The sequence below is a fragment of the Homo sapiens genome, chromosome 10 (genome assembly GCF_000001405.40).
Source record: "Homo sapiens chromosome 10, GRCh38.p14 Primary Assembly".
Classification (NCBI taxonomy): Eukaryota; Metazoa; Chordata; class Mammalia; order Primates; family Hominidae; genus Homo; species Homo sapiens.
Genome location: NC_000010.11, coordinates 27,784,682 through 28,004,278, shown reverse-complemented (window position 1 = coordinate 28,004,278; position 219,597 = coordinate 27,784,682). Strand labels below are relative to the sequence as shown.

General features: G+C 38.4%; 1 protein-coding gene, 1 long non-coding RNA gene and 1 pseudogene across 29 annotated transcripts, besides 4 other annotated features; 1 reads left to right on the top strand and 2 right to left on the bottom strand.

Moving 5' to 3' along the window:
• On the top strand, nucleotides 4,604–192,111 carry ODAD2 (outer dynein arm docking complex subunit 2). Of its 28 annotated transcripts, XM_024448050.2 has the most exons (23): nucleotides 6,352–6,788; nucleotides 8,556–8,630; nucleotides 9,099–9,360; nucleotides 16,736–16,893; nucleotides 19,068–19,260; nucleotides 19,989–20,095; nucleotides 20,300–20,436; nucleotides 22,697–22,813; nucleotides 32,966–33,171; nucleotides 35,261–35,356; nucleotides 42,564–42,711; nucleotides 59,317–59,463; nucleotides 59,848–60,057; nucleotides 63,474–63,716; nucleotides 64,272–64,382; nucleotides 67,399–67,553; nucleotides 69,027–69,269; nucleotides 82,988–83,116; nucleotides 96,502–96,616; nucleotides 141,657–141,845; nucleotides 143,433–143,654; nucleotides 168,239–168,298; nucleotides 191,654–192,111. In XM_024448050.2, the coding sequence occupies exons 3-23, from the start codon at nucleotides 9,137–9,139 to the stop codon at nucleotides 191,765–191,767; spliced, it is 3,324 nt and encodes a 1,107-aa protein (XP_024303818.1). In that variant the 5' UTR covers nucleotides 6,352–6,788; nucleotides 8,556–8,630; nucleotides 9,099–9,136; the 3' UTR covers nucleotides 191,768–192,111. The 28 variants fall into 28 exon arrangements, with proteins under 28 accessions (XP_047281360.1, XP_024303820.1, XP_024303819.1 ...); XM_024448052.2 differs by lacking the exons at nucleotides 6,352–6,788; nucleotides 8,556–8,630 and adding an exon at nucleotides 4,618–4,794; XM_024448051.2 differs by lacking the exons at nucleotides 6,352–6,788; nucleotides 8,556–8,630 and adding an exon at nucleotides 5,200–5,285.
• Nucleotides 8,596–9,795: an enhancer, noted in NCBI's record as "CDK7 strongly-dependent group 2 enhancer chr10:28283413-28284612 (GRCh37/hg19 assembly coordinates)". NCBI's record gives its function as "activates an origin of replication core promoter dependent on BRD2, BRD4, P300/CBP, MED14 and CDK7 cofactors, with strong dependence on CDK7, by STARR-seq in HCT116 cells {active_cell/tissue: HCT116}" and the evidence as "EXISTENCE:reporter gene assay evidence [ECO:0000049][PMID:35650434]".
• On the bottom strand, nucleotides 9,128–21,083 carry LOC112268060 (uncharacterized). Its single transcript, XR_002957065.1, has 3 exons — nucleotides 20,998–21,083; nucleotides 9,887–9,970; nucleotides 9,128–9,211 (listed from the first exon to the last, which is right to left on the bottom strand). It is a non-coding gene; the product is annotated as an uncharacterized LOC112268060 (long non-coding RNA).
• Nucleotides 92,042–92,742: an enhancer, noted in NCBI's record as "OCT4-NANOG hESC enhancer chr10:28200466-28201166 (GRCh37/hg19 assembly coordinates)". NCBI's record gives its function as "activates a minimal SCP1, AML or CMV promoter by ChIP-STARR-seq in naive H9 embryonic stem cells {active_cell/tissue: H9 hESC(naive)}" and the evidence as "EXISTENCE:reporter gene assay evidence [ECO:0000049][PMID:30033119]".
• On the bottom strand, nucleotides 99,078–99,277 carry RPL36AP55 (ribosomal protein L36a pseudogene 55; annotated as a pseudogene).
• Nucleotides 146,127–146,750: an enhancer, noted in NCBI's record as "OCT4-NANOG hESC enhancer chr10:28146458-28147081 (GRCh37/hg19 assembly coordinates)". NCBI's record gives its function as "activates a minimal SCP1, AML or CMV promoter by ChIP-STARR-seq in naive and primed H9 embryonic stem cells {active_cell/tissue: H9 hESC(naive and primed)}" and the evidence as "EXISTENCE:reporter gene assay evidence [ECO:0000049][PMID:30033119]".
• Nucleotides 191,669–191,838: an enhancer, noted in NCBI's record as "experimental_12116 CRE fragment used in MPRA reporter constructs". NCBI's record gives its function as "activates a minimal promoter by MPRAs in K562 erythroleukemia cells, with activity observed for both the introgressed and non-introgressed 10:28101455 variant alleles {active_cell/tissue: K562}" and the evidence as "EXISTENCE:reporter gene assay evidence [ECO:0000049][PMID:34662402]".

The window sequence follows — 219,597 nt, the reverse complement described above, 5'->3', positions numbered from 1 at the left end:
CAGCAAAAGTGCTAGTGAAACATGCAGGGAATCTGGAATGGGCAGAAAAGGAGGGCAGAAATGGATACGTTTTGGCTTGGAGACCAACTGCAGAGCCAGGGCTTGCAATTTTGTCTCATCTTTCACTTGTAAATTTCCCCAGGGAAAGCTGACCACCAGGATTCCGGAAGAGCTGCTCCCAGATACCGCTCTCAGAGCTGTATTGCATGATGCTAGTGATCTCAGCTGTGCAAGGGGTGGACAGTAGGGGATGCAGTGGACTGTCAAGATATCTGAACCCATCCCACCTCTCCAAGACCAAAGCACTCCTGCCCTCAGCTGCTGGGGATTATGGGCAGATGATAGCCCTCAAATGAAAGAGTAAGGTTATGCCCTATTCCTGGGGACAGCCTGCACCCAGGGACTGGCTGATAATGATCAGTTGATGAGAAGATCTAAAGGTCCAGCCCCTTTGCCTCAATATGGGAAAACTGCTGGGCCATCCCAGCTTCAGGGCTCTCTGTGGGATGGTTGTGGCTGCATGGCAGTTCAGCTTCTCTCTCGGTCTAATCTCCTTGCCTTCACTCTCCTGAGGGCACTTCTCAATACATTTCTTACATGCCCTTCTCTATCTCAGAGTCTATTTCTCAGGGGAACCTGAGGCCAGGTGTCTTATTAATAGTCTCTTTCTTTCTACTCATGCATTTCTCTAGTTTACTTCCACTGTGTAATCAGAACAGCTTCTTAACAAGAGAAATCGGAGCATGTCACTCCCTGCTAAAAATCTTCCAGTAACTTTCATTTATTCTTGGAAGAATATTTCAATTGTTATCATGGCTTAAATGTTCCACCTCATGCAGTCCTTCCCACCGATTCAGTCTCTTCTCCTTTCTCTCCTTTGCTACTGTGCTTCATGCCAGTGGCTCTCCTTCTAGTCCAGGAATTCTGAGTTGAGTTTAGTAGGCTCCTTTTTTGGCTAGGACTTGAATTGGATAATCGAGTTCTGCCAATGGAGTGCCTGGCACAAAATGGCATCCAAAAAGCATTTATTGAGTAAATGAATGTCTAGGAGATTAGAATCTAAGGAGAAGGAGCCATTTCATTTCCAGGCCGTGGGCCTTGGTCCACAATGCATCACTGAGAAATATCAGAGGGCAAAGGGAGGCAGCTGAGGCTGCACTTCTCTGACTTTTTGTCTTTATCTATGAGAGAGGGTAGAATCTGGTGAATTTGGTTTTTAGGACTTCGTAAGACTTCATGCAATTTTCTCTCATGGGAATTTCTGTTGAAAACTCCTAAAAAATTCCACAGAGAGGCAATTCCGCCCTATAATGAGACTTACCCCCATTACGACAAAATATAAATGACTGTAATTCCCTGCAAACCTCAGGAGGTTTATTTCATCTGTCTTAGTCCTTTCCTGATTGAGGTACTGGATGCTTAAACCAACCTTGCCTCTTACTTTCTCCCTGGTTATGGCCTATAAATTCTTAGTCGGCTTCACTCTGACACAGATGAATGGGCGCTGGAAGCCTGCTGATCACATCTTTACATAATGCTATGTGTGACATTGTGTCCCCCTAAAATCGTATGCTGAAGTCCTAACCTCTAGTGTCTCAGAGTGCAACCGTACTGAACATAGGGTTTCTATAGAAGTAATCAAGTTAAAATGAGTTCATGAGGGTGAGTCCTGATCCAATATGACTGGTGTTCATAAAAAAAAGAGGAAATAAGCCAAGAGGAGTGTCTCACACCTATAATCCCAGCACTCTGGGAGGCTGAGGCAGGCAGATCACTTGAACCCAGGAGTTCAAGACCAGCCTGGGGAACATGGCGAGACCCCATCTCTACAAAAAAAAAAAAAAAAAGCCCACAAAAATTAGCTGAGTATGGTGGTGCATGCCTGTAGTCTCAACTACTTGGGAGGATGAGGCAGGAGGATCACTTGAGTCTGGGAGGTCGAGGCTACAGTGAGCCGTGATTGCACTATTGCACTCTAGCCTAGGTCCTGTCTCAAATTCAGAAATTTGTGTACAGAGACAAGCACACAGGGATAACATCATATGAATGTGAAAACAACCATCTACAAGCTGAGGAGAAAAGCCTGGAATCGATTCATTCCCCATAGCTCTCAGAAGGGATCAATCCTGCCAACACCTTGATCTTGGACTTCTAGCCTCCAGCACTGTGAGATAAGACATTTCTGGTATTTAAGCCGCCCCAGTCTGTGATACCTTGTTACAAAAGCCCTAGCAAATTAATGTGTGCAATCTGTGTCTGAACTCTCTGATACATGAGAGGAACAGATTTGCCCAAGCCAGGGTGGATGGTTTCATAAGAATCCCTGTAGATCGGCAGTCCCCAACATTTTTGGCACCAGGGACCAGTGTCATGGCCAACAATTTTTCCATGGATAGGGTGTGGGGGAGGGGATGGTTTCAGGATGATTCAAGCTCATTACATTTCTCGTGCACTGTATCTCTACTATTATTACATTGTAATATATAATGAAATAGTTATACAGCTCACCATAACGTGGAATCCGTGGGAGCCCTGAGCTTGTTTTCCTGCAACTAGACGGTCTCATCTGGGGGGGATGAGTGACAGGGACAGATCATCAGGCATTAGATTCCCATTAGGAGCTTGTAACCTAGATCCTTCGAATGCACAGTTCACAATAGGGTTCATGCTTCTATGAGAACCTAATGCCACTGCTGATCTGACAGAAGGTGTGGCGTGTGGGTGGGGTCCCTGCTGTAGATGACGTAATGTTGCGGAGGTGGACCAAAAACTATCAAGTTTTTCCCAGGAGCCTGTGGCAGATTTTCTCTAAAGTTTCAGTGGACAGCGCTGCACCATGTGCTTGCACTCTAGCCATGGGCAGGGCTGGTAAAGGCCTCTGGTACAGCAAACCCCGGGTGTGCCCTCAGTGATGAAGGCTCTTTCCAAGATCACGGCTACTTAGAATCCTCAGGCTGGTTCTATTAACCCTAAGAAAATGTGGGCCTTGCCTTTCTGGTGCTTGGTGAAGAGTGTCAGGAAGCAAGGCATCTTTGACTAGGCGATTCATGAATTTAGCTCCTTCTACGTGCCAGTCATCCTTCTAGATCTTAGGAGTACAGACTTGAAGGAGGCAGAAAAGCTCCCTATTTTCATAAAGCTTACCTTGTAGGGGTAGCAGATGGGCAACAAGGCAAAGACAAGTTATGGCCAGGCACAGTGGTTCATGGCTGTAATCCCAGTGCTTTCGGAGGCCATGGCTGGAGGATCACTTGAGCCCAGGAATCAGAGGCTGCAGTGAGCTATGCTTATGATTATGTCACTGCACTCTGCACTCCAGCCTGGGTGACAGAATGAGACCTCGTCTCAAAAAAAAAAAAAAGAAAAAAAAAAAACAAGTCATGATAAATCCTTCAGGGAGTGACTGGGCCCAGGTAGTGTTTCATCACGACAAGGAAAAATTGGAAAGAGGCGACTGGGACTTCTTCAGATTTAAATATTATTAAGTTATTTTTGCTTGGAAAATATCCGGTAAAATAAATTCACATTTTGGCATCAGATTAAGCAACTTGGCATGAATTTGGCAAACAACGACATAGTTGCTCAGATCTTGGTGGGTTCTGGCTTTTTCCAGCTTTGCAAACCAAGGTGAAATGTCCTGAACTTGGAAGATCTCTGGCTGGCATCCACATTGGACCCAGTAATGCTCCCTTATGTCATACAGCTGATTAAAATGTGCAGAGGAACTAAAGTACCCACAGAAGCTTCCTTGCTTCCAGGACTGGGACTACTCCAGGATCCTTCCGAAGGATGCCCTCTGCTCCTCACCAGGTTGTGACCTGCATTACCGCCACAGGTGTGATGCTGTTGTCTCAGACTGTAATCCACCCATTTTTAAAAGGGCTTCTCTGTATACCTATTAGCATAAGCCCCTTTCTCACTGGTTGCAAGTCTAAGCTTCTCTGCAGGTAGTATCTCCTTTAGGTGAAACTATTCCATTCCTAACAACTTTCGCACTTTCAAAAAGAGAAGAAAAGAACCCAAAACAGGCCAGGCATGGTGGCTCATGCCTGTAATCCTAGCACTTTGGGAGGCCGAGGTGGGTGGATCACTTGAGGTCAGGAGTTCAAGACCCACCTGGCCAACATGGTGAAACTTCGTCTCTACTAAAAGTACAAAAATTAGCCGGGCATGGCGGCGCATTCTTGTAATCCCAGCTACTCAGGAAGCTGAGGGGGGAGGATCTCTTGAACCCGGGAGGCAGAGGTTGCGGTGAGCCGAGATGGGAGGCAGAGGTTGCGGTGAGCCGAGATCGTGCCACTGCACTCCAGCCTGGGTGATAGAGCCAGACTTCGTCCCCCACCCTCCAAAAAACCCAAAACAAAGGACAAATATCTATACCTCATATCCCTACGTGTTTGCAGAAAGGTTCTGCTTTGAGCTGAATCCGTATAATATTATGACAGGTGATATCCTAACATCATTCCACATTTGCCTCTTTGGCATCCGGAAAAGAATCCAGTTTTAATTCCTAAACACCCCATCATCCTAAGTGCTCCGGCATTGGTCCTTAAACACCGTGTCCCCCCACCCCAAGATAGTGCATTCTTCCCCATCCCCCCCCACCTCAATATTCCCACTCCTTTATCCCTCACTGGTGTTCCAGTTGGGGCTCTTGCTGGTAGGGTGTCTAGAGGTGGGGTCAAAACCATCTTAATGGACAAAGGTAAAGGCCATTTAAAAAAAGAGATGGGGGACATGTTTTCATTTCACTCCGATCCTCTGCCCTATTGAAGAGCGCTTTCTGCTTTCCCGGTGAGTATCAGAGTATTCTACCATATTTGTTTTTTTGGAGAGAAACATGTAAGCCTCAAATATCCTAGGAGAAGCCCTATGCTATTTGGGGGTACTCAGTGAAGATTTCAGGTACATACAACGCACTTGTCTGGAAGCCTATGGAAAAATGTAAAAAGGGGTTTCTAAGGAATATTTTCTGCTTCCTTTCTGCTCCATTTTAAGTTTTCTGCTAACTTGCCGCCGACCCCGCAACTGCTCACGACCTCTGTCAAAGTCAACCTTTCCCACCGCGTGGAGTGAGTTAGGGTGCACACTCGGGAGTTGCATAAAAGTGTTTGAGAAAGGGAGATGCAAAGTTGAATAAAAGTGTTTCCCGGGAGGGGCCGAGCGGAAAGCAGCAGGTGGCCGGGGCGGGTGGAACCCAGCGCGGGCGCAGAGCGTCTCTGGCGCGGGCATACGGTGCAACGGGTCCGCGGGAATCTTGGATGCGCGGAGGTCCCGAGACCAGGGTAACGGACTGGGCTGCGGTCGCGGCCGGGTGAGGCTGGGAGCGGAAGGCGGCGGCGGCGGCGCCCGGGGGAGGGCACGGGCCCTGTAGGCCTCCCACAAGGGCGCCGGCGTGCGCGGCCGCAGGGCGCGCAGTGTTGACCCGCGTCCTAGCAACAGGCGGGCGCCGACTGCGGGGGGCAGGGTGCTGCAGGTGAGTGCGGCTGGGGGTCTCCACGCTCACCCCCGCAGGGGTTCTGCAGCCGCCCGCGTGGATCGGGAAACAGAGGCGGCTCTCTGGCCCCGCCGCTGCCGCTCTCGCCTGCTCCCCTTTCCCTCCCGGGGACCAAGACCCGCCCCCTTCCCTTCTCTCTCCCAGCCCCATCTCACTCCTTCCTCCCCGCGAGACCCTGCCTCGGCCCTAGGTTGGGGACCGTCTGCTCCTCAGTCCCTGCGCCCCTCTCTGCACTACCTCGGCCCCATCACCTCCCGGATCCGCTCTCCACTTCTCCCGCCGCTTCCCTGCCTCTCCTTCCCCCAGCCCGTCTTTCTCCTCCGCCCTTTGCAGCTCTGCCTCCCGCTCCCAGCGTGGTTTTCGCCGTCCCTTCCCTCCTCGTCCCCTTACCGAATCCATTCCTGGAAACTTAGGGTCTCAGCTCTGACGCCCCCTTCTTGTAACGAGTCTGGTGGGGGCCGTCATCCCACACTAGGCTTAGCTTTGGTTTTACTTAGGGCCCTGTTCATGTCATGTCTAAAAGTTCGATTTTCTGTCGGTCTTACTGAGTAACTTCTGCATTCTCAGAAAGCAGTGTATGCGCGGACTCCCCGTGGATGTTACCAACCACATTTCATAGATCTCAGAGCTGATGGCTGCCTTTCCGTAGCCCCCTAAAGAATTCGGTTGTGCTTCTGTTTAAGTGTTAACGATGTGATTACCGAATGGGTTTCATTTCACTAATGATGCTGGAAGCTTGAAATTGACCTTTAGAAAGAAAAACAATCTGTGGTATCTATTGGATAAAGAGAAAAATGAGTGCTAAGTGATTCCCAGTTTATGTAAACATCCCAGTTTATGTAAACACGTAACCAAAACTTTTTTCCTTTTAATCTTTAAACTTACTTTCTTTACTTCAAAGGTGTGTGCTGTGTATTTACATGGATTCATTTTAACTATGGTTCTTAAGCCAAAAGAGCTTGGCAATGGGCAGAAACCGGGGAGCAACTGGTCTTGATTTTAAAATCTTAGTTTTGAGTTATGCCGACCATTTTTGAACACCATTTATTTATTTATTTATTTTCTAATAACATTGATCTTGCCTTCTGGATTGTCATAGGCCACCCTGAGGTTTTCTTAAACTCACCAACCTTCTTGAATAAAACTTGTGCATTGCTACGGTTCACTAGACTTGGAAATACAATTTGAATAGATTCAAATGTTACATTTCTGTCAAAATTTATCTTGACGAAAATAACGATTTTGCATTTCTTAATTCTGTGTTAAGGGTCCTTCAAGAAGTTACTATATGGTATGTTGACTACCATAGCGTTACATAATCTATTTAATTTCGCATTTTTTCTTTAAAAATGTGCAAGAAGCAATCTTTATAAGATTACCAAAACAAATGTTATACTTAAGATTAAAGACAGACAGAACTTTCACCTAAGCCTTTCTGTATAAGATAAAGCTATTTGCACTTATTTCACACTATTTTACACTGATTTGCACTTATTTTACACAACAATGGGAAATTCAAGAGTCTCACACATACACATCAGAACATGTTTATGTGTTTAAATCTAAAGCATTTCTCATCGGTTAGCAATAGAAACAAAATGCTAGAATACTAAAACAAACACCCAGAACAAATTTGTGCACTAATTTCTGCACTTTATTTCATGACCACTTTGGTATATATGTCTGGATCAGTTGTTCTCCACCCTATCTGATCCAGTACTTGGTTTTTATAGCATATATGTTGTAAGGCTGCTTTGCTATCCTGAAATCAATATCATAGATTATAATCTTACATATTTAATATAGTTTTAAATATTGATAGTGTGCTAACTGTAAAATGAAAGAAAATAATTGTAAGAAAAGATTGGCATGTAAACGCTCAAGTACCACTACACTAGAATATATAGGGAAGTAGTCAGATGTCCAGCCTTACACAGAATGACTGTGAACACAGCAGCCCCAAATGCAGACTGATACAGATGTGCCATTGCAACTTAAATTTCTCAAATAACATTGCCATCAATGGTGTCATTTTCCAAAATGCTGAGCTCTTGGTAAAATTCCATGTAAAACAAAATATGTACAACCTTCTTTTCGTTTATGGTAGCTACAATTCTGGAAAATTCAGGGTGTAATAAAACTGTGACAAAATACTCTGCAATTTTTGCAAAGTGCAGAAAAATTCTAGGCTCAGGTAGTGCTTATCTGAAGTTTTTCACTTACTAGATGCCTGGAGGTTACAGCAGAATTCTTCCTTCTGAGGTACTATCCTGCACAGGATATTTTACATTGTCGGTCCTCAACACTAAAGGCCGATAATGCCCCCTTTCCTATCATGTTGATAACTAGACATCTCTATAATATTTCTATACTCTTTATCAGCAGGAAGTACTGCCCTGTTGCCATCCAGTGATCTCCTGTGATTGAATTTAATAGATAGTTCAAAGATTTAATACAGTACAGAATGTAAAATCTCCAAGTCTAATCTTTGTACTTTAAGCCTTTTTAATAATGATGGGAGTAAAAAGCCAATTTTATTCTATATTTAACCGTATAACCATTCTTCTAATATTCTGGAAGAAAGATTTTATCAATAAGTGCTATACAAAAGAGAAAAGAAACAAGTATAGATTATCTGCCAAAAAAGCATTAAATGTTCATTATGAAGTCAGAACGTGCTTTCTAACTTGGCTCTTATTTAACGTTACAGATTTTGTTACTTTTTAAAAGATCTTCTTTTACAGACTAATTTCTATTTAGCCAATGTGAAATTTGTCTCACTTGAATTGGTTTTAAATTTTACTGCTAGACTCTTCTGATAACTAATTTAGATAAAAAGGCTGAAAGAGTCTCACTTATTCCTACATCTCTCACATTAACTCTTAAGAAGGTTGTGAATTACAGTAAAATGTCATCTGGGCAGGATATACAGGCAGGGAAAATAGTATTTGGATTGTCCAGATATTCTGGTAATAGGATCAATGTGTCCTGTATCAATTTTTAGAAAAAAAATTATATTTCACAATACTGTTCTTATTCTATTTCTTTTTTAACTCAGAATGCACTTGGGGAAACCAGAGCTACCAGAATCATGTTCTTCAGTCATCATTGTGATGATGCAGATATTGTCACTGTAAGAAAGTCGGGATAACAGTATTCAGTTTAATAGTGTAATTCTAAACAATGTGTGTCCTGGCTGAAAGGAATGTTTGTCCCTGAAACTGCTGGCTCCCAACAGAGCTGTGAACAAAAGCCCTTAATATAAACCTCTTCCACTTCCTTTTTTTTCCACTCTTGGAGTTTTCTATTTGGGTTTTATGCCTATCTGTTTGAATCCTCTCTCTTAGGCCCTAGGGAAATTAGAAAGAAGTTATTAATTTCAGGGCAAATACCGGAAATTTCTTAAATACTAGTCAGTTTTATCTAGTGCTGGTTTACTACTTCATTGAACTGAAGAGCAATTAGATAATGTTAAAAGAATCTTCCAAGATTAATAAGCAGAATGTGGGATGGGGAGTACTAGTTTAAAGTCTTGAGAATGAAAAATGTTCCAAGGAAAAGGTGGACGCTGTTGTCTCTTTCTCTTTCTGCTCTGATGTAGTGCGTGTGCTAAGCTCAGGTCTGAGCACGGTGGATCCCATGGGTGTGGCTCTGAGGAAATTGACGCAGTGGACTGCTGCCGGACATGGAACTGGAATCCTCGAAATCACCCCTCTAAATGAAGCGATATTGAAAGAAATTATTGTGTTTGTGGAGAGTTTTATCTATAAACATCCTCAAGAGGCAAAATTTGTTTTTGTGGAACCACTTGAATGGAACACAAGTTTGGCGCCCTCAGCATTTGAATCAGGTTATGTTGTCAGGTAAGCCAGTTACTTGCTTCTAGGATTTGATATCTTCGTTGTACATAGTATTATCAATTGGTTCTAGGTTTGGGGGCAAGTCACCTAACCTCTCTGAACCTCAGAAGCCCTCTAAACCAGGGAATGAAAACCAGAGACACACAGGTGAAGTCTGAGGATATTCAGCTTGGCCAACACAGTATCTTTCTAAGTTTTAAATTTTTCAAATTAAACAAAATTTTAATTTTTGTGGGTAAATTTCTTTTAACAGGGCATCCGTTATCCAGGTCACTACACTGCCAACATCCATTGCTGCTTTATGCCTGGCCTTTCCACCCATATGTGGAGATATATATACACATATATATACTTTTTACAGATGAGGTCTCACTATGTTGCCCAGGGTGGTCTCAAATTCCTGGCCTCAAGTGATCCTCCTGCCTCAGCCTTCTACAATGCTAGGGTTACAGGCATGAGCCACCACACCAGGTCATCCATATTCTTCTGAATTTTATTTCTATAAATGTATGGGGTACTTCCGTATTACCTGCCAGATGCCAGGAGCCATTGGTTTCGTGACCTCTGATGTAGATGAAATCTCTTCTGGTATTTAAATTGATCAATTCCTGGGCTAGAAGCAGGAGGCGGCGGGGAGGGGTGATGAATGATGAATTTTGATTTTGCCCAATATAAGGGAGAGAATTCTTAAGAATTACTGGTGTCCTCAGATTAGAGCCTTTCAAATCTGAGATGAAAAAAAATTTACTTCTGTCTCAAACAGTGAACTCTCAATCTATCTCATTCAAACATGGCTAAAATATATATATACACACACATACGCATAAATTATGTGAACAAATTAAATATAATTGTATAAGAATGTATTAGTTCATTAAGCATTATAATTATACAATAAGTAAGCTAACAAATACACACACACACACACACACACACACACACACACATATATATATATATATTTGCCAGCCTCAGTTTATTTTGCACCTTAGGCATTCTATTTTCTACCACCTTGTTCTTCTTTGTTCTGGATATGAACTTTTAAAGTCTGATCATATAAAAACAGTTCCCTAGCTAGCCAAAGCTTCCTGTAGATGCCTTTTCCCTTTTCTCCCTTTGGGATTATTTGTGAGAATAAAGTCAGAATTTCATTTTTAGAACTGCAGCAAAACCATTCTTAAACTGTATTTCAAAAGCTCTTTAATTCTTCTATTGGTCAGCCTTCTCTCTGAGTTGTTTGAAGTCATATTTATTTATTTATTTTTTTTTCTGGAGACAGAGTCTCGCTCTTTTGCCCAGGCTGGAGTGCAGTGGTGTAATCTTGGTTCACTGCAAGTTCCACCTCTCTGGTTCAAGCAATTCTCCTGCCTCAGCCTCCTAAGTAGCTCGGAATATAGGCATCCGCCACCACGCCTGGCTAATTTTTTGTATTTTAGTAGAGACGGGGTTTCCCCATGTTGCCCAGGCTGGTCTTGAACTCCTGAGCTCAGGCAACCCGCCTGCCTCAGCCTCCCAAAGTGTTAGAATTACAGGTGTGAACCACCACGCCCGGCCTGAAATCTTATTTTTCTAATGGTGCATTTTATTTCTAACTGTGCCAGTGGTAACTTTCTCCAGAAGTTGTCATTTCTGTATTGTTCAGCTTTTTTCCTAAGCTTTGAAATATGATCTCCTACGTAAAACAAATTAAAAACATATTAACTACTTGGCTGATCATGGTGGCTCACACCTGTAATCCCAACGTTTTGAAAGGCCGAGGTGGGCAGATCACCAGAGATCAGGAGTTCAAGACCAGCCTGGCCAACATGGTGAAATCCTGTCTCTACTGAAAATACAGAAATTAGCCGGGCATGGTGGCACGTTCTGTAATCTCAGCTACTAGGGAGGCTGAGGCAGGAGAATTGCTTGAATCTGGGAGGTGGAGGTTGCAGTGAGCCGAGATTGCACCACAGAACTCCAGCCTGGGTGACAGAGAAACTCCATCTCAAAAAAAATTAATATTTTTTTATAAAAATGCATTTAAAGCAGATGACAGAAAAGAATATCATGATTGTTTTGCCTTTGTACAAATTTTGTGCTCCAAGCACAAACGTGATCACATCTGACCCCTAGTTAGGTGGGCTGTGACACACACCTCTCAAATCTATCACTATTTCCCCCTATTCTTGTCCAGATTCTTTTTGCCTTATTTCCATTCTTATATCTCAGCACACAGTTATTTATGTATTTATTTAAGACAGGGTCTGGCTCTGTTGCCCAGGCTGGACTGCAGTGGAGTGATCATAGCTCACTGCAGCTCAAACTCCTGGGCTCCATGGATCCTCCCACCTCAGCCCCTCAAGCAGCTAGGACTATAGGCACATACTACTATGCCTGGTCAATTTTTCTATTTTTTTGTAGAGACAGGATCTCACCATGTTGCTCTGACTGGTCTTGTACTTTTGGCCTCAAGAGATCCTTCTACCTTGGCCCCCTGAATTGCTGGTATTTCAGACCTGAGCTGCTGTGCCCAGCTCTGCATGCAGTCTTTATGCACAGTGTTCCCTCCTGAGAAGGGCATTTTGACATTTTGAAACAATTACCCCTTGATTTTTATACTTCTGTCATATTTACTATACAACTTTTCCTTGGGCTAATTTCTCAATCCATTCTTTTTGTGTCTGACCGTTATTGATATCTTTGATGTTGGAAGGGTAGAGAGAGGTATTGCTGTTGTATTTGAAGGAAACCATGCTTGCCTGGCGCTGATGAAAACCAAGAGTGCCTTGAAGAAGGCAAAGTGTACAGCTGAGATTTTGGTCATAATGGAAAGTACCAGATGCTTTAACATCCAGGTCTTGACCGTGCCCCTTGGTCTACTCCCCAAACCAAAGAAAGTTCAGTAACCCATAGCCACTCAGTGTTTGCTATGAGAACAAGTGATGTCAACCAGAGATATTCTCAATTACCCAAAGAATTTATTATCAAAACAGTCCCCATGACCTCATTCATTGCCCTTTGGACCAAGCACACTCTTCTGGCTTCTCTGCTGTTAGTACACTATTATACATTTATTGAAAGTGGGGAAGCTACTTTCCTTCCAGACAGGACTCAGGTCTGGGCATCCATGTGTAAGGCCAAGATTATCCTGGAGGATTTGAGCTTGGAGTCTCTGGATGTGTTTCTACCAAATAGGAATGTCCTTGGATACTTTAAAGTAAAGGAGGATGCCTCTCCTTGTGGGTAGACCTCTCAGGCCTCTTGTTCCAAAACAAGTTAAGTTTTATCTACGCTGAAATTCTGCCGAAGTAGATAAGCTACCCCTTTTTTGTTGGTCTCTGTGGACATTGATGGCAATATATTTATATTTGTGGCTTTAGTTCTCATTTGATGTTGCACATTCCAAATGCACTGTGGGCAACAGTCAATAGAAGTTTGATCATCCTTTTTCTGATTAGGCTAATGAGAATCTGATACTGAAACTGATACTTTAGTCACACACTGGAAAGGTTTTATGTTTCATCAACTGCCTTCTGTCCTTTTGTGCAGATCGTTATTAATTGAATAGATGGGCATAGCCCTGTTCATGTTACGTGATGGTCTTTTCCTTAGAATGATTCCCAGTGTTTTCATCATGTTATAACATTTGTCATCATCTTTCCACGTTTAATTTTGGGGTGGGGGCTGGGGGTCAAATAGCTCTACTTTCATTTCATGGAAATCATAGGTCTCTTTGTATTATCATTTGCAATTGCTTTTGTTCTTATCAGACAGGATGAAATTAATAGTCTTCCTAAAACACCTCAGAATGAAACTTAAATTTGCTGTAAACTAAGAACAAATGACACCACTCAATGGCAATACCATCTGTGGTACATAGAACCAAGGCACTTTGATTCTTTCTAATGTAGCTTGGGAAATTTATAAATTGGATAAGCGCTCAGAATCACATGGTGAAAATGTTATTACCTGATTTTTTTTCCTTCTCTGGTAGAACTACAGTATGATTTTGAATCAAATGTGCTATAATATTGCCATATTTTATTTTTAAATCTCACTCCACTGCATCTCAGTGATATATATGCATCGAGATAAAAATATATTCTGGTAGGAGTTGGGACAGGAAGTCAGGTCACCAGAGCAATGGCTGTCTTCCCCTCAAGAATGCACAATTCACACACAATTTATACCTTTCTGGACCTTAGCTTTGTGATCGATATCATGAAAGGCTGAATTTACATGATCTCTAAGGTTACACTCAACCTATAAAATAATATTGTTTTATGAGACAATAATTATTGCATTTTGGTAAAATTTCTAAGTCACAGTAGTAGGGTCAGTGGCCATAAGTTTTGTTACTGAGCTATTTATTTTTTGTCCCTGAGGACTGCTAGTTTCTTAGCTATAGCCTTATTTTCTATGTTACTATTTAGACATACATTTATTAAGTAGTAAGACACTAAATGGGGCCGGGTGCAGTGGCCCATGCCAGTAATCCCAGCACTTTGGAAGGTGGAGATGGAAGGATCACTCGAACCCAGGAGTTCAAGGCCAGCATGGGCAACATAGCAAGACCCTGTCTCTAAAAAATAAATAATAAATAAATAAACAGACCAACGAATAAATAAGCAGCCAGGTGTGGTGGCGTGCGGCTGTAGTCCCATCTGCTTGGGAAGCTGAGGGAGAAGAATCCCTTGAGCCCAGGAGTTCGAGGCTGCAGAGAGCTATGATTGTGCCACTGCACTCCAGCCTGGGTGACAGAGCAAGATCTTGTCTCTTAAAAAAAAAAGGACACTAAACTCGATACTGAGGATTAAAGAAAAAAGACACTTTTCTGCTTTCTTGCTTTAGAGTATAAACAGAATTTTTAGCTCCCTTCCACGATTCTGGTTTAAAAGTTTCTCCATCAGGTCACTGGAGTTTTTGATAGCTCATTCTTCCTGATCTTCCCAAGGTGAGTGCAGCATTTTTCTTTCCAAGAGCTCATTCTTCAGGTGTTAGAAACTGTGAGCCTGAAAACTGAAACTTCCTCTTCAAAATCTTGTCCATAGCTGGCGTTTTTTATTTTTCAAATCTATTTTTATTTTATTTTTTGAGAGGGGGTCTCACTCTGTCACTCAGGTTGGAGTGCAGTGGTGTGATGTTGGCTCACTGCATCCTCCCGCCTCCCGGGCTCAAGTGATCCTCCCACCTCAGCCTCCCAAGTAGCTGGGACCAAAGCACGTGCCACCATGCCTGGTTAAGGTAGCTGGCATTTTATTTCTGACTTCTCTGTTAAGTTACAGGCTTCAACTGGTAGGAGCAATGAAAAATGTCACCTGTGCCCTTTGGCTTCTCACCAGGAGTTTCACTCTCTCTAGTTAAGTAGCTTGGTATCTTTGGTATTTGGTCAGCCTGTTACTTAGTCCTCTCACCATCCACTTCGTGTGGTGGCCAGCCCTTGATGTGAGTAACCTTTAGGTAACAGGCCTTTAAAAAATCTCTTAAGTCCTAAGGGCATTATTCCAGAAGCTTAATTTTAGAGAAAATATACATTTTGTGAACAATGCATGTCATTGGCAAGTCTAGAAATATTTTATTCATTCATTTATTCCCCAGATGTTTACTAAATGTCTTCTATGTGCAGTTCCTATCTGAAGTGCTGGTGATAGGGGCAGTCCCTATCTGCACCCAGCAGAATCGGACTCATAAAGTCCCTCTGTGAGCCCTCTTTTGCTGCTGTAACACATTGCCCCAAACCTAATGGCTTAACACACACAAATGTATTATCTTACAGTTCTAGAGGTCAGAAGTCTAAAATGAACCTGCAGGGCTAAAATCAAGGTATCGGCAGGGTTGCATTCCTTCCGGAGGCTTAAGGAGAATTTATTCTTTGCTTTTCCAGCTTCTAGAGGCCCCTATGTTCCTTGACTCATGACTCATGGCTCATGGCTCCACATCACTCTGACCGCTGCTTCCATCAGCATATCCCTGTCGCTGCCTCTGTCCCTCCTGTCTTCCTCTTATAAGAACCCTGGTGATTATGTTTGGCTTCCTCCAAATACCCAGAATAGTCTCCCCATCTCAGGATCCTTGACTTAATTTCTATGCAAAGTCCCTTTTGCCATGTAAGGTGACATGTTCATAGGTTTTGGGGATTCAGATGTGAACATTATTCTGTTTCCCCTAGTTCCTATCCTCTTATTTTTATTCTAGTGAGATCGTCAGTAATAAGTAATCTCGGTTGGTCAGATTTACTTTTTCTGATGAACTAGCAACATTTTACATCTATGTATCTACATTGCAATTCAAAATATGTTAGATCAGGCCAGGTGTGGTAGCTCACGCCTGTAATCCCAGTACTTTGGGAGGTCGAGGTGTGTGGATCCCTTGAGCTCAGGAATTCAAGACCAGCCTGGCCAACATAGTGTAACCCCGTTGTCTACTAAAAATACAAAAATTAGCGAGGCATGGTGGCATGTGCCTCTAGTCCCAGCTACTTGGGGGCTGAGGTGGGAGGATTGCTTGAGCTCCGGAGGCAGAGGTTGCAGTGACCCGAGATCACGCCACTGCACTCCAATCCCGGTGACAGAGGGATACTCTGTCTCAAAAAAAAAAAAAAAAAAGCTAGATCAGGTGTTAAGGTGTCAGGAGTTTCATCAGATATAGCCTCCTGTAATACAAAACCTAGACAGTTTAGTTAATGTTGTAAGTGGTAGAAATCTATAGAAATATCACTTCCATGAAAACATCTTAATATTTTTTAAAGGCCAACCTGAAAAAAATCATTAAAATGGATGGAAACACAAAGCTAGGAGACTCAATAACTTTTGATCAGGAAGAATCCATTTAGAAAAACTGCCTATTATCCCAAGGCAAACCAAATAAAGAAGTTTAGAGTGGGAAAGGAATTCAGAGAGGATCTAGTTTGCCTTCAGTTTGCTTTTTTTTTCATAGTTTTTTTGTTCATAAACACAGTGTAGCCAAGAAAACCCCTAACCACTAATTACTGTGGTGTAAAAATTTTATAAATAAAATAACATTAGAACTCCCCAAAGCATGAAGGGTTTTGCAGAACCAATGATTTTTAAAAAGATGCCAGAAATCAACACATTTTAGAAAACAAAAACAAAAACTGTGACTATTTGAGTTCAATTGTGAATTCAAGAAATTGCTAAAAAAAAAAAAAATTCTTCCTTGGTTATATCCTATTGGTCACTAGGCTTGCTGGTAAGTTTGAGGATTTAAGAGTTTGAGTGTGGAAGAAAGTGGGAAAACAGATGAGCTACTAACCAGATGTATTTATATTTTCTGTATTTTATAATGAGATATAGGAATAATCTGTCTAAATGTCTTAAATTTAACTTCTACTGACCTCTAGGTAGCATGAAGCTTTCAATTTTTTATTTTTATTTTTTAGTGAAACAACAGTCAAATCAGAAGAAGTTGATAAAAATGGACAGCCTTTGCTATTTCTCTCTGTACCACAAATTAAAATTAGGAGCTTTGGGCAGCTGTCACGCTTGTTACTTATTGCCAAAACTGGGAAGTTGAAGGAAGCCCAAGCATGTGTTGAAGGTGATCTTAATGCTCCAGTCTGTGATTTGAACTTTTAGAAACAATCTTGCTGGGAAAGTGGGGAAAGGGTGGGAGGATCATTTGTTAGAGTCTCTTGAAAAAGATTCTACAATCTACAAGGTAAAAAGTCAAATGTACAACTTCATGAAAATGTTATTAATTTTCCTTGGCTGCAATATTATGCTCCTATCAAATTTCTGCTTTAAAATGAAAAGCCTGCTACCTTACCACTGGTAAGTTTCTAGGTTTCTGATTTTAGCATGTGGTTTGAAAGAGAACCTTCTCAGCTTCTGGAAAGCACAGGGGGCTGTAGCCTGTTAGGTCAGTGTCAATAGAGAAGACAGATGACAAGGGCTGGCCTCTGAATCCACTCTCTCTCGGCATACTGCCAAGGAATAGATTGAATGACAATCTATTTCCTTTAAAATGAATGTAGGCTCTTTCTTTAGCAGAGACAGCCTTTAATAGTCTCCCTTTCCACTTTTCTCAGCCATATTCCACTGTGGACTTCACAGCCTTCTGTGAATAGTTACAGTCATTCAACTTTGTGGCAAATATTTTTCTTCTTCTTAAAAATATGTGATGTTCACACTATCATCTAATCATCTAACATGCAAAAAATGAATGTGGTTGCCTGCTATAATTGTGTGGTAAATGTTTCTTATGAGTAGAAGTACCTAATCATAGGTGATAATGTATGCGTCCTGCTTTATTGGAATTATGTGACCAATGGGTTTCTGGCACAAGGTATTTGAATTCTGCCTATTTCTGTGTGAGATGGGAAGATGGTCTTTTTTTTACTTTTATTTTTTAGATGCTAACCTCAGGATGGCAACCTCTTTTTATGCCTTGCCTATTACTCCTTATTAGGCGAGGGTATCAAGTCTTGAAGAGTAAAGCTGAATTCAAGGAGGTAGTTAATAGATGAAGGATTATTCATTCAATTCAACTCAATTGGTAGACATAATATGTAGATTTCTATATAGCTGAATACTTATCCATTTGCTAAATACTTATCCTTTGCTACATTTTGCCATTTCTGCAAGAATTTTGGTATAACCCTTAGTTTCAGGTCCAAGTTGCATGGTACATGGCAATTTGGTAGTCAGGTTTATGCCATTCCTCAGAATCTGCCTGCTCTTTTTGTAAATCTCTGTGTGATGACAGTCATAAGGTTGTTAAGTTGAGATGCTCAATAAATGGTTGATTCCTTTGTCTCCTTTTCGCTGCTCTCCTCTCCCCCAGTGAAGTCCTTTTCTCAGCCTTAAGGCCTTGGCATATCCCATGACCACATGGGAATGTTAATGCCTTCACTATACTTTTCTTCATTTCCTTTAAGTTAAGCTTTCTGAATTAGTCTCATAGGCCTTCCTCTCCACCCCCATCTCAATGCATACATATTTTCATCTTTCTCAAATTTCTCCATTCTAAACAAGGGTTTTCCACTTTCTCCTTCATTTTCAACCATATTGGTTTTTGACATTAACCAAATTCTGTTTTCAACATCTCTAGGTTCAACTTTCACATCTGTATCAGCCTTGATAATGAATTGGTATTTGTTTTTCACTATAATTTTAATATATATATAATTAAATTATGTATATATTATGTATATGGCTAGATGTGCTTTCCAACTCTAAGATCATATGGCATTGCAAATATTAAGCTGTTTGAATACTTGCAAAAGAGTGCTACTGGGTCTGTAGGCTTAGGAAAGCATGCTATTTTGGAAAGAAAGCCTTTATAAATACCCAGCACTGCTACACACACATACACACATGCACATATAGTTCTAGTGATGATTCTTCTAAGAAGATCACTATTTCTCCATCTTCAAATAAATTCTGAATGTATTAATTGAATGTGCATTCTGAACAATGCCCCACGGCCAATTAAAAAAGAAAGAATGAATGACTGTCTTGGTCTTTGTGCTATTAGGGAGATATATAGATGATGTTACAATACAAACTAGAGCATCTCGTGAAGTAGAAGAAAGTTCCTAAAAGCAATGGAATCTCAGACGTAGAGATGAATTCTAATTGGGTCGTTTAGAAAAAGCTTAATGAAAGAAACACGTCTGAATGGACTTTGAAGGATTTATTAGTCTTAATGTTTGTTGTACTAGAAGACAAGTGGATAATTTTTATTTGTCTCCTTTTTTTTTTTTTTGGCAGCTAACAGAGACCCCATAGTAAAAATCCTGGGCTCTGATTATAATACAATGAAAGAAAACTCAATTGCATTAAATATTCTTGGCAAAATTACCAGAGATGATGATCCTGAAAGTGAAATTAAGATGAAGATTGCTATGCTGCTTAAGCAATTGGATCTGCACCTCCTCAATCATTCTCTAAAACATATTTCATTGTGAGTCTTTTTCAAAAAGGAACCTCTATTGTATTGAGCCAAGATTGCACCACTGAACTCCAGCCTGGGTGACAGAGCAAGACTCTGTCTCAAAATAGATAGTTAAATAAATAATAAAATATTACAATTAAAATTAAAAAATTAAAAAGGAACCTTTAAAAATTAGTTACAAAGTTGCTTTCAGAGTTTTAGAAAAAAAGACACAAGAAAAGTAAAGTATGGAAGTTATTGCTATGGATTTAACTTTACATTTTATTGGAACAAACAATTTTCCTGGGATTCATTTATTCCAGTTCTAAAAATTAAAAATTGCAGGTGACATCACGAAAACATTCTGGTGGGGTTTCATGCAATTCTGAAGACATTAGGTGGTCTTGTTATTTTCAAATGCTCTCAAGACTATTACACAAATTATTAAATTATAATGCAGATATCATGTAGAGTTTGTATAGTCCAAAGCATGTTCATTTTCTAATATTTTTAGTGTTAGAATATTATCAGCATGAAATAAAGTGAATATTTAATGGAGTACGTTTAATGTTGCATTAAACATAAATCACTAATTACTTGATGTGTTGACAGTGCTGTTATAAAATTATAGCACGGCTAAAATTAACTGCAATTTTAATTACAAAAAAGATATTTCTCCTGATACAATGAAATGTGTTCATGTGTTTCCTAGATTCTGTTTAAAGTATTTAAGCTGACATTTTAAACATTTATTTCAGAGAAATAAGTTTAAGTCCCATGACGGTGAAGAAGGATATAGAACTGCTCAAACGTTTCTCAGGAAAAGGAAACCAAACAGTCTTGGAATCTATTGAATATACCTCAGGTTTGATGTTTTCTCAGGCTCATTTTATGTTATTTACATTTTCATAATTACATTTGCAAAATGCTTTCAATGTCTACATTACAAGAGAAGGTTTAAGAAGGGGAAAGCTTAAAATTTCCACAATATTTATTTTGTGGAAGCCAACACTTTTTACCAAACTCTAGGTTAAGGAACTCCTGTTAATTGCTTGATGATTGGTTTCAGATTATGAATTTTCAAATGGATGTCGAGCCCCACCGTGGAGACAAATTCGTGGGGAAATTTGTTATGTGCTGGTGAAACCTCACGATGGTGAGACTCTGTGCATTACTTGCAGTGCAGGAGGAGTATTTTTAAATGGTGTAAGTAAATTTTTAAAAACGTAACTAAAGCCAGTGGACTTTGATTGTTAGCTGTAGATGTCTCAAGGGTGTGTCCCAATGACCACAGAGAATGAATTACCATTCTGTGGGATAGAAGCAGATTCCTTTGATATATGCTTGCTGGGCAAATCCAAAATAGCTTCAGAATTAGCTCTCTTATTCTCCACTGCAGGTCATTAAGCCAATCTGATAAGAAATGGGCTTCAAAGTGACCCATTCCACTTTATAAATGTCTTTAACGTAATCACTTCACTGATTCATTACACAGCTTCCAAATGATAGAAAGGTCAAAAAAGAAACATTGAGATAATACAGATGTCATAACTGCAGCTTGCATCCTAAGAGTTGGAGGGACAAAGGGAAAGAGAGGGGCTTATCTAAATGTAGAAGGTAGGAGACAGTGCCCTATGAAGCTGGGACCCAGACCTCTTGGGAGGGTCCACTTCCAGGCTGTGCTGGTCCCCACAGAGTTCAGACCATCTCCATGAGGCAGGGCTCCAGATCTCTGAAGAGTGGGCACTGCCCAGTTAATGCTCATACCTCGGGAAGAGGATCCTTGTAGAGATGGCAGAGCTGGGACCTGGACCTTTGAAAATGGAGCACTGGATGACTGATAGTGATATTTCCCAGGGGGTGAGGTGAGCCTGTTTCTGGGACCGTGAAAAATCAACAAACCTGGAAACTGGAACCAACTGTTGCTACTGGAAGCAACTGCCACTGTGTGGAAAGAAGGGCCGTTGCTGGGGTGACTCTAACAGGGACAGTGGGCCAGCAGGAAGCAGCAGGTCCCTCCTCCCTCTGCCAGCCTTTCAGTCTTCCTTTAGCTGATTCTAATGACGGAGCCTAATAACCTAGCCTGGTGAAAGGAGAAATACGACATTGCAGATTCCTGCGTGAGTAGCACAAAGTAGAGGCTGGGTGGCTGGGCTTTGAGCTGAGTGATAAACAGCACACAGTGTTCTGGATTAAAACACTTTCAGTCTCATCCCTATTCACAGAACCAGCTAGAAGGAGCTTAGCTTTCACCTCTGCAACATCCTGCCCTCAGTATCTTCAACATAAATTTGGAACTCAGAAACAAAATTCTACAAGGAGGATCCAAGTCCTTAATGGGGACCCAGCCATCACGGGGGACTGCCTGGAGGGTTGTTACATGTTGGCTTGGGTTGGTACCAAAATGCTGGAGCCTCTTTTCTGATTACCTATAGTTATCTTTCTGACATGCCTTTTGGTGCTTTTCTTATTAGCATGACACTGAGCTCATTTCTACAAAGAGGCAGTAGACAAATAAGATTTTGCTTTGGTTTATGATATTTTAGAAAAACGAAATCTCTAATTAGGAATAAAGGGACAAAAGAAGGAATGATTTTCTTTGACCTTCTGGAGGGGGGCAGGGAGTCTTTATTTCTATCAAAGGTTATTATTGATCTACATACATATAACTTATTTAGCATGGAGATATCTAAGTATCCCTTTAAGTTTTAAAAAAATGAAAGACAAGGACCATAAAACTACTCAATAATTACAACAAAGTTTAAAACACACTGGTCATACGTATAGAAATGTTTTTGTGTATACAGTTATATATAACAAACTGCAGTTATATGTATTTATATACATATAGTTATGTGATGTGTGTATACATTATATATATATATTCTGTTATGGAAGAACAATAGAGGTAGGGAAGAAAAGGAAAATGAGGAAAGGAAAGAGACAAGAAGAGAGAGAGAGACACATGGGTGTGTGGACAGATCGTTACACAGAGATCTAGAAAATAAGCCTATAGCAACCATGCCACAGACAGAAGAACAGAGTGTGACAAACAGAAATGTAGGCTTTTCCACGGTTAAATTCTAACCTTGAAGACTTTTATGACATCATCAACTAAGGCTCGTGAGGTCATAATGCATTTTCAGAGTAGAGGAGAGCGGAGAGAAGGAAGCTCTCACTTCTCTGCTGAACAGCAGAGTGCCTTACATGCATATAGGAGGTACTCAGTAAAGCCTTGCTGAATGAATGAACAATTGAATGAAGGAAGGAATGAGTGAATGAATGGAAAAATAGATAACATTAAATTAAGGGGGAAGGATTTTGCCTATACATTTCCTGTATTAAAACTACCATATAGATCCTTCGGAGATGAAAATAATACGTGTGGCTAGCTTGTGATGTATTGATCAGCTTCTTACAATTGTTCTTATGTTAATCATAGAATGAAACTTGTTTTTTCCCAAAGGGCAAAACAGATGATGAAGGGGACGTTAATTATGAGAGAAAAGGTTCAATTTATAAAAACCTTGTCACATTTTTAAGAGAAAAATCACCAAAATTTTCAGAAAATATGTCTAAATTGGTAAGTTTTATGGTTTCTTTTGAGCTTTCATAGCATTATGTTACTAAACTACAACTTTCTATGGTACAAGAAAAACAGTAATTTTGCCTATTTTTGGGCACTTTTTATTATTAGTGGTTTTTTTTTACAACATAACATAACATAAAAATACTGTAAATGTAGTATCATTGTTCAGGGTTCAATGGCATTAATTACATTCACAATGTTGTACAAATATCACTATTGTCAATTTCCAAGTCTTTTTCGTCTCTCGAACTTGAACTCTACACCCATTAAGCAATAATTCCCCATTCCTTCTTCCCTGACTTCCTGGTTAACTCTGATCTGCTATTTCTATCAGTTTGCTTATTTTAGATATTTCATGTCACTGGAATGATATAATATTTGTCCTTTTGTGTCTGGGTTCTTTCACTTAGCATAGTGTTTTCAAGGCTCATCCATGCTATAGCATGTATCAGAATTTCATTCTTTTATGGTAGAATAATATTTTGTTTATGTATAGACCACATTTGGTTTATGCATTCATCCCTTGATGGACACTTGGGTTGTTGCCACCTTTTGGGTATTGTGAATAATGCTGCTATGAATATTGGTGTACAGGTATCTGTTGAGTTCCTATTTTCAATTCTTTTGGGTCTTTTCCTAAAAGTGGAATTTCTGGGTCATATGGTAATTCTGTATTTAACTTTTGGAGGAACTGCCAACCTGTTTTCCACGGGGGCCACACCATTTTCATTCTCACCAGCATTATCCAAAGATTCCACTTTCTTCACATCCTTGTTAATGCTTCTTATTTTCTAGGTTGTTGTTTAATTATAAACATCGTAGTCAGTGTGAAGTGGTATCCCATTGGGGCTTTGATTTGCATTTCCATAATGATTAGTAATGTCGACCATATTTTCATATATTTGTTGGTTATCTGTATATCTTTTTTGAAGAAATGTCTGCTTGAGTCCTTAGCTTATATTTTAAATTGAATCTTTTTGTTGTTGTAGTTTTTGTATATACCCAATATTAACCCCTTATCAGATAGAAGGTTTGCAAATTTTTTCTCTTGTTCTGCAGGTTGCCTTATAACTTTCTTGATAGTGTCCTTTGATGCAGAAACATTTTTAATTTTGACGAAGCCTAATTTACCTATTTTTTCTTATTTTCTTACCTATTTTTTACCTATGCTTTTGATATCATATTTAAGAAACCATTGCCAAATCCAAGGTCATGAAAAATTTAGCACTGTGTTTTTCCTCTAAGGATTGTATAGTTTTAGCTCTTAACTTTAGGCCCTTGATCTCTTTTGAGTTGATTTTTGTCCATTAGGCTCCAATTTCATTCTTTTGCATGTGGATATTCAGTTTTCCCAGCACAATTTGTTGAAGAGATTGTCCTTTCTCTTTTGGATGGTCTCAGCATTCTTGTTGAAAATCAATTGATCATAGATGGAAGAGTTTACTTGGGGACTTTTAATTCTATTCCATTGGTCTATATCTTTCTTTTAGTTATAATAGTTTTGACATAAGGAAGTGTGAGTCCTCCAACTTTGTTTTTGTTTTTTAGTACTGTTTTGGCTATTCGGTATTCCTTGACACTGTTTATGAATTTTAGGCTTGGTTTTACATTTCTGCAAAAAATGCCATTGGGTTTTGATAGAGATTTCATTGAATTTATGAATTGCTTTACATAGTATTGCCATCTTAACCATATTAAGTTCTCCAGTTTATGAACAGGAGATAGCTTTCCATTTATTTGTATATTTAATGGCTTTCAGCAATGTTTAGAAGTTTTCAGTGTACAAGTTTTTCTCCTTCATTATATTTACTCATTAACATTTTATTATTTTTGATGCTACTGTAAATGAAATTGTTTTCTAAATTTTATTTTCAATTATTCACTGCTAGTGTATAGAAATACAGCTTTTGAGTGATCAAATCAGATCTAATTTTTGAGTGTTAAAATCAAGATTGAATTTCGCAACTTCACTGAATTCATTTAACTCTGTGTGTGTGTGTGTGTGTGTGTGTGTATGGGTGTGTGTGTGTATTCTTAGGTTTTTCTGCATACAAGATCATGCCATCTGCATACAAATAGTTTTACTTCTTCCTTTCCAATTTAGACTCTTTTGCAATTTCTTTTTCTTGACTAATTACTGTGGCTAGGACTTCCTGGACTATGTTGAATAAGAGTGGTAAAAGCAGGCATCCTTGTCTGATTCCTGATCTTTTTTTTTTTTTTTTTTTGAGATGGAGTCTCACTCCATCTCACTCTGTCACCCAGACTGCAGTCTGGAGTGCAGTGGCATGATCTTGGCTCGCTGCAACCTTCACCTCCCCTCCCGGGTTCAAGTGATTCTCGTGCCTCAAGCTCCCGAGTAGCTGGGATCACAGGCATCTGCCACCATGCTCTGCGAATTTTTAGATTTTTAGTAGAGATGGGGTTTCACCATGTTGACTAGGCTGGTCTCGAACTCTTGGCCTCAAGTAATCTGCTTGCCTCGGCCTCCCAAAGTGCTGGGATTACAGCTGTGAGCCCCCATGCCTAGCCTGACTCCTGATCTTAATTGAAAAGCTTTTAGGCTTTCACCATTGAGCCTGATGTTAGCTGTGGGATTTTCTTATATGACCTTTAGCATGTTGAGGAAGTTGCCTTCTATTCAGTTTTCCTTTTCTTTTCTTTTTTTGAGATGGAGTCTTGCTCTGTCACTCAGGCTGAAGTGCAGTGGTGTGATCTTGGCTCACTGCAACCTCTGCCTCCTGAGTTCATGTGGTTCTTCTGCCTCAGCCCCCATAGTAGCTGGGATTCCAGGTGCACACCACCACACCCGGCTAATTTTGTATTTTTAGTAGAGATGGGGTTTTCCCATGTTGGCCAAGCTGGTGTCAAACTCCTAATCTCAGGTGATCCACCTGTCGCGGCCTCCCAAAGTGCTGGGATTACAGGTGTGAGCCACCATGCCCGGCTCCAGTTTTCCTTTTCTTGGTGCACCCATCATTTTGTAGACCCTCCTGAGTAAAATATGCACATGGGAGGGAAAAATTGAGGATTCGGATGTTAGAGAATACCTTTATTATTTTATCTCAGATGTTTCTAGAGTAATGGTTTGAAATTAATTTTTAGTTAGCATTTCAAAGGCTTATGTTTCCACATAAACTGTTTGTTTTGGCTTTTTCCCCTCTTTGGAGGCCTTTAGGATCTTCCTTGGTGTTCTATAATTTTTGTGGTATGGTTTGTGCAGATTTTTGTTTCTTTTTGAGATTCATCTATGCTTTTGCATCTATCATTAATTTATTGCTTTTATGGATGTGTATTATTCCATTGTATGGATATGCCACAATTTGTTTATCCACTCACCTGTTAATGGATGTGTAGTTATTTCAGGTTTCGGGCTATTACAAATAAAACTACTAAGAACATTTTTGTACAAGGATTTGTATGATCATATAGTTTCAATGTGCCTAGAATGAAATGGTAAGATCATATGGTAGTTGTATGTTTAAGCAACTGGTAAACTGCTGTCCATAGTGGTTGCAATATTTTACATTGATGTAGGCAATGTATGAGAGTCCCAGTTCTTCCACATACTCATCATTAACTGATATGGTCAGTCTTTTAACTACAGACATTCTAATAGGTGTGTACTGGTCTCTCATTTGGTTTTAATTTGCAGTTCTTGAATGCATCTTTTCATGTGCTTATTGGCCATTCACATATCCTATGTGGTAAAGTGTCTATTTGGACTCTTTGTCTGTTTTTTTCATTGGGCTATTCAGTTTTTTATTGAGTTGCAACAGATCTTTATATATGTTCTTGGCTTATATATTCTGTTAGATACATGAAATATAAATATTTCATCCCAATCTGGGTCTTGTATTTTTCTTTTTTCTTTTCTGTTTTTTCTTTTGAGACAGAGTCTCCCTCTGTCACTCAGGCTGGAGTGCAGTGGCATGATCGATCTTGGCTCGTTGCAAGCTCCACCTCCTGGGTTCACAACGTTCTCCTGCCTCAGCTTCCCAAGTAGCTGGGACTACAGGCGCCCGCCACCGCGCCTGGCTAATTTTTTTTTTTTTTTTTAGCAGAAATGGGGTTTCACCGTGTTAGCCAGGATGGTCTCAATCTCCTGACCTTGTGATCTGCCGACCTTGGCCTCTCAAAGTGCTGGGATTACAGGTGTGAGCCACCGTGCCCGGCCGAGTCTTGTATTTTTATTCTCTAAGCAATGTCTTTCAAAGAGCAAGAGTCTTCAATTTTGAAACAGTCCAACTTATTTTTTCCTTATAGTGTTTTATAACGCTTTTCCAAACCCAGTATAATGATGAATTTCTCCAATGTTTTCTTCTAGAGATTTTTCAATTTTACCTTTCCAATCTATATCTATGATCCACTTTAATTTGGTTTGTGTATATGAGTTATGGATCAAAGTTCATTTTTTTCTTTTGCTTATCTAGTTGTTCCAGCATCATTTGTCAAAAGTAAATCTATTGTTTTTTCACTGAATTACCTTTATAACTTTGTCAAAAATTAGTCGTTCATTTGTCTGTGAATGTATTTCTGAACACTTCATACTGTAACTTTGATTTCTCTATTTTTACACCAATACCACAGTCTTGATTACTCTAGCTTTATGATAAGTCTTGAAGTTGTTTATTTTAAATCCTCCAATGGTGTTCTTTCAAAAAAGTTTTTTGGCTATTCTAGATCTTTTGCATGTCCATAAGAATATTAGAGCCAGCATGTCAGTTTCTTAAAAAATTGCCTGATGGAATTACGGTTGAGATTGCCTTGAATTTATAGACGAATTTAGGAAAAATGGACATCTTAACAATATTGAATTTTCTAATCCATGAACATAGTATGTCTCTCCATTTATTTAGGTCTTAGTTAAATTCTCTCACCAATGTTTTGTAGCTTTCAATATACAGGTCTTATACATCTCTTTTGAAACTTATCTGTGTTTCATATTTTGGGGCTATTGTTAATGAGTTTTAAATTTTCTATTTTTAGTCATTTGTTGCTATTGTATAAATATACACTTGATTTTTGTATGCTGATTTTATATCCTGAAATTTTGCTAAACTCCCTTATTAGTTCTAGTACCTTGTTTATACATTCCAGAGGGTTTTCTATGTAGATATTGTTAGTGAGTAAAGATCATTTTCTTATTTCTTCCTTCCTAATTTAACTGTTCCTTCCCAATCTCAACAGTTTTTTTATTTCTTTTTATTTCCTTAATGCACTAGCTGGAATCACCAGTAAAAAATTGAATAGAAATGGTCTCTTGTTCCTGATATTACAGGGAAATCTTTCAATTAAGTTTGATGCTAACCATTTACAAGGTTAAGGCTTCTATTCTGAGTCATTGAGAACTTTTATTAGGAATGAATGTTGGATTTTATCAAATGTTTCTTTGTGTACTGTGGAGAGAATCATGTGTTTTTTTCCTCTCTTTTAGTTTGTTAATGTGATTAATTGCTTTGATTAATTTTTCAAGTGACAAACCAACCTTACATTTCTGAGACAAACCCCACTTGAATCTTTTATGTACATTATCAGATTTAATTTGCTAAGATTTTAAGAAGTTTTGCACCTATATTCATAAAGTTATTAGTGTGTAGCTTTGTTTTCTTTAGTATCTTTGTCTGGTTTTGGTATTGAAGTAATACTGACATTATAGAATGATTTAGAAAGTTTCATCTTCTCTTCAATTTTTTGGAAGAGTTTGTATAGAATTAATATTGTTTGTTTATTAAATGTTTGGTCGGTTTATTAAATGTTTGGTAGAAATGTTTGGTGAAAGCCATCTGGGCCTGGAATATTCTTTATGGGAAAAATTTTAACTACAAATTCAATTTATTTGACAGCTATGACAGTATACAGGTTGTCTGTTTCTTCCTGAGGGAGCTTTGGTAGATTAGATTGTCTTAAAGGAATTTGTTCATTTGGTGTAAGTTGCCAGATTTATTGGCATAAACTTTTTTCATAGTATTCTCTTATTGACCTTTTAATATCTGTAGAATTTGTAGTCATTGTTACCTCTCTCATTCCTAATATTGGTCATTTGTGGTTTTTTTGTTTTGATCCACCTATAGGACTATAGATTTACTAAATTTCCTCGAGGAACTAGTTTTAGGTTTAATTTTTATCTTTTATACTTTACTTTGGTGCTTATGTCTTTTTATTTGGGTTTATTTACTCTTATTTCTCCAGTTTTTAAAAAATGTTACAATACGTTTAATTTAATCTAGTCATGTTTGTGTTTGAAGAAATTTTGAGGAATTCAGTTGTGAATAATGTTTTACTTGGAGCATATAAAACAAGGGATCCTCAGCCCAAAAGCTGCTTTAGCTGGTAAACAACTTCAGCAACGTTTCAGGATACAAAATCAATGTATCAACGTACAAAAATCACCAGAATTCCTGTACGCCAACAACAGCCAAGCCAAGAGCCAAATCAGGAATGCAATCCCATTCACAATTATCACAAAAAGAACAAAATACCTAGGAATAGAGCTAATCAGAAAGGTGAAAGATCTCTACAGTGAGAATTACAAAACACTACAAAGAAATCAGAGATGACACAAACAAATGGAAAAACATCCTATGCTCATGGATTGAAAGAGTAAATATCACTCAAATGGCCATACTGCCCAAAGCAATTTATAGATTCAATGCTATTCCTATCAAATTACCAAAAACATTCTTCACAGAACTAGAAAAAACTATTTTAAAATTCATATGGAACCAGAAAAGAATAGCCAAGGCAATCCTAAGCAAAAAAAAAAAAAACAAAAACAGACCGAAGCTGGAGGTATCACACTACCCAACTTCAAACTATACCACAGGGCTACAGTAACCGAAACAACATGGTACTGGCATATAAAGAAGACACATAGACCAATGAAACAGAATAGAGAGCCCAGAAACAAGGCTGCACACCTACAACCATCTGATCTACAGCAAAGCTGACAAAAACAAGCAATGGGGAAAAGACTCCCTATTCGATAAATGGTGCTGGGATAACTGGCTAGCCATATGCAGAAGATTGAAACTGGACCGCTTTCTTATACCATATACAAAAATCAACTCAAGCGGGATAAAAGACTTAAATGTAAAACTCAAAACTATAAAAACCCTGGAAGACAACCTAGGCAATACCATTTGCAATTGCAACAAAAGCAAAAATTGACAAGTGGGATCTAATTAAACCTCAGAGCTTCTGCACAGCAAACTGTCAACAGAATAAACAGACAATCTACAGAATGGGAGAATATATTTGCAAGCTGTGCATCTGACAAAGGTTTAATATCCAGCATCCATAAAGAATGGATTTTCAAGAGAAAAACAAACAACCCCACTAAAAAGTGGTCAAAGGACATGAACAGATACTTTTCAAAAGAAGACATACATGTGGCCAACAAGCATGTGAAAAAAGCTCAATATCACTGATTATTAGAGAAATGCAAATCAAAACCATAATGAGATATCATCTTACACCAGTCAGAATGGCTGTTATTAAAAAGTCAAAATATAGCAAATGCTGGTGAAGTTGCAGAAAAAAAGGGAATACGTACACACTGTTGGTGGGTGTAAATTAGTTCAATCATTGTGGAAAACAGTGTGGCAATTCCTCAAGGAGCTAAAAACAGAACTACCATTTAATCCAGCAACTTCATTACTGGGTATATACCCAGAGAAATATAAATCATCGCATAAAGACACATGCACACATATGTTCATTGCAGCACTATTCGCAGTAGCAAAAACATCAAGTCAACCTAAATGGCCATCAGTGGGAGACTGGATAAAGAAAATGTGGTACATATATGCCATGGAATACTACACAGCCATAAAAAAGAATGTGATCCTGTCCTTTTTAAGAAGAAAACATATTACCCCCTGTTCCACTTATAAATGGGAGCTAAATGATGAGAACACATGGACACAAAGGGGAGCAATAGACCCTGGGGCCTACTTGAGATTGGAGGGTGGGAGGAGGGAGAAGATCAGAAAAAATAACTATTGGATACTAGGCTTAGTACCTGAATGATGAAATCATCTGTACAGCAAACACCTGTGACATGAGTTTACCTATATAACAAGCCTGCACATGTACCCCTGAACCCAAAATAAACTATTTTATTTTTGGTACAGATGGGGTTTTGCCATGTTGGCCAGGCTGGTGTTGAACTCCTGGCTTCAAGTGATCTGGCTGTCTCAGCGTATGTATGTATGTATGTATGTATGTATGTATGTATGTATGTATTATTTTGACCATGAGAGTTCATGCTGCAAATTTCTTTATGAGCATTGTATAAACTATGTTACACAGATATTTGATATATGATATTTTTATTCAATATATATGAGGAGTTTCTGTAGAACTTTCTTTTACTAATTTCTAGTTCAATTCCAATGTATTAAGATGTTTATATGATTTTAGTTACTTTAAACTTATTAATGTTCATTTTATGGCCCAGTATATGATCTATTTTGGTGATTTTTTTCCTTGTACATTTGAGGAGACTGTATTCTGGTGTTAATGAGAGGTGTGTCTTTTAAATGTCAATTAAGCCAAGTTGTCTGATTGTGTTGCTCATATCTTCTATATCATTACTGATGTTTTTTTCTGCTCATTTTATTGATTACTGAGAGAGTTTTGAAGTCTACCAATTATGGATTTATCTACTTTTCCTTTTAGCTCTGTGTTTCCTTCATGTATATTGAAGTTCTGTTGCTTGGTGAATATACAATTACGATTGTGTGCTAATTGATCCTCTATTAGTATGTGTGCTCCTCTTCGTCCCTGTTAATATTATTTGCTTTGGAGTCGATATTGTCTGATTTTAATATGGCCATTCCTGCTTTCTTTTGATTATTGTTTGCATAAACTATTCTTCTCCAGCCTTTCACTTCTGATGTATTTGTATCTTTATATATAAAATAGTTTCTTTAGGCCACAAATAGTTAGGTCTCCTTTTCCATCCAATCTGATGATTTCTCATTTAATTGATGTGTGTAAACACTTTCATTTGATGTAACTACTAATATAGTTAAATTTAAATTTACTATCTTGCTACTTGTTTTCTGTTTGTTTCATCTGTTCTTTGTAGTTTTTTTCCTTCCTCTGCCCCTTTTGAATTGAGCTTTTTAAAATGATTCCATTTTATTTATGCTATTGGTTTACTAGTTATATTTCTTACTAAAAGTTTCTTAGCTGCCCTCTGGCTTATGATATATATCTCAAATTTGTCACGTCTCCTTTAAGTAAAATTCTAAAATTCACAAATAGTTTAAGAAACTTACAACAATATACCTTGAATACCCCTCCCTATACTTTGTGTTATTGTTGTCACACATTTTATTTCTACATGTCATAAACCCCTCAAAACGTTGTTACTATTTTTGCTTTAGATAGTCAATTATATGTTAGAATGATTAAAAATAATACACAAAGTCTTGTATATTTATTTTTACCATTTCTGCAGCTTTTAATTTTTTGAATAGATCCATGTTTCTGGCTGGCATGGTATTACTCCTGACTGAATAATTTTATTTAACATTTCTAGCACAGGTCTTCTGGCAGTGAATTCTCTGTTTTTGTTCATCTGTGAAGGTTTTTATTTTGCTTTCATTTTTGAAAGATTTTTGTTTTATTCTTAGTAAAGAATTTTGGGTTGACATGGTTTTTTGTGTTTTCCTTTTTAGTGCTTTAAAGATATTACTCTCTTTTCTTCTGGTTTGCAGTGTTTCTGATGAGAAGTCTTTTAAAATTCTTATGTTCATTCCTCTGTAATATGTCATACCTGTCTACCTTCAAGATGTTCCCTTTATCTTTGGTTCAAGCCATTTAAATACGATGTGTTTTAGTCAATAGAGGGTTTTGGTTGAATTTTTTGGTGGTGGTGAGGAATGAGCAGGTCCAGCCTTGCAGTTGTATCTGTTGTGCTGCAGCAGAGGTGTGAGTTTAGGAACATCACGTTACTGTCCACCTAACTCCAACAGAAGCCTTAGTCTTGATGTTGTCCTTGTTTAGCTGTTACTAAGGACCACAAGTTAAATGCATCCGAGACTTCCTTTCCTGAATTTACCACTGGCATTAATCTTCAGAGAACACTAGATAATTCAGATATCATTAAAAATTATTCTCATTTTTTAAATAAAGGGAATTAGCTTCAGTGAAGACCAGCAAAAGGAAAAGGATCAGCTTGGCAAAGCCCCCAAGAAGGAAGAAGCAGCTGCCCTCCGCAAAGACATTTCTGGTTCAGACAAAAGGTCACTGGAGAAGAACCAAATTAATTTTTGGAGGAATCAAATGACCAAGAGATGGGAACCAAGCTTAAACTGGAAGACCACTGTTAATTACAAAGGGTATGTAGATATTTGCATTTGTTTTCAGATGCAGCATTAGTAACCATACTCACCTAATTTTTCACAGAACTTTATTTTATTTTATTTTGTTTGTTTGTTTATTTATTTATTTATTTATTTATTTATTTATTTATTTAAGATGGAGTCTTGCTCTGTTGCCCAGGCAGGAGTGCAGTGGTGCCATCTCAGCTCACTGCAACTTCTGCCTCCTGAGTTCAAGTGATTCTCCTGCCTCAGCCTCCTGAGTAGCTGGGATTACAGGCACATGCCACCACGCCTGGCTAACTTTTTATTTTTTGTAATTTTAGTAGAGACAGGGTTATACCATGTTGGCCAGACTGGTCTCAAACTCCTGACCTCAAGTGATCTGCCCACCTCAGCCTCCCAAAATGCTGGGATTACAGGCATGAGTCACTGCGTCTGGCCAGAACTTTATTTTATAATAGAAAAATATTGAATATATATTTACATGTCCCTCCAAGGCGCAGGTTGATTCCTTTCTGCTCCTCTTTGTATTCTAAGCAGAAAGATTTGATAGAGTTTATGTGTGGAGCACTGTGAAGGGAAGAGAAGAACACAATTCACTTTTATATAGTTGGTGAGTCAGGACAAGTAATATGCAGAAAAGATGATAAAACACTTGGAGCAGTCACAGGGGAAATGTAAAAATCATGCTAGAGACCTGGTTAAGTAAGCACTGGGAGAATGTGGAATGATGAAAATTATATGGAGCTAATCAGCGAAACTGTCATAGAGATAATGTCTAACAGAACTTTAATACCATGAAAAGGCTAGAGTCTCAAAAATATGAATGGACCTATATAAAGTGGACACTGGCTTGATGAATGTATGAAATATACAAAACAAGTGCCATTTAGGACCTTCTATAAACAGGCGTCAAAGCAAAAATTGAGGGCCAATGCTACGTAAATGCTGGGGCAGTCAGAAATACCTAGAGATTTATTTATTTATTTATTTATTTATTTATTTATTTATTTATTTATTTTTTGAGACAGAATCTCGCTGTCACCCAGGCTGCAGTGGCACAAACTTGGCTCACTGCAACCTCTGCCTCCCAGGTTCAAGCGATTCTCTTGCTTCAGCCTCCCGAGTAGCTGGGATTACAGGTGTGTGACACCACGGCTGGCTAATTTTTGTATTTTTAGTAGAGATGGCGTTTTGCCATGTTGGCCAGGCTAGTCTCAAACTCCTGAGCTCAAGTAATCCGCCCACTTCTGCCTCCCAAAGTGCTGGGATTACAGGTGTGAGCCACTGCACCCAGCCCACTTTTTAAAGCTTAACAAATAGTTTACAAGTTGCAGCCTGTAGGTGATATTCTATGTTGTCCCATTTTTGGGTTAAGAACTGATTCCTGGTTGATCACACAGGGACCTTCTCCTGCAGGGATTCTGGGAATCACAGGGTCATTGTGTTTTGGAAGCAAACCCAGAGAGCTGTTTGAAGAACGGAGTCATGTGGAGAGGGGAGACACTGGCTCCTCTGATTGATTCTCATCAATTTTGGGGTGTTTGACTTTTGTGGCTCTGTTTGAAAGAGTCAATGTGAAAATGAAAAATGCATGGGCAACTTTTTTAACTGGCAAGTGAGTTTTAAAATACTGCTTTTTCCATATTCTTACTCTTTCAAGCATGAGATTCCTTAGCAGGTATTCAAGGGAGAACACAGAATGCCAAGGACTATGCAAAGCCTGCGAATACCTGGAAAACCAGGTGCAGGCCCTGTTGCAACGTTGGGTGGGGAAGATAAGAAAATAGAAAACTATAATTGGCGGCGATACATACCTAGAGTAGAAGGCATCGGGTGCAGGATTCACACCAACAGTGGCAGCCTGTGAAGACCTGTTCCTAGGTGCTGGACAGAAAGTTTCTTCAATATGTAAAACATAGGGCTGTGCTGAAAGAGTGAAAGAGACAGCTCCGAGTGTCAGAATGAGGCTGGAACTCTTGTCAGGAACACGCATCATTTGAGCACATGGAAATAACGGAGTATATATCTACATTGCCATCTTTTATTTTTTATTAATTAGCATAAAGCAATAAAGCTAATATATTTGTATATTTTTTTAAAGCAAAGGCTCAGCAAAAGAAATCCAAGAGGACAAACACACAGGAAAACTTGAAAAACCAAGACCATCTGTTTCACACGGAAGAGCACAATTACTTCGGTATGTTTCTGGTCAGCAAGACGAGTTCCCTAAAGCCACCCTCACGCAGTGGGCTACTGAGCATGCAAATTAATGGCATCCTTCCTATTAGGGTCCCCAGATGTTTACACTGACGGTTACTAGGAATGTTAGTAAAAGTGGTCACACTGGATTTCTTTAAATACTTTTTCAAGATATTCTTCTAATGCAGTTACCCAAAATACAGTGATTTACTAGTATTAGTTGACTGTGGGAAAAGAAATGTATTTAATGCAAAGAGCAGTGACCTAAGTTTAGGAACACTGGGCTCTTAACTGATGTCTTGCCTCTGAACAATCATGTCCTGGCAAAGTTATGTATCTGTCTGAGCCTCCCTTTGCTGATCACAAAAGACTGCCGATTTTGAAGTGGTCTATGTTATTGCTAACGAAAACAATTAAAAATTGAATATGAGGCCAACTAGTAAATTTTTACTTGATTTTCAGTTTGACAAAAAAAGTGACATGTCTGGAAGATAAGGGTCAGCCACTTTTATTAGCTTCAGAGTGGTGGATATTAGCGCTTTTGTTACAATCTCACAGTTCCTTGAGGCTGCGTTCACTGATTTTTTCAGTTATTTTTTTCTCTACGTTGTTCAGATTGAGCCAATTCTGTTGTTCTATCTTCAAGTTCATTTATTTTTTCTTCTGTCCTATTCTTCTGCTAATTTCATTCAGTGAGTTTTTAATTTCACTTATAATTTTTAGTTCCAAAATTTCCATTTGGTTTTTCTTTTCTATCTTCTCTTTCTTTGCTGAGACTTTCTATTTTTTTCATTTGTTTCAAGCATGTTCATATAGCTTGTTGAAATATTGTTATGATGGTGCCTTTCATATCTTTGTCAGATAATTCATACTTCTTCATCACCTTGATATTGGCATTTTAAAATTGTCTTTTCTCATTTAAGATGAGATCTTCCCCATTCTTGGTATGACAAATAATTTTCAGTTGAAATGTAGACATTTTGGTTATTATGAGACACTGGATCTTATTTAAATTATTTATTTATTTATTTGAGACAGAGTCTTGTCTGTCACCCAGGCTGGAGTGCAGTGGTACAATCTTGGCTCAGTGCAACCTCCGCCTCCCGAGTTCAGGCAGTTCTTCTGCCTCAGCCTCCTGAGTAGATGCAATTACAGGCGTGCGCTACCACACTCAGCTAATTTTTTTATTTTTAGTAGATACGGGGTTTTGCCATGTTGGCCAGGCTGGTCTTGAACTCCTGACCTCAAGTGATCTGCCTGCCTCGGCCTCCCAAAGTGCTGGGATTACAGATGTGAGCCACTGCACCTGGCCTAAATCTTTTATTTTAGAAGGCCTTCTCTGCCACCATATTGGCAGGATGAGGTATGTGTTGCTTCTCCAGGCTGGTGAGGAATTGAAATAGCAGGTTTTCCCATAGGCCTTCACTGATGCCTGGGGGGTCAGGCAAGGGAGTCCTCATTATTTCTGGAGGGTAGTGGGAGTTCATGCTCCACCTATGCCTCTGCTGATACCAGCCGGACAGTGTGACGGGGGAGTCCTTCGTTACTTTGTCAGTGGGCTCTACTGATATCACAGTTCGGATAAGTGACTTCATTTTTGCCACGATGTAGTGAGCATCTGACTCCCTGTCAGGCCTTCTCTGAGGCCACCCCAGCAGGTGGGTTGCAGCGCTTTCTTACAGTCTGATAAAGGTAGAGCCCTAGGCTCTTCACTTGGCCTTTGCTATAAGAGGTAGACTTGGGCCACGCTGTTATGTGTGGTCTTGATTGAGATAGATCATTTGTTGTCTAAACATTTTCTGTCTTATTAGGCTTTCCTTTTCTGGCCCTTTGAATTAGACAGAGCAGGACTTTCTTAGGTCCTTTTTTTGCCTGCACCTCCTGGAGTTTCTGCTTTGCCGGCTTTTCCAGTACCCAGTCTAGGAAGAATGAGACAAAAAGAAAACCCAGGGAATGCACCGCTGTGTTGAGCCACAGGTCTTCAGATCCCTAGGTAGTGCTCTTCTTTTTCTCTGCCTTTCAGAGTCACCTTATGTTTGTTTTATATACAATATCCAGATTTTTAGTTGTGCTTGGTGGGAGAAATAGGGAAAAGTATATCTACTTCATCTTTCCTGAAACAGATATTGGGCCGAAAGTATTTCAATTTTTAGTGAATTAGCTTAGGGTAATAGATAAGGTAAAGTTTTAATGTATCCAAGCAACAGCTATTACTCAGTGATAAAAATGAAAGGTTCTCTGTGTCACATCTTGCCTAAGTGGATAGAATTCTGTGGTAGAGAAGTATTTCTTAAGGTGGAGTTTGTAGATCAATTCAGCATTGACATTTGCTTCTTTTTACCTCCTGAATATGCAGTTGCGATGGGACAGGATTGGAAGAAATCATATCAAATAGGAAAAGCATTTTAAAGTTAGCTATCAAAGGATTCATCAATTGGAAAAAAAAAGACAGCTTTTCTTTGGGGCGCTGCTTTTTAAAATGGGATTGTGGAGTGATTGGGTAGACGTAATTCACTCTGCCCTGAACTCCAGGAGCTTGTTAGACTAAGGAAGGTGAATTTAGGCTTTCCTCAAAGAACTTAGGCTTATTCTACTATATGCTTCAATCTGGAATCTTTGAGTTAAGTTTAAGTCACTTCTTGAATAGACCTGATCTACTGGAAACTTCACTCAGGTGGCTCATTAAATGGGAACAGATGCTTGAATTCAGGCTTTCCCTCTTCCAGGGTCCAGAGAGCATAATCATAGTGTTTTACACACAAATTGGCTTTTGGAAGTGCAAAAATTGGGGCTCTCTGTGCCAAAAAACCTGTAAGAAATTAAGAGAATCATGGAATCTTACAAATTAATAAAATTTAAAAATTGCCTATCCTCTTCCTATGCTCCAAAATGGAATAGAACAGAAAAGACTTTTATGGACGAGAACCCACTGGGAGTTGAAGAGAGCAGAGGAGGGAGAGAAACAAAGAAAATGAGAATGAATTGATATAAGCATGAAGGCTTAAATGGACTAGTCCTTGCCCGTGAGTTTAATGTTGAGTTAGAAACTTCTAGAGCGATGAGGAATAAAGTGTACTTTCTCGTAAGTCTTTTTATAATTGCAGCACAATGATCATGATTCCACTAATTCAATTTTTGTAAATCCAAGTTAAACATCTGCAGATGGCCCGTTTTCAGCCCTGGTTGATTTCACTCCAGGTTTGCACTGTGTAGGGTGTCAATAACCCTTTTATGGATTACTGGGGACCCAGATACATTTTGTAAAGATTAATGGGAAGCCAGAATGAATACACTACTCCAGGGGGTGGCAGGCTGGATTCCTGGGTTCCTCTTACCCATGGACACTACTCTAAATGCAAACTTGAATGAGTCCTGTCTCCTCCTGGACTCTCCTCCGTATCTTGCTCTGCAATAGCCCAAATGAATCATTCTTCCACTTTGCTCTCTCTTCTACATTTTTTTCCTTGCCCCCACCTCATACTACAAGGAAATGAATTTTCTTATATCCTCACCCTATGCACCAAAGCTTCCATTCTCTCCTTTCTTGCAGTTATTGAAACTTTTCAGTGACAGCAGCTGTTCTCCTTCAGATCTTCTTTTCCCTAGGCTCTGTGTAACCACAGGGCATGGGGACCGTAGGCAGAAATCTCCTCTTTATTGCTTCAAACTACCTTACTCTTCAGATTAGACCTCCTTTCCTATGAGGCTAGTGTAACCCTCTGTCTTTCCTGGTTGCTGTTTTCTATGGATCCATTATCACTGACAATTTTGACATTGACTGACTATCACTTTCATCCTATGTCCCATCATCATCTTGAAAAACCTGAAACCCCAAGAGGAAAACCAGTACCAAATCTTGGCCTACACACTCCCTGGTTTCAGTCTTACTGACTGTTGCCTCCTGTCCATCAAGCTGCTGCTACTGCCACTTCCTGGAATTATCACCAGAAGTACCCTTCTTCCAAAATCTTAACCTAGACTGAAGTCATTTGTTCATTCACTTATTCATACTTGCTTTAATTTATTAATTCTTCTAGCAAATATTTATTGAGTGCCTTCCTTGTGCTAGGGGAGACAGTATAAAAGACAGAAATGGTCCTTACCTTTATGGAACTTACTAAGACACTACAAGAAAACGCAGAAATAAAAATTTTCTGATGGTGACCAAAGTGGACAAGGTACTGAGCTACAAAATAATGGGAACTTAGGTAATTACTCATAGACCACAGATTTGATTCTGTTCTTGCTGAACATCGAGGTAAAGACAAAAACCTAACCAGTTACTTAATTTATGTGGTCCCTAAAATGAAAACAGATCAAATCTTCAAAAACAAAACCACAGCTTTTCCTTGGAGTTTAACAAAGATACCGAAAGACAGCATTCTTCAATAGCATTCACTTGATACCTGGCAGCCAGCAGGCCCTCCATGCACGTTTGGTGAATGAATATGCCTGATAATACAGAACTAAAACACATATTTCACACTCTCTCTATGCCAGGCATTGTTATAAGCTTTTTACATACTAATTGCTATTATCATCCCCAATTTGCAGGTGAGGAAACCGAGGCACACGTAAGTTAAAAGACTACCCCAGCTCATCTAGGAGCCAAGATGAACAGCTCCCATTACAACTATGTGTTTTAGCACAGCCACTTCACTAACCATGGAGTTTTGTTCAAATTGTTATTATTATTAATATTACAGAGTGTTGCTGTGTCATCCAGGCTGGAGTGCAGTAGCACGATCTTGCCTCATTGCAACCTCTGCCTTCCAGGTTCAAGTGCTTCTCCTACCTCAGCCTCCCAAGTAACTGGGACAAGAGGCACACGCCACCATACCCAGCTAATTTTTGTATTTTTAGTAGAGACAGGGTTTCACCATATTGGCTAGGCTGGTCTCAAACTCCCAACTTCAAGCAATCCACTCACCTCGGCTTCCCAAAGTGCTGGGATTACAGGCGTGAGCCACCATGCCCGGCCCAAATTATTTTTAACTCATTATCTCTATAATGAGAGTAATGACAACCTCATAGATTGTTGAGAGAATTAAAATGAGACATTTAACCCACAGTCTGTTGTCCGGAACTCTTGTGGCCAAATGCATGGGGGTCTAAAAAACTCACTTCAAAAAAGGGTAATGAAATTCATACAATATATATTATATGATAACCTCTATTGGAGTGTGAGCCAATACCCTGTAATCAAAAACATGAGCATTTCTGTAGTGAAACATGAATATTCACACTGAATGAGAGGAATTAAGACCATAAATAGTCTATTATTGGTTCATATAAGGCCTTAGCAACAAGTTAAGTCCAGTGGGGGGAAAAATAGTTTTCAGAGCTTTTTGGATTTCAGAGTTAGAGGAAAAGTATTGTGGACTTGTGTGTTCTATTATGGTCATTGACTTTGTGACTTTGATATTTAAGGACACCTTAATATGTGATTGGCAAAAGTCATATTTTAAGTAATTTTGGATCCTTCAAAGTGAATGATTTTTTTTCTCCTCTTAATTTCTCTGACATTTCCTTGCTTGTAGAATGGGGATAATAGAGCCTGCTTTGCAAAGTGGTTGTGAGGTTTAGAAATAATGAATATAAAGTGCCTGGGACAGGCCGGGTGCAGTGGCTCATGCTTGTAATACCAGCACTTTGGGAGGCCGAGACGGGAGGATCACGAGGTCAAGAGTTCGAGACCAGCCTGGCCAACATGGTGAAAATCCCGTCACTACTAAAAATACAAAAATTAGCCAGATGTGGTGGCGCATGCCTGTAAGTCCAGCTACTCAGGAGGCTGAGGCAGGAGAATCACATGAACCCGGCAGGCGGAGGTTGCAGTGAGCCAAGATTGCACCACTGCACTACAGCCTGGGTGACAGAGCGAGATCTCGTCTAAAAAAAAAAAAAAAGTACACAGGGCAAAATAGACAAAACTGGTGGCTGCTGTTGGTATTATTTAATATTAAAATTAGCTAGAAGATTTAAAAGTTTGCTTCTGTCCTGTGAGATGAGGAATATGTGGGAAACAATATCAGGATAAATATCCTGGGTTCAGCACCTCTCCACATGTGAGTGATGGATGAGTAGTTCCTGAGACATCACTGTGGATTTGGTGACCCAATGGCAGTAACCTGGCATCCGGCGGTGGGAGGCGGAGACAAGCTGGTGTGATGAGTGTGCGTGTGCATGAGGGACCTCTGCAGGGACGTAGGGCATATATTGGATTCCAGAAGTCTCTTGTAATACTGTTGTCCATGCATCAAACCATAGAATGTGGTGTACTTCTGTGGAACTCAACACTTTGCATGGTAATGTCTCTCAGAGTTGGTGGTTAACTCTTTGGTCCTGAACCTGATTATGTTCATGTTATTGCTGTTCTTTGGCACCTTGTGCCCTTGCAAGTACTTCAGTGTAGGCATTATGGAGGGATGTGCTGAATATTGACTCTCTTTGGTAAAAGAGACTCTTTCACTTTAGGGCCTTGTGGCACTGCCCAGTTGAACTTACTGGAATAATAGAAATAGTCAATATCTGAGCTGTCCAGTGTGGTAACCACGAGGCACGTGGGCCATTGAGCACTTGAAATGTGGCTAGTGTGATTGGAGAACTGGATTTTTAATTTTCTTTAATTTTAGTTAAATAAATAAGTTCAAATACCTGTAAATATGGATGACCACATGCAATGAGTGGCAGTCTTATTGAAAAGCGCAGGCTTAGGACATTCACTGAATACCCTTGTTTATTTCTCACTGTTTTGTTTATTATGATTATTGCACCCAGAGCAATTGCACCTGCAATAGAGACAGGTTTATTCACCTCATGCAGTTCCTTTTTATTTTTATGTTTTGAGACAAGGTCTTGTTCTGTCTCCCAGGCTGGAGTGCAGTGGTGTGATGAGGTAATAAAGGTTTACTGCAGCTCAGACTCCTGGGCTGAAGTGATCCTCCTGCATCAAGCCTCCTGAGTAGCTGAAATTACAGGCATGCACCACCATGTCTGGCTAATTAAGTATTTTTTTTGTAGAGACAGAGTCTTGCTATGTTGTCCAGGCTGGTGTTGAACTCTTGGCCTTAAGTAATCCTCCCACCTCAGCCTCCCAAAGCACTGAGATTATAGGCATGAGCCACTGCACCTGGCCCCATGTAGGTCTTAATAGATCTCCACACTATAGCTTACATGTGTATGTGTGTTGTTATTGTTCTTAGGAAGAGTGCTGAAAAGATTGAGGAAACTGTTAGCGATAGCTCCTCAGAAAGTGAGGAAGATGAAGAACCACCTGACCATCGTCAGGAAGCAAGTGCAGATTTGCCATCAGAATATTGGCAAATTCAGAAGCTGGTGAAATATTTAAAGGTAAGAAAGGTCTATGGTAGTATGTTTGCAATGTTCATTTAAAATACTTTCCCAAAGATGTATATGCTGCTTCCAAGTTTACTTTACGTTTCTTTCAAATAAGAGTAGTAAGCATTCCTGTTGTTTTATCTAAGTTTGTGCAGGGCAAGGTCTTATTACCCTGAGGATGCAAGATTCATCCTCATGGAGCAACCAGGCTGCCTGGTACCAACCCTCTCTCCCGGCTGGGAAGTGGGCATGGTAAACAGCTGACACTGTGACTTGCTGCCATTTTATGATTTGTAGTATGGTATGGAAGAAATAACATGGATTTTTAAAGCTGGACTTCGGTTAAACTCCAGGCTGTTTCCCTTACTAGCAACGTAGCTGTTGAAACGTTACAGTTTTGAGCCCTAATTTTCTCAACCCATAGAATAAAATTAATATACCTGTACTACAGGACTATTATAAAGTTTAATAAAACACACTTGAACCATAGCATGGTTTCTGAGACATTGTGGGTGCTTATAGTGTGGATTGGTTCATTTTCATTTCTCTCACGTCAGATAGCATATATGAGAATATTTTACATAATAATTGGCCCATGTAACGTATTTAAGTATTTGAATTTGCAGGAGGGCAAGGGGAATGGCTCACCAAAACCCAGCTTAATATTCATTTCTGACGTCAGATATTAAGTATTGATGATATCTAGGCCTTGTGTAAAGCCGACGTCCAGAAGTATTTGTGAAAAAGTATTTGACTTAACTCATGGTTTCTTTCTGCTTTTTCATGTGTTTGGTTAAATCAACCAAGGGCATTTGCCAGTGGCTTTGCTTGATTTAATCATTGCACAATGTAAACATTTATCAAAATATCACATTGTACCCCATAAAAATATACAATTATTCTTTGTCAATTAAAAATAAATAATATTTTGGCAGGGTGCAGTGGCTCACACCTATAATCCCAGCACTTTGGGAGGCCGAGGAGGGTGGATCGTCTGAGGTCAGGAGTTCAAGACCAGCCTGGCCAACATGGTGAAACCCTGTCTCTACTAAAAATACAAAAAAAATTAGCTGGGCGTGGTGGCACACGCCTGTAATCCCAGCTACTCGGGATGCTGAGGCAGGAGAATTGCTTGAACCCAGGAGGCGGAGGTTGCAGTGAGCCGAGATCATGCCATTGCACTCCAGCCTGGGAGGTAAGAGCAAAACTCCATCTCAAAATAATAATAATAATAATAATAATAATAATAATAATAATAATAATAATGAAATAAATAAATAAATAATATTTTCATGTTTCAAAAAGGACATGAGCTTATACGAAACAAGCCCTAATGCTCAACTTGGAGATCTCTTTGGCAGGCTCCTAATGATTTTACCAACATCAATGCAAAATGAAAAATATGTTTTTAGTCTGGACTGTTTGTCATGAAACAAACCTCTAGACTATTGGAGAGAACAGTTAATATTTTGTGAGTTTTAAAATTTCATTTTAAGCGTGATACTTTATAAATATTAAATATTTTTGTGGCATCTGTCAATTTTTAAAATGGTTTTTATTTGGCATTTATTTTGTGTTAATGTTTCCCTCATTTAGTGTTTTGTATTATGAAATTTCTATATCAGGTGCACATTGTTTTTACATGTTGTTGCAATATAATTATGTCACATATTCTGGCTCATAATAATAATAAATCATGCATTTATTACATAAGTTTTTTTACAGAAAACCTCTGAAATTTTTAGCATAACTCTACCACAAAAAATGATTCACTGTTTATTATGATAGCAATGATTCACTACTATTATAGGCATTCATTATTATTTAAAGACATGTAAATGAAATGTTAGGAAAAATACAGAATAATATAATTTTGGGAACTCATGAAAATTCCTAGGAATTTTGATTGCATATTCCTGAATCTTGAAGATTAACCTGTCGGGAATTTGGAAACACTAGCATGGAGCACGGGCTAGATTCAGGCCACATGCTCCTGCACTTCCCTTTGGCAGGAGTATTTGTGCACAAACCACATAGTTCAACACAGTGGTCCAGACTGGCACGCACGGTGACCATGCCCAGCTTTGGGACATTTAGGCCACGCTTGCAACAGTGCCTCTGCATCTTTACTGAACCACAGGGCCTCCTGTGATTACCTCTCCTGGACTCCTAGAAAGCATGTCATCTGGGGGAAAGAAAAAAAGAACTGGCAGTGGAGAACTTTGCCAACACCACTCTCTCTGAGGTGGGCAGCTCTAGACAGGGCCATTGGGGCTTAGCCTGCCTTCCTTTCTTCCTTCCCTTTCCTTTCCTTTCTTTCTTTCCTTCTTTCTTCCTCCCCTCCTCGCCTCCCCTCCCCTCCCCTCCCCTCCCCTCCCCTCCCCTCCTCTCCACTCCCCTCCCCTCTCCTCTCCTCTTTCCTTTTCTCTTTCCCAGGCTGATCTTGAACTCCTGGCCTCAAGCAGTCTTCCTACATTGGCCTCCCAAAGTGCTGGGATTACAGGCATGAGCCTCTAAGCCCGTCCAAGACATAGTCTTTCAGAAGATGAATTAAGAGAGTCCTGAGTTTTTCCCAAGAGTCCCGGTCCATTATCTTTATTTCATTAGCAAAAGGAAACAAGTCAAAATGGCAGAAACAAAAGATGGATCAGGAAGCAGAATACCAGAGTAATTAGAAGCATGATCTTTGACGTTGGAAAGACCAGTTGAGTTGAAATTCTGCCGCTTACTCAATGGCCTTGGGTGAGTTGACTAACCCCTCTAAGCTTCAGTTTCCTCATTGGTGAAGATGGAAAAATAAAAGTTCTCTTATATTAGAATTATTAAGAATATTAAATGAAATACAACACATGTAAAGTGCTTAGCACAAAGTAGTTAGTAACTGTTGGCAATAATAATCATTTCTATTGCTTATTATTATTGTAGCAAATGTGTGGCATGGAGACTTAACTGACTCGTGCAGGTGGCCTTCAACTTTTACTTTCAGTTCTCTAGCAACCAATAAAAGGGGGGAAGTAGAGTGAGTTAATACAGGGAGGGAAAGTCTCTCAACGTCTTAAAATAAAAACAAACCAGTTGCCAGTGAGTATAACTGATCCTGGTGCTAAGAGCAGAAAGAATTTTCTCCCTTAGGATTTAATGGGGCAGGCACGGAGTGAGAGAGTGAACAGCCTCAATAATATCCTCCCAGTGAACATGGCAAAGAGAGTTTCTCATAATAGCCTAATTACTGGATAACTGTCTTGAGTTTTTTCAACTATTTAGGATAAGTCCTTGTAGCTTTAGGCCAAAAAGAGATGCACTATTTCTGTCCCAGTACAGCTAAAGAAAACATATATTGATGAAGTGCTACTTAAATTTGCACAAGTTATTCATCAATAAATCATGTGCAAATGTGATACTCTTGGCCAGACAGTAAATTGCTTGGAATTCTTATAGTTCCCACAGGTAAATATTCTTCACATAGCCAATAAAAGGAAAAGTATATCTATAAATGATTTCAAGGTTTTTGACACAGATAAATATTTTATATGGAGACACAAAACGATATTAAAAGTCTGTGAAATGCAAAATTGAATGTCTCTAGGTAATCTCAAAATAAATACACCTGACATTTTAATTTATGAAATTATGGCTTAAATGTAGATTTAAGCTAGCAGAGAAATATTCATGTTGACCTGACTTTCTATTTACCATTTTCCAAGTAGAGTGATGTCTCTGATTGTTGGAAAAAAAAAGATTTAACGAGCTCATTAATACCCAAACAGGTCAATGAACTATAGCTTATTATTCGTCCAGAGCTATGAGCTCATATCTTGGCACATAAATAGAGTTTGTATTTAATTATTTGGTTTGACATATGTTAATTTCAACCTGCAAGTTTTATATATGTATAAATTCTTTTCATCTGGATTTTTTGAACACAATTTAATTTTTAAATTAATGAATGTATCACATTTTTACTCACCAACCTTCCAGCTTCTTTTCTCCCCCATAGGTGATGATGCTGTACCCTAATTCTAAAGGAAGCAATGAACCCCCTTTTCAGCTACCTTACTGATAAGCACTTATGTTCTGCCTTCTGCTATCCTGATGGTTCAGGTTGTCTGTCTTACTATCTACTTCTTGAGTAGAGAGACCACATTAAATTTATTGCTGTATCTCGCAGGGCATCTTGCTAGTGTGCACAGGCTCGCCTCCCTACCTCTGCCCCGATGGTGTGAAGGGGAGAGGGCGAGGTTCCTTAGTGGCAGGGCTTTGCTGTTCTTCACTCTCAGCCCCCTGAAAGCAGTTCTTCCTGCCTCTGAGCCTGTCTTTCCTTCTGCTGTTAACTTCTTTCCTACTTTTCTTGCATCCCTCTCTCTTCCTTTTCCTGCCGTCTTTCTTGTAGACATACTAGTTGATTGCTGTATTTGCTGACTTTATATGGATATTATTTTTTCCTCTGGCCAAAATTGTTTTAAAATCTTGCAAGGAAAATGTCTTGCTTTTGATCACTTCCAGAGATTAAAGGAGATGGTTTGTTAATGTCTCTAGGCTCCATACTAAATCTATGAGTCTCTCTAAAACTTCAGTGAAATCATGCTCATTTCTAAATAAGGTAGGTGGAGAGCCCTTTTGTGAAACAGGAGAAGGGATGTAGGATATTTTGTTTGGAAATGTGGAAATAAATATTAGTTACAAGTACTATATGTTATAAATTCATGCAAATGGGTATTCTTCAGTAGAGTGGGGTAAAATGTTGAAAGGTCATAATTATAAGTAGATTTGCATTTTATACACATTATAATGAAAAAGAATTTGTGGATCCAAGGTCAAAAACACGTTGAAATCCATTTCAATGTGGATTGAAGGTGGAGTGGGTATGGTTTTAACCCTATAGGCAGTAAATCCAGTAAAACATTGAGAAGACTAGAATAATGCCGAGAACATGGTTGGTTGGTCAGCTTTTTGGTAGTTCAGAGGCATGTCAGAGGCTGGGCCTAGAATTATGCTTTCTTTCCCTTGAAGATATTTCCTAGAGCTGTCACTACAGGATAAGATGCCCGTATTGTCCAGGCACCAGCTCTAGGTTCAACAAGGGTTATATTGGCAAGCACAGTTGGATATCTGCCCATACTCTGAAATGCTTCATCCAGGCGGTCTTATTCCTGAGTACTTGCTGCAATGATGGAGGCCTCTAGGGCTCATTCCCAGGGCCATTTCTCCACATGTACCTCCTCCCTGTGGGATGCCAGCTTCTGTACCTGGGATTTTGATCAGAGTCCAGGTGGGAGAGTGGGGAAAGGGATGATGAAAGCATTGATTTGGAAAGATGAATCCAGCAGCAGGTGGTGTGCCAAGTGAATCTAATAGGAAGGGATGAGAAAACAGTGACAATGGGGTTACATTGGTAGAAAGGATGGCCATTCCTACACATTCATCCTTGCCCCTGACCCATGATGGGTTGGTGAGGGGTAGCCTAATTTGTTTGTTCTGTATCATCAAATTCATCAAACACTGGCGTGGATTTCACCTTTCACATGAGCCAGACTGCTTGCCATGCTTGTGCTCTGTAACCACAAATTGCGTATTCTCAGGCCACCAGATGCCTGGTGGATCCCAGCTTAGTAGTGGTCAATACTCTAATCCAGAGTGACATCTAAAAGACATTCACATCAGAAATGCCACCGGGCTGCCAGCTTCAGAAGGGACTCCCAGAGCTCCTCCCTGGCAGGTTTTGGGTTTCTTCTCTGGAGGTGGATTCTTGGCAAGGACATTTTTCAGACTTGAAAACCTTTGTTAAAGACTGCATTTGTGGGGCTCAGTTCCTTAATGATCTTATGTAAACTGATTAAACACACACACACACACACACACACACACACACACACACACACACACCTTAATTGGTTAAAGAGTTCTTTCGAGTGGTAATTGGAAGTTGTATGAGTTTTTGTTGTAGGAATTTGATGTACTTTGCAGTCAATTACAGTTAATTAAATTCCTTTCCCATTACTTGAGTTTTGGGTATGGAGTGGCAGGTAGTTTGATCCTTGTTTCATTGGTGGAAAAGCTGAGAAATTCTTTGCTCCAGGCCACACAGAAGGGAGCTGCAGGCCAGGACTGAGTCCAGGCTTCTATCTTTATTGCACATTGCCTGGTTGTTTGGTTCCACTGTCAAGAAATTCAGGACCCAGGAGGCCTGCAGAACTTGCTGTTGTATCTTCCTGTCTTTCTCTTGTTTGGATTTCTTCATTCGAGTGAGAGTCAACAGGGAACCCTTGCCATAAAGGAACTCAGTATTCATGTTTGGAAGGCCATATTAGACTGTGCTCTTCTGCTGTCTTTACTTAAAAAAAAAATGGAAAAGAATGTGATGGCACAGAGTTATTCTTGTTAAAAAGAGTATTTCGAAAACGGAAAACAATGCTCACTGTTCGTCCACTCGAATCAACTCCAGTAGTTAGAAAGGCAAATGAGTACCATGTTCCTGAGAAACATTCTTTAAGTTAGTAGATGTGTTGCTACATTGATGTGGGTTGAGCTTTCTTTAAAAAGTCAGTGACAAACGAATAGGACAACTTTTGTGACTTTTTTTTAATTGCTTGTTTGAAATCATAACATATTTAAATTCCATCAGCTAAAAACAGCCTACTCAGAATCTGCATTTATGCTTTCATAGATATTGTAGTATAAGAAGTGAATCCACTTTAAGTATTTGGATTACTGGTAATGTGTGTTACTTGTATGCTTATATTGCCCACAAAAGAATTTGTCGTGTTTTATTTTTGTTATAAAGGAGATTGTGGAAGAAATGGAGAGGCTCCTCTCCGTCTTTCCCAAAGGGGAATCTGTATTTAAATTTTTGAGCTTTAAACTTTCCTTGCCTCTTGGCAGTCAAAAATAAATATGTGTGGAGAAAAAGCAGCGTAAAGACAATGATAATACAGTGCTACTGACTCATAACAGTTTATGCGACCACTAGCTAGCACTATGCTACCACATCAACTTAACGACTGAAACATGACAATGTTAAAAATCTCAGGGGAGTTCCCTTAAGCTTCAACTCATTCATTCATTCATTCATTCATTCATTCATTCACTCGTGTTTATTCATGAACGTGTGCTATAAGCCAGCACAGCTAGAGCATGATATGATACACATACCCATCTAGTTATTTATCAGATTTTTGATTGGAATGAACTGTGATATCTAAGGCAGCTTTATGTAGTAGATCTTTTCGGGGAATTTCTTGCCCCATGTATTTGCAACAACACTTATTTTTGTTCCTTAAAATATGCTTTTCCCCTAAAATTCATTTGAGAAAGCTAAGTAGATTGGAGAAGAGTAGTGGTACTGGCTGGTTCCCAGTTTCGATAATGTGCTAGGCTGCTTTGCTTTCTGTTTTAAAAACACACACTCATGGCCTGTTACAGAGGCTGCATGCTGAAGAATTTTTAAATATATGAGTTGAGGAGTGAATAAGAGGCATCAGATTTGGTATAAATGATTTTTCACTTTACATCTTTATATGGATCTATTGTCATCATTATTTAAAATTGCATATTTGCAGGAAAAATATTAAACTCCATGTCCCTTTTTGGTCCATTGGCCTTTGAGATTTTTCTCGCAGGGCTGTGGTTCTTCCCAGCTCTTGCTCCCTGAGTGGGTGTGGCTGTCTGGTTGTGGCTGCTGATGTTTCTGTGACACAGGACATAGCAGAAGCACGTGGTATTCTTCCCGTTTCCCTTACTCCCTTCTGTGTTTAAAATCTTTAAATATTATACAAATAGCACACTCATATATGCTCAATGTGAAACTTCAAGCCATGCAAAGTGAAAGTCCCTTCCAGATGTTTCTCTGTTTATATACATATATAATTTATATACATAAATGAAATCCTACTATTTCTTATTCTACATTTTGCTTTTTATATTTAATATTCTGTCTTGGTGATCTTTCATATCTGCCTCACTCCTTTTAATGACTACATAGTATTTCATTAAATGTATATATCATTAAGTTATTGAACAATTGCCTTATTGATAACATTTAAGTTGTCCCTGAAATCAGTTTTTGTTACTGCAAACAATACTGCAGCTAATATTTTTACACATTGTTTGGATATATACATTATTTCTATAGGATGGATTCTTTGAAATGGAATTGCTTGAGTCAAAGAGAATGCACATTTACATTTTTGATAGCAGTAATAGGGAGTTCTATACAAGTGCCAAGATATTTATAAGATTTTTTATTGGAATGAACTGTGATAGCTAAGGCAGTTTTATGTAATTGTTCAATGGGTATAAAATTTCATTTATGAAAGATGAATAAGTTCCAGATATCTGCTGTACAACATAATACCTATAGTTAACAATATATATTGTGCACTTAAAACATTTAAGAAGTAAATCTCAGATTAAGTGTTCTTACCACAAGAAAGGCAGAGACAAAGGACATGTTTTCAGGTGATGGATATATTTATTACTTTCATCGTAGTAATGATTGCACAGGTGTTGGATTTATATGCATATACCCAAACTCATCAAATTGTATACATTAAAGATGTGCATTTTTTTATATCAATTATATGTCAATAAAGCTGTCTAAAACAAAGAGAAAAACAATATATGCACACTACAGTTTGAGAAGACTTGCATTAAAAAATTTTCAATTTAAACAAAAAATAATGAAGAGTAATAAACAAAACAAACTTGGTTTATGTAAAAAAAAGTTTCATAGCTCCTTACAGAAAGCAAATATCAATTTACACTCTACCAGTAACATACCAATAGTTTTCAACCCTGGACCTTCAACCTCAGAGTGAAATTAGCCAGAGCTGTTAAACGATGGAGCAAATAAACAGAAGACCCTTATGCCCAGGTACCATTTTTGGAAGTTTTGATTGAATTGGTTCAGGCCGGAGTCTAGGCATTGATAGACTTTTAAATCTCCCTGTGGTAATAAAACTGTTCATCTACAATGAGAACACATGGACACAGGGAGGGTAACAACACACACCAGGGCCTGTCAGGGAAAGGGGATGGGCAAGCATTAGGACAAATAGCCAGTGCATGTGGGGCTGAAAATCTAGGTGATGGGTTGATAGGTGCAGCAAACCACATGGCACACGTTTACCTATGTAACAAACCTGCACGTTCTGCACATGTATCCTAGAACTTAAGGTAAAAAAAAAAAATAAAATAAAAAAAGTTGTCAATATAGGATTGGAATCCATTGTTGTAAATTCTCATCGATGTGTAGTCTTTTTGTTATTTTTTATTTTGGCCAATTCTCACAGGGGCAAAATGTACCTTGTTTGAATTTTCATATTTCTAGTTACTAGTGAGGTTGACAATTTTTTTATATGTCAAATAGCCATTGTATTATGTCCTTTGCCTATTTTTCTGTGTGGTTGTTCATCTTTTTAATTCTTGATGATGCAAATTAATCCTTTAGCTGTTATACTAATTGCAGGTATTTATTTTCTGTTAGTGTGTCTTTTTTTTTTTTTTTTTTGAGTTGGCATCTCAGTCTGTTGCCCAGGCTGGAGTACAGTTTCACGATCTTGGCTCACTGCAACCTCTGCCTCCCCAGTTCAAGCAATTCTCCTGTCTCAGCCTCCCAAGCAGCTGGGACTACAGGAGCGTGCCACTATACCTGGCTAATTTTTGTATTTTTAGTAGAGATGGGGTTTCACCATATTGGTCAGGCTGGTCTCGAACTCTTGACCTCAGATGATCCACCTGCCTTGGCCTCCCAAAGTGCTGGAATTACAGATGTGAGCCACTGTGTCCAGCTGGATGTCTTTTTGTCTACTCTTTTGTACATTAATAAATATCTTCTATTTCTTCATGGCTTATAGGTTTTGTTTCTTAAGAACTAGGAAGGTTTTTTCTGAAGCCATTCTAAATGGACAAAAATAATTTCTAGTTCCCTCTGTTAGTTTTATAGCTTTTTTTTTTTAAGTTCAAATTCTTAATCCTTCTGGAATTCACTTTATGTATAATAGAAGGTATGCATCTAACTTCACTTCTTTTTCTCTAGAGGAACAGTCAATTGTATCAACACAGATTATTGGCCTATCTGCTTTTCCCTCCAATAATCTGGGATACCACCTTCATCAAATTCTGCAGTCTCACACGTGAGAGTTTGTTTCTGGATTTTCTCTTTGCATTAACTTATTTGGATGTTCCCATGCTAGTTACATGCTGTTTTAATTACTACAGCATTGGTATATTTTGATATTTGGTAGACCAGATAGGTACCTTAACATTTTTAAAACTTATTTTTTGGATTTTTCATTCTAGATCATCTTTAGAATGAGTTGAAAATCATGTTAACAAAACCCCAAAATTCTGTGGGCATTTTGGTTGGTTTACATGAATCTATAAATTATTTTTGGATAAACTGCAATTTTAATAATGTTGAATTCCAATAGTTCAGGCACATGGTATGACCATTCATCCATTTAATCTTTTACATAATTTAGTAATATTTAATAGCTTTTTTCCATGTGTATCTAAAACATTTCCTATGAGATTTAGTCATAGATATTTTTATTATTATTTTGCTAATCCCGACATGGGAACTTTTTTCAAGTTAAACATTTTGATTTGTTATTGTTAGTGTATAAATACTCACTTTAAAATGCTGCTCTTGTGTCCACTTTATTGAACTATTTTTTAATTAATTATCATAATTATTCAGCTCATTCTTCTGAATCTTTTTAGTAAGATAATTATATTTGCTATAAATTTTTCTGCATTGCAATGACTAGAACATTCCAATAACTGTCAATTCCTGTAAATGTTCCATGGCAAATTAAAAAGAATGCATATGGGTCAGGCATGGTGGTGCATGCCTGTAGTACTAGCTACTTGGGAGGCTGAGGCAGGAGGACCTCTTGAGCCTAGGAGATGGAGGTTGCAGTGAGCCGAGATCACACCGTTGCACTCCAGCCCGCACGACAGAGCAAGACTCCGTCTCAAAATAAATAAATAAATACAATTAGAAGAATGTATGTAGCATCCTTGTATTGTCCTTACCCATTCCTGATAAAACATTCTTAGCAGCTTGTAATACAACAACCTGAGTCTGATTTATTTAAGGATATATGTATATTTTTCTTCGGGAAACAGTATTCTCTCTTTCTCCTCAGGGTTCTGTTGAGTCTTAGGTTTTTGAGTGCTAAGTCATCAGTGTAAAATAGATTTGCAAATAAACAGAAGGAAAGCAATGTATTTTTCTGCTTTGACTCACGTGGTTATACACCACTCACTGTGAGCACTCACTTTGTACCATTTCTGATCCTGGGAGAAGAAGAATATCTCTAAGCCAATCTTTATGCTGGGCACCAGGTCCTCTGTGATCATTAATGAACAGTTACTGGCAGGGGTTTGCTTTTCTTGCTCTCTGAGTGGCATGTTTGAAGGAAAAAATGCTGAGAATGTTCAAAGCCAGCTGGATGGCCATGTGATAGTGGTGCCGATTCTCCAAGTCTCACCGGCTGCTTCTTGATTGCAGATGGAGAAGCTGTGTGGGGTAGGGACAGAACAAGAGGCCTCTGGTCCTGATCAATCTCTGCCTTCCTTCCTGTCTCACTGTGGTCATGTGGGGCTCTGATAATAACTTCAAATGATGACCCTGCAAGCGTGTTGCCCAACAGAGTTGGAGTTTCATCTACACTTGTAGCATCCTTTCCTGAACCAAGTTGATAAAAACCTTTCAAACGTTTCTTTATGGTTCGTGATGAGTCACCCTCCCCTCCTACTCCAAGTTACTTCTATTCTCTGGATCCCTGCAGTAACCTGACTGCATCCATCCACGCTTGCCCCCTCCAGCCAGCGGCCTCTGCAGCCAGAGTGATCTTTTATAAATGACATCATTGTAAATTACATTGGCCAATCTTGAAATAAAGATGAAAATTCTCAGCCCAGACTCTGGGCCCAGCAGCCCAGCTGGTTTTCAGCTCATCTTGCACCACGCTCCCACCCTGGGCTCTGGCCTTATTTAGGTGCTAAGCATGCCATGCTCTACTCCCCTGCGTTTTTGCATATACTGTTTGCTCCGACTGGTGGACATTTCATCACATCCCCTCCTTCTCTGCCTGGGAAATCGCCTATTTTCTGTCCAGATCTCAGTTCAGATGTTCTTTCCCTGTGAGTGATGCTCCAAGTTAGGTCAAAGTTCCCTGTGATGTGCTTCCACAGCTCCATGCCCCTGCCCCATGTAGCACTTCTCAGATTTATAGTTTCTGTTTATTTGGGTGAGCTTAAAAAAGTTAAAAACCTTTTTCCTCCACTACATTATAAGCTTCATGAAGGCAAGGGCAGTGTCTGTTTTGGTAAACCGGTGTGTCTCTAATGCTAACCATCCAGCATGGCAAATAGGAAGCATGCAACACATTTGTTGAATGAAATAACACAAAAGTGATTTGAGGCAGCTCACTTCCTGTTTTACTCTTGAATACATTGCTCATTTCAACTTAGCAAATGTTTATTTCTTCCTTATCAATGGTAAGGGAGGGGCATTGTTCTGTATACCAAACAGGGTAATACTTGCTTATTTCAAATATTTTATTTGAAGTAATTAAAAAAACGTAGTTGAGGAAATTATCTTTAATTCGTCTTGTCTTTCAAAAAGAAGTTTTAAGAAAAGTGAAAGAGAGCGACTTTCATTCAATCTCTGCACGTTTAAAACCTAATGGTGACAATGAAGAAATGCCTCCTGGTCATCAGAAGGAATGTCAATTGAAAAAAAAAAAATCCAATGGCCAAATGTCAATTGCAAAAAAAAAAAAAAAAAAAAAAAATCCAAAGGCCAACAGAGCCTGGAGATGTTTGAAAAGAAAAGGGGCAGGGAGACAACTAGCAAAAGAATTGCATTAATTTTAGAAGTGGAAACACTTATTGGAAGCATTTTTCAAAGCCCTTCAGAAGCTAGTAAAATCATATTTTACTCTATTTTCTCCAGCTCCTAAAACCTCAGAAATGCAAATGCGTGATAAAATGTGAAAATAAGTATTGGTAAATAATTATGTTCTTAGGGGAGATTTAATTGAAAAAGGAGTGTATTTGCATGGTTTCTTCTCAGTTCGATATTTATGGCATCTGGACAAAGTGGAACAAACATTCAAAAATCCTTTGACATAGCTGGTATTTAAAGAATAGCAATTGGCTAACATTTGTGGCTCTGTATGTTGAATATTTTGGCTCCTGTCCTCTGGTATTCATTCTGAAAGATTTATAATCCCTTTGGGAGTGTGGTCAGTGACAAGAGTAGAACTAAATCCTGAAATGTGGAAAAACTAACTTTCCCTAATATAAAACTGTTCTAAAAAAAAATCCCTCAAGCCTATGAATATGTTTCCAGATTTTCAGAAAAAAAGCTGATGATTTACAGAATTTTTTTCTATAAGGATCTAACTTCTTGATGATAACTGTAAATTGTCAGTCTTTTGCATTCCAAATTAACCTAGAGATACTTCAAAAAGCTATAAACTCTTACCTTTGGGACATCTGCTGCAATTAAATGGCCGTTATGAATTTATGTCATTGGTTATAGTAAAATTAATGAAATAAAGCTCAAAAGATGTGGAAGTTGTCTAGAAGAGAAAAATTAAGAAAACTTGAAATAGGAAACAAAGATTGTGCTGAGTGTATAAGCTCGAAAATTGCTACCAAAGAAAACATTATAATGCAAGAATAGCAGTCAAGCAAGTCCTCAGCACGAGCGATTAAGAATGTTAGGATGGGACAGTCTTCTTCACTGCGTAGACCTGGGGCAGGAGGAGGCTCTTGGCTTAAACAAGGTATGACACACTGTTCCATGTCTTCTTGCACTTTCTAGTCATACTGAAGTCTGAAGCCTCCGCCTAAATAACTCTCTCTTGCTGAAGTACTTGGTTTGGATTTCCAAACCCTTAATATAGGAACCTGCTCTGCTACTTCAGACACTCCTGGGGAGGTTTCTGGCTCCTTTTAACCATTTAAATTCAGAGAAAAAAAGAGCTTTATTCAAATGAATTGTTTTTCTTATTTTCTTTGTTCTTTCTTTTTGTGCATGATTTAATTTCCTTTAATTAAGTATGGTTAGCATGTAGATTCTCCTTTATTATTATTATTTTAGAGACAGGGTCTCACTCTGTTGCCCATGCTGGAGAGTGGTAGTGTGATCATAGCTCACTGCAGCCTCCAACTCCCAGGCTCAAGCGATCCTTCTACCTCAGCCTTCTGAGTAGCTGAGATTACAGGTGCATGCCTCCACACTCAGACTAGATTCTTCTTTATGGCTTATAAAATATCTGACTTTTGTTTTTTTAAAAGAGGAAATGGAAGTACTGGCTTATGGGAGCCTCCTGCACCCAAATATGGGGGTTTATGAACCTGACAGTTATAAAGAGAGGATTTTTAAAATTCATATTTTAAAACCAACTGTACGAAAATTGGTGGTATTGGTGGCGGTAACTTTTCTCCTTGATAGGAAGCAGAAAAGATACTAAAAGCTGTAAGAACATGACTTATTAGTAAATAGTAAAATTAAGGCTCTTGTCATTCTGAACTTAATCATGAATGTGGAGGACAGCCTGCTGCATCCATTGGGAGCATTCATGTGGGAAATGGAAATTGTCAGTGACATCTTCACGGGACAGTTGTTGAGGACATTTCTAGAGGCATGGAAGAAATTTTCTTAAATGGAGTAAGAAGAAAGGCTGACATCTAAATCTTTCTGTCTTCACTTGGGATCGTCTAGTAATCAATCCTATTTCGGTTTCTTATTTTAAAAGCCTTGTGTTGAATTCACAAGAGGGTTTGCATATGTGTACATGTGTCATAAGAAGGAGGAGGTGTGTGGGAAGCTTGTATGTAATTTCCATTTTCTGTGCTAACCCTATTATATATAAGACATGGTATGAAGGGATGAAGATAAATTGGTTAAGAGGTACAAAATACAGTGAGATAGTACAACTAAGTTCAAGTTCCCTATTGTAGTACAGTCAAGAAATTATAGTTAAGAATAATTTATTATGTATTTCAAAACAGCTAGAAGGGAGGAATTGTAAAGTTCCCACCACAAAAAAAGATGTGTTTAAGGTGATAAATATCTCAATTATCCTGATTTGATCACTACACATTTTATACATGCATCAGAATATCACATGTACCCCCAAAATATGTACAACTATTATATATAAATTTTTAAAAATTAAAAACTTGACCTATTGTGTTGAATTCACAAGAAGATTTGCAAATGCACAAGCTCGTGCTATGGAGGAGGGAGTTTGGCAGCTGGTATGGAATTTCCACGAGCTGTGCTAAGCCTATTATATGTTATCTATTTATATATAGAAATATACATTTTTATATTGGTATTTTTTATATTTATATATTATATGTAATATATTTAAACTTTTAAATTTATATATAAACATAATGTAGAATATTTTATATATTTAAAAATACATTTTAAAATTATACAATAGATAATGGGCAGTAGATAATGAATAAATTTATAAAATAGACAATGTTTACCTTATCTATTATATATATAATCTATTTGTATACATAATTATATATATATACACAATAGATAATGGAAATATAATGCTTAATAAATGGAAATAAACATAATTTAAGGTGTCTTCCCTTAAAACATTGGTACTATGTTTGAAGCAGGGATCAAAGGCTTGTCTATTACCAGCACCTTTTACAAAAATGAACAGCCTTCTTGCTTTTGTGTGTGATGCGCTACTTTAGTGCTGATGCCAGAACTCTTATCAGCCAGCTGAATAGCAGTAGTGGTAATATGCACTACTCCTTAGAAGATTTTCAAAGCAGAAATGACCAGTGGACATTGTCTAAGAGTTCCTGCAGTGAATTCTGATTTTAATCTCCTGGCAGGTCTGGTTTACTGATCATTCTTTTTTATTTTTAATCTTTTGGGTTTTGTTTTTTAATCCTGAAGGAGCATCTCACTACTACTCTTTACATGTAGCGATTCACCAAGAAGACATTGGTTTGCAAGACTCTGCGTTCAGCCAGGATTTTGCTCACCACAGTGAAGCTTGCTTTCTTCTTCGTCCTGCCCATCCCATTCATTTGCAGGTCCTGCTGGAATTGCCTCTCTTTTCCCAATCCCACGGCCCTCAAACCACCTACTCTAGGTTCCAGTATGGATTGCGGTGCTGCTTCCTGCACGTTTTCCTTTTCTCTGAGTTCTCCCTATTCCGGACTGTTCTATGCACATCTGTAGGAATAATTTTCAGACGTGCTTTGCATTATGCAATACCCTGTTCAAGAACTGGGGGAACCATCTCTTAGCTCTGTGTACATCTTGCATTCCTCAGTCAGCCTCTCAAGGCTGTCCCCATGACTCTTTAATAGATGAATACCACCTGATGTTAAAGCTGTTTAAAGGAGACAGCCTGCCTTTAAATGTTGAATCTTAATTGGAACAATGTTTTATGATGCTCTGTACAGCTTTTCCATGCTTCGGCTCTACCTGATTCATTTAACAAATTCTAGCCCACTCAGAGACATGTTTTCCAGTTCATGGATTCGTAACTACTTAGTGCATTTCTATGGGAATGCGGTGTTCCTTAACCTTTCTCTGGCATTGCATCTTTGTAGGGAGGAAATCAAACAGCTACAGTGATTGCGTTGTGTTCAATGAGGGATTTCAGCTTAGCTCAAGAAACCTGCCAGTTGGCCATCAGAGATGTTGGAGGCCTGGAAGTGCTGATAAATTTGCTTGAAACCGATGAAGTCAAATGTAAGGTGAGTGGCTCTGTCACCTTGGATGCGGAGTCTTGTTCCCACCTTCCTGGGCTCTCTTCTTAGCTCTAGGTTTCTGCCATGCCTCGTTGCCTGGTTCTTGTCTTTATCTGCTATTATTGCTGATGACCTGCTGATTCTGTTCACTGAGCTTTCTCTTTTTTCTACTTTTCTTCTTTTTTTGCTCTTCTCCATTCATCTCTCATGCTTCCTGAATGAGGATTGTTTACTTAAATGAAAGAGAATATGCCAGATGTGTGTAACCTCTGGGAATGGAAATGATTTCTTAAAAAACTTAACTGGGGAAGGATTTTAGGTATACTCGGAATTTTTAAAAACATAGCACGGGTTACATATTCGCCACTCATCTTTTTTTTTCTCACACAGATTGGTTCATTAAAAATACTGAAGGAAATCAGTCATAATCCTCAAATCAGACAGAATATTGTTGACCTTGGGGGCTTACCAATTATGGTGAATATACTTGATTCTCCACACAAGAGTCTAAAATGTTTGGCAGCCGAGACTATCGCGAATGTTGCCAAGTTTAAAAGAGCACGGCGGGTGGTGAGGCAGCACGGGGGTATCACCAAACTGGTGAGTAGCCGTGATGTTGTCATCGTCATCTAGTGCCAGCCGCCACTGCACACAGCTCCTTGCTGTCCTTTCTGGCCACGCTGGAAATTCCATAGCCATGAGAGCGTGTTCCAGGAGCCTTCTGTCTGTATCGCTTGCCCTTAAGAATTATTTTTGCATATTTATATTAGTGAGTGTCCAAAACAAAAACATCTTCAAACTCATTTTTTGAAGAAATAGGACAGTTTTAAAGCAGATGTAACTGTCACCACCTATTGTACGTTGTTAGGAATGCATCCAAGTATACATGCATGGGAGGTAAGAGATAGTGAGACCTGCTGCTCGGTGGAATGCTGAAAACTTTAAAACGTCAAAAGCTTTACAACTTAAAAGCTGTTGACATCTATGATGCCTTTTTTTTTTTTTTTTTTTTTTTTTTTTTTTTTTGAGACAGAGCCTCACTTCTGTGGCTCAGGCTGGAGTGCAGTGGCGCGATCTTGGCTCACTGCAACCTCCGCCTACGGGGTTCAAGCGTTCAAGCAATTTTCCTGTCTCAGCCTCCCAAGTAGCTGAGACTACAGGTGCCCGCCATCAAGCCCGGCCAATTTTTATATTTTTAGTAGAGACAGAGTTTCACTATATTGGTCAGGCTGGTCTTGAACTCCTGAGCTCAGGTAATCCGCCCACCTTGGCCTCCGAAAGTGCTGGGATTACAGGTGTGAGCCAACGCACCCAGCCTGAAAAGTATATTTAATAGCAAGGAATAAAATGTATAATATTTAATATTGTATAAAATCATGACAGGATTAAAAACTGTTATCTATGATCCCAGTTTTTAAAGATGTACCTACCATCTTTAAAAAAAACCACTAGAAATAAACACACAAATTGCTCTCAGGAGTTTTCTCTGAATTGACTGATTTTTCTGCCTGCATTTCTACATTTGCCAATTTGTCTTCTTTGTCTAAGTCTTGCTTTTGTAATCAGAAAAAATAATTTTCTCAATAGCTGGCATCAAAAGAAAAATACCAGAATCCTGCTTACCACCTTTGCCATCATTAGGAAAGATCTTTAAAAAGTCAACATGTTTTCACTTTCTTAGTAAGGATCAATAGATCTTGTGTCTCACCCAGAGCTGTTATCTTACTGTATTGTTTCCACTTCTGCACTTTAAGTGACAGGCCTTATTCATCCTAGTGTCTTTCACAGCACTTAGCCCAGTACCTTACCCGTATGAACGGTTAATAAATACCTGTTGGATAAATATGGATTTTAATGTAAATAGGTACACTGAAAAATGTGTTCAGAAATTTTCCAAAAGACATTCTGTGTTTTCACTTGTCATCTGTAAAGCACTATAAATGTATTTGTTTCAAAAATGAGATAGACTTATGGCTGGATAGATGGATGAATAGATGGTGAAATATGTAATAAAACGAATGTGGCAGAATGTTAATTAGAGACTCCAGGTGGTGGATGTAGGGAGGTTTGTGTGCAATCATTGTACAATTCTTAAAGCTTTTCTGTTCGAAAATTTTCATTAAAATGTTACAGAAAATTTAATTATTACTATGATTATCATTATTCTGCTTAAATAATGAAACAATTTGGTAGGTTGATGTGACTGTCTACTGACACTACTCCCATTAAATTATAAGAATGGATAATGTAACATAAAATATGTTTTATGCATCACATTCAGGAACCTAGTACAGTAAGTCTTCATTCAATATCATCAACAGATTCTCAAAAATTGTGACTTTAAGCAAAACAACATGTAACAAAACCAGTTTTCCTATAGACTAACTGATATAAACAAGAATTAAGTTCCTATGGCATTTTTCTGGTCACAAAAATATCACCAGACTTCTAAATGAAGACCCCAACACTTCCAACATTAAAAATTGAAATGACTGTGACCTATACGTACATTTAAGAAAGATTCATCAAAACAACTAAGACAATTATTTAACCAATTTTTGGTGAATCAACCAGTAGTGCTGGTCATAGTGGCAGTGGGTTAAATCAAGGAATAAATTTTTGCAAGGCAAAGATTGTGAGGAGCACCTGCTAACCACCATGCAATTCCAAAACAGTCACAAATGCTACGGGCTTTCTGAGCACTTCCATACTGCATCATTTATTGTTGTGCATCTGTGTTCAATCCCACGGTCTTAGAATTTTTCCCACGTTCCTATCCCACCTGCAGTCAGTACCTGGAAGCCTCCATACCCCATCCCCGTCTTTCCTGGGGCCATAACTAATTAGACCAGGAGTGTCCACCTGTCTCAAGCCAGTCCCACTGGATCTCTCTCCCAGGAACTTGGAATTGGGATTGAAAGACTCTACCTAGCCTAGGCTATTATTCCCTTATAAATTTGAGATTGGTGGTTACGGGCAGTATCTGTGGAAGTTGACCTTCAGGGACAGAAGAATGGAGTAGACGTGCATAGATGATGGCTCCCAAGCCCCAGATAGAGACAGTGAGCCTGCAAGGAAGGCTGACAGCCAATTGCAGCTCTAGGGAGGTCTGACTTCCCTTCCTCCATGGGGCAACCTGACATACTGCTTAATCCTTATAGTAAATTGCCTTTCCCTTAAGATCTTCAGTGACTTTAGTTATTGCAAAAAAAAAAAAAAAAAAAACTGGATGCTGGCAGTTGTGCTGTTTGGTTTGGTTGGTTTCAGTAGCACATGAGGCAGGCTATGTCCTCCAAAGAGATCTCATGGTTTTTTTTTTTTCTTTTTTTTGGTTCGGGGGGCAGGATCTTGCTTTGTTGCCCAGGCTGGAGTGCAGTGGTGTGATCATAACTCACTGCAGACTTGAACTCCTGGGCCCAAACAATCCTCCCACCTCAGCCTCCTGAGTAGCTGGGACTACACACATGCACCACCACATCCAGCTTTTTTTTTTTTTTTCCAGTGGAAACAGGATCTTGCTATGTTGTTCAGGCTGGTCTCTAATTCCTGGCCTCAAGTGATCCTCCCACCTCGAGCTCCTAAAGTGTTGTGATTACAGGCGTGAGCCAGTGTTCCTGGACAGGTCTTGTGGCTTTAAGGTGTATAGTCCATTCAGTTCTCCTTAGAAAGTGCTAATGGTTTTAGGGAAGCTAGTTTTCTGAGATGTTTGGGCTGAGGATGTGGTTTACAAATATGATTGATGTAAATATTAGAGCCATGTTAAGAAAATACTATCTTGGTGGGCTTACATTTCTTGTGGGAAGGAAATGTATAAGCTCCCAAATCTGGAGGAAGGTTTTTTGTAGGGTTTTGTTTCTTTGCTTTCCGTGGCTGCTATGGAGTACGAAAAGTGATTTTTTAAAGCATTCTTGTTTTTGACGGAGGTGAGCTTGGTAAGGAACACTGTAGCTATTGAAGAATGCCTTAAATGTTCTTTTTAAGATTTCCATGAACATTGGATTTATCTATTATTATAGGTTGCTCTACTAGACTGTGCACATGATTCCACAAAACCTGCCCAATCGAGTCTGTATGAGGCCAGAGACGTGGAAGTGGCTCGCTGTGGGGCACTGGCCCTGTGGAGCTGCAGTAAGAGTCATACGAATAAAGAAGCCATCCGCAAAGCTGGGGGCATTCCTCTGTTGGCTCGGCTGCTGAAGACTTCTCATGAAAACATGCTAATTCCAGTGGTGGGGACATTGCAAGAGTGTGCATCAGAGGTACTCATGCCAGTTCTGCTTCCCTTGCCTTCTCAACTTGACTTTCTTTAGTCCAAAAGTTGTTTCTAAGGTTATCATGATGGCTCAAGGACATTCTTTTTCTAGAAGTCAGCATTCTATGAGAAAGAGAAGATCCAACTGATAGGACGTTAATTAAATCAGTACCTGTGATATATATACACATATATGTATATATATATATCTCACACATATATACTGACATTTATATAAATCTCACACGTATATGCTGACATTTATATATATATCACACATATATACTGGCATTTATATATATATCACATATACTGACATTTATATATATATCACACATATATGCTGACATATATATCTATACACTATATATATATACACACACACAAACACACATATGTGTATATTAATTCAGTTGATTCTCTTATTGATGTAGGGATATGTTAAGCTTGGACTATGGTGATTATTTCCTAAGAAAGTTTGTTCAGCATGTTTATTAATAAATGTAAACAGTTACTTATATTCACGTCTTGAACACATAAATATGTAGGTTTTTATTCCTAGGAAAACTACCGGGCTGCAATCAAAGCAGAAAGGATCATTGAAAACCTTGTCAAGAACCTAAATAGTGAGAATGAGCAGCTGCAGGAGCACTGCGCCATGGCCATTTACCAGGTGCAGTGAACTCTCCCAGCGGTTGTTGGCGTTCTTTCTCACATAGTTTAAGGTAGTTTTCTAACCATGTGGTTTCCTTCTGTGAGAATGGGACTCAGGAATCTGCATTTTATTTATTTATTTGATTTTTTTAAGTTTTAATTTATTTTTATTTTTTTAGAGATAGGGTCTTGCTCTGTTGCCCAGGCTGGAGGGCAATGGCACAATCATAGCTCACTGTCACTTCAATCTCCTGGGCTGAAGTGATCCTCCCATCTCTGCCTCCCAAGTAGCCGGCACTTCAGGTGTTTACCACCATGCCTGGCTAATGTAGGGCTAATTGTTTTTGTATTTTTGGTAGAGATGGAGTTATTTTTATTTTTTCTGTTGCCCAGGCTGGTCTCAAACCCCTGGCTTCAAGTGATTCTCCCTCCTCAGCCTCCCAAAGTGCTGGGATTACAGGCATAAGCCACCGTGCCCGGCCTGCATTTTTAACAAGAACTCCATTGGATTTTCATAGACAGGTCTAAGAACCATTGTCCTGTGGTAATGGCAGATAACTTGTATAAGTCAGAGAAACCTGCTTTGACATCTGGGACTATTTGTTTCTAGAAGACACTTATGCATCTTTGTCTCCTAAAATAATGTACTTAGCGTAAAATAGATAAATAAGTACATGGTGCTTCTATATTGCTTTTAATATGTCCTGTTCAAATAATCTTGGGGCATTTATCTCCTACCAAGACTAGCCAGAGGAATGCGTGTGTGTGTGTGTGTGTTCCTGTTTTATCTTTTTACTGGTTTACTTATTGTAATCTACACTAACTTTTTGTGTATGATACATTTCATAGTATACCAGAAAACAGATCAGAATGGTAAAGGGAGAAAAATGGCCTTGACAAAGTAGTGGATGGCTGGTTACTGTGCACGTCTGCTTCTACCTAATCAGAGTAGGTTTGCTAGAGGAATGCACTTAAGATGTGCAGCATCAAGAGAGTATGCCAAAAAGATACAAGGGGCTGTACCCGGCCCTGCAGTCCCCGTATTCCCAGCACTTTGGGAGGCTGAGATGGGCGAATCACTTCAGGTCAGGGGTTCAAGACCAGCCTGGCCAACATGGTGCAACCCCGTCTCTACTAAAAATACAAAAAATAGCTGGGTGTGGTTGCATGTGCCTGTAATCCCAGTTGCTCAGGAGGCTGAGGCAGGAGAATCACTTGAACCTGGGAGGTGGAGGTTGCAGTGAGCCAAGATCGCGCCACTGGACTTCAGCCTGAGACAGTGAGACTCTGTCTCAGAAGAGAAAAAAAAAAGAAAAAAGAAGAGACAGATACAAGGGAGTCATTTCAGTAGAGGATTGTATTAGGTTGTGAGGGAGGGCTGCCATAACAAAATACCACAGACTGGGTGGCTTGAACAGCCGAAATTTATTTCCTTGCAGCCCCAGAGGCTAGACGTTTCAGACCAAAGTTAGTTTCTTCTGAGGCCTCTCTCCTCAGCTTGTAGACGGCTGCCTTTTCCCTGTGTCCTCCCACCGTCTTTCCTTAGTGTATGCCAGTGTCATTTTCTCCCCTTGGACAGCAGTCCTATTGGAGCAGGGCCTACTCAAGTAATTTTGAAGAGGCCATTTAGCCTTAATGACCTCTTTAAAAACTCTGTCTCCAAATACAGTCACATTCTGAGGTACTGGGTGGCTCAAGCCTATAATCCCAGCATTTTGGGAGGCCGAGGTGTGTGGATAACCTGAGGTCAGGAGTTCGAGACCAGCCTGGCCAACGTGGTGAAACCCCATCTCTACTAAAAATACAAAAACAATTAGCCAGGTGTGGTGGTGTAATCCCAGTTACTCTGGAGGTGGAGGCACGAGAATTGCTTGAACCCACGAGGTAGAGGTTGCAGTGATCTGAGATTGTGCCACTGTACTCCAGCCTGGGCAACAGAGAGCAACTCGATCTAAAAAACAAAAAACAAAAAACCTCTATATATGAATTTTGAGGGGACACAATTTGGCCCATAACAATCGTATATAGCCCTGACTTGTATATATTTGTATATATGCCTCATCAGAGTAACCACTGAGTTGATTAGAAATAGGGATTAATTTTTAGAAGGTGCCTGTAATCCAGAATTGAAAATCACGTGCAGAAGATAAACATGGCAGGTGCCTGTATGGTGCACTGTGATGAGGATTTCTTCTAGTGGCCTCCATGGGTGACACATGACACATATCTGGATCACATGGCATCAGAAAACATCTGTGTGCTTGGAGTAATTGCCAAGTCTCTGCTAACTGTATCATCTGTTGGCTCTAGAGCCCGGGAAGAATGATCAGTTGAGACCATCTGTGCAGTAAATATTTATTTCAAAGGATGACACAAACATGGATAAGCATATTTGAATAAAATGTCAGGTACTATTGATATCACTCACTGCTCTGGGCATAGAAACTTGATTGGAGAAATTGTTTGTCTCTAATCACCTGAACCCAGGAGGTGGAGGTTGCAGTGAGTCGAGATCATGCCACTGCACTCCACCTTGGGCGACAGAGCAAGAGTCTCTCTCAAAAAAAAAAAAAAAAGAAAAAAGAAAGAAAGAAAAAAAGAAAATATATTTGTCTCTAGATTTCAGGGGCCATTGAAGAGCTGACCAAATCCCTATCACTCATCTGTCTTCTCTACTATGTTTTCCCAAGACTCTGAGTTGCATCACTGCAGAAATCCTCCATTCCTTGCTAGTGGAGTTGTAGGTTTTCCACTGACCTTCGCCTCAGGAGATGCCTAGGCTATCTCAAAACTGGCTTGGGAGAATTGCTGAGTACTTAGAAACTGCTATCCATTCCCAAAGCCACATAAGGAGAGAGACATGCTGTCAGAAAGCTACTAGTAGAAAGATGAATTATATTTTACTTGGAGGCATCTTTCGAAAATGATCTCTCTAGAAAGAAGTTTCCTAGCTACTAGAATGGCAGCCTTTTTAGCATCATTGAAAGCTTGATATTCCTTGATGACTGACAGCCTCTGTCTGACTTTTCGTGCAGTGTGCTGAAGATAAGGAAACCCGGGACCTCGTTAGGCTGCACGGAGGACTTAAGCCCTTGGCCAGTCTACTCAATAACACTGACAATAAAGAGCGGTTAGCTGCTGTCACAGGGGCTATATGGAAATGTTCCATCAGCAAAGAGAATGTTACCAAGTAAGAGAAGGCTCTCAATATTCTGAAATGAAGATACGGCTTCTGAAACACCTTCTTGTCATTTAATGCCATTCTAGTAAGGAGTCAATTCTAATGTTAGTTGTAGATGTACATTCTGGATGAAGTTAGCCCAATGAAGGGATTCTTAGAATAGAAAAGAAAAGAATAGAAATTGCCCACCACCTGGCAATGACTTTTTCTGTGCCTCAGTGGCACTAAGAGGCTTGCTGACATGATTTCTCTATTTTGCATATGGGCAGCCATTTGAATTAGAAATATCTTTGATATTTTCTGTGGGGACCTATCAAGGTGAGTGGGCGGATTTCCCATGGAATCTTTAGAGATGGAAGTGATTTTGTTCTTTTTCCTTTTCTAAAGATAAACAAGATGAATCAACTAAATGTCAACTAACCAGTTACTCTTTAAAGAGTGGTCATTTTCAAACATGATTTCATCAGATTCGATTTTAAAGTATTTGTAACCTTTATGACCATTTGATTTATTTTAATTTTCAAATCTATCTCTTCCTATTTTTGAGAGATTACAATCTCAATGATGGGTATTCTGAGGCAGCTTCTCCTTGACTCCATCTGATTATTTCCTTTAACAAGAGATTCACGTCCCGACCATTTAACACAAAATAAGTTTACTTAATAAGGCGTAGTGAAGTCATGGCTAGATTAAAAGTAACCTCGGCTAATGGAACTTTTATCTTAATTAAAAACTCAGCTGCATCATGGTACTTAAATACAGCTGAAATTTATTAGGAAGGGAAAATGTTCTGTATAGAAACTAGGAATTTTCAAATATTTACCTTTATGTAGCATGCTTCCTTTTGGTGTGTGTGTGTATGTGTGTGTATTTGTGTGTGTATATATATATATGCATACATATGTGTGTGTATATATGTATGCACACATACATATATACATATATATCAGAGTGCAATTTTATGACAAGAGAGATGGTAAAATGTATTAGTGGTTAATATAGAAGATACCTGAGAGTGACTTTTTTTTTTTTATCCAAGTAGCACAAGCTACTACTCATTTCAAGAGACCTATTAAACCCAAATAGGTACAATAGAGCCATGTTTGATGCATTTGAAAACAAAAATATATAACATATAATTTATTTTTATTAAACATTTAGAAGACTTCATTCAGGTAAAGTAGTCTCTGGAAGATAGGGGGAAAAAACCCTAGTAGAGTGGAATCTTAGATCCTCAGGTTTAGAACAAGCTGTGGTTTTCTTAGAGGCTGTACTGCATGGTGATTAAGGGTGCAGGTCTGGAGCAGATGGCTGGGTTAGACGTCAGCTCTACTATTTACCAAGCTTCAGATTAACCATCCAGTAATGGGGATTTAATAATATCTGTATCATTGGGTTGTTGTAAGGATTGAATGAACATTTAGTAATTTTTAGCAAACCTTATACAAAAACCAATTCTCCTCTTTCTTATGATGAACTTAGGTTTCGGGAATACAAAGCCATTGAAACCTTGGTGGGACTTCTAACAGATCAGCCTGAAGAAGTACTTGTGAATGTGGTTGGGGCCTTGGGAGAATGCTGCCAAGAACGTGAAAACCGAGTCATTGTCCGGAAATGTGGTGGCATTCAACCACTTGTGAACCTCCTTGTTGGAATAAACCAAGCTCTTCTTGTGAATGTTACAAAAGCAGTTGGTGCTTGTGCAGTAGAACCTGAAAGTATGATGTAAGTGGCCCTGGAGATGGAAAGATTTTATATAAGTGTTAGGGAGAACACTTGGGAGGTCACAGAATAGTGTCATCACTTAGAATTGATGTGCACGAATGATGAAAAAATACAGTGTGTCATATAAATAATCACAAGTTTACCAAATCATGAGTTACAGAGCCAAAACATTACCTCATATGAGATGGAGGGCTAAGTTGGTCATATTGGGAGGATTTACAATACACGGTAATCAATTTCCCATGTGGAAACCTTTATTCAGTCAACAAAACTTTTCTCTGTCTCCTAGGGAAGTATTATACATCTATCTAACTAGGCTCCTAGAGAGTGTCAGGTACATTCTCATAGTAGCCTTCTTGTTTCTCACCTATTCAGCAAATGTATTTTGAGCACCTGGCAAGAACTGTGAACTGATGAGGGGAAGAGACAAGAATTTTAAGTAATGGTGTTGCTCCTTATTGTCTAATTAGGAAGAAAAGACAATTTAAGAACAATAGAACAAAAAGATACAATATACATATAGAGAGATATATCCATATATAAATAAATATATCTATATAAAGATATATATTCATATATTAAAAGATACATATACATATATGTATAAAGACATATATCTTTATATTTTATAAAGATATATATCTTTACTCCAACAAAGGAGGAACCTGGGTGACTTAAAGCTGTTGTATTAGGGCTTTCCAGAGAAACAGAACCAACAGGAAGTGTGGGGAGGTAAGCGTATTAGTCCATTTTCATGCTGCTGATAAAGACATACCCGAAACTGGGTAATTATAAAGGAAAGAGGTTTAATTCACTCACAGTTCCACATGGCTGGGAGGCCTCATAATTATAGTGGAAGGCAAGGAGGAGCAAGTCACATCTTACATGGTGGCAGGGAATAGAGAAGAGAGCTTGTGCAGGGAAACTTCTTTTTAAAACTATCAGATCTCATGAGACTTACTCACTATCATGAGAACAGCATGGGAAAGACCTGCCCCCATGATTCAATTAACTCCCACCGGGTCTCTCCCACAACACGTGGGAATTCAGGATAAGATTTGGGTGGGGACACAGCAAAATCCTATCAGGGGGCTTCGTCTAACCACGTATCTTATACACAAGTACTAACACCTCCTTTTGCATTTGGTTATTGGAATCTTAGTCTCCAGTGTTTCAGACACTAAGGAATACAAGTTGCATACATGATTACTTTAAGGGAAGCATACTGGCTGGACTTGTAAAACCATTTTCTAATGTATTTATGTTTTTGAAACGCACTTTGCTATTCATTAGAATCTTATAAACACTTGCCAGAAATGGCTGCATGTATTTCTTTTGATCTTTGGTTCCTCTTTATTTTTTGTCTACCCAAATCTACTTGGCCACCAACTACCTCTGATGTTCTTTGAATGCATTTCCTCCTCTCTGCTCTCAGTTGGGCTCTGTCATCTTTTACCTGGACTATTGAAATGGGTCCTATTTGGCATCACCTCTAGTCTCCGCCTCCCTTTTCAGTTTGTTCCTGAAAACATTGAAATTTACTTTCCTAAACTGCATATCTGATAATGTTGTTTTCTTGGCCCACAAAACCTTCAGTGACTTCTCAATGCTAAAATCCATTTTAATACTAAGGTGCTTAACTTGCTATTCAAAGCATTTTGTCTTATGGCCCCATTTAACTTCTTTGCTTTCATCTTTTACTTGCAAATATCAATTGTCTGGAGTTACATTCTTATTTGTTTTGTTTAGTTTGTTTTTTAGAGACAGGGACTCAGGCTGTCACCCAGGCTGAAATACAGTGATGCAATCATAGCTTGCTGCAACTTCAAACTCATGGGCTCAAGCAATCCTCCCATCTTAGCTTCCTTAGTAGCTGGGACTATATCACCATGCCCTCTAATTCTTTAAATTTTTTTGTGGAGTTGGGGGTCTTGCCATGTTGCCCAAGTTAGTCTTGAACTCCTTGTCTCAAGCAAACCTTCTGCCTCAGCCTCCCAAAGTACTGAGATTACAGGTGTGAGCCACCACACCCAGCTCCTTATTTATTCCTTTACATTAAACACATATTTATTGAGCATCTTTTGTGCTAGCCACTGGATTTATAATGGTAACCAAACAAAGCTCCTGCTGTCGTGGGGATTACATTCTATTATATGTGTGGAACATTGACTATACATTCAATCAGTTAGCAAATAAAATGATTTCCATTGTGTTAAAAGCTATGAAGACAAGAAAACAGTGTGATTGAAAGAGTGACTGGGTGGGAGTTGGTTACTTTAGCTCAAGCAGTCAGGAATGTAGACTCGGGGAGGATAATATTTAAAGCAAGACCTAAAAACTGAGAAGGAGGCAGCTTGCATGAACATATCAGACAGGAGTAGCCAACATGGAGAACCTGAGATGGAACTGGGCTTCGCCTGAGAAACCACCTTAAAATTTTCAAATATTTTCCATATAGAATTTATCATTGTCTCCCTTGTTAGTAATAATATTTTTGTATCACTCGATAGACTATATCACAAATCATCTTTTAATCTTTCTGTGACTATTAATTTCTTAATAAATATACAGATGGTCCCAACTTATGATCGTTCAACTTAGAAATTTTTAATATTTGATGGTGCAAAAATACGCAGTCAGTAGAAACTATACTTCAAGTACCTCTACAACCATTCTTTTCTTCAATTTCAGTACAGTATTCAATAACTTTCATGAGATTTCAACACTTTAGTATAAGATAGGCTTTGTGTTAGATGATTTTGCCCAACTATAGGCTAATGACGTGGTGGCTTACATCTGTAATCCCAGTACTTTGGGAGGCAGAGGCAGAAGGATTGCTGGAGGCCAGGAGTTCAAAACTAGCCTGAGCAACATAGCAAGACCCCCGTCTCTATAAAAAATGTAAAGAATTAAAGGATGTGAGGGTGTGCGCCTGTAGTCCTAGCTACTCAGGAAGCTAAGTCAGGAGAATTGCTTGAGCCCATGAGTTTGAGGCTGCAGTAATGTTCTGAGTGTATTTAAGGTGGGCTAGTCTAAGCTATGATGTTCAGTAGGTTAGGTATATTAAATGCACTTTTGATTTATATTTTCAACTTATGATGGGTTTATCGGGACATAACCCCATTGTGAGTTGAAGAGTGTCTGCACTGAATTGTATTTATTATAGATTAGAACTTACTCTTGCGAAGCCTCTACTTCTATTCTGTATCTCAGCTTTAATGATTTCTATGTAAGTCATTGCCAGGTTATCTAGTTGCCACCTTGAAATTCCTTCTAAATGTTATCATTGCATTACTTTTTGAAATGAGTCTTTAAATTCTCATTAATATAACTGTTTTAAGCAAGTATTAGATTTATTGACTTTTCAGTTGTATCCACTGAAGAAAAGCCAGAGAAAACAGCTATATTCTTTTCATATTCTGAATTGTAAAGAACCTATCAAGTTTTGAAACAATAAAATGGAAATGAAAAAAAAATCACTGATAAACAACAAGCCTGAAGGACCTGATTGAGCTGGGTAGACAGACAAGTGAAGTGATAATTTTAAAATAGTAAAGTAGATGATGAGAAGGCAGTAAACATTTATTAGTAATGCACAAAACTAGTTTGTGGAGTTTTATGAGTGGCTTGACTTCTGGTTAATGGCATGAAACCTACAAAAAGAGAGCAAAAGTAGAGAAAAAATTATATTCACCCAAACAGGGGAATGGCCACAACTCCAAATTTTAAAATGTAAAACGCACCTGCAAAATGCTATGAATTATTGACCCATATGTAATATGCTGACTTTTAACACATGCCTCTTCAGATCTCAAGATTTCCCCCCAAATAAGTGTCATGGTCATTCGAAGCATAGTCAACCTTTCTTTCTTTCTTTCTTTCTTTTTTTTTAAGAGAGCAGAGATTAGGGGAATTGAATGGGTCTTGGAAGAAGTGAAGACTTTGCCATCAGAGACCCAGTTTTGCATTATGAGGCATCAGAAGTAGAGCCTTGGGAAAAGTCATACGGACATGTCATTTTGTTTTGTCTATAGCGGCCTTCCAGCCATTTCGTAGACATTTCGGAGTGAAAAGGGTATTAGAGACAATGATTGCCAGATTGTAACACAAAAAGAAACTATAAACTTTTAGAGATTTAGAGTAAACCAGATTGACTGTTTGAATGCTCAAAACTAAATGACAACGTGTTCTCAGTGTGAAAGGGATTGCAGGTTGTTGTGTGATTGTATTTGAGGTGATTCCATCACAAAAGCAAACAGATAAATTCAAGTAACTTCCTTAAAGTCACAAGGCTGTTAAAACAGTATATTGTTTCTTAATAAGAGAATCAAAAAATTATATAAAGTTTTTGTTTGCCTTTTTCTTTTTCTTTTTTTTTTTTTTGAGACAGAGTCTGGCTCTGTCGCCTAGGCTGGAGTGCAGTGGCATGATCTCGGCTCACTGCAAACTCCGCCTCCCGGGTTCACGCCATTCTCTCAGCCTGTTTTTGTTTTTCAGAGACAAGGTCTCACTCTATCACCCAGGCTGGAGTGCAGTGGTGCCATCATTGTTCACTGCAGCCTTGAATGCTTGGGCTCAAGCAATCCTCCTCCCTCATCCTCCCAAGTAGCTAGGACTACAGGTGTGCTAATTGTTTTCAAAAAATTTTTTTGTAAAGACAGGTTCTTAAGCTCCTGCCCTCAAGCAGTCCTCCCGCCTCAAACTTCCAAAGTGCTTAGGATTATAGGTGTGAGCCACCATGCCTGGTCAAAATCATAGAAAGTTTTGCAAAAGATTTTATAAGGCAACCTAAGTAGTTTTAAAAGCAAGTAGTCAGAGCTCAGAAAAGAAATAGGAAAATCATTGAACAAAAAGCCTGGATAGGAGTAAAAGAAATATAATAAACACAACTAAAAACACAGTCAGGAATGTGATGTATAGGAAATAAAAAATAAAAATATATAAAATGTTAATAGAAAAATGTATAAATATGGAACCCAAGGAGAGCCAACATAAACGTAATTGGTATTCCTCAAGAAGAGGTTGGAACCAATGGAATATGATCTTAAGTAAAGATATAACAGAAGAAAACTTTGCTGTGAGTCTTTATCTCAAAAAGACCCCAAAAGATCTTAGTAATATTGACATAAAAAAGACCAACAGCAACACATATCCTGATAAAATTACTTGCATTTCAGAAGGGAAAAAATAAGTACATCCAGGCAAAAGAAGCAAACCATTGGCTGTAAACTTCTCTGCATCTTCTTTTAATGACACAAGCCATTGATTAAAACATCCTGAGAGAGAAAAAATATTGCCTGAGAATTTCACATTAGCCAAGTTATCCTTCAAATGTGAAGGCAATATCATATTCGTAAGCATACAGGATTGGTGAATGTAGTACTCTCTAGCTCTCCCTGAAAAAACTACTTGATGACAAAATCCCAGTCAACCAAGAAATTACTCAAAGTACTTTAAAATAGTAAAACTATGGCTAAAAGATACCAGTGGAAACCTTTGAATTCATTTAAATATTAAGCTAAGACAAAACAATGAAAGAATCATCATTAGGGAGAGTCATCTATATTTTATAGAAATGGATAATTATAATTTAATAATACAACTGACAAAAATCAAAACAAAGTCATCTCAGGGCAGATGTGTAAGTATGCAAATTTTATCATCTTTCACATAAAAAGTCAATAGACATGGTACAAAACATTATTTTATCTATCAATCGTCTCTCATCTATTCATCTGTTTTATCTATCTGCCTTATCTATCCATCAATCCTTCTATCTACCTAAAGACATACAGAGATATCCAGAATAATTTACCTAAGCAGCTAATGATTGTTATTTCAGTATGGTAGGATTTTGGGGTCATTTGTTAATGCTTTGTATTTTTCTGTACAGTCTACATGATTAATATATGTCACCTTTACACAATCGAATTTCTTGTTTAACACCTTGTACAATCCCATTTTGTTCATACGTATAGTGTATAATGGCTAAACATATGGATTCTGGAACCATTGCCTGCAATACCAGTCTCATCATTCACCAACTATTTTTCCTTTGGCAAATTGTAAATGACTCAGTGTCTTGGTCACCATATACATAAAATGGGGATAGTATGGTACCTATGTCATTGGGTTGTTGAGATGATTAAGTGAATTTATGTAAGTAAAGTGACTGACATATAATAAGTGCTGTGTGTAAATGTAGGCTAGTATTGTTGCGGTAGAAATAGGTTCAATTAATAGAAATTTTAAAAGATAATACATAACTAGAAAATGAAAGTCAGATTGCATAGTATGTATATTCATCTGTATAAGATGATTTTGCCTCTTGATTGTGTTTCTCTTATATCAAGACATGTTATTTAATTTGCCATAAATTGAAACAAGGGGCCTTAAATGGCAAATAATTCGCATTAAACTCTCACCTGCAGTAAAGGAGGTTTGAGGGCATGTCATAGATAAGTGAACAGGCAATAGATAATTCAGGTCTTTGTGTGTCATGCTAATTTGGATTTTGTTTTGAGGTCAGTCGAGGATCATTGAAGGTTTTTAGCATTAATAGAGACAGGAAACCTTGTTAGGGGATCATCATAGGTGAGAGGTGAAGGTGGCTTAAACTAACCCTATAAAATATAATGTAATAAAAATAGAGAAATCGATAGGTTAAATAAAGACCTATGATGGAAGAGAATGGATGGGACCAAGTGAATGACTGAACATGAGTTACAAAGAATAGGGAGGAGTCGTAGATGATGTTCGGTTTGCTGGCTTGGGTAACTATATGGATATTGGTACCACTTACTGGTAGAAGATGGTTGAAGAAAGAGTGAACTTCATGAGAGGAGAGACAAAGTCAATATGTTCATTATTATACCTCCAATGCCCAACCCAGGACCATGATCAGGGTAGGCACCTGACAAATGCTTATTGTATAATAAATGAATGGTGAGTTCAGTTATGGTTGTGTAGAGACATTGAGGTTCCTATGGGACACCCAAGTGGTGATGTCAACTAGTCAATTGGGTATTCATGTCTAAAGCTTAGTTAGATTAGAGGGATGGGTTGGGTGTATAATATTATGAATATTTGGTAACTTATGTCATGGATATATGTAAGAGGTTGTGAGGAAGAGAAACAGAGTGAAGAAAGAAAGACAAAAACAGAAGCTTATTGAACTCAATCATTTAAGGAGAATGAACTCAATCATTAAGGAGAATGAAGAAAAAGTCTCTGTAAAGAAACAGGCATCAGCCAGAGAGTTGAGCGGGGAACTAGAAGAGTGAGTTATAGAAAAAACAGGCAATAGAGTGTTTAAAGGAGACAAAGAGGTCAAACATGTTAAATTCTATAGCAAGGCCTGGTAAGATAAGGACTAAACTTCCCTTTTTTGTGCAACAAGGAGGTTAGTGAATCCTTTTGTACCTGTGAACATAGGCGTCCCACGTGTGTTTTTATAAATACACTAAGTTTCAGAAAACAGTATTTTAACTTTGATAAGAATCAAGACAGCATTACTCTTTGCATTATGTTTCAGGCATGGCTATTATTGCTAGATTTATAGGACCTACTGCATCTTTGAGCTTTAAGTCTTACATGGTAAGGAAATGACAAATCCCTCTCTCCTATGTAAATCTTCCATAATTCATGGGTTAGGAACTTGTTTTAATGACTAGCAGTTTTATGTTTTAGTGATTTGGCTGTGGCTATGGTAAAAACTTGGGTCACATATCAGGATAAACATATAAACCCTTAGCACAGTTTTATTAACTTTGTGGAGTAGAATTCATAGCACCTCTCTTCCTTTATATGTTTCTCAGTAGGAATAAGAAATGTCATCTTAATATTAATAGTTTGGCTACTGAAGTAAAAGTGATTTTTGTGAAACCAATGATTTTGTAAAACTCTATTGACTTTTTTCAGTACTCCAGACTACTTCTTTTAAAAACTCAATATAAATTATTTCATACTAATTATGCCTTATGCCCCACCACCAGATCTAAAATGGGACAATAGGTATCCTGATACATTAAGTTTATGAAACAGTAGATTTACGTGTGCTGAATTTTCGTTTCTTGTTTTGTAAGTATCAAGTAATGTCTATTTGATACTTATAAAATTTATCTGGAGGTAATCTGGCCTTCAAGTATATAAAATCACACCAACATTGCAAAAAACCATTAACATTTATGTTTTGGGGACCATAATTTTCTGATAAAATATTATAAAATGTCAAACAACTAAAAAAATTTAAGTTAAAAACTTCAGAAATATCTATGATTTATTTTTCCATACCTCAGGATCTTTACTTTCTTTGTAAAAAATTTTCTGCTAAATTTTACTTTGAAATAGCATTGGACTTATGGAAAAGTTGCAAAAGCAGAGAGACAACACAAAACACAGAATTCCCATGCCCTTTACTCAGCTTCCCTTAACCTTAACATCTTACATAGTCATAGTACATTTCAGAAACCTTCCATTATTCAAGTCCAGATTTTTGACTTTGAAGAGTGTTTTAAAGGTTTCTTCATATGAATTTTGTTTATTTTTGTCCGGTTAATTTGTAAGTATTTTGTCCTCTTTGTGGATTGTGGAAAAGTTTTTTTTTTTTCCGCCTCTGCCATCATGTCCTCAGACTGATTGGCTGTTTTTAATGAGCTCCGTTGAATTCTGTATGATAATTCTATATCCCGCTACTTTACAGAATTCTCTTATTGGTTGAGTTCCTTTTATTGTTAATTCTCTAGGACAATGTTTGATAAACTATGGTTTATGGGCCAAATCTTACTTTTATAAATAAAGTTTTATTAGAATGTAGTTACCATCATTAATTTATATATTGCCTTTGGCTGCATTTGTGCTACAACTGCAAAGTTGAGCAGCTGTGGCAGAGAATGGATGGCCCACAAAGACTAAAGACTAAAATAATATCTAGCTCTTTACAGAAAAATTTGCTCACCTCTGCTCTAACATTAGAGAAAGTGTTACTTTTTTTTTTTTTTTTTTTTAGCTGGAGTCTCACTCTGTCACCCAGGTTGGAGTGCAGTGGCACCATCTTGGCTCACTGCAACCCTTGCATCCCGGGCTCAAGCAATTCTCCTGTCTCAGCCTCCCAAATGTTACTCCTTTAAAATTCTTATTCTTTAAATTGATTTATCTCCTCTAATTTCATTAGCTAATTCCCTAGTACCTTCTTGAATAGTAGTGGAGATAGGGATCCTCTTTGTCTTGTTCATAATTTTAGTGGGGATGCCTCTAGTGTCTCTCTATGAAGTAAAAGAATAACCTTAGGTTTAAAGTGTATGTATTTTATCATATTAAAATTATCTCTCAATTTCTATGTTTAAAGTGTTTTTTGCCATTGTGGTGGCTCATGCCTGTAATCCCAGCACTTTGGAAGGCCAAGGCAGGAGGATCACTTGAGGCCAGGAGTTTGAGACCAGCCTGGAAAACGTAATGAGGCCCTGTCTCTACAAAAACTTTAAAAATTAGTTGAGCATGGTAGTGTGCACCTGTAATTCCAGCCTTTCAGGAGGTTGAGGTGGGAGGATTATTTGAGATCAGGAATTTGAGGCTGTAGTAAGCCATGATTGCATCACTGTACTCCAGCCTGGGTGACAGAGTGAGGCCTTGCCTCAAAAACATTTTTTAAAAAGTGTTTTTATTAGGATTGGTAATTGAATTTTGTCAAAGGCTTTCTGAGCATTTGTGGGGACTGTGCTCTATATGTTTCATCATGATTTTTTTCTTATTCCTATTAATATAGGGAATTATTAATGCATTTTCAAACATTGAACTAACCTTGCATTCCTGGAATAAGTCTCACTTAGTCATAGTGTACTGTTTTTCTTAATGTGAGGTAGGACTCTGTTAGCTAATATTTAGCATTTTTGTAATAATATTCATGAGTGATATTGGTCTGTAGTTTTTCTTTTTTCTGTTTTCTTTTTCTGGCTTTTTATAAAATCTAGTTATCAATGTTATACTTGCTTCACAAAAGGAATCGGGATTTTTTTTTTTTTTTCATTTTAAATACTCTGGAACAGTTTATTGAGCAATGGGACTACCTGGGCTTTGAAGGTTTGGTAGAAGTCTCCTATGCAATTATATGGACCTACAGTTTTTTAAAAAATTATTTAATAGCTTTCTCTAGTTCTTCTATGTAAAGTGGTCTATTTATGTTTTTTATTCTACTGAGCTCAATTTTGGAAATCTGCATTTTATTAGGAAATGTTCAATTTCCTTTCAACTTTCAAATTTATTTGAATAGTGGCCTGCAAACTAATCTCTTAATGGTGTTTAAATTTTCCTGGTTCAATGGTTATTTTTTCCTTGTCATTTTAAATTTTTGTATAATGTGGGCTTTCTTCTGTTTTTTTTTTTTTTTTTTTTTTTTTTCCTCCTAATCAATTTAGCTAGTATGGTTTCTCTATTTTGAATTTTTTTTCTGAAAATTTTTTATTTTATTAACTGGATGTACTGTTCTTTTATTTTCTACCACATAAATTTCTGGTTTTATCTTTATTCATTTTGGTCTCTTTTGGTTTATATTGTAGCTATTTTTCTAATTATTTTAATTTTTTAAAAAATAATAAAAGTTGCTTATGTTATGAATTTTCCTTTGACATTGCTTTAAATGTACCCTGTAATTTTGATGTATAGTACTTTCATTATCATCATTTTTAGAAGTGTCTTAATTTCACTTTGTATTCCCCTGTTAGCCCAGTTGCTTAATAGAATTAATGAGAAATTTTTCTTTAAAATTTTTTTTAACTACACAGAGAATTTTACTTTTTGATTTGTTAGATATTTCTCATACTACATTTTGATCAGAGTGTGTTGACTTTTTTATTTCAACTGTTAATGAAGCTTATGGATGCTTTTTTAATGACAATAGAAGATGAATTATTATGAGTGTTTTATGGGTACTGGGATTCTCTTTCTTTCTTTCTTTCTTTCTTTCTCTTTCCTTCTTTCTTTCTCTTTCCTTCTTTCTTTCTTTCTTTCTTTCTTTCTTTCTTTCTTTCTTTCTTTCTTTCTTTCTTTCTTTCTTTCTTTCTTTCTTTCATTAGACAGGGTCTCTCTCTATCACCTGGAATGCAGTGGTGTAATCATAGCTTACTGCAGCCTTGGACTCCTGGACTCAAGCAATCCTACCACCTCAGCCTCCCAAGTAGCTAGGACTACAGGTATGTGCCTCCACATCCAGCTAATTTCAAAAATTTTTTGTAGAGATGTGGTCTTGCTCTGTTGTCCAGGCTGGTCTTGAACTCCTGTCCTCAAGTGATTATCCCCCATTGGCTTCTCAAAGCACTGAGATTACAGGTGTGAGCCACTGTACCCTGTCAGTGCTTGGGATTCTTTATCAACAGAGTGTAGAGTTTGATGTGTATTCTCTAGATCTACTTTATATTACTTATGTCTTCTATCTTATTATTTTGTGTGAACTTGATCTGTCTTATGCTGTAACTGCTGTATGAAATTCTCTTATTATTAATGTACTTTTATCTAAATCTTCTTACATCTTCTATAGTAGGTGCTGTATTATTTGGTGCATAAATGTTTCTAATGGTTATGAATTATGACTTTTGATATTTCAAGTGCTGTTCTTTGTCAGGTTTAATGTGTTTTGGCTTGATTTCTACTTTGTTTGGTAACAGAATATTTATCCCTGCTTTCTTACTGTTTCCATTTGCTTGATATATCTTGATCTACACTTTTTTAGTCTTTCTGAATCACATTGTTTTAGATGTGCCCTTGCATGCAGTATATAAATGGGGTCTTGTTTTGTGAGTCAATTAAACATAGTTTTTGTTTTAATGAGTTAAACGCATTCACATTCATGGATATGAATAATGTTTAGTTTCAACAATGTCGTAATTTTTTATAATTATATTTTGCTATAAGATTTGCAGTCTTTGTTCTTTGTTATTGCTTGCTCTTTAATTTGTTGTTCTTTAGAAAGGTTTGCATTTTTGTTCTAGTGGTTATCTTTGTACCTATAAATTTTTCCAGTGTCCTCATCCTCCTTCTTATTTAATCATTCACTATTTAGTTTTTTTTGTTTTTTGTTTGTTTGTTTTTGTTTTATTTTGTTTTTGTTTTTTGAGACAGAGTCTCACTTTGTTGCCCAGGTTGGAGTGCAGTGGTGCGATGTTGGCTCACTGCAACCTCTGCTTCCTGGGTTCAAATGATTCTCCTGCCTCAGCCACCATAGTAGCTGGGATTACAGGCATGCACCACTATGCCTAGCTAATTTTTGTATTTTTAGTAGAGACAGGGTTTCAACATTTTGACCAGGCTGGTCTTGAACTCCTGACCTCAAATGATCCACCCACCTCGGCCTTCCAAAGTGCTGGGATTACAGGTGTGAGCCACTGTGCCCAGCCCATTCAGTATTTAGTTTCTCAGTTTTTATTGGTTTCTTTTAATTCTCATCTATTGCCTGTATGGTAATCAATAGGATCATTCTATTTTTCTTTTTCTCCCTTCCTTTTCCTCCCATTTTTAAAGTGCATTATTTCTGTTTTGTTATATATAACATTCAAACATTATTATTCCACCATTGACCCTGCCTTTGTTTTAAACTTAGATCAACAGTTACATATATATTTACTTATATAATCTATGCATATGTGATTCAATTAGCTTAAGTTCTATAGTCTTAGTTTGGAGCTCATCCCTCTAGGAGAATCTTCAAAAAGGGCTCAGGGGTGCAGAATTCCCTAAATTCTTATATGTTAAAACTTGCTAAAAATACTCAGTGGACAGCCTTGCTAGATATAAAGTTCTTTTATTGTTGTTGTTTTCTTTTCTTTTTTTCTTTTTTCTTTTGTTTTCTTTCTTTTTTTTTTTTTTTGAGGCAGAGTTTCACTCTGTCACCCAGGTTGGAATGCAGTGGCACTGCAGCCTTGACCTTCTGGGCTCAAGATATCCTTCCACCTCAGCCTACCAAGTGCCTGGGACTACAGGCACATCCCACCATGCCCGGCTAATTTTTGTAGTTTTTGTAGAGACAGGGTTTCACCATGTTGCCCACGTGGGTCTCGAACCCCTGAGCTGAAGCTATCCACCCTCCTTGGCCTCCCAAAGTACTGGGATTACAGGCATGAGCCAAGGCGCCCGGCCTAAAGTTCTTGATTCCCAAGTTCTTTCATTAAATTACAAAAAAAAAAATAAAATACTGCTCTATTGCCTTGCTTCATAACATTTTTTTGAAAAGTCTGATGCTTGTCTAATTATTTTGCCTTTGTAAATTACTTGATTTTTTTTTTTTTGGACTGGGGATTTTTATCTTTGTAATCTAATAATTTTGCTAGGTTTGTCTCAGAATTGATTGCTGTTTGTCAACCTGAAATATAATTTATACAAATAAGGATAAATGATTTATTCCTCCTTTTTTTAAAAAAAAATCCATTTATATATGCATATAGATATATGAGTTGTCAGGAATCCCAGCAAACTCCAAGACTGATAAGGATTTTTTTTTTTAATTACTGGAATTCATGGATCTTCATGAGTTATTTAGTCTCTACTGTTCTTTTATACAAACTACCTGGCATACATGATTCAAAACATACTAAAAGTCTAATGCTCTAAATTTTCCATTACTTCAAAATATCCTTAAAATTTAAAGGTTAGCTTTCAACATGAGTAAGTGCCTGCCTATAAAAGAGTTAAATTTCATGTTCTTTTTTTTTTCTTTTTTTTTTTCGTTGGAGGTGGGGTCTCACTCTGTCATCCAGGCTAAAGTACAGTGGCATGATGAGGGGTCACTGCAGCCTTAAACTCCTGGGCTCAAGCGATCCTCCAAATTTCGTGTTCTTTAGATCAAGGAAATTAAGGAACAGGTATTTCTATTAATATTTTGTAAGTGCCCAGGATTCTAAGAAATGTTACCTAACAATTTACATAAATAATATACTAATTTCCTACAATTTCTCTTACAAAATATTTTCCTTCCACACGTTGTAAAGTAAACATTTGTTGGACTGATTGTTACATGGCCCAGTGTTATGTGATCGTGTAATGAAAGACTCTTTCACATACACAAGGATAGAATTAAAACTTACCATGGAATCTGTAACTCTAAATTTCCTCTCTTCTGTGGTTTAAACATAATTATGTTGCATTTACATAGTTTTTTTTTTTCAGTTTTTACATTGGGTTTATTTGTTCTTTGTAAAAAGGAGAAAAAAAGTAAAGCTATGCTTGTTTGTATACAGAAGAGATTTAATCTCTCTGTGGCTGCCCAGATATGTCTTTTGCCACAGAACAAGTCTTCGTGACCTTTCAGGGTTTATGCAAAACATAAAATAGAATATGTGTTTTACATGTTTGTATCAACAAGAACATTTTTCTTTCCTCTCACATTTTCATTTTTGTTTTTCATCTGCATACTTTTAAAGCACGTAGATTTAACTGAGATGCAAAAGTGTCAAATGGAGAGTAATTATGTGAATCATTTAATCTTCCGAATCTTGGTTTTCTCATTTTAAAACAGGCTCTAGGGATTTTTAAATTTGAAGATTATGTGGGTTTTATTTTTCCACATTCTGTATCTCATCCAGCCAGTTGTGATATGCACGCATATTAATAGATGAAAGAATGGGCTTCTCAGTACTATTTACTGTGAGTGGGCTTCTCAGTACTATTTACTGTGAGAGCGCATACGTGTATATGTGTGTTCACAATAAAATAAAAAGCCTTTAAAATTTTTTTAATTTGTAAACTATACATAAGGGAAAGTGAATAATGAAAATTAACACATTAGTAAATTATTGGAAGGGAAACACTTATGTAACTGCCATCCAAGTCAAGAAATAGAATATGGTCATTATTATAAACCTCCCGGCTGCCCGTCCTCACAGCCCACTCAGTGCCACCTCTCTCTACTCTGGGGATATCTCTTTTTTTTTTGCCTTTTATGGTAATTAGGACCTTGCTTCTTTTTCATAATTTTATACTTGAGAATTCATCCCTATAAACTATAGCTTAGTTTTGTTTCTGTTTGGAGTGTATCTGAATGAAAGCATAGAGTGTTTTATCTGACATTTTGTTCTAAATTACGGGTTATTTTTACACTTAATTGTTTAGTTTAGTGAGTTTTCATAATTGTATACAGCCATATAACCAGCAGGCAAAAGTAATTATAAAACATGTCCTTCATCCAGGAAAGTTTACTCATGTTATGTTTCAACCAATTTTATTTCCATTACTATAGATTAGTATTGCATATCCTTGCATTGGAATTTCTGAGTCATCACAGAGTATGTGTTTAACTTTACTAGAAACTTCCAAATAGTACACAAAAGTGATTGTACGATTTTACACTCCTACCAGTGCCAATACTTAGTGTTGTCAGTCTTCTTTAAAAAATTTAGTCATTCTAATAGGGTGAAATGGTATGTCATTGTAGATTTCATTTTCATTTTTCTGATAACTAATGGTATTGAGTAACTTTCCATATCTTTATTACCAATTTGTATATATTGTTTTGTGGCCTGTTAAAGTCTTTTGCCCATTTTTAATTGGATTGTTTCTCTTTTGTTGAAGTCTATTACATATTTTGAACACATATGCATTATTAGATATATGTACTGTGGAGTAATTTTTCCCCAGTAAGCATTAAGACTTCCTTTTGAGCAGAAACCTTTAATATGAGGAAGGTCAATTTTTCGGTTGTCCTTTAAGGTTCATGGGATTCTGTACTGTCTGTGATCAAACTAGTTTTTAAGTATGGCATGAAAGGGGGTCAAAATTAATTGTTTCATACAGTATCCATTTGTCCCAGTACCATTTATTGAAAACACTATTTTTCATTTGATTAACTTGGTATCTCAGTTGAAATTCAACTGATTGTAAATGAATGGGTCTATTTCTGAACTAATTTAAGGAAAATGGAAATCTTAATGATATTGAGACTGCCAATCCATTAATGAGGTATATATTGCCATTTATTTGGGTCTTTCATTTCTCTCAGCAATACCTTGTAGTTGCAATGTAGAGCATTGCACATTTTCCATTATACTTTTTCTAGTTATCTACTTATTTGTGGTTTTGTGATTGATAATTATTTTTAATTTTTTTCCAGTTTTTTTTTTTACAAGTAATGGATACATAATTAATTTTTGAATATACCTTTGTATATTCAAATATACCTTTATGTATGCTGGCAAACTTGCTAACTTTATTTTTTCCAATTTTTTTTGTAGATACCATAGGGTTTTCTACATGTAGAAATACATAATCTGCAAATAATGACAGTTCACTTCCCCCCACAATCCTTATGTCTGTTATTTCTTTTTTGTGTGTGCTTTATTAGGCAGGCCAAGACCTCTGTTACAATCAAATGAGTGCAAACATATATGTTCTGTACCTAATCTTGGGGAGAAAGCATTCAATTTTTCACCATTAAGTGTGATGTTAGTGGTAGGTTTTTGTAGATGTTTTATCAGATTGAAAAAGTTTCCTTCTATTCCTAGTTTGCTGTGAGAGTTATATTTTAATAAAAATAGATTTTTGAATTTTATACGATGCTTTTTATCTATTGAGATGATCAGATGATTTTTCTTTTGTTCTATAAATAAATAAGGTGATTTTTCTTTTGTTCTATTAATAAAGTGACTCACCATGATTTGTTTTGGAAGGATGAGCCAAACTTCTATTCCTTGGATAAAATCACTCTGATCATATTGCATTACCTTTTTCATGCATTCTTGCGTTCATGTTGCTGATATTTTATATTTTGTGTTTATGTTCATGAGATATGTTGATTTGTAGTTTTCTTTCCTTGTAATGTCTTTGTCAAGTGTTAGTATCAGGTTTATGCAGGCCCTATAGGACAAGTTGAGAAATTATTTTTTCTCTTTGTTTTCTGATAGATTTCGTGTAGGATTATTTTTTCTTAAATATTGATATAATTCACTTAGCAGAATTATCTAAGTTGGAGTTTTTTTTATGAAAAGGATTCCTTTTTAATTGGTTTTTAAAATTACAAATTCAATTTATTTAAAGATATGGCACTATGTAGATTTTCAATTCCTTCTTGGGTCAGTTTTGGTAATTTGGAAATATGTTCATTTTATTTTATTTCTTAGCCTAAAATTATTGCAATATCCTTGTATTATTCATTTTATTATTCTTTTAATCTTTGTAGATTCTATAATGATAGTAGTTCTCATTTTTCTCTCTCTCCATCAGTCTCTTTTTTGGGAGGACCATGGTCCATTAAAAAAATAATCTGTGAGCTAATTATCTTTATATTTTCAATTGGTTTTTCAAACAAAAACAAAAACAAAGCAAAGACTATTCAATAGAGCTTATATGTTACCTACAAAGCCTACAATATTTACTATCTGGACCTTTACTGAAAAAGTTTGTCAACCTTTCTTTAGTGGTTTACCATTTTTATTCACCTTTTAAAAGAACCTACTTTTGACTTTATTTTCTCTATTTTTGTCTATTCCCTGTTTCATTAATATCTGCCTTTATTTTTAATTACTTTATTTATTGTACTTATTTGTGTTTAACTTTTGCTTCTTTTTCTAGCTTCTTAAGGTAAAAGCTGTGTTCATTGGTATTATAGGCCAATTCTTGTCTTATATAATTTTTTAAAGGTATACATTTTTCTTTAAGCACAGTTTTAGCCTCATCCCACAAACATAAGTTGTGATTTCATTTTTATTTAATTCAAAATAGTTTCTATTTTTTGTGTGATTTACCTTGGACCCAGGGATTATTTACAAGTGCTGCTTAATTTCTAAAACTGGTTATTTTCCAGATCCCATGTTGTTATTGATTTCTAGTTTAAAACCACAAGGTCAGGGATGATATTATATGTGATTTCAGTTCTTTCATATTAGGCTTTATGACTCAGCTGTCTGGTCTGTATTTGTCAATATTCCATTTGCACTGAGAGAAAACTGTGTATTCTGCAGTAGTTTTATGCAATGCTTTTAAAATGTTGATTAAGTGAAATTGGTTAAGTGTGTTTTTTCAGTCTTTTCTATCTTTATCATTTTTTAAATTTTATTTTATCAACTCCTGAGAAAGGGGTGTGAAAATTTTCAATCATGATTGTAGATTTGTTTATTTGTAGTTTTTTCTTCCTAGAGCTGTCCCTTGAACAACACAGGGGTTAGAGACGCTAACCCTCCATGCAGTCGAAAATCTGTGTATAACTTTTGGCTTCCCCAAAACTTAGCTACTAATAGCCTACTGTTGACCAGAAGCCTTACCAATAGCATAAACAATTAGCACATATTTTGTTGTTATATACTGATTTCTTACAATAATGTAAGCTAGAGAAAAGAAAATGTTATTAAGAAAATTCTAAGGAAGAGAAAATATAATTACTATTCATTAAGTGGAAGTGAATCTTCATAAAGATCTTCATCTTGGTCATCTTCACGTTGAACAGGCTGAGGAGGAGGAGGAAGAAGAGGCGTTGGCCTTGCTGTCTCAGGGGTGGCAGAGATGGAAGGAAACCCACATGTTAAGTGGTCCCACACAGCTCAAACCCATGTTATTCAAGGGTCAACTGTATTTATAATTCTCTTCATTGACAGTGAGAAACTGACCTCCGTCCTTACTTATTTGATCAATTTCCCTGTATGTAACCAAGCTTTCATAATCATCCCCATCTCCTCCCCTTTGCAGATGCTCTCTTCACCCTGTGCTTGTTCTGATTTACCATGCTGGATTACCCAGCCTCCAAAATGTTCTCTTCACCCCATTCAGGCTCTAGTTCCCCATGTTAGGCCACCTTCCCCTAGTATGTCTGCCCTCCTCACCCTGCTCAGCTTTTGATCTCCTGTCATGCTGCTCTACTATATTGGCACTTTCTTTCACACTTTTCAGTCTCTGTCCCCACATACCAGGCTAATTCTCAGTGGGGATATTCCCCTTATTCTGCTAGGGTTCTGACTTCCCGCGTTGGGTTGCACCACTAAAGATTGCTTCAATCACTCTATTTAGGTTCTAATATCTTGTGACTGTTTCCCCCTACACTTAGAGAGATTCTCTCTTCATCCTTCTTGTGCTCTAACACTCCATGGTGGACCATTAAAACAACCTTGTTGGCTCACCTGCTAATTGAGGCCATATATATGAACAAATGTGAACAGTTTGTGTCCATATTGTAGGCATGGTTAAGATCATAGAGTTTCTTTCTGGCAATATCATGGATGACTACTTTGTTCTGCCACACACAATGGTTTTGTGTGCTCCACTTACTGGCTTTAGGGCTAAGGCAAGGGGAAGAGGATTTACTATCCCTTTTGAAGGATGTTTTCACTGGATACAGAAGTCTAGGTTGACAGTTCTTTTCCTTCTAGCATTTTATAAATGCCATTCTATTGTCTTCTTGCCCTCACTGTTTCTTATGAGAAGTCAGAATTTAATCGTATCATAATTCCCCATACCTACTGTGCTATATATACTGTTCCCTCACATTTAGATGTTGAAACTTAATCCCCATTGTGAGAAAATTTAGAGCTGAGACTTTTGGGAAGTGATTAGGACGTGAGGGTAGAGGCCTCATAAATGAAATTAATGCCCTTTTAAAAGAGTCCCCGGAGAGCTCCTTTGCCCCTTCTACCATGTGAAGTTAAGGTGAAAATATGGCTGTCTGAGAACCAGTAAACAGGCTCTCACTAGACACTGAATCTGCCTGCCTTTATCTTTGACTTCCCAGCCTCCAGAACTGTGAGAAATAAATGTGTGTTGTTTACAAGCCACCCAGCATATGGCATTCTGTTATTGCAGCCTGAAGGGACTAAGACGTATGCATTTTTTTTCTTTGGTTGCTTTTAAGATTGGCTTTTTACCTTTGGGTTTCAGCCATTTGATTATGATGTGTGTAGGTGTGGTTTTTACTTTCATTTATATTGTGGCTTTTACTTTTATTTAGGGTTCGCTGAGCTTCTTGGACCTATGGATTAATGTCTGCCATCAATTTGGGGGAAGATTGTGATTATCGCCTTCACAAATATTCTTTGGTCCCATTCTCTCTCTGTCTTCTTCTTGGTATTCCAATCATGCATATGTTGTTTCATTTAATAATATTTCACAGACATTGAACTCTGTCACTTCTTCTTCAAAGAGAAAAGGTCAGGCTTTTCTCTTTGTTTTTCTGTTTGGATATATTTTACTGCCTTGAATTTACAGATCCCTTTCTCTTCTGTGTCTAGTTTGCTGTTAAGCCCATCTAATGAATTCTTCATTTCTAATACTGTAGTTTTCAAATATAGCATTTCCATTTTATATACATATATAAAGTATGTGTATACATGCATATTTATATACACACACATATATATATACACACACATACATACATATTTATAAATAATGGAAATGCTATATTTCTCCTTTGCCTACAGAGGAGATAACCACAAATTGGTCATTAAAGGGAACAGATTAAACATATATTCTGCCTTTATGGAGAAACTGTAATTGAGCTCTAGTTAATGAAAGAAAAGCTCTTTTTCATAGAATAATGTCAAGTAACAAATTGAGAAAATGAACAGAATTAGAAAAATCACTATTTTACAATTCCCAATAAAATAATTATTTTAGGCAAGGATAATTAATGAATGCTAAAACTTAAAATAGGGAATGATTGTTGGAACAGAACTTTCTCAGGGAGACATAATATGACCCCACAGATTGTTATACAATGAAAAGAAAAAATGGCATCTTTAAAATGGAAAGGTCTGGTGGTCACCAGCGTAATTAAAGGACCAAACTCAGCATTGCTGAAAGTTGGACAACTAGATATTTTGTGCCTCTCGATGTGTTTCAATGCATGGGATATAATTGGCTCTCACTTAATATTTATTGTTTGATCTCATTCTTTTTTATGGCTGTGTAGTACTCCATGGTTTGTATGTACATTTTCTTTATCCAGTCTACCATTGATGGGCATTTAGGTTGATTTTATGTCTTTGCTACTGTGAATTTTGCTGCAGTAAACATATACCTGCATGTATGTTTATGGTAGAATGATTTATATTCCTTTGGGTTTATACCTAATAATGGGATTGCTGGGTTAAATGTTAGTTGTTTTAAGTTCTTTGAGAAATCTCCGAACTGCTTTTCACAGTGGCTGAACTAATTTGCATTCCTACCAGCAGTGTACAAGCTTTCCCTTTTCTCCACAACCTTGCCAGCATCTGTTATTTTTTGACTTTTTCATAATAGCCATTCCGACTCATGTGAGATAGTATCTTCTTGTGGTTTTGATTTGCAGTTCTCTAATGATCAGTGATGTTGAACATTTTTTAATATGCTTGCTGGCCACGTGTATGTCTTCTTTTGAGAAGTATCTGTTCATGTGCTTTGACCACTTTTCAATGGGGTTATTCAGCTTTTGCTTGTTAATTTAAGTTTCTTATAGATTGTGGATATTAGACTTTTGTCAGATGCATAGTTTGCATATATTTTCTCCCATTCTGTGGGTTTATCTGTTTACTGTGTGGATAGTTTCTTTTGCTGTGCAGAAGCTCTCTTCAGTTCAATTAAGTCTAATTTGTCCATTTTTATTCTGTTGTAATTGTTTTTGCAACAACATGCATAGAGCTGGAGAACATTATCCTAAGCAAATTAATGCAGGGATAGAAAACCAAATACCGCATGTTCTCACTTATCAGTGGGAAGCAAACACTGAGTACACATGGACACAAAGAGGGAAACAATAGACTCCAGGGCCTACTTGAAGATGGAGGGTGGGAGGAGGGTGAGGATCGAAAAACTACCTATCAGGTACCATGCTTATTATCTGGGTAACAAAATAATCTGTACACCAAACCCCCGCGACACGTAATTTACCTATTTAACAAACCTGCACATGTACCCCCAAAACTAAAAAGTTGAAAAAAGGAGAAACATATTTACTATATGATAATTTTTCTGACAAAAAAGATTTCTAGAGTCTTTCTAATCATATTGTTTATACCAACTATGAAAGCATAGGCTATCCTCCTGCTTTCCAAAGGCTAAAGAATTTCTGACATACTTATCCCAAGACTGCCACATTCACATCTTTTCTCCAAATTTGTTGTCCCATAGCCTCTTTGGAATAACACATAGAGGTAGAAACGTAAAAACCTTAAGGATTTTTTTAAAGGTAAAATTCTCTTCTAATCTGTTTTTCCCAGGGATGATCATTTTAATTCTGACATACATTTATGTTTCCCATTTTACTGAATTGCCAACTTGGTTTCAAAACTTGTAGATGACAGTCGCATCCTTTAATGTTGTGGTTTAAGAACGTCATGTTCTTTTAAGCAAACCACACTTAGTTTGAGCCACTGTCATACAATGGTATTTATCAGTGTAATTTTCACCAAATACTGTGAAGTTTTTAGAAAACATGCAAAATTATGATTTCAAAATAGATATGTTGATATTGCCAGAAAGAAACCCTACAACCTTGCCTGTGCCCACAGTATGGGCACAAACTGTTCACATTTGTTCATATATATGGCCTCAATGGGCAGGCGAGCCAGCAAAACTTCATAGCAGTCCTGGAAAATGTTAACATAACAAGAGCCTGAGAAACGTAGCAAACAGCTGCATCTTTTTGGTTTGTTTATTTTTTTTTAAATAACCAAAAGCACGTACATGTATTCATCTTTCTAGAGCTGTTATTTTGCCAGCCAGGCAGTTTGATTTCTGAGATAAAACTGAAGATCTTGAAAGCATGTAATTCAGTTTTGTTTTTATAATGTCAAGAAATTAATTTAGGATTCTATTGCTATGCAAAATGAGAAGAGCTACCATACTGCTGGAAATGAATTCAGAGCAAGATGCTAATCAAATTAAAGAACTATATAAGGGGTAGACCTGTTGAAAATGGAGAGTGGTATAAATTAACACCACCTATAAGCCCATCAGTGTGTATGCAGAAAGCAATGAAGTTGTCAAGAAATTCTGAGAAAATACACTTTCCACTTAGAGACAACTTCAAATGAAAACTTTACTGCTCCGATTTAGAATTTGAACGTGTATTTTGCAAGTATGAGGTTTAAGGAGGAGTGTACTTGTGTTGGGAGAGATTTTTGATGCAATGAAAAAGAGTAAGCAAAGGCTGTCTTGTTTCAGATCCATTTCATCAGTATTCACTGGTGTGGTAGCCTGCTGGGAGTGTGGTGGGAAATACAGAATTCCTGCTGTCATGGAGATTACATGGTAATTGGGGAGATAAGAAGCACACAACACAAGACTACAAGGCAAAGTAATGTGGTATGAGGGGCAGGAAAAGGGAGTGCAAAATTAAAAAGAAGCTTAAAGGAGGAAGATGCCAGAGAATTTGCGAAAGAGGTTTTGTTGTAGACCTTAAGTGATGGATTACTATGTAAAATACGGAGATGGCTGGGAAACAGCAATAGTTGAAAGTGCATAACGGGGAGAAGCTCTGTGGCCTGTGAGTAAACTGGTGTCTTCTGTCTGTGTTCATGTGAAACTCCACGCTCACATCTATTGCAGCATTTATTACAGATTATAATGGTCTGTTTATCACCCTCACAAGACTGTAGTTTCCCAATGGTCCATTAAAATACAGTCAGTCCTCATTATTTGCAAATTCTGAATTGATGAATTCATACAGTCTCTAAACTTTATTTATAACCCCCAAATCAGTAGTCACATCACTTGCGCTGTCATTCCTGGACACGTGCAGAGCAGGGACACATTTTGAGTCACCTGGTGCATATGTTTTCTGCTGAGGTCCAAAAAGGTGACATTCTGACTTTTCGTTCCAGCTCTCACACTGTGAACAGCTTGTCCATTTGGCAATCTGTTTAGTGCCACGTTTTTCACAGTCTGTGCTCTGGGATGGTGATTTTGCTGTTTTAATATGGTCCCTAAACATAGTGCTGAAGTGCCGCCCAGTGTTCCTAAGTGCAGGACGGCGGCGATGTTCCTTTTGGAAAAAAATCTGTGTATTCCCTAAACGCCATTCAGGCACAAGTTACAGAGCTACTGGCCATAAGTCCAATATTCATGATTCAACAATCTATATTTAATAAGGTGTCTTTAAAGAGAAATACACGTGAAACAACGTTATATATTGATTGGTTGATGAAAACATTCTGACTAGAGGCTCACGGGAACCCACTTTATATATACCCTAGGAAGGGTAGTTCACTATTTGTTCATCAAAGGTTTGCACTGACTTGATAGAACATAACTTCCCCTGATGAGAATTGACTGTATCTGTTTTTTTGTTTGTTTGTTTGTTTTTTGTTTTTTTGAGACAGGGTCTGGCTCTGTCATCCAGGCTAGAGTGCAGTGGCGCAATCTGGGCTCACTGCAACTTCCACTTCCTGGGCTCAAGTCATCCTCCTACCTCAGCCTCCCAAGTAGCTGAGATTAGAGTCGTGCACCACCATGCCTGGCTAATTTTTTTTTGTATTTTTTGTAGAGACAGGATCCTTTGTTGCCTGGGCTAGTCTTGAACTCTTGAGCTCATGCGATCCACCCACCTTGGCCTCCCAAAGTGTTAGGATTACAGGCGTGAGCCACCGTGCCTGACCCAAGTGTATCTGTTATTTCTGTATGCCTAGTACTTAGTGTTTAGTAGATAGCCAAGGAGTATTATGAGAAATTCCAGCCCCCTAAAAAATTTAAATACCGAGCTCTGGAATTGCAGGTTTAATACCATGAAGGCAACGGGAAGCCATTGGAGACTTTTTTCCCTAGGAGTGATCTTTGGGTTGAGAATCGTTTAACAAGCGCTGATCAAATGTGCTAGCTAGTGTCATGAACAGAATGAATATCCCTGGCATCCTGATCTCAAGGAGCTATTGCAGAAATTCTAAAAGTGTCTTTAGGAAAATTAATTTTGCTGGGATTTATAAGATGGATTGAAATTGAGAAAAACTGAGGACAGAAAACCAAGTTATTCCCTCACACAACGATCCTGATATGAAATGGTAAAGACTGGGATTTGGGTGCTAAAATAGAAAACAGGGAAATGGGCAGATACTTGAGTCATTGTGAAGTAAAATTTAGCAATAAATGACTTCATGCAGAGGATGAGGGAGATGGAAAGGATAAAGTTAAATTCTAACTTACTACTCCTGACTTTGTTAGTTCCTATGGTTGCAAATGTTTTTCAATCATGTTCTTGTCATAGGAAGTTATCATTCCGTAGTGTTCTGAGTCTTTTTTTTTTTTTTTTTTTTTTTTTCAAATGAAGACTCACTTTGTCGCCCAAGCTGGAGTGCAGTGGTGCAATCTCGACTCACTGCAACCTCCACCTCCTGGGTTCAAGCGACTCTCCTGCCTCAGCCTCCTGAGTAGCTGGGACTACAGGCGCGTGCCACCAAGCCTGACTAATTTTTGTATATTTAGTAGAGACAGGATTTAGCCACATTGGCCAGGCTGGTCTTGAACTCCTGACCTCAAGTGATCTGCCTGCCTTCGCCTCTCAAAGTGTTGGGATTACAGGTGTGAGTCACTGGGCCCCGCCCCTGAGTCTTCTTTTAAGACACCAGTAATGAGATCAAAATCCTCACTCATTATAGCTAAGTAGCTGATGAATTGCCTAAGGTTTGGGGTGAAAATGGTAAATGATAGATCTAATTTTACAATTATAGTGAATTTTTATAGTTAATTGTGAAATTTTGTCTATAACTTGTTTTAAAGTTAATTGTGAAATTTTGTCCAGGATTGAATGTTCCTTTTTTTAAATTGCAAATTTGTGCCATCCAAATGACTTCCACTGCAATGACAAGTTATTTCTGTCCAGCAATATACAGTTAAATATCACTAATGCCAAATTTGCTGCGAAATTTTCAAGAAGATAGGGCAGGCCATTATTCACTGTTGTTCATTGTGAAATTTTATGTGAAAAAAATAGAGGCTCAGAGATTGGCGTTAGTTATATTTTAAGTAGCATATGGAAGGCAGTATGACTTTTCAATTTAAATTTGAAAAGCAAATCCTTCATTGTGAAGTGCTAGTATGTTTCTTTAGAGTTTCCATTAATTGAGAAATAAAACTGTTTTCTCTCAGCATGGTATGAAAGTTTTAGGTTTGAAAACCTACTTACTTAAGCTTTGCTTTAAAATAATTTTTACGTGTATTTTTTCTTATTAGAAGTCCTTTTTAAGACAGTTTTTATCTTACTATCGGCTATTTACATCACCAGTTTTTTTCAATGCTCTTTTTCAGCGTCACCAATTTTATAAAGTTATGCAAAACTGATCTCCTACTTGAAAACTTTGGAATAATACATTTTTCCCCCCTGGTAAACTCATCTAAGATAATCAAGACATCTAGATGTTTTTACGTCAATTTTCAAGGAAGAATTTGAATGGCATTTTAAGCTAGTATTTATTCTATCTGTGGCTCAATACTACATGTGTTTAATTCAACTTGAGATTAAAAATCAAAGGAATTTTGATGCCCTTTATCTTTTTTCATCTGCTTTGAGTTTAATATACCTTTCCGAAACAAAGCCATGTTTGTAAAGGTTATTAAGTTTTGTTTGGCCTTCTTCTCCGCTGTGAGTACCCAATGGACCTTACTGCGAGGTTATGCTCCTGGACTGATTGATATATAAACAGAAGACAGATGGTGGAGAGATGGCTCTGATGATAATTCATTTTTCAGCTAGTCATGAAGCTATTTTGATTACAGTGTCTTTAAGTAATTATAACACAGTCTGCAATGTTAGTCTTGCTGGGAAGGGTGCACATGGAAAACAAGTTACCTGTTATTCATGCCCAACAAAGGATGCACTGTGGTGTAATGATTTTAATTCCTAATGCTAGATTAGGACTGAAAGCATTTAAAATATGTCATACGGTAAGGTAAGTCAATTAAACATAGACCAAATAAAAAAGGTAACTGCACAGTTTTGAGGCATAAATATTTGTTTTGGAAAGTATTTAAATGTTACTATATGAAAGAAACCCGTATTTTTACATTTAGGTAACAGGTCTGTGTACAGCTAATTAAAAAATTACATGGCTTGATTTTCAGTTTATGTGAATCGTAATCATCAAGCAGCTTGTTTTCTGTGTCATGGATTTAAAACTGAAATCAGAGGGCTGACAATTCAACAGCATGTTATCTCCCTACTGTTGATGAAGTTTTGCAAAAAAAAAAAAAATTCTAAGCAAAATATCAAAAGGAGAAAAAATAATTAAATAAGTGGGTCATTAAAATGTTTGTCTTCACATACTAATGACAGTTTATATCATGATTTTGGGTTCCACGATAGGATAATTGATCGCTTAGATGGAGTTCGTTTGTTGTGGTCCCTGCTGAAAAATCCTCACCCAGACGTGAAGGCCAGCGCAGCATGGGCACTCTGTCCATGCATCAAAAATGCAAAGGTAAGAACGGACTGCAAGTCAGTCTCTTCTAGAATCTCTAATACTATACTGAAAAATGCCACCACAGGTTACTAATTGCTTTTGACTTATTGTAAGTCAGATTTATCTGGTGGGAGAGGGTTGCACAATGTTTATGCCAAAATAATTTCGGAGCATTGCTTTTTTTCTGGTCAGTTTTAAAATGCAAAGCAAAACTAGCCAAAGATGTCAGTGCTTGCCAAATTCTAGCTGATTGGTGCAATGGAAGCAAGCATCCCAGGTAAATCAGAGTGAGGACAAGTTGACTGTTCTTGTCTCTTGAGGGATAAGAAATTTGTCTGCATTTACCTGCTATCCAGAGAGAGTGCAGCCATGGGGGAGACATGACTGCTTCTATTGTCCTTACAGCCTGCAGTGAGAGAGCACTACGTTCTGTGTTGCTTTGAAAAGGTCACATGATTTCAATGACTCTCACTTTTCTTATCTGTCACTAAAAACAGGAGACCAGAAGTTTCTGAAATCGATTTTAGCCCTTGATTTGTAAATTTTGTTATTTTCTTTGAAGATCACTTTTGAGCCTATTTCTCTTAACATTTTTTCTATAGGTTTAGAGATTGCCCTTTAAGATCCTTGTTGCTGAAGTTATTTCTGCCTGTTGAATTTTTTTTTAAATTATACTCTAAGTTCTGGGATACATGTGCAGAACGTGCAGGTTTGTTACATAGGTATACACATGCCATGGTGGCTTGCTCCACCCATCAACCCGTCATCTACATTAGGTATTTCTCCTAATGCTATTCCTCCCCTAGTCCCGCACCCCCTGACAGGCCCCGATGTGTGATGTTCCCCTCCCTGTGTCCATGTGTTCTCATTGTTCAACTCCCGCTTATGAATGAGAACATGCGGTGTTTGGTTTTTTGTTCCTGTATTAGTTTGCTGAGAATGATGGTTTCCAGCTTCATCCATGTCCCTGCAAAGGACATGAACTCATTCGTTTTTATGGCTGCATAGTATTCCATGGTGTATAAATGCCACCTTTTCTTTATCCAGTCTATCATTGATGGGTGTTTTGGTTGGTTCCAAGTCTTTGCTATTGTGAATAGTGCTGCAATAAACATATACGTGTGCATGTGTCTTTATAGTAGAATGATTTATAATCCTTTGGGTATATACCCAATAATGGGATTGGCAGGTAAAATGGTATTCGTGGTTCTAGATCCTTGAGGAACCGCCACACTGTCTTCCACAATGGTAGAACTAATTTACACTCCCACCAACAGTGTAAAAGCATTCCTATTTCTCCACATCCTCTCCAGCATCTGTTGTTTCCTGACTTTTTAGTGATTGCCATTCTAACTGGTGTGAGATGGTGTCTCATTGTGGTTTTGATTTGCATGTCTCTAATGACCAGTGATGATGAGCTTTTTTTCATACGTTTGTTGGTCGCATAAATGTCTTCTTTTGAGAAGTGTCTTTTCATATCTTTTGCCCACTTTTTGATGGAGTTGTTTTTTCTTATAAATTTGTTTAAGTCCCTTGTAGATTCTGGATATCAGCCCTTTGTCAGATTGATAGATTGCAAAAATTTTTCCCATTCTGTAGGTTGCCTGTTCACTCTGATGATAGTTTCTTTTGCTGTGCAGAGCTTTTTAGTTTAATTCAATCCCATTTGTCAATTCTGGCTTTTGTTGCCATTGCTTTTGGTGTTTTAGTCATGAAATCTTAGCCCATTCCTATGTCCTGAATGGTATTGCCTACGTTTTCTTCCAGGGTTTTTATGGTTTTAGGTCTTACATTTAAGTCTTTAATCCATCTTGAGTTAATTTTTGTATAAGGTGTAAGGAAGAGGTCCAGTTTCAGTTTTCTGCATATAGCTAGCCAGTTTTCCCAACACCACTTATTAAATAGGGAATCCTTTCCCCATTGCTTGTTTTTGTCAGGTTTGTCAAAGATCAGATGGTTGTAGATGTGTGGCATTATTTCTGAGGCCTCTGTTCTGTTCCATTGGTCTATATATCTGTTTTGGTACCAGTACCATGCTGTTTTAGTTACTGTAGCCTTGTAGTATAGTTTGAAGTCAGGTAGTGTGATGCCTCCAGCCTTGTTCTTTTTGCTTAAGATTGTCTTGGCTATACAGGCTCTTTTTTGGTTCCATATGAAATTTAAAGTAGTTTTTTGTAATTCTGTGAAGAATGCCAGTGGTAGCTTGATAGGGATAGCATTTAATCTATAAATTACTTTGGGCAGTATGGCCATTTTCATGATATTGTTTCTTCCTATCCATGGGCATGGAATATTTTTCCATTTGTTTGTGTCCTCTCTTATTTCCTTGAGCAGTGGTTTGTAGTTCTCCTTGAAGAGGTCCTTCACATCCCTTGTAAGTTGTATTCCTAGGTATTTTTTTTCACCCACAAAAAAGGATTTATTTACAGTGTAAAATTTATCATACATTTCTTTTTTTTGAACTGAAAATAACCTCGAGATTTTATTGTCTTCATAATAAAACAAAAGATGAAATTTAGAACTGAATCACTTGGCCCTTTCTCTTCTTATCTCCTCCTAGTTCAAAATGCTTGCATGTCCTCATATCCAGCATCGTCTTAGATCTGCAGCTGGGCTCAGCGCTCAAGCCTCAGCACCATCTCCTTTGTAGTTTTAGCCTTTTTATTGGAAAATTGGCTTACTTACAGAAATCAATGGCCTTGATAAACACAAACAATATTTATGTTAAAGGACTTAAGAAAAACCCATGTATAATAGCAACAAAGAAGCATCCCTTTTGTGTTTTGAGTGGGAAGACATCCCTTGTTTTTGGCTATCACAGCTCATCATCAAGATGCCCATTCCCTCCAAGTTGATTTATAAATTGAATGCCATTCCCATAAAAATGCCAACAAGCTTTGTTTCATGGAGTTGGTAAGTTGATACTAAAGCTTCTATGGAAAATAAACATGTCGGAATAGCCAGGGAAAAACTGGCACAAAATGGGCTAGCCCTATGGGCTATTAAAACAAACCATAAAGCCTCTGTATTTAGAACAGTGTGGCATTGGCCATGTGAACAGGCAGACAGACCAATGGAATAGGATAGAAAGTACAGAATAGACCTAAGTACAAATGGGAATTTAGTATATGATAAAAGTGGCAAGTCAAATCTCAGAGGCAGTGATGGACTTTTTATATTTATTTATTTATATTTTTTATTTATTGAGATGGAGTCTCGCTCTGTCGCCCAGGTTGGAGTGCAGTGGCGTGATCTCAGCTCACTGTAACCTCCACCTGCTGGGCTTAAGCAATTCTCATGCCTCAGCCTCCTGAGTACTCAGCCCAAGATTCCCGCTCTGCTTCCTGCCATGACGCCATGTTCCCCGCGCATACACAGCATCCTTGCCTTTCTTGTCCTGTGCCACTTTGTGGGGTTGGTGCTTGCCACACTTCTTACAGAAAGTCTGGAAGGCTTTAGGAATGTGCACCACATTGCAGGAGCCCTATCACGTGGAAAGCTATTGTTAATTTCTAAGTCATTTATGCTTACAGAGCTGATAGGAGCTAAACTAAGGTGTGGGTCATTCTGTATGAGGGAACAGTTTGGGGAGTAGTCAACATAGTGGTCAGAAGAGTTTTTTAAAACTCCAAACCTCAGATTGTTGTCTGCATATACCCTTTTTGGCAACAGGTAGTCCTTATTTGGAGAAAACATAGATTGTATTATCTTGAGAAGGTCTAAAGGGAACCCCAGAGGGGAGGAAGAGGAGATACAGGAAGTCTTTCTGGTTGGGACAGTGGTCTCCCTGGTTGGTGGACACCCTTGTCTTGGTGTGACCATAGAACTCATGGAAATGACAGGCAGCCTGTGACACCAGCTTTTCAGAGGAGAAGGGTTTCTTGCATGTATTGGTGGGGCCTCAGCTGTATCTAATAGGAGGTACCGCACTGGAGGCCTCAGATGGCCCTATTCCTAGGTATTTTATTCTCTTTGTAGCAATTGTGAATGAGAGTTCACTCATGATTTGGCTCTCTCTTTGTCTATTATTGGTGTATAGGAATGCTTATGACTTTTGCACATTGATTTTGTATCCTGAGACTTTGCTGAAGTTGGTTATCAGCTTAAGGAGATTTTCGGCTGAGACGATGGGTTTTCTAAATATACAATCATGCCATCTGCAAACAAAGACAATTTGACTTCCTCTCTTCCTATTTGAATACTCTTTATTGCTTTCTCTTGCCTGATTGCCCCGGCCAGAACTTCCAATACTATATTGAATAGCAGTGGTGAGAGAGGGCATCCTTGTCTTGTGCTGGTTTTCAAAGGGAATGCTTACAGCTTTTGCCCATTCAGTATGATATTGGCTGTGGGTTTGTCATAAACAGTTCTTATTATTTTGAGATACATTCCATCAATAATTAGTTTATTGAGAGTTTTTAGCATGAATGAGTGTTGAATTTTATGGAAGGCCTTTTCTGCATCTATTGAGATAATCATGTGGTTTTTGTCACTGGTTCTGTTTATGTGATGGATTACGTTTATTGATTTGCATATGTTGAACCAGCCTTGCATCCCAGGGATGAAGCTGACTTGATCGTGTTGGGTAAGCTTTTTGATGTGCTGCTGGATTCGGTTTGCCAGTATTTTATTGAGGATTTTCGCATCGATGTTCATCAGGGACATTGGCTTGACATTTTCTTTTTTTTGTTGTGTCTCTGCCAGGTTTTGGTATGGGGATGATGCTGGTCTCATAAAATGAGTAAGGGAGGAGTCCCTCTTTTTCTGTTGCTTGGAATGGTTTCAGAAGGAATGGTCCCAGCTCCTCTTTGTACCTCTGGTAGAATTCTGCTGTGAGTCCATCTGATCCTGGGCTTTTTTTGGTTGGTGGGCTATTAATTACTGCCTCAATTTCAGAACTTGTTATTGGTCTATTCAGTGATTTGATTTCTTCCTGGTTTAGACTTGGGAGGGTGTATGTGTCCAGGAATTTATCCATTTCTTCTCGATTTTCTAGTTTATTTGTGTAAAGGTTTTTATAGCATTCTCTGATGGTAGTTTGTATTTCTGTGGGATCAGTGGTGATCTCCCCTGTATCATTTTTTATTGTGTCTATTTGATTCTTCTCTCTTTTCTTTTTTATTAGTCTTGCTAGCAGTCTATTTATTTTGTTAATGTTTTCAAAAAACCAGCTCCTGGATTCATTGATTTTTTGAAGAGTTTTTCCTGTCTCTATCACCTTCAGTTCTGCTCTGATCTTAGTTATTTCTTGTCTTCTGCTAGCTTTTGAGTTTATTTGCTCTTGCTTATCTAGTTCTTATAATTGTGATGTTAGGGTGTCGATTTTAGATCTTTTCTTGTGGGCATTTAGTGCTATAAATTTCCCTCTAAACACTGCTTTAGCTATTTCCCATAGATTCTGGTACGCTGTGTCATTGTTCTCATCGATTTCAAAGAACTTATTTATTTCTGCCTTAATTTCGTTATTTACCCAGTAGTCATTCAGGAGCAGGTTGTTCAGTTTCCATTTAGTTGTGTGGTTTTGAGAGAGTTTCTTAATCCTGAGTTCCAATTTGATTGCACTGTGGTCCGAGAGACTGTTTGTTATCATTTCTGTTCTTTTGCATTTGCTAGGGAGTGTTTTACTTCCAATTCTGTGGTCAATTTTAGAATAAGTGTGATGTGGTGCTGAGAAGAATGTATATTCTGTTGATCTGGGGTGGAGAGTTATGTAGATGTCTATTAGGTTCGCTTGTTCCAGAGCTGAGTTCAAGTCCCGAATATCCTTGTTAATTTTCTGTCTCGTTGATCTAATACTGACAGTGGGTGTTAAAGTCTCCCAGTATTATTATGTTGGAGTATAAGTCTCTTTGTAGGTCTCCAAGAATTGTTTTATGAATCTGGGTGCTCCTGTACTGGGTGCATATATATTTAGGTCAGTTAGCTCTTCTTGTTGCATTGATCCCTTTACCATTATGCAATGCCCTTTTTTGTCTTTTTTGATCTTTGTTGGTTTAAAGTCTGTTTTATCAGAGACTAGGATTGCAACCCCTGCTTTTTTTGCTTTCCATTTGCTTGGTAAAGATTCCTCTATTCCTTTATTTTGAGCCTATGTCTGTCTTTGCACGTAAGATGGGTCTCCTGAATACAGCACACCGGTGGGTCTTGATCTTTATCCAATTTGCCAATCTATGTCTTTTAATTGGGGCATTTAGCCCATTTACATTTAAGGTTAATATTATTATGTGTGAATTTGATCCTGTGATTTTGATGCTAGCTGGTTATTTTGCCCATTAGTTGATATAGTTTCTTCATAGTGTTGATGGTCTTTACAATTTGGTATGTTTTTGCAGTGGCTGGTCCCGGTTTTTCCTTTCCAAATTTAGTGCTTCCTTCAGGAGCTCTCATAAGGCAGTCCTAGTGGTGACAAAATCTCACAGCATTTGATTGTCTGTAAAGGATTTTATTTCTCCTTCGCTTATGAAGCTTAGTTTGGCTGGATATGAAACTCTGGGTTGAAAATTCTTTTCTTTAAGAATGTTGAATATTGGCCCCCACTCTCTTTTGGCTTGTAGAGTTTTTGCAGAGAGATCCACTGTTAGTCTGATGGGCTTCCCTTTGTGGGTAACCCAACATTTCTCTCTGGCTGCCTTAAGATTTTTTCCTCCATTTCAATCTTGCTGAATCTGATGATTATGTGTCTTGGGGTTGTTCTTCTCGAGGAGTATCTTTGTGGTGTTCTCTGTATTTCCTGAATTTGAATGTTGGCCTGTCTTGCTAGGTTGGGGAAGTTCTGCTGGATAATATCCTGCAGAGTGTTTTCCAAGTTGGTTCCATTCTCCCTGTCACTTTCAGGTACACCAATCAAAAGTAGGTTTGGTCTTTTCACATAGTCCCATATTTCTTGGAGGCTTCATTCGTTCCTTTTCATTCTTTTTTCTCTAATCTTGTCTTCATGCTTTATTTCACTAAGATGACCTTCAATATCTGATAACCTTTCTTCCGCCTGATCGATTCAGCTATTGGTACTTGTGTATGCTTCACGAAGTTCTTTTGCCGTGTTTTTCAGCTCCATCAGGTCATTTCTGTTCTTCTCTAAAGTGATTATTCTAGTTAGCAATTTCTCTAACCTGTTTTTCAAGGTTCTTTGCTTCCTTGCCTTGGGTTAGAACATGCTCCTTTAGCTCAGACGAGTTTGTTATTACTCACCTTCTGAAGCCTACTTCTGTCAATTCGTCAAACTCATTCTTCCAGTTTTGTTCCTTTGCTGGTGAGGAGTTATGATCCTTTGGAGAAGAGATGTTCTGGTTTTTGGAATTTTCAGCCTTTTTGTGCTGGTTTTTCCCCATCTTTGTGGATTTATCTACCTTTGGTCTTTGAGGTTGGTGACCTTCAGATGGGGATTTTTTGTGGACGTCCTTTTTGTTGATGTTGATGCTATTCCTTTCTGTTTGTTAGTTTTCCTTCTAACAGTCAGGACTCTCTGCTGCAGGTCTGCTGGAGTTTGCTGGAGTCCCACTCCAGATCCTGTTTGCCTGGGTATCATGAGCGGAGGCTGCAGAACAGCAAAGATTGCTGCCTGTTCCTTCCTCTGGAAGCTTTGTCCTAGAGGGGCACCTGCCAAATGCCAGCCAGAGCTCTCCTATATAAGGTGTCTGTCCACCCCTGCTGGGAGGTGTCTCCCAGTCAGGAGGCACTGGGGTCAGAGACCGACTTGAGGAGGCAGTCTGTCCCTTAGCAGAGCTTGAGTGCTGTGCTGAGAGATCCACTGCTCTCTTCAGAGCCAGCAGACAGGAATGTTTAAGTTAGATGAAGCTGTGCCCACTGCCACCCCTTCCCCCAGGTGTTCTGTCCCAGGGAGATGGGAGTTTTATGTATAAGCTCCTGACTGGAGCTGCTTCCTTTCTTTCAGAGATGCCCTGCCCAGAGAGGAGGAATCTAGAGAGGCAGTCTGTCTACAGTGGCTTTGCGGAGCTGTGGTGGGCTCCGCCCAGTTCGAACTTCCTGGAGGCTTTGTTTACACTGTGAGGGGAAAACCACCTACTCAAGCCTCAGTAATGGCAGACTCCCCTCCCCCACCAAGCTTGAGCATGCCAGGTCGACTTTGGACTGCTATGCTCACAGCGAGAATTTCAAGCCAGTGGATCTTAGCTTGCTGGGCTCCGTGGGAGTGGGATCTGCTGAGCTAGACCACTTGGCTCCCTGGCTTCAGCCTCCTTTCCAGGAGTGTGAACAGTTCTGTCTCGCTGGCATTCCGGGCACCACTGGGGTATGAAAAAAACACTCCTGCAGCTAGCTGGGTGTCTGCTGAAATGGCCCCCCAGTTTTGTGCTTGAAACCCATGGCTTTGGTGGTGTGGGCGCCTGAGGGAATCTCCTGGTCTGCGGGTTGCAAAGACCGTGGGAAAAGTGTAGTATCTGGGCCAGAGTATACTGTTCCTCATGGCACAGTCCCACACTCCCCCTTCCCTTGGCTAGGGGAGGGATTTCACTGATCCCTTGTGCTTCCCAAGTGAGGTGACGCCCCAGTCTGCTTCTGCTTGCCCTCCGTGGGCTGTACCCACTGTCTAACAAGTCCCAATGAGATGAGATGGGTACCTCAATTGGAAATGCAGAAATCACCCACTTTCTGTGTCGATCTCACTGGGAGCTGCAGACCAGAGCTGTTCCTATTTGGCCATCTTGCCTAGGTCTTGTTGAATATTTTTATATAAAGGATAGTTCTACAATAAATTTAACTTGACTCTAAATGTCATCCTAAATATAATATTTTTTAAAAAGCGAATTGTAATGTGTGTTTGGAATAGAGGAGACCTATTATAAACCCATTAATGGAATCATTTGTTATCACAGCCAAAAAATTAAAAAGATCTCAAATCCTTACTGGAATCACACTATGTTATACATTGCAGCAGTGAAAAATCAATGTATTTTGGCAATGTATTCGTCAATATCAATACATATCACAAATATGTTGAACAAAATAAAAACTTGCAGAAATAGATATATAATATAATTCCTATTAAAGTTCAAATATATTTTTTAAAGTGCCAAATTTAAATAATATTGTTTACAGGGAAAGAAATAAGCCAACTGGGGAAAGATTGATACAAATCCTTGAAGGATAATCTTAATCAGTCACTTTAACTAATCAGTCCAGTCCTTCATTCATAAATTTAAACAAAGATCACTATATATTTAAGGAATACTAACCATGTTAAAGACACACACCCACATGAACTAGCAGAACTGACTTCAGAAGAAACAGAGATAATGTAAGGAATGAAATAATTTTAAAATTAATATTCTCAGAAACACCTAAGGGTTCACATAAACTGTTATTAAAAATTCATAGGCTTAAAACTGTTTTTTTTGGAAATTGAAGATATATTTGGCAAAACCACAAATTTAGTAGAGAGGATGAATACTAAGATGAATATGGCTAAATAATCATAACTAATATAATAATAACTAAAGTCCTTTCCCTTTCCTAAAAAAGGATGTTATAGATACTGATTAACTGTCAATGGTCATTGAAAATCTATATTTAAATGTCAAATTTAATATTATCATTGGTGAGTTGCCATTTTGATAGATATTATTTCTGCTTAGTGCTATTATTATATGTAAAGTGTGTTCTGTCTTCTTATGAATTTCAACTCCAAATCTAATTATCTATTATTGGGCTTAAAAGATTTTTCAGTATTTTCATATTCATTATTCTCACATGGGCTTTCTTTCCTGAATATCTGGCTGGTCTCGTATGCAAGCAGCCTAAAACATGACCCAGCCCACCTCTCTCTTTGCTCTTGGCCCCAAGGTCTAAACTAGATCCTAGGCTACTGAAAGAGCTTCTTCCTGTTCCATTTCTCTTGAACTTCACCTACCCTCTGAATACTCCCTGCCTCCAGCCCTCTTCTTGTCTTAAAGGAAAGACAGCCTCCTGAAAAAGATCTCTGCTTGATCACATCTCTCACCAGGAACTGCCCTCTCTTGTATGCATTTATCATTGCGGCAACACGAACATTTGAAGAATCGTCAACAAGAAAGTGACATGAGCCACATGGCTAATTAGAAAATAAACCATGTAAGAATGGGTGACAAATTGGGCTATTACAGTAGTTCAGATGAAAATGATTAAAATTTGACCTAACACCATGGCAGTGTGGATGGAGAGAAGAGACAATATAAGAAAGAATTGAAAAGTAGAATCAGGAATTGGTGAGTGATTGGATGTTTGAATTTTGGATTTTTTTTCTTTAATGTTGACAGCTAGGAACATGATAGAATTTTTACCAAACATGGGAATAACATCGTCTGAGGAAAAGATGATGGAGTTGCCTTCCTCCAGGTAGAGATGTCCAGTCATTTGAATACACGAATCTGGATGTCAGGAGAGAATTCTGGATGGAGATATATGAGTAGGGCTCATTAGCCTTTAGGAGGTAGTGGAGGTCTGAGTGTAGGTGGAAGGGAGAAGGACTGGAGTGAGAGGAGACCACCAATGACAGAGTGAAGTAAAGAAAGAAGGCAGGCGGGTGGGAAGGGGATGGGAAAACCAGGAGAACTTGATTACAAAAAAGCCAAGAAAGGAGAGAAATCAAGAGGGAGGGAGAATGTTCAACAGTATTATTTACCCCTAAGAAGACAATTTCCCTTGAAAAGTGAAAAGAGTACATTAAGTACAGGAATTAGGCGGTCGTGGTTGTAGCCATTTCCACTGAGAGGCGAGAGTTTAAGTTGGATGGCACTGGAGCGAGAAATGAATTGAGGGGAGGAAATAGAGGAAAAAAGGATTCATAGTTTTTTCTAGAAGCTCAGCTATTAAGAGAAGGAGGCTAGTATGAAATCCAGAAGATAGCTCAGGTTTAAGAAGTGATAAACATGGAAGAGGCATGTGTGTGTGATTTTGTGCATGTATCTATATATCTATATCTATATACATATATCTACGTATCTAGAAAGAGTACACATACACAAGCACAGATGGAGAAAAAAAGACAGGCCTGGCTCTCACTGTTCCTTAATCCTATAAACACATTGCTCTGAGTACTGTAAAAGATTTCTAGAGCACCAAGCAAAAGGATGGTTCTAGAATGCCTAATTCCTGAGGGCAAGTCCAGGAAGAACAAAACCAGAAGAGCAAGAATAGAAAGGAATACTGAAAGAGGCACCTCCTTATTTTATCCAGGCAACAAACGCATGGCCTGCTTATCTATCTCTCTATCTTTCAATCAATCATCCATCTATTACCTATCAATCTATGTACTTGAATTTGAATATTGCCTACCCATTGATATCTTTGAATTTCAATCCAGAAGTGAGAAAGTTATCAAAGGGATCCTAATTAATACCTTGATATGAATTTAAAAAATCAAAGTCAGACTTTTCCTAGCAGATTACTAATTTGGCTGATTATTTCAACAATGAGCACTGGCTTTTATGATTAGGTAATAAGGAAGATATTTCCATTTATTGAATTAACTAAATATGCAGGGACAAAATTTCATTGACGTGTATAATATCAGAAAGTAAATCTTTGTGGCTAAATTCATGATGAACATTTTTAGATGTCAATTCAAAAGAGATGAAGAAGATACACAGCTTTTCAAAAGTGCATTGGGATATGTGAGCAAAATGTTGAAGACACTTGTCTAGTGAACGCTTGAAATGAGAGAGAGGGAAATTTAAAGCATCTTTCCTTAAGAAAGTGGCCTGATTTGCAAGGCTGTTTCTTCTTAAAAGGTCCTATTTTTCAGGGTCAGAAGCTGAATATTATATTTGTCTCCCACCTTGCGTCCTTCTACAACAAATCACATTCTTCCAAGGCAGAAGGGTACTTCAGGAGTAGAATATGACAGAGGTCATGTGCTCAGAAAGGCAAGAGGAAAGAAAGCACATTTATACTGTTTAATAATAGCATCTCATTATTTACACAGATCTGAATCAAACCATGGTTAGGGCAACTCTATTAATAGCACTTTGCGTGATGATGAAAAGGTATTGTTCAGATACGGCAACTACTAGCCACATGTGGCTATTCAGTGCTTGGAATGTGACTAGTAGGGCCAAATAACTGAATTTTGAGTTATATGCAGTTTTAATTAAAGTTTAGGTCAGGTGTGGTGGCTCATGTCTATAATCCCAGCACTTTGGGAGGCCGAGGCGGGTGAATAGCTGGAAGCCAGGGGTTCAAGACCCAGCCTGGCCAACATGGCAAAACCCCATCTCTACTAAAAATACAAAAATTAGCTAGGCTTGGTGGCGCATGCCTGTAATCCCAGCTACTTGGGAGGCACAAGAATCATTTGAACCCAGGAGGCTGCAGTTGTAGTGAGCAAAGATTGCTCCAGTGCACTGGGTGACAGAGCTAGACTCCATCTCAAATAGGAAATAAAAATATAAAAGTATAAATAGTTACATGTAGTTAGCGGCTATCGTTTTGGTGCCCAGGTCTGAGATATGCAAGTAAGACAGAGTTGTTTTTGTAAGCCATCTGCTATGAAAAGTTGTAAACCTCAAGAATTAAATGAGTTTGTGTGTGCTTACATGTTCATTATATAAGTTTTAGAAACTAAAGAAAAGCAAATTAAAAAAATCACCTGTAATTTTAGCACTTGGGGATAACTGATATTAAGAGCTAACAGTTTTTTTTTTTTTTCGTACCGATGACTAGTGAGTCTCTCTCTAATTCTCTCTGTATGTCTTTCCATATGCCTGTCTAATTTTCTTTGGCTATATAGTATTATATTGTATGGATATATCATAATTCATTTACATAATTAAGTTTCCAGTGTTAAGGAACAGTGAGGTTGAGTGAAACAAAAATTTCATTTGAAGCCGGGCAAAGTGGCTCACACCTGTGACCCCAGAACTTGAGAGGCCAAGTGGGGAGGATTGCTTCAACTCAGGATTTTGAGGTCAGCTGGGGGAGCATAGGGAGACTCCTCTACAACAATTTTTTTTTTTTTTAATGCACATGCCTGTAGTCCCAGCTACTCTGGAGACTGAGGTGGGAGGATTGCTTGAGCCTGGGAGGTTGAGGCTTCAGTGAGGCGTGATTGCGCCACTGCACTCAAGCCTGGGCAACAAAGCAAGACCCTGTCTCAAAAAAAATTTCTTTTAAGCCTTTCTAGAATGTTCTTTCACACAGGGAGAGAAAATAGTTACTGCTGACCCTTTGGTAAAAATTTTAGCATAGCTCCCCATATATTTGTTTTATCAGTAACTTTATATCATAGGTTAATCAGTGGTGATTTTCTTGGTGGTACATAAAATAATAGTTTATTTTACGATCAACTGCCTTTTGGATTAGTGGGAAATAATATGACCAAAGATACATGTAAATGTATATCCGTGGAGGTTATGTGTACTTGGAATTTTTTTGAGGTCTCATGTTGTATTTATATCACTATCCAAAACTTTCCCCACTTGGTTATATTGAATTTAGCATTTTCAATGAATATTTTGTAAGTTCTATGATTTTTAGATGGATTAAACTTGTTTTCTAATAAGATTATTTATGTATTTATTTACTTATTTATTTAAATATTTATTTTTTAGAGATGGTGTCTCACTCTTGGCCCAGGCTGGATCACAGTGGCACATTTGCACACTGCAATGTCAATCTCCTGGGCTCAAGCAATCCTGCTGCCTCAGCCTCCAGAGTAGTTAGGACTCCAGGCCTGAGCCACCATGCCTGGCTAACTTTTTCAGATCAAGATAGGGTCTTGCTCTGTTGCCCAGGATGATCTCAAACTCCAGGCTCCAGGTGATCCACCCACCTCGGCCTCCCAAAGCACTGGGATTACAGGCCTGAGTCACCACACCTGGCCTTCTAATAAGGTTATAAATTCTGAGGGACAGTAGGGATGGGAAATGTTTTTTGAATATGCTGGGGCATCCAGCTTGCAATAAAACAGTGGAACTAGAAGAAGAGATCATACCAAATAGTATAGCCCTTTCTTTCTCCCCGTCACTGCCCCTGTCCTATTTAGGTAAGTTAATGGCTCAGCTTTCTAGGAAAGAATTGCCTTTTATTTTGTACGGAAGCATTTCTACATTGTTTTCAACTACAATGCTTTTGCAAGTAACTTTAGACTTATTAACTTATGAGTCATAGGATTTGGCATCACTTTGAAATAACGTCTTTGTTTGGATTAATGGCACTGACAGTAATGCTGCAAAAACCAGCCATTGTTAATTATAGCTGAGAGCCACATGAAAGGGAAGAAAGCACCAGCTACGCCTTTAGACAAGCTGTTGCTACTTCAGGGCCCCTACCACGTCTGTCAGGCGTCATGAAACCTAAGTTCACCATGTATATGTGTGTCCCTGTGGTGTGGACATGGTGAAATGTCAACTGTTCAAACCAGATGTTATCCGTTTTTTTATATTGTTATACACATTAGAACACATTTTCAGATGTATGTGTTAAGAAAATAAGATGTGAATATTGCTTCTAGTGAATGTAGAACATCTTTTCTTTATTTCTTTTCTCTTTTCTTTTACTTTTCTTTCTTTCTTTTCTTCTTCTTTTTTTTTGAGAAGGAGTCTGGCTCTGTCGCCCAGGTTGGAGGGCAGTAGTGTGATCTTGGCTCACTGCAACCTCTGCCTCCTGGGTTCAAGCGATTCTCCTGCCTCAGCCTCCCGAGTAGCTGGGATTACAGGAATGGACAAGCATGCAGCCCCATGCCTGGCTAATTTTTGTACTTTTAGTAGAGACAGGGTTTTGCCATGTTGGTCAGGCTGGTCTCAAACTCCTGACCACAAGTGATCTGCTCGCCTCGGCCTCCCAAAGTGCTGGGATTACAGGCGTGAGTTACCACACCCGGCCGTAGTACATCTTTTCTTGTTGGAAACATTTAAAGCTACCTATCAGTGATTGAGCCAGGCAACGAAGTAGCAGAATCAAAGACTTCAGTAATGAATTACAGGATAATTGAGAGAAATAAAGATTCACAGTGTAAGTTGACATTGCTTTTGTGTTATAATTATTTTGTTATTAAATGCATAAAACAAATGGAATGTGGGATTTTTGTAATAAGAAGTATTGACCTTTTTGTTGGTAGACTAGTGTTTCAGTTAAGTTTAAAACTTCATTTTGGAGAAAGCAAGTATGTAATAGTTATTGATAGCTTATTGGTGATAAATAAAATGTACTAGGTGAAACAGATATGTTTTTCCAGCTTAAAAATTATCGGTCCATTCATTATCTGATAGGAAAATCGGAGTGTGAAATGAGAGTCTGTTTTACAAAGATCACTTTGTAAACCTCGAAATAATTTAAGACAGGAAATAAGCATCTTCACTTAGAAAGCCGCACGGTCTTTTTTAGTCTATCAAGAACCCAAGAACAGAAGGTCAAACTAAAGTGAACTAGTCATAAAAAATAATCTGCATATTTTTAAAGAAGTTTTATTTGAACATTTACCATTTAAGATCTTTTCTGTGTTATGTCTAAGAAAAGTTCTTTTTTCCTATTAAGATTGCTAAAAAGGACAGAGATCCTAAGATTCGACCTCTGTAGTGATGTTATGTGTAAATTTCAAGAGCTGTAAGTCTGATTCAACTAATAACTGCTTTGTGAAAAATGTGAGAGATTTGTAAATAGAAGTGTAAAACTGTTTCTTTCAAGCTGAACGATCAAACACATTTTTGGAGAAAAAGGGTAGTTGAACAGGTGTTCAGTATTATGAAGTTGTGATGTAAAGAATGCAACTGAATCTGGTAAAAGTCCATATATTAAATTCTTTGTTCTTAAGAAGCAAAACTGTCTGCTGCAGAAAGTCTACTCAAATTTGTGCTCCGTGAACATTAAGATACTGAAAATATGAAAATTTATATAAAAATTTAATTGTGTCGTATCACACGATTATTTTCATGCCTTTTGCCAACATTTGTAAGAAACATTTTTTCTTAAATATCAGTGCATTTTTAATATTATTTGTTTTGTGAATATCGCAAGATAGTGCTTAATTTCCTTAATTCTGCTTCCTTTCATTAATGAGTTTTTAAAAGTTTTTATTAAGAAAAAAAAGATGTTCAACTATATTTGCATTTTCATAAGAAGTAATAGTATAATTCATATTAATGTATCATCACCATTTCCTTATGAATTAGATAGAAAACAGGTATTCTTATCTTAGAATAAATACTCTGAATGTATAATAAGTCAGTTGTTGGGTTAGGAAGAAAACTCAATATGTCTTCCAAATCAGTAATATATATCCATGAGATCATTTGGCCTTGTAACCTTCCTAAACTTAATTTTGCTACTTGTTTAGACAATGTCTGGTTTTGATCTTGAAGGAAAAAAAAAAAACAAAAAACTCTAGTAATTTGAAAACCAGTGACCTAAAGTTCTGCTCCAAACTGAGAAGCCAGTCAGGAATTTGAGAATGATTCCCCAAAAGAGAAGAGAAGTTAATTTCTGTGAGGTTGGGATACATGCTTGGGTAATTTAGCCAGGAATGTTGAGGACTGAGTATGGATGAGGCCAGTTTCCTGACCACAGGTGTGACAGAACACAGCTGATCAAACAGGACAGGAATTTGACATCACCCTCTGTTTAACTTCAGCTGCCCAACGGTCCATGCCCAATCAGGGAGCCAATGAGAACTTTGAGAAGAAGGCTTGTGGAGGGGTTTAGTTTCATGCTAGGAATATTGCTATAAACACAAGCTCTGATTTAGCCATGTTTGGGCTGTCGAATATATCGCTGTATGACATGGTGCCAAATAATCAACTTTTTTTTCTAAATCCAAAACGTCTTTAAAATGTAATCTGCATTTGGGTTCTGCCTCCCTGTTTGGGGTCAGTTGTCATTTTCAGTCACCAAATAGTTCTAAGTATGCACCCATCTGGCCCCCAGATCCTAAAATCCTAAAAGATTAGAGTAACGAATGATAATACAAGTTTTTTTTTTTTTTAAATATATATATACCAGATTTTCAAGTGGGGACATAAGGGGTCCAAACAAAAGTGAGGGCCTTAAAAAGCCTGTCTTCAGAGCACAGCCGAAAGAATCACTGGCCATAGCTCAAATCTATCACTTTCCTTTCTCCTCCCTATCTCTCCACTACTGCCCTCCCATTCCCTACTCCACAGAGGGCTGCAATAGAGGCTGCTAGTCTACAAAGGGATGAAATTGACAGAAGAGTAACACAGTGTACAAAATGGTAACTTACAACGAAAAGCATTGCCTATTCTAAACAGGGATATATAGAATTGTGTACCAGCCACTAGCTATTCATGAAACCACTTAACCACTTAATTTTGAAAGCACAGTTGGTTATCAGTTTTCAGTTACTTATTAAATTAATAACTTCATCTATTAAATTATGTCATTATATTCACCTCAGCCAAGAGTGCCCAGCATCAAACAATGCATGCTGTCGTGATCAGATCAGAAACTGTGCCATGTCAAAATTCATTGACTCAGACACCTGACTGGGACCCCAGATGGCCTCTTCTTCCAGTTCACTTGCTTAAGCACTCCCATTGCACTGTGACCCCATCAGGCTCCCTGCCCATTGACCTCACTGTTTTTTCCATCCACCAGCCTTTTGCTATCTTCGGTTCCCTCATTGCACACATTTGTTCCATGATCTATCATTGTACTTGCTCCATTTTTTTGATTATGCATTTTTTATTTGTATAAATTGGGTACAAGTGCAGTTTTGTTCCATGGATATATTGCATAGCACTCACTGCATTTCAAATACCCTCAAGTCCATATACTCTCTTTCTTTCCATGGTACCTGCCTAATGAACTCCCAACCCTGGAAAGAGCATTTATCCATCTTGTCCATGACTGTAGTCTGGCTGGTGAATGTTGCAGGAGAAACTCATGTAATTGGGCCAGTTACCATTATTATCAACATGAGATCACCAATCTCAAATTGGCCAACAAAACTGAGGTCACGGGGCTGCTTAACCGTGAGACTGTTCTACTGTGAGAATGCATAATTGCAGAGCTGCAACATCATTGAGTACACAGGGCTGGGAGACTTGAAGTCCATGGGAGTGTCCATGTGTGAAACTGTGAGATCAGAATGTGGGACAGTGGGACTGAGGGACAGCACACCAAAATGTGGGACTGCAGAGACTTTGAGGTTGTGGAGCTTCAACACCACCAGTAGAGACCCATGAGATCATAAGACTAAGAGACAGTGGAATTCAGAAATCCCTCTCCATTTTCCAGCCTGGCCACCCAGCTTTCTTACTGAGCAAAATTCCTGTGTGAGAGAATCACTTACGATGATTATATCTGTGCTTAGGAATTATTCTGATGTCAAATTTGATATGCTGTGTCCATCAAAGTGTGGCTGTTTTCTCTTCTTTCATCTTCTTTCAGGCAGACTGTCCTTTTCCAGCATGCCCGCTTTTCTACCCAACAAGCCCCTGCTTTAGCAACTACCCCGAGTGTGAAATCTTCCTTATCCCTTGCTCAGTTTCTGGTCAGAAGGTTGGGTCCAACTTGATCTCTCTAGGCACACAGCTTCATATAAGAAGCAGCCACAGGCAACCTTTAGTAGTAATGTTTTTCTATCTCCTTTCATGTGGAAGCCCCTTTGTATAACTGTTTTCAAGAAGTGAACTAGATTTGGCACCCTTGCCTGAAACACTTTTGTTTTATTGTCCTGTAAAATCTAAACTAAATGCTGCTTTGTCTGTTTCTGGACCTAAACTCAACATGCTTAGAACTTCAGCTACATTGTGCTTTGGATGTTTTCTTCTAAAAGTTTTATAGTTTCAGGTCTTATGGTTAGGTCTTTAATCCATTTTGAGTTACATTTTTGCATATGGTGTAAGGTAGGAATTCAAATGTAATCTTTTGCATGTGAACATCCAACACCATTTGTTTTCCCAACAACATTTTTGAAAAGACTTTCCCCATTGAATAGTTTTGACACCCTTGTTGAAAGTCTTTTTAAAAATTTTTTATTTGTATAAATTTAAGGGGTACTGTACAGTTTTGTTATGTGGATATATTGTGGGCACAAACTCAAAAATAGACAAATGAGAATTAATTAAATTAAAAAGCTTTTACACAGCCAAAGTAATAATTAACGGAATAAATAGACAAACCTACAGAATGAGAGAAAATATTTGCAAAGTACATATCCGACAAGGGACTAATATCTAGATTCTACAAGGAACTCAAACAACTCAACAACAAAATAATCCCATTAAAAAGAGGGCAAAGAACATGAATAGACATTTTTCAAAAGAAGACGTACAAATAGCCAACAGGAATATGAAAAACTGCTCAATATCACCAATCATCAGAGAAATGCAAATAAAAACCACAGTGAGATATCATCTTACTCCATTCAGGATGGCTATTATTAAAAAGTAAAACAAACAAAAACAATGTATGTTGGCAAGGGTGAGGAGAAAAGGGAACACTTATACACTGTTGGTGGGAATGTAAATTAGTGTAACTTCTATAGAAAACTGTATGGAGATTTCTCAAAGAACTAAAAATAGAACTACCATTTGATCTGGCAATACCACTACTGGGTATCTACCCAAAGGGAAGAAATTGCCATATCAAAAAGATACATGTACTTGTATGTTTATCACAGCACTATTTCACAATAGCAAAGATACAGAATCACCTTAAGTGTCCTTTTCTTCGTTGGGAGGCTTTTTATTATTGTTTAAGTCTCCTTACTCATTACTGATCTGTTCAGATTTTCTGTTTCTTCATGATTCAGTCTTGGTAGGTTGTTTGTTTCTAGAAATTTGTCTATTTCATCTAGGTTATCCAACTTGTTGGTGTACAACTGTTCATACTATTCTCTTACAATCTTTTCTATTTCTAATTTTAGTTATTTGGGTCTTCCCACTTTTTTAAAATCTAATTTAAAGTCTGAATTTTTTTATCTTTTTGAGTAACCAACTCTTGCTTTCATTGATTTTATGTGTTGTTTTTCTAGTTTTGTGTGATTTCTTCTTTGACACACTGGTTGCTTACAAGTGTGTTGTTTAATTTCCACATATTTGTGAATTTTCCACTTTTCCTTCTGCTGCAAATTTCTATTTTTATTCCATTGTGTTCAGAAGAGATACTTTATATGACTTCAATATTTTTTATTTTTAAAGACTTGTTTTGCGGCTTCATATATGGTCTATCCTGGAGAACGTTTATTGTACACTTGAGAAAAATGAGTATTCTGCTGTTGTTAGGTGGGGTGTTTTGTATGTGTCCATTAGGTACAGTTGGTCTATAGTGTTTTGAAGTCTTCTATTTCCTTATTTATGTTCTCTCTAGTTGTTCAATGCATGATGGGAAATGGGATATTGAAGTTGCCTATTTTTCCCTTCAACTCTGTCAATGTTTGCTTCATTTATTTCAGAACTTTCATGTTTGGTGCATGTATGTTTGTAATTATTACATCCTCTTGAATTGACCTTTATATATCCTTCCTTGTGTCTTGCAACAATTTTTGATTTAAGGCTATTTTGTCTGTTATTGGTATGGACAATCTTGCTCTCTTTTAATTACTATTTGCATGGAATGTCCTATTTCAACGTTTGACTTTCAACCTATGTGTATCCTTAAATCTAAAATGATGCTCTTGTAAATAATATATTGTAGAATTGTTTTTTTAAAATCCATTTTGCCAATGTATTTTGATTAGGGACTTTATTCCATTTACATTTAAAGTATAGGAAAGCACTTATTTTTGCTGTTTTGTGCTTTGTTTTCTGTATGTTTTATAGCCTTTTATTCCTCATTTTCTTCATTACTGCTTTTCTTTGTGCTTAGTTGATCTTTTTATAGTGACACATTTTGATATCCTTTTGTGTATATTTTATGGTTATTTTCTTTGTGGTTACTAACATGGAGCTTACATCTACCATTCTAAAGTTATAACAATCTCTCTTAAATTGATAGTAACTTCATTTCAATTGTATACAACTCCACTTTTCTCTCCACCCACACACTACGTTATGAATGCCACAAATAACATCTTTATATATTGCATACTCATTGACATGCATAATTTTTATGCATTTGTCTTTTAAATCCTGTAGAAAATAAAAAGTGGAGTTACAAAATTACTGTAATACTGTTATTTTTATTTGTTCATCTATTTATTTTTACCAAAGAACTTTATATTTTTGTATGGCTTCAAGTTACTGTGTAGAATCCTTTTATTTCAACTTGTAGGACTCTCTTTTGCATCTCTTGTGTGACAAGTCTAGTAATAAATCCTTCAACTTGTTTCTCTAGGTTAGTCTAATTTTTTCTTCATTCTTGAAAGACAGTTTTGATCAATATCGAATGTTCAGTTTATAGTTTTATTATCATTTTAAATATGTAATCTCACTGTCTTTTGGCCTGCAAAGCTTCTCTGGAGAAATCTACTGATATGTATATTGTTGAGATCCCTTGTACATGACATGTTGCTTTTTTTTTTCACTTTCAAGAACCTGTCTTTGTCTTTCAACAACTAGGGGATGTGGTGTCTTGGTGTGATTATCTTTTTGTTTGTCCTACTTCGAATTGTTTGAATTATTGGATTTGTATATCTATCTCTTTCCTTAAATTTGGGACATTTTTGGTCATTATTACTTTAAATAATTTTCCTGTCCTTTTCTCACATTCTTTTTGTTTGTTGTTTTGGTTTTTGCTTTCCAGACTTGATAATTTCAAATGACCTGTGTTCATGTTCACTGACTTCTTCTTCTGCTGTTATATCCTATAGTGAATTTTTCAATTTAGTTATTGTATTTTTCAGTTCCAGAATTTGTTTGGATATATATAAAAATATATATATATTTTTATATATAAATATATATATCCAAACAAATATATATTTTTATATATAAATATATATATCCAAACAAATATATATATTTATATATTATATATAATATATATTTTATATATATTATATATAATATATATTTTATATAATATATATAAAATATATATTATATATAACATAATATATTTTATATATAATATATAATATATATTTTATATATATTATATATTATATATTATATATATTTTATATATAATATATTATATATAATATATATAATATATATTTTATATATTTATATTTATATATATTTTATATATATATTTATATTTATATATTTATATATATATATATTTATATTTATATATTTATATATATATATATTTTTTTTTTTTTTTTTTTTTTTTTGAGATGGAGTCTCACTCTGTCACCCAGCCTGAAGTGCAGTGGTGAGATCTTGGCTCACTGCAACCTCCACCTCCCAGGTTCAAGCCGTTCTCCTGCCTCAGCCTCCCACGTAGCTGGGATTACAGGCACATGCCACCATGCCTGGCTAATTATTGTATTTTTAGTAGAGACAGGGTTTCACCACGTTGGCCAGGATGGTTTCGATCTCTTGATCTCGTGATCTGCCCACCTCGACCTCCCAAAGTGCTGGGATTACAGGTGTGAGCCACCATGCCAGGCCTATTTTTTCTGTCTCCTTGTTTATATTCTCATTTTGTTTATATATAATTTTCCTTATTTATTTTAATTATTTGTGTTTTTCTTTAGTTCCTTCAATATACTTAAGACAGTTGTTTTAACATCTTTGTCTAGTAAGTCTGATGTATTTTCTTTTTTCAGTTTTGGGAGATTTGTTCCCTTACATAAGCCATGCTTTCCTGTTTCTTCGTATGTCTTCAGATCTTCTGTTGAAAACTGGGCATTTAAAGAAACAGCCACTTCTCTCAGTTTTTGCAGACCAGCTCGGAAGACCTTCACTAATTAACAAGTTTCTGAGCCTGGGATCATCCCAGAGTAAAAGCAGAAGGTCTTCTTGGGTCTTTTCTGAGCATTCATCCTACCTGAGCCTGTATGTATGCTTTTAATTTTTTTCCCCCATATACATGGCTGTTCTTAAATGCCTTAATTTTCCAAAGAGGCTCACCCCAGCTTCTTCTTGGGATCTTAGGCATTCAGTTGTACTTCTGTGCCTGTAATCTCTTGCCCCCAGGTGTCTGTGAGTCTGCAGTCTCCCTGAAGTTTTCCTAGGCCACAGTATCTACCCTTGCTTTTCATAGCTTCTGCTAGCTGAAATCTAGACTCTGCCATGGTGTTCTGTCTGAGCTCTGAGTCAGATAAAACAGAAACCAGTCCCTCAAGTAGCCCACAGATAGGCCAAAACATGGCAAGCAACTTCCACTTTGGTCCTTCCGGCTGAAGGAAGGAAATAAGACTTAAAGTAATGCCTCCTGACTGCCCCATGCTGTGCCAGAGAAGGGGTGGAGAAAGTGCAAATAAAAGTGCCAGGAAATTTTATGTTTCAAGTGTGGGTTTTTTGTGGTTTGGCATTTTCTTTAGATATCTGAGCTGATTTTCAAAGCTTTTATAAAATTGAGTCAGTCTGTAGTTGTTTATTTAATGTTTCCATAGGAGAATGAGGGTTTGGAGCTTCCAAGTTCACCATCTTGGTAACATCTCTACACTTTCTGATGAAAAGTCAGCTGTTGAGCTTAATGAGGTTCCCTTGTTTGAGTCATTTTCTCTTGCAACTTTCAAGATTCTTTGTCTTTCAATAGTTTCACTGTGATGTGCCTAACTGGGGATCTCTTTGAGTATATTCTACATAAAATTCATTAAGATACTTGCATATGTAAAGTTTCTCATCAAATTTGGAGAACTTTTGGCCATTATTTTTTCAAATATCCTTTCTGCCTCTTTCTCTTCTCTTTCTCCTTTTTTCTAGAATGCTCATATGTGTATGTTGGCATACTTGATGATGTCCCCCAGGTCTCTGAAGCTATGCTTATGTTACTTCATTTATTTCTTCTGCCTGTTCACATTGGATAATCTGAATTGACCCATCTATCATGCTCACTGAGTGTCTCTTCTGCCTGCTCAAATCTGCTGTTAAGCCCATCTAATGAATTTTTCATTTCAGTTATTGTACTTTCAACTAAACTGAAGAAATTCAACTCCAGAATTTCTATTTAATTTTTAACACAATTTAATTCTCTTTATTGATGCACACTACTTCCTGAAAAGTTTTTCTCAAACTTTTTTGGGGCATAGTTTCCTTTAGTTTCGCAAATATGTTTATAATAACTGATTTTCAAGTTTTTCTAATAAGGCCAACATTATACAAGCTTCTTGAGGGTCAGAATCTCTTGAATGCTTTTTCCTCTGGTGCATACTTTGAGGCATACTTTTCTCCTTTGTTGTATGTATCACATTTTTTGTTAAAAGCAATATTTTAAATAATTAAATATGAAAATCCTAGAAGTCAGACTCTCCCCTTCCCGTGGCCTGTATTTGTTGCTGTTTGTTGTTGCTTTTGCTATTGTTTATTTTGTTATTAACTATCTTGGGCTAATTCTGTAAAATATGCATTTTTTGTCATGCATGACTCCAGAGGTTTCTACTCAGCTTATTGGTCAACAAATGAGTTGACAGATATTTCCTTAAATGCCTTGCACTCTTAAGTCTGCCACCCTGTGATAAGGGTTCTGTGTGCATTAATATTACTACAGTTTACAACTCTCAGACTTCACTTCTGCTTGTATAGAACCTCAAGGTCAGCCAGCGGTGAGAAACTAAGGCCTTCTGAGATCTTTTCTGAGCATGCACAGAACCTGACACATGTATGTAGCCTTTTAGATTCCCAGGAATGTGTTGTTTTTCAAATCTCTGTACACACTTCTCACTTCTAAGATTTTTCTTTTAATTTTTTTGACCAGCCTCTTATTTACTGCAACTGGTATGCTTATCTCAAGCAGCTTTTTTTTTTGTTAAATAATTGCCACTGATTTTGTATAACAAACACTCTAGGGATAAGACTTTACTTACTGTGTGAAGTCTTAGGTCAAGTAAAGACAAGGCTTGTGATTGGTGCTTTTCCTAGGAATTGCCATACAGGCAGTTTTTAGAATGGAGCTTTTGTGGGGCTCCAAACCTATTCTGTCCCTCCTATGGTTTGTAGGCTGCAGATTTCCCCAGATTCCGCGGTTGCAAGGTTGCTGATCTTCAAGGCTACTGTGGAGCTGGAGAGAGGGAGATTGGAATAGAGAAAGTTAAAATACCACAAAGCTCACTTTTCTTACTGAGATTCAGGCATTTTTCTTGAATAGATGCTGTTTGTTGCAAGCCTTTTATTAAATTTGAGAGTTCTAGAAAATGTTGATTTTACCACTTTTTGCCTGTGTTCTTTTTGTTATGGAGGATAAGATTTTTGGAGGTCACTATTCCACCATTTCAGACATGCTTCCCCTCTGTTTATTCTTAAACTTAAACATATGCACTTGTTGACACTATGCTATAATTTTGGAGGTAACAGCAACACATTTTAGAAATTATCCAGATAGGTAATCCTCTACCCTGGCTACACATTAAAATAAACTTCAGAGCTTAAAAAAAAATTTTATTCCAGAATCCTATCCCTGTTCAGTAAATCTTATTGAGAATGAGATCAGAGAGTTCATATTTCTTTCTTTCTTTCTTTCTTTCTTTCTTTCTTTCTTTCTTTCTTTCTTTCTTTCTTTCTTTTTTTTTATGACAAGGTCTCACTCTGTCACCCAGGCTGGAGTGCTATGGGGAATTGTGGCTCAATGCAACCTCTGTCTCCTGGGCTCAAGTGATCCTCCCACCTCAGCCTCCTGAGTAGCTGGGACTGCAGGCACATGCCACCATGCCCAGCTAGTGTTTTTTGTACTTTCAGGAGAGAAAGGGTTTCACCATGTTGTCGAGTCTGGTCTCGAACTTCTGGGCTCAAGCAATCTGCCCACTTCAACCTCCCGAAAGGATTACAGGTGTGAGCCACCATGCCCAGTTTGAGCATTCATATTTCTAAGAAATCACCCCAAGTAATTATAATGTGAAACCAGGGCTGAGAATCACTAATCAAGGTTTTATTTATCTTTGAATCTCACAATGTACAACACATAGTACCTTATATTTCTGAGGCTCCTAATTTACCAAATGAATTAATGAATAAAAGTGGTTTTAGTTATATAAACATAGAATTATTATCTAATAATAGTCAAGGATGTATTTTTGCCGGCTCATTCTTTTCAGTGTTTTTTTGAGACGGGATTTTGCTCTGTTGCCCAGGTTGGAGTGCAATGGTGTGATTATAGCTCACTGCAGCCTCAAACTCCTGGGCTCAAGTGATCCTCTCACCTCAGCCTCCCAAGTAAGTGGGACTACAGGTGCGTGCCACTATGCCCAGTTAATTTTTAATTTTTTTTTTTTTGTAGAAGCAGAAGTCTTGCTATGTTGCCCAGGCTGGTCTCAATTCTCCCACCTTGGCCTCCCAATGTGCTGGGATTGTAGGCATAAGCCACCACTCCTGGCCTTCTTTGGGTTTTAAAGTGGCATTGAATATACAGTACAATGTTTGTTGTTACCTGAGTTATATATTTTGAACACATTCATAAGGGTTAATGACATGTGGAATCAAATAAATTTCAAGTGGTTATTCATTAGATTGATTATTTTAGTTATGTAAACTATTGGTAACACATACTTTCTAAAAATAATAATAAAAAACAGTATTATCATATACCAGACATCTTGCTGTATGCTTAATATGTATCCTTTTAACAATCCTGAAGAGTAAAATCTTATTAGCTCCATTTTACAGATGAGGAAATTGAAGCTTAGAGAAGTTAAGTAGTTTGCTGAAAGCCACATTGCTGATAGTGATGGATGCTAGGATGTGCTCCCCAATTTTTTCACTATGGGACTTACTCTTAAGCTGGTAGTTTCCAAACATTGGGTTCACGTAGAAATCTTTATGATGCTGCCTTCCATTCCCACCCACCAATGAATACATTCTGAATCAATTGGTATTGGTGCAACTTGGGTGACTTGATCTATTTGTGCTCCTATAACAAAATACTACAGACTGGATAATTTATAAAGAACAGAAATTTATGTCTTACAATTCTGGAGGCTGGGAAGTCCAAGATCAAGGCACTGGCATTGGTGTCTGGTGAGGGCTGCTCTCTGCTTCCAAGATGGCACTTGGTTGCTGTGTCCTCACATGGCAGAATGGGGAAGGGCAATAGGGCCTCTTGCTATGTGTAGCCTCTTTTATAAAGGCATTAATTCCACTCACTAGAGCTCCATCCTCATGACTTAATCAGCTCCTAAAGGTCCCACATCTTAATATTACTACATAGGCAATTAAGTTTCAACACATGAATTTTGAGGGGACATAAACATTCAAACCATAGCATTTGAACTTAGGAAGTTTTAAAAACTCTCCAGGTAATTCCAATATAAAGTAAAATTTGAGAACCACTGTCTTGAAAACTACATTTTCTGCCTCCCAAAGGAATTTTTTTAGACATAAGAATGCTCAGATAAATTATTTACTTCAAGAAGACATCCAGATAGCTCAACTGGTTTCTCTAAGTATTACATAGATTTAGAAAAGTTTCACAAGGTGAAATTTATATCTAAAAGATTCTCTTTTGTAGGAAAATTGTTCAACTTGATTAATGCAATAAAGGGTAGCTAGAAATCCTGTAAGGGCAGGACAGGGGAGTCCTGGCCTGTATAATTCACTTGTTAAAGATACAGGGATTTCAGCTAACTTTAAAGCTTAATGTGAACAAATAGAGTAACATGAAGCTGAAATAGCTCATGGAGTTTGCCACACCAGCAGAACTACCATGTCTAGATCATAGAAGATAAGAATTCCGCTACACTCTGCTCTTGTCGGACCACATCTGGAATTCTGCATTAAACTCTGTGTTTATTTTCAGAGGAACTTCGATAAATGAGAGAGTAGGCCTCTGCAAACTATTTAATATGAAAATTGGCTAAAGGTACACAGCAGAAAGGATGAGGGAGACCAGACAGCTGGCTTGGAATATTAGGAGAGCATTCATAAAGATTAAGATTAGTTACAGTTAATATAATGTTATATTTTACATTCATTATGAGTTAGTAGACTCTTATCTACCAAGTTGGGAAGATAACCACATAGCTTCAGAAAAATGTATGTAACAGATCCAACAAGTAAACTTTTGGAAAACAATCTCTTCATAAATTGAAGACTCCCTGTTTTTGGAGTATAATACATCATATAGTTAGATTTTTTTCTTGTAATTATGGTTTCAAGTGTTGTTCTTAGCCTAATCCGTACAACTCACTGTTTAGAAGCATCTGTCTGAACCTGAACAGGGAATTACTTTTCTCTTCTTAATCTGTGGGTTACTGAGTATAAGCAGGAAAGACATTTAAATATATATACATTTTAAATTATTTAATATATACATATATTCCTATATAAAAGACATATGCATAGATATACACACATAGCTTTATAAATAATAGCTATTTTATGATAATATATTACTTACATTTGTATAGCACCTTATACTTGTTATAAAGTTCTTCCAAATACATCATTGGTTAAGAATGTCATGTAATTAACTCTGTAAGCCTCTGGTTACACAATGGTACCTCACAATTTAGACCTCCTCATAAATGGAATACTGCATCTAAAGCAGAATCAACCCAGGGCATGGTAAAATGGAAAAATCACACTTATCTGTGATATTTAAGAAAATTATGTCAAATCAGGCTAGAGAAGCAGAAACAAATCAACCATTCCATTTATTTTTTTGCTTTTCTTGTGATTCAATTCGTTAAAGCTACCCTCAACACGTAATGCATTTTTTTGTTATGTAAGTCTAGACTATAACGATTGTATCATTTCTTTTACCCAAGCTAATTTTCCTTTCCTTTGGTTCACAAGGACAAGGGTAATAATTGATATTCTAATTTTGATTTTTGAAGTACTACATTTGGTAGGGTAAGGTAAGTCTAAAACAGCAATAATTTTTTTTAAAGTTGTTGGATTTGTTAACAACTGGGAACAGAACAAGGATCTTATTGTGATAGAGGAACACAAACAAACTCTCTGTGCTTGAGGATATATAGGCTGTATTGAGAATTTTTAAAGGATTTAATTCATTAAGTATACTTTTGACGACAAGATTTGCCCGTTCAGTTTTCACTTCTCTGACATGCTATTCTAATGTTAGTGTAGGATTAAAAAAAGTTTGTATGTGATGTGCTATTTTAAAATCTTTTTCAAATACTATATTATGCATCCTGTGGTCTCTATATGGCCCAGAGTGGTGTTTTTATAGCTCTTCTGGTTAAAAATTTTTGTCTTGAGTCATGTTACGCTCGCCTTGTATGTGCTTTAAAGTTGCATTATGTATATCTCACCTCATCAGAAAACTGCCAGTGCTTTTCGCTGGAGGCAAGAGAAGGAATTTCATACCCATTAATTTAATTGCTTTACGCCAAAACACCCAGTTTTCTGTTTTATACATTAATCTGTAAATAATGTCTCAATATTTTTCCCATTAGTTGAATTTTAACCAAATGTATTTGCTGTTTTATATTTTTCATCTTATTTGTGCAATCTGTTTGATTTTGTTTACTTTGAACTTCATACCTTTTCCTACTTATTTAAGCATCCAACCTTTACTTTAGTGCCATTATAAAGGCATTTCATATTCTCTTTCTCAATGACTGTTTTTGTTTGTCTTAGGGAATGATCTTGGTAAAATAACTTCATCTTTTTTTAAAATTACTAATCTCCTAAGTAGTGAAGGTTCTTTTGATTCTGTATGAGCTAGATTTAATTTAATAAATAATTGTTGGTGCTTTCAAGTCTTAAGTGCACAGTGTATAGTGAAAAAATGTTAAACAAGATTTCAGAAAAGCTAAGTTTTTTGTTTTGTCACTAACTATACATGAACCTCAAGCCTTTGTGTCTATAGAACAAAAATTTCATGCCCCCTTAAGACAACGTTGTGAAGATCATATGAGATAATGCATGTGGAAGTCCTTTATAAATTGCAAAATTTAGCCTGTTATTTTTACTATCATTGTTATTATTAAGGGTTTTGCCATTACAGATGAACATTTGAATTGTGCATAACCAATATTGTACCAGTGGTGAAACTGGCAACGACTAGGTTTTTAAGACATGTGAGAAGGTGGAAAATGTGGTGAATTTGCCCAGTCGTTCAGCATTGGTGAAAGACAGTTTTGGCAGAATAATTACTTTTTCCATCCTCAGATATACTGCCTCCCTTTCCATAGAAACTATGCGAGGCAAGACGTCATATGTTTAAAATCTTTAAATCTAAAAAGGAAAAAAGAAAAGAAAGAAATCTCACCTTCAAAACAAATAAACTTCAGAGGGACCTGCAGGGTTTTGAGCCTAATGTTTCCCTGTCCCACAGATTAGGAGTCATTAGGAAGCTTATGGGACCCTGTTGAACTGTGCCCATGATCTCACGGGGACTTTGGCTCCTGGTATCTCATACCATGCACCTTAGGAAGTTCTTGGATCAGAGGCAGATGTGATCACTTTTGTCATTTTTCCCAGTATGGCCCCAGTGCTGTGGCTGATTGTCTCTACTGATGAAGCAACTGGAGAATTGGGAAGTCATTAGTCGCTGTGAGGTCAACTCCAGAGGAGCAAAACTGATTTGAAATTTGGCTTGTTGAACTGATCTCATCAATTTATATTCCATCAGACACAGCTAATACTCTGTTCCTTTTAAGTGTTTGTAACTATGGCTAAGTATCTTAAAGTTAAAACTGCCTTTTTTTTTTCACAATTCAACAAATATTTTTGAATGTTCACTGAGTGATAGACATGAGCCTATATCCCAAGGGAGAATCAAAGAACAAGAAGACTGAGTCTCTTTGTCCTGGAAGAGCTCAAGAATTAATGGGGGAAGTATCTGTAAGAAAATTATTACAATATGAAGAACAAAAGGCTACAGATGCCTTTAGCTGTGAATGACCACATCAGATTTTAGGATTAGTCAATTCTGCAGCTCAAGAAGTTCATCAGGGAACATGCATATAGAGATAAGTTGTAACACAGTAAGTGTACTGGAAAGTGTGCTTGGACAAACCAAAGTGTAGCTGACCCCGGATATTTTCCTTTCTATTTTGCCATTCCTTGGTGTGACCTGTGATGACTCCTGCCTATAAGTAGGAGGACTCCCAGAGGATTCCTCAGAGACGTTATCTCAGACCTCATTGCCCATAATTGGGCCCTAAGCAAATAATTGGCTGCTATTAAAAGTTGAGTTAGAGTTTGCAGGGCTAAGTGGGAGTTTGTGGGAGTTTGAAAGGGAATCCCAGTAAAGAAAATAACAGATTCATTAGTTTTCCTTCTAACAGTCAGGACCCTCAGCTGCAGGTCTGCTGGAGTTTGCTGGAGGTCCACTCCAGACGCTGTTTGCCTGGGTATCAGCAGTGGAGGCTGCAGAACAGTGAATATTGCTGAACAGCAAATGTTGCTGCCTGATCGTTCATCTGGAGGCTTTGTCTCAGAGGGGTACCCGGCAGTGTGGGGTGTCAGTCTGCCCCTACTGGGGGGTGCCTCCCAGTTAGGCTACTCGGGAGTCAGGGACCCACTTGAGGAGGCAGTCTGTCCGTTCTCAGATCTCAAACTCTGTGCTGGGAGAACCACTACTCTCTTCAAAGCTGTCAGACAGGGACATTTAAGTCTGCAGAGGTTTCTGCTGCCTTTTGTTTGGCTATGCCCTGCCCCCAGATGTGGAGTCTACAGTGACAGGCAGGCATCCTTGAGCTGCAGTGGGCTCCACGCAGTTCGAGCTTCCTGGCCTCTTTGTTTACCTACTCAAGCCTCAGCAATGGCGGGTGCCCCTCCCCCAGGCTCGCTGCCATGTTGCAATTCAATCTCAGATTGCTGTGCTAGCAATGAGCGAGGCTCTGTGGGCATGGGACCCTCCGAGCCAGGCGTGCGATATAATCTCCTGGTGTGCTGTTTACTAAGACTGTTGGAAAAGTGCAGTATTAGGGTGGGAGTGACCCGATTTTCCAGGTGCCATCTCTCACAGCTTCCCTTGGCTAGGAAAGGGAATTCCCTGACCCCTTGTGCTTCCTGGGTGAGGCAATGCCTTGCCCTGCTTTGGCTCATGCTCGGTGGGCTGCACCCACTGTCCTGCAGCCACTGTCCAACAAGACTCAGTGAGATGAACCTGGTACCTCAGTTGGAAATGCAGAAATCACCTGTCTTCTGCATCACTCATGCTGGGAGCTGTAGACTGGAGCTGTTCCTATTCGGCCATCTTGGAACCACCAAAACTAACAAACAGAAAGGACATCCACACCAAAACCCCATCTGTACATCACCATCATGAAAGACCAAAGGTAGATAAAACCACAAAGATGGGGAAAAACAGAGCAGAAAAGCTGAAAATTCTAAAAATCAGAGTGCCTCTCCCCCTCCAAAGGAACGCAGCTCCTCTCCAGCAACGGAACAAAGCTGGACAGAGAATGACTTTGATGAGTTGAGAGAAGAAGGCTTCAGAAGATCAAACTTCTCCAAGCTAAAGGAGGAAGTTTAAACCATCACAAAGCAGCTAAAAACCTTCAAAAAAAGATTAGATGAAGGGCTAACTAGAATAACCAGTGTAGAGAAGTCCTTAAATGATGTGATGGAGCTGAAAACCATGGCACAAGAACTACGTGACGAATGCACAAGCTTTAGTAGCCGATTCAATCAACTGGAAGAAAGGGTATCAGTGATTGAAGATCAAATGAATGAAATGAAGCGAGAAGAGAAGTTTAGAGAAAAAAGAATAAAAAGAAACAAACAAAGCCTCCAAGAAATATGGGACTATGTGAAAAGACCAAATCTACATCTGATTGGTGTACCTGGAAGTGATGGGGAGAATGGAACCAAGTTGGAAAACACTCTGCAGGATATTATCCAGGAGAACTTCCCCAACCTAGCAAGGCAGGCCAACATTCAAATTCAGGAAATACAGAGAACACCACAAAGATACTCCTCGAAAAGAGCAACTCCAAGACACATAATTGTCAGATTCACCAAAGTTGAAATGAAGGAAAAAATGTTAAGGGCAGCCAGAGAGAAAGTTCGGGTTACACACAAAGGGAAGCCCATCAGACTAACAGTGGATCTCTCGGCAGAAACCCTACAAGACAAAAGGGAGTGGAGGCCAATATTCAACATTCTTAAAGAAAAGAATTTTCAACCCAGAATTTCATAGCCAGCCAAACTAAGCTTCATAAGTGAAGGAGAAATAAAATCCTTTACAGATAAGCAAATGCTGAGAGATTTTGTCACCACCAGGCCTGCCCTACAAAAGCTCCTGAAGGAAGCACTAAACATGGAAAGGAACAGCTGGTACCAGCCACTGCAAAAACATGCCAAAATGTAAAGACCATCGATGCTAGGAAGAAACTGCATCAACTAACAAGCAAAAGAACCAGCTAACATCACAATGACAGGATCAAATCACACATAACAATATTAACCTTAAATGTAAATAGACTAAATGCTCCAATTAAAAGACACAGACTGGCAAAGTGGGTAAAGAGTCAAGACCCATCAGTGTGCTGTATTCAGGAGACCCATCTCATGTGCAGAGACACACATAGGCTCAAAATAAAGGTATGGAGGAAGATCTACCAAGCAAATGGAAAACAAAAAAGGCAGGGGTTGCAATCCTAGTCTCTGATAAAACAGACTTTAAACCAACAAAGATCAAAAGAGACAAAGAAGGCCATTACATAATGGTAAAGGTATCAATTCAACAAGGAGAACTAACTATCCTAAATATATATGCACCCAATACAGAAGCACCCAGATTCATAAAGCAAGTCCTTAGAGACCTACAAAGAGACTTAGGCTCCCACACAATAATAATGGGAGACTTTAACACCCCACTGTCAACATTAGACGGATCAACGAGACAGAAAGTTAACAAGGATATCCAGGAATTGAACTCAGCTCTGCACCAAGTGGACCTAATAGACACCTACAGAACTCTCCACCCCAAATCAACAGAATATGCATTCTTCTCAGCACCACATCACACTTATTCCAAAATTGACCACATAGTTGGAAGTAAAGCACTCCTCAGCAAATGTAAAAGAACAGAAATTATAACAAACTGTCTCTCAGACCACAGTGCAATCAAACTAGAACTCAGGATTAAGAAGCTCACTCAAAACCACTCAACTACATGGAAACTGAACAACCTGCTCCTGAATGACTACTGGGTACATAATGAAATGAAGGCAGAAATAAAGATGTTCTTTGAAAACAATGAGAACAAAGACACAACACACCAGAATCTCTGGGACACATTTAAAGCAGTGTGTAGAGGGAAATTTATAGCACTAAATGCCCACAAGAGAAAGCAGGAAAGATCTAAAATTGACACCCTAACATCACAATTGAAAGAACTAGAGAAGCAGGAGCAAACACATTCAAAAGCTAGCAGAAGGCAAGAAATAACTAAGATCAGAGCAGAACTGAAGGAGATAGAGACACAAAAAACCCTTCAAAAAATCAATGAATCCAGGAGTTGGTTTTTTGAAAAGATCAACAAAATTGATAGACCACTAGCGAGACTAATAAAGAAGAAAAGAGAGAAGAATCAAATAGACGCAATAAAAAATGACAAAGGGGATATCACCACCGATCCCACAGAAATACAAACTACCATCAGAGAATACTATAAACACCTCCACACAAATAAACTAGAAAATCTAGAAGAAATGGATAAATTCCTGGACACATACACCCTCCCAAGACTAAACCAGGAAGAAGTTGAATCCCTCAATAGACCAATTGTTGCTCTGAAATTGAGGCAACAATTAATAGCCTACCAACCAAAATAAGTCCAGGATCAGAGGGATTCATAGCCGAATGCTACCAGAAGTACAAGGAGGAGCGGGGACCATTCCTTCTGAAACTATTCCAATCAATAGAAAAAGAGGGAATCCTCTCTAACTCATTTTATGAGGCCAGCATCATCCTGATACCAAAGCCTGGCAGAGACACAGAAAAAAAAGAGAATTTTAGACCAATATCCCTGATGAACATCGTTGCAAAAATCTTCAATAAAATACTGGCAAACTGAATCCAGCAGCACATCAAAAAGCTTATCCACTATGATCAAGTGGGCTTCATCCCTGGAATGCAAGGCTGATTCAACATATGCAAATCAATAAACGTAATCCAGCATATAAACAGAACCAAAGACAAAAACCACATGATTATCTCAATGGATGCAGGAAAGGCCTTTGACAAAATTCAACAGCACTTCATGCTAAAAACTCTCAATAAATTAGGTATTGATGGGACGTATCTCAAAATAATAAGAGCTATTTATGACAAACCCACAGCCAATATCATCCTGAATGGGCAAAAACTGGAAGCATTCCCTTTGAAAACTGGCACAAGACAGGGATGCCCTCTCTCACCCCTGCTATTCAACATAGTGTTGGAAGTTCTGGCCAGGGCAATCAGGCAGGAGAAAGAAATAAAGGGTATTTAATTAGGAAAAGAGGAAGTCAAATTGTCCCTGTTTGCAGATGACATGATTGTGTATCTAGAAAGCCCCAGGTCTCAGCCCAAAATCTCCTTAAGCTGAGAAGCAACTTCAGCAAAGTCTCAGGATACAAAATCAATGTGCAGAAATCACAAGCATTCTTATACACCAATAACAGACAAACAGAGAGCCAAATCATGAGTGAACTCCCATTCACAATTGCTTCAAAGAGAATAAAATACCTAGGGATCCAACTTACAAGGGATGTGAAGGTACTCTTCAAGGAGAACTGCAAACCACTGCTCAGCGAAATAAAAGAGGACACAAACAAATGGAAGAACATTCCATGCTCTTGGATAGGAAGAATCAATATCGTGAAAATGGCCATACTGCCCAAGGTAATTTATAGATTTAATACCATCTCCATGAAACTACCAATGACTTTCTTCACAGAACTGGAAAAAACTACTGTAAAGTTCATGTGGAACCAAAAAAGACCCTGCATTGCCAAGACAATCCTAAGTCCAAAGAACACAGCTGCAGGCATCACGCTACCTGACTTCAAACTATACTACAAGGCTACAGTAACCAAAACTGCATGGTACTGGTACCAAAACAGAGATATAGACCAATGGAACAGAACAGAGCCCTCAGAAATAATACCACACATCTACAACCATCTGATCTTTGACAAACCTGACAAAAATAGGAAATGGGGAAAGGATTCCCTATTTAATAAATGGTGCTGGGAAAACTGGCTAGCCATATGTAGAAAGGTGAAACTGGATCCCTTCCTTGCACCTTATACAAAAATTAATTCAAGATGGATTAAAGACTTAAATGTTAGACCTAAAACCATACAAGCCCTAGAGGAAAACCTAGGCAATACCATTCAGGACATAGGCATGGGCAAGGACTTCATGTCTAAAACACCAAAAGCAATGGCAACAAAAGCGAAAATTGACAAATGGGATCTAATTAAACTAAAGAGCTTCTGCACGGCAAAAGAAACTACCATCAGAGTGAACAGGCAACCTACAGAATGGGAGACAATTTTTGCAATCTACTCATCTGACAAAGGGTTAATATCCAGAATCTACAAAGAACTCAAACAAATTTAGAAGAAAAAAACAAACAACCCCATCAAAAAGTGAACAAAGGATATGAACAGACACTTCTCAAAGGAAGACATTTATGTAGCCAATAGACACACGAAAAAATGCTCATCATCAGTGGCCATCAGAGAAGTACAAATCAAAACCACAATGAGATACCATCTCACACCAGTTAGAATGTCGATCATTAAAAAGTCAGGAAACAACAGATGCTGGAGAGGATGTAGAGAAATAGGAACACTTTCACACTGTTGGTAGGACTGTAAACTGGTTCGACCATTGTGGAAGACAGTGTGGCGATTCCTCAAGGATCTAGAACTAGAAATACCATTTGACCCAGCCATCCCATTACTGGGTATATACCCAAAGGATTATGAATCATGTTGCTATAAAGACACATGCACACGTATGTTTATTGTGGCACTATTCACAATAGCAAATACTTGGAACCAACCCAAATGTCCATCAATGATAGAGTGGATTAAGAAAATGTGGCACATATACATCATGTAATACTATGCAGCCATAAAAAAGGATGAGTTCATGTCCTTTGTAGGGACATGGATTAAGCTGGAAACCATCATTCTCAGCAAACTATCGCAAGGACAAAAAACCAAACACCGCATATTCTCACTCATAGGTGGGAAGTGAACAATGAGAACACTTGGACACAGGAAGGGGACCATCACACACTGGGGCCTGTCATGGGGTTGGGGGATGGGGGAGGGATAGCATTAGGAGATATACCTAATGTAAATGACGAGTTAATGGGTGCAGCACACCAACATGGCACATGTATGCATATGTAACAAACCTGCATGTTGAGCACATGTACCCTAGAACTTAAAGTGTGATAATAATAATATTAAAAAAGAAAATAACAGATTCAAAGATGTACAGGAATCTGGCACTTTAGGAAACAGTTTCCAGGAGGCTGGAGTGTAGACTATGCCAAAGAGAAGACTGGGAGAGAAAAGATTGAGATTGGGAGAGAAAAGATTGAGGTTGGGCCAGATCGGGAAATGCCTGAATGTCATGCTAATGATTATTCTGAAGAAAAATGAAGCCAATAGAGGATTTTAAGACATTGACAGCCCTTTTGTTAATGTCCTTCTAGACTTTTTGGAGATCTGACATTCATTCTCAAGTGAAGAACTTGTGTTAACATCATTCCTGGAAATCTCCCATGTTTATAAAATTTTATACTTCCAACTATATATATATATATTTTACTTTGAAGGTCATTTTGACTCAATATTAGAACACTGATTTGCATTTGCTCTCCTTGAGTAGCTTAGAGGTGTCACTCCCTTCCCCACATCATCAAACATCACTGTTGGAAAGTCTAATGATAATGTCTTATTCTTTCCCTTAGAAGTGACTTGGTCGGCCAGGCATGGTGGCTCATGCCTGTAATCCTAGCTCTTTGGGAGGCCGAGGCAGGTGGATCACTTAAGGTCAAGAGTTCGGGACCAGCCTGGCCAACATGGTGAAACCCTGTCACTACTAAAAATACAAAAATTAGCCGGACATGGTGGCATGCACCTGTAATCCCAGCTACCTGGGAGGCTAAGCCAGGAGAATCATTTGAACCTAGGGGGCGGAAGTTGCAGTGAGCCAAGATCGTGCCAATTCACTCCAGCCTGGGCAAAAGAGTGAAACTCCATCTCAAAAAAAAAAAAGAAAAAGAAAAAAGAAAAAAAAGTGACTTAGTCTTTTTGCTTGCTGATTATAGATTTTTTTTTTTAAGTCCAGAAGTTGTACCAGAATATATCTTTATATTACGCCACTCTGGGTCAATTTTTCCAAATATATAACTTTTCAGTATACTCTCAGGTTTTATTTATTTCAGGAGAAAGATTTTTTTATTCTAGATTTTAAAATGTGCCCTATTGTAGAGATTTGTTTTCTTTCTTGGGGACTCTTACATACATGTGTTAGATCTTCTCTGCCTATTTGTTGCCTTGAATTTTTTGTTAACTATTTTTACATTACCCTTCAGTTTTCACATCTTCTATTGACAAAGATTATCCATTATCTTTATTTGTTCTTGTGCTCCTTCTAGTTCACTCTTCATTTCAAAAATGCATTTTTATTTTATATCTAATTCTTTATAGATATCTTTCATCTGTCTTTTAAAAAGTTGCTTTTTTAAATTAATCACCTAATTACAACTTCAGCAATTCTAATTTAGGTTTTTCATTCATTGCTTTTATTATTTTCCTTTAGCTCCTATTGAAATTTTATCTTACAGTTTTCATCTGTTTTGTAGGCATGTCTTTCTAATGTGCTTTCATCGTAAGAGCATGATTTTGCTCCTTATTCTCTTTTTTTATGTTTACAGGAAAATTTTATTTTATTATTTATTTTTATTTTATTTTATTTTATTCTAAGTTCCAAGATACATGTGCAGAATGTGCAGGTTTGTTACATAGGTAAATGTGTGCCATGGTGGTTTGCTGCACCTATTAACCCATCACCTAGGTATTAAGCCCTGCATGCCTTAGTTATTTATCCTGATGCTCTCCCTCCCTCCGTGCCCCAGCAGGCCCCAATGTGTGTTATTCCCTTCCCTGTATCTATGTGTTCTCATTGTTCAGCTCCCACTTATGAGTGAGAACACGTGTTGTTTGGTTTTCTGTTCGTGTGTTAGTTCGCTGAGGATGATGGCTTACAGCTTCATCCATGTCCCTGCAAAGAACATGATCTCATTCCTTTTTATGGCTGCATAATACTCCATGGTGTATATATCTACCATATTTTCTTTATCCAGTGTATCATTGATGGGCATTTGGGTTGATTCCATGGCTTTGCTATTGTGAATAGTGCTGCGATAAACATATGTGTGCATGTGTCTTTATAATAGAACGATTTATATTCCTTTGGGTATATACCCAAGTAATGGGATTTCTAGGTCAAATTTTATTTCTGGTTCTAGATCCTTGAGGAATCACCACACTGTCTTCCACAATGGTTAAACTAATTTACACTCCCACCAACAGTGTACAAGTATTCCTATTTCTCCACAGACTCACAAGCATGTTGTTTCTTGACTTTTTAATGATCGTCATTCTCACTGGCATGAGATGATACCTCATTGTGATTTTGATTAGCATTTCTCTAACAGTCAGTGATATTTAGCTTTTTTTCATGTTTGTTGGCCGCATAAATGTCTTCTTTTGAGAAGTGTTTGTTCATGTTTTTTATTTCTTATAATAACTGTATATGGAAATTGACTGGAGTCTTTTTTATACTGCTTTTTTTTTTTCTTTTTGAGACAGAGTTTTGCTCTGTCACCCAGGCTGGAGTGCAGTGGAGTGATCTCAGCTCACTGTAATCTCTGCCTCCCAGGTTCAAGCGATTCTCATGCCTCAGCCTCCCAAATAGCTGGGATTACAGGTTCACGCCACCATGCCCAGCTAATTTTTGTATTATAGTAGAGATGGGATTTCACTTTGTTGGCCAGGCTGGTCTCAACCTCCTGACCTCAAGTGATCCGCCTGCCTCAGCCTTCCAAAGTGCTGAGATTACAGGCGTGAGCCACTGCACCCAGCCCTTGCTTATTTGTAAGTGAAATGAGTTTTCCTGGTCTTTTAGAAGGGAGATGTGGACTAGGATGGCACTGCTACTTTCTTGATTCCCAGGATTCCATTGTCATCTTCACAGTGATGCAGGGTGCATTCTGGCCCCTCTGCTTCCACCCTCCCTTTTTATCTGAACTTTCTTAGTCCTTCATCCCAGTGTCTCTGCGTTGCTCAATTTGGATGATGCTATTCCGTGTAGTTTCTCTTCTGTGCATGGCTTTGTCCCAGAAAAGGCTTCAGTTTGTAGTTTTACCAATTCATGGAACTCAGGCCTAACAGAACACCCCAGCACCATCAGACTTTGTGGCATTGTAGTCTTATCCGTTCATCACAGCCTGAAAAGTCCATTCGCAGCTGCTTCTGCTGCTGTTCTGGAACTTTCCAGTGAGAACTTCATGGCCCTTTGGGGTTTCTTGGCTCTCAAGACCTTCACAAATGCCTCTGCCTTCCCACTGTGGTTGCTAGTTTGTCCCTCCAAGTCTGCTTGTGCTTTGGGGTCAGTTGTGGGTATCTTGTTCACCTACTATGGTGTATATTGTCCATTGTGTTTTTTGTTTTGCTCTACTATCTGCACTGTTTTCATAGGGAGAATGAGATTCAAACACTTTGCCACTATCATCTGTCCAGAATTCCTCCCGGTTTTCTTGAGAAAAAAAAAAGAAGTTCTGTGATTTTGTCATTGACAAATGTATGAGACTATTGACATCTATAACATCATTGAGATAGTTCGGATATTTTCCCCTCCAAATCTCATGTTGAAATTTGATCCCCAGTGTTGGAGTGGGGTCTAATGGGAGGAGTTTGGGTCATGGGGGCTGATCCCTTATGAATGCCTTGGTGCCAGCTTTGTAATGAGTGAGTTCTTCTTGGTCTATTAGTTCCCACCAGAACTGATTGTTAAAAGTCTTTTAAAAAGTCTGGCACCTCCCTCCCCTCTCTTGCTTCCTTTCTTTTACCATGTGATGCCTACTTCCTTTCACCTTCTACCATGAGTGGAAGCTTCCTGAGGCCCTCACCAGAAGCAGATGCTGGCACCATGTTTCTTGTAAAGCCTGCAGAACCATAAGCCAAATAAACTTATCTTCTTTATAAATTACCCAGTAATTTATAAAGTATCCCTTCATAGTAACACAATTGGACCAAGATGATCCTTGGAAAAGTTGAGCTTTGGGGCTATGCTTTTGAAGTCCCCTGAAATTCTAAGAGCCCCTGTTTTTGCTTTTGAATTTACATGTGCATGGCCTCATTTGAGCCAAGTATATGGTTAGGATTTACAAATCACAATATTGTGAGGGGGCTCTGGGGTCAGACAGATCTGGAATCAAATCCTGCTTCTGCCACTCTGTCATTTTACCTTTTACATGTTAATTTATTCCTCTGGGTTTTCTTCATCTATGACATGCAAATACTAAAGCTCCATCTACCACCACTAACTGCCTCAAAGGGTAATTAGGATTAAACAGTGTTGGATATTTCAAGGTTAATACATTCATGTTTATAGTATTTTGATTTGAGAGCATCCTAATGCATAGAAGTGTAATAAAGTGACAGTATAGAAGACAATTGAAAATATAATCATTTCTTTTGTATTACACAGAAATCTTTATTGTAGAATTTTACAAAGAATGGCAATTAACTATTTTTCCAAATAAGCTTATGAATACATCAGAATTTAGAAGTATGTCCTAACTATCAGAAATTGTATTTAGATTTACTATTGAGAACCAGCCCACCAATATTGCTGCTGTCACTTCTCTCAGCAATCAGGTAAGGCAACGTGTTACAGAGAGAAAGTGGCTTCGCCCTCACACTTGCATAGAACCTGACTCGTGTCCTGCCTTCACCATTTAGTAGGAGTTTAGTTTGGTTTGTTGTAACCACAGTGAAAGCTTTCTTTTAAGGCTATGAGTTTGCAAACAATCAAATTCAATGAATGTTAGTTGAGTATCTACTAACTGCTAGAAACTGGCATAGGTACCAGGCATTCAACAATGAATGAGACAGCAAGAGTCCTCACCCTCCTGGGACTTACAGTTCAGGGTCAAAGACAAACAAAGAAACCACAACTATGTGCAGTGATAGGTGCTGTCATACAGGAGAACCAGGTATTATGGAAGATGCCACTTAACCCAGACTTGAGGTTCAGGAAAGGTTTCCTGAAGAAGAGCATACCTTAGTTGGCAGCTGAAGATGTGTAGGAATTCCCAAGCTAACAGGAAGACAGACAGAAAAGGTTTGTGCAGACTTGTGGAGACATGCACATTTGAGGACATGAAAACTGAAGGACTAATTCATAAAGTAGTGTTCCCTCTACTGGCTGGAGAGTTTTTAAAAATACAAATATTTTAGTGGACCTCACCCAGACTTAATGAATCACATTCTCAGGGAATGAGTGCCAGGGTTCTTATTATTAGCTCACATAGAGAGCCACTGGCTCAGGGTATATGTGGGGGAGGTTGGAGAAGAGGTGTCAAGGCAGGGAAGTTGAGGCTGGAGAGATAAACCAGGGGTGCACCTTGAAAGGTTTGCAAACAACGTTGTGGAGTTTGAATTTTATCCTAAGGGCAGGGGTTGCTGTGGAAGAATTTGGTGGGTATGGAGATGGGATCATCAGATTTACGGTTTCTAATGATCACTCAGTTGAGTAACACATGGTGCCTACCTTCATGAGGGATACAATCTATTTTATAAGGTTCAACCTCTTTGAGCCTCACTTTTAAAAACCTAAAATGGAAATAATACCCATTTTGCATGATTCCTGTGAGGTTTAACTGAAATAACTTATGTGAAGTGCGTAGTACCATGCCTGATACGCCGTTGGGATGCAAAAGATGTGAATTATTATTATTTGAGAAAGTGATAGAGCCAAGTAATTGGTGGACATTACACTCACCCCCATACAACCTTAGAGAAGGTGGAGATCTGACTCCAAGATCTTCTGACAAATTCTTTTCCTTGGCCCACACCTGGGACACCAGAAAGAGCCCACTATCACCCCACTCCTCACTCTCCCCTCACTCCCCACTCTCACCTCACTCCCCACTCTCACCTCACTCCCCATTCTCACCTCACTCCCCGCTCTCACCTCACTCCCCGCTCTCACCTCACTCCCCGCTCTCACCTCACTCTCCACTCTCACTTCACTCCTCACTCTCTAATTTGCATGGCTTTAGTTACAGTCTTTATTCTGATGAATTCCAAATCTCCACTTCCAGCCTGTTTTTTTTTTCTAAGCTCCAAGCCCATACATTCATCTGCATCCTAGATAGTTCCACTTAAATGTCTGTGGGTACTTCATTCAAATTAGGTCTTCTAATATCATATGCCACCCCAAGAAAACCAAACCAAGTCAAACCAAACCCAGCTCTTCCAACATTAGCCCTACTAAGTTGAGCCAGAGACGTGGGAATCATCTCAAATCACTCATCTCTATCTTCTCCAAGCAAGCTTCCCAAATCCACAATCTTCTCTCCAGGCATAGACCACCACCCTCCCCCAAACCATCACCACTTCCCATGTGGTCTAGCGAAATAGCCCCTGTGTTCCCTATACCATTCTTTGCACCCACTCCAACCCTGCACCCTGTAATTCTGAGAAATCTTCTAAGATAAAAAATTGATAAAAATCCTTCCCCCACACTTCAGCCTCTTCAGGGGCTTTCCAATGCCCTTAAAAATGAACTCCAAACCCTTTACCAAGATGCTCCCTGAAGGATCTTAAAGGTGAGACCCTTCAAGATCTCACCTCTTAAGTCTCACTTTCTCCCATGCTGCCTTTCTTATTTTGTGCTCCAGTCATTCTGAACTAGAAAAAAAAAAAATCACCTTCTCTCTCGCTGTCAGATCTGTGCAACATGATGATTTGTCCAACCAGAATCCCTTTCACGCTGGATAACTTTTTGTCCCTTAGGCCTTGGGGAGTCAGCCCTTGAACCTTTATATTAGTTGAGGTTTCCTCATTGTATGGATTTGTAGTCTCTTCATCTCCTCCTCCCTCCAGTGCTATTTGTTATACTTGTAATTTCTTAATGCCCATCTTCCCCACCAGTTGTAGGCAACATCATGGCAAAAGAATATATAAAGTCGATCCACATTATTCACAAATTCTCCTTGGGAATTTGCCTACTTGCTCAAATTTACTTGTAACCCCCTACTCAATATGGTCATTCTTGGACATGCACAGAGAAGTGAAAAATTTGAGTCGTCCAATGCACACGTTCTCAGCTGAGGCTGAAGAAGGCGATTCTCTGCCTTCTTGTTTCATTTCTCATACTGTAAGCAAGTGTCCATTTTGCAGTCCATTTAGTGCCATAATTTTTGGATTTTTGTGCTTTTTGTTGGTTATTTCACTGTTCACAGTGGCCCCCAGATGTGGTGCTGAGGTGCTGCCTATGGTTTGTAAGGGCAAGAAGGCTGTGGTGTGCCTGAAAGAGAAAATATCTGTGTTAAATAAGCTCCATTGCATGAGCTATAATGCTGTTGGCCATGAGTTCAATATGAATGAATGAACAATATATATGAAATCAGGTGTCTTCAAACAGAAATACACATAAAACAAGGTTATGTATCCATCAACTGATGAAAATGTTGTAGCCAGAGGCTTGCAGGAACCTAGTCCTATGTTTCTCCTAAGAGAAAAAGTTTAGTATTGGCTGATTCAGTGTTTGCAATTACTTTATAGAACAAAGCTACCACAAATAGTAAGAATCAACTGTACTTTAATAACTTTGATATCCTCAGTAGCTAACACAGTGACTCTCCTGTAATATTCAATAAATATTTTTTGAAACTGAATTTTTATATGTGCTACATATGTATATAGACTTATACATATGTACACACACACACTTTATACATATACATGTAGAAATAATATATAATATAGAAATAAATTAAGTTGAAGTAGTCTTTCATGCCAAAGATGTACCTCACAGCTGTATTGTTACTTTCTGCCTCTTAAAAAATGCCTAAATGTAGGTTTAGTTTTGATACCATCTTTACTTTTATTTTTGTCTAGGATGCTGGGGAAATGGTTCGTTCCTTTGTTGGTGGTTTGGAACTTATTGTCAATTTACTGAAATCAGATAACAAAGAAGTTCTGGCAAGTGTATGTGCTGCCATTACCAACATAGCAAAAGATCAAGAAAATTTAGCTGTTATCACAGATCATGGAGTTGTTCCTTTATTGTCCAAACTGGCAAATACAGTAAGTAACACATCTTTTTGTTTTACATGCATATTGTCCTGAGATATCATGGTGTAGTGATGAAAACAATGCATTTGCAGTCCAGAAACCTGGATTCAAGTTTAATACCCATTGCTTATGAGGTATGAGATTTGGTCAACTCATTTAGTTTCTCTGAGACTAATATATGTGAAAGCGTATTTTAAACTATAAAATGTTAGTATTACAAGATCCTTGTAAAATAGAAGCTGTTTTTTATTTGCCACTGGCAAGTAAACTGGCAAATACAAGTGCTATTATGTAAGTGTTAACTATCATCTTCACCGCCACCATCATGGTTATGATTCTCGATGGTTCTTCATGCCAACGTTAGAAATCAAATGTGCCTCCCCAGTTTAGCAAGCTTCAGTCGATGGCATTCTTGAGCTAGAAGACTTTGGCAATCATTTCATTGTTTATCCAGAGCTGTGCCAGACAGAATAAGCAGCCTTGAGAGACAATGACTTCACCATGACCAGAGGTATTTGAGCATAGCTTGGACTACCACTTGGCAGAAAAGTCATAGAGCAGAAATTCAAACCCTGGAAGGATGCTTGGTCTAGAAGACTTTGAGTTCCTAAGAATATCTGTCAGATTCAGTTAAGGACACCAAGTTGTTGCCTGAATCAAGAGAGCAGTACTCTTAATAAACACAAAACCATCCGATTCAGTAATAGTATGCCCATTACAGGGCAATTACGTATACAAAGAAGGATATCGTCTGCATCAAAAAATACAGAAAGGAAAATGGAAGACCCAAAATGTGTCTTCGGATTTGCTGCACTCTCTTCTCCCTCTCAGGAGCCAAGGCAACCAAGGTGTATTACTGATATCAATGTATTCCTAGGGTGGAGAAATCCAGTCAATCCACTTATCCCAGTTAAGTGCAGTATCCCTTTAAGGATATCTAATATTCTATAAATATTTGGATTACAAAATAACTTGCTGATCTGTAATTTTGCGTTGTGTAGTAGACTCACTCTAAAGAAAATCTAGCCTTGAGCTAATGACTGATGTCAGATGCTTGGTCACCTTTGAGTGCACTGACTACATTCAGTTCATAAGAAGAAAACTCAAGATTGAACGTTGGTCTGTTGGTGACCCACCAAAAGTCTAGTTCCTTCAGCTGGGTGCAGTGGCTCACGCCTGTAATCTCAGCACTTTTGGAGGCCAAAGTGAGTGGATCACTTGAGGCCAGGAGTTCAAGACCAGCCTGGCCAACATGGTGAAACCCCTTCTCTACTAAAAATACAAAAATTAGCCAGGTGTGGTGGCGGGCACCTGTAATCTCAGCTACTTGGGAGGCTGAGGCATGAGAATCACTTGAATCCAGGAGGCCGAGCTTGCAGTGAGCTGAGATGGCACCACTGCACTTCAGCCTGGGCAACAGAGTGAGACTCCATCTAAAAAAGACTAGTTCCTTCAAAACATCACCTAGGTAGTCAGCCAGCTAGCCCTTTTCTCTAGACTCATTGGTGTCTTAATGGTTAATAAACATAAAGTGCTTATAGACATGATCTTGCAGGGTCATTACAATGCACAGATCCCATTTCATTTTCCCTTGCACAGAATAACAATAAATTGAGACATCATCTAGCAGAAGCTATTTCACGTTGCTGTATGTGGGGCAGGAATAGAGTGGCCTTCGGTGAGCACAAAGCAGTGGCTCCACTAGTGCGTTATCTGAAATCAAATGACACCAACGTGCATCGGGCGACAGCTCAGGCCTTGTACCAACTCTCAGAAGACGCCGATAACTGCATCACCATGCATGAGAATGGTGCAGTAAAGGTACAGTTGAATGACTTTGTGGTTTAGTCCAAGTTTGGTAAATGTAGCCTGGAAAGAAACTTAGGCATCACTAAGATTTCTCTAAAGGAGGTATTCAGAGACACAAAAGTGCCTGCCTGCTGCATCATGGCTGCATTCAAGCCATGTGTTATCATGACTTTTTTTTTCTTTTTAAACAAGGTCTCGCTGTGTTGCCCAGGCTGGAGTATAGTGGTGCAATCATAGTTCACTGCAGCCTTGAACTCCTGGGCTCAAGTGATCCTCCTGCCTCACCCTCCCAAGTAGCCAGGACTACAGGTGCATGCCACCATACCTGGCTAATTCTTTTAATTTTGTATACAGACAGGGTCTTGCCATGCTGCCCTGGCTGGTCTTGAACTGCTGGCCTCAAGTGATCCTCCTGCTTCGGCCTCCCAAAGTGTTGGGATTACAGGAGTGAGTCACAATGCCCAGCCAGTGTGTTATGATGATTTATGCTGCAGAAAAGTTGTATGGAGATAGAATTTTTCTAAATTAAAGCATAGAAATGTACTTAGTAAAATAATCATTCCATAATTTGATTTTTGATGAAAGAAAATGTACAGCATATGGACAAGCAGTAGTACTCACAATTCTATTGGCTATAGTGTTTACTTAACACATAAATAATAAAGGATAGAGGCAACCATAGGCACCAACTAAACACCAAAGGAACTGGCTGAAACAATAACTAGATGGAGCTTGTTAGTCTAAACCATAACAACAATAGATAGATTCAAAGACATGTTTGTTTGTTTGTTTGTTTGTTTAAATCTGTGCATCAGTAGACAGGAAAGTTTCTGTAAAGAGACTCTAACTTACCTACACATTGCAAACCAACTAGAATATTTTGCTGGCAATAAGTATAAAAATACTTAGAGTACATGAACAGCTCACATGTATTAGGAAAAATTGATTTAAAATATTAGTTCTTTTCTATAGCCTGTTTCCTTGTACAATATAATTTTACTGCTTATTACCTTCATTTGGAGCCTATGACAACCAGATGCATTTACATCTTAAAACAGATGCCCAAAGTGGACTTGTTGGTTTAGCAAAGAGTTAAAAACCCCAGTTAGTCATATCTAGTCAAATCTAGATATGCTAGATATGAAACATCTTAGGAGGAATAGTACTCTTAAAATACCAATTGGCAATTTTTGAGGCAATTATTTTAATTAATTCTTGAAATCTATTCCAGTAGAAGAATATGATGTTAATTTTTCTGAAATTAAACTCAATATATGTTTGAATGTGTCAACCTTTCCATTATAAATCTGTTTTTATGGCATGTAAATTAGGCCAGATTAGTTTCTTCAAGCAAAAATCTGGCCAAAGCATCTTTTAAACTAAGTAACAATGTTTAAAAGTAAACTATAAAAAACATATTGGACCATTAACTTCAAGTTGTTCAGGAATGCTAAAAAGGCCATTGTCTCAATATGACTGCGTTCCCATTTCAAAAAGGAAGATATTTCTAATTTAAAATTATGCATACTTTTATTGAACAGGGACTTGCACAACCTAAGTATGCAGTCTTAAAAAAAAAAGAAACTATAAAATTTAAGTAGCCAGGTAAAAATGTCTGACATATAGCATATGCTTAGACAATTGTCAGTTAGTTTAAGCTCAAAAAGTTTAAAAATGTATAGGCATGCACCTGTAGTCCCAGCTACTCGGGAGGCTGAGGCAGGAGAATCGCTTGAACCTGGGAGGTGGAGGTTGCAGTGAGCTGATATCACACCACTGCACTCCAGCCTGGGTGATAGAGCGAGACTCTGTCTCAAAAAAAAAAAAAAAAAATGTACTAAGGTGTACATGTAATGGTTCAGTTGACATAAATGCCTGGTGTATATGCAACTCGCAATTATTTCTTCTGATGCAAGCCAATAGATAATCCAAAATCATTTATGAATATTATCCTACCGTGTAAAGTGACCAAACTGTGTTTGGCCCACCCACACAGTTAGGAAAGTTTCTGTAAAGAGAAACTTTAGAATTAGAAAAAGAAAGGCAATAAGAAAGATTAGAGTGAAGGACAGAAAAGAAAAAAGCAAAGAAGGAAAATTGTGTCTGTTGTGTTCTAGAGCCTTTCCCAGATTATCCTTGGGTTTCTTGGGGGCCTTTCTCTTTAGTCTGTTTGCATTTCCAACAACCTGTTACTCCTACTGGAGGAAAACTGTAAAGAACAGGGTACTTTTTTGTAAATTACTCTGCAATAACATAGAGGCAGACCTTACCATGCTGTGTTACCAGCAGAAATATGCAACCTGGAGATTGTCTCTCTCGACCTCTTCTTCCTACTCTGTTCTGAGCCCCAGAACTTGTGGGGTCATGGGGGAAGCATAACAACCTGTGTTTCCTTTCTCTGGTTTTCTTTAAGGAGGAAAAAAATGTGGGTGTGGCATACTGGGTGTTGGTAGAATCATAATTTGATATTTGCTTGGATATGGGAATAAAGGAAAGCATAGTAAAAAAAATGATTCCAGATTTCAGCCTAGATGAAGAGGAAGATTTCACGAGCCAGGTAATGCAAAAAATTTTGGCACATCAGGGTGGTTCAATTACCTGCAGAGAATGTGTCACAACTACATGTGTGACTGCTAACATTTCTGACTTCGAATGCATGTAAATTTTATCCAGTATTTTGGCAAAACCCTGGCTGTCTTTGTTCCTAATTCCTGCTGCCGACTTCTCGTCAAATGCTTGTTATTTTCCAGTTGTACAAACATTCCTGCTGCAGCTGCCAATGAGTGAATGTTGACAGGCTCTTTAACAATGACCAGAGTCACCGTGTCGCCTATTCATAAGTAATTGATCCTAGGATTAGCTGCTTTGTTAGACAATTTCCTCAACAGCAGTGGCCGATGTAATGCGGTGTATCTGTCTCCTGAAGGCTAAGGTTTATTCTATCCTGACAGTGACGGAGCAGGGTCTGAAATATAATGAGTTCAGTTTCTAATGTGTTCAGTTTGAATAGTCAGTTTGAATTTTAGGTGTAAAGCAGCGCTGCCCAGCAGAAATGTCACATAAGCCATGTATGTAATATTAAATTTTCTAGCAGTCACACTTTAAGAAAAGATAAAAGGAAACAGTGAAATTAATTTTAGTAATATATTTAACCCAATACACTTGACCTTTGAACAATGCAGGAGTTAGGGGTCATGACCCACTACACTGTCAAAATCCACATATAACTTTTGACTGCCCCAGAACTTAACTACTAATAGCCTACTGTTGACCAAAAACATCAACAGTTGATTAATACATATTTCGTATGTTATATGTATTATGTATTAGTACAATAAAATTAGCTAGAGGAAGAAAAGTGTTATGAGAATCATAAGGAAGAGAAAATATATTTACTGTTTATTAAATGGAAGTGGATCATCATAAAGGTCTTCATCCTTGTCATCTTCACGTAGAGTAGGCTGAAGAGGAGGAGGAAGAAGTTGAGTTGGTCTCGCTGTCTCAGGAGTGGCAGAGGCTGAAGAAAATCCACATATAAGTGGACTCGTGCAGTTTAAACTTTTGTTGTTCAAGGGTACATGGTGTATATCCAAAATATTGTTATTTCAACATATAATCAATATAAAAATTACTTAAGATACTTTATATTATTATTATTTATTTATTTTTGGGACGGAGTTTCGGTCTTGTCGTCCAGGCTGGAGTGCAATAGCTCAATCTCGGCTCACTGCAACCCCCGCCTCCTGGGTTCGAGCGATTCTCCTGCCTCAGCCTCCTGAGTAGCTGGGATTACAGGCACCCGCCATGATGCCCGACTAATTTTTGTCTTCTTAGTAGAGACAGGGTTTCACCATGTTGGCCAGGCTAGTCTCGAACTCCTGACCTCAGGTGATCCACCCACCTCGGCCTTTGTACCCAAGTCTTCAAAATCTCTTGTGTGTTTTCTAGTATGTCTCGGTTTGCACCAGCCACATTTTAAGTGCTCACTAGTGGCTAGCGGTTTCCTTGCCAGACTGTGCAATTCCAGAGTGGAGAGTGGAGAGTGGAGAGATTCAGAAATTCAGCAGGGGGTATTAAGCCATTAATGAGGGTGGATGAGATGTTTTTGGCAGAGAGTTTAGAGAGCCCTGGGAAATATCTACATTTTCACTTTTGGGGCATGTAAACTAGGAAGAGCTGTCAGACTAGACTGGAGAAGTTAAGAGGTTAACCAGGAGTTCTAGAAGCCAAAGGAAGAGCAAGTTTCAAAAGGGTTTGTGTTTAAATACTGGTAAGAGGTCAACAAGGATTTCCTGATCCACTTATGTTGAAAAATCAGCTTGTGTTTTAGAAGAGGTAAGAATCTCTTCTAAATGTGTTAATCAATCCCCTCCAATACAGTGTGATAGGAATATTCAATCCTATTCTCTTTATGATTTTGCACAGACTTCCTTTTCAAATGTATCAGCCCAGGGATTTGTATCATTACAAATTTGTGAATATGGATGCAGATTTGTTGGAAACTATGTGGAAAATATGAGAAGTCTAAGAGATATCCAAGTTATTTGCTAATTATAACAAAACTGTAGCAAAGGAGAGTAATGGGGAAGAATAAATTGCAGGAAAAAAATTCATCAAGGCAAGCCCTTTCCTAGGACAGAAAAAGTGATCAACTAGAAGACTGATGAGCACCTATTAAAGGCATCAAGCTTCTTTCCCCATGGTGTCATTGGATTTGTTTTTGCAAATGTCTATACCAGGCAAGTGAAAGCTACATCATGGCTTATAACTTTCTGAAAGGCAGGAAATTGAAGAGATTGCAGACAAATACAATCAGAAGTATGTCCAGCATTGGCAGAGTGAGTGGAGAGCAGTTCAATTGGAACTGCTGAATTGGTACAGCCAACAGGCTAGCTGCCTCCTAGGCTCAGTACATGTACTGGCGTTCCAGAGAGCCAGAAAGATGATCCCAGACGCAAACACACCCATCGTTTTTGAAGCCTAGCACAGGGACAAAAAAATACTGTTAATGTTTGTGAGTCAAGTAAACGGATTTTAGATACTAAGGTCACCTAGAAACACTCATTAAGTGCCCATATACTTAATGTTTTATCTAAATATATTTCCTGTTAATTAAAACTCTTAATGTCGCTGTAGTTTTGAGTGTTTTTCTCCCATTCCAGACATTCCTTGGAGTGCCGAGAAGAGTTTACTAGGTGATATGCTATTAAATAATTTAATAGAACCAATTGGTATCGATGAATATATACTACATATAGAGTAATAAACAGACTTGTTTCTGATTGGCTTTTTAATTTTTATTTGTATTTCTCCTGTAAAGTGAGAAAGAAGTTCATGATTACTGAAGGGGTCCAGTAAGTCAGAGTTTAGTTCATCATGTTTAACTTTAATATCATATGTACATCAAATGCTTTTCTTATTTCAATTTTTTTTTAATTTTAAGAGATCTTGACAGCTTTAAGGAATAATTGACATACACATGCACATTTTAAGGTGTACACTTTGATAGATTTTGACATATATATGCCTACACCCACACATACACATGAAACTATTACCAAACCAAAATGTTGATCACCCACAGTTTCCTGGTACCCTTACATAATCCCTGTCTCCTGCCCCACTCTGCCTGGGCCAATCACTGGTCTGCTTTCTGTCAATATAGATAAGTTTTCATTTTCTAGAACTTAAGAAAAATGGGTTCCTACAGTAAGTACTTGGTTTTTTTGTTTGGCTTCCTTCACTCAGCTTACTTATTTTCGTATTAATTCACATTCTTATGTGGCTCAATCAACTCTTTTATCTCTGAGTGGTAGTCCGTTGTATGAAATTATCATAATTTGGTTATCCTTTCTTTTTTTGTTTTGTTTAGTTTTGTTTTGTGACAGAATCTGTCTCTGTGGCCCAGGGTGGAGTTCAGTGGCGCGATCTGGGCTCACTGCAACCTCTACCTCCTTGGCTCAAGCAATTCTCATGCCTCAGCCTCCCGAGTAGCTGGGGTTACAGGCATGCACCACCACACCGGGCTAATTTTTGTATTTTTGGTAGAGACTGGGTTTTGCCATGTTGGCCAGAGTGGTCTCAAACTCTTGACCTCAAATGATCTGCCCACCTCATCCTCCCAAAGTGTTGGGATTACAAGCGTAAGCCACTGTGCCCAACCTCCTTTCATTTGTTAATGAATATTTATTTCCGGTTTGGGTTGTTACAAATAAAGCTGCTACGAACATTCATGTACAAGTCATTGGGTGGACATTTGCTTCCTCTTCTCTTAGGTAAATACCTAGGAGTGAATGGCTGGATCATACGGTATGTGTACCTTTAACTTTTTAAAAAATTGCCAGATCGTTTTCCAAAGTGTGCCATTTTTGCATTCCCACCAGCTGTATAGGAAAGCATCCTTGCCAACACTTGGTATGGCCAGTCTTTTTGATTTTAGACATTCTAACAGGTATGTCATGGTATCTTATGATTTCAATTTCAATTTTTCTAATGATTAATGATGTGGACATCCTATGTGCTTGTATATCAGCTGTATAACTCCTCGGGCAAAGTGTTCACATTTTTGACCACTTTTTAATTAGGTTGTTTTCTTATCATTGGGTTTTGAGAGTTCTGTATACATTCTGGTTGCTTACCATATGTGTAATTTGCAAATATTTTCTCCCCGTCTGTAGCTAGTCTTTCATTCTCTTAACTGTATCTTTTGAAGAGCAGAAGTTTTTAACGCTGGTGAAGTCCAATTTATTTTTTTAATGAATTGTGTTTTTGGTTGCATATCTGAGAAATATTTGCCTAACACATGGTCTCAAGGATTTCATGCTTTCTTCTGAAGTTTTATAATTTTTGGTTTTTCACTTTTAGTCTATGACCCATTCGAGTAAACTTTTTTATGATACTAATTATGAATCAAAGTTCATTTGGAGGGCATATTAGCATTATTTATTGAAAAAACTGTTTGCTCTTTTCTCACTGAATTTCTTTTGCAATTAAAAAACAACTGGACCAGGCAGAGTGGCTCATGCCTGTAATCTGTATTATTATAAAATGGTCATCTTTATTCTTGGTCATATTCTTTGTTTTGAAATCATTTTCTGATACTAATATAGACACCCTTGGTTTTTTTGAGAGGGTACTAATATTAGCATACTAAAGTTTTATAGCTTTTAATATCCTTTAATCATATTTGTGTCTTTTCACTTAAAGTGGATAATAGTAGGCAGCATATAGTTAGGGCTTACTTTTATTTATTTATTTATTTATTTATTTATAGACAGAGTCTCGCCATGTCGCCAGGCTAGAGTGCAGTGACAACGATCTTGGCTCACTGCAACCTCCACCTCCCGGATTCAAGCGATTCTCCTGCCTCAGCCTCCTGAGTAGCTGGGATTACAGGCATGTGCCAGCATGCCCAGCTAATTTTTGTATTTTTAGTAGAGACAGGGTTTCACCATGTTGGTCAGGATGGTCTCAATCTCCTGACCTCGTGATCTGCCGGCCTCGGCCTCCCAAAGTGCTGGGATTACAGGTGTGAGCCACTGCGCCCGGCCAGGGCTTACTTTTTTATTCAGTCTTTTATACAACCTCTGCCTTTATTGGGAGGGGAAGTGGTTACACTATTTACATTTAATGTGATATTGACACGGTTAGCTTTTCTTTTTTTTTTTTTTTTTTTTGAGACTGTGTCTCGTTCTGTCACCCAGGCTGGAGTGCAACGGCGCGATCTCAGCTCACTGCAACTTCCACCTCCCAGGTTCAAGCGATTCTCCTGCCTCAGCCTCCTGAGTAGCTGAGATTACAGGCTCATGCCACCATGCCTGACTACTTTTTGTATTTTTAGCAGAGACGGGGTTTTGCCATGTTGGTCAGGCTGGTCTCGAACTCCTGACCTCAGGTGATCCACCCGCCTCCGCCTCCCAAAGTGCTGGGATTATGGGCGTGAGCCACTGTGCCCGGCCACGGTTAGCTTTAAATGTACCATCTTGTTATTTGTTTTCTATTTTTCCCATCTGCTTTTTCTCTTTACTCATCTTTTTCTATCTCCTCTTGGATTATTTGAATATTTTATCATTTCATTTTATCTCATTTTTGGCTTATTAGTTATTATTCCGTGTTGTCATTTAGTGATTGCTTTAGAGTTCATAGCATATGTATTTAATTCAGTATAATGTAAGTTCTAGTAATGTTATACATATAAACATATAATTTAAGAATTGTACAACCATATGCTTCCATTTTTGCCCTCCCCACTTTTATGCTATTTTTATCATACAAGTGTTATAAGCTCAACTGTATTGTTCTTGTTTTTGACTGTAAACAATTGTCTTTCCCAGAGATTTAAATACACAGGAAAATGCCTTTTCTATTTACCTTCATAGTTACTGTTTCCAGTGCTATTTATTCCTTTCTGTAAATGCAGATTTTCTCCTGATATCATTTTCCTTCTGCCTAGAAGACTTTTAACTTTCCTGGTAGTACAGTTCTGTTTATGATAAATTCGTTCAGGTCTTATATATCTAAAAAAGACTTTTTATTTTGTCTTTGTTTTTGAAAAATATTTTTGCTGGGTATAGAATTTTATGTTGACTTCTTTTCTTTCCCAACTTTAAACATGGTGCTCCATTTTATTATCACCTGCATTGTTTTAGAGAGGAAATCTGTTATCATGCTTATGTTTGTTCCTCTGTATGTCATGTATCTTTTTGCGTTGGCTGTTTTTAAGATTTCATCATTTTCACTGGTTTGGAGAAATTTGATTATGATGGGCCTTGTGTAGTTTCCTTCATGTTTCTTGTGCTTGGACTTTGCTAAGCTTCTGAGATCTGTGGGCTTGTGGTTTTCATCATATTTAGAAATTTTTCAGCCATTATTTCTTCAAATATGTTTACATCCTGTTCTCTTTTTACTGTCCTTGTAAACGCCACTTTCACCTGTATTTGGTGAAAATATAGGTAAACGTTTTCCCACAGCTCCCTGAGACTTTGTTTACTTTGTTCTTTCTGTGTTTTAAATTAGGATTTTTTTCTTTGTCTTCAAGCTCACTTTTTTTTCTGCAATGTTTAATTTGCCTTTATTGCCATCTAGTGTGTTTTACATCTGCAATACTATCGACGTTTCATTTGGATCTCCTTTCACATCTTTCGTGTCTCTACTTGACATGTTGAGTCTTTTTCTAATCTCATATGTAATCCAATTCTAATATTATTTCTGGGTTGCTTTCAATTCCTTGAATGTTAACATGTTGAGTGATGGGTTTTTATTTTTTGGGGGAACAGGATATCTATAAATATTCCCGAGCTTTGTTCTAAGAATCAGATTGCTATTTTGAAACAATTTGATCCTTTCAGTTCTTACTTTTATGCTTTGTTAGCAAGACTAGAGTAGGGATAATTTTTTCCCACTACTGAGGCAAGACCTCTGGCTACTCTACCTGATACCCTGTGCATTATGAAGTCTTCCACTCTGAGTGGTGGACGGACACTGTTCCTCCCCTTGCAGGAGTTTAGAAGATTATTCCTTCTAATCTTTTCAGGTGGTTCTTTTCCTGCCCTCAAACAGTTTCTTCTCATACAGGTGCTAAGCAGTACTGAGCCGAATATTCAAGAGGCACCTTCCGCAGACCCCAGGTTTCTCTGTTCCACTCCCCAATCTCCATTATCTGCCCTGAAGACTCTAGTGGCTGTGGTTCTCCCAGACTTCCAGCTCTGTCTCCTCAACTCGGACAGACTGTCAGGCTTTGTCTGGGCTCTCCCTCCCTGTGCTGTAGCCTATAAACATTCTCCCTGGAGTTAGTCTGGGTCAATCTTAGGGCTTACCTTTTTTGTTTTCCTTCTCTCAAGAATCACTGTCTTTTGTTGTCTGATTTCCAATATTTTGAAAGTTGTTGTTTCACAGTTTTTTTCCATTTTTAAATTATTTTAGACAGGAAGGTAAATCCAGTCCCCGTTACTCCATCTTAACATGAGGCAGTCTTTTCTTTTGATATTTTCTCTTAGAGAATAAATTTATAGAAAGTTAGGGCTGGTAAAGCCAAGGTTTTCATTTTATTTATTTATTTATGTAGATGTTTATTTATTTATTGGGACAGAGTCTCGCTCTGTCACCCAGTCTAGAGTGTAGTAGTACGATATCAGCTCACTACAACCTCCGCCTCCCACGTTCAAGTGATTCTTTTTTTTTTTTTTTTTTTTTTGAGACGGAGTCTCGCTCTGTCGCCCAGGCTGGAGTGCAGTGGTGTGATCTCAGCTCACTGCAAGCTCTGCCTCCCAGGTTCACGCCATTCTCCTGCCTCAGCCTCCAGAGTAGCTGCGACTACAGGCGCCTGCCACCACGGCCGTCTAATTTTTTTGTTTTTGATAGAGAGGGGGTTTCACCATGTTGGCCAGGCTGGTCTCAAACTCCTGACCTCAAGTGATTCACCCGTCTTGGCCTCCCAAAGTGTTGAGATTACAGGTGTGAGCCGCCACGCCCAGCAAATGTTTTCACTTTAAACACACAGTTCGCAGACGAGGAAACTAAGGCCCAAATTAGTGAAGTATCTAAACCTACACCATCAATATATGATGTGACATCATAAATTATTGTAATATTCACTTTAGTGCTGTGTCCATTTGATTAGTAGATTTCAAACCGTGACTCATGGAACTTCGGGTTCCCCTGACAGAGATCAGGGACTGGTACTCAGAGCTCTTGCTGGGTGGTTCACCTACTGCAATTAGAGCAGCTACTTTTTCTGTTTTACAAATTAGAATCATGCACAAGCTCCTATTTTAGAGTAGCTTTTGCGACTTTAAAAAGAATTGAAAATTACTGCACTTGGCCATGCTGCCCTTTAGTAGTTCTGTTTATGAAACCCATTAGGAACTATTTTTTCACATTTATTTAGCACTTTGCTTCTCTATGATAGAGAAGTTTGCAAAATCAGATTATCTTCAGTAGGAATTAAGAATTCTCATCTTGAATTTTATACTAGAGGATGACTCTTTAAAGCCACTTTTTTCCCTCTCTTTTTAAGTTTTCCATGGGGAGCTCTAGGCAATGCTTTTGCCTCTGAGGTGATTCAGCTGACTTCTTTATTATTATTATTATTATATTTTAAGTTCTAGGGTACATGTGCACAATGTGCAGATTTTTTACCTATGTGTACATGTGCCATGCTGGTGTGCTGCACCCATTAACTCGTCATTTACATTAGGTGTATCTCCTAATGCTATCCCTCCCCCTCCTCCCACCCCACGACAGGCCCCGGTATGTGATGTTCCCCTTCCTGTGTCCAAGTGTTCTCATTTTTCAATTCCCACCTATGAGTGAGAACATGCAGTCTTTGGTTTTCTGTTCCTGTGTTAGTTTGCTGAGAATGATGGTTTCCAGCTTCATCCATGTCCCTACAAAGGACATGAACTCATCCTTTTTCGTGGCTGCATAGTACTCCATGGTGTATATGTGCCACATTTTCTTAATCCAGTCTATCATTGATGAATATTTAGGTTGGTTCCAAGTCTTTGCTATTGTGAACAGTGACGCAGTAAACATACGTGTGCATGTGTCTTTATAGCAGCATGCTTTATAATCCTTTGGGTATATACCCAGTAATGGGATGGCTGGGTCAAATGGTATTTCTAGTTCTAGATCCTTGAGGAATCACCACACTGTCTTCCACAATGGTTGAACTAGTTTACAGTCCCACTAACAGTGTAAAAGTGTTCCTATTTCTCCACATCCTCTCCAGCACGTGTTGTTTCCTGACTTTTTAATGATCGCCATTCTAACTGGTGTGAGATGGTATCTCATTGTGGTTTTGATTTGCATTTCTCTGATGGCCAGTGATGATGAGCATTTTCTCGTGTGTCTATTGGCTTCATAAATGTCTTCTTTTGAGAAGTGTCTGTTCATATCCTTTGCCCACTTTTTGATGGAGTTTTTTCTTGTAAATATGTTTGAGTTTTTTGTAGATTCTGGATATTAGCCCTTCGTCAGATGGGTAGATTGCAAAAATTTTCTCCCATTCTGTAGGTTGCCTGTTTGCTCTGATGGTAGTTTCTTTTGCTGTGCAGGAGCTCTTTAGTTTAATTAGATCCCATTTGTCAATTTTGGCTTTTGTTACCATTGTTTTTGGTGTTTTAGACATGAAGTCCTTGCCCATGCCTATGTCCTGAATGGTATTGCCTAGGTTTTCCTCTAGGGTTTGTATGGTTTTAGGTCTTTAATCCATCTTGAATCAATTTTTGTATAAGGTGTAAGGAAGGGATCCAGTTTCAGCTTCCTACATATGGCTAGCCAGTTTTCCCAGCACCATTTATTAAATAGGGAATCCTTCCCCCATTGCTTATTTTTGTCAGGTTTGTCAAAGATCAGATGGTTGTAGATGTGTAGTATTATTTCTGAGGGCTCTGTTCTCTTTCATTTGTCTATATCTCTGTTTTGGTACCAGTACCATGCAGTTTTGGTTACTGTAGCCTTGTAGTATAGTTTAAAGTCAGGTAGTGTGATGCCTCCGGCTTTGTTCTTTTGGCTTAGGATTGTCATGGCAATGTGGGCTCTTTTTTGGTTCCATATGAACTTTAAAGTAGTTTTTTCCAGTTCTGTGAAGAAAGACATTGGTAGCTTGATGGGAATGGCATTGAATCTATAAATTACCTTGGGCAATATGGCCATTTTCACGATATTGATTCTTCCTATCCAAGAGCATGGGATGTTCTTCCATTTGTTTGTATCCTCTTTTATTTTGTTGAGCAGTGGTTTGTAGTTCTCCTTGAAGAGTACCTTCACATCCCTTGTAAGTTGGATCCCTAGGTATTTTATTCTCTTTGAAGCAATTGTGAATGGGAGTTCACTCATGATTTGGCTCTCTGTTTGTCTGTTATTGGTGTATAAGAATGCTTGTGATTTCTGCACATTGATTTTGTATCCTGAGACTTTGCTGAAGTTGCTTCTCAGCTTAAGGAGATTTTGGGCTGAGACCTGGGGCTTTCTAGATACACAATCATGTCATCTGCAAACAGGGACAATTTGACTTCCTCTTTTCCTAATTGAATACCCTTTATTTCTTTCTCCTGCCTGATTGCCCTGGCCAGAACTTCCAACACTATGTTGAATAGCAGGGGTGAGAGAGGGCATCCCTGTCTTGTGCCAGTTTTCAAAGGGAATGCTTCATTTTTGCCCATTCAGGATGATATTGGCTGTGGGTATGTCATAAATAGCTCTTATTATTTTGAGATACGTCCCATCGATACCTAATTTATTGAGAGTTTTTAGCATGAAGTGCTGTTGAATTTTGTCAAAGGCCTTTTCTGCATCTATTGAGATAATCATGTGGTTTTTGTCTTTGGTTCTGTTTATATGCTGGATTACGTTTATTGATTTGCGTATGTTGAACAAGCCTTGCATCCCAGTGATGAAGCCCACTTGATCATAGTGGATAAGCTTTTTGAGTTGCTGCTGGATTCAGTTTGCCAGTATTTTATTGAGGATTTTTGCATCAATGTTCATCAGGGATATTGGTCTAAAATTCTCTTTTTTTTCTGTGTCTCTGCCAGGCTTTGGTATCAGGATGATGCTGGCCTCATAAAATGAGTTAGGGAGGATTCCCTCTTTTTCTATTGATTGGAATAGTTTCAGAAGGAATGGTCCCCGCTCCTCCTTGTACTTCTGGTAGAATTTGGCTGTGAATCCATCTGATCCTGGAATTTTTTTGGTTGGTAGGCTATTAATTGTTGCCTCAATTTCAGAGCAACAATTGATCTATTGAGGGATTCAACTTCTTCCTGGTTTAGTCTTGGGAGGGTGTATGTGTCCAGGAATTTATCCATTTCTTCTAGATTTTCTAGTTTATTTGTGTGGAGGTGTTTATAGTATTCTCTGATGGTAGTTTGTATTTCTGTGGGATCGGTGGTGATATCCCCTTTGTCATTTTTTATTGCGTCTATTTGATTCTTCTCTCTTTTCTTCTTTATTAGTCTCGCTAGTGGTCTATCAATTTTGTTGATCTTTTCAAAAAACCAACTCCTGGATTCATTGATTTTTTGAAGGGTTTTTTGTGTCTCTATCTCCTTCAGTTCTGCTCTGATCTTAGTTATTTCTTGCCTTCTGCTAGCTTTTGAATGTGTTTGCTCCTGCTTCTCTAGTTCTTTCAATTGTGATGTTAGGGTGTCAATTTTAGATCTTTCCTGCTTTCTCTTGTGGGCATTTAGTGCTATAAATTTCCCTCTACACACTGCTTTAAATGTGTCCCAGAGATTCTGGTATGTTGTGTCTTTGTTCTCATTGTTTTCAAAGAACATCTTTATTTCTGCCTTCATTTCATTATGTACCCAGTAGTCATTCAGGAGCAGGTTGTTCAGTTTCCATGTAGTTGAGCGGTTTTGAGTGAGTTTCTTAATCCTGAGTTCTAGTTTGATTGCACTGTGGTCTGAGAGACAGTTCGTTATAATTTCTGTTCTTTTACATTTGCTGAGGAGTGCTTTACTTCCAACTATGTGGTCAATTTTGGAATAAGTACGATGTGGTGCTGAGAAGAATGCATATTCTGTTGATTTGGGGTGGAGAGTTCTGTGGATGTCTATTAGGTCCACTTGGTGCAGAGCTGAGTTCAATTCCTGGATATCTTTGTTAACTTTCTGTCTCATTGGTCTGTCTAATGTTGACAGTGGGGTGTTAAAGTCTCCCATTATTATTGTGTGGGAGCCTAAGTCTCTTTGTAAGTCTCTAAGGACTTGCTTTATGAATCTGGGTGCTCCTGTATTGGGTGCATATATATTTAGGATAGTTAGCTCTTCTTGTTGAATTGATCCCTTTACCATCATGTAATGGCCTTCTTTGTCTCTTTTGATATTTGTTGGTTTAAAAGTCTGTTTTATCAGAGACTAGGATTGCAACTCCTGCCTTTTTTTGTTTTCCATTTGCTTGGTAGGTCTTCCTCCATACCTTTATTTTGATCCTATGTGTGTCTCTGCACATGAGATGGGTCTCCCGAATACAGCACACTAATGGGTCCTGACTCTTCATCCAATTTGTCAGTCTGTGTCTTTTAATTGGAGCATTTAGCCCATTTACATTTAAAGTTAATATTGCTATGTGTGAATTTGATCCTGTCATTGTGATGTTAGCTGGTTCTTTTGCTTGTTAGTTGATGCAGTTTCTTCCTAGCATCGATGGTCTTTACATTTTGGCATGTTTTTGCAGTGGCTGGTACCAGCTGTTCCTTTCCATGTTTAGTGCTTCCTTCAGGAGCTCTTTTAGGGCAGGCCTGGTGGTGACAAAATCTCTCAGCATTTGCTTATCTGTAAAGGATTTTATTTCTCCTTCACTTATGAAGCTTAGTTTGGCTGGCTATGAAATTCTGGGTTGAAAATTCTTTTCTTTAAGAATGTTGAATATCAGCCCCCACTCTCTTCTGGCTTGTATAGTTTCTGCCAAGAGATCCTCTGTTAGTCTGATGGGCTTCCCTTTGTGTGTAACCCACTGTTTCTCTCTGGCTGCACTTAACATTTTTTCCTTTTTCCTTCATTTCAACTTTGGTGAATCTGACAATTATGTGTCTTGGAGTTGCTCTTTTCGAGGAGTATCTTTGTGGTGTTCTCTGTATTTCCTGAATTTGAATGTTGGCCTGCCTTGCTGATTCAGCTGACTTCTAAAATATCCAGGAGCACTTGGGAAAAATTGAATGTGCCTAGAAGGGGCTGAGCTAATAGACTGCTTGTCTTCTTCATCCAAGCTCTGCTTCACTATAATGGATCCACCTTGCTTCTGCTAAGTCAAATCCAACTCCTTCGCCACCACCCCATCGCTAGCCAAATAAATTTTCCTCCCCTTCTTAGAGCTACAAGTGAGAAGAAATGAAAAAGAAAAGCTAAGTATAGTAAAAGAGCTAGATAATAATGGAAGTCATATCGTTTTTGTTTTTTCAGCTTCCTGTGTGCCAGACATTTATTCTAAAAGCACATTTACACAGAGTCTTTTATTCAATCTTCTCCATAACCTATTGAGTTGGAAACTTATTATCTTAGTTTTACAGATAAAGAAATTGAGTTTCATAAAGATTAAATAACTTGCCCCAAATCACCCAGGTCATAAGAAAAGGACTCAAGGAGCGTGGGTTTAGAGGCTCCTCTCTGAACCACCATTGGAAGGTATTGCTCAAGTGCCAGATGCACATATATGTGTGGACTCCTATGCTTGCAGTTTTTTCTGAAGGACTGAGCCTGGTTGAGAAACTCTGCTTTATAGGCTAGAGCACAAAAAGGAAGGGGACTTGGCAGAGAGTTTGCTTGCTTCATGGTGGAATGATGTCTGCCCTTCCTGTTAGAACTCCCACATCCTCTTTTGAAAATCCATCCCAAGGGCTCCATTTCTCTTTTCAGTTTTAGCAATTTTCCAACCTCCTTTGCTGCTCTTGCAGCTGGTATATATTCTTAATTTATGCCAATTATTCTTTTTTTTGGTTTGAGACAGGGTCTTGCTCTGTTGTCCAAGTTGGAGTACAGTGGCACGATCATAGCTCACTGAAGCCTCTAACTCCTGTCAAGTGGTCTGTCTGCCTCGGCCTCCCCAGTAGCTGGGACTGCAGGTGCATGTCAGCATACCTGGCTAATTTTTTTATTGTTTGTAGAGATGGGAACTTGCTGTGTTGCCCAGGTCAGTCTTGAACTCAGCCTCAAGCAATCCTCCGACCTCAGCTTCCCAAAGTGCTGGGATTACAGGTGTGAGCATGTTGGGCAGAATTAAACATTGTTGCTAGTAGTGGTTATAGTATATCAAGTTTAAACCAGATTCTTTGTGATTTTTTGAAAAAACAAATCTTTATGTATATTGCATCTTCAGACTATTAATATTCCTAATTTTCAGTGCTAAGTTTTTTGTTTTGTTTTTTTTTGAGACAGAGTATTGCTCTGTCACCCAGGCAGGAGTGCAATGGTGTGATCTCGGCTCATTGCATCTGTGCCTCCCAGGTTCAAGCAATTCTTCTGCCTCAGCCTCCCAAGTAGCTGGGATTACAGGCACATGCCACCACACCCAGCTAATTTTTTTCTATTTTTAGTATAGGTGGTGTTTCATCATGTTGGTCAGCCTGGTCTCAAACTCCTGACCTTAAATGATCCACCTGCCTTGGCTTCCCAAAGTGCTGGAATTACAGGCGTGAGCCACCATGCCCGGCCCTCAGTGCTAAGTTTTACAGTTACCTCTCAGGTAATCAGGAATATGTAGAGCCACTCTGCATCAGCCAGTTGCTTTTTTACCCAGTTATGCTGGGTGGTACACTACACCATCCGCTACAATTGCATTCAAGCTTTGTATATTTTTATAGATCACTGGAATGGTTTGTACATTACTATTGATTCAGCTCGATCTTTTCTAAACCTTCAAGATTTTCATGCACAGATTTGTTGCAGATAGGCTGTTTTTATTTTAAGACTTTGTACTCCACAGTAAACAGCTTCAGCTTATTTTTTAAAAAAATAAACTATGACACCAGTTTCTAATTTGTTCCAGATATGGTTTTCTAATTTATTTTAGATAAAAGTTTCCAGTTTATTCTAGGGAATATATAACATGTGGCCTTAAATGTAATCACAGACATTCTTTACAAATCATACAGCACTTATCCAACATCTTGAGAAATTTATGAAGGATAATTTGAACATGAATCTTTTGTTTTAGGATCCTCTATATATTAAAAGAGTCTATTAAAAATAGTGCTGCTATGAGCATTCTGGACATGTGTTTTGGTGCATATAAGCACTGATTGATGTTGAGTATATGCCCAGGAGCAGAATTGCTGGATCAAAGGGTATATGTATAATTAGCTTTAGTAATTATTATTAAATTATTATTTTTACTCCATTGATTTCATGCCAGATGAGGGTTCAGATATAAAACCTGGATAAATATTTTGTTTGTTCAGAATTTTAATCAATCATCTGACTTGACTTTTTCTTTCAGCATATTTAAATTTAAAGATTTTACTGTGGGGAATTATTTTTGGCTTCTACTTTTAGTTGATCTGGACATGGCCCATGGCTTTATAGAATGTTCTTAAAGACATTTATATGTTTTTGAATTTTCTGTTTAATAAATTAATCTTTCAAATGGTAGAAGATTGATAACTATTTGTGAAAAATAGTTATCCACTCCATTCCCATATATTGCTTGTTAATTTATTGTAATCAGAGGAAAATATGTATTGCTAATTGGAGGCACAATCTCTTGAAAAGTTTGGTCAAGAATGATCATGTATGCTTAGTGTCTATCCAGAAAATGACATTCTTCACAAGGGCACCCTTTTTTCAAAGAAATGAAATAAAGATACAGTGTAGAGATTCTCCACATGGGCAGGACCTGTCCTTCTATTCACCATCCCCAGAATTCAGGAAGAGAGAGCAAGCCCAAGGCTCGCATAACCCTCTCAACCATTTAAGAAGAGACGGGTCAAAAACATGTAAATGGACAAAATAATTACCAAGTGTGCTGAATGCTGTAAAGGAAACAAAGGGGGTCAAATGAAGACTAATGAAGGGACAACCCATTTTATACAGGGAAGTCAGAGAAGGCATCTTTGAAGAGATGCATCTTAACTAAGGAGAATGAAGTGAGGAGAAGAATTTGCAGCCAGAGGGAAAGTGTTTGTTCAGCGGCCATAGGGTAGGAATGTGCCTAAAATTTCTGAGGACTAGCCTGGGCAACATAGGGAGACCCTATCTCCACAAAAAATAAAAATAAATAAGCCAGGCATGGTGGTGCATACCTGTAGTCCCAGCTACTCAGGAGGCTCAGGTGGGAGGATCACTTTAGCCTGGGAGGTCGAGGCTGCAGTGAGCTGTGAATGCACTACCATACTCCAGCCTGAATGACAGAGCAAGATCCTTTCTCTAAACAAAAAACAAACAAAAAAAGATGATCACTCTTGGAGGTGTATAGGGACAGGATCAGAAAGACTGGAAGCAGATCTGCCGGGGTGGTGGCTCATACCTGTAATCCCAGCAGTTTGGGAGGCCGAGGCAGGCAGATCACCTGAGGTCAGGATTTCAAGACCAGCCTGGCCAACATGGTGAAACCCCGTCTTTACTAAAAATACAAAAATTAGCCGGGCATGGTGGCGGGCACCTGTAATCCCAGCTACTCAGGAGGCCGAAGCAGGAGAATTGCTTGAACCTGGGAGGTGGAGGTTGCAGTGAGCTGAGATCGCACCACTGCACTCCAGCCTAGGTGACAGAGCAAGACTCCGAAAAAAAAATAAAAATAAGAAAAAAGAAGGGAAAGAAAAGAAAAACTGGAAGCTGATCTGTCTACGAGGCTGGTGAGCTGTAAGCGCATGAGAAATGGTGGCTTAGTTACAGATTGGATGAGAGATTAAGGGAACAGGAAGAATTAAGAATCCATTCACAAACCTTTTTTCTACCACAAAGAGGGAAATAATCATAGTAATAACAGTTGCTAGCAAGCCCATTTTTATTTTAAATTTCATTAGATAACTTGGAGTACCCATTAAGTGAATAATTATCCAATATTAGAATATTAGGCTTAATAATTACACTAGCAAATAGTCAATATAAATAGCTCATATATATGTTACAAAATGTGTATTTCAGGTTGATCTATTTTAAAAAGAATAACAATCAATTACTGAGCATTCACCCGTGGCCTATGTGCTTTATTCCTTATTTCATTTAATCTTCACTGTACCCCTGTGGTGCAGGCATTACTCTCCCATTTTAAAGACTGGGAAGCTTTAGCTCGACAGTCTGATGCATCCAAAGTCCTACAGATGCAATGCAGGATCTGCTATAAATCAATAAATTACTTCATAACTCAAACTTATGCACCAAAGAGAATTCCCATGGGCAAGAAAGCAGCAGAGCCCTAAGAAGGCGCTGAGCTCCAAAGCCTTTAGCATCTTTTTTCCAACTGCCATCTCTCCACTTTTCTTATTTGTTTCCTTTTATTCTTTCTATGCCAGTTGGCTTCCTCTCTTTTGCCACTGTTTTCTTTACTGCTTCTCCTGGATCTAGGTATCCAGCCACCCAAGGAGGCCACATATTTTCTCCACCCCCATTTTCAGTTCAAAAATCTCAGACAAGGGAAGCTGATTGGCCCAGTTTAAGAAAAGTACCCACCCCCTTGTCCAATCAGTGGTGGACAATGAAGCATGTGATACTTTACAAGATGGCTTCCAAGACTTGCCATTGGAGGTGGAACACAAAGGCAGTCAAGGGCGTTCATGATGTGCTGGGAAGGCACTCCAAAAGATGTGCACGAAAGTGACAACTCAGAATTTAAATTTCTGAACCAACTGACATGAGAAATTCTTAGGTCAGTTGATATTCACTATCTTTTGTCACACTGTTATTTAGGCTGTTTTAGAGTCAAATATATGCTTTTATTATGAGGTTGTTATTGCAGTTGTTTTAAAGATGTACGTAAATATGTACAAATAGATCAATAAAAATAGAAAAAAATGTACAGAGGGCATTTTACCCAATATTTAACTTGTAGAATATTTTACCTCAGTTGTGAAAATGACAAATTCTTGCTGACAGCTTTGGCTGGTTTTATTTATTATTATTGTTTTATTTTTATTAAAGAACTCTTTCATAAGGCAAGCTTTGTGAGTTAAATCGATGTAAATTATTAATGTGAAAGGTAATTATTTATAATATTTTTGAAAATATTCCAGACTCAGCTACTGCCAACTGCTGGTATGGATTTAGCATCCTGAAATTTAAACAGAATAACAGTTGACTCTTTTTTGTCAAATACTTTGTGATTATAGGAGGTGTACTATTATACTGTCAACCTGAGTTTAAGAAAAGATACGCTCCTTCACCATTTTAAATCTGTGCAAAACAGTCTTCACTTTATGCACATATAAACCTGTGAAGCATTCCCATGTTGGTTTGGGGATTTTAAACTTGGCAAATTATACATCTTTATATGTTATATCTGTCGCTGTTGGCTCCCAACTTTATGTTTAAACCACAGCGTTTTTCTGGCGCTCACATGAAGCTAATACTCTTCCACTGCTTTAAATTAGCTGCTACTTAATGATTAAGAAAGTGCACTAGATGGCAAATAACATTAGTAACAATAATATTTCCAAGTCACTGTCAGCTATACGGTAGGCCTCAATTTGGGGCTGTTTAAAAACCAAATATCTGACCATAATGTTGCACTCAAAAACTTCATAGCAACAGGTGAACACCCCTCATCTTTTGCTTTTGTTTGGTTTAGAAGAAACTAATAAAATCTGAAAACAAAAAGTCATTTCCCTCTGAGTTACGTAAAAAGCTTATCAGGTGTGAGCCTCTCTTTCCTGAGTTGAGTGAAGCCAGAAGCCATTGCCTTCATACTTGCTGCCGCGTGTCATATTTTTAGAGATTGTTACTTATATATCTTCAGAAGTTTACTATAGAATCACTGCCAGCTCAGAAAAAAATTCAGGGTTAAGAAGTATTGGATTCCACAAAAATTTGATTTTGGACGGGAGAGTTATTCCTTTTCTTAACATCATCATGTTACCAAAATTAGGAATGTTGGACTACGTTACAGTTTTTCTGATCACAAATAGAAGAAAACGACAGAGCTGGGTAGCTTATCTTGCCTAAATTGAACAGTCCAGGATTCCTCCAAATTTAAATAGGTTTGGATATCAAAAGCGTTAGATTGGCATAAGATGATGCTGGCACATGTTGAAGCATCTTTTGGTTTCAAAGAAAGACGCTTTCCTGACGACCTGTAGGTCCTTGGATCTGTTCAACAGTAGCTATGTCCCGCAGCTTTTTTTGTTGATAAAAGATCCGTTTCAAATAATTGCAGCCAACTCTGTAGAAATAATTGCCTTCTAAAAAAGAGAGTTTTGGAGGGTCAAAAATACACAAACAGTATGGTAAAATAAAGTATATGCTGCTCCTTTTAATGGAAAAGATTGCTACTGGGTACCTTTGCCAAATTCAATCAGTGTGCCAAAAAGTCGAGGAATCTGGCAGATGCTATAGAGAGCAGTTCCATCTTTCATCTATATTTCGTTTCTGTATTTATCTAGCTTTAGAAAATGCTGGGAATGTCTTTTCCTTCCGACTTGGCCCTTTTGCTAAACCACAGAAATACACCGGCAGCTTCTTGTAATTGTTTGGTTACTTAGAGTGCAGTCAGTCTTTAAACTTGTGAGAAATATATTCTTTCCATTGGAAATTATGAAACACCAACAACTATTTGTTCTCACTTTCTGAAATTTATCACAGGAAAAAAATCCATTATATTAATTGGCAGCTATTTGACTCAATACACAAAGGCAGAAAGCCAACTCATTATTTTTAGCCTTCAGCTGACCCAAAATAGTGTTCTCGTATAAGAAGTTATTCACAGATGCTAAATGTAAGAATTACTACTACTAATAATGGTATTTCAGACTTCATGAGTAAGTAGTTTTTGGCACTCAGAAAATATCTTGTTTTTTCCCTTGAAAACAGCAATCCTGTTAAATACAAAAAGTAAACAGTGCTTGAATTAGTACGTTGGAGTTTTTAATGTGCCAAAAATATGCTCGCATTAATATTCCCTCCTAAGACTCCTTTTTTTTCAGTTTCTTCAGGATTAATCCATTTTTGTTATTTAAAAAAATACAAAAATCTTAGATTCTTAGGATCTTTGTTCTCTGTGTTTCCCAATCCATCGCCGTGGGGTAAGATGTCACTTACTGAAATGTCTTCGGAAATAAAAGTACAGGAGCTAAAAAAAAGTTACATTAAAAATCAAATTTATTACACCTTATGCAGATTTCAGTCAGAACAACTATTGTCTTTAGGAGTGATGGACCACAATGGCTTATCCTTATGGTTGACAAGTCAGGGCTTGCGGATGCTGTGTTCATTTACAATACACTTGTGGGAATAAACACTTGATTCTCTACGTCTTTGTTTACCCATGAGCAAAAGTAAGAGAAATATTTATAAAGTTTATTTTGTCGTTCTTTATGACCCACGTTTAAATTTTAATCCTGGCAGAGAGAGGGAATTAGAAAAGCACCCTAATGTTCCATTTACAGCAGTGAAAACCATCATTCAGTTTGATGCCTTAGTCTGTATTTATACCTCTGCTTATTATAAGAACATAAAATATACACACTAATGACTGAAAACGCTGATATTTTCTCTAGACCCATGATTTTCTGATTGTGGAAACCTGATCAAATTTCTGTGAAAATAAGTTTCTAAGGTATTTTTTCTTAGATGATCACTTGCCTAGGAAATGACTTGCCAGAACGTCAACCTGATATTTTCATTCATTCCATTTTGCATACAGAGAAGTAAAAACAAAAACCTCCTTGGGAATTAACTGTCTTTATCAAAGAAGTGTAGAAACACTCATCTAAGATGTGTGGCCAGGATGGCCCCCACGATAGGTCTCACTCTGAGTGACCAGTACGGGACCATGTGGTCACAGGGCAGCACAGACAGGGGTGGGAGCATCCTTGCTGTGACCCAGAGAGGCAGCCGAGATGCTGGTGTCTTTTAACGGTGGAATTGTGTGGACAACAAATTTTCCCTCAGGATGAATATGACCTTTCTTGCATCAGAATTTGTCTTCAGTTACACTCCTACGAGTCCCAGAAATCCTCACGGTGGGCAGTTTAGGATCTGGAAAGGCAACTCAAGAGCCTGACTTAAGCGACATTCCCTGCAAAGCCAGGGAAAATCCTGATTTATATCTTTGAGGCTTAGTCGTGAACTGCTGAGCTATACTCTTTAGGTTTGATGTTTATGAAATAAGTCCTCTGTGTTTCAACACCATTTCAAGTTTTTGCTCTGATAATTATTCAATGAAATTAACAATTGATTAACCAACATTATTAATCAATCAATTGATAGTAATTATTATAATTAATTAAGTCAAAACCACTAATATGGCTTAAGTGTATTTTTCGTATTCCTTGAAATCCTAAAGAAATTATGTCCTACCATAAAACTAATGATTTGAGAGTCAACCATAAAGGTAAGAACCCTGCAAGCTCATAGGCCCTAAAGCTGCCACAGGCCATTTTTCAAGAGTTGGAACATCAGAGGTTTCTAATGTACTTTTTATAGGATATAGCAGTGACTTGTTTGCAAATTTAGATGAGTTTTGCAAAAAATCATTTTAGATGGTATAGATATGTTTACATATTAGTATAATTTAGGAAGATGTCCCCAAACTCTCTCATTGATCAAGTTTAGAAAACTGATAAATCTTTTTTATTTAATGACGTAAAAAAGACAGGATGCAGGGAAATGAGTGTGTGTTTGGTGTTAGCAGATCTGGGTTTGGATTCTGGCCCTGAGTTCTGCTGCCAAGTCACCCAGCACCACTGGTCTCTGTGTCCTTATCAGTTCTATGAGGATGATAATATTTTCCTCAAAGAGTTATAGGAAAGATGAAATACCTTTCTATATACACACACATATACATGCATATGTATTCAACTGTGTATATGTACTGAATATATATACAGTTGACCCTTGAACAGCATGAGTTTGAAGTGCATGGATCCAATTTTATGCAGATTTCCTTCTGACTCTGCCACCCCTGAGACAGCAAGACCAACCCCTCTTCCTCTTCCTCCTCTTCAGGCTACTCAACGGGAAGATGACGAGGATGAAGACCTTTATGATGATCCACTTCCACTTAATGTATAGTAAATGTATTTTCTCTTCCTTATGATTTTCTTTTCCTTTTTTTTTTTTTGATGGGATTTTCACTCTTGTCACCCAGGCTGGAGTGCAGTGGTGCAATCTCGGCTCACTGCCACCCCTGCCTCCCGGGTTCAAGTGATTCTCCTGCCTCAGCCTCCCGAGGTAGCTGGGGTTACCAGTGCCTGCCACCATGCCCAGCTAATTTTTGTATTTTTAGTACAGACAGTGTTTCGCCATGTTGGACAGGCTGTTTCTTCCTTATGACTTTCTGCATAACATTTTATTCTCTGTTAAACTTCTCTTATTTTAAGAATACAGTATATAATATACATGATATACAAACTAGGTGTTGATCGACTGTTTATGTTATTGTTAAGGCTTCTGAGCAACAGTAGGCTATCAGTCCTTAAGATTGGGGGCAGTCAAAAGTTATATGTGGGTTTTTGACTGTATGAGGGCGTGGTGCCCTAACTCACATTTTTCAGACATCAACTGTACAGAGAGAGAGAGAACACACCTGCCTCACAGTGGGTGTATCTGAATGTTGCTGCAGCGGTTGTTGTTGTTATAGGAGTAGAATTGTCAAGTTCAGGCTACAGGTGTGAGATGGGTGACTTTCGAAGTTGCTCTTTCTCACATCTCACCTCCCTGAATTAAAGTCCCGTTCCTGTACATTGAACCAACTCAGACAGCAGGTATTCAGTCCTCAGCCTCTCTGTTTTCCACTATAGACAGAATTGGAGGTGCTGGCTTCAGCAGCCCATCTCCTCAGGGCCAAGAAGCCATGTAGATGGGTCCTGTGTCTGTGGCAGGATTTGACGCTCCTCCAAGGGCCTGCTGGTGGGACTGTGCCGGCCTTGAGAGTGGTTTTGTTCTCTGCCCTGCCCTGCCAGGACGCAGGGCCACGCGATGTCTACAAGTACGGATGTGCTGTGCCGCAACCCCTGCGCCTTCGGTTGTGTGTTCTGTCGGGCCTGGGTGACCTTGTGAAAACTCAGAGCCACATCACAAGGTCACTGACAGTGTAGAGCTGCATAATATAGGATAGCTCAGGTTTCCATCCACAACTACAGAAAAACTTTCCATTAAAATCGGAGCTTCCAGGCAATTTCTTTGGAGACTCTATGACTTAGGTGTGTTCTGCATGCAGAATTTGGGCTGTTGGTAAACAAGGACATCTGAGAATTAAAAGAGAGAATCACTAGGAAACCTCAGCTTGTATTTACCCTAATCAAGCCTTCTCTGTAATAGCCTTTTCTGCAAGCAGATACCCATAAATCTGTCACTGCTCTTTTGAAAACACTAGCATGGCTTCCCTTTGCTTTAAACAAGCCCTTTCACGATCTGCCCCCTGCCTGCCTCTCCATCGTTATCTCACTCCTTGCCCCCACCATCCTTCCTCGTAGCACAGTCCCCTGGATGTCCACCAACCTTCATCCTCCCCTCTTTGATGATAGCACATGGCAGCCAGCCAGAGAAGATGCTTCTCAGCTTCCCTTGAGTCTTGGTGTGGCCGTGTGATGATTAGGTTATCACCAATGGGAAGTGAGAAATGATGCATGCTGTTTGTGTTTCTTGCCCTATGTAAGGGATGCCTGTGGTGTCACGGGTTGTATGTCTATTCCAGAAGGCCAAGGGATAGCGCCTTTGGAGCAGCTTTGGACTCATTGAGATTGGCCAACACAATGAAAGTGGCAGAGCGATGCTACCAGCCCTAGACCACATGCACGTATAATGTTACGCCAGGGAAAACAACCTCCTAGATTATTTCAATCACTACATTTTAGAGTTTTTAGGTTAAAACAGTTTATCCTGGACTCAAATCAATGCATTCATAGGACTTGTCTTGGCAATCATCTGCTACTTTTGTGTCCTTTGGTGGGTTGTCAGTGACACACCGGGATGTCCAAGCTGGAGAGCAGAGCAGGGCCTGGATGTCACTCACCTTCTGGCCAGCACCTTGGTGCTGCACACACTGCAAATCCCTGTAAGGTGGCGCCATGTGGAACCTTCACCGCTGTCCTTTCTCGGCTTGGAATGTTCTCCCAATCCCCATGTTACACAGTGCTTTGTTCATAACCATCTTTCAGGTTTCAGATTTGCTCTTGTTCTTCAGGGAGGTGTACCTTTACCTTGCTGTCTGTAGTCGCCCAGGACTTGCACGTCTCTTCTTCCCAATTGTAACAACATAATTGTGCATCTCAGTAAACTGCAAGACCCCTATGGAAGTCAAGCCTTTCTTGTCTACTCCTGCATTTCCAGGAACTAGTTCAGTGCCTGCCACAGAGCAGAACATAGCAGATATTTGTTGAATGAAGCAATGAACTATTTTCCCCAATTTTTTGTCCCACACATAACCATAATATCCTAATATCAAAATACTCTTCAAATGTGAAGACAAAATAAAAAGTATTTGAGGAGAGATACATACTTACAATATTTTTCTTCTACGTAGCCACATAAGCCACAGAGTTTAAATTGTTTATTTTAATTTTTAAAGAATACAGGGAGGGGCTGAGTTCCTACGATGCATTTTATTTCCAATGCTGTATTTTCCGTGCTGCTAGAGAAGTTTAATTTTCCTCCTTGATTTTTTTTTTCAGTTTGTACCCTGGAAAAGTAAGGTGATAAATACAGGCAATCATTGCGAAGTACGACTATTGCCGGGTGCTAATGTTTTCAAATTGCTGATGATTTTTAGGGACACCACAAACTGGCCACACTGTCAGAAGCATTTGGCAGTCATAACTGGCAGCAATAAATCAGACTGTAAATTTAGAAAGCATGCACTGTATTTGAGAATGCATCCCAGAGTCACCTCTAAATATGTCATGGCCATATAGCTGGGGTTCAGAGTAAATTGAACTACCCTTCATTATGTATTTTGTGGTATATGAAAAACTTCAAAAAGCACGGCCAGGCAAGGGGGAAAGCCAATCTCTTAAGGTAACAATTTCATCACAGATTCCACCTGCCCCTGCCAAGTTGGAAAAGCCATATTGCACTGATGCTTTCCTCATATATCCTTCGACTTTACTAAAATAATTTGAAAAAAATTATTCCTATTACTTATTCTTTTCATGATAAGTCGGATAATTTTCTCAGTAGCTGCTTAGGTCACAGTAAAATGATATGCTGAAAAAGAGATGTTTAGTTCTAACCCACGAGAGCTTTAGTATAGCATGGGACCATGATAAATAGGATACCCATTGTGAGTGTATCCTGCTGAAATGCAACATTAAGTCCTTTTGCCATATGTGTTGAGCAATAACGTTTAAGGAGAAAAGTAGCATTCCTGGTCACGTGTGCTCTGGTAATTCATGAAATGTGCTAACCAGTAACACCAAAAGGAGCCCGCCAGATCATTATGTAGATTTCCAGGATGTTTTTGACAAAGTTCTATACCAAAGTAATTGAAAAGAAATGTGTGTGTGTGTGTGTCTGTGTGTGTGTGTGAACAACATGGGTGGGGGGAAAGTTGAGCTTGTGGATAATTAGAGAACCTGGCTGCGATACAAGGGACAAGAGAGAAAGTAGTCAGCTAGCAGCATGTGACATATTCCTGGACAGTATGCTTCTAGGGTTGGCACTAGGAATAATCTTATTGAAGAAGCTAAAGGTATTTGAAAGAGGGCATGCGTGATAAAATCAAGTCTGTGTACAAGTAAGGTGTGAGAAACATCAAACCAGAGAGACCCAGAGACATTGTGTCCAGGCAAAAGAGTGATTAATAAGTTTCATTGTGTACCAGAGAATTATTCAAGGATATGTTTTAAGGATTCTGAGTTGAAATCAGTGAAAGGTTCCGAGGAGTGGTTTTTAAATCTTCTCAGCCTCATTCGTTGCTGCAGCTGAAATACGCCAAGCATCTGAACTTCAAAATACTGTTTATTGAGTTACCTCTGTGTTAGCCCCTGAAGATACAAAGATGAAAGTATGTGGTCCAGCCTTCAGGGGAAGCCCCGAATATGCTTGACTGTGAGTCCAATGTTGTGCAGGAGCAATGATGCACTGTGGGTCAAGGCAGGCACCTAGAAGGGTGACCCTCAGGTAGGTCCTGGTGCCCTCACAGACTGCATATGGCATGCAGGGGAGAGGGGAGCCACATATACCCATGGACCCACAGGGAGGGTTTGCAGAAACAAACAGGCTCCATTGAGTAGAACAACTGCAAACATAAAGACACACAGCTGGGACTACAGAGTATGAGCATGATGGCCAAAGGGCCAGAGAGGACCAGCTATGCCTCAGAAAATGCCAACCCCAGGCATCCAAGAATGAGGCCAGGCCAGCTGCCTCTGTGTGGGCACGTACGCCAAGGGAGGCCATCTGTATGGCAGATAAGAGCATGGAATCTAGGGCTTGGGTTCAAATCCTGACTTTGCCAAGATCTGCAACTTTGGGCAAGTTGCTTAATCTTTCTATGCCATGGTTTCCTCATCTCTACATTGGAACGTTAATAATAAAATTTAGCTAGGTTTGCTGAGAACTTCAAATGAATCAGTATCTTATAAGGCACTTTGAGTAGTGCCTGATACATGGTAAGCACTCACTGTGGAAGTGTTAGCTATGGTTCCTATTGTCCTTTTCCTTCTTGAAGGTTCTCTAGCCCCTCTGCCTTTCCTGGGTCTATAACGGTGGATTTGGGCAGGGGAATGTCGTTTTCGGTGATGATGAAAAAATGTACAGATTTAATATTTTATAAATGTTGCCTCCAATTCATAGAGCATTTGAATTAGTATCAAAAAAGAACAAGGAATTGTTCTGATAGATCAGAGTCCATCAGTGTTGCAGGCCGAGGTAGCATTATCTGCAGAGGTAAGGATGCATCCAAGCACAAGGCAGATGGACTTCTGGGAGCACTGTCTCCTGGGCCGTTGGCCTCCAGATCCCTCCTCATGCCTCTTCCCTCCCCCATCCACTCCTCCAGGGCTGGACTGTGTTTTTCTCATGGTGCCTTTAACATCACATCTCAGCTGATCAGCAGTATCTCTACCTGATAGAACAAAGGAAAAAGGACCTGTCCACCTGCCAAACTTATCCAAAAGATGTACTAGAGAAAAACAATTATTTAAAGAATCTTGCCAGAAGTATAAGATGTGCACTGAAGACAGCCATATTAACACAAAATAAGTATTGGCATGAATAAGCCATTTCAGTGCCCCAGATCCAAACTGATATTAAAGTAAGATCAGTATTGAAGGAATGACTTTATTGAATCTCCATCAGGAACTCTGGGTTGGTCCTGGAAAAGGCTTAGAGATACAATCCACTCCAGTGCTCCAGGGAGAATATTCAGACGAGTCAGTATAACATAAAAATTATGCTCTTCATGTATCATTTTAGGGGGCCCCCAATGGAGACCTTCCTAAATAGAACTGTTTCACTAGGCTGCCTGAAATGCACGTATGATATTGCCACATAATTTGAAATTTCATAAGTTAAAGATTTGGCTGAAAAACTCTCTTCTCTAAAATTTGTAAACACACATTTTAAATCTGGGAAGATTAAGCAAGGCTATCTATCAGCCACATAAAACTCGGTAGGCATGTGTTTAAACTGTGTTCTTCCAAGTATCGAGTTGAGACTCTCAGAATGAGAGAATGAGAGCTTCAGGGACTATGGTGCAGTGGTTTGGGGCAATTGTTAGAAGAGTAAGTGCAGATTGAGCAGATTTGTGTGGAATGAATGGAACATGAGGAGGCTACTGTCACCAGGTAGGAGTGAGCAGCAAGGGGAGGTGTTATGTGGTGAGAAAGACATTCCGGGAAACCAGGAGGTGAGGAGACCAAGGATTAGGCTCCACTCCTATTATGAAGATGAACAGTTTTTAGAGTATCATGGAGTTGGAGAAGGTACTTCAAGGATCTCTATGGGGAGCAAGAAGGAACAGCTAAGTTCCACCATCCTGTGCCCTACTTTCTGTTCAGACGTTCCATTTTATCCTACATATGTATGTTCACATATATGTGGATTTCATAGAAGAATTAAGTTTTGTCTGGGGGAAAAAAGAAATGGGTTCCACTGCTTACATTTTTTTTTTTTTAATTACTGCCTGAATACCTTGCTTAGGGCCAGTCCTGAAGCTCTGAAAACCTAAGTTGGCAAAAATCATGTAAGATGGGCTCTGAAATGAACACAGTCTTTGCCAGAGAGGAAGAAGTATTATTCTGTTCTAAAACTCATTCAGTTTCTTTCACTGAAATGTGAAGTTCTTATATAGATGAAATTGAAAAGCATCATTTTATAACATTTTAGCAAAAAGACAAATTAATATCTAGTTGCTTATTAAAATGTTAGGGGATTATTAGGGGGCTTTTTCAGAGTGGGTAGAAACATTGCTTTGTGAAATTTTACGATAATATGTTTTAGGTTTCATTTTTAAAGGTCTTAGACAAGTCCTGTTAGAAATAAGTTATAAAAAAGAAATAACAACCACATTTGACATATGCCTTCCAAAAATTATATGAGACAAGGAAAACATTCCTCAAATTGGTAGCAAATGACAAGACAGACTCTGAAGATACACTTGATATCAACAGGGTAAATGGAAGGAAAGGCCAAGGAGGCCTTGAGAATGAGGTTAAGTCAACGGGAGTTTGAAAAAAGCAATTACTGGACCAAAAGAATCTTTCACTTAAGGTTATTTCCCAAGAAATTAGTCATTTATTTTCATCTTTATGAGTTTAGTTCCGATTTAGTAGGAGCAGGGAAAGCTATTTATTTGACATCGAAGAAGAAAAATTGTGCTCTTCTTTCCAGCCCTGTACTTTATTTTTTCTATATTAATCTGCTTTTGAACGCTGAACCAAAATCAAAATAAAATTAGGAAAATAGCTTAACAAAAGGATTTTGTTTCTTTTTTTTTCCTTTTTAATTCTCTGGCTTCATCTCTTCTGGATAATATCTGTTCTAATTTTATCCACATGAGGGATGAATTCTATATCCCATCATGTATTTTAAATATTGGCTTGTCTTTGGTTTCGAATTTCTTCTAATAATGTGCCCATTTTGGAAGACAGATACATATAAAGGCAAACATAACATTAGGAACTTATACTTTTTCTAATGTTAAGGAATACTGTGGAACTAATTATTCATTTTTAATATGGGTATAATTTAGAGAATTCTCAGTTTGGCTTTTTTCTTATATTAAACAATTTTGAATTTTTCTTACTTGGTAAGATTTGACAGTTTTGCAGCAGATTACACAAATTCTTAGCATTTCCTAGAGTAAAGTTATAAACCAAAACAAAATTATTTCATGGAAAGCTTCTTTATATAATCAAGGTAATTGTTTTCTAATAAATGGTGCATATCTTTTATTGCTTTAAAAATATTTCCTTGTTAAATTATGAACATAACCATATGTCTGCATTAAGTAGGGATATTACTCAGATGGATTTGCCTTTGATATTTAAGAAAATGAAGTAAAAGCCAGAAAATACCTCAACTTCCTGTCCCACACCTACAAACTTACCTGTAGTTACCTTCAGTCTAATCATCTTCCTTCTGGTCTTTGAATATTCCTTCTCCCGGCCTTTCCCATCCTCCGTAATGGTGATCTCATTTTGACTTCTCCAGAAGCTGGAAGTTCTGACACTGACTATTCCCTCTCACTTCTGCATATTTAGCCTTAATCTTCCTTTCCCTACTTGCTCATCTCCTAACTCCCTATCAGTTGATCACACCCACTGGGGAAATCATCATATCAGGGAAGTAGCATTCTCTCAAGAGCCTCCTTGCCCCAGCTGCTCCTAGCTCTTCAGCTCACTGTCTTCTGACTTTTGCCTTAGAAACTTCAGAGATGTCCCTATCAATGATCCCTAGGATTTTCAAATGTCAGAATCCAAGGGACTGTTTTCATCTTTCATGGAATTTAACCTCCCCGAGGCATACTATAATATTGACATCCCCATTTCCTTAAAGTGTTGCCTTTCACTGGTTTCTATGATTTCATGGCCTCCTGGTTCTCCCCTTCCTCTCTGATGACTCCTTATCTCCTCTGCATCTCCTTCTGGCCAATCCGCTTGCTAGAACTTTTAAAGTAGCACAAGTAATATATAGTCACAGAAAAAAGAAGAGAAGCTAAAGATGAACAGAAGGGGACAATATCACTGGAGCCTGCCGAAGACCCTGTGAACCTTTCTGGGGAATTAAAATTTGACATTGGGGAGCCATTAAAATATTTTGAGCTGGAGAATCAGTGGGTCCTATTGACCCTTTAGAAGTTACTCTGGTTTGAGAATGGATGGGAACGGGGCTGGAAGATGAGTTAGGCAGTCGTCCAGGGAGAGAGAATGGTGGTTGCAACTAAAATGATATCCCTGGAGATGAAGAGAAATGGGTGGATTCAAGAGATAATTGACAAGTAAAAACAAGAGGAGTTTGTGACATTTTGGATGTGATGCCTGGGGAAGAGGGCAGAGTGATGATGTCTAAATGTCTGACTTGGACAGCAGGATTTAAGGAGGAGAGAAGAAATCTGCTTGTGGGGGGAAATGAGAGCTCATTTGGGACACAATGGCTTTGAACATCTTGGAAAACTTAAAGCAGAAACATGGAATATATATATATATATATATATATATATATATAGTGTGTGTGTGTGTATGTGTGTGTCTGCTATGTATATATGTCCTTAAAAACACAGATTTGAGAGCAGTAGTTCATGAAATAATGAGAGTGAATGACATTTCCTTTGGAGGGTGTATAGACAAAAAAATGAGGTTGAAGGACATACCATGATGTCCTGAGTCATATCATAATGGGTTAAGAAAGGGATTCCTGGAAAGAAGCAATTAAATATTAAAGAGGTGAAAATACTAACAAACAATCAGGAAAGTGTTATTTTCACAAAGTCAAGAGAAGAGAATATTTTAAGCACAAGAGCATGACCAATGGGACAAGTGTTATTGAAAAGTAATGTAAGACAAGAACCAAAAGTGTCCCCTGGATGCATAGCAAAGCGATTACGAATGGCCTTGAATAAGAAGTGAGGAAATAGGGGCAGCAAGTGGAGGTCACCCTTGGAAAAGTTTGGCTGAGAAGGAGAGTGAGGATGTTAGCTGGAAAGTGGTAGCTGGAGAGTGAGGATGCTAGCTGGAAGGGGAGGTAAAGGAGGTCTTGGTGGTTTTCCATTGTTTGTTATGTTTCTGTTCTGAGATAGCAGATATGTTTAAATGTTAATTGGCAAGAGCAGGAAGGAGGGTGAAAGAGGCAGTGAAAATACCGGAAAGAGGGGGGTTAATGGCGCAGTCAGCTTCCAGAGGATGTGGAGAGGGAGGCAGGAGGATGCAGAGCATGAGGGCAAGGAGATGAGCCTGGGCAGGAGGAGACACCTCTTCCACATGACAGATGGGAGGAGGAAAGGACGGGTGCACTTGCAGCGGGAATCTGTGCGTGTGGTGGCAGTGAGTTGGGCCACTTCCCTTTTCGTGATTTCTATTTTCCCCACCAAGTAGGAGGCAAAGACATATGCTTGAGAGTGAGGGAACTGAAGTGGTGGGTTAGGTAATTTGAGGAGAGTGGAGCCGGTTTTAAATAGCTGCTGTGGAGAAAGTTGATGAGAGAGACACCTGGGTGGATGACCGGGCAACACGGAGAGCCGATGGAAATTAGAGATCATAATGTGTGTGCCATTGCTGCAATGGATGTACATGATCCGGAAGCCTGGTTGAGAGCCAGGATTTCAATTTGTAATATCACTATAGGAGAAGAATGATAGAGAACAGAGAGTCAAACCTGGTGACAGAAAAGCAGGTGTCATGGTGGACCAGAGCAGGGAGACTGCACTGGTAGATCAGTGCCTCTTGATGTTCTTGATCCCATTCTGCGTCCTCCAGAACCTGGAATTTCTGATAGACAGCAACGAGAGGCAGAGATGAAGCAGTCACTGGTATTACTAAGGTCCGGGTATGACCATAATAATGGTTGATTAATTAATGTGGAATTGAAGTGAAGATCAATGGAGTTGAGGAGGTCAAGGTCTGAAGTTAGAGGCGAGGTGCTTGGAGGAAAATATTTTTGTCTTGTTTGTTTTCTATGAGGATGAGGTGTCATTTTCAGTTATGATTTTATTCATATATTAGAAAAACAGATTCAGTAGCTCAGGTGTTAACAAGGGCTACTGTTCCACTTATTGTGTAGGAAACATTGGCTCAAGTCTCTTTCTGCTTTCCATGCCCTAGGCAAAGTCTAATTTGTAAAGGATTCCAAATATTGCCACAGACATCTCCAGCTTCTGATAACCTTATCCAGGCTATGGATTGTCTTGTTCCTGTACCTGTTGTCCCTATCCTATGTGGAGCTGACCTAGATTTGGAACTCAACCCTTTTTACCTGTCCTCCTCATTAATAGCTTAGTCATGAAGACAACAACCAAACCAAAACATTTTCATAAGGTCATTGTGTACAAAGCAGAAGTAGTCAAAGTTTTGAAGTGATGGAAGGACATATACATTGCAGCAATTCCAGCAACTTCTGAGTTCAGTATTAGGCATGTCAGTTCTTAAAAAGACTCATGGCCATTTCTAAAGGAGGCTACCATCCTCCCAGATCACTAAGTTGTCTTTTCTCTTCTCTGCTGTCTCCCCTTGAAGAGAAAGAAAGGTTTTATTACATTCTGAATCTGAGCATTTTTGTTTTCGCTAGGCTGCACCTTTAAAGTCAGCTCCAGATCTTTTTGCGTATTGAGAACTTGGCCTAATCATTAAATTCAGTTCAAGAGATAGTAGTGGCTCAGACCAGTGATGGTAATGGGAAGATGTCAGGACAGATTCTGGGTTTATTTTGAAGGTAAAGCCAACAAATTTTGTTCATGGCTTGGATAAGGGCTATGAGAGAAAGAGAGGAGTCAAGGATACACCAAGATTTTCAGCCCAAGCAACTAGAGAGATGAGTTGGCATCAGCTGAGTAGGGGAGGCTGTGGGAAATAAGGTTTGAAAGGGGAGGATTAGGAGTTCAGCTCTGTCCCTTTTGAGGTGTCATTTTTATATCCAAGTGGAGATGTCAAGTAGGAAGCTGAATAGTCTAGAGTTCAGGTCAGGGCTGGAGACTTAAAATTCTGGGGAAATCTCAGTAAAATCCAGCTTGTTCCACTGTTTGACTATTTTATACATACAACCTTTCCCCAAGAAATCTATTTCCAAATAGTCTCTCAGAAAATGGATCTAACAACAGAATACAGACAGCCAACAGATTTTCAATCTCATGCCAATGGGAGAGAACCCAAGTTAAATGCAGGCACTATATTCAGAGTTTATATCAAGAGGGCAATTTTCTTACAGTCTGGAGGAAACCTATGGATTGTTTCAAATAAAGAGATCTATGGATCGTTCTAGATAATTTAATTCATGTCTTTGCTTACCTGTGGGGTTTTAGTCCATTTTCTGCTGCTATAACAGAATATAGACTGGGTAATTTATGAGGAAAAAAAATTATTTCTCACAGTTCTAGAGGCTGGGAAGTTCAAGAGCATGGCACCAGCATCTGTCAAGGGTCATTCCATGGCAGAAGGGCAGTAGGTGGAAGCAAGTACATGAGACAGAGAGCAGATGGGGGCCAAACTTACCCATTTATTAGGAGCCCAACCCCCCTGTAACAGCATTAATCCGTTCATAAGGGCAGAGCCCTCAGGTCTTATTCACTTCTTAAAGGCCCCACTTCTTAATACTGTTACAATGTCAATTAAGTTTCAGCATGAGTTTAGAAGGGGACAAAATTCAATCCATAGCAGGATTTGATGTTCTCCTAGACTAGAGACTGATACAAGAGAAAACAGTAATTTGAATAAGAACTTATTGAACTATTTTTTTTTTTTTTTTTTTTTTTTTTTTTGAGACGGAGTCTCGCTGTCGCCCAGGCTGGAGTGCAGTGGCGCAATCTCGGCTCACTGCAGGCTCCGCCCCCTGGGGTTCACGCCATTCTCCTGCCTCAGCCTCCCGAGTAGCTGGGACTACAGGCGCCCGCCACCTCGCCCGGCTAATTTTTTGTATTTTTAGTAGAGACGGGGTTTCACCGTGTTAGCCAGGATGGTCTCGATCTCCTGACCTCGTGATCCGCCCGCCTCGGCCTCCCAAAGTGCTGGGATTACAGGCGTGAGCCACCGCGCCCGGCCTGAACTATTTTTATGAACATAGAGATGTGTTAGTTCTAATGCCTTGACTTTTGTTTTTGACTATCTAACGGGACACCATGAACCTTATGTTAATGTATTAATTTTCAATGTAACTAGATTAAAATTGCTTATTTGGATCAGTCCAACAGGAACTGTAGCAGAGAAAATGAGCTAACAGCAAATATTAATGCCTCTGGTCAACAACAGTCTCCAAGTCAATATAACAAGAGTAATAATAATAACAACTATAATTTAGGGGCACATAGCATGAGCACTTTACATTACGTTTCCCATTTAATCCCATATCTATCTTATTAGGAAAGTACTATTAAAAATCCTAATTTTACTGATAAGAAAACTAAGGTTTAGAGAGAGTTACCTCAGGTCACATACAGTTAGGAAGATGTGAAGTCAGGATTCAAATTCAGACTGTCTGAACTCAAAGCATAAACTCATAGCCACTTTACTGCATAATCTATGGGAATATTTTTTTCCAGAGAATTGCCATCTACACTTTGATCTAACCAATAGCAAAATGCAATTCTAAACAATCTTATCCACATAGATTTTTTTAATCCATCCTTATCCTATTATTTCTTTAGCATTCTTATGTAGGAAGCCCCTATGTGTGCCAATATTCTTTATATTTAATAGGAATAAAAATCCAAGAGCAACTTGAGGCCATTCCAAATGACACCATGAGCTTCTGCCCTGGGCAGGCAGAAACTTATCACTTCCTTTTCCTCTGATATAGGGTGCTGAGCAATGTCCCACAATTCCCTGACCCAGCCAGTCATCAAGTCATTCTCCATTTCTAGCATTTTTAGAAGAAAGTCAATAGGGCTCTCTCTATTATATATCCCATTTCTACTCCCAATACTATAGACCCAATGTGCGAGTCTCCTGTCTGTCTGTTTGGGCATTAAAGCTCTCTAGTGGAAAGTTCGTGAAGAAACATGGAAGAAAACCCAGAGGATAAACTTAGGAATGTCCACACAGAAAGAGCACTGGATCCAATAAGCAGATCCAAGTTTTGCAGACATGGACCTCAGATCACACACACACCTATCACCTTGAGGAGGACAGACACCAATAAAGGCAAGCCCCTTGACTCCCTTCACTGACCAAATAGAACCAAAGGTTTTGCTCCAGCCAGCAAATGTTAAATATGTTTTGAGGCCCCCGGCTTTGGTGAGCTGTCATGTGAAATGAATTACCGAGGCTCAGAGTCTGGATGTGCAAGAAACTGCAGTGGAGCCTCTGTTGGAAGAGCAGCAGAACCCCAGCCAACTCAAATAGTTGGGAAGCCATTCCATAGGCGGACACAGTCCAAAGGCATTTCTTGTTACTGGGTTGTGCATGAGTGCTACAACGTCACTGCAATGCCTTGTAAACAGGAGAATGTCAGAAGGGTTCCCAGTTCAAATCAGCTCTGGGCACTTAAGATCTTTTGGGAAAACCCCTAAGCCTGGTAGGCATTCCAGAGCTCATCCAGCTCTAATTAAAACTCCTGATTCTAGGCTGTGTTCACCCAAACAATGTCAAGTCAAACCACAAGAAAATCTGTTATCACTCAAATTGGTACATACTTTTCATACAACTGAAATATTATATAAAATCATAAACTGTTAAATGGAAATGTAAAAATTGAATGCAGACCCAATTCCCATGCTACCTTTGTCACACCTTCCAGGAGATGTGAACTGTGGGTCACAGCTGCATGCCGAGGGCATGAACCTTAAGATCAAAGCCTTTTACACCAGAGGAAGCATTGGTGTTAACCCAATCTACAAACCAGTCCTTGTGCCTGTCCCCACGTTCTTGTTCACTCCAGTGTTGTAAAAAGTTATTTGTTTGAATGATGTTTTAAAGTGCTCTGTGCAGTTAAGTTTTCAAAAGCGTGGGGGCTAGTTTTCCTTCAGTGTATATATGAAACTCCCAATAAATTTAAAGTCTTTAGGTGTGTTTTAGGGGAGGCGGAGGATTAAAAAGAGAAAAGTTTGAAAGGAACAAGGACTTCAAAAAGGTAAGCCCCTTAGAATATTAAAACATGTCTTTATAGTTGGAAAGAAAGTCTATAGATAAAAAAATAGATACCAAAAAAGTGTATACCAATTTCATAATCACTTGTACCAAATTTGTAGTTCACTTTCCTGAGAAAACTATTCCTTTTATGTAATTATGACAAAGAGATTAGAAACTGCCCTCACCTTGCTCCGTGTGTTAGTGATTTGAAAACACGAACTGCACTTTCATTTATATTAGCTCCACATCAAATTCAGGATTTTGTACCAACTTTCTGTTGTGCGAGTATTTGCTAGTTTTAAAGAAACTAGTGCCTTAGTTTAAAGAAATTAGTGCCTTAGTTTGCTTGTGAGGCTCGTAGGAAAATGAAAACATATTCCTGAGCCCAATTCAAAACCAAGACACATATATGCTACATATTTTTCAGATGGTGGTTTGGGACAGTAACATAACCTTATTCAATTTGTAAAACACCTTTAGATGCCTAGCCCCTCTGGGTGTATAACAAAGCAATGAGTAACAGTTATTGAAAATAAAGTAAAACTCGGGAAAAACAATACAGTTAGTTAGCGGCAAAACTCAAAGAGGGTCTTGGGGGTACTTCTCAAATATTCATACCCGGAGCACACAGAAAATTCTAGACTTCCAATTCTACACCCTTGATTGAGACTGTACTTAGCTAAGTAAAATGGACAGAGCAGGCTAAATTCAGCAGTAAAGAATAAATCATAGTTCTTCAAAATAGTGGAATGCTGGCTGGGCACGGTGGCTCACGCCTATAATCCCAGCAATTTGGGAGGCTGAGGTGGGCAGATCACTTAAGATCAGGAATTTGAAACCAGCCTGACCAACATGGTAAAACCCTGTCTCTACTAAAAATGCAAAATTAGCCGGTGTGGTGGCGCATGCCTGTAATCTTAGCTACTCAGAGGCTGAGGCAGGAGAATGGCTTGAATCCGGGAGTCAGAGGTTGCAGTGAGCTGAGATCACACCATTACACTCTAGCCTGGGCAACAGGAGGAAAACTCCATCAAAAAAAAAAAAAAAAAAAAAAAAGTTGCTGGGCTTCATTGGTTTAATTGTTAAGCTAAAATTTAACCAACCAGCATATGGGATATAGAATGAAGCCTTGTGGTTAATGTGAGAAACTTAAGGCAAAATAAATTCCCCAACAAAGAGTAATCCTCTTGGTACACTCAGGACTAGAAGTTACTCAGGTAAAGAAAAATTTAATTTATAGAATAGAGTCATAAAAAGGGTACCTGCTTAGATTAAAAGTTTTCTTCTAACGTAAGTCTTGTGAACACACAGGAGATGCTGTTTCCAGCAACCCTTATCTGGTTGACTCCGGGAATAGCCAACACACAGCAGCTTTCTGTATGCCAAACATTATGACTCATATGCTTGACACTCACAGTCCATTGGTTTATGCAGTGGGAAATTATGTAACTGGATCAAGAGTTTGGGAATAAATACAACCGACTCTTAGAAAGCCCAAGCAGAGACTGCAGAACAATGACCAGGTCTGAGGGAGGATGGGCGAAACGCAGGCTAGATTTTGACAGGCATCAGGTCAAGGGTTTCCTTTCCAAGAGAGCCGTACAGGGTGGCAGCAGCCAGTGGCATGTGGAGCCTGGGCCATTGGTGTCCATGGAGGTCAGCCAGCGACAAGGCAGGGCCTGGAGCAGGTGCTGACAGAAGCTAGACTGACCTCTGGGCCAAAATTCCCTCTTCCTTCCAAACTAACCAGGCCAGGCCTCCAGGAAATAACACCAGAACCAGACTTCTGAACTGGCAAAAGAATCACCATGAGCGTGAGTAGCATTCATGGAACGCTTGCTTTGTATTGGGCACTGGACTATGCGATTCAAATGCATAACCCATATGAAGCCAGGCTGCCTCTTGGTCCAGTCCTGATCTAAAAATGCAGTCAGAGAAACAAAAGCCTAGCAACCCAATAGCACTTGAAAGTATTTTTTTCTTTCCTTTTTTTTTTTTTTAAAGAGATAAGGTCTCTTAAATCTAGATGCATTGTGCTGATCACTCCTTCCTAGAAAAATCACTATCAAACCATAGTCAAGGGTATGGGTTTTGAGGTCACAGCAATGGCGCAATCATAGCTCACTGCAGCCTTGAAGAGCTGGGCTCAAGCCATCCTCCCGTCTCAGCCTCTCAGACCCACCCAGCTACCTAGACTACAGGCGCACGTGACCACACCTATGTCTGGTTAACTTTTTTTTTTTTTTTTTTTTTTTTTTTAAGAGACAGGGTCTCACTATGTTGCCCAAGATGGTCTTGAACTTCTGGCTTCAAGCCATCCTCCTGCCTTGGCCTCCCAATGCACTGGGATTACAGGCATCCACCCGGCCTGAAAGTAATTTGAATCCTAGTTTTACTCTCTCGAAGATAGAGAGTACAATCATGCACTATTAAGCTTTAAGTCCTTAATCTTTCATAGTATATCTCTCTCACCCCAGAGTTGCCTTTAAAATAATCTTTCTACTCCAAACCCCTCAAACTCTTCAAAACAGGGTGAAGTTCTCTTTCCCCCTTTTTCATTCCTTCTATTTCTGTTGCTCTTTTCTGTCCCATAAGGAGTCCTCTGCCCTTGCCAGTGTAAATTCCCCCGACCTGTGCTCCTCCACTCTTCCCTCCCACACACTGCAGACTTGGGTTTGCAGAAGGCTGGGGGAATCATCAGACAAAATAGGAAGGGGAAAGATCAAAGGACGTAAAGAAAGGAAGAGACTGTGAATACAGGTGTTCAAACATCTATTAAAGATGTATGTTTAATTCATCTTTGCAGTGACCCCCAGAGGTATGTGATCCCTTTACACATATGAGAAGGTTGGGTTAAGAGGTTCAGTGATGTGCCCAGTGACTGGGAGAGTCAGAGTACAGATCCAAGATGCTGTGACCTCAAAACCCATACCCTTGACTATGGTTTGATAGTGATTTTTCTAGGAAGGAGTGAACAGTATAAGGCATCTAGATTCCTTCTCAGGTAGTTGAGCTATGGACTAGGACTTTATTTCACTTCTTTCCAGATTTAAAAAGCAACAATGACCAGAACTATGAGCGGGGAGGCCAAGGACTGGAGCAGAAGCGAGGCGGGTGGCCATGAGAGGTAGATATTAGGTGGAGTTGCTGTAGCTAGCAATCTATTCTCCTCCTATTACCTAAACAACAAATATAGGGCAATTGGAGACTAGATTTTTTTCTAAATCTCATTTGCGTATGGAAATCAAGCTCTTAGTATAGGATTAGGTCCTCTAATCCAGGGCCCAGAAACACCTACAGGTAACTGGCATTATTCATTGTGATGACCTGGCTGTAATAACAAAATTCATAAAGTAATAATTATTGTCTATTAAAGTGATTGACTGTTGGGAGAGTTTTTCTGCTATATTTTGTATAACAATGGAGTCAAGACAGGGACTCATGAACCCTTATGAATCATCTACTTGGGAGAAGGAGTGAGAAAATAACTCAGGTAAAAGGGAAATTAATAACTTTAAAATCCTATAATCGAGGGGTTATACAATTATGTAATCAAAGGATCAAGTCAATCCCTTGATTATATAATTTACCAAGAAATTAGTTGGAACGTTTTGTTTTGATATAAGAAATAATTTAAAGATCAGAAAGCAGAAGTGAGGAAAAAACAGGCCCATTGGGCATAGAGACATATGAATATCAGGATCCATTGGCATCCAGGCTGGCAGCGCTCACATTCAATTATTTGGTAGTGATGTGGAAGAGTGAAATCTCCAGGCTTACAGTTGGCACTCCATACTCCAGGATAACAAAGGTTACCATGGTGGATGTGGGCTACGAGGAGGTCAGTAAAAGCCATGTGAGTATGAAAAATGGTGAATGGTGCGAAGTATGTATCTAGAAGAAATCGTCTAAATTTCATAAAGTTGTATCTGCTTTAAAGACTGTCTGTAAACAGCCATTTGATCCAGCAATCCCCCTACTGGATATATACCTAAAGGGAAAGAAATCACGGTGTCAAAAACATACCTGCACTTGTATGTGTATTGCGGCACTATTCACAATAGCAAAGATATGGAATCAACCTAAGTGCCCATTCATAGAGTATTGGATTTTTAAAATGTGGTACATATATGCCATAGAATGCCTACTCAGTCATAAAAAAGAATGAATCATGTCTTTTGCAGCAACATAAATGGAACTGGAGGCCCTTATCCTAAGTGAAATCACTCAGAAACAGAAAGTCAAAACTGCATGTTCTCACTTATTAGTGAGAGCTAAACAAGGGGTACACATGGAATAATAGACATTGGAGACCCCAAAAGATGGGAAATGGGGAGGGGGAATGAGGGTTAAAAAATTACCTATTGGGTGCAGTGTTCACTATATGGGTGGTGGGTGCATTAAAAGCCCAGACTTCACCACTGTGCAATATATGCATGTAAGAAATTTGCACTTGTACCCTCGAAATATATCCAAAATTTTTGAAAAGAATTTTAACTGTCTATACAGTAAAGTGAGGTATAAACAAAGAGATCAATAAAAATTCTGAACCATAGATCATGAGTTAAAAGTTGTGAGCTAGGAAAGGGATTTAAGTGTGAATAGCTATACAAAGACATGTAAGCCATGTGTTAGGATAACCAAAGAGAGTGGCTACTCTGTTCTTCCTGCTCGTTATTTTTTACATTATTTCCTCTTCCTACAGTGAGAGAGGGAGAATGAGAATATAAAAGTGTGTATGCATGCATGCATACATCTGTGTGTATGTATAAAACTGCATAACAGGCCGGGCACGGTGGCTCATGCCTGTAATCCAAGCACTTTTGGAGGCCGAGACGGGTGGATCACCTGAGGTCAGGAATTAGAGATCAGCCTGGCCAACATGGCAAAACCCCGTCTCTACTAAAAATACAAAAATTAGCTGGGTGTGGTGCCACACGCCTGTAATCCCAGCTACTCAGGAGGCTGAGGCAGGAGAATCACTTGAACCCCAGGGGACGGAGGTTGCAGTGAGCCAAGATGACACCACTTCACTCCAGCCTGGGCAAAAGAGCGAGACTTGTCTAAACAAACAAACAAACAAAAAACTGCATAACAATCTTATACTGACCTACATTCCCATGGTCATACCATGGATCTTGTCAATACTCAAAGGAACTTCATCTGTAAAATCTTAAACTCCAAATATCTCATTCTCAGATGAGAATGTCTTATTTTCACCCTTTTCCTATGCTTTGGTCCCACCTAAACTGTTTTCCTGCATTGTTGAGGCCTCACTTCCTAATTCTCCCAGTGATCAGTAGCCTCCTGTTTTCACTTCCCTTCCAGCCCAGCACAGACCATATGGCTGTTCAAATGAATCACAGTCCTATAATCTATTTCCTCTGTGTTATGCCTAGGATATTGAACGATGCTGGAGAAAAGGAATGATACAAAACTCCCAAGGCATGAGCCCCTCCAAACTTCCCTGTTTCCCTCATACAGAACAGAATCTTCCTTTCTCTTGAATCTCAGAAGATTGATCCTGTCTTATTTCTTCCTGTTTCTCAAAAACATTGTATCTTATTAGTGAATTTCACAATTTAGGCAATTACTCTAGATACAGTATGAATAGTTCATCAGACAGGGACAAGACAGGGTGCAGGGACAGTGGGAAGTAGGCTTTACTGGGGTGAATGACAATAGCAATAAAGAGAAGTGAATGACTTTGAAATATGTGTAGGCAGCTGAATCACAAGAATATGATAATCAGTTGGATGCAGCATAGGGGAGATGAGGGTGGGAGTGAGTGTGAGGCACGCAGATTTCCGTCTTGAACAACTAAGTGATAACATCTATTATGGATACAGGAAAATACTTGGAAAGAGATTCATGTTTATATAGAAAAAATAAAAAATTTCATTTGGAATCTATTAAGCTTGAGGTGGCTGTGAGACTTCCAAGTGGAGATGGCTAAGAAGTGTTGGATATGAAGTGTTCCATTCCAAAGAGGTTTCTGGGGTGGAGATAGAAATTTAGAAGATGGTTCCATATGAATGCCATTTGAATTCAGGTAGTGAAAGATGTCATCTAGGGAGGGGGAACAGAATGAAAACAGAAGGGGAATTTGTTCTGATGAACTCTAACAATTTTTGTTTGGGGGAAGCAGACAGAGCCATGGATGAAGATTGAGAAGATGAGAATGAATGGATACGAGGAAAAGCAGGGGAGTACGGTAGAAGAAGCCAGTGGCAGAGAAGGAGGAAGTGGCCAATTATATCAAATGCTGTTAAGGGGTCAAATAAGATGAAAACTCCTAAGTGTCCACTACTCTTAGCCACATGGAAGGAAGTTACTGACATCCTCTGAGAGGGTTATTTCAGAGGAGAGCTGAAGGCAGACAGCAGCCTGGAGTCAGTGGGATGGAATTTAAGACTGGAGATAGGAATTCCAGACAACTCTTTAAAGAAATTTGGCTATGAAGGGAAGAAAATGGGGTCAAAGTGGTGTCTTTTTGTTTTGTTTTATTTTTAATGTGTAAGACGTGTTTAAATGATAATGGAATCATTAGAAAGGAAGAGGTGAAAGCTAAAGTAGAAGAGAAACAGGGAGTATTTGGTAGTAAAATGTCCTAAGAAGAAGAATGAATGAAGAATACAAGTGGATGGTGGGCCTTGGATAGGAGAGAGCCATTGTAACTGGAAGGTAGGATAAAAAGATCTGCTAAGACGCTGGCATGGTTGCCGTTTTAGGTAGAGTTGTTGCTGTCTAATGGCTTCGATCGAGTTTATGAAGGAGACCTTATTGGTCATCTTCTGGAAATGGGGGCTAAAAAGAAGAACTGAAGATTGAAGAAGAAGGAAGATTTAAAATAGGCATTGGAAAGGGAAAGTAACCTAATGAGAGGGACACAAATTTTGATTGCTGGGCAGTGAATGAGAATCCAGTTGAGGTTGAACTGATAGAGGATGGATTTGCCTTGTTGTTGACATATGCCTCCCGCAGGACTCAGTTATTGGTGAAGGCACAGGGAAGAACAGAGTTGGATTTATGGACAGTTATGGTTTTCCTGGAGGGATGTTGTAAGGAGGTTTAAGAAACTGATAAGAGAATGATTCAAAAGACGGACTATGCAATCTAAGCTGGTTATGGAGGAAGCAAAGACGGAAGATGGTTAAAGGAAAAGTATGTGAGCCCATGGACAAGAGATCATGATGAGAACAAACAAGTAAGATGGTTGCATAGCCAAATCGTGGGAGGAGACATTGTGGTCAGAGAGTTTGGAGGTCAGACTGTTGAAAGTGATGAAAAATCAGGGCCCAGATGTAACTCTGAAGGTGGAAGGCTGAAGTGTGAAGATCAGTGACAATGGCAGGCCAAGGAACTGAGAGGGCAGACATCCTTCAGTGACCCAATTTGAACAAGATATTCTCATATACAACCTTCTAAATGTTTTGCATTGTTCCTTTCTTATTTAATCTCATTGAGACAGCCGGGTGGGAAGGGGTCCCCAGAGACTTCAAATGGCCTGCGCACTGGGAGGAATGTGCACTGGGGTGGAGCCACAGAAGTTCATGCTGTTTGCAGCAGGCAGGAGCCTGACCCCTCCTCTTCCTGGGTGATAGCTGGGATTCAATCTGCGAGTCAGGAAGTGCACCCACAGGGACTCTGGCTTTGCGGAGGGTCCCTGTTTCCCTTTTTTCCCCCATTTTGCCCAATAAATTCCATTTTTCTCCCCCTTCAAATTGTCTGTGAGCCTAATTTTTCATGGCCTTGTGACAAGGACCCTGTCTTTAGTCGAACCAAGAAGAGACTCCTACAACATCATTAATCCATCTGGAATTGCTATTTATGTATGATGTGAGATTACCATTTTTATTTTCTTCTATTTGGATAAGCAGTTGTTCTGGGGCCATTTATTGAAGAGTTATTTCATCCCAAATATCGCTTGAATTTGTTCCTTCCTCACTATCCTTACCTTTTATTCCATCCTGTCACCTCTACATGAAGTAATACAGTACCCTTCCTCCTCTTTTCTCTACAGTCTATATAATTTGCTGTAAGAGCTACCTTTCTAAAATACAAATATGATCATGTCATTCCCCTGAGTAAAGTGCTTAAATAACTTCTTTTTATTACCTATAGAGTAAAAGCCACACCCTAAGCCTGGCATATGTAAGACATCTCACGATATTTTTCTTAGTAAGATTTCTTTGCTTATCAAATCATCCTCGTTTTTTGGCATCATCCACATTTGCACTCAAATGCTATTGGGTAAAAAAATATGTGATTCAAATTTACTTTTAAAAAATCTTTTACCAGGATTATTAATTAGAATCATAATTGCTAGATTTTAAATGTTCTAATTCATTTGTTTGTCTTCTATGCATTAGATACTGTACGTTTCTTTAAGCATTTAGAATCTAAAGAAGGACAGAAAGCATTAAGCCAATTATCTGTTGAAAAGGGAAAAATACGTGTAGCAACAGACATTTGAGTAAACTGCTACTGACAGCCTGATGAGGAATAAATGGCCTTTAGTTTGATGGAAATCTTGGAGGCTTCGTGGAAAAGTTGGCTAGGTCTGTTTTGAAAGATGGATAAAATTGACCAAGCCAGAGAAGGGGATGGGAAGGCATTTTAGATAGGGGATAGCATCAGTAAAGCCAAGAGAAGTGGGAAAGTTATGATCTTGGAGAAGAGGAGAAAGATGAATAGCTGGAAATGCATTGAGGCCAGAGTGCACAAACCCTTCAAGGACTAGTTAATAGATCAGCTCTAGTTAGTTGGCACTGAGAGTCCCTATTAAGTGACTGATATAATGAGGTTGTGACATGATCAGGTGGATTGGAACTCAGAGAGATTAAACCTAAGTGGATGCCCTACTAGTCTAAGCATGGTATGCTGTTGGCTTGTTCTGAGAGGTGGAAAAGACAGAAAAGATGCAAGAGAAATTTCAGAAGCAGACCCAAAAATAGCAGTTAGATACCCAGAGAAAGTGGGGAGGAAGGAGTCTAATTCAGCTCCAGAAAGGTAAGAAGTGCATGAGGAATTCCTGTATCAGATTAAACACTGTTTATATTCGTATTTGCTTAAATGGAATTTCTTATGCTTTTTTGGTGGTTTTAAAAAAATTTACTATTGAAAATTATTTTCCTAGCCTAACTTTATGTCTTTAGATTAATGTTTTTATTCTTGTGTCCCTTCTTCTCCTCCTTATGTGTGACAGCTTCTACTGGATATGGTTGGGTCCCCTGACCAGGATCTCCAGGAAGCTGCAGCTGGTTGTATATCCAATATCCGCAGGCTGGCTCTTGCTACAGAGAAGGCAAGATACACTTGAAATTTAAATGGACATTACAAGCTATCAAATTCTACATGACACAGGACATGTCACTCCCATGGCCAGAAAGCCTAAATTGGGAAACAGTTGTTAGCAAACCCTTTCAACCATCTAAATGAAAACACACAAATTGAAAATGCACAGAATGTTTTTCATCTGAAAATTGCATGGAGACTTTTGTTTCTATTTAATGTTTTCGAGATATGACATGTGATAAGATGGAAAGCCAATAAACCTGTGATAAGTTTCTAAGAATATGAGAATATACGTATATGATGTATTTTTAGTTCAGTGATGCTTTTGTATTTGTGGCGATTTTAATAAAAAGGATATGGCCTTCCCAATGCACAGTTTCATAGTTGTTCATGAACGTCTCCACAGTTCCCTTTCTGTTAAACCAATCTAACTGTCCTGTCATTATGGCTTTGTCTGTTTGATCACTTGCAACCCACGGGAGAGTTCCAAGGAGATGTGCTGATTTCACAAACTGTTATTAAATAGAATTTAGAGTTAAGCAGCTGGACTTAGAGAGATCATCCCAAGGTCATCCCAAATTTCTCCTAAATACTAGCAAACATCTGAAAGGACAACGTATAACTGTCACTGTACCAGATCATGCAAATCACAAGAACATAAGCAATGAGTTTTTTTGTTTTACACTTTGACTTACAGAGCATAAACAATTGTATGTTTTATTTCTCACAGAGATTTACCAACATTTTCTTGAAAGCAATTAATTGATACTGATGTAAGGATAATATGACTTCACATAAATTGCTTTGAATTTCTGAACTTGTTTTCAGCACACAAAGTACTTTTTAAAAAGTGGCTACAAAACAAATAGCATTTTATCGGGTTATAGAAACATTAGAACCCACTTAGAAGAATCACACATGTAAGCTCGGTGTGCTGAAATGTTTGGGAACTCACTGTCCCAAGTATCGTAACACTCGCCAGAAAAATTGCTTTGTATTCATCAGCGCCATAAACGGACAATCTCAGTTAATGCTTTAAAAAGGCGATCAAGGAGGTTTTATTGAAAAATATTAGACGATGGATATGTGTGTCATCATTTCAAGATCATAAACTTAATTGAATTAAATGTAAATTATTTGTATGAAATGAAAAGCCTGTACAGGATGAAAATCATACGAGGGATACACACTGCGATGAAAAGATAAGTCCCTTCTGAGAATTTTAAGGTTTCGTAAAACACCAATTCATTGTCATGACTTTTCAAAGGAGGTTCTAAAAGAGGATAATGCAAAGAACAAGAACATGGTATTCATGCGAACTAAAAACTGAAATGTAAATAAGAGGAAATCCCTTAACTTTCAACAGCAGAGATTTCTAATGTTAAAGTCACCGTTTAGTTTTGTTTCATTAGGCATTAAAAATACATCTAGAAGCCATGGATTATGACAGCGACAGGAAATGAATAAACACATTGCTGTTGTAGTATTATTAGAGGAAGCTTCTACCATCGTTCTCAGATTTTAAAATGTTCTTGAATCACAGTGGTCCCGGGAGTGAAAAAAAGCAACAGGTAAAACAACACAAAAACAACAAAAAGAACCGTATGAATGCTGGAAAGGATGGGTCGTTTCTTTACCATGTGCTTGCTAGGAGGAAAACCTGGGGCTTCTGTTTTTATGGTTAATAAATGCATAAAAGAAAGGCAACAGTGCCATTTTAAAAGAGACTAAGTACTTGGAAACAGAGAAAATTAACATGAAGATTGTCTTGTATATTTCTAAGTAGGATTTTTTTTTAATTGTTAAACACCAGAAATGTAGTAATTTCAGAGTAAACAAATGAGAAGTTGAAATTAAATGTCCATTTTTGGCTTATTTTTGTGAAATGGCATCACAGAACACTCTGGTCTTGCAAGAAAAATGTCAAAGCCAGTCGAACCCCCAGCTTTCAGAAAACACAGGTATGGATGATCGCACCATTGTTTTGCTACCCTGTGCTGTGTGAGTACTCTTTTTCTTTTTCATTCGTTTTTGTATGAGGGATTTTTTGGTTATATTTATTTTGTGCTATTTATGGCTGACAGTCTTAATTCTTTGTAAGTTTTCAGTGACAAGGTTCTTTTTTAGACTTTATTCTCCCCCAGGACGTCGAGGGAATACAGTATGCTCTCTTAGTAACTGATGGCTGTTACAGTTTGAGAGGGGTTTAAGGTGGAAAGAATTTTAAACAGATATTCTTTGATGTTCCAGTCTCTTTAATTTGTAAGGTTTCCTCCTAGAAATCCTTGCTTTGATCCTTCTGCTTTTTGCAGTCAATGTTCTTTTGCTAATATCAAGATGACTTGTACTGAAAATGACTTGTTTCTTACAAAAACTTTTCTAGCTTCTGAAAGTGAATGCGAGGATAGTTTTCATAGGGCCTGGCATTGAGAATCCTTTTATTTTTGATAGAGTTTGATGTTACCATTATACATCCCTAAAGCATTTGCATGGAACTGAGAGACTATAATTAAAAATATTTAGAAAATTTATTGCTACTCAGGAGAATAAGAATCTCAGTTGTTGATAAACAGATGAGACCCGCAGCTGTAAGTAAATCCATCTTTCTTCCTTTACCTAGTGGGACTGGATTAGCAAAAATAAAGAAACTTCTCCAGTCCAGATAATTTAAAGCATTTCATCTCATTCCATGAAGATTTGGGAATGGAATAGTCTATGTCCATTCCTGTAACTCAGTGAAAACAATAAGGACACCCACTTATTTAAGAGCCTCACTGCTTCACATTCATTAAATAGCCCCCCAAAACCAATGGTCCCCATGAACTTAAGCGTAAACAGTGGAACTCTCTCTCTAAATGAGAATGAAGTAGAAAGGAAACCAACTTTTATAAGATGCTACTCTATGCAAGCATTGTGTTAGGTATTTTGTACTAATGATATCATTTAAAATACAAGAGAACTGATAAAACAGACACTCTCATATCTGACTAGGGCCTACCTAAATGGGCACAATCATTTTGCAAGGTGAATTTGGCAATGCATACCTAAAGTGTTATAATTTTGTATGCCTTTGTGCTATGTCCAAAGATTTATCTACAATGATGCTCACCACACCATTGCTTTATTTCAATTATGGTTCAATCACACAATGAAAACATTATAGAATAATAAAATAGCTAATGACATAAAACACTTTTCAGAATATATCAAGTTGAAAATCAGGTTCTGACATAGTATATACAGTGTGAGCACATTTAAAAAATTATATACATAGCTAAATAGTTACAATGAAAGGAAGAGCTGAGTTATCCACACATATTCCTGAATACTGAAATAAGAATGATTTTTGTTTCCTCTTTTGCTCATCTGTGTGTTTTCTGATCTATTTCACAGTGAACATGAATTTCTGTTTTTTAAGGGAAACCATTATCAATTAATTTTACTTCTTTATCATTTGGAAACTTCTAAGCCAGACATTGTTCCTACTTTCTAGCACTAACTTTAAAAGAGAAGTTCTCAGTTTACAAATGGAGTACACAACATGCTTTTTGGAAATATAAGAAAAGTAGCTTCAACATCTGAAACACCATAAAAATACTTAATCTACAAAATACATATTTGCAATAGCCTTAACCTACAAATAATAATGCTGCCATATAATTGAAACATGCTGAAGTGGCCCATATGTAAATTCTGACTGTTTCCTTATTTGGTTTTTGTCCATTACAAGGAGCTGAATTCTACCCCAGGAGTACAAAAAACACACAAGTGAAATAACAGTTCCAAAGATCATTAATAGATTGCTTCATACAATGTTGTTTTGAGAAGGAAAGAATGATTTGGGCCCATTGACTTGTTTACTCCATCGTAGATGCCTAAGATGAATAATATTGTGATTTACTAAGTCTCTTTATATATTTTGCCTGAATAAATCTAATAGAAGTACACTCTCAACCAAACTGCCAAGCAATAAGTAAATATAGGACAGTTTCCTCGACTTCTGTTCTCCCTTAAAGCATTATGTTTTTCTCCTTTGTGTTATTTCTTTATGCTCTGATTGTTACATTAATTTCCCCTCATTCCAACATTTGTTTCCCTTCTTTTTTTCCCTCCACTCTAATCTCCATGTTTCCAGCTTCTACTTCCATTTTCTCTGACAAATGGTTATTACATTTTCTGGCTCTTAAAATATTTTATGCTTCAATTTCTATAAATGCAAGATGTAAAGTTGATATTTCAATATGTTTCTGATGTATAATTGTCATGGCTGACTTGAAATCATGTAACAGATGGAATCCTTATACTCTCAACCCATTATTTTCAAATTTTCAAGTAAAAGTGACTTATTCTTTATTCGCATCTGTCAAGACAAAAGGAAGCTTTTCTTTTGCCAATTCATGCCACCCTGATTTATTAGTTGATAAAAGACATCTTTTATAAATTACATAATTGCCCCATGATGTTCAGAGTTAAGATTTGTAGTTACAATTTAGAATTATGTCCTAATTTATTTTCATGATTGAAAGATACATTCGTGCATATCAGCATGGTTCTTATAGACTTGAAGAATCTATAGTGGTTGGCTTTCCCATTGAGGAAGACTATACATATATCAAAAAGGAAGTTCAGACAAAGGAGTATGGATAGTGCGGTGCAACTCCTTTCTCGCTATTGGGGAGAAAAAAAAAGTTGTTGTTTGTCATTAGATTAGCTACACGAGCAACTTCAAACCTAAATGTCCGTAAGTACCAGGCAAGTAATCTAAATGAGAGAAAATAGCTAGATTAAAAAAACTGATACAATTGCCAATTGACTTTTAGCCTCCATATCTGGGAGACAAAAGGGATGGGTGGAGACCATGGTGAACTGGAGAATACAGACAATTACTACTCACTACTGGACAACCATTGCCAGATCTTACAGCTGTTCAGTAGAAATACATATTTTTTATAGCCAATCTCCCACGTTTTAAATATGGCAGCTGTATTTGTCTGCTAGAGCTGTCGTAAAGGTAAACCAAAGACCAGGTGGCTTCAACCATAGAAATGTATTTTTTCACAGTTCTGGAGGCTGGAAGTCCAAGATCATGGGCCCAGCAGGTTGGTTTCTGGGGAGGCCTCTTTTGCTGGCTTGCAGACAGTCATCTCTTTGCTGTGTAAGAACCTGGCAAATCAGGCGTTTGAGGAGGTATAGTCATGCATTAAAACGCCAGTAAGGTGTTGTAACTGTGCCACTTATGAGTGCCAAGATGACCTAAAAAAATGACACTCTCTTAAGCTCTACTGTCTGATGTTTAGATTGTGCTAAAAGGCAAATGTCAGTTTTCTGCAACTCCTGTGTGCAATTAAGCCCTTTTAGAGAGAAAAAGAGGCAGAAGGCCTCTGAAAAGTTTGTGCTTGAGCTGTGAGAAAGATTTCTTGGGTGCGATGCTGCCATAAGAATCTGCTCAATTTGCATTGTGGATTTAATTCATACTACAAACAGGCCTGTGAAGATGGCAAGACTGGTTCTTTGACTGCTTGGAAATGCCGCTGTCTGCTTCTGCACCATCTCCCCCTCTCTGTCTATAACCCCTCCCTTCATTTGCAGAGCAACTGTGGCTCCAACTGAACCTCATCTTGCTTTAAATGTTGTGCACACATGGGGAGAATCTCATGGTTAGCACCAGGTTTTGCTTTGGAGGAGATGTGTTGCTTTTTGAAGCTTTGATGGTCATTCCTAATCTTCAACTGCAAGGCGTAAAACATTAAGGGATCACCTTGATTATTTTGTCCTGCTTGAAGCAATAAACAGCTGCTGATACTGATTTAAAACAGAAGACAAGCTAATGCGTTTTAATCTGTGAGGTTGATTTATTTAGATATTCTCTTAAACTGAACTAATTATGAGCTAAAACAACAAACTTGAAGGTGTAAAGGAAAGGAGTGTCTTTGCTTTTCTGCCTATGAGTGTCATGAATGTGCAAGACAGATGTTGGAGACAGATGTGCTCTAGCCAAGATGTGTGTTTGGTCCGCTTGGAGTTCTAATGCAGAATCTGCTCATGGGCCTATAGGAGCCCGACTTTTCTTGCACTGTGGCTATATGAGGTTTCCCTTTCTTTCTTTTTTTTTTTTTTTTTTTCCCACCAAGGCTGGAGTGTAGTGGTGTGATCATGGCTCACTGCAGCCCTGACCTCCCAGGCTCAAGTAATCCTCCCACCTCAGCCTCTTGAGTAGCTGGGATCACAGGTGTGCACCATCACACGCAGGTAAATTTGTTTATTTTTAGTAGAGATGAGGTCTCCCTATGTTGCCCAGGCTGGTCTCGAACTCCTGGGCTCAAGCAATCCTCCCTCCTTGGCCTCTCAGTTTTCCATCTTTTTGGATAATATCGTTAATAATTTCCTCAGAAAGGAGATTATTTTTATTTATATCCTTTCAGCAGAGAACTGAGGCTTCAGAGAAGGAATGAGGAATGCCTTATAAGCACTAGAAAACCTTCAATTTATTCTTAGTTCTTCAGATGTAGTCCTGGCCAATCTATTCAGAGGCGATCAAAGGAAATTGATATGAATGTCTTAGATTTCCCTTTCCTCAATTCAATTCATTCTAATTTCAATCTACCTCCCCGTTCTTACCTCCCACTATTCTCCTTCAAATATATTCTACATGTAGTCTGGTCCAAAAAAAAAAATCACATATGTTGACTCAGATGTGAAAAAATTTACGTAACTTCCTTTAATTTTTACATGTCTTTCCACTGATGGGTGAAAAGCTTGACTTTGCCAATTAGAAGTGTCTAGCCTCTTTTGATTAAAAATAGCTCCTCTTGGTTCACTGCTACATCTTTCAAAGTTGTTCCCCCTTCTCAAGTGTTCTCCCCTTCCTTCCCTTCTGCCCTCCTGGGCGCCTGTGAGCTGAGTTCTGGGAAGAAGTGTAGGAATCTCCAGGAAAGTTACATGCCCCTTGTCGTTCCTTTATCCCTAGCCTGCCTCCTCCTTGTCTTGCTGCGGGTAGCTTTGAGTGTCCCGGTCACAGGGCAGGCTGGCACCTGTGCTGATGCATGGAGTGTCTCATGGATCCTAGTCAAGAAGCCTCCACCTCTGGCACCTCTCTTTAGAACCCCTGGCCCAGTCTGGTGTCTGGATCGTCTCAGCTCTGCTGGGCTCTCCCAGGAGGCTGGGAGCTGCTGGCTGCTTTCCCTGCACCACAAAATCATGCATGGGCTCTTTCAAAGCTGCCCTAAGCTCACCGGCTTAGAAATCTCCCTTAGCCAGGCCAGACATGGTGCCTTGCAGAAACTGGACCTTCCCTGAGGGGCTTAAACCCCTCCAGGCTGACTTTAATAACTTTTATTTCCTTCAAAGTAAGCCAAGCTCTCCAAGCAACCTCCTTCCCTTCTCTTCTTGCACTTCCAAGCTGTCCTCCCCAAACAGGGGAGTTTTACTCTCCTCTGTGTAGCAGGAGCTTTTTTGGAATCGAATTCTCCATTTTTTTCTGATCCCAATCCTCCAATCCTCCTTTCTTTATATAAAACCTGCTCTAAGAGGTCTGAGAAACTGCCGACTCCTGCTTGAAAGCCTAATTTTGGAGATTATTATTTATTTGCAGACTTTATTTTTAAAATCTAGTTCGAAACTCAAAGCTGAGCAAGGACTTTTTTGTCCTGGGTGGCATTTTGTCTCTCTTTCCCTGCAAAAAATTATCTTCAGCATCTTGGCTTAAAGAGAGGGAAGGCTGCAAAGCTTTAAAAACAACCAACTAACCGAACTAACAAACAAAAAAAACCTGACCCTGGAAATACTAAAGAGAAAAAAAAATACATCATATGGTATTTCAAAATATTGCCTATTTCAAACAGCCAAACTAAACTGCTTCTCTTTCATGAATATGCTGGACTCTCCTGGTTCCACATCTTGTCTGCGTTGATCCCGTCACTTCGAATAAGTCCTGGGGTTTAGTTTTAACTTCATACTTGCTTGTCTGTTGCGTGGCTTTTTGCCTTACTTGTTGTGAATAATTTCTCCTTTCATTCCTGATTTATTAAAAGGAAAATTAGCAATGAAAATGGCTTGTTACTGATGTCAGAGCCAAACCAGTGGGCCACACATTTTCTTTGGCATCCACTGAGAAACAGACGAAAAGACAAAACATTACGTATGAAGGTTAGAAGTTCTGGATAACCTGATGTCAGCTCCTTGTCAACGAGCATTCTCTGCGTGGTGGGGGTGATCTTATCCACTCAGATTTCGATAAAATCAGCTTGAACACAGAGAGGGGAAAAACTCAGCATTCTTCCAGTATTTCCAGGAATTATTGAGTGGGACCTATTTTTCCATGTTACCTCCTGATCCTGATCATTGGCCGATCATCTAGATGTTCAGGTCTCTCTAGTCTCACCTCTTGCAAGTATTCCCGTTTCCTTCTTTCTTTCATGCCCTTGTAACCTCAGACATGTAACACAACCCTTTTTCTTTGATTTCTGAAAAATACCACTGGCCTCAGGCAAATAGAAGTAGGAGATGTGGAGTGATGATCCATGGATGAGGGCTGGGACTGAAGAAAGCTTTACTCTTTAAACCCACACCTAGGTTCTGTCTCCCAGCTGTTCTCACAACCGAGAACCTCTCACTGGCATCACTGGCCTTGGGCTCCTTCTTTCTCACCATCTATTTTCCTCTCCATTGACTTCCCCCCATTTCCAGAACTGCTACCCCACCCACAGATGCTATCCTCAGAAATTTAAATACTTCTGTATCTATTCGCTTTTGCTGCTTAACAAACCATTGCCAACAGCCATTTGTTGAGCATGTGATTCCACTGGTCAGCAATTTGGACTGGGCTCAGGTGGGCGCCTGCATGCATCTGCTGTCACCTGTAGGTTGACTTTGCTGTTTCAGCCGGGCTTTCACTTGTCTGGGGCCTCAGCTGGGACAACTGGGATGACTTGAATGCGCTCTACGCAGTCTCTTGTCTTCCAGGAGGCAAACCCAGGCTTATGGAGGTTGCACTCAGTTTCAAGAGAACACCCAAAAGCATGTAAGGATCCTTGAAGCCTAGGGACAATTGGTACATCATTTCTTCTGCTGCATTCCATTGGTCAAAGCAAGTTACAAGGTCTCCCCTTGATAGGGGGCTACAAAGTCATCTTGTGAAGAGATGTGTATATGGGGGAGGGATGGGTGGGGGAAATATATAGGACAAATGCAAGGGCTTGTGTTTCCACTATCAAAATAGTCCTTAAGTTGTTTTTACTTAAAATACATTTCTTTCCTCTTGGAAGAACTTTGCAGCCACCTCTTAAACTTCTAGGGTTTTTCTTCCCAAGATCACAAGAAAATAATATCAGTATGTGAGTGTGTTTTGGGAACAGGGAGAGTTGTAAGAAACGAAAGTAATTGTTTTTGCTCCTGGGTTTTGCTCCTGGGTAATAATTTTTTATCTTCAAAACTTTTATTATAGGGACTTTAAGATAAGCAAATGATATAAATGTATATTTACTCCTGCTTTATTTTAGTATATCCCACCCAAAATTACATGAGGACAAGTATCCTAACACCCCAATGTGGTATGTTTAGACAGGTTTCTAGCTACCCTGAAATTTGCTGAAGAAAATGGGTCAGCCACCAACTGTGAAACTGATTTTTAAGTACACTGGAGATAATTACTTGTTACAAAATACATCATAAGACAAAGATCCTTTCTAACTCCATTTTCAATAATGGCAGAATTAATAGAGAACTAAAAGAGGATTGAACCTTCCGTGAAAGTAATATATAAAGGGGAAAAAAAGGCACAGCGTTCCTTTCCTAAGGAAAAGGAAAGAAACTGATGAGGAAAAAATAATTTGGGGAAAGCAAATTTCAATAAGTTTAGGGCACTGGTAAAATAAATAAATACATATTTTGGAAAACCTAATGGGAAGAAAGCCATCCAGAAGAGATGGATACTCTTTAAACAAACAATGCTGGCAGGTGAACAAACTGTATGGGAAGTGCAGGACAGGGAACAGGGTGCCAAACTGGCAAGACAGAACTGTGCAAAGTTCTGAAAGGCAAATTAGAGAACCGTGAAATGATGTCCAGCCAGATCACCAAAGAAGAACAAAAAGAAGGGACCGGGAGGTGCAGGGACCACATCAAAAGTGAGAAAGACACTGCAGTGTGGGTAGACATAAAAGACATCAGGAAGCTGTTAATCAACTGCATTAATAAAATCCAAGTTATTCCTGACCATGTTACCATTTGGCTAAACAACGAGCCCTGGATTTCACATACAGTATTTCTCTGCTGGCCTGTTGCCTGGCTCCATAATCAGCATCGACTAAAATGTTTTTGATTGCAAATAGCAAAACCTTAACTCAAATGGCTACTTTTTTTTTTTTTTTTTTTTTTGAGACAGAGTCTTGCTCTGTTGCCTAGGCTGGAGTGCAGTGGCACGATCTCGGCTCACTGCAACCTCTGCCTCCCAAGTTTCAAGTGATTCTCCTGCCACAGCCTCCTGAGTAGCTGGGATTATGGGCATGCACCACCACGCCTGGCTAATTTTGGTATTTTTAGTAGAGACAGGGTTTCACCATATTGGCCAGGCTGGTCTAGAACTCCTGACCTCAGGTGATCCACTGGCCTTGGCCTCCCAAAGTGCTGGGATTACAGGCGTGAGCCACCGTGCCCAGCCAAAATGGCTTTTTAAATAATGGGAATTTGTTGATTCATGTAAACAAAAAGTCTAAAGATAGAGTGATCTTTAGGTAAAGTTTGATCGAGGTTTGAATTCTATTTGTCTGAAATTATCTTGGCTTTGCCCTTTTCTGTACCTTGGCTTCATTCTCAGCTGGCTTCCCTCATGGTTGCAAAATGGCGCAGCAACTCCAAATCTCATATCCTCACATCCCACTGTTCAGAGGAGTTTCTTTTCCCCCAACCACAAAGCAAACTGCCTGGGCTTCACATGGATTGAACTGACTCAGGTCATTACCATGTGGATTGGCTGAGTCCTAGATGTGTTCATCCCTGGAGAACCAGGCACTAGTAAGGAGATGGATTTATGCTGACTTGCTTGGGTCATGTGTAGACTGGAACATGGTGGGATCCATGTCATCCAACCCACAGGGCTGATACTTAATGGGGTGCCTGTGCAGGAAGCCAGTAAAATGCCTCAGGTAGTCTGAGCAGAAATGGACTCACTGTTACATTCTCTTCTGGTTTGGGTGACTATATAGGCAAGTAATCAGAAACAAGGTTAACATGTAGCAAACCATGGCAGGTTAGACAACATTCTCAGGGCATGAATGTCAGCCTGGCTGTATCCCACATCTGCCCGAAAGAAAAGCACCAGCTCTGTGTATTAAAAGCATGAATAGCCGCTCTGCAGTCATCTTCTCTCTAACTTACTGTAATCTCTAAATTTGTAGGAATGTGAATACCCTTCTCTCACGTTGGATCTTTGAAAGGTCAAACATTCTTGTGCTTACACCTCACTTCATGATAAAGCTGAAAACATTTCAAAGTAAATTAAATTATTCCATGTGTAATTATCATCTGCATAAATTTAATTTTAATTTCAATGAAATTTAATTGGTTAGAATAAATGTCCAGACACATTTTTATGCTCTTAAATGAACAAAAAAGGTTTTTGCTCTATAAAGGATAATTTCCATTTTTTTCTCTATAATTACTACCATTGATGTCTTTGAAATTTCTAGAAAAACATTTTTATCTCTTAGAAGAAATGACTAGAGTGAACCTCAAAACCTCATCTGCAAAGTAAGTATAATTACACCTACTTCATAGGGTGTCATGAGGATAAAAGAAGTTAACATATAAAAAGTAAGAACAACAGTGTCTGACACATCTAATATATCAATATTATATATGTAATATGCAAGATTATTATATAACAACATCATTATTACCTCATTTTACTAGTTTTCACTCAATGCTCAGGCTAGACCTAGGAGGTTAGTATTTATTACCACATTTTACAGAGGAGACACAAACAGATGATAAATAAGGCATTGGGTTTCCAAGGTATTGAAGTGGTATAACTTTTTCTTCATAAGTTACTAAGATTCACATTAAAAATAACTTCAGACTTGCTAATATCTTTTACGCTTTCCTTGAACTTTCTTCTGGTTACTGAACCGATTCAGTGGAAACTCAGCAAATGCATGCATGAGAGACTATCTCTGCTATTCATTCATGGTCAAAGCTACCCTACTGGGTGTTTATTTTCTAGATACTCCTATCTTCCAGTCTCTTCCTTTTGTTATTTTTAGTTTACAGATTACATAATGTGTAGGCTTAAACATCTATCCTTACAGTTAGATTTAAATATTTGGCACTTAGTAGGTAGTCATTAACATTTATTGAAGGAAGGAAGGAATGAATCACAACGTTGATTTATAAAGAAAAACAAAGGCTTACAGGAAAGATAGAAACTCTAATTCTCATGCCACCACTCAGGCCAATGATATGACTAAAGGAATATAAAAATTAGAGAAAGCCTGAACTAGCTGTGGAAAATAGTAAAAGGTGGCATTTACATACCAGAAACGTAACAAAATTTCTGCTAAATATAACGGGAATGGAAACAGACTAAAGGAAGTCATGAAGGGTCAACTGTAAATACAGTTTTACAAACTGCTTTTATCATCTAGCAGCATGACTTGAAAGTTTTTCCAGGTGAATATCAATATTACCACTTCAATTGCTTATAAACATTTCATTATTTGTATGCATAATAATTTAATTCTTGCCAATATTTAGATTGCATCAATTTTCATTTTTACAAAAATGTCATTGAACATCAAAAATCTTATTTTTAAAGGCAACTGTTGCAGAATGAAGATTATAATTTTCAAAAATCATAAGAAAAAAGCAAATCAAATATGTATAACAAAAGGTTGAAAGCAAAAGAAACTGCAAGGAAGTTGAAAATAGCAAAATACGAGAACGGAAGAGCAAATATATTATTAAATGAATGCAAATGAATGAATGCACCTCTTAAGAGGTCAAAAAAACAACCCTCTGTATTTAGGTCCAAAGCAACTCAATTTTATTCAGTTTAAGCAAGGCTCTAAAAGAAAAGCTACACATAAAAATAAAAAGGCTATGCAAAAATCAATTAGGTAATGGTTGCATGAAAGACTTGAGTTCTTTCCTTCTCTCTCCTCTGACATCCTCTATGTTGGTTTCATTTTTTTGGCTTGTAGTAATACAGCTGCAGCAATTTCGAGTGTCATAGCAGAAATAGCAATATTCAGGAGGAGATAAGAGACCCTGGCTCTTGCTCAGAAAAAGGAAACTTTCCCAGAGGCTACCTAGCTACCAGCACACTTCCTTTTGGCCAGGATTGGACCTCATGCCCAATAAACATTCAACTGGAAAGCATAGTGGAGTCATCCTTTGACCAATCAAATCTTCGCCTGAGACACTTAGCTATTTGGGAAAGAAGTGGCTACCGAAACAAATCTGAGGTTTAGGAAGGAAGGGGAATAAATGGATTCTAGCCAGGCAAGCGGTGATGATCACAACACCAGATCGATATTGACAAAAGGAAAGCTGATGTATACTAAACTGACTTAAGGACATAAAGGCATTAAGTAAGGATCAAGGGCTGCTTTACTTAATGATAGATTCACCAGGAAGACAAATTATTCTGATGCTGTATTCATCTAAAAATATAGCTTCAAAATACATGAAGCAAAAAGCAAGCAGAAATATAAGGTTATATATATATATATATATATATTTTTTTTTTTTTTTTTTTTGAGACAGAGTCTCTTTCTGTCACCCAGACTGTGCTCTGGTGCGATCTTGGCTCACTGCAACTTCTCCCGGGTTCAAGCAATTCTCGTGCCTCATACTCCCAAGTAGTGCACCACCACACCTAGCTAATTTTTGTATTTTTGGTAGAAATGGGGTTTCACCATATTAGCCAGGCTGGTCTTGAACTCCTGACCTCAGGTGATCCGCCCACCTCAGCTTCCCAAAGTGCTGGAATTACAGGCGTGAGCCACCGCACCCAGCTGGCAATATAAATAATTTTATATAATTTTAGGTCATAGTGGAAGATTTTTAACATACTTTTTCCAAGGACATTGAGCAGAAGAAAACTTAATAAGAATTGAGAAATTATGAACGGCAGAATTATTAAGCTTGATGTAATTGATACGTGTGTGTGTATATATATACTGTGTATGTATACAGTGCTACAAACAAAAAATATTAAATACATATTTTCAAGCACATGTTGAATATCTATAAAAGTTGATCACATACTTGACCACAAAGCGCAACTCAGTAAAAAATCACAGCAGTAAAACTACAAATGAAATCAATAGCTAAAGATAGCCATGAAATGAATACATTTAGAAATTTAAAAACCCACTTCTAAATAATTCATGGGTCAAAAAAGAAACCATACTGAAAATTGTAAAACAGAACTGATTGGCAATATAAACCCTACATATTAAAAACGAATGCAGGATTATTTGCAGGGAAAATTCTTTCTGAGACAACTGGGGCTAGTCTTTTTTCTAATAACATATTTCCATCCAAAACTTTGACATTGACAGAAAATTTAAGAAAACATTACACTTCTTCCATGTATTTTGGGAAGACTGCCCTCTGTTCTTTCTTTCCTTGAGTGTTTTCATGAAGTCTCAGTTAGAGTCCATATGCCATTTATTTTCTCCTTATTAAGCATTTTTGTGGCAATTTTATTCAAATAGCCAGAGCAGTAACGGTCAGCCTTTCTACACTACCACTCCACAGGGGAACATTTTCCTTATGCTAGTAAGGTAGCTCTCAGAGGAGTTTCTTATTGCCCTCTCTGGCCACTCCACAGAGGAATCTAAATTGCTCCAAGTATTGCTAACCTGGCCATCTCCTTGTGGACTCTGCCACTAGCTTCACAACTCTGCGTATTAGTAACCTCTTATTGCTAGAACATCCGCTTTTGTGAATTTCAAAATCGAAAGCTATGCAAAATTTCTCTTTTACCATTTACTCTAATGAATTGCATGCTCAACTTGATTCAAAGGAGGGAGGAAGAAATGAACATTTCACTGCCTGCCCTGTGTAGAGAGAGTTTGTAGAGAGCTTTTCATTTGATTTGGCTAATAGGGATGATAGTAAATCCAAATAAGAAAGATGAATAGAATGATTTCTGCTTCCAGGTTTATTATACAAATAATACATTATTATTTTATTTCAAGTTGATTTCTTGTCATGAGTAGTTAAAATGCACAAATATTTTTACAGATCATCTGTTACGGTAAAGAACGATTTTGCACATGGTTGCATTAAGGAAAACCCATTTTAGTTCCTTTCGACTTCATCCTAAGATCACAAATGTTGGCACTCTTAACCGAACAAAGGATAGACTTCCTTAAGCATGTTTCATGATAATAGCTTTCATTTTATTTTGGTTGGCTAGATGTATATTGCCTCTCCAAGACCTCAATTATATAACCTGGGATTTCCACATTGTTTTTGACAGAAAAGTAGAACAAAAATAAGTTATGCAGACAAAATTTGAAACACATGATATGGAATTGAAAGGACTTAGTGATGAAAAAGTTGTCTGACTTCGTGGTAATCAAATCTTGAAATAGATTTCTCCTTAAACAAGCAAACAGTTCAAAGTATTTATCTATGCATCACTGTTTTTTCAAGCTCAAACAGATTATAGTGCTCCATCTCTCAACTATAGTATATTTACAGCCGGACTTGGAAACTGATGCAGTAAACATCAAACTCGTACTGCAGTCTTGAATGATACTCTCCATTGGGCAGCTTTTGCAAGACTCTGGCCTCACAGTCACAGAGGGGAGGCAAGACTGTAGAACTGAGGAAAAAATAACAAGGTTTTGAAAACCATGGACTGTTACAACAGATGTTCTCCTTTTGCCTTTCCAATTGGAGTAAGCTGCTTTAATCTTCCAATGCTATATTAACTTCCAATAATAGACACTCTTATTTAGTATCTATTATTCAGTACCTTATAGATGCTTAACCTATTTTGGGGTTATAGATCCTTATGTGCATTTGATGAAAAGTATGGATCTGTATCCAAAAATACAAAACAAAGCATATAACCCTCAAAATTTTGACTATAATTTCAGTTGACTCATGGATCCATAAATTCACTCCTGGACCCCAGTTGAGAACCCTGACCCTAAGGATTCTGAGCCTGCAAACCCTGGAGAAAAGGTAACTTAAAGAGTATTTTTTCTTTAACTTTTGGAATATAAAATCCTTTTATTGAAACTCCACTGTACACAGGGACCATCCATTGTAAGTACATTTTATTCAAAAAAGGATTTATGAGAATTAGGCCAGCTGCAGTTGCTCATGCCTGTAATCCCAGCACTTTGGGAGGCCAAGGTGGGAGGATCATTTGAGGCCAGGAGTTCGAGATCAGCCTGGGCAACACAGTGAGACTCCATCTCTGTAGTTTAAAGAATGAAAGAAAGAAAGAAAAGGAATAAAGAGGAAGAGAATAAAAAAGGATCTAGGAAGATTTTTAAAGAAAAAAACACGTAATTTTTAGAGGAATTTTGACCTTTGCAATCTTTTTACCAAAAATCTACATGCATCTCAAAAATGGATAGCTAAAGCATTAGATCAGTTTCCATATCCAAATGCTTTTATTTTTTCTTCTTTATTCTACTAGATAAGAAAATTCTAACTCACGTTATAAATCATCAGAGCTGGAAGAAAATGTTTTATGGCTCTGACAAATGGTTCTGGGTATTTGGATTGAAGCTAGGAAGAAATTTCCAATTGAAGACTGCTATACACTCTAAAGCTGAACTCTTGTATGCTTTGAGTTGGGAGGTGGGGTAAATGTTTTCCGTTCTTTGATTGCATTTGACTCCAGAGAGCGTTCTATAATTTCTGTTAACACCATATGCATGTGGTTTTATAATATGCTCAATATGATGTTATTATTATTTTTTCTCTAAAGAAGGAAGAAATTTGAGATTTGGTGTTAAAAAGAGTCATACACACAGTGACAGAGCTGTTTCCACACAGTTTGATTGTCTTAAAAAGTCCTCTCCAATGTTGAAATCAAGGGATTTTTTTGTTTGTTTGTTTTTTGTTTTGTTTTGTTTTGTTTTTGCTCTAATGCATTAGAATCAAGCAAGTAACAAAACCAAATATACTTCCAATACATGCTACTTTAGCAAGTCACTTGGAATCTTGGAGATGTTCTTTGCTGGCACTTTTTTAGCGAAACTGAAATATATGATATAACATTTCTCATTAAATTGAGGCCTTTTCTCTCACTTTAAACATGTGATAGAGCTGATTATTATACATATTGTTCATTTGTTCACTGAGCACACAGAATACAGCTTAGGACCACTGGATATTACCTGATTATATTCCTATTTTCCAGCATGATCGCAAGTTTAATCAAGAGCGGGAAGTATGTTAATGGTTACTATATCAATTAAGCCATAAGTACTGCTGCAGGTCAAACCAGAATACAGAGCCTGGAACAAGAGAGAAGCTTATTTCTCTCCATCTCATAAACTTCCAAGCTGTTCCGTAAAATTGTCAGGTGTCCATGCTCCTTCTCTTTTGGTCTAGTGCCATTCTAGCATGTTGCTTGTCTGCAATATTCCACAACAGCTCACAAGACCCGTGATTATGTGGCAAGGAAGAAAACGGAAAGGGAGGGTTTTACACATCTCCTACCCATTAGGGCACATTCATAGGCCACACTTACCTACAAGAGATGCTGGGAAATGTCGCCTTTATTCTGAGTGGCCATGCGCCCAGCTAAAATAGTCTAATACCATAAAAGAAAGGAAGAATGGCTCTTGAGTGCAATCAGCAGTCTCTGCCAGAGCCAGCAACTATTTCCTGTGAATTAAGTATAATGGGTTTGACTTTCAGTTGTCACCTTTTATTCCCAAGTAGCACCTGTCTTATATACAGTGCTTGTGTTCCATCACAACTGTTTCCAATTCAACTTTTTTTCTGATCTTTATCATGGATCACAATAGTTAACAAAAAAATCCTTTGTCTCTAATAAGGGCAAATTAGTCCATTCTCACACTGTTTATAAAGACATAGCCAAGACTGAGGAATTTATAAAGGAAAGGAGTTTAATTGACTCACAGTTCCATGGGGCTGGGGAGGCCTCAGGAAACTTACAATCATGGTGGAAGGGGAAGGAAACATGTCCTTCTCCACATGGGGGCAGCAAGGAGAAGTGTAGGGAACAGCCCTTTATAAAACCATCAACTCTCATGAGATTTATTCACTATCACTAGAACAGCACAGGAAAAACCTACTCCCGTGATTTAATTACCTCCCACTGAGTCTCTCCCACAACACATGGGGATTATGGGAGCTACAATTCAAGATGAGATTTGGGTGGGGACACAGCCAAACAATATCAAAATGTTATCAGTAACAAACAGAACAAGAAAAAAATCAAAATGATGGAATACTTTCTCCTAATACTTTCACGGTACATATTCCTTGAACAGATTAATAGTAAACATATAATTTAATGCAATTGTAAAGCAGAATATCTGCTAGCATGCATGCATATACAATTAGAGTTTTCTTTAGGTCTAACCAAATGGAAACCTGGCAGTTCTTGTACCAAGGACATCCAAGGTGTGCTCCTGGCTTCCAGCACCAGTTGTCTAAGAGCCCACATTTGGGAACACAATTAAGGCTATGCATCAGAGTTTTTGTTTATTGCAAACAACAGAAATGGACTCTGGCTAGCTCAAAGGGAAAAAGAAGGGAATTTATCACAATGATATGGGGGTTGCTCATACAAAAATAAGCAAAAGGAGCAGGTGTCAGAAGGACAGAAGTCATGGCAAGGTAGCCCTGGGAAAAGACCCTTAGAACAGCCCTGCCATTATGACTCAGCCCTTGGCATGTTCTGTCCTCATCACTGTGCTCTAAGATCTTCAGCCTCCTAGGAGGAGACTCTGAAGGTTGATGTCATGGGCTAAATTGTGCCCTCCCAAATTTGTCCTTTAATGTCCTAATAACCAGAACCTCAGAATGTGACTATATGCAGAGATTGGGTCTTTAAAGGAGTAATTAAGCTAAAATGAGGTCATTTAGGTGGTCACTAATCCTACTGGCATTCTTATGAGAAGAGAAAATTTGGTCACAGACACACACAGCAGGAGAAGGCCAGGTGAACGTGAATTCAAATGGCCATCTGCAAGCCAAGGAGAGCGGCCACAGAAGAAACCAACCTTGCTGACACCTTGATCTCAGACTTCCAGACTCCAGAACTGTGAGAAGACAGATTCCGATTGGCTAAACCACCCAGTCTATTGTACTTTGCTTACCTAGCAAACAAATAAGCTTGGCTTGTCTTTTTGCTTAAGACCACATGCAATGAAGCAGAGGTAATCTACTAAAAGAAAGCAGAAAGGAGAAAATGTGTCCAAAATAAAAAACATGATACATCTCTAGGAATAGTCGAAGCCTCTGCATTTAGAAGAGAGATTAAGTTTATTCCATATTACTCCAAAAAAAGAAAAGTAGTGACATTGGAAGTTCTGAGAAAATACAAAATGGTCTAAATAGAATAAAACGCTGCCCCATAACTAGAATGGAATGAATTACCTTATAATTGTCTTAAAGCAACTACTATCCTTATTACAGCTAGCATTTACTGAGTGCTACTATGTGCCGTGAACTGTGTAGGGTACTTTTCTGCATTATGTTATTTAATATGCCAATGGCCTCATGAATAAGTGAGCATTATTAGACCCATGTAAAAATAATGAAACTAAAATTAGTAAATAGTAAAAGTAATTTCAAAAGCCGCAGTTACTTTTGCACCAACCTATAACAAAAGCCAGATTTTGAACCCAGGACTATTTGAATTTGGAGCTAGAATTCTTATCCTAGTAGCAGTCTTGGTTTCAACTGTTGAATTCTAGAGGTATTGTACTCTTCTTTGTTTCAGCTCTGGTTGGTAGATTCTTAGGGGAAGCAGAGGCTGGGATTTCTAAAGAGCAGTTGTCAAGAGAAGATTTGGAAGGTTAAGAGATTGTCAAACTATGTGCTGCACTGTATTAAGATAATACTGAGAATGATCGCAAGATATTTAGCTTGACTATGTTTCTACCCATGTTGGAAGAAAAGGCCTCGTACCACAGAAGTGACTCAGTGCTATTTTTTTTGGTAACAAGCCTGCTTTTTGAGGTCAGATTGAAATGTTTAGAACTATCTCCTATAGAATGGAATTGTTTGTCTTATAATAGCATCTGCCAGCCCAGACTGTGCATTAGAACACCTGGGAGAGCTGTTAAACAATATATAAGTCTGGGCCTCCTTCCCAGAGGTGGTAATTCAGTTGGTCTGTGATGGGGCGTAGGCATGAATATTTTTAGAAAAATCCCCCAGTGCTTCTAATATGCAACTAGGGATGGGAAGCGCTGCTTAAGAACTATACAATCTAACTGCACTTCAAACTAATAATGAAACCCGTTTTTCTATAAGAAACCTACCTGATTTGTTTTTCAGCTAGAAAAGCATCAGACTCTCCCTCTGGTTTTTATCCTTCCAGGTATGATAGTATCAATAAGTCCACCTTGTCAAACAACATGGGCGTGAAACATTTTCCCATTCAGTATCAATGGTGCAACAGATTCCTGGTATCATCGCAAAGCTTGATGAAACGATGGCTATGTCTTTTTGTTCTAGCTGCTGTATGTTCATATTCTGTTTAATTAAAAAAATTATGTACATGAAGGGAAGTTGTCTAGAAATGGGACTTTAGTTAATGTATCCTTATCTATTGCCATAATAATGCTGTGTAACAAACCACAAACTCTCACCGGCAGTGTTTATTGCTCATGTGTCTGGAGTATGTTGAGGATTGGCTTGGTGGCTCTGCTAATCTTGGCTGGACTAGTTTGCTCCATTGGGAGTCAGCTAGCCATTGTCTGATCCATGTAATGACTGGCGGGACTAGGCATGACTGGGGACTTGGCTCTGCCTACGTTTCTCACATCCTCCAGCAGGCAAGCCCAGAGATGTTCTCATGTGATGGCAGAGGTGCCAGAGAGCAAGTCACATGCATAAGCCCTTTTCAAGACTTTGCTTATGACAGGTCAGCGAGAATCCCCTTAGCCAAAGCAAATCACCTGGCTGAGCCCAGTGTTAGTGGATGGGCAGTCACTCCACCCACTTGCAGTGGGAGGGCAAAAGGTGTGAACACTGGGACGGGGAAAGAACTGGAGCCATCATTTAAATTCAAGAACTGTTGGGAAAACACTATAATATCAAACCCTGAAATAGAGTAGAAGGACTAAAGAAAGATGATAATATGGTGAAATAAAAAGCTGGAAAAACAAAATTTTTAAACGGAAATGCGAGACCAATGGTGTGGCATTGTCAACTTTCAATTGGCTAGATGCCAGAGAATATGAGGGAAGGAACTGGCCTCCGACTTTTTACTATTGCTCTTCTACCTAAAAGGTAACTGTTAAAGTCTATGGAGTGTGGACAAATTATAAGCTATTCAAAGAAATGGGAATAAAAACATGTGAGTATATTTCAAACCAAGTCATTTTGTATCATAATACATCAATGTCACTGAGATTTTTAGGGGATAAATATGTGTTTGAGTCAACTACTTAGAAATACATTAATTAAGTACAGTTAGCTATATCTTTAAATCTCTTAATGATTTGAAAACAACTTTAAGATACTATTCTATCAATTTCATATTATTTGTTTACCTGACTTTGCATAATAAAATAGATATTTGGGCCAACATTATTAAAATAAGAACCCTGGCATCTTCCTGGTAAATCTGTACCACCGTTTCCTTGGTCTTCTCAATTTCAGCTAGGTGTTCCTTGAAGTCAATTTTATTTATAGGCAAATCCAAATAAAAGTGATTCTTATGCCTTTTCTTATCCCCGAATTTGACCCAGCTCTTGATCTGAGTAACAAGATGTAGTTTTTTAACTTTGCAAAAATACTTTGAACCAGCTGCAGGATATTTAGTGAAATGACTGCCTTATTCTGAGGTTTGGGAATACAGAAGATGGGTTTCTGTGTAAATATTAAAATTATTTTTTCTTTGGATCAGATTAATTACAGAAGTGAAAGATTTATTACTAACCACTTCTGCATATAAGACACAGAAAAATAGAAATCTGTAGTAGAAGTCTAAAATTTGGAGTAGCTGAGATAATAAGAACTTACAAAGTGCATTTTTTTAATGTTTAGCTCTCATTTTTTTCCACATTAAAGAGTACTTTTCCATAAATGTGTTTATATATATATGCACATATATACACACATATGTGTGTGTATATATATATGTGGTATTGGAACATCAGTATATTTTTTAGACAAGAACATTTTTGTACTTCAAGGAAACTTAGAGGTTACCTTATTTAGCCCTCAATTTATAGAACTGAAAAAGAATCCTCAAATAAGTTGAAATGATTTTCCCAAAATCATGCAGCAATTCAACCACCCACCATCATGATAATATCTAGTACTTACGTAGTTTACAAAGCATTTTTATATCCATAATGTCCATTAATTTTAACAACTATGTTCAAGTATGTAGTACAGTCTTCACTATCTATTTTTTAGATAAGTAAACCAAGGTATACAGATATTGAGTAACGTATCCACAGGCACTAAGCTGTAAGACACATAACAGTGTCTTCTACCTCTACCATGTCAAAGTATCCCAGCTGGAAATTGGTGTTAAAACTACAATGAGATGCCACTATGCACCCATCAGAATCAGAATGTCTAAACTCAAAAAGACTGACCCTGCCAAGTGTTGGTGAGGATGTGGAGGAGATGGAGCTCTTGTACCCCACTGGTAGGGTGGGACATGGCATAGCCGCTTTGGAAAACAGTTTGGCTGTTTCTTTAAATATCAAGCATACACCCCCCCATATGACCCAGCCATGTCATTCCTAGGGATTTACCAAAGAGAACAGGAAGTCTATATTCATACAAAGACTTGTACACAAATGTTCCTAGCGACTTTTTTGCAATGGCCCTAACCTGGAAATGCAGCAATATAGATGACTCTCAATACGGTTACACTGATTGAAAGAATCCAGATGAAGAAGAGTACATAATTTGTGACTTCATTTACTTAAAATTCTAGAAAATGAAAACTAATCTTTAGTGATAAAAAGCAGATGGAGTTGTGGGAAGGCAGCAAGGGTCCCCAAGGATTACAAAGGACCAAGAAGAAACTCGGGACTGATGAAAATGTTCATTATTTTGATTGTAGTGATGTTTTCACATCACACACACTATACATATGTCAAAATTTATCAAAGTGTGCACTTTAAATCATCCAGCATATTATATATTTCAATATGTTCGTGTACCTTAATAAAACTGTTGAAAACAAAAAGTGGCCCAGCTAAAGTCAAGATTCTGAAAAATCTGCTTAATTATACACAAACTTACTAAGATCACACGAATACAAGTGTCTTTCTGCTTTTGTGATTGAAATAAACCCTAGCAATCAAAATTTACATAAAGTCTCTTAAAAATGGGAATAGCATTGTGACACCTCTGTGCCTTGTAAGGCAATTGCAGTGATTTTATTATCACCACAGTGCTATTAATTCTAACAATAAGAAGTTATTAATGGTCGTATGTTTTGTTAGTTTATTTAACAAAAGAAAGTTTCAGTCAGAGAGCGACATTTACTCCATGCTGTTGGGTATGCAAATGAATCTTCTGGGGACACAATTTGGCATAAATGTTTCAAGGACTTTAAAATCATCCTTTTCTTCAGTCCTGTTCTTCAGTCGGGTAATTACACATCTGGCAGTTTAACCTAAGAAAATGATCTCAAAGCCAAAAAAAAAAAAAGCCTTTTGCAAAAATTGTTCCTCCCAGCATTATTTATAATAGCCAAAAATGGAAATAAATTTAATGTCTAAAAGTAGGGAAGAGTTCTTAAATAAATCATGTTACATTCTCTTAATGGACTGTTTATAGCAATTAAATAAATAATTTGTAATAGGTTTTAGAGAATCACGGAAGATGCTCCGAGAAAGAGTGAAACCAAATTGTAAAATATCCCTCCCCTTAAGGGGAACATCACACACCGGGGCCTGTTGTGGGGTGGGGGGAGGGGGAGGGATAGCATTAGGAGATATACCTAATGTAAATGATGAGTTAATGGGTGCAGCACACCAACATGGAGCGTGTATACATATGTAACAAACATGCACGTTGTGCACATGTACCCTAGAACTTAAAGTATAATAATAATAAAAAAAATCCCTCCCCTTGACAATAAAGAAATGAACAAAAATAGGTAAAACAGAAGAAACAAAACCCCTGCACCCAGAGAGAAGATCAACTTCTTCTAATAGTATTTGAAAAGAAGCATCAGGGTGAGAGAAAAACCAAAAAGTCGTTTGGATTAGCTCCTGACTCTTCATCCCCAGGCAGTGGAGATGAGACGGAGAAAGGTGAGCAGATGAAATCCTAAGCAGTTTTTTGTTGTTTTGAGATAGTCTCACTCTGTCGCTCAGGCTGGAGTGCAGTGGCATGATCATAGCTCACTGCAGCCTTGATCTCCCAGGCTCAAACCATCCTTCTGCTTCAGCCTCTGGAGGACTAGCTGGGACTACAATTGCGGTCTACTGCGCCCAGCTAATTTTCTTTTCTTTTTTTTTTCTTTAATTTTTGTAGAGACAGAATCTCACTATGTTGCCCAGGCTCCTAAGCAGTTTCGATAATCCTGCTCAGTTTGGGGAGAGGCAAATTGGAATAGAGAAGGAGAGATGGAGAAAGAAAAGCAGCAAACTCCTGCAGAAAGAAAGTCTCTTGCACTCGGGTTGGTGCTCACTAGTGAAGAGAGAGCATTGCCGTGGCTCGCCACTCTGGACTAGGAGAAGACATGGAGGGGACTGTGAGCAGTCAATAGTGAGGCACAGAAAACTAGCTCAGCCATAAACAAGACTTTGCCAGGACAGAAAGCAAAGAAGAGAGAAAAAGAAGGCAAGACCATTTGCAGGAGTAGAAGGATAGAGCGGTGGGGCCAAGAGAAATCTCTGCCACTCCTTGCCCTCCCGCCCCACTCCATTCCCATAAAAGACCACCTGGACCAAAACCTGTGGAATTTTTCCCTTTTAAACCCCTGAGTTGAGGCTGGGTGCAGTGGCTCATGCCTGTAATCCCAACAGGCAGAAGGTGGAGGAGGGAGGATGGCTCGAGGTCAAGAATTTGAGACCGCTCCACACACAAAATTTTTTTTAAATTTAGCCTGGCATGATGGCATATTCCTGTAGTCCCAGCTACTCAGGAGGCTGAGGCAGGAGGATTGCTTGAGCCTAGGAGTTGGAGGCTGCATTGAGCTATGAACATGCCACTGCATTCCAGCCTGGACAACAGAGTGAGAACTTATCTCTAAAAAATAAATAAATAAACCCTGAGATATTACAGCATTATTCATAATAGCCAAAATGTGTATGAACAACCCAAATACCCATTAACTGGTGGGTGAATAAGTAAAATGTGGTATATTCGTACAATGGAATATTATTTGGAAATAAAGAGGTGAAATGCTGATACATGCTACACATGGGTGAAACTTGAAAACATCATGCTAAGTGAAAAAAAAAAGCCCATCACAAAAGGTCACATCTTATATGATTCCATTTACATGAAATATCCTGAACAGGCAAATCCTTAGAGAGAAAGTAGATTAGTGATTCTTGGGACCTAGAGGAGAGAGGACAATAGGAGGGACTGCTAACGGGGAGAGTTTCTTTTGAGGGTGATGAAAATGTTCTAAAATTAGGTGGTGGTGGCCGGGCGCAGTGACTCATGCTGGTAACCCCAGCACTTTGGGAGGCCAAGGCAGGTGATCACTTGAGGTCAGGAGTTCGAGACTAGCCTGGCCAACATGGTGAAACCCCATCTCTATTAAAAATACAAAAATTAGCTGAGTGTGGTGATGGGTACCTGTAATCCCAGCTCTTAGGCTGGGGCACGAGAATCACCTGAACTCGGGAGGTGGAGGTTGCAGTGAGCCAAGATCACATCACTATACTCCAGCCTGGGAGACAGAGTGAGACTCCATCTCAAATAATAATAATAATAACAATAGGAAGTGGTAATGCTTGCACAATACTGTGAATATAGGGGAAAAAACCCCACTGAATTATACACTTTAAAAAGATGACCTCGGTCATATGTAAATTATATCTCAATAAAACTATTATTTAAAAAAGAAGAAGAGGGAGAAGCATGTGAAGGATTTCTGGGATTGCTGGCACGAGTGACAAGAGTGACTCTTAGCTGATGTGCTATATCCTGAATTGAGGAAAGGATCTGAAGCTTGAGGAAACTACCCAAGGGAATAAGAAAGGCCACTGCTTAGTTGGAAGTAACCCCATCACAGGGCTTTACATTAAATTATAGAAGAAAGATCAGAACTCATTCACCAAATCCGACTAACCTGGTACTTCCTGAGCACTCTTTTGCTGTCCAGAGCCTCGGGCTTCCAAATAGAGCCAGAACGGCAGGCCCAGCCCTCCACATTCTGAGGTCTCAGGTAAGTAAGAAGCAACCCAAGATGGCACACCAACATTGAGATGAAAGAGAAAGCCTTATTAGATCTGCCTGTGGTGAAGAAATAACATAGCAACCATAGAAATACCCGACAGCAAAGAAAATAATAGAAAGGATTATAGAAAGATAACATGTGAGCAATCCTTGGTCATAAAATACACAATAGCAATACAGAAGAAAACTCTGTATAAAATAGGACTATGTGCTATACAGAACATGCAAAGGACATAATCAGGAAAAATACCAATATTTTAGAACCATGGAAATTGTGATTTCAAAAATGACAGTACATGAAAAATATGCAACAACACTAAAAAAGGCTCCTAGTGTAGTGCTAACTGGAGAGATATGCAGGCATATATACTATAGGGTTACAGATATATATTTAATAGAATTATAAGAAAATTCCTGAGCCTGATAAAATTGTTTTAGCCATGTGTAGTGGAGTTCATCTGTAATCCCAGCTACTCAGGAAGCTGAGGTTGGGGCATTCCTTGAGCCCAGGAGTTCGGGATCAGCCTGGGTGACATAACAAGACCTCATCTATAAAATAAAATAAAATAAAATAAAATAAAATAAAATAAAATAAAATAAATTGTATTGAGGTGATTAGTCAATGCATCTTTTTTTCCTTCTTTTTATGTTTGTACATTTTACAAGTTTTCTATAAAATGCATGTATTACTTTTGTAGTGAAAACCATAATAAAACATATATTTTTAAAAATAATGGTTTCTAAGTGCCACTGTTGTGGGACATGCTTGTGCATAGGTCAAGTTTTATGTGGTCAGTGTGTAGCAGCAAGCAATTTTCAGTCTAAATGGCAGACTGAATAAAACTACGTGTGGATTTATTACCCTTTCTCCCCAAATCTCATTGAAATTCCAAAACAGATAAACAGTAGAAGGAATGAATACATAACAGTGCTGCAAACCAACAAAGAATAGCATCAACAAGCCAAATACTGTGAAGAATTTCTGTAGGACACAAAGCAAACACGACTGGATTTATGGGGAAACCAGAGCCCAGCCTTCCTAACTCCAATCACATATAGCAGAGGACTACCAGAGAAGCAAGTTACCATCTTCCCATCAAGAACTGTAGGCTAGAGTCAGCAGGGCCATGGATCCAACATGAGCCACACACTATTGAACGGATACCTGATTAAAATGTTGCAGAAGAACTAGGCTAGTATCATACAGAAATGGTGGCATTTTTCACCAGGATAAAGCCTAAAAAACAGTTCTCTAAATAAAGCAGAGGGATGAAAACTGTGAGTTCCTTGTGG

What these genes read in the sequence shown, in the direction of transcription:
- ODAD2 (XM_024448052.2), top strand. Translation starts at nt 9,137, where the DNA reads ATGGGTGTGGCTCTGAGGAAATTGACGCAGTGGACTGCTGCCGGACAT. An exon ending in GAATCAGGTTATGTTGTCAG is followed by an intron (nt 9,361 to 16,735) that starts GTAAGCCAGTTA and finishes TTTATTTTTTAG; the next exon opens with TGAAACAACAGTCAAATCAG. An exon ending in TCTCTAAAACATATTTCATT is followed by an intron (nt 19,261 to 19,988) that starts GTGAGTCTTTTT and finishes CATTTATTTCAG; the next exon opens with AGAAATAAGTTTAAGTCCCA.